Source organism: Eubalaena glacialis, chromosome 14 (assembly GCF_028564815.1).
Source record: "Eubalaena glacialis isolate mEubGla1 chromosome 14, mEubGla1.1.hap2.+ XY, whole genome shotgun sequence".
Classification (NCBI taxonomy): Eukaryota; Metazoa; Chordata; class Mammalia; order Artiodactyla; family Balaenidae; genus Eubalaena; species Eubalaena glacialis.
Window position 1 is genome coordinate 52267785 of NC_083729.1, and position 232862 is coordinate 52500646.

A 232862-nucleotide genomic window follows, 5' to 3' on the forward strand; every position below is an offset into this window, starting at 1 on the left:
ACTATCTTTCAAACCATATCCAGCCAAACTTTATTACTTATTAGTCCTTAAAAAGACACACTTCTAAACCCTTCCTTGCCAATCTCTGATTACTGACATTTTGAGCCTAATGGCCACATAAAGCCTTCCATGATAACCTGGTCAGAATCAATCATCCTACCTTCCCAACATGTTACTTGTGACTTTTCAACGTTTCAGTTACTCTAACTTGCATAATGTTCCCTTTACATACTTGCTTTCATTTCCCCTGAGAGGTTGTAAGTTGAGAGTACGAACCTATATCCAAGAATCTTTATGTAGTGGGTACCCAGAAAATACTGAAGAAGAAAATGTGTGAGGGACTTCCCTGGCGGTCCAATGGTTAAGACTCCGCGCTTCCACTGCAGGGGGCATGGGTTCCATCCCTGGTCAGGGAACTAAGATCCCACGTGCCGTGCAGTGTGGCCAAAAATAAATAAATTTTTTTAAATGCATGAGTCCTGTTTTGTTGGTTGGTTTTGATTTTTTTCTTTTTAGTCTGAAGAGGGTTATCTAGAAGAGAGACCTGATGAAGGAACAGAAGCAAACAAAACTTAGTGAAAATCATTAAGGCACGTTTCTTTTTCACTGAGAAGATCATTAAGATGCATTTTTCAAACTTTTTCAACTGTAACACTTAGTTTAAAACATTTTATATTGCAAGCCAACACATGTATATATACATACATGAATATGTGTGTGTATATATAATTTATATATGTATATACACACATAGGTAATTAAAACAAGTTTCACAAAATGCTTTCCTACTATGCGAGATGCAGGTTGATATTTTAAGAGCAAGCTGTGATCTCACTAAGGTGATTTTACAGCCTCTCCTGAGTTGTGACCTACAATTTGAAATACACTACATTAGAAGTTCTCTTCCCAAAAGTTCATTTCAAACTTGGATCATCTTTCTTTATTCAGCCTGTCTGTTTTAGAATGCAAACTGTTACAGCAAATAGTACTGAAAGGCTAGTAGGGTGAAGCATGGGGGAGAAGTAGATGAAGTATAGCTAGCTACTCCTTTCTCCCAAGGAAAAATGTTACCCAAAAGACTTAACATCTTTGCATCAACTGACAATAAAGAAAAAAAAATCATGAAAGCCAAAAAATCAGCAAACGGCAAGCATTGGGACATTTGGATGGTATTTATTTTAGTATTGGTTAGTTGACCTCAGCTGGCCAAGGGGTGTCATCAATCCCGGGAGGGTGGACTGGGGATGGACTGAAGAATGACAGGCTTAACTTATTAACCAAGAGTCACTAGAGTGAAATGTATAAACTTATCATTTAGAAAATTCTATTGTACACACACAGCTCTCATATAATATCCCAACATGGTCCAGGAGAGAATTGGGGTCCAACAGTAAAAGTATTACTATCTCCTGCGGAATTCTAGACCATAATTATAAATGTTTAACATTTCCTAAGCAGTTAGGATGTGCCTTTTAAAACATTATAGCACTTAATCTTTACAATGATCCTAATAAGGTAGCACTGTTGTCCTTATTTTACAAATGAGGAAATTGAGACTTAAAGAGTTTATGTGACCAGCTCCAAACGGCGTAACTATTAACTGGCAGACTCAGGAAGTATTATGATTCAAAGTATAGCGCTCAATCATATCTCCCATTTATGAAAGAACTTACATGGAGGTGTGCATCAAATTCCTGCCACCCTGCATTCTTCTGTGGAGTCTGGAACTTTTGAGGGAAGGCTGGCCAGCAGCAGCAACAGTCATTTGTGCCAGGCTGCAGGGGGCACTGTGGCCTCCTGCAGGGAGCCCAGGGCTAAGACTCAGGAAAGCCCAGTTCTGCCCAGGCTCTGCCACTTACATCTGTGTACCTTCAACAGACATTCAACCCCCCTGTGCTTTGCTTTCTCCCACCTGAAACACTTGCCCTTCAAACCTCATGGGGAAGCTGTGACATGAAAATATTCCAAAAGATTGGCAGGTTCTACAAATAGGATGGACAAACAGACTGTTAATCTCCCAGAATAACAGCTGTGTAGCATTCCTTAGCCATCAGTCTAAGAGCAGGAAGAAAAGGGATCCAGGAGGAATATCACCAAGAAAAGAAAAGTAAAAATGAAGTTTTACTTAATACGCTTGATCATAGTGAGAGGATATTAACACTTCTGTCAGAGTTTGAGAACAACCAAATAATTTTTTAAATGACACATCTTAGTTTCAGTGAAACTATATAAAAGGAAATATATCCTTTATATTATATATATTTTATATATAAAGGTATATAAAAAGGAAATATATCCACAGTATATCACATGGCTCAGCTATAAACATTCATATAGTCATAATAATGTAAGTAGAGAATACTGAACTAGACCCAAATTATACCTATACTGAGAAGGGGTGGCAGAGGGCGTTGGGGAGAATAGGGTGTAAGAGAGTGAAATCCTCACCTTCGGTGGTAGTAAGTAGAAAATATCTAAAACCAAAAAGTGTAGAATAGTGTAAGCATGTTATTTAGAAATAATAGAAAAATAAATAGTAACTAGGAATAAATAATAGGAGAAAAGTCTTAAAGACTTGAAAATAAATGGCCCTAGGGAGCAGAAATCAGGACTGAGGAAGAGGAAGGGAGAAGATGACTTTTTGTTGTTTTTTAAGAAGAGTTGTAGAACTTTTTGCCTTTTAAACTAGTATTTCCAGTATCTCTAACCAGTATGCAGTCAGAGAATGTTGTAGACTTTGGAACAGATAGATCTTGGCTCCAACTTGTACTGCTTGTGAGACCTTGGGTTCCAGGTTCCTAACCTGAAAAGTGAGATTATCAATACCTGTTTCACCAGTGAAGCATCGAGAAGTGGTTTAGAAGCTCTGCAGCCAGACAGCCTAGGCTCAGACTCCAGCTCCGACTGACTGACAGAAGTCGTGAAAATTCCTTACTTTCTCTGTGCCTCGGTTTTCTCTTCTGAAAATGGTGGTTATGATAACAGAACCTACCTCAAAGAGTTGCTAAATGGATTAAAAGAGAGATCCAGAAGCTCCTGGCACATAGTGAAGTTCAATGAATAACTGAGGCGTTAGACGTTTACACAAAACAGTGCATCATGCACTATGCATGGTGCTTGACCCTGAATGGGCATCCACGTCTCCTAAACACACATCCAAAGAATCAGGGAAGAAGCCAGCGCTGGTCTCCCCAGCCAGACTGAAGTACTAGATCTCTACCTCCCATGCAATGATGTGAAGATAAGTGGTCCCTGCCCTGCCACCAAGCCCCTCTCTAAACATACTTCCTGGAAGAGTTGTTTTATTTGGAGAAAGTATGTAAGACTCATTTAATTCTTACAGAGTTTCACTGGCTTGTTCTTTGGTCTGCTTAAAGGTTACAACTGGTTAGGCTGAGATGAGAATGCCTATCAAGGCCGTTTGTGCCAGCCAGGACTCATGGAGCGCCTAGCAGGGCAGCTGCACCACCAACGTGCAGTAGACGCTCTCTGGCTTAAACAAGCATCCTCTGATTTCAGGTGAGCCTACACCTGTGAAACCTGCCCACGCATGGAGAGATGGCCACAGGAATGATCCAAAGCCACACCCGTCCCCAGACGTACCTATACCTCTTTACTCCCGCCTCTCCTGGGAGTGAGACAAGACTAACCCAGCTCCAAGTCACTTCCTGCCAGGGCTTCACGGCAATTCAAAGAACATCTAAGTGCAGGTTCTTTCCAAATAGATTGGTTTCTTGAAACTCACAAGAAGTCAAACATCAGAAAAGAGGGGATTTCTGAAAGCCACCCACTAGGATGGCAACTGGTCCTTGGTAGTTTCAAATATTAAGAAAAGAAAAACAAATCGGCGTTGATTAGGCAGTATCTAATCTCCCTGAGCACAGGAAGTGAAGACGATTGAGCCTGATTTGCAGGAGGCCCTGAGGGTGTACAAAGCAGCCACTCCTCTAGCAAAGCCCACTCACGGTCTGCAGAGACACCTGCTTTTCCTGCCCCCAGCTGAGCACACCAGAGGGAAAGCACCATTAAATTCCCTGTGAGCTCGGGGCCCCTTAACAGCACCAAGGTCACCAGGTGAAGGGGATGGGGAAGGAGGGAAGAAAGGATGAGATCAGTTTGACAGGCTAAGTTGATGGGGTCAGTGGGAGACAAGAGCCATGAAGCCATTCATTCCACAAATGTTTATGGAGCCCCCAACATTCACCAGGCATTGACTTAGCCACCCAGGACACAAACAAGAATGAAACTTGTCCCTGCACTGAAGGACCCCCTAAGACTGGTAGGAAGCTGACTGACGTCTTGGTTCTGCCACACCATGGGAGCACAGCAGAGGGACCCCTTACTTCTGCTTTGGTCAGGGATGGTGCTAGGGAAGAACAACCTTAGGGTTGAAAGTTGTAGAACAATTAGGAGATTTCCAGGCAGACAAACAGTTGGGGGAGGTGGGAAGGTGAAAGGCAATGCAGAGGAAACCACATGTGCAAAGGATGGAGGTTCTGGAAATTAGATGGTGTAGTAGGGCTGTGTGAAAGGAGTACTGGATGCATTTGGGGAAAAGGTGTTAAGAAGAGGCTAGAAATGTCGGCAGAGTCCCAATACCTGTGCATGGGAGAGGGAGAGGGAGAGAAAAAGGCAGGGAGACGGTGAGTTTCCTGCTATGGTCTAGCTAAGAAATGGGGAGAGCAGAAACCACAGCAGCAGAGAGGGGACATATTTCAAGAGGTTTCTGGGGGTAGAATGGATGGGATCTGCTGACAAACTGGATTAGGGAAAGAGTAGAGGATAGTTCCCACTTCCTTGGGTTGGAAGATATTTTTCTGTCGTTAATTCCGAGAATACAGGGGCAGTGTTGGGGTAAGAGGGTCATGAATTCAGATTTGGCAGTGTCAAATTTGAGCTGCCTCAAGCTCACCCTTACGGAGATGTGCAGTAGAGAGTGGGAAATACAGACATACCTCATTTTATTGCACTTTGCAGATACTGTAATTTTTACAAATTGAAGGTTTGTGGCAACCCTTCATTGAGCAAGTCTATCAGCACCATTTTTCCAACAACATTTTCTCACTTCCTGTCTCTGTCTCACATTTTAGTAATTCTCACAATATTTCAAACCCTCCTCCCGCAAAAAGATTACAACTCGCTGAAGGCTCAGATGATGGTTAGCGTTTTTTAGCAAAAAGTGTTTTAAAAATTAAGGCATGTACTTTTTTTAGACATAATACTATTGCACACTTAACAAACTAGAATATAAACATACCTTTTATATGCACTGGGAAACCAAAAAAATTTTGTGTGACTCACTTTATTGCAGTGGTCTGGAACTGGACCCGCAATACCTCTGAGGTGTGCCTGTACTGGTCTGGAGTCCAGGAGAGAGGTCTTGGCTGGAGGTTCAGATTTCACAGTTTGGCAGGGTTGGCTTTACAGATACTTTTTAGTGGGGAACTACCTCATGAGAGGGGTTCTCCTACTAGAGAAACAGAGGGGACAGCTTATCTGATTGGTCATCTTGGGGAAGGAACTAAGCAAGCGCAGCCAGGCCCTGGGGGCTCACCCACTCTGGATCTATCCTGCTGTGTGCTGAGTGGTTCCCTGGGACTGCAGTGGGTGGTCTGTAGAGAGTGAGCCACTTGAAGCAGACCCAAAGCTATGGTCTCCAATCAACATTTTCAGTAATAAAGCGAACGTTTTGATCTCCATCTGTCTTCTACAAACTCATGAGGGAGAAGGTGTTATTTATTGAAACCACTGCCAAACTCCCAACACTACTAGTGTATGTTTTGTTCGCTGTACTTTTCTCTCCTCTGCATTCCAAGCAGGTGGTCAGGCCTGTTAGTGGAAATATCTTTCCTAAGATGTTTTAGCAGGGTGAGAAAGCAATCATTGGTAGCCTGTGCATGGTGTTCCTGGGCCCAGGGCTTTGAGGGCTGCAAGAGGAGACAGAAGAGATTCGACCCTGGACTGGGAAGAGGGAAAATATCAGCAGGTCCCCGAGGACTGGGGTCTGGATGCTGCTCTGTGTCAACTGGCCAGGGAGGTGACAAGTCCTCAATGAGGGCAGCTGATCAGTGCAGTTGGGAAGGCTGGACCCCAGGCCCAGGAGCTCTAACTTTACCAAGGATTCCTTTGCTCCAAGCAGCAAGGCCACTGGCCCTGAGGAACCATGGGCCCAGACCAGGGAACATCTCAGCAATTATCAGCCAGAACCAAAGACCAATGGCTTTGCCTAGAGGGGCCTCCCAGGAGGAGCCGACCTTGGCACACCCCTGGGTGGAAGGGGGGGACGTTTACCGAGATTAATTTCCTGCCAGCACAGTAGAATCGGGGCTCACTGTCAGACTGAAGTTGATTTAAACAAAGTCAAGAAGTGTATTTCCTTCACTTCAGAGTTGGAAGACTAAGATTCACAGCTCTGACAGTAGTTATCAGAACACAGAGGGACGGGCTTCCCTGGTGGCGCAGTGGTTGAGAGTCTGCCTGCCAATGCAGGGGACACGGGTTCGAGCCCTGGTCTGGGAGGATCCCACATGCCGCGGAGCAACTGGGCCCGTGAGCCACAATTACTGAGCCTGCGCGTCTGGAGCCTGTGCTCCGCAACAAGAGAGGCCGCGAGAGTGAGAGGCCCGCGCACCGCGATGAAGAGTGGCCCCCGCTTGCCACAACTGGGGAAGGCCCTCACACAGAGACGAAGACCCAACACAGCCATAAATAAATAAATAAGTAAAAATTAAAAAAAAAGAACACAGAGGTGCTGGGAGTACTGAATGCGGGGTTCAGAGGGAGTGAAGCCAGGGAGTGTGGGCAAAAACCTGGACAATCTCAGATTTAGGGGTAAGTGAAGAAATAAGGGGCTAAAAAAGCAAAATCAGCAAGGCAAGAGATGCTAAAGAGAAGAGTTAATAGCATTAAATACTGCACAAGTCCACTAAGACTAGGATTGAAATGTAGCCATGTGATCTGGCATTTAGGATGACCTTAGCAGAGCAGCACTGTGGAGGTGGACTCGAATGCAAGGAATAAAGGTCACATTCTCAAAAAGAGCAGCAGGGGAAGAAGGGAGAATCAGGGGTCATAGATCGAAGTGGAGGGAAGGTTTATTTTTAACTTAAGAGATTTCTGAAGGTGCCTTAAGTTTGAGGAGAAGAAGCCAATGGAACAATTGCGGATACTTGATAGCGCTGGATCCAGAGGACAGGAACATTTGCACATGTTGAGGAACGAGCCCAAGCAGGGAATAGGAATATGGAAAGGAAGGCAGAAGGTAGTAGACAGCTTCTAAGATGGCCCTCAGTGATCTCTGCCTCCTGGTATTCATGCCCTTGTGTAATCCCCTCCCCTTAAGTGAGGGCTGGACTTACTGACTCACTTCTAACAAACAGAATGCAGTAGAAGTGATGGTAAGCTGCCACTTCTTTTTTTTTTTTTTAATATTTATTTATTTATTTATTTAGGTTGCACTGGGTCTTAGTTGTGGCAGGTGGACTCCTTAGTTGCGGCTTGAGGGTTCCTTAGTTGCGGCATGCGAACTCTTAGTTGCAGCATGCATGTGGGATCTAGTTCCTTGACCAGGGATCAAACCTGGGCCCCCTGCATTGGGAGTTCAGAGTCTTAACCACTGCGCCACCAGGGAAGTCCCAAGCCACTTCTGATATCAGGTTATAAAAAGACTATGCCTTCCATCTTGGGCATTCTTGTCTTGCTGTCCCTTGGGTCACTCCCCCTGAGGGGAAATCAGCTGCCATGTGTAAGGCAGCCCTATGTAAAGGCCCATATCAGTGACCCTGGAAGAGGATCCTTCAGCACCAGCCAATAGCTTGATTGCACTCTTATGAGAGACCTTGAAGGAGAGGCACCCAACTAAGGCACAGCCAGAGTCCACAAACTATAAGATAATAAATGTTTGTTATTTTCAGCCACTAAGTTTTGAATGCAGCAATAGATAACTATTAAGAAGTAGATATGTTTGCATGAAGGGAAGGCAAACATTTGAGGGAGCATGTGCCTGAAAGCCTTCCATTTTTTGTGCTGAGAGCAAGTTGAAAAAAAGAACAAAGGTTTGGCATGGCTACATTGGAAGGTGGGAAATTTAGCTGGCTAAGGATGCATGAAAGAATGGGCCAGTACTCTTAAGGGCCCAACTGAGATTGGTGATTAAAAAAAAGTTGAAGCTACTGCAATAAGCAGTTAAGGAATTGTTGTCCAGCTACCTTGACACCCTGCAATAGAAGAGAAAGAGGTTGTTGAAATGACCAGGATTGGGAGTTTATAAGATGATGAAGTAGAAAGCCAAAGAAGCAAATCAGTTGGAGATGCTAGCAAGAGATGGGCTACAGTGATGGAACCACAGGAGGGGAACAAGAGGTGGTGAGAAGGTCACAACTGGATGGATAGAAAATGGTAGGTAGCCTCAGTGAAGCTGAGAAGCTGGTTAATGGGCTTAAGAGTGAGAGGAACCAAAAGGCCCTAGGCCTGTGCTCAGAGGGGAGCAGTTCTGGGTGACCAGATGACTCAGGCTGTGCCCATGGGTGCAGGTTTCTTAAACAAGTGCCTTCTGCCAACTCCTCCAGTCTGATTCAAGCCAACCTGAGCTCCCTTCATCCCATCACCATGAACGCCATGCTTCAGCCACAAATGACTCCTGTGGTTCTGTTCTTCTCATGTCGGCCTGGGTTGCCCTCCCTTCCACCCCCATCTTTCCCCAACAGATTCCTTTTCAACCCTCAAGCTCCAGCTCATGTTCTGCATCCTAAGTGAGGTCCTCACAAATGTCTCCCATCTGAATTAATGCCTCCCTACCCCCAGCCCAGTTTTGCACCTATTACAGCCTTGAGTTTGCCATACGTTATCATTAGGCTGATGGGGTTTTCTGTTTTCTCCATCGGAAGGTACATCCTTGGCGGGTAGACAGTGCGAGCCAGGATCTTTAGGTAGCTGGTGTTCCCAGAAGAGTGGCTGATTTGCAGTCAGTGCTCAGTACTGAACTGGATAAAGTAGTAAAATAATAAGGCTGAAGACACTGAGCATACAGTAAGTCTTCCTGAGGAACTCTGAGATGAAAAAGGCAGCGGGAGAGAGCGCTTCCGTTCACTGTGCATCTGCCAACGCTCACAACAGCTGTGCCAGGGAGCTCTTCCAAGTTTGGAAAACTAAGGCTCAAAGGTTCAGACTTGGCCATCACTTGTCTCTTTACTCCTCCCTAGGGTCTCATCCAGTCTCCAGACTAAAATCCATCAATATGCTGGTAACTCCCAGAATTCCTCTCCAGCCCAGAGTGTTCCCGGGCTGGACTCTAGTCACAACTCCCACTGCCTCTGCCACATCTCTAACAGGCCTCTCAAACGCACATGGTCACAGACTCCTGATTCCGCCGCAAAATGTGCTGCTCCCACAGCTGTCTTCATCCTAGCAAACGGTCATTCCGCTCTACCAGGTAGGACGAAAAAATATCGACTCCTCTCTTTCACACACCCTCCCTCAGTGGTCCGATCGGCACTTCCTGTCAGCTCCACCACCCACGGATGTCTACATTCAACCACCCACTCCCCTGCTTCCAGCACCTGCCACCGGGATTATTGCAAGCTGCTCATTACCACCTGCCGGCTTCCCGCCTGCCCCCTTCAGCCCATTCTTGGCACAGCAGCAGAGAGGTTCTTTTCAAATGTAAATCCCATCTTTCCGCTCTCCCGTTTAAAACCTTCCGCTAGCGCCCCATCTCAGATCCTCAGATGGCCTACCAGGCCCTGCCTGATCCGGTCTCCTGTCAATCACTGCTCTGATTTTTTAAAATAGCTTTTTCAGATATAATTCACATAACATACAGCTTGCCTACAGTGCACAACGGTGCGGCTTTTAGCACATTCCCAGAGTCGTGCAGCCACCATCTCAATGAATATTACAAGGCTTTCATCATTTCAGAAAGAAACTGCATCCCCTAGCCATCACTCCCCCATTTCCCCTCTCTCCCGGTCCCAGGCACCCGGCTTTCCGCCTCCATAGATTTCCCTTTTGTGGATATTGCCTTGAAATCTCTCTGAGTTTCTCTCTGCCTCCTGAAAGCCCCTTCTCCCCACCTCCTCCCTCTTCCTCTCCTACCCCACCCAACACCTTGGCCTCCTGGTGCTCCCTGAACACTCCCTTCTCAGGGCCTCTGCACTTCGGTTCCCTCCACCTGAACCCCACGTCCCCGGATCACGGCCACACCTCATGTCTCCACTCAAATGCCACCTTCTCAGGGAAGGAAGCCTTCCCTGACCTCCATACAAGACAGCACTCCCATTATTCGCTTACCCCGCACCTTACTTACTTTCTCTGCGTCACTAATCATTATATATAATATATGTAATTTATACAATATATATATAATTATATATGATATCAAGTATGCATATTTTTTTTTCCTTTTTTAATTGCCTGTGTCCCCCTGCCACCCATGGAATATAAGCTCCAGAGGGAAGGGGTTACCACTTTTGTACCCTTGGTGCCTTGAACAGCACCTGAAATATACTCTATAAATATCGCCAAATGAACAGCAGAAACAGGACTTGAACATGAGTCCACTGGACTCCAAAACCCAAACCTCCATTCACTGTACTCTGCAGATCTTAGAAAATGGGAAGGATTTGGGCAGTGGCAAGAGGTAGAAAGGCCTAACGCCCACACTCAGGGTGGTGGATGCTGAGGTACGTTGCCCAGGTCTCCCCTCCGGATGGGGTGTTCTTTACCCCAGCTGCGGGGAGCGCTGGCAGCCGGCAGCTCACAGCTGCATCCTCAGGGCTGGCCCTGGCCTAAAGAGAGCCGCCTCCCTCAAGGCCACTCTGCCCCTTTCCAAAGCAGCCTGTATCCAATGGTCAATGTGGGGTATAAAGCCTGCCCCGAGCTCCAACTGTAAAGGGCCATCCTAGCTCCGGAGCTCCTTGTGACATCGGGTGAAGCCTTTGTTGGGACAGCATCAAAGTTCAACTTTTCCTTCCAACAATCCTGCTTCCTTTCCTCCTCCCACAGGCGTTGATCTTGAGTTCACTCCCCAATAAACTTTGTGCAGGCAAATCTCTGTTGCAGAGCCTACCTCCCGGGGAGCTCAACCTGGGATGCTCAGAATAAATCATCCAATGACTTTCCAGAAAGGTCAAAGGATCTTTGGGAAACTAGACACAGAACAAATAAGCTGGGCCTCTGAAAGCTATGCCAACAACCAGACGAGCCGGTCCTACCTGTGTTTACATGAGCCAGGCTCATCACATCCCTTTTAAACGAATAACATGGAAAGGAAGAGACCGTGGTGTGCGTGGCCCAGGACCACTGCCACAGCTCGGGAGCATCCCTCACGTGAAAACAACTTCATTTCTTAGCCAAGCAGACCTCAGCTTGGGTGCCTGTCTGTGCCGTGACCTCACCCTGCTGAGCCAAATCTGCAGCAACTCATGAGTCATCGGGCTCAATCATAATTTCCTATTAGCTACGTACCCTGCCCCAAGGGACAGTGGTTATCTTCACCTCCCCCTTCTGGAGCCTGGCTGCTGAGTGGGAGAGAAGAGGGGAGGGGAAAAGGAGTCATCAAGAAATGACAACCCCAAGGGGGCAGCAATATCCCTGCCTGAAGTCTAGAGAGGAACAGGCAAAATTATTAAAATCATACTTGCCTGTCAGTCTTTTAGTTGAATAAGAAATTAGAAGGTGGTCTCCTCTCTAGTGTGGGAGCAGCTTGAGGGCAGGCATCAGTTATCATAAGTAGTAGTACAGCCATTCATAAGACCATGAGTCATCCTAAGGCCACTGCTCATGTAGAGACTGGGCCAAGCTCTGTTCTGAGCACTTGACATATATTCACTAGTTTCACCCTCTTAACAACGCTTTCAGGTAGGTGCCAATCTTATCACCCTCATTTTGCACGTGAGACTAAGGCACAGAAAGCTTAAGAAAGGGTAGGAAACTTACTAAGGCCACACAGGTTACAAGAGAGTTTGGCCACTGTACCTACCACACTACCGGTGTGTAGAATTCAGGGCCGAAGGCAGTGCTGGGGTTTGGTGGGGTACACTGCCCCGGGGGCCCTTCTCACAGCTAACCACACACCCCTCAGGGGCAAGTAGGGGTGAGCGGCCCCCCAGAAACCTGGGTTAAAGAAAACATGGGTTAAGGAGAAGTACAGGGGCTTCCCTCCAAGCCCCCCTTCTTCCTGCCTAGGGTAGGTAGGGGCTGTGAACATCTCCCCATGCCTTGATTCACAGTGCCTGCTTTCTCTTTGATGCATTCATTCTTTCCAGATTTTTTTACTTTCTTTCCGTTTGCTCACAAGGGAAGGCCTGCTGGGGCGGAAACATCACGCTTGGGTGAAAGGAGAACAATGGGTGCTGGCGGCCGAGGAAGCCTCGAGTGTGGTGGCTGTATTGCGGTTCCAGAACTTCCTCCAGGCAAGATCTGATCTGACAAGACACACAGCAGGGCTGATGGAGACATTCATCACTTCCTCCCTCAACAAAAGGTGCTAATAAAATAAACTTCTCTCACTGGCCACTTGGCCAATGTGTTGATTACAGCAAGATCTTTATGGGCTCTGGGTCTTTACTTGTCCTTTCCGAGTATTATTTTCCTTGTACCTATAAGCCCCAGCCCCTCCCAACACACGCACACAAGAACTTGGCTGCGTTTTTCCTTGGGCATCTCTGGGTAGTGTTGTTTATTCCCAAGTTACCTTCCTGCACCAAAAAGAGTGATGATCCCCTTAGGTTCCAGATTTTGGAACTGTGAGAATGTCTAGGTTAGACCAGTGTTTCCCAAGCTGTTTTCATTATTACCCCCTAAAGAGCCTTGTCAGGTATTCTTTTCCTAATCGCCCTTCTTCCCATGACATTACTGTCTATCAGCATATCTCAGGGCCACGAACCATTGTAATATCTAAGATTTTTTTCACATACCTCTGCCCTCACGCCCCGCCCCACTCCACCTAAGAAACACCTTGGGGTCAATATCGCCTGCTAAGAATATATGAGCTGGAATCAGCAATGGCGTTTCCAGCCTGGCACTTTCTTCCTTTCAGTGGTGATTGCTGACATCCTGCCCCAGCGCTGCATTTCTTGCTCCTGGTTGTAAATAAACTCCCATCTACCTCTCACAGTCAAACCTTAAGCCTGAAGTAATTTCACTCCTAGGTAATTACCCAAGAGAAATGAATGACTGTGTCCACCAGAAGACCAGTACAAGAATGTTCATAGCAGCTTTAATTGTAACAGCCTAAAACTGGAAACAATCTAAGTGACCTTCAATAAGAGAATAGATAAATTAGGATACATTCACACAATGGAATATTACCAGCAATAAAAAGGAACAAACTACTGCTACACATAACAACATGGATAAATTGCAAAAAACAATGTAAGTGAAAGAAAACAGACACAAAAGAGCATATATGGTATGATTCCATATCTATCAAGTTCAAGAACAGGCAAAATTGGTTCATGGTGATATTCAGAATAGTATTGATAGTTACCTCTGGGACAACTTAGAGGGAAATTTCCTCCTCTATCTTGAGCTGACTGATTGTTACATAGGTGTACTCAGGTTAAAATGTGTGTACCTATATAAAAATAAAAATTCTAGCTATACACTTAAGATTTGTGCACTTATCTCTGTAAATTACACCTTAAAATTTTAAACAGGTCCTTGAAAGCTCCTAAAAAACAAATCAGTCAGAGGTGCCTGGTTAAGATGCAGATTTCAGGGTCCCGTTCAGAGACCTACTCTATGGGGCAGGGCTGAGAAACTGACCCTTATCCAAGGCCCCCAGTTATTCTGATGCATGTTGTCCTGGCATTACCCTCTAAGACACACTGGTCAACAGCACCAAGGCATGTGGGATCTTAGTTCCCCGACCAGGGATCAAACCAGCACCCCTTGCATTGGAAGGGCGGCATCTTAACCACTGGACCGCCAGGGAAGTGCCCAGGTCAGGAGTTTTAGCAGAAGGTATTTACTGGCTTCAGTGGCATCTTGGTACATGTTCCCATTCCATAAACCTAAAGAACTTGGAGTGAATGGAACAAATGTAGCAAAATGTTCCCTGAAAAGCTGTGAGAAATGCAACAAAAATAGACCCCTATGTCCTATAAGCTTAAATTGAATCAATGTGAAGGCAAACTGCCCCCTAGGAATGAAGGCTATGATGTTGGAGGCAAGGAAAAAAGGCAGAGAAAGGGACACTTTAGACTAAACAGTTTTGAATTGCTGCACTTGAGTACTCTGGTTGCATCCCACCCTAAATCACTGTGTGTGGAAGGCAGAGAATCTTATCTGTACCTGAGTACTAGCTCCTCCTGTTGAGCTGTGTGACTTTGGGTTACTTAACAGCTCTGATCTTCAGTTCCTTCTCTCTAAAATGGGAATAACAGAATTTACTTCATGGGGTTGTTGTAAGGATTAAAAGAGAGAAAGAATATAAGGACATTTTACCATATGTAGGGAAGGAAAAAAGTCTTTTTCCCTCTACCCTGTTAGATTCTGTACCTGGGCCCTGTAAATTAGACTGACAAAAGACACATTAACACGAGAGAAACAAACAGAAGTTTATTAACATGTGCATTGCACATACCCATGGGAGTACCCAGTGATGTGTAACTCAGAGGGGTGGTTACAACTCGGGCTAGGTGGCATCTTAACAAAAGAACAACACACTTTGAGAAGTGACAAGAAAAGGAAAAGGACTTTGAATTGCTAGGGCAGCAAATTGTGGGACGACAAATACATGGGGGAACGAATGAAAGACAAAGTCTTGTTAGTAAAGTTTGTTATATAGATTCCTCTGGTGCCACATCTGAGCTGATAAGGGTCTAGAGGTATTTCCAGTGATGAACTTCTGTCCTTTCTGGTAGAGAGGGGAAAGGGACACCTTTATAAACTTCTGTCCTGCTTTTAGGCAAATAGGGAGAGGACAGAGAGCTTTTCTTACATCTGCTTCTTCTCAATTGCCGGCAGTTCAGAATAATCCTCATACCAGAGTGGCATATTTGGGGGAGGCATATTCTGCTACCAGTCATATGCCTGGCATGCAGAAGGAGCTTGTTAAGTGTGGCTTTCCTGAAATTTAAGTTGTTTGCACTAGCTTCAGCTCCTCATTCACACATCAAATATTTATTGGGCACCTATTTTGTTCCAAATACTGAGGGGCCAGGGCTGGGGGGATGGATGAGATGTAGACACGCACAGCAGATGAGGTGGGCAGAACGACCTGGGAGGACAGGAACTGGGGATACGCTGCACAGTGCAGGCAGCAGACCCACCCCAGTCTCGGGGACCAGGGACGGTGTCTCAAGTTCCCCCAAGCTGAGTTTAGCAAGATAAAGGGAAGTTGCCAGAAAGGCTAGCATAAGGACAAACAAAGGCCTGGGGTAAACAGGGCATCTAGCTGTGTAAACTTTCTGGGTTCTCTTTCATGGGGTGCATTGATATGAAAGCCAGCATCTAGGGAGAGATTGCTGTGTGCCAGGCACTGGGTCGGATGCTGTGAGGAACATGAGGCTAAGTCAGTCCATGCTCTCAGGAGACTTTCATCTGAATCAAGCCCTCCCCAAACCCCTATGGTAAAAGACAGCAGGGAATCGAATTACACACATAATTTGTATCTGACCTACGCTGTGAACCAACTGCTAGTCCGCAGAGGGGAGGGCTGCGGTCTTGGGTGCTCTTACTATTTGGCCCCTGGACCTGGTAAAAGTCTCTGACCATGGAGGGAGTCGGCAAGCATGCTGACTGGCCCAGTCCCACTACCTCTATCGCCCTCAAGTTACAGCATTTATGAGGTTCTGCTTCTTGGAAGTCAATTGCCAGGAAACGCTCGTGAGTGGCAGAAACCATACTCCACCTCTGATAGGTCGGCAGTATCTTTTCCCAGGTATCTCAGGCAGAATCCAAAGGCCACCATGTCACTTTGTCATAAATTCTACCTCTTCAAGAAAACTTATGCTCTCTGTGAAACTGAGCAACCTCTCCAGGGCTGTGAGAAGTGGTTCATGCTCAGCGGCGTACTAGTGACTGTTTAACATCGGCTCTGCAGGGAAAAAAAGCCCTGACTTGTTCACCAATTTCTCTGGTGTAAATACTCTCACCATGACCAATTTCAAGCTACCAAAGCTACGCCACTGAGTGTGGAGCCGGGAAGAGATGTGTATGATCAGCTCTGGCCCGTGGAAAGGAGCCTCTGCCCCAGCACACCCCTGGGTCATGCTCTTGGCAGCCCCTGAAAGGTGACTTACCAGAATGATTTGTAGATATAACCTCAGTGATGAATAACGGCATATTCTTAAAAGCCCAAAAGCATTGTCTGAAACACCTTCGGGGACTAGAGTGACCTGCTCTCAGAGCTGGGCTCACGGTTCTGTTCTTCTCTGGATCAGGCTACCTTCCATATCAAGTCCCATCATTTTTCTGCCCAGTCACCTCCTAGCCATCCATCCTTCCATTTCCAGTTAAGTCACTTCCTCAAGGAAACCTTCCCAACACTCCAGCCTCCACTTAGCTCCTCCTACCATGAGCTCTCAAGGCCCCACCCACATCTCCTTGCTGGGCTCATCACAGCTTAATGTTAAATGTTGTTGGTGTGATTATTTGATTTGTATCTTTCTCTCTCTAGACTAAATTCCCAAAAGGCAGAGCCTGGTCACCACTGATTCCTCCCCCAGCACATGATGGGAGCTCAGAATATACTTGTGGGACAATGAAGTAGATGATGTGAAGAAGAGTCTAAACCCAGAGCGCCGACACAGGGCAGAGGCAGAACTTCCTTTCAGGATCGTCCCACTGCGCTCTCTCCACCTTCCGTCCGCTCTCTCCACCTTCCGTCAGTCGCAAGGTTTTCAGCTTCAGGGTCAATTTAGCCCCAGGGTCATCCTCATCCAGTAGAGGAAAAAACTGTCCAGCTCTGATGAGAAGGCCCTCTTGCCATGGGCTACCACTAGCCTTACATGGCTTGTGTACAAGTGAGACAAAGATCTCCTCTCTGGCCAAATGCAGCCCCAGGGACCCTTGATTTGCTACAGGATGCTCTTTGGTGAAGAAAAATGCTCCTCTTCCTCAGAGCACACAGCTTGGTGGGCAGCACTGGAACTGAATTTCAGCCCTTAGTCCAGCACCTTTGTGCATCGTACAAACTGCAGAAGTATGCATAGCAGCCCTGCTGGCTTGGCCTCCCCAGGAGCCAGCCTTGCCAAGATCTAGGAACAGACAGTTGAGGGCAGAGGGAACAGCAGTGCAAAGTCCCCAAGGCAGGGCTGAGCTCAGGCATTGAGAAATAGGAGGAAATCAGAGAGGGCAGCAGGGGCTAGAAGGGGAAGGGCTTTGACTTAAGTGAAGAGCTTATATTTCAAGTGTTGTTGAATTGAACGGAAGTCGTAAAATTGGATAAAACAAGAATTTTCAGTCTTATTGTTATGACCTATTGACCACAATGGGAATAGACCCTGAGGGAATGTACCAAGGTGGCCCCCTTATTATACACAATAGTTTGGGGACCAGGTCCCCTCCCAGGTCATGCAAGACCTGAGCCAAATTATATTGTGAACCCTCCTTCCTCCACCTTCCCCTCCAGGTAAAAGCAGGTTACAATAAGCACGGAAGATGGCCTTAAAGGGGTGGACATTTATTGTTACATGTACCCATCCCCTTTCCCTTCTTTTGGAATTGTTTCTTTTCCTAATCCAAACATGTGATTTGAATGAGGGCTGCCATGTTCTTACAGACCTGGCTCTTGGCCTGAGGTGGAAACTTGGCCTTAACTAAACCAGCTGAATTCTTCCCTAGGATTTTAAAAATATGGACCAGAGAGACCTGAGTAACTCCTTTCTGTTGCATTTATTTTCCTTTTTTGGAGGTGAGCACTTATTACAAAACTAGGCTTGGGTATAAAGGATACAATGGTAATAAAAGGAAAGGACACAGTCCCGCCTCCATGGAGGTTATAGTCTAGTGGGAGGGACTAGGTTAGTCCCTCCCACTAGATTGTGAAATTACAAAGGGGACAGTTACTACAAAGAAGAGGTTGGTGGTACTCTGAGACCTGTGATGGGTGAAGTTGGTCATGGCTGGCTTCCCAGAGGAAGTGATGAGTGAGCTGAGATCTAGGCATTGGGAATGGCACGTGAGAAGACTAAGTGGCAGAAGAGAGCATGGTGAGTATAGGCAGAGAGGATGGCATGACTTGAGAAGAGGGAGAAGGTTGGAGTGTAGTCTGATGCCAGATGAGGATAGAGGTGTAGGAAGAGACCATTATGTGTTAGGAATTGTGTTTTGTTCTAGTTATAGAGACCTGTAATAGGAGTGGCTTCAATAAGATAGACATTTATCATTTCTCACCTAAAAGTTGTCTGTAGATAGAAAGAAAGCATCTTTATCCCAAGCTCCTTCCACCATTTTCTCTGCCATTTTTAGTGCTCATTTCCATCTTCAAGTTCTCCTCATACTCTCAAGATGACTGCTCGAGCACTAGCTATCACATCCACATTCAAGGCAGAAGGAGGAGGAAGGCATAAGGGCAAAAATGGCAAAACTTCCAGCTGAGTCAGCCTTTTATAAAGGACTTTCCCTAGAAGCTCAACTTAATTACTTCTGCCTACATCTCATTGTCCACCCCTGACTGCAAAGGGAAGCTGGAAAATGTGATCTTTTCAGCCAGGTACGTGGCCACTTCCAACAACATGGGGATTTTGTTACCAAGAAAGAAGGGGAAAATTTCAGATGCCTTTGAGATACCCAAGAGTAGATACCAGGTAGGCAATTGGCTACATAGGCCTAGAGAGTGGAGAAAGGTCTGTGTTGGAGAATAAATATGGGAACTCTCTAAGTAGAGATGGTGATTAAAACTGTGAGGATCTCTGAGGGAGGAAGTAAGAGGACCTAGGATAGAGCCTCGAGGAACTCCAACATTTGATGGTCAGGTAGGAGGCTAAGCCAGTTAATAAGACAGAGAAAGAGAGGGATAGAAGATGGGAAATGTGAGGCTGTGGCACCACGATGTTGGGGACAACCCCTATCTGCACGGAGAGAGAAGAAAGCGTCCTTGTAGAGAGTTAGCCAGAGAGAAGGATTGTGGGAGGAGGAGGCAGGATGAGGGAGGGATGTTTTCCCTGGTTCCCTCATATCTGATGCCCTGCCCTTCCTGTGATTGAGCTGTTGAGCCATCTTTTTTTTTTTTTTTTTTTTTGGCTGCGTTGGGTCTTCGTTGCCACGCGCAGGCTTTCCCTAGTTGTGGCGAGCGGGGGCTACTCTTCAATGTGGTGTGGTGTGTGGGCTTCTCACTGCGGTGGCTTCTCTTGTTGCGGAGCACAGGCTCCCACCGCGCGGGCTTCAGTAGTTGCGGCACGCAGGCTCTAGAGCGCAGGCTCAGTAGTTGTGGTGCACGGGCTTAGTTGCTCCACAGCACGTGGGATCCTCCCGGACCGGGGACCAAACCCATGTCCCCTGCATTGGCAGGCAAACTCTTTTTTTTTTTTTTTTAAACATCTTTCTTGGAGTATAATTGCTTTACAATGGTATGTTAGTTTCTGCTTTATAACAAAGTGACTCAGCTATACATATACATATATCCCCATATCTCCTCCCTCTTGCCTCCCACCCTCTCTATCCCACCCCTCTAGGTGGTCACAAAGCACTGAGCTGATCTCCCTTTGAAGCAGAATTTCTTAACCAAGCTCTCTATCCATGTACCTGAGAGAAATAGCAAAATCAGATCTGGCCAAGTGGCAGAAGGAATTTTGAGTAGTAGGGAGAGGGCCAATAAAACTATTGTTCATTTTTTGATGAGGGGTGGGGAATGGTTTGAGTAGAAAGGACTAACTGATAAACCATATCCTATTTCCACGTGACTTTGAGTTCCCTAGTACTGGTATAAACAAGGATATGAAACACACACATCCTGCCCACTCAGGCAGCTAACTAAACCAAGTAACTGTGGCCCACCACTGGCCATAAGCTTCTCCAAAGCTCCTTTTCTAATCCAACCTATTATACACATGCAAACCATCAACGTTCCCAATTTGGGAAATAAACATGGAAAATAGTGCTCGGTCCTCATCCTTTTCACCACAGGAGGTATTGGAGATGGGTATTTTGACTCAAGCCAGTCTCAGCAGCTAAAATATCACCTATCCTTGTTTACTCTCTTGAGGAGGAATGAGGCAACTGGGATGAAACAGGAGAAGTGAGCATTTTATTCAGGAAAGGTGATATACAGTAAATTTCATACTAAAATGGTTTTATTCTAGGAAAAATTAGTCATGAACAAATGCTAGATTTCTTATAGGCTCAAGGTTTAATCGAACTAGTGGGTAATTGTCCACAAGAGATTGTCTGGTCTTGAGAAGTCGTATCACCATGCTCCAAGCTTGGGTGTACTGTCCACATACTTCACCACTTTGAAGTCTTTGCTCACAAAGTTTATGGCATTAAACTGTTTTTGGTTTCCACCTTAAGGGATATGAAGCTGTTGTCTGTTCTAGATCAGTCACGGAATTAAAGAAAACTCAGCTACCTCTGAATAAGCCTACTCCTTGAGTCACCTTGACTAATTTTCACTTATGTCATTAGGAATTGGAGTGAGGGAAAAAACTTCTAATGTGCAACTCTTAAGAGCCTAAGTCATTCCCTACTAGAAAATTAAGAGTTTAGTGATTCATACCAACTCTTATAGGCCAAAAAGATACTTCCGATTATATGACTAGGTAGTCCCTTATGCACTACCTACTTGAGCCCCTGGGGAGCTGGGCCTCCACCCCAAATTGTCTCCCTCTATCCACCCTACTTGTTAGGGTACTCAAAACTTTTTGGCTCCTCCTCCATTTAAATGAAAATTCCCCTCAGGAGAGCATTGTCTTTACCTTAAGCTGTGTTGATTTTTGTTTTTTGTTTTTGTTTTTTTTTGGCCACGAGGATTGTGGGATCTTAGTTCCCAATGAAGGATGGAAGCCACACCCTTGGCAGTGAAAGCATGGAGTCCTAAACACTGGACCACCAGGGAATTCCCTACCGTAATCTGATTTACAGAGGGGAGCAGACAGAGGAGAACAGGCTTTCTTTGGTTAAGATTTCCACTTAGACTTCCTACTAAATATAAAATCACTGCCTCAATCTACTTTTTTCTCCTTGGGTCCCCAAATCATTGCTGGGAGGAAGTTTGGAGAATATCTCAAAGGTAGGATGGCAGGCAATATTTTGTCAGTTAAGTGCACAGATCCTGGGTTGTGTTGGCATCTGCTACATACTGGCTGGGTGACCCTGGGAAAATTACTGTAACCTCTCAGTGCCTCGGTTTCCACATCTGCAAAATGGGGATAATAACAGAACCCAATTTATGTATCTAAAGTATTAACTATGAGGAGGAGGATGATGATGATAATCTTTCTCCATTCTTCTTCTCCTCTCTGATCTACTGAGAATGACTTCTTTTCAGTTCCCTAAAACTTTCTCTCCCTTGACATGAGCCTTCTAGAATGCTATTCTCTCTTCTTGGGACAACCCCTCCCCACAACTTCACCCCTCCACCCTCACCTAACACACTCAGGTTTTACCTTAGATATTACTGATATGGCCCTGATCAGCTACGCCCAAGTCTAGGGTGAGTATCTGTGAAAATATTCCAACCACACCCCACATTTCTCCTATTTAGCACCTATCACATGGAATTATAAGTGCCAGATTAGACTACACTCCCTGAGGACAGGCACTGTGTCTGTTTTATCCAAGGACTGAGCACACAGTTTTGATAAGGAATGAACCCATAGATAGATGGATGAATGTTAGACAAAAGTTTACTAATACCAACGTATGGAAATCCCTATAGACACTTCAGTGGAGAGAGTATGAGAATGGAATTACCCAGAGAAGGGATCTTTGCTATCAAATACAGATTTAGTGCCTAGGTGTTATTTACTTGTCTTTTAAAAATTGATGGCATTTGATGCCAACAGCTCAAAAACCATTTATTATTTCATTTAACTTTACCTCCACAGATGTAGTAATAATATGTTACCAGGATAACAATACCAAGAAGTTTCTTTTAGGTATTTCTTTTTTGAATTTAGCAGAGGACAAACAGGAAGGAAAAACAGGAATTGAATCCCCTAGCATGTAGTCATGTGTCTCTGTTTCTCAGAGCCTCAGTTACAGTGAAGAGGTGAATGACATTTAGATATGAAGCTAGTGACTTCGGGTCTCAGTCTCTGGTGAAATAGGGTATTTCCATTTGGTAATCACTGCTCTAAAAATGGTAAGAGTGTGTGGCCATTCTGCTGAACAGAACTCCAGCCCAAAGGAATTTCCCTGGGAGCCCTGCTTCAGCCATCTCCCTGGCCCCTGGGAAGTGTTTGTCTGATTTTTGCCCAGTTCTGAAGGTGAGGTCATCATCATCACCCTCTCTATTCAGGGCACCATCCTGAGGGTACTGAGAAGCAAAAGGGTAGGAGATGGACGTGGTGCCCATCCAGGAGGGAGCAGAGGGGAGCCAAGGACACACAGAGCCAGAAAGGGAGCTAGGTTTTGCTCATGGAATAGGCGACTGGACAGGCCAAGGAGTGCATGAGGGAGCAGAAGAGGTGGCCATATTGACAAGTTAACAGTGAAGCAAAGGAGCAGATGAAGCAGGAGTGTGTCCGAGAAGCAGGGCAGATCGAATGCATTTGTAGGGAGGAGGGGCTGAGCTAAAGAGAGAGGGAAGGGGGAGAGCCAAAGCAGTGAAGTTCAGTGAGAGACAGGAGGAAATCAAGATCAAGATGGAGGAGGAAATCAAGATCAAGATGGAGGAGGAAATTTTGGGTTGAAAGAACTTTTCTTCCTCCAAGGCCCAGGGATCAAGACAGAGACATATTTTTAGGGGAGGAGATAGAAGTCCAAGAAGTTCATCCTGGAGATGGGCAGTCCTGGGATCAAATGCCTGCATTGTGACTTGGAAGCAGTTAGAGGCTGGAAGAAGTCTTTAAGCTCTGGTTTCATCATCTGCAAAACAGGGTTATCGATACTTTGCAGATGAAGCGTACATACTGCACCAGCCTAGTGTTTGTGGCTGCTGCATAAGTGATAGCAGCAATGATTATTTTGTTACTCATCTCAGGAAAGCATGAGGCAAGGACATCTGCAGAAGGGAAACAGGGAGAGAAAAGTTTGGGGCCTTGGGGGAAGTGAGTTGCCATGGGAATAAGACACACAATTAGAAGGTGATTAGAAGGCAGGCCAAAAGGCAGTGAGGACCTGATGAGGTCAGAGGGCAGGAATTTGGGGCAGTCCACTGGCAACGCTGGGATTTGAACTAGTAGGGCTCAGCAGCCTGGGAGTGGGATCAACATTTTCATGGTGTGGACATTTCCATGGCATTGCCTTGACCTTCACGTTGCCAAGGGAAACAGCTGGTTGTTTTAGTTTTAGGGAAGCTGGTCTTTTGATCAGGATTTGCACAACAAAGCACCACTTCAGGGCCTGTAGTTCTTCTGTAGCGTTGAAGCCACTGTATGAGGGACTCGCTGTTTCTCACACAGCAGAGCTGGAAGCAGGTTTTCACCATTGTTTTAGTTAGAGCCACTGTTCCCACAGCCTTTGCCTGTGCGTTGGCGGTGGAATGGAAGGTACTAAAGAAGGAAGAGCCAGGTATGTGCCGAACAATGGTTTATGGGAGAGACCAAACTGCAAAATGCCTTTGAGAAGGTACCTCATGCTGTTTGCTAAGCATTTCATTTTTATTTTATTGTTTTTATTTTTGGCCGCACTGTGGGCGGCATGTGAGATCTTAGTTCCCCAACCAGGGATTGAACCCGTGCCCCCTGCAGTGGAAGCGTGGATTCTTAACCACTGGACCGCCAGGGCAGTCCTGAGCACTTCATTTTGACAACCTGAGTTGTCAGTGACCTGCAGTGCAACAAATACCCTAGAACAGGATTTTTCAACATCAGCACTATTGATATTTGGGACCAGACAGTTCTTTGCTGCGGGGGGCTGTCCAGTGGATTGTAGGATGTTTAACCGCGCCCCTGGCCCCTACCGACTAGATGCCAGTAGGAGCCTACCCACACCAACCCTTTTATGACAACCAAAAATGTCTCCAGACATTGCCAAATGTCTCTTGGGGGGAAACTTAGCCACAGTTGCAAATCTCTACCCTAGGACGGTGATAATCCTTGAAGGAAAACACTCTAGAATCTATGTTTCATCACTTGGCTCTCAGCTGTATCTATCTCTCCTCCCAGCATGTCTCCAAGGACCTTCTTCCTCATTATCAAACCCCTAGTTTTTGCATCACCTATCTGGCAAAGCAGAGCTAAAAGATCGTAAAAAAGTAAATCTGAAAAGCAAGAGCTACAGAAATAGAGAGGCATTTCCTCAGGAGCGGTCCCAGTTTTATAGAGCCTGAAACCTATACAACTTGGGAAGCCCATTTTATGAACACTAATGCCAAATTACAAACACAAAATTGCAAGGGTCCCTCTCAGGGCTTTGGAAGAGGCTGGAGCTAAGCAAGCGGCCGCGTATCTCAAGTTTTGTGCTTCTGCACATCATGCAAACCTGATTCTTAACTCAATTTTCTTCTCTTGCCTGCACTTTCTTTTCCCCCTAGAATACTATGTGGAATAACCCCACAAATGACCTCCAATGTGTTTTTCTCTTGTAAACAAATACTTAAGACACTATCCATTTTGCTTCTTTTTTTGACAAGTTATTGAAGGTGAAACCATACTGCTTTCTGCAAAAGAGGTGCAAAGTAGACCTGAGACTAAGTAAAAGAAACTATCTAGATCTTAATTTCCTAGGCTATATGGAAAACGAAATCATTCTACTTATTAAAATAGCCTTTCTTCAAATTCTTGTGACTTACTAAAAATGACCATTAACATTTTCAGTTGATTTCATTTTGGTTTTGGTCAGAGTTTCTTCTGAACTGAGTTTCACTGACAACTTTGGTGACATTTATCCCTCACTTCCCTTTTTTTTTTTTTTTTTTCTGATGCCCTCTGGGACTGAGGCTAAGGGATGTGCTGCTCTTGTTGGCACACTAGCTTTTCTCTTTGGATACGATACACCGAGACCCAATGCTCCAACAATGGCAATAAATTATGTTTTCCTTTTCAAAGCACTCTCATATTTACTCTCATTAATGTTATGTGTAAGAAGCTCTTGTGAGTGCAACATAAACCAGGCTTATTTGGGAATCCAACAATAAATAAGGCCCTCTCCTCACCCCGAAGAGGCTCATGGTCTGGTAGGAATGACAGGTAAGTATATATAAACAATGACAATAACAGTGGTAATGGTAATCATTATAATTTGAGTATCTACTATGTTCCTACACTGTTCAAGCACTTTACAAACATTAACGCACAAAATACTGGGCAACATGTGATACATATAATGTTATCGGAGGCCATATGAATTACAGCTGTGGTGGAGAGCACCAGGAAAGCTTCATGGAACAAAAGGGATTTTAACTGAACTCTTGAAATCACTATGTTTTATACAGGCAGAGATGCTCCAAAGTATCAGACAGACACTTATTTCTTATCATCTCATACAATATCTGAGCCTACTTATAATAATAAAAAAAGGCAGCCGCAATAGAATTGTTAAAACAAGAATGAAAACACTAAGGTCACATTATGGAGGAGAAGGGAGAGCTGTACGAGAGAACCTGTATCTACTAGGACTATTGCTTAGAACTGAGGTAAAATCTAAGTGCCTTGGCAACTTAGGTATAACGGGTTTCATAACTTCAACTTCTTTCTCAAAAACAGACATACATGCTTGCTCTAACCTCTAAGAAAATCGACAGGATGAATCTTTATCTGAGGGGGATAAAAGGTAGTAGAAATTGTTTTTCACAGATACACAAAGGTCTTTCAGGCATTCGTTTCTTACACTTAAATTATCGTCCTGTGATGGCATTTCTGTGAGAAGCCGAGAAGCTGCAATCCAAGAATGCACCCTTCTGGTGTTCTAATTCTAACCGGATCCAGGGAGGGAGCTTAGAGCAGTGCTTTTCAAACTCTAATGTGCATCCCAATGACCTGGGGTTTCTAATTCAGTCAGCCGGCTTGGGGCGTGAGATTCTGCATTTCTAACAGTCTTGAGAGGCAAGGGCTCAGAACAGTAGTTTTCAAATGTGAGCATCAGAACCACACATGGGTGGCTGGGCCGCAGCTCCTGAGTTTCTGATATAGAAGTTCTGGGGTGGGGCCCAACAGTTTGCATTTCTTTTTTTTTTTTTTAAACCACTTTATGGAGAATGATTGACATACAAAAAGCTGTAGATATTTAACATATATCTGATGAATTTGGAAATAAATATACACCCGTGGAACCATGACCACAATCTATGCCATAAACATATCCATTATCTCCAAAAGCTTCCTCCTGCCCTCTTTATTTATTATTATTAAATTTTTTTGGTGATGGGAGTTTGCAGGCCTAACAAATTCCCCAGGTGATACTCATGCTACTGACTACCACCCCCTGCCCCCCACACGCCAAACCACCATCACCACCACATTTTAAGAGCCACTGGCTTAGAACAACCCTCATGAATGTGAATGGTCCCTCCTGGGCTTTGCAGGAAAGTTGAGGGGATAGAGAATTCAAGATGAAACAACCAAGATGGGCCTTTCCAAGCAGGTATCTTATGAGCTTAAATGAAAAGGGATCCACACACTTTAGATAATGAAGATAAAGATAGCTAGCATTTGTTGACATTTTCTCTGTGCACCAAACTAAGGGGTTTAACTCACATTACCTCACTCGGCAACCAGCATGGGCAGCAGACTTGGTGTTTGATGTGTAGCTGAAGAGCCGGCCCCATGTGCGTGTCCGGAGGTGGTGTCTCGGTTCAGCGTTGTGGTCCGCAGAGGTACCTGCAACCAAGGCCAAACTGGCCCGCAGGAAACACCTTTAGATCTGGACAAGCAGCCGCTGATTTCTGCTTCACAGGCCTTGCAGGAAACAACCAAAAGAATTTGGGGGCAGGTGTTAACAATCATCTGTCTCAACCGCAAAAGTACCTGAATATAGAACAGAGTTTATCAGCCCTGGCCCATATCAGAAGCATCTGGATGCCTGAGACCCATCAGGGGAGAAACCTTTTTTAAAGCTCCTCAGCCAGAATTGAGAACTAATGGTATAGGTTTGATTTGGGGCAAGACCAATGGGGGAGGGGGAGGGCAAAACCCAAACTAACCAGCAAAACGCCTATTCCCAGAATGGATCTCTTGAGGGTTTGCCAAATTGGCCAAATTGGTTTCTTGCTACTCTTTAGAGCAGTAGTTCTCCAATTTCAGGACGCATCAGAATCACCTGGAGGGTTTGTTAAAGCAGATTACTGGGCCTACCCCCAGAGTTTCTAACCCAGCAAATCTAGGGTGCATTTCTAACACATTCCCACATGAGGCTGATTCTGCAGGTTCCAGAAACTTGGTTGCTCTCTCTCACCCTCAGAGGCATGTCCTCGAAGGCCACTCTTGCTGTCAGCCATCAGCACACCGGGTCCTCCAGCCTTCTCTCCACCAGACAGCCTTGTCCTCTCCACCACCCTGAGGCACGGAGACACAGTCAGCACCCAGACACGGAGCTGCAGGTCTTCCCCCCTAGAAGGAACAACACCAACAAAGGCAGGAGACAGTGTTCTCAACACAGGGTGCACTCTGGAAAATGCCCAGGCCAGGGCTTCACCCCCAGGAATTCTTATTTAATTGGCCCAGGATGGGAACTAGGCAGCAGTTTTGTTTTTTAGTTGGAGTAAAATAGACATAAAAACAAAAAAGTGCACAAATCTTAAGTGTGCAGCTCAGCAAATTATCCAAACATGTATGTATTTTTAATTTGTATAAGCATCACTGAGGAAAACACACACACACACACAAACATCACCAGCAACTCAGAAGCCCTTCTTGTGCCCTCCCTGTAAAATCTACTCATTCCCTCTTCTCCAAAGGTAACTGCTGTCCTGGCTTCTAACACCACTGAGGTTTAAGATTTTCCTAATTGTATGATATCTCATGTTTTGAGGAAAATCTTTTATGTCAGGTTCCTTTTATTGAACATTATATTTGTGAGATTCACCCATGTGATTGCAGCTGTATTTTGCAAACTTTCAATACTGGTCTGTATTCCATTATATATGATATACCACAATTAGTCTATTCTACTGTTGATGGGCATTTGAGTTGTTTGCAGTTTGAGCGATTGCAAATAATACTTCTGCAAACATCCTTGTACATGTCTCTTGATGCACCTGGGTACTCATTTCTCTTGGGGATAAACCTAGGACTGGAAATGCTGGATCACAGGGAGGTATTGGTTCAACTTCAATAGATGCTGCCAAACTGCTATCTAAGGTGGGTGTACCGATTTACACTCCGTTAGTAGCGCTTGTGAATTCTAGTTGCCCCACATCCTAGCAGGAGAGCAGTATTTGTATAAGCTTGCCGGGCTCTGTTGTGCATCGGGTATTGAGAGCCACTGGTGCCATCGTACGTGATACACTTTGGAAATGGCATATGATCTCACATATGGCGGGAGTACTGGGGGTAGAGGGGATATAGTGTGATGTTTTCACAACCACCCAAGCAGCAGACAGGACAGATATTTTTATTCCCCTTTTGCTAATGAGGACACTGAACTCAAAGTTCATTGACTTGACAGAAGTAAGATAACCATATAGTAACAGTCATGACTAAAACTCAGGACTCTTGATTTCCATCCCTTTGTATATTCCAACATACAGCATAACGTTATTCATTAGATGTCTAATGTATAGAGGTTTGGGGCAAACCAAATGCCAAGGCACCTTCTCTGTTGTCTCCTGTCCCAGGGTTTAGGAAAGAAGGGAAAGCAGAATGACTCAGACTTTCCCCATGACTGAAGTCTCTGGTCATGGTTGTCAGAAGTACACAGATTCTTCCTTTAGTCAGGGATTTAGGACAGTAAATATGCCCCTTCAGTGCCCGGGAAACTCCACAACCAGAAGGGTAGCTGGTGAGCCTAGGAGCAAGATGGCCTGAGCTTCCCTCAGACAGACTGGGCTCTGACCCAGCCCTTCTCTGTCCTCGCTGGGTGACCTTGGACAAGAAACTCAATGTCTCTGAGTCTCAATTTCCTCGTTAATAAGATGGGAACCTTAACATATATCTCATGTTTTAAGGAATGAATAGCATATATAAAAACCTAACACATATTAGCAGTCAATACAATGTAGGTGTTCGTAATATTACAAGGTAGAGCCCCTTAGCCCTGAATCTTCCATTTTTCCCTCTCTACTGGATCTTCTCCATCAATGTACAAATGTGGTTATTTCTTCTATATTTAAAAACCTCTCTCAACCCTACGTCCTCCTCTAGCTTGAGCCCCAATTCTCTCTTCCTTTTACAACTAGTGGCCTTTGAAGCATCGTTTGTACTCACTGGCCGCAATCCCTCCTCTTCATTTGTTCTTGAACCTTTCCATCAAGACTTTCACACCCCCGACTCCACTGACAGGACTCTTCTCAAGGTCACCAGTGACTCTGACTTCGGAGGATTCCCAGTCCTCATCTTACTCACTCTGTCAGCAACAGTCAACGCTCCCTCTTCCTTGATGGGTCTTCTTCACTTGGCTTCCAGGACAGACACCATGTTTCTCCTACTCTCCTTCTAGCTCTTGGCTGGCCCTTCTGTCTTTCAGCTTGTTTTTCTTCTTCTTCCCAGTCATAAACACTAGACCGTTCCAGGACCCACATCTTGGACTTCTCCATCTGCTGTCATTCCCTCAAAAACTTCTTCATCTCTTGGCTTTAAATACCATCTCTTCATTGATGGCCCCCAAAGTTAATCTCCTGCCCCAACCCTACCCTTGAATTCCAAGCTCATATATCTATCTGCCTGCCTACTTGGGCCCTTCACTTGTCTAACAGGGATCTAGGGTGTAAGTTCCCGCAACTGAATTCCTGATCTTCTTCCCAACCTGCACCCGTGAAGCCTTCTGTCTCAATTCATAGCAAAACCCTTTTTCTAGTTGCTCAAGTCAAAAACCTTGACATTCTGTTTGGCTCCTTTCTCTTCCTCACAGCCACAACCAACCCATTAGCAAATCTTTTTGACTGTATTTTCAAAATATATCCAGAATCTCCCCACTCCTCACTATCTCTATTACTACTACCCTGGTGTAAGATATTGATACTTTCTTCTCTTCCTGGGATTATTTCAATAGCGTCCTAATTGGTTTCACCCTTGTCCTTCACCGCTTATTCTTAACGCAGCAGCAAGTGATCCTTTTAAAATGCAAATCAGATCATGTCACTCCTAGGCTTAAACCAAACGGTGGCTTCTCATCTTGCTCAGAGTACATCAAAGTGCTTAAAAAGGCCCGCCACCATCCCCCACCCACACACCCACACCCTTCTGACCTCATCTTCTAGTCTTTTCTGTGCTCATCCTGTTTTTGAGTCAGTCACACTGGCCTGCCTGTTGATCCCTAAACTTGCCAGGCATGCTCCTGCCTCTGGCCTTTGCATTTGCTCTCATCTATGCTGAGAATGCTTCTGCCTCAGATATCCTCATACCTCTTTCCACCTCCTCCAGGTCTTTCTTTAAATTCCACCTCCACAGTGAGGCCTTCCCTGACCACCCTACATTATACTGTACTCGTCTTTATTTTCTCCCTAGCACTTCTCACCCCCAAACACAACACACACGCATTATTGTTGTCATTGTCTTGTTTATTGCATGTTCTCCCCATAGAATGTACAGGCAGGGCTTCCCTGGTGGCACAGTGGTTAAGAATCCGCCTGCCAATGCAGGGGACATGGGTTCAAGCCCTGGTCCGGGAAGATCCCACATGCCGCGGAGCAGCTAAGCCCGTGCACCACAGCTACTGAGCCTGCGCTCTAGAGCCCGCGAGCCACAACTACTGAGCCCGCGCGCCACAACTACTGAAGCCCACGCGCCTAGAGCCCATGCTCCGCAACAAGAGAAGCCACCGCAATGAGAAGCCCCCGCAATGAGAAGCCCGCACACCGCAATGAAGCCCACGCAGCAACGAAGACTTGACACAGCCAATAAATAAATAAGTAAAATAAATTTATGAAAAAAAAGGAAAAAGAAAAGAATGTACAGGGAACGAGGGCAGGATTTCTGCCATTTTAGTTTACTCCAATTTCTCCAGCCCCTGGAGCACTGCTTGCTTATAATGCAAGCTCAGTAAATATTGATTTAGTGAATGAAATAGTCCCTACTCACAAATGAAAAACAAAACAAACAGCCTTGGTAAAAGAGATCCTGGGGGAAATCCCCAAGAGTTCTTTGGCCTGAGAGAAATACAACTCATTTGAAGGGGGAAATAGTTTTGGTTTTCCCCTTTATTTCTGAAAGTTCTATTTAACAAAGACTAGCCATGCCTGCCCCTGTAATCCCTTTCTAATCTTTAATATGTCTTCATAAGAACACAAAAAAGAAAAGAGTGTGGGAGCCTGGGGGACGGGCAAGGAAAGCGGGAGGAGAGGAGAGGAAGGCAAATGAAGGGTAGAGGGTTCCAAGGAACACATGACCCACAGGAACTGGACTTGCCCTGAGTGTTTTCTGCCTCATCGGGGCCCTGAAGCCGGTCTCTTGGCTGTGTCTCAGCTCTCTGGTCCCTCCTATGTTCATCACTTCCCCTAAACAAAGAATCCTTCTGGCTGCTTGCATCACTGATGGAGTTTCTTTTAGGTTGTATCACAGCCTCTCAATTTAAAATTTCCATCATAGAATGGTATGTGTTAGGAAAAAATGAAGAGCCATTTACAGCCTGCGTAAATACCATTTCTCCCATTAGAGGGGGGTGAGGGTAGAAAGGATGCTCACTGCCCCACTGCCTGACGGGGAGTGGATGGTTTGCTTTCCTTAAGTGCACACCTGAGTTATAACAGAATGGCCAACCACAGTTCTCCAGCAGGGCCAGCTGGCACAGGCAGATGAAGCAGCCACGCTCCAGGCAGGATTTGAGGCTCACCAAAGACTGTTGTGCCCCTCACTGCCGCAGCATTTGCCCTGCTCTGGTTAGGCCGGTCCTTCCCTGGGTTAGGGTGCTGTGTCTCTAGGGCTCGCCGACCAAAGCCCCAGATGTGCTGCAGAAGACAGAGTCCAACCCAAGACAGTGGATTACACTTGCCAGGGCAAGAGTGCAAAGGGAGGCCTACAAAATATGTGTTTAAATATTTAAAAGTTATAAGTCAAGCCAACAAACTGTTAACCCTAGAACGGACTTTTGCAAAGATCACTCCACCTTGGATCCCACACAAAGAAAAGGCCAAAACCTTATTAGAAGTTATTTTCATAAGTCCCTGCTGTGTTTTGTTTTGTATCATGTTGTTTTAAAGCCTATTACATCCTAGTGTAATATTTTATCTGCTAAAAGAGTTTGGCATAAATGTTATGGGTAATGTTTCTGTACTAATTTATTCTCAGGAAACAGTCTGTTCCAAGTTTCTGGTGACCACATGTATAGCACTTTTGATCATCATACTTTGTCTTGTATAGGCCAGTTATCTCCTCTATCTAATCATTTCCTAATAAGTCTTTATATTGTCATTTCACTTACCTTTTAACACCAAAAACATGGGTAGATTTTCATTAACTTGAAATTGTTGATTAAATGACTCCTAATTATAGTATCCAAAATTTAGACTTTTAAGATCTGGCTGTTTAATAGAATTGGGGTGTGTGTGTGTGTGTGTGTGGTGTGTGTGTGTTTAAAAAGTAACTTACATATCTAAATTATCTAGAGCCAATTTAAAATAAACTTTTATCATCAATCCTAATTTTTCTCCTTCAATAGCAGATTTAAATCTTAATGTAAATTAAATGTACCTTAGTAATAATATGTTTTTATTTCTGGAATTTGATCAATGTTACAGGAAAACAAATACATTAAAAAGGAAAACAAACAAACACCAAGAGACCTATGAGATCCTTAGCAAAATGGCCAACCACTCTCTTTCAAGTTCACTTATTTTTGGTTTTCCAGATATGTGGGCATATGACAAATGATTTCGGAAATAGGAAGAGTATGGGACTACCTGGGAGAAGCTTATCATTAAGAAGTCTCTGATGGTAGTATTTCTATGATATCAGAGTTGGAAATGATTTAAGTGGAACAAGTAAGATATTGTAAGTAAGGGTTAAGTCAATGACAAGGGTTAAGACAGTCAAACTGTCTAAAGACTAGCTCTCAGAAAATATGGTCTCTGACACTAGTGATAGACAGTAGGGAGAGACCACCAATCGGTCCAGCAAGACACTCTCCCATCCCGAGAATCAGAGGGTGGTCTGTTACCTTTGTAGACCTCCATTAATCGAAAGTGTGAGTCCCCAGGGAATTAAAGGTTGTCACTAAGGGAGGATTAGGACCATTGAATCCTGGTCATCTTACTAGATCAGGATTTAAATACTTAGTGCTAAAATAATTAGGGACTGCCAAAAATAAGGCAAGCTCTTGAAGGGAAGAAGAGCCTTTGTTGTTTCTGCCCTAAAGGGTGTTTGGAGCGATCTCTGAATTTGGAGACAGAAGCCTTCAGCTTCTAGTTCCGGCTTTGCAGGTGACTAAGTGACCTATTATCCTTTATTCCCCCATCTTGGGTACCAGCATCCTCCCATCCAGGGTTGCTATTAGCTCACACTGCACTTTGTTCAAATTAAGAAAATGTGCTCCAGAGAGACAGCCAGAGCCCTGCCTGGAGGGTGGGGCACAGGCTACTTAGCTCTGCCACAACCTCACAAGCGCAGGCGACTGTCCTCCATCAGTTTTCAAACAAGCTTTGTCCCCCTTAAGAAACTCTCCTCCTGGACACCCTTCAGTGACTACCACAAAGCTTGTTTCTCCTTCCCACCTTTCAGTAAGGTCACCAGGGGATTCCAAGTGCCTAAATCTGAGGGACAGTTTTTGTTCCTCATTTCACTAGGCTCCTCAGGAATGTGGACTGTGCTGATCACTCTCTCCTTAAAATGCTCCTTCCCCAGCCTCTGCAGCACCCATGCTCCTGGTCCCTCTCCCCCTCTCTCTGGCCTCTCCTCTCAGGTTCTTTGGCTGGGGTTTCCTCTTTGAAACCATGCTTAAATGTGAGCCTCAGTCCTGACCTTCCCCTCTTCCCATTCTAGACTCTCATTGATGCCAGTGACCTCAAATACTATTCCCACAGGCAGGGAAGACCTGTTCCTGCATCCTCACGTCCTCCCCAAGAAGGAATGGTACTGGAGCCCCTCTCCTGCCTGTCTCTCCACAACTTACCATGCTCCTCCAAAGAGCGAGTAAAGGAGCTGATTGGGAGGGTCGGGGAAACGCTGCACTAGCTCTAGTGACCACACTTCTGGGTCTGGCAATCTCCCCAGCAAGCCAGGAGGCAGGCAGCTGGGGTTGGGGGGTCCAATTCAGGGGGGAGGTGTGAGGAAACCCAGTGGTAGCTGCAGATTCCCAGCTGCATTTTCCAATCCAACTTTATCAGCAATAAAGTTGACATACTGACCCCTAGCGGAGTCCTGATCCTACCTCTCAGCTGGTTCTGAACTCAGAGGAGGGGGATTTGATTTGTTTCCTCCCCACCCCCAAACCATGGCCTACAAACCAGGAAAGCTTAAGGAACAGGCACAACGATAGGGCTTTGGAGATTTAAGATATATCCAGAGAGAGCGATGCTTCAGGTGTGATGGGCATAGGAGGTGTCAATACTTTAGTCAGCACAGGGCTTCCAGGTCCTCGACTGCTTTAAGACACAGCAGTTTAATGAGCCTGGTGTCACAGGACCTCGGCAGACCCAAGCCTTTGCCACCTCAGTGTACACAGGCTTTGCAGGTTTTTGCAACTTATAGATCTAAGCAGGTATGCCCAACATGAGGATTAGATGGGTCTTTCTGTCACTTAAAACAGGCAGAGTTTCAGTGAACAAATTATTTAGGCATTAGTGGTTGGGAAAATTTCTTGCTGCTCCTACCATATCTCTCAGGCAGGAACAGCCCAAAGGAAGCTAAGTTTCACATGAAACTTCCTGTAAATGGAACTAAGCTCCACCTGGGTGAGAGCTGTGGTTCTCAAATGCTAACATTCATAAGAATCACCTAGCGAACTTGTTAAAATAGTTTCCTGGGCTCCCACCACCCGATTTAGTAGGTCTTGGGTAAGGCCTATGAATTTGCATTTTCTAACAAATTTCCAGGTGATGCTGCTGGTCTGAGGACAGGGTTAGGATATACTAGTTGTGCATTAAGTCATCTGCCTCAAATTCTCTTCCTCCTTATGTTATGTTGAACTGAGTCCAGTTTTAGAGCCAAGGAGTAAATTGTGGTGGAATTAACCTCCTGATTCCTTATCTACAGACTCCTCCTAGAATCACCCTCAAACCCCACCACACAGATCAAAGTCCTCTCTAGCTTTATTGCTTAAGCCTGACTATGGCTTTGGTTAAAGGCTCAGATCTGGAGGTTCAGCCACAGAGGGTGGTGGCTTTTCATCACCGAACAGATAAAGGAAAAGGGGCCCTTATTTTATAGGTGGCAGGACATCTTTTTGGACATTAATAAAAATATTAGTAAACCAAAGACTAGGAAGGAGTAGTAAGAGGCCTAATGCCAGGAACATACTGTCTCTAGGAATCAAGGAGGAGCTGGATTGGTTTAGAAACTAACAAAGATTCTCTCCTTGACCAAACTCTGGTCTGGCTCTTCTGAACTCTCTTTTCAACTAGGCCCTGACTTTCAGGCTTCCGTGTTCACCTCTGCTTTGTCCATTGTTAGCAAGAACCCCGCTAAGTCAGTTTAACTCCATCCTCAATTTCTGATCTCCCTCGATATCTGATCAGGTCCCTCATCCTCCACCATCCCCCAGGGGATGTCTGATCACCCTTGCCTGCCTTCAGCAAGAAGGTTAGGATGGCTTAGCCGAAAATCCCCGCCCCCACTTATCCCTGATATTTCAGTAAATTTCCATCCACTGACTCCCCTTCCCTGCTCCTTGGCTATAAATTCTCACTTTTCCTTGTTGTTGAGCCCAATTCAAAGTTGAGCCCAATATCTCTCCCCTACTGCAAAACCCCATTGGTTCCTACAACTACCATAATGATGCTGAATAAAGTCTGCCTTACCGTTCTTTAGTAAGAGTCATGAGTAACTTTTTCTCTAACAAAACTTTGATCTTGAAAACAGAATGAGAACAGTTGGAGAGAGAAAGATAAATAAAGGAGCCAGGCTGTGTCAGCCAGAGACACACATTGGATGTTTGCAGCCCATGTCCATTCTGACTGGCCAGCACTGGGTCTTACCACTACTGCCACGTAGGGAGAAGGATTTCCTTAAGAGACAGGTTTTGATGGCGGAGGCCAGCCTAGTCCAACATAAAAGACGAAAGGAGATACGCTTGGACCTATGCTCTCAAGGAAGGTATTAGAAACCATTCTGTTTGTTTGTTTTGGTTATTACTAGACCAGAAAAGGTGACTGGGATCCAAAGAACTCTAATGGAGGGAGGTGAAATTTCAGAGAACAGACTGGAATAATCTGCACCTGCCAGCCAAAACCAGGAGTGCAGTTCCAGGAAGCTCTTGAGAAGTGCCCTCTTTAAAGGTCAGATAAGGAGTCAACAGTAAGTTTAATTGGGGAATCACCCTTTAAAGACTGCAACAGTTACACCTGGTCACGCAACTGTGGCCAGATTTGAGTTGGGAGATCTGGGAAGAGAAGCATAGCATGCTGCTAGCATTACCAGTGAGTTTCGAGGTGGCTCAATTATTGCAATAGAAGAGAATGCAGGCATGGCGTGTGCCTTGAGGCAATGTAACCCAGGAAACTTTTGAAAGGGGACGTTCAGGGAAGGCACAGGAAGGTGAGATGAGCTTCAGGAGAAGTAGGCAGGACAGTGGCAGATAGAGTCCAGGCCTTAGATATTGGTCCAGTAGGACAACACCATCCATGAGGGGTCATCCACCCAGGAAGACAGATAAAGGACGACAAGATCTGTGTCAACAGCCACGTTTCTGGCAGACTCAAGACTTCCTAGCTACAGATGGCTCACTGGGGTGGACCCCACAAGACAGAATCCAAGGAGTATATCAGAAAAGCAAATGTCTGGACTCAAAAGCATAGGGAAATAAAGAGGAAAACATTAATCAGTACAGCAAATGGTGCTGGCTGATGTGATAAAGAAGGAAATGATCAACTCAAGAAGCAAGTTAAAATGCTAAAAATGTGGCTGAGTCTTCCTGAAAAGAGAAGTGGAACAACAGAGGCAAACAGATGATCAGAGACATGAGCCACTTCACAGAGAAAGAGGACGTAGGGAAAGTCTCTGCTGCCTTTGACCCAAGAGAAAGGCAGTGCTCTGTGGACTAGCACACGACAGAGGTGGCTGTCCTCACCAGCCCCAGGGAAGAGCCTCAGAACCACCACCACCACAAACAAATATGTGCTGAGAACCTTCTGTGTGCCAGGGACTGTTTTAAGCCCTGGGAGTACAGCAGTGAATAAAGACCTCTGCCATCATGGAACACATATTCAATAGCAGCTTTAGTTGAGGAATCCACTATGAAAGGTTCTCCAGATTAAGCAAGTGACAAAACTTCTTTAGGAGGCCTGAGAAATTCCAGGCAAGAGGCTGTGGCTCATAAGGGCTCGTAAAAGCTGACAGTAAAATATTCAGGGATGTAACCTGCAACTTTGGTAGCTTGAAACCTTCCACAGTGGGAGTATTTACACCAAGGAAATTGGCAAGTGCTATCAATCAGGGCGTTTTTTTCTTACACAGAGCTAGTTTACCAGCACACCATTGCAATGACTGCTCACAAGAGGAAATGTGGCTGTGTCCTTGGTTTGACAGGGACACAGGGGAAATAGAAATTAAGGGGTTTTAAAGTGGGGAAGAAATGAACCTCCAATAAGTCCTGGAGCATCATTAAAAATTTCTAAATTTTGCAAGAGGCTGGGAAGGTTTCAATTTCCAGATATGATACGGTAAATCTAGGCCATAATTAACCTCTTGATGAAGGACTTCTCCCAACACCATGTAAAGTTAACAGGTCAAGGGACTTCCCTGGTGGCACAGTGGTTAAGAATCCGCCTGCCAATGCAGGGGACACAGGTTCGAGCCCTGGTCAGGGAAGATCCCACATGCCATGGAGCAGCTAAGCCCGTGCGCCACAACTACTACTGAGCATGTGCTCTAGAGCCAGCGAGCCACAACGACTGAGCTCACGTGCCACAGCTACTGAAGCCTAGAGCCCGTGTGCCGCAAGAGAAGCCACCCTGACGAGAAGCCCGCGCAACACAACAAAGAGTAGCCCCTGCTCGCCGCAACCAGAGAAAGCCCGCACGCAGCAACGAACACCCAGTGCAGCCAAAAATAAATTAATTAAAAAAATTTTTTTAAGTTCACAGGTCAAGAACTATAGAAAAGTGATATATAGATGGAGAGGCATTCAGACAAGGCTAATATCAATAAGGTTTTTTCTTTCGTGTTTTTTCAGTCTTCCCTCCTCCCCTCGGATCCTGCTGGACCTCTGCCTGGGTCTTCAGTTGGTGCCAGTACTATGTGTGTGTTCTGGGATTTCAAGAACTTTATTTTGACTGAAGTAGACATTCATCTTGATTTTTAGGTGCCCATCGTCTACACCTCTTCCCCCTCCTTAAGAGTCTTGGTTGGAGGCAGAGTCTATCTCCTTTTATAGAAGCAGAAAATGCTACTTACTCACATTCCCAGCTTCCTTGAAGCCATATGACAAGAGTGGGGCCATGTGACCAAGGCTTATTCTGTGAGACCCACCGACCTTGGACTTTGAATCAGGAGTCAGTGACACACAGACCCAGCCCCAGCAGAGAATTCCCCAAGTCTGTGGGTCCAGGGCTCAGCTGCTGACTACAGGGTCTTCTCAGGACCAGTTCATAGGTAACACCAGGTTTTCCAGTCTTCCCTGTGATTCCCCCAACTGCCCAAAGAACTACTAATACAGTCCTTCTCTGCTTAAATCAGGCAGAGTTGATTTCTGCAGCTCAAAACCTAGAATCAAGACTGACACAACTGGTCTAAATGCCAGGTAGGGCCAGCAGATTTGACTCTGTTTTCTAAGTTTCTTGGGTGTGGGACTGGTGCTGGGAAATCTATGTCCTGTTAACCCTTTGGACTCTAAAACTAGAGCATATAAGAGACTTTGCCTGCAACCGCTGAGGGAACTCCACTCTTCCCAGGCACTGAGTGATGCCCCTGGGCTGAGGCTGAACAGGATAAGAGTTTGTGTAGAAGATAATTGTGGACCTGAATGTCTGTGGTCTTTACCTTACCAGAGCAAGGAGATTTGATTTGGGAGCTTTTAGTCCTCCATGGGGATGTAATACTATGTTTCATAACATCTAACACACTACCAAGAGAGGGGGAGAAAATGCCAACTAAAGTTTGCACAACACTTGTCACTTAAAATGTTTATCTTATACTTTCTTAATAAGCTCTTTTAGACTTAGACATAGATCTTTACCATATGTTGTTCTCATGCATATATTAAAAAGAATATGAGCAAAAAAACTTCTTAGAAGCTCTTTATATTCAGAATTCAAATAGTCTGAATCATGTTTATTTTCAAAGTTGGAAAAAGCTTTTGTTGAATATCCTTTAACTTTTTTCCCCTAAAAGATAGTTCACATGTCTATAAGCAGACTCTGAATACAGATATTTTTTCTTTTTCATATTCTTTTCCATTATAGGTTATTACAAGATATTGAATATAGTTCCCTGTGCTATACAGCAGGTCCTTGTTGGTTATCTATTTTATATATAGTAGTGTGTATCTGTTAATCCCAAACTCCTAACTTATCTCCCCCCGCCCCACCCTGCTATCCCCTTTGGTAACCATAAGTTTGTTTCTATATCTGTGAGTCTATTTCTGTTTTGTAAGTAAGTTCATTTGTATCATTTTTTTAGATTCCACATATAAGTGACATCATATGATATTTGTCTTTCTCTGTCTGACTTACTTCACTTAATATGATAATCTCCAGGTCCATCAATGTTGCTGCAAATGGCATTATTTCATTCTTTTTTATGGCTGAGTAATATTCATATATATATATGAATACACACACACACCCCACATCTTCTTTATCCATTAATCTGTCAATGGACATTTAGGTTGCTTCCATGTATTGGCTACTATAAATAGTGCTGCTATGAACACTGGGGTGCATGTATCTTTCTGAAGTATGGTTTTCTCTAGATATATGCCCAGGAGTGAGATTGCTAGATCATATGCTAACTCTATTTTTAGCTTTTTAAGGAACTTCCATACTGTTCTCCATAGTGGCTACACCAATTTACATTCCCACCAACAGTGTAGCAGGGTTCCCTTTTCTCCACACCCTCTCCAGCATTTGTTATTTGTAGACTTTTTAATGATGGCCATTCTGACCAGTGTGAGGTGGTACCTCATTGTAGTTTTGATTTGCATTTCTCTAATAATTAGCAATATTGAGCCTCTTTTCATGTGCCTGTTGGCCATCTGTATGTTTTCTTTAGAGAAATGTCTATTTAGGTCTTCTGCCCATGTTTTGATTGGGTTGTTTGTTTTGTTTTGTTTTGATACTGAGCTGTATGGGCTGTTTGTATATTTTGGAAATTAATTCCTTGTTGGTTGCACTGTTTGCAAATATTTTCTCCCAGTCTGTAGGTTGTCTTTTCATTTTGCTTATGGTTTCCTTTGTTGTGAAAAGCTTTTCATAAAATTTAATTTTATTGAACTGAATACAGATTTTTAAAAATATAAGACCTCCATATCGGATGGTATTCCAAAAGGTACTTTTTAAAGCTTTTTACTTTGAAATAATTTTGGACTCACAATAACTTGCAAAAATAGTAAAACGTGTTCCCATATATCCATTACCCAGCTTCTCTCGATGTTCTGGATCACTTTTTAAAAATGAGATACCATTCATATACCATAAAATTCACCCTTTAAAAGTGTACAATTCTGGGCTTCCCTGGTGGCGCAGTGGTTGAGAGTCTGCCTGCCAATGCAGGGGACAAGGGTTCGAGCCCTGGTCTGGGAAGATCCCACATGCTGCGGAGCAACTGGGCCCCTGAGCCACAATTACTGAGGCTGCGCTCCGCAACAAGAGAGGCCGCGATAGTGAGAGGCCCGCGCACCGCGATGAAGAGTGGCCCCCGCTCGCCGTAACTAGAGAAAGTCCTCGCACAGAAACGAAGACCCAAGACAGCCATAAATAAATAAAATAAATAAAAATTTTTTTTAAAAAGTGTACAATTCAATGGTTTTTAGCACATGCACAATGTTGTGCAACCATCACCACTACCTATTTCAGAACATTTCCATCATTCCCCAGAGAAGCCCTGTATCCATTAGCAGTCACTCCCCAATCCGTTCCTCCCACTCTCCCAGCCCCTGCAACCACCGACCTACCTTCTGTCTCTATGGCTGAACCACTTTTTAACTCAGAGTGGCCTGAATGATCTCAGATGGTATCACCATCTGTGTTATCAAGAGCACTCGTGAGGGAGCATTTTATAACAACACTCTGCTCTGTCTGCTGGGTTTTCTTCCAAGCTGCTGACACCCATTCTGCCAGTTTTGATGCACATGGCAGGCAATGACACCTCCATCATAACAGCTGCCTGGCTGAGGACACTGTAATATGACTCCCAATTTTAGAAAGGTTAAAATGTGGGAAAAAATTCACATCCTAGAATCAATGAGATTCTGTAATGGAAGAACGTTATTTAAGACATTTCAATTTTATTGGCATTGCATCATTGTCAAACATCATATTATCATAAGTTTATACTGTCATTTGATCCCATTGCATATCTTCTGGTAAGCCAGTTGGACAACACAGCTGAGCAAATATGGGATAGGAAAGAGGACAGTGATGAGTTTTCACCCTTGGGTGCAGTGGGCATTGAAAACTTTTTATTTATTTATTTATTTTTAAAAATAAATTTATTTATTTATTTACTTTATTTTTGGCTGTGTTGGGTCTTCGTTGCTGCGCACGGGCTTTCTCTAGTTGCGGCGAGCGGGGGCTACTCTTCGTTGGGGTGTGCGGGCTTCTCATTGCGGTGGCTTCTCTTTGTTACGAGGCACAGGCTCTAGGCGTGCGGGCTTCAGTAGTTGCAGCGCACAGGCTCAGTAGTTGTGGCTCGCAGGCTCTAGAGTGCAGGCTCAGTAGTTGTGACGCACAGGCTTAGTTGCTCCGCGGCATGTGGAACCTTCCCAGACCAGGGCTCGAACCCGTGTGCCCTGCATTGGCAGGCGGATTCTTAACCACTGCGCCATCAGGGAAGCCCGGAAACTTTATTAAATGACTGTTCTGCTCCTATTTCAGAGCATTCCTGGAACAAAAGCTAAACTACCCAACAGTGGTTGAAGGAGGGACTCCAAGGAGCAGTGGATGGTAGGGGGCAGGGTGTGGAAGTTAGTCTCATAAAGGTGAGGACAGAACCATGTGCTGCTTCTTTTCTTTTTCCTTTTCTTTTTTTTTTTTTTTAACTTCTTGGCCCTGTCGCCCAGCATGCAGGATCTTAGTTCCCCGACCAGGGATCGGGCTGCACCCCCTGCAGTGGAAGCGCACAGTCTTAACCACTGGACAGCCAGGGAAGTCCCTGTGCTAGTTATTTTCTGATTGCCCATTCCCACCCTTTTCTGCCCTACTTTGTACCTGGGCAGGCTGACTGCTTAACAGACTACATTCCCTGGTCATTATAGTGCTCTGGTTTTCTGTGCGTTTGGTCAATGGGAGGGAGTTTAGATGGTGGGAAGAAGGAGTAGGCTGGATATTTCCCCCCCTCACCCCCCAGCCCATCCCTACTGCTGGCAGTCAAGGGCACACTTTGGGCACTGACTCCTTCCCTCTGCCACATTCCTGTTGGGCAGCGCCTCTGCCTCAGCTACAACTCTCCTGAGTTCTGTACGAGCTCCCTCCTCTTGTCCCTAGAACTAGAACTTCCATGTAAATCCTGGATGCTTCTACATCCCTTGTTTGTATCCTAAACCTTGCCCACACCTCTGCAAATAATCCCTTTGCTATATTCCCTTCAGTTACCTCTTTAAGTATACCATTTATTTCCTGCTGAAACACTCAGTCCTTCCCCCAGGGGGAGTGACTCACTGACGGCTTGGGTGCTTCTTTCTCCTCTCATCTCTCTCTCTCTCTGGATCCGTGCCCCCTGCAGCAGGCACCCAAGTCCTCTCTCCTACATGATACAATCTTACTGGGGCAGGCTCTGTTTCTGAAATAGGGAGATAAGCAGTGGGGGCCAATAGGTTAAGTCCTGGGGGAAGATATTAAAAAGGCCAGTTTTGTCTACAGATCAAAACTATACTCTATAATCTAGCTTAACCATTAAAAAAGTTAAGATTTTGTTCCCTAAGGTCTATTTCTCAAGTTGCTTCTGAACTCAGAAGGTAGGGGGCATTATTCATTGGCCCCTTAAATCCCAATAACCACTCTCAAATGTATATCTCCAGTTTCAGACCCATACAGACAGCTGTCCTGTCATTTTGCTCTTCCTCTTTCTACCCCAACCTGTTCCAAGTTCCCTATTTCATTCCATCTAACCACCCTCCACCCAAGTGCTCATGCTGAAAGTCATTCTTTTTTATTTTTTTTTGAGGGCCCTCTTCCAGGTTTATTTTATTTTATTTTTTAACATCTTAATTGCAGTATAATTGCTTTACATTGTTGTGTTAGTTGCTGCTGTATAACAAAGTGAATCAGCTATACGTATACATATATCCTCATATCCCCTCTCTCTTGCGTCTCCCTCCCACCCTCCCTATCCCACCCCTCTAGGTGGTCACAAAGCACCGAGCTGATCTCCCTGTGCTATGCAGCTGCTCCCCACTAGCGATCTATTTTACATTTGGTAGTGTATATGTGTCAATGCAACTCTCTCACTTCGTCCCAACTTACCCTTCCCCCTTCTCGTGTCCTCAAGTCCATTCTCTACATCTGCGTCTTTATTCCTGTCCTGCCCCTAGGTTCATCAGAACAATTTTTTTTTTAGATTCCATATATATGTGTTAGCATACGGTATTTGTTTCTCTCTTTCTGACTTCACTCTGTATGACAGACTCTAGGTCCATCCACCCCACTACAAATAACTCAATTTCGTTTCTCTTTATGGCTGAGTAATATTCCATTGTATATAGGTGCCACATCTTCTTTATCCATTCATCTGTCGATGGACACTTAGGTTGCTTCCATGTCCTGGTTATTGCCAATAGAGCTGCAATGAACATTGTGACTCTTTTTGAATTATGGTTTTCTCAGGGTATATGCCCAGTAGCGGGATTGCTGGGTCATATGGTAGTTCTATTTTTAGTTTTTTAAGGAACCTCCATACTGTTCTCCATAGTGGCTGTATCAGTTTACATTCCCACCAACAGTGCAAGAGGGTTCCCTTTTCTCCACACCCTCTCCAGCATTTATTATTTGTAGATTTTTTGATGATGGCCATTCTGACCAGTGTGAGGTGAGATACCTCATGGTAGTTTTGATTTGCATTTCTCTAATGATTAGTGATGTTGAGCCTCCTTTCATGTGTTTGTTGGCAATCTGTATATCTTCTTTGGAGAAATGTCTATTTAGGTCTTCTGCCCATTTTTGGATTGGGTTGTTTTTTTGATACTGAGCTGCATGAGCTGCTTGTGTATTTTGGAGATTAATCCTTTGTCAGTTGCTTCGTTGGCAAATATTTTCTCCCATTCTGAGGGTTATCTTTTTGTCTTGTTTATGGTTTCCTTGCTGTGCAATAGCTTTGAAGTTTCATTAGGTCCCATTTGTTTATTTTTGTTTTTATTTCCATTTCTCTAGGAGGTGGGTCAAAAAGGATCTTGCTGTGATTTATGTCACAGAGTGTTCTGCCTATGTTTTCCTCTGAGAGTTTTATAGTGTCTGGCCTTACATTTAGGTCTTTAATCCATTTTGAGTTTAATTTTGTGTATGGTGTTAGGGAGTCTTCTAATTTCATTCTGAAAGTCATTCTTGACACCTTCTTCTCAACCTTATATACACGAATTTTCAAATACTGCAGACCCTGTCTATGAACAAATCATTAATCCATCCAACTCTCTCCATCAACACTGCTACAACCTTGGTACAAGCCACCAGTAACTGTTGCCCAGACCTTAGTAATAGCTTTTCTTAAAGTTTTAAGGGGGAAACAAACTAAAGAGACAATGTATCATGAAGCTTCCAGGAAGTCCAAAATAATAGCTAAGAAACATTCATTCTAATACAGAATGAATTCTAGTCCTTTTTTCTAATAGTAAGTGACATATTTTTAAATGAAAGTGACTAATATCTAAGGGCCTTAAAACAATAAAAAAGATAAGTGTCCCAGGGTTTGGAGCTGCAGGGACCGTGAAGGGTGGTGCTCTCTATTTGCTCCATGTTTGCAAGTGCTCCGTAGGATGAGACCTGAGCCAAATCTGTTGTTCATCAGTAGCATCACTGTTCTAAGAAATCCATGATAAGGAGGACATCTTTGACCCAAAGATCCTCCAGGGCTCTCTGCCCAAATCCATTGCTGTTGTGGGTTGAATTGTGTACCTCCAAAAGATATATTCAAGTCCTAACCCACAGTACCAATGAGTGTGATCTTACTCAGAAATAGGGTCGATGCAAATATATTTAGTTAAGATGAGGTCATACTGAATTAGGGTATGACTGGTGTCCTTATAAGAAGAGAAGAAACACAAACAAAGATACAGAGGGAAGAGAGCCATATGAAGATAAAGTCAGGGTTTGGAGTTATGCTGCCCCAAGCCAAGGAACACGTAGGGCTACCAGAAGCTAGAGGAGGCAAAGAAGTGTCTTCCCTCAGAGCCTTTGGAGGGAGCATGGCTCTACAACAGGTTGATTTCAGATTTCTGGCCTCTAGAACTGTGAGATAATAAGTTCTGCTGTTTTAAGCTACCCAGTTTGTGGTACCTTGTTACAGAAGCCCTAGGAAGCTAATACGCCAGCCTTTAGGAACTTAGTCCTCTAGAGCAGGGGTTGGCAAACTGGCTCACTGACTTTTTATTTGGCCCATGAGCTAAGAACTTTTTTTTTCAGAAGTACAATTTGCAATCAATTTGAGGATAGGAAACATTAACTTTGAACCTCAATTAAGTGAAATGTTGTCTCCTAAAAAAGAATTCCATTTTTCTCATTAGCAGACCTGTATTACAAAAAAATATATACTCAATTATTATTATATTTTTAATATCATCATTTTGAAATGTGCAGAAATTTGTTTTCTCTCTTATTATATGAATTCTTACATAATATTTATGGTTTTGCCTCCTGGCCTGCAAAGCCTAAAATATTTTCTATCTGGCCTTTCACAGAAAAAGTTGGCTAAACTCTGCCCTAGAGGAATCTCAGCATCATCTTCTCATTTAGCCAAGGAAATTTCTAAGCATCAGTGAGAACATTTTTTAAAAATATTTATTTATTTATTTATTTATTTGGCTGGCTGCGTCGGGTCTTAGTTGCGGTGCATGGGCTTATCTCTAGTTGAGGCAAGCGGGCTCCAGAGTGTGTGGGCTTAGTTGCCCTGCGGCATGTGGGATCTTAGTTCCCCGACCAGCGATCGAACCCGCATCCCTGGCATTGGAAGGCAGATTCTGAAGCACTGGACCACCAGGGAAGTCCCAAGAACATTTTAATTATGATAAAGAAGCTTGATTTTTATCTGTTTTCATCTGACATAAACTTTTTTCCCTTGTTACTTTTTTTATAACAGCTTTATTGAGGTATAATTCACACAACATACAATTCACCCACTTAGAGTGTACAGTTCAATGGTTTTTAGTATATTCACAGTTTTGCAATCATCACCACAATCAATTTTGGAGCATTTTCAGCACCCCATAAAGAAATTTCGTACTAATTGTACCCATTAGCAATTAGCCCCCATGTCCCACTAGCCCCACACCCTCCAGCCCTAGACAAGCATTAATCTACTTTCTGTGTCTACGGATTTGGACATTTCATACACACTTTCCATGTTACTTTTCTACATTTGCTTTGGTTGATCTTAATTTTTATTCATTTTCTTTCAATCCTTTAAACCAAGAACAAGAAGAATTAAGACCAGAGGTGTGAGCCATAAAAAGCTTTTACTTCTCTGACATCCATCTTTCCCATCTTGATATTTAGCTCACACATATGGTCCCACTGGCTACATGTCCCACGTAGACTAAAAATGTCCTGGACTTTACCCTACAGAAACGTTACATGACTGAACGTCCTGAGGTCAGGAAACTGGAACTCAGTCCACAGAGTTCCTAAACCTCCCAGCTTGTAGCTTTTTGAGCTGCTGAATTGTGACAAGTCAGGAATCACCCCAAATATCTGTCACAGTTTGTTGATAATATGAATCTCTGAAATAGGAAGAAAAAGTGGTAAAAAAAGAAAATTACTTACACAAATTGCCTTTGAGAAATACAACATAATCTTTAAACATTTCATGTTTACCTAAAGTGAAGTTCTTTCAGAGTCAAGGTTTTTTTTTTTGTTTGTTTGTTTTAATTATTTTGGAATCTAGTCTTTGTTTTCAGATTCCTGGGGGATATTTTTCTTTTTTCTTTTTTTTTTAAATTTATTTATTTATTTATTTATTTATGGTTGCATTGGGTCTTCGTTTCTGTGTGAGGGCTTTCTCTTGTTGCGGCAAGTGGGGGCCACTCTTCATCGCGGTGCGCGGGCCTCTCACTATCGTGGCCTCTCCTGTTGTGGAGCACAGGCTCCAGACGCGCAGGCTCAGTAATTGTGGCTCACGGGCCTAGCCGCTCCGCGGCGTATGGGATCTTCCCAGACCAGGGCTCGAACCCATGTCCCCTGCATTGGCAGGCAGATTCTCAACCACTGCGCCACCAGGGAAGCCCAGAGTCAAGGTTTTTTAAAAAATATTACTTGGCCTCACCAATTAATTATTTGCTTTAATTATCGGTAACAGATCCTCTGACTGGAAACCACCAGGTCACCTTGCTCGTTATAGTAATTAGCTATAATGACTTCTAATGGTCCCAGAGTTTTTTCCTTACTTATTAAAGAGCCATAGCATTTAAATCACCTCATCTATTGTTCCGGCTATCTATTGCTACGTGACAAACCACCCCAAAGCTCACTGGCTTAAAATGACAACAATCATTTTATTATCTCTCGTGGTTTCTGTGGGTCAAGAATTCAGGAAGAGCTCCACTGGGTGGTTCTGCCTTAGGTTCTGCAGTTGAAGCCATTCAGTGGCAGGAGCTGGAAGAGTAAGCACTGGGAGAGCTTGGGCTGGCTGAGCATCTCTCTCCATTTCAGAAGGCCTCTCCATATGGTCTGTCTGCATGGGTTAGCGTGTGCTTCCTCATAGCATGGTGGTCTCAGGGTGGTACTGCTTCTTACACAGTAGTTCATGTTTCTAATGAAGGGCCCAGCAAACCAGGTAGACTCTGTACCACCTTTTATGACCTACCCTGGGAAGTCACATAATATCACTTCTGCCACAGTTTACTGGTCAACCAGTCACTAAGGTTTAGCCCAGATTCAGAGAGGGGCCACAGAATTCACCTCTTTATGGGAGGTCAAAGAATTTGCAGAAAGTTCTTAAAGCTGTCATTATCTATGCAGAAGACATTTTTTGGCTTATGCAATAATTACTCCAGTGAGAGACATTATTTCTCTCTTCCTTTTACTTCCTTGTGTTTTTTTTCCTTCTTTCACAATCCCCTTAAAATGTTTCCAATTTAAAGATTTCAGCTCCACATACTTTGCTTGGTACTTTTGTGTTCTGCAGATAGACTAATTCTTGCGCCAGACCCAAATATTTCTGGCTGTTCTGGTCTACTCTGCCTACTTCCTGTTTGGTTGACTTTTATTTCCTGTACTCTTTGTCAAGGGCTTTGTCAAAATTGTAAACTTCCATTTTGGCCTAGGCACTGTGTTCTATTTCTGAATCTGCCAGTGGTCTTGAGCAATAGTATGCATACAGTAACTGCAAGTATAATACCGGAAGTGAAAATTAAAATACTATGTCTTAACTTAATATAGATAGAATTAAATACCCACTTTAAGGAAATACATATTTTAGTGGAGACCATTTTCCAGGAGATCAGACCTCAAAGAGTCAGCTCACCTTCTCAGAGGTGAACTGCTTTGAGCCATTGGCTGGACCATCAACGATCCAGCCCCAAAGATCTTATTTCCAAGGGATTACAAGGCTAGCTAGAATTCTTTCTTTTAGAGACAGTTCTATAGCTCTTAAATTGTTTTGGGCTGCAAACAACGGGAACCTCAACTCATCTGGCTTAAACCATAAGAGAATGGTTTAAGCAGCTAACCATGTCATCAAAAACTCAGATTCCCTCTAAATCTTTCTGCTGTAACATCTTCAGTATGTCGGCTTTATGTTTAACTCACGGTCTTAAAATGGCTTCTATAGTTCACTTGTCACTCGCAGACACAGCAAAGTCCAGTAAATTCCTAGATGTCTCTTTTTATTATGAATGAAAAAAAATTATTCCAGAATCTCCCTAGCAAATTTCCCATCTTGTTACATTGCTCAGAAATGTATCATTTGCCCATTCCTAAACCACTCTGTGGCTCAAGAATGGGATTACCATGATTGGCTTAAAGATGCACTTGGCATATGTAGCACAGCGAATTACCCAAACAAAATCAAGATTCTGACAAAAAGGGGGAAGAGAAGAAAGAATGACAGATGGGGAGCCTTCTAATATTTGGATTTAATGTAATACAAAGGGAGAAATTCCCCTCCCGTGGAGTTCCTAGATCATTGAATGGGACCACAATTAATACAGTTGCTCAAAGCAGAAACCTGGCAGTTCTCTTTACCTATGTCTCCCAATTATCTATTCCCCAAAGCCACTGTCTTAATTCAAGCACGTATCTTCTCTCCCCTCCATTGTTACAATTATTTTCCTTACTGGTCACCTGCCTCTAGTCTTCCACGTCCCTTAATCCATCTTCCACATTGTTGAGAGGCTGAGCTTTCTCTCATGGATTATCAGGGTATTCTCAGTGGGGCACAAATGCTAAAAATGGAGTGACTTTCTCTGTCCACTTCCTCCACATGAGTTGGTGAAATGTATTTTGTGGCTGCGATGTATGAAACAGTTCTGGTGCAAGGGTGTTCAAGAGACAGGTGGGGAAGCAACAGAGGAGATGGGATGGCATTCGTTGCTATCATCAGCCTAATGATGGTATGGAGTCACAGAAGGGGTTAGAGCCGAAAGATAAAGATACTGTATTCATAGTAGATTCTGTGAGACTTTAGGCACAAGCAGTCTTTTGTGAGTCCCAGGTGACTGTGATACAGTGTTGGACAGAAGGGAAGGTTTTCTGAGCTCAGCAAAGCAGGAAAGAATATTTCATGATCTATTGTACTCTGTCCCTATTTCAGTGATATACCAAGATCATATCAAAAGTCTAAGGCAACATGGATGGACCTAGAGATTACCATACCAAGTGAAGTAAGTCAGAAGGAGAAAGACAAATACCATATGATATCACTTATATGTGGAATATAAATATGGCACAAATGAGCCTATCTATGAAACAGAAACAGAGTCACAGACATAGAGAACATACTTGTGGTTACCAAGGTGGACGGGGGGTGGGGGAGGGAGGGACCAGGAGTTAGGAGTTAGTAGATGCAAACTATTATATATAGAATGGATGAATAACAAGGTCCTACTGTATAGCACAGGGAACTATATTCAATATCCTGGGATAAACCATAATGGAAAAGAATATAGAAAAGAATGTATATATGTGTATAACTGAGACATTTTGCTGTAAGCAAAAATTAATACAACATTGTAAATCAACTATTCATCAATAAAAATAAATAAATTTTAAAAAGTCTAAGGCAAAAAACATACACAAAATATACCCAGTAATATGAAAGAAAACTTTAGGATTTTTAATATTGATCTATAATGTTTAATAAGTACTAAATAAAAATAACTGTGTATATGTTTACTATGAAAATGAAAAAGTTCCTTCTGGAATATCCGAAATTAGGTTTAATATAGTTTGAACCTCATTAGAGATTTTGATAGTTTGCTGTAAATATTAGATGAAATATTAATAATAAATTATTATTAGATGAAAATTATGCTTTCAATCTCAGTCGTTAGATAACAAAATACAAGTCTTTCTTATGCAATAATTTAAAAAGCCCAACCTTCTGCTCATAATTTCCTATTTTTCCAACCTTCCCACTCCATGGTCACACAAAATCTGTTTTTTAACCTCAATAAGACCTACAAACCTTGGAACTATTCCCAGTTTGCTAGGACATCCATTTTCCAGCCAGCTTCCTTCCTTAAAGAGCTTAGTAAAAAAACTGTGTAGCAACACAAGACATTGTGGATGGTACAAATATCAAGTGGAAAAAAAAAAGGCTATCAAATTTTATGTATGCATAGTATTCATTGCTGTAGCTATATAAATTATGTAATAAAAGTTATCTGAGGATATACTCCAAACCATTTACTCTTGGATAATTTTTTCCCAGGGTTGGAGGTAAAGTCGTTTTAACTGATTCTCATTTTCTCTGCTTCAATTTTTTACCATAATCAAGTAATAGCAGAAGAAATAAATCAAAGCCTGCATATGAAAAAGTCCTGGAAGGAAACACATACACACACTCACACATGCACATAGGTGATATCTATATTAGTAAGATAGAATTATAGGCCATTTTTCTTCTTTTCTACAACTTTCTTTAATGTTATATATAAAATTTTTTTTTTGCCGCACTGCGCGACATGCAGGATCTTAGTTCCCCGACCAGGGATCAAACCCACGCCCCCTACAGTAGAAGCGCAGAGTCTTAACCACTGGACTGCCAAGGAAGTCCCCTATATGTATAATTTTGATGGAATTTAAAAATAAAAATTTTAGCAAAAATTTAAGAACTTTGCATATTATTGAATAATTTAACTGGCTGGCTCAACTTGCTTCTATGATATTAATCCATGATTTTGGTATTTGTCTTAATATAATCACTATTATGCCTCTCTGCAGGCATGGTTACTTACCTCTTTGGAGAGGGAGAGTTGAAGACTTGTGTGTGTGTCTCTCTCTCTCTCTTTTTATTTTTTAATTTTTTTTATTTTTATTTATTTATGGCTGTGTTGGGTCTTCATTTCTGTGCGAGGGCTTTCTCTAGTTGTGGCAAGTGGGGGCCACTCTTCATCGCGGTGTGCAGGCCTCTCATTATTGCGGCCTCTCTTGTTGCGGAGCACAGGCTCCAGACGCGCAGGCTCAGTAATTGTGGCTCACAGGCTTAATTGCTCCGCGGCATATGGGATCTTCCCAGACCAGGGCTCGAACCCGTGTCCCCTGCATTGGCAGGCAGATTCTCAACCACTGCGCCACCAGGGAAGCCCTTCTCTTTCTTTTTTAATAGTATCTCATGCCCAGTGGTAATAAATTGTTACTCATATCAATACTGGACTGATGCAATGTATAACAATTTATATTTCATTAGATATTTACTGAGCATCTCAATACTCAGGGCACTGTACTGAGCACTGTAGGGAATAAACGATGAATATGATTTTTACTTTTCCCATGGAGTTCAATTGAGGACTTTTGGGAAAACAGCATGAGGGTCGTCTTCTTTTTTTTTTTTAATTGAGGTATAGTTGATGTACAATATTACACAATGAGAGTCTTAAAAGATACAGAGCCTGTGAATGCTAAGTACTCCATATGTTAGCATTTTTATTAGTAAGATTATGGCTGCTAAAAAAATTTTTTATATTGCTTTATATCTTAGATCAGATTTGGAAATGCAATGTGACATACAGGACAAAGATCCAAACTATTAGTTTGGAAGTCTAGTTTCAAGTTCCAACTCAGCAACTAACTAGCTGTATGACGTGGGCATAGTACTAAAATTTTCTGTCCCTCAGTTTTTTCATGTGTAAAATGGGTTCCTTCCAACCTTAAAATTTAACTATCCTCTGTTGAGACATATCAGAAACATCATATGACTTTAAGGTGATGATGACTTTATTACCAGTTCTGAAAAATGCTAATTCTAAATCTCTGCAAGTAATTATTGGATCACATGCTTGTGAAACAACAGCTATTATTACTACCATTACAGAAACCAAGTTAGTATAACTATGTCATACTTCCAAGCAGTGCTATATACATAAAACTAGCATATATAGAACTATAGGGCCTACACAATGTAAAGATTAAAAAGAGAGAGGTATTTTATAAATGGATGTTTTATGACTGCTTTTTAGAGTTTTCACATACTAAGATTTCATTTCTCTGGGTGTTCACAAATCTCACGTTTCAGTTCCTTAAATGAAAATAGGTGAGTGGGGAGGGTTCCTCAGAGCTATAGTTCTTACTTTAGGGACTGGTGTTAGTTAGGAGGGAGAGCAGGCAAAACTGATGATGGCAGGATCTGGGTTTGCTGCCACACTCCAAACGATTTATGCATTTTTGAAGTTAATCTACATATTTCCATTTTCCTGACAGCAATTCCTGCAGTATCAGCAGTTTTCCAGATTAGAAATCTGGGACTTTTCTTTGACTTCTGGTTCTTCTTAATTCCCTATATCCAGTTGGTCACCAAGGCTTATTACTTTTCTTTGTAATACCTCTTGTTTTCCTTCCTCTTCTTTTTTTACTTCATTTCCACATTCACCATCCTGGTCTGTTTCAGACTCAAATTTGTTTCACTGCAATAACCGCTTAATGGAGCCTTTTTTTTTTTTTTTAATAAATTTATTTATTTAATTTTTGGCTGCGTTGGGTCTTCGTTGCTGCAAGCGGGCTTTCTCTAGTTGCGGTGAGCGGGGGCTACTCTTCCTTGCGGTGCGTGGGCTTCTCATTGCGGTGGCTTCTCTTGTTGCGGAGCACGGGCTCTAGGCGCGTGGGCTTCAGCAGTCGTGGCTCGCGGGCTCTAGAGAGCAGGCTCAGTAGTTGTGGCGCACAGGCTTAGTTGCTCCGCGGCATGTGGGATCTTCCTGGTCCAGGGCTGGAACCCGTGTCCCCTGCATTGACAGGCGGATTCTTAACCATTACGCCACCAGGGAAGCCCTAATGAAGGCTTTATATGCTACCAGTGTGATTTTACTGAAACACTGCTCCCATCACAGCACTCTCTAGTTTAAGAACTTGGAATATTTCTCTAATGCCTATGAGACAAAACTAAACTACTCCTCCTGGCATTCTAACCCCTCCATTACCAGGTTTTAACCTTATTTCCCTCTGTTTCCTAACACATACTCATATTAGTTATTGTAATGCTATCTGCTATAACAAAGAGATCCAAATGCAATGGATGAGAAAAGAGAGAAATTCATTTCTCAATTTAATGTCTGAGTTCCAGGATGCTCCATGCAATCACACAGGTTCCTTCCATCTTGTTTCTCGATCCTAACCTCTAGGACATCATCCTCAATATTAGAACTGAATCTGGATGACAGGACATCTTCTCATTAGCTTGAGGGAAGGCAAAAAAAAAAGAAGCAGGCTAAACATCTGAAAGGCTCTGCCTACGAATGGGTGGGCATATATTTCTACCCAAGGGAAGCTGGGAGATAGAGTGTAGTTGGGCAACCATATACCAAGCTACAATTAATACAGAAAAAGAAGAAAAGTCAGCTAGCGCTGTCTGCTGCACACACTCTGCTTCAATTGTCCTGGTCTCTCCAACATGCAGTTTTTCTTTCTTTCTCTCCTTCCCTTCTCTCCACGTAGCCAAATGACATCCACCCTACTTAAGCATTACCTCCTGTCAGTATTGCAGTCATTTTCAAAGAATGCTTCAGTATGCTGAAGAAAGTGGAAATGGTTCCACGACTGCTCAAAACTGAGTTATAGTCCTCATTTTTTTATGACGTGTTTTTCCTTTTAATTTTGTCTTTTGCAACCTCTTAATCCACGGAAGCGGATTTTGGAGGTCTCAAACAATGCCCACATAGGAAGTAAGTAAACAGGAGAGTAGCAGTGAAGAGTTCTGGTAAAATCCACTCCTAACAGCTGAGTCCGGCCATTGCAACTATATGTCCTGACTGGTAGTATTCAAACTGGGACTAGTGTGTAGTCTTTCTTTTTTTTTTTTTTAATTTATTTATTTTTGGCTGTGTTGGGTCTTCATTGCTATGCACGGGCTTTCTCTAGTTGAGGTGAGCGGGGGTCGCTCTTCAGCGCAGTGCGTGGGCTTCTCATTGAGGTGGCCCCTCCTGTTGTGGAGCACGGGCTCTAGGCATGCGGGCCTCAGCAGCTGCGGCACGCAGGCTCAGTAGTTGTGGCTTGCGGGCTCTAGAGCGCAGGCTCAGTAGTTGTGGCGCATGGGCTCAGTAGTTGAGGCTTGTGGGCTCTAGAGCGCAGGCTCAGTAGCTGTGGCTCACGGGCTCCGTTGCTCCATGGCATGTGGGATCCCCCCGGACCAGGGCCCAAACCCGTGTCCCCTGCATTGGCAGGCGGACTCTCAACCACTGCACCACCAGGGAAGCCCTAGTGTGTAGTCTTGATAAGGCTTAATTTCTTGTAAAATATCCTTGTGGCCTAAACTGATGTAAAGTATCTGCATAAACTATGGATAAAAGTGGTATCAAAGAGAAGCAATGCGGTCATGTTCATCTAAAATTCTCTAAGAGACACACTGAATCTGATGAACAGGATCATTCTGGTTATTAGAGAAGTGTAAAAATAACTGCTTAGGCACGTTAAAGTACTGAGAGAGAAGTGTACCACTGTCTACAATCCAAGGTCTGTGTCGTTTGCAAAGCCAGGGCCCTTAGTTATGTATGGAATAGGGATAATTCAACAGACTTTTTTCACAGCCTCCATTAAATATTATTCAAGACTCTCTCACTCTTGGGGTAGTCAATACCAAATATAGATTCCAGGGCCCTTCTCCTACCCACTGAATCAGAATTTCTGGGAGTGGGGCCGAAGAATCTGTATTCCCAACAAGCTCCCCACGTGATTCTTCTGACAACCAAAATTCAAGAACCACTGTTCCAAACCACTGGGGATATTTTGGAAATCTCTGACCAAACAGTCCACACCACTGGCATTTACTGCAGGAGTGGTCAGGAATGCTAGATGCTAGATGCCCTGCAAAGGACAGTGCAGCATGGCTAAGGATTGTCCACCATCCTCATGACTTACCTACGTTTCACCAGAAATTCACGTTCATGTAGATGAAAAGTCTATTATAATAATGTAAGCCTAGATCACCACTCCATTTTACATATAAACACAAAATATTTTTTGCATGGTTTTAACAGAAACTGAATTTCCCAGTAATACAACTACAGTCGTCCCTCAGTATCCAAAAGGGATTGGTTCTAGGACCCCCACAGATACCAAAAATCCTTGGGTGCTCAAGTCTCTTACATAAAATGGCATTGTATTTGTATATAACCTACAGCACATCCTCCCTATATACTTTAAATCGTCTCTAAATTACTTATAATACCTAATACAATGTAAATGTTATGTAAATAGTTGTAAATACAATGTAAATGCTATGTAAATAGTTGCTAGTGCACAGCAAATTCCAGTTTTGCTTTTTGGAACTTTCTGGAATTTTTTTCCCAAATATTTTCAATCTGTGGTTGGTTGAATCTGTAGATGTGGAACCCATGGATACAGAGGGCTGACTGTACTGTGTAAATCAAGAGAAGATTGTTTTATTAGAAAACTTTTTAAAAGTTGAAAAATTGTTAACTGTGACAGTTTACCAATACAACATATCAGTGTCAGGCTGCATTTGTAGCCTGTGATTCTACGTATAGGTGCAAACATTTGAAAACTTCATTATATCTTTTTTTAAAATTAATTAATTAATTTTTGACTGCACTGGGTCTTCGTTGCTGCACGCAGGCTTTCTCTAGTGTGGCGAGCGGGGGCTACTCTTCCTTGTGGTGCGCGGGCTTCTCATTGCGGTGGCTTCTCTTGTTGCGGAGCACGGGCTCTAGGCACGTGGGCTTCAGTAGTTGTGGCACGCGAGCTCAGCAGTTGTGGCTCACGGGCTCTAGAGCACAGGCTCAGTAGTTGTGGCTCATGGGCTTAGTTGCTCCACGGCATGTGGGATCTTCCCGACCAAGGCTCGAACCCGTGTCCCCTGTACTGGCAGGCGGATTCTTAACCACTGCGCCACCAGGGAAGCCCCATTATGTCTTTTAATGTAGTCATGCCCAAGCATTTACATATCAAAGTCAATATTATTTTTTATAAATGACTTTTTAATTTCACCTCGATATTGCTATTACGGCATTATTTTTGTTTGAAAACATACATGGAAGGTAGATTATACATATGATTTTCACTTCAGGGGAGTAAAGGGGATGTTACAAATATCTGTTATAAAACAGTGGACACTGATCTGGTAAGGCAGAGAACCACTGCTCTTGATACTAAAGAACATGTCTTAAACATTTTAAATCTTGCTGTTCAAAGAATAAAAAAGACACTTGGCATCAAACTGAATAGATGTAGTTATAACGAAGTTTTAGAATTAGATCAATTGTAGGCTCAGAAGAGCTATCCAAATGCAAGGTGTATGATATATAGCACACTAAAGACCAGACATGGTAGGATGTTCAATAACCCAACCAGGCCTGAGAAACAAAGGTGCTGATCTCTAGACAGGATAATTCATTCAACAAATATTGAACATCTGCTATGTGCCAGCCATCTGGAATAAGATTTCCTGCTTTCAAGGATTTTATAGTTTAGTAAGGGAGCCAGGCACATGACCAGATAACTGTAATTCAGTGTGGTAAACCGGCTGATAGATAATATGCTGGCTATTATGTTGTCCAGAGAAGAAATAGCCTATCTGGCCAGGGGAATCTGTAAAGGCTTCCTGTAAACTGAGTCTTAAAAGGATGAGGAGGAATGAACCAAGTGAAGAAGCGGGGGTGGGGGGGGGGGAAGGTACAAACTATTAGGTGTAAGATAGGCTCAAGGATGTATTGTACAACACAGGGAATATAACCAATATTTTGTAATAAATGTAAATGGAAAGTAACCTTTCAAAATTGTATAAAAATTTTTTTAATGTATTACATTGTGAAAAAAATTTTAAAATAAAATGAAAAAAGAGTACAAAAAAAAAAAGAAGTGTGTGTTAGGACACGGAGAGGAGGGAGGTGGTGAGTAGGGTCTCAAGGTAGGGCTGTGCTGGTTGTGTGGCCCTGGTGGGGAAAGGTATTCAAAAATCTTTTCAAATATTTTTAAAAATTGAGATATAACATACATAAAGTAAACAAATCTTTATACACCAGTATAGCTCAATTAACTTGTAAATATATGTAACCCATGTCAAAGATAAACAAAGCCAGACACTAGTTAGAGTGATAAAGACAGATTCTATTCAGTTCAGTAGGGAAGACAGCCCAGTGTAAACTGACTTCAACTTTCATTTGTGCAGAGGTAACTGGGCATTTTCAAGGGAGAATGAGGGAATAGAGAAGGAAATGAGCAGCATGAGGGAAGTGGAAATTTATAAAAAAGTGGGAAGGGGAGTTGGTCAGTATATTTAGGCCATGCAGGTTTGTTAACTGGCACTTATGGAAGTGAGGCTCCCACCCTCCCACAGAGACTGGGAGATAGAGGTCCTGACTTTAGGTGTTGACTGGAATAAACAGTAAATTCTTTTGGCAACCTTGAGTTTTCTCAAGCAGGAACCGATGGGGGCTGAAGTTGTCATCTTAGGGATGTGGCCTTGAGCTATCAGAAAATTTGCTAGTGTTATTCAAGTCTCTTAGCAAGAGAGGATTGGCAAAATCATTTGTGCCGAGAGTCTTCAGTTGTTATAGGCCAAGGTTGAGGCCTAGTTGAGAAGAGGGCTCAGAGGAGCCTGACAAGAGTTTGGTCAAGGAGAGAGCCTTTCTCACTCACCACCCAGATCAAGATATGGAACATTTCTAGCAACTCAGAAGGCTCCCTCAGGGCCATTTCTCATCAATTTCCATCCTTAAAGATACCAAATATTTTGCTGTCCATCACAATAATTAGTTTTATCTGTTTTTGAACTTGATATAGATGGATTCATATAGTATATACTCTATTGTATATGACTTTTCAACTTATATTTATAAGATCCACCCACATTGCTATGTGGCAATAGTACATTCTTTTTCATAACTGGGGAGAAATCTATGTTATGAATATAGTGCAGTTTATTTATCCATTCTGCTGCTGATGAACATTTTAGTTGCCTTCCTATTGTTGGATAATACAAATAAAGGTTCCCTTAAATATTCTTATCTGTCTTTTGGTAGATACAAGCACTTATTTCTGTTTGGAATATACCCAAGAATAGTACTGCTGGATCACTGGGTATTTATATTTTAGGTTTAATAGATACTGCCAATTTTCCAAGGTGGTTGTACCAATTTATATTCCTACAAAAAAATTTTAAGAGAATTCCATATCCCCACCAACACTTGGTATTATCCTTTTACTTTTAGTCATCTGATGAGGTGTAGCATTATTTTATTGTTTTTTTAATACATATTTTCCTGCTGACTAGTGATTCTGAGCATCTTTTTATATGCTTATTAGTCATTTGGCTATCCTCCTTTGTAAAGTGCCTATTTGAGTCTTTTGCCCACTTAAAAAAATTGAGCTACCTATCTTTTTTTTATTGATTTGTAAAGTGGATATGAGTGTACCAGTTGGGTACTCTGGGAAGCAGATGCCAATATGAAATGAGCAATGCAAGAGATTTATTGGGGTAACACCTACAAAAGACAAAGGGGAGAGAAAGAAGGAGTAGATAGGGAAAGTTCAGATGCAGGTCTGACACTTGTGAAAAGAAAGGGGGAAGGAAGGAAGAAGTGGACAGGAATAGAATTAGATTGGGGTGCATCTATGATAAAGTCTCAGCCAGCCCCATGGGGAGCTCTGACACAAAGATTGCCCACAGAGAAGTCCTGTGCTGGCCAGAGATAGCAAGCCTTTGTACCACCACTGTCCTTATAAATGGCTAGGTGCTTCCAATGAAACACACGGCCTTGGCTTGAAAGCTGAGGTAGACCCTCTTGAGAAGGGAGATCTGAGCAGAGTATCTTCAGGGATACCATAGAGTTCTTTATCAGATGTATGTATTGCAAGTATCTTCTCCCAGTATGTGGCTTGCCTTTTCATTATCTTAGTGGCATTTTTTAGTTAATTTTAATTAAGTCCAATTTATCTATCTTTTCTTTGCTAGTTAGCAGTTTTTGTGTAATGTTCAGCAAGTCTTTGCTTATCCCAAGGTTATGAAGGTATTCTCCTATGTTTTCTTCTAGAAGGTTAATTATTTTACTTTTCACATGGAGGTCTATGATCCATTTAAAATAATATTTTAGGTACGGTATAAGTGTGGGGTCAGGTTTCATTATTTTCCATATAGATGACAAATTTGTCCCAGCACCAGTTAATGAAAAGACCTCCTTTTCCCCCACAGAATGGCAGTGGAGACTGTTGTAACAAGTGACTGTATATGTATGGGTCTGTTTCTGGATTTTCTAATCTAGCCCATTGTTCTATTTGTCTAAAACTATGCCAATATCACACTATCTTAATTTCTGTAGTTTTATAATAAATTTGGCTATCTGGTAAGGTACATTCTCCATCTTTATTTTTCAATATTGGCTTGGCTATTCTAGGACTTTGGTATTCCTAGATATATTTAAAAATTACCTTGTCAATTCCAACAAAAAATATGCTGTTTTGTTTTTTTTTCCCCAATTTTTCAAAGACAGTTGTAATGCCATGGGGAAAATACTCATGACGTTAAAATGAAAAAAAGCAAGATACAGTACCATATATGCAGCATGATCTCAACTATGAAATAATTTTAATATTTATACATTGAAAAAAAAGACTGGAAGAAAATGCACCAAACATTTAACTGCAGTTATCTCTGTATAGTGGGAAAACAAGATACTGAATTTTTTACTTTTTGGAAATTTTCAAATTTTCCAAGAAATTAGTATTTATAAATCAGAAAACTAGTAAAAAAGAATTAAACTTAAATGTTAAACTGCTTCACAACTAACTACCAATGGGTTATTAAGGAAGTACTAGGTGAGTAAACTGGCTTTGAGGCATGGCTACATGGACTTTTTCACCTCAATGGAAAAAATGTCCAAGAAAATTTTATTGCAAATTCATGACAGTTTTGTATTATTAATGTTGGAAGCTTTAGTTAAGTCTTACCCACAGAAACTTCAGTAGCTAATATCTAATCTTAATATACAGAAAATGCCAACTTTTCATCAAAAATTTAATGCTATCTTAATTGCCTTAATTTGTTCAGAGGCTGGTCTGAACAAAGGGTATAATTTTAAAATTCCAGCCTTCAGAAGAGTTTCAATTAAAGAAGATTTGAAATAATCAATTTTAAGCAATTAAGAGATGAGATTTGCTTTTGGTGCACTAATCTCTTACATCTTAATTTCCAAATAAGTTTTTAAAACATTTTACTGTTAAATAACTATTGACAGTTCTGTTATTTCAGGAAGATGCAGAATGCAACATTCAACAAACATTTATTAAGAATCTACTGTGTTCCACACATTGTGCTAGGAGTGTGGGCAAAAGGAAGAAAAGGGATTCTGAAAGGTGGTTGGATATAAATCCCCCACAGGTCAGTTCTAATTAATTCTGTACAACAGAAAATTGCCACGAAGTTTCTTTCATACTGTACCATTGGTTTAAAAGCACTTAACCTAAGTATTTGTGTGGCTGTCAACGTTTGTTTCTATATATTTAGCTTTATCAATGGAAGGAATGAAGAGTGACAGAAAAGGGGAGAGGCACAGAACCAAGCACAAATAATCAAATTTCTTCTTAAAGGTACAGATCTCAATTTTATCAGGAAGATTTGTTCTCACCAAAATTTGGGAACTTCTCTACTACACACAGGCCAAAGAATGTTCTGACAAAATAGCAAAAGCTACAAAACTTGTGCTCAAAGGAGCAAGAAAATCCTATTGGTCCATGCTGCCTAAAATCACAGCTTTCCAAAACTCTAGGCAAAGAAGGGATCCATTTTATGACAAATTAGGAATCTGCCTTACATTTTTTTCTAAGTAAAAATTCCTACCTGACCTTACACCCCTAAATATGATATCAAATGAATGCATTTTTCTTATACGGCCCTATACTCAGCCTCTCCAGATCCAAGAATCTTGTCAAGCAACTTAATGATTTAAGAGACTAAGGATCGCCCCATATACCAGAAAAAGACTTTGTTAGACCAAAAAGAGAAGCCAGATATGGAGCCTATTAACTCCTGAAGCGATGGCACTGTGCCTCTATGTGATTGCCTAGGATTACATGCTTCAAACTGTCTAATAATGCAACTCTTATTAGTCTAGAAACTCCCTGAGAGATTATGTGATTCATCTTTGTATCACCTGCCCTTATCACTAGCCTCTAATAAATAGAATGCTTGGCTGTTTACTGTGTTCAGTAAATGTTGGGTAATAGGAAAGGCTACAGAATGACAAGATACATTTGTATTTTTAAATGATCACACCTTCCACAGAAGGATTTTAATTGCAGAAATCAGAACTCATAACACCACATATGCTGGGTTTTTGATTGGGACCCATTAAATCTATAGATTAATTTGGAGAGAACTGACATTTAAACAATACTGAGTCTTTCAAACCACAAACATGGCATGTCTGTGGGAAGGAGCATTCTAGGCAGAAAGGAAAGCATGAACAGGGCAGAAAGACAAGAAACGGCATGGCTCATGGAATATGAGAAGCTATGAAGCAGTTCAGTGAGGTGTGAAGTGCAAGGTGTGGAGGGCAGAAGATGAGGCTAAAGAAATGGACAGAGGCCAGATTATGGGGGAACTTGTCAGCCATGTCCAAGTTTGGATCTAAGGCTAATGGATGGCCTTAAAGCACAAGAGTGGTATGGTCTGATGTGCATTTGTCCAGAGGATTCAAGCAGCAATGGGTTTGAATATGATTGAGTGGCTTTCAAATGGGACAAAAGTATAGACAAGCATAATAGTTAGAAGTCCATTCCAGTAGTTCAGGTGAGATACGATGAAGATTTGAACAAGGACAATGGCAGTTAAGATGGAGAAGCAATGGATTCATACTGGACTGGTAAAATCAGCAGGACTTGATGATGGGACATTGTGGGTTAGGTAGGGGATGATTAGAGAGAGAGCCAAAGATGGCTCCCAACTTTCTAACTTGTGTCTGGGTAGATGGTGGTACAAGGAATATGGGAATAAGAGTAAACTTGGAAGAGGAGATGCTGTGTTGGTTGAGTCTGGGATGTCTATGAGTCTCCTAACAGACAACTTGATATACAGGTCTGAAACCCATGCAAAGATCCAGGCTGGATATATGGTCCTGGGACCATAGGTAAAATCATGGGAATGGGTGACATCACCCAGGGAGTGTGTGTGAGCTGAGAAGTACTTAACATCCCTCCCTCATATTCCCATTCAGACTTAAATTTTCCAAGTTCTTTGTCTTCTTTTTCAAAAATAAACCCATTGATAACCCCTGTGTTAAAAACCATACAAGAAATACTGTGTACTGGTCTGACATTATATTTATGACCACAAATTTCAAATGATCATTCAGTACAGCCAGACACATCTAATGTTCCACTCTCACAGACTGCATTTTCAGCTTCTCCTCTTGCTTGTTGCCCTCCACTCTCAGCTGAACATAACCTCATACCTCATACTTCACTGAAAAAAAAAAAATGCAATTTGACTGACTACTTACTTCATCTCTATACCACCAGGTCCACCAGGTTCTACTTTCCTTCTTGTTACCACAGAGGAAGTGTCCCCATTCCAATCTATGGCCAATCCTATAACCTGTGCTTTAGGTTTCATTCTTTCTCCCTTACTCATTACTCCCTTCCTCTCAATCATCACCAATTTCTCCTTCACTAGTGAGTCAGTCTTATCTTTTACAAACATGCCTTAATCTGACCCTCTATAAACAAAACAAAACTGCAGTACCAGAGACTGCTAGTGATTACTCATATCCAATTTCTTCTCTACTTCCACAGCACATATTTAAATTCCATTTCTCAAATTGTATTTCTCAGCCCCCTTGTGGAGGCCATACGGAAAACAGACTGTGACCAAAAGAAATGTATTCCATTTTCAGGTCTGGCACATAAAAATCTCCCATTCGTGGGCTTCCCTGGTGGTGCAGTGGTTGAGAATCCGCCTGCCAATGCAGTGGACACGGGTTCGAGCCCTGGTCTGGGAAGATCCCACATGCCGCGGAGCAACTGGGCCCGTGAGCCACAACTACTGAGCCTGCGCTCTGGAGCCTATGCTCCGCAACGAGAGGCTGCGATAGTGAGAGGCCCGCGCAGCACCGTGATGAAGAGTGGCCCCCGCTTGCTGCAACTAGAGAAAGCCCTCGCACAGAAACAAAGGCCCAACACAGCCAAAAATAAATTAAAAAAAAAAAAAAAAATCTCCCATTCGTGATTCTCTACCCTCTTTCCTTTTCCAAGATGACTTTCAAACCCACATGTTGGTGCTACAAGATAGAAGGCATCTAGGCTCCTGGATTACTTCTGGAAGAAAGCCACTCAACTCACATTGGGCTGTGACTCAAGTGATAAATAATCTTTGTGTTAACCTGCTGAGATGGAGGTTGTAGCGACAGCCCTTAGCCTAAGACAACCCCACATCCCCCTCCAGCTATTGCCCCATTTGTTTCCTTTAACAGTCTTCAAAGAGTTGTGTATACTCATCCTTTCCATCATTCTCTTCTCAATCTCCTCCAATTCAACTTTCATTCCCACCATTCCACTGACATGGCTCTCATCAAGATGACCTTCATCTTGCCAAATCCAAGGTCATTTCTTTATTCTCGTCTTTTGCAGTCTCTCAGCATCATTTAACACAGCTGACCACTTTCATTCTTTTTGAAACAGTCTCTTGGTTTTCCTCTTCTTTCACTGGCAGCTCCTTCTTTTCTACCAGCCTTCCTGGGTTCTTTTTAATTTTTTTTCTCTGTGCTCCTTTTTTTTTTTTTTTTTTAAATGAAATGCTGCTGACTCACACATCTTTATTTCTACCTTTGACCTCGCCCCTTAGCTTAGTTCTATATATTCAACTACCTACTCAGATATCTAATAGGCACCTGTAACTTAACAAGTCTAAAACACAACTCCTGGTTTTCCCTCTCAAACCTTTCTCTCACCAGCCTTCCCTTTTACCTTGTTGCTCAGACCAAAAATGTGAGTTATCCCTGATTCTTTTTTTTCCCCTTCCATCTGCATCCAATCCATCAGCAAGTCCTTCAGGCTCTGACACCCAAATCTTACTGAATATGACCCTTTTTCACCATCTCCTCTGCTAAAACATAAGTCCAAACCACTTTTACTTCTCCCTTGGATGACTGCAACAGCCTCTCTGCCACTCTGCCTTCACTCCTGCCCCTGGTTAGCATACAGTGCCCCTAGCAGTTTAACACATCAGCCAGAGTAAACATCTCGAAATGTAATCATAAATCAATCACGTGCTTAAAACTCTCCAGTAGGTTCCTGTGTGCACCTGGAATAAAATCCATCCTCCTTACCATGGCCTACAAAGCCCTACATGATCTGGCCCCTGCTTATCTCTTCAATCTCATTCAGTTTGGTTTGGTCCCTCTGGTGTTTCAGTCCCTCACATAAGCTCTTTCCTGTCTCAAGGACTTTGTACTTGGTGTTCCTCGCACTGGAATGCTCTTTCCCTGAATCTTTCTGTGGATGTCTCTTTCTTATTCCTCAGGACGCCGCTCAAATGTCACCTCCTCAGAGTATCCCTCTCCCTCAGTCACTTTCTATCCCATTACCTCATTTTCTTGACAGCAATAAACAAAATAGTTTAATAATAGTATTTTAGATGATCTTATTTGCTAACACGCTTGATGTCTTTCATGTGAGACAGAGCTGTGTGAAGGCAGAGACTTTGTCTTTTTTTTTTTTATTGAGGAATAGCTGATTATCTTGTTATTAGTGTTCGTGTCACAATCTAAAGAGCACCTGGCACAGAATATATATTTGTTGGACTGAATAAATAGTATCAAAAACTGTAAGCCCTTGAGGAATAGTACCATGTGTTACATTATAATCCCTACCAACTAGCTGCCAATCATCTTTACAGTAATAAACTATTTCCCCCCCCACATAAGTCCGAAAAAAAATAAAAACCACTACTCACATTTGTTGTTGTTTTTAGTCCATCCATCACCTTGTCTTGTAATCTTCATTTTTTTCTAATTAAGTTTATCCTGCACAAGTGAAATATTTTCACTTTTCGGATGTGGACTGGATCTTTGAAAAAAGGGTTCAGCAAGTTTCTAAAATAGGGAAAGGATTTTCAAAAAAGCCTTTAAAAAGGTGAGATAATATAAATCTATAGCTTATTCATGTGACAAATAAAAATAGCCCTGGAAATAAATACAAACATGCCATCCTATTAGTGAGGAGGTTTAAATAAGCGAGTCTTTGAAAAATAAAAATAAAATGAATTCAAAATTCTGTAGTGTGACTAAATCTCATAAGATCCAGCTTGTGATTTCATAGATTGGAGTGGTTTTAGGACTAGTTTGGGGTCCTGCAACTGGGACAGATTCTGTTTGGCCCAGAACTCTTCAGTAAGCAAACATTATTGTGTCCTATTAAGAAGCACCTAAAACCAATCAATTTCTGGAGGTGAAATATAAACAAATACACACAAAATATTTTCCATTCCTATTCGTCTCTCATCCTCCTGTTGGATTCTTAAACATTTATGCTTAGTTCATTCATATAGTTCTCACATTTGGGGTTGTAAGGGTAAATACAACTCTAAAATAATTAAATTTAAAAACGTGCCTGGTGCCAAAAAGAACAAAGAACATTACCCCCCCCCTTTTCATTTAGCAATTCTTTGAGAAAAATAGAAGCTATAAATGATTTCTCTCTTTGAGATGTATGTACACCTTTTAAAAAGCTAAACAAGCTTCTTGCCAGTTTTGCACTCCCTTAAGATCTTTCTTGGGGGCCTTTGAGCTATCTCTTTGAAATGTGAATATCAAGGAGGATGGTGCCCCATCTCTCTGTCTCTGTGGGAGTTTAAACCTTGGCTTTTGGCTCCAAGATGTAACTTCCTATTTTTTTTCCTTGGGAGAAGGACAACAGGTATGTAATTGATTGCATCTGTCTGATTACATAAACGAGTGAGATTTCTTCTCTTTGCAATCTCTTTAGTGCATCACAGTATGGTTTAATGCTTATTCTATAATAAAACTGTTTCATTCTTTTCTACTTTTCTATATTTTGTGGAGAGGATGTTTTGGGCGTGGCAGGAGAGTTTATTTTTAATTAATTCCCCAACTGGGTCCTCCAGTTTTGGCACTTGTATGGCTGGTATTTCCCATTGCCCTTCCATACTTATTTTACGCAGTAAAGGATAGTGGAAAGAGCACGGAGCTTTTGGAGTCAGAAAACCCTGAGTTTAAACTGTTCTTTTTTTTTTTTTTTTTTAGTAGCATTCTGAGGTATGAACAAGTTACTTAACTTCTCTGAACCCTGACTGCCTCATCTATAAAATGAGGATAATAATACATTATAAGGTAACTAAACTGACACAAAGAAGGTTCTTTACACATGAAGGAAACAAAATTAACTTAGATTCCTTTAGCATACTAAACTTTCGTCCTCCTTTCCACGTGGGTAACTCTGTCAAACCCCAAGGCATGTCCCCGTCATTAATCTTGAGCACACTGAGTGATGAGGCAACGAACTCACACTGCGGACCTCACGAGTTTAAAAAGTTTTAGTTTGTAAAGTACGTTAACAGAACAATTGAGATGATGCAAAGGGATAAGATCAGACTGCTGGGGTCCCCGTATGCAAATACCTTAATTACAGGCGCGCAGCGGCCGCTGCAGCTTCCGCACTTCCCCTCGAGGGCGCTCCGGGACGCCCGCGCGGCGCCGCCCGCCGGCGCGGGGGCGGAGATTTGCATGTGCGAAATCAGGAAGAGGGGGAACCACCCAACGAAAACCCCAGCTGTCCTTACCCCAGCCTGGGAGGACGGGCCCCACTTCGCCGCCCGGCCCGCCCCCAAGTGCTCGCGGGCGGCCGGCCCTCTAGACGTCACCGCACCCTCCCACCCGCTCCTGAACTTTAAGCTACGCGCCCAAGAACACCCTGGAGGAGGGGGATTTCTCAGTAGCCGGCGGCTTTCGCACGCTCGGGGCCGTCACCTCCCGACTCCCAGCGTTCCCTGCGCTCCCGAAGGTCCCGCGCTCGCGCTTCCACGACGAGGTCCCAAGCCCACTGGGGCTCCGGGAGAGCGGGCGGGGGCGGGGCACGGGCGGGGCACGGGCGGGGCACGGGCACGGGCGGGGCGGGGCGCGGGCCGCTGAGAGCGGACGCACGCGCGCCGGTCGCAAGACGCTCCGCCCCCACCCCAGCCCGGGGGAAGCGGCTGCGAGGAGCTTACGTCAGCCGCGGGAAGTCCCCCTCCCGCCGGGCTGTTCGCCTCTCGGGCCGACCTGCCCTCAGCTGTAGCAGCGCTCCGCCTCCTGGCTCCTGCACCCTGGACGGGCAACGCAGGGTGACCGGAGCGCGAGAATTAAGCGGGTGGGAAGGTGTGAGCCGCAAACCCAGAGGAGGGCGGGAAGGAGGAAGAGGAGGCCCCGGGGGTGGTCAGGGGGACTGGGGATCCCGCCGGCAGAGGTCCCTTGGCCGCCTGACTGACTGACGGGCTGATTGACTGCAGCGGCCTCGGGTCCGGACGCTCGGAGCGGGGCGGCGCGGTGAGCGGAGCCATGGCCTCGGGTGAGTGTTCTCGGCGCGGGCTACCGAGGGCCGGGCGCGGGCCTGGCCCTGACGGCGGGGGCGGGGGAGGAGCGCGTCCGAGGCTCTTGCCGCTCAGGGTTTCGGGCGCTCAATTTTGGTTGTGACTCATTCTGTCTTTAAAATCGCCTCTGGCAAACTGTCAACCTTTTTAAAAAGTAAGCTGGTTCAGGGTTTGCCTGCGAAATCAAAGTCACGCTCTGTAGTTTGATGCCATTATAATAGCCGGAGCCTTAGAGTTTCCCAAAGACTTGGTTTTTGGATTAGGGAAGTAAGAATCTAAATAAAGGAGGACGAAGATTTCCCGTATTTAAAAATTGATTTAAATTGAAATGGTGGTTTTACGTTTTAGAACAGGAACGAGGAACCTTCCGACCTCAGGAGAGGTCTATCTTTTTTAGTTTAATTTCATCAATTGCCAAGAGGTGATCGCTGTCGTGCTGACAGTTGGACAAAATGCGGTGCGGCTTTAAAAATCACCAGCGGTATTTTAACAGGTCTTAAGTGGAAATGTTGCTTCAACAAAGTGGATCATTTTTACTGTAAAGTGCGTACTTTCTAATTTATGGAACAGAAGTCGAGTTTTGTTTTGTTTTCCTTTGTTGGAAAGAAGGGGAAAAGAGGATTTTTAGAATTCCCGTGCTTTAAAATATGAGTAAGAATGAAAACAACTTTCTGTCACTTATGTGAATACTTATTTTTTGTCAATAAATGCGTGGATCTCTTGCTTTGGGGGAAACCAGTTTACCAAGAAACTGCTTAAAGGGTGAGGGAGGCAGCCTCACATCCAGCCATGGTTCAGGTCTGCCTGTAATCTAAGGGAAGTAAATCAGGTAGACTGCATTCGAGTGGGACCTTTACAGAAGTCTGGAAAGGTTTATTGGGGGCACTTTCCCGGCAGAGGGAGCAGCGTGAGCAGAGGCTGGGGGACCTAAAAGTGTGGATTAACCCTGTGCTAGGAGGCTAAAGAGGGAGGCTTGTTTATGCTTGACCCGCATCCTCCCAACTCCCTGGTGCAGTGACCCTCAGTAGAAGGCTGATGAGTAGCGGAGAAGAGGAAGTAGAAAGCATAAAGGACTTTTTTTTTAAAGGGTTGAGCAGAACAAAGCCATAGCTAGTGCTGTAGGCTGAAAAGGAAATTGGGGTGGTTCACATGACATTTGATTTCAGTTTGTCTGTGGTTTTCATGTGAGAATACAAATGTAGTTTAAGATATTTCAACTTTCTCTTTAGCCACCTAAGTGACCCTAAACTTTCAGATAATCTTGTAAATTCATAAATTCAAACCGTGTTTAGATTAAAAGTGCAAAGTGACTTGAAATACTTGGTTAATTTATTGATTATCAGAAAGATTTTGTATGAAAGTTAAAGAAGGGCCAGCATTATAAGAAAATAAAATCAGCCTTCTGGTAATTTAACCAAACTTTGTTGATATATGGCATGAATGTAATACTCCTAATTCTTTCAAAAGAGAAAGAAAAGAATTAGCCATTTATATAGAGTATCCTAAGACCTACATCATTTAAAAATGTGATACAAATTAAACTTGTTTAATGACAGTATATTTTGTCCTATTGTGAGGACTGATTTCCTAAATTGAAGGGGAAAAAATTTAAAGGAATGGAAAGTTGTAGGGTAATTTTCTTTTCTTTTTTTTCCTGTTTTCTGGAGTTGCATTAAAATGGGACTGTTTAAAATATAACAAGTTATCTAAGTTGTAATTCAGTTGTCTGAAAACTGCTGAGGAAAAGTCTGGGTTTCCTTAATCACTCATAAAGACCTTAGACAAAAAGATTCACAAAATTATAAACTCCCATCCTGTTTTGAAACAGTAATTTAACCGAAAGAGTAACAACAACAAAAAAACTTTTGCTTAATTAGTTTATCATTGTCTAATTTAGAGGCTGTTTGTAGTAAAGTTGTATAAAACCTCAAAAAGTATTTTTATTGATTACCAAGCATTTAAGACCATTTCTCACCGGATGTAATATGTAAATAGGTGTCTGTAGTTGAATATATGATCTGTATAACGTGAAAGTAACAGATCATTATTTCATAAATAAAATTATATAAGTACCATGAATAACTGGGACTTTATGTATGATTCTAAATTTTGTTCAATTAAATTATATTATTTAGGATTTCACAGCTCGAGTTCTATTAAGCTATATTTATTGCTTTTTTAAAAAAGAAATTACACCTTGGTTCCAGTCTTTTGACACAATTAATGAGGACAGGCATTAAGAAAAATGTTCTCAGTCCTATCCAAGGTATGCATAGACAGTCATTACTCTTGTATATTTATGATTCTATCCTGTTTAATGTAAATAAAATTAGCTCTTTTTTTTGTCTGAATTTAAAGCTGCTCATTGTTCCAGTAGAAAGTGCAAATGTTCCTGTGTGTGCATAGCTCTGTTTACTAATAAATAGTACTGTCTTTGGTAAAATATGTTTTAAAATTTAGGTAATTTATTTTTATTTACAGTTTTAAAAATTATTATTTTTTAAATTGGAGTATAATTGATTTACAGTATTGTTTAGTTTCACATGTACAGCATAGTGATTCGGGGTTTTTTACAGATTATATTCCATCATGGGTTATTACAAAATATTGGGTATAATTCCCTGTGCTGTACGGTAAATCCTTGTTGCTTATCTATTTTATGTATAGCATATTCACAGTTTTCTTTAGTGTAGTTCTGCTACGTCACATAATAGGAAGTACACAAAGAAATTGTGTTTGTTATCGCACTACTTACCAACTTTGTAGTGTAAATTGCAAGAGAACTGTTTCTCTTGAGTAAGGGGGGAAAATCAATGTAGTATGACATAATTTAATCTTTAATGAAAAACTGGAGCTGGAATTGATAGGTAAAGACAGTGATTTATTTTTTTAGTAGAAGACTGAACACATAAACATGAAGGCTGCTTCAGAAATGCAACACATGAAAATGTAGAGATAACAGTAGTATAAAAGAATTAAGATGATATATGATAGACATAGAGTGAAGGGAATGAGCAAGTGAAATGACTAGGGAGGAATCATGATGAGTCATAATTGGGAACATCTGGGGTGTGTGTAGTATCTTTCTCAAATATAATTTGAGGGACTCAGAGTTTCCTTTCATTCCATCTTTCTTTCATCTGTGTTTTCTGCAAATTATTGTGTTTGTAAGCACATGACCCAAATAATTGCACGGGATGTACTTATAGTAAAAAATTATTTGTTTAATTTGTATTTAAATGGGCATCCTATAATTTTTATTTTTAAATCTGACAGTCTTAATCCAGACAGATGATTTGGCCCTGCCATCTGTTTTTAATTTAGTTTCTCTACTTTTTTCACCCTGGAAGTTAAAATTTTTTTTCAGGACTTATTCGTCCACCCCACACCCCAACAGCAGTGGAATCTCTAGCAGTAAAATCTCTTTGCCAAAATTTTTTACATCTTTTATTTACCTTGTGGTGCATACATCAAATACTCATCTGCAAATTCCCTTACTTGGATTCTTAAAGCCCAGATGAGAAAGTCAGCCTGATATATTGGAGTAAACCTGGATTTTAGTCCATGATGGACCTGGGTTGGTTTTTATTCCAGTTCTGCCACTCTGTGATTTGAAAATGGATATGACTACTGCAGAGTCTTAATAGGAGCGAATGAGGTAATGCATGCCCATAAATGTTAGTTTTCTTCTGTACTGGAGCTGTTTTGGGACTCAGACCTCTAGGAAACAGGAGATCCTAGAAACACTTGGCACTTAATACTATTTAAGTATCCTGATGATTCTAGAATTTTACAAAACCTTAAGGTTTCATAAAAATAGACTAGACCAGATGCTAGATAGAAAATATATCTTTCAAGAATATGTAAGCATGCCCATTTACTTTTAAATAATTTGAAGTGGTTTTGTGTATATTTAAACTAGGGGAGTAGAAGTTGACTGTGATGTTTGGAGGCAGTCTCCTTTGTCCACTTAAATGATGGTAAGCATTCTGAAGAAGAAAGTAAATAAAAAATTGCTTAGTAAATAAACCATGTGTCCTTTTGCTAATTTGATTGATATAACTTATCCTTCCTTTGATTTCTTTTGCACCTTCTGTGTTAGTCTTTTTCTGTCTTTATGGGAATAGGCTTGAGTCTTCCTTGCCCTTTTGTTAATTGGATACAATTCTGTGTAGGAAGTGGTAACTCTAAATTTTTATCGTAATTGGGAAGAAATGGAAATACTCACCTGTGTCTTAAGGTAAAGAAGGTCATCAACATAATTCAGTTGGGTTTGAGGAAAGAAGAACAGGTCTTTTCTTTTTCTCCAAAGTGAGTAGAGGTGATATTTAGAAAAGTATATATTGGTAGCTCCATTTGCTCCTTTGGGTCTCAGGCAATCTGTTATCCTGTACTTCAGTGAATGAGATTCAGTCTCTAGTCAGTTATTCAAAACTGTGGTGTTCACACATTGGCATGCTGTCTTGTAAGAAGTGTTACTGATGATAGTTAAAATATTAATTTTGTAAAAGATTTATTTTAAATATCAGTGCAGTTGAAGGCTATTTCTGTAATAGTGCTTTTTTCCTCTTGCTTGCATTTGGGTAAGCTTTTTAGAGTGGGAGAGAGTTACAGGTAGTCAGAATTCCTCCACCTAGTCTATCCATCACCCGGCTCATCCTTGTACATGAATTTTGGGGTTGCTTCTCCAGATATGTGCGTTGTTGTTTCCACTTCTTTATGTTTTAGGGCAATGGTTCTTAATCAAGAGTGTGTTCAAATTGCTTGGAAAGTTTTTTTCAGAAACAAGTCTGGGCTTTAGATGGATTTCTATCTCTATTCAGGAGATCTCAGGTGGGGTCAGGACATGTATGTTTTTTGAAAAAGCTACCTAGGTGATTCCGATATATAGCCCCAATATGAACTTTGTTCCAGGAATTTCATTGGATCTAAATACTCACTTGCCTGTGCCAAGATACATTATCTTCTTAAACTAAGTTGCATTTATTTTAGCTTATTTGCTATATCAGTTATTGTGACTTTATCCGCAGCTGCTTTTATGCTGCTTGTTCTTTGAATTTGACCCCCCTGGGATCCCAGCTGTCATATTTGCTAATGTCATTCATAATTTCTTTTTCTTATAACTTTATATAATTTTGAACTTTAGTTTTATCAACTGTAAAATGGGATAATAATTCCTGTCCTGTTTTTATGAGACTGAAGTTAAGAGGATCAAATGAGAAATGTATATTAAAGTGCCTTAAAACAGTGTTTTAATTACTATAATTAACATTTTTTCACTGTGCAATTAATGCTGGTTCCCAGTGCTAGCTGTCTGACAGTTGATCATCCACTTTTATCTTTTATTTCAATGTACATTCTTTTTTTTTCTTTTTTTTTCCAGTGTACTTTCTTTTTTTAATCTTAAAAACTCAAAGAGCACTCTTTCTTGCCTAAGTGCAAATAAAAACATAAATATATCTTGCAAACATTTTGGCTATATTTCAAATGTTATTCTGGTCTGTATGAGCATTTTACAATACTGTTAAAAATTTAGGGGTCAATCCCAGCTGTGCATAATATTGGTTAAAGAAAAGTACAGTAATCAGCTTGTTTAGAACCAACTTTTGAAGACATTTCTATGATTTTCAAAACTGTAGTGATTTGAGATCATCTTAGTTAAGAGTACTCATTTTCTCTACAGTTCCCTGATTTATGTTTTACCAACTTCCACTCCAAAGATGATTGCATTTCACCACTTTTTATCTTCAGGAAGGATGGCACTTCAGAACAGGGTACTGAGGAAGGAAGTAAATGATACGCTGTACTGATGCATGATATTATAAATGATTTACAGCTGGGAAGTTTTTTTTAAAATTATAAATACAGATAAAGAAATTAGAATATGAATAGGTATGAGGAGTATGAAGGTGTAGCGAGTTTAGTACTTACAAAGCACTGTTTTTTTCCTTAGTAGTACAACCTAATAAGGAAAATCTGAATAATTATTAATATAGTCTTTCAATGTTTGCATAATGTACACAAACAAAAAGATCTTCAGATTTTCAGTCATTCATTCCACAGATATTTACTGAATATCTGTGCAAGGCACTGATGAGTAGGACACAATTCCTGCCTTTAGGTAGCTTGAAGAAATAAAACAAGTTGTTTGAAGAAATAAAACAAGTAGCTTTTTTTTCAAGAAGAAATAAAACAGTGAGTCTTCCCTAACTTACAGTTATTTGCAATAATTGCCATAAACAAAACGCTGTGATAGTTTAGAGGAGGGGAAGATTATTTCCAGCTGAGGAATGGAGACTATTACAGTAAACTCTGGTTGTTAGACTTTTTACCAATAAAGAGCTTCTACAATAGAAAGAATAGAGTTCAAGAGTTTTTTTAAGTACTTGATGTTATATGATAACTAATATTTGTCATTTTTAGAATTTAAAACTCTTTAAAAAATGTTTTATTTAATCTTTCAACAACTGCTTTTCTGTTCTCTTGTCTACAGACTTTTTTCTTAAACACACTTTCTAGTTTAAGGAAGTGTTGTATAACCAATGAAATATTTGAGTGCTCACTTTAAGCCTAGCACTTTTATTCACACTCCTGCCTCAAAAGTTAGCCACTTACCATTAGTGATGTCATTCTATATCAACTTCCCACTAAGACACCTTTAAATAAGCAGTGGGCAGGGATTTATTTGACCTTTAATTCAACCACAAAGATGATTTAAGATATTACTTAAAAAATACTGTTGAGTATTTTGAACTTCGTTTTCAGAGGAAAATGTACTTTCTTTTAAATACTCCTACAAGGATATGTAAGGATGTGAAATATTTGAAACTGAAATGTGAATTTGATTATTTGAAATATACAAGGATATATAAGGTTGTGAAATTTTTTGTCTTTTTTTAATTAATTTTTATTAGAGTATAGTTCACTTACAATGTTGTGTTAGTTTCTCTTGTACAGCAAAGTGAATCATATATATATACATATATATACAAATATATATCCACTCTTTTAGATTCTTTTCTCATATAAGTCATTACAGAGTATTGAGTAGAATTCCCTGTGCTATACAGTAGGTTCTTTTTTTTTTGGCTGTGCTGGGTCTTTGTTGCTGCGCACGGGCTTTCTCTAGTTGCGGTGAGCGGGGGCTACTCTTCTTGCAGTGCACGGGCTTCTCATTGCAGTGGCTTCTCTTGTTGCAGAGCACAGGCTCTAGGCGTGAGGGCTTCAGTAGTTGTGGCACATGGGCCCCAGAGGGCGCGGGCTTCAGTAGTTGTGGCGCGTGGGCTCAGTAGTTCCGGCGCACAGGCTCAGTAGTTGCCCCACAGCATGTGGGATCTTCCCAGACCAGGGATCGCACCTGTGTTCCCTGCATTGGCAGGCGGATTCTTAACCACTGGACCACCAGAGAAGTCCTATAGAGTAGGTTCTTTTTTGTTATCTATTTCATATATAGTAGTGTGTATATGTCAATCCCAATCTCCCAGTTTATCCCTCCCAAGGATGCAAAATTGAAATACTCATCTGCATGCGTTACATTTTTCAGTAAAATTGAAATAAGTATTATTAACTTGATTAGGTTAAAGTCAGTTTTCCCTGGCTCTTTGTCTTTTGAATAAACAAATAAGTAGTAAATTCAAGCACAGGGAGTCTAAACCAAACAGAATAAAATTAAAGATACCAGTAATACTTTACTTAGTAACACAGAGTAGAAAATATGGAGCCATCAATGATTCTTTACTTTCTCTTAACCCTAATGTTCGTTCAGTCACCAAGTACTGTCAATTTTATCTTTTAAATAATCCTTCATTCCTATTATCACTACCAAATTTCAGAAATACTCTCATCATTGCCCACATTACTGTAACAGCCTCTGATCACCTTGCTAAACTGATCACCTTGCCTTCTCTTTTCTTTTTAATCTGTTCACTGCCACCAGAATTCTTACTCTAAAATGTCAATCAGATCATGTGATTCCCCTGCATAAAACCTTTCATTGATTCTCTGTCACTCATAGAATGAAATCCAAATCTCCAGATGTACTCTGGCTTTGGTTCTCTTTCTAAGGGTGGAAGTGTACTTCATTTCCATTGGGGCTGTATTGTGATTCTTTAGCTCTTTTTTTCTGTGCCTCCACCTTTGGACACTCTCCCCTTTCTCCAGAATGCCTGCCTTTCTCCCTTCCCCCTCCCCACCCTTTTGCTTCAGTACCTCTTTTTTTCCTTTGACATAGTTAGGCTTTCCTGACTCTTTTGCTCTTATTACAATTTTATGCAGAATTTTGTTAGCATAAACAAAATTTTGTTGCTTCCTCTATAGTCTAATAATTTGTGTTGTTTGCCTCACTATTCTGTAAGATCCTTGAAAGAAGCAGTTGTATATATACTGTCATGGTATCACTATAAATCATTGTTTTCAAGAAAGCATTCAAAATAATAATAGACCATTTACTGAATATTTGTTATATGCCTGACACTTGGTAAGAACCTAACACATGTTATCTCTAATACTCACAACAACCCTATGTGGTAGGTGCTGTTGTTATTATCTCCATTTTATAGAGTAGGAAACTTAAGAGATATGGTATTTCCAGGGTCTTCAATGTTAAGATGTGGCTGAGTAGTACTCAAAAGGCCTCTTCCCCATACTGCACTGATAATACCCACTGTGTTACCCTTTCTGAAGATTTGCTTGCATCATAACAGAGGATAAGCCTTTAGTCAAATAAATGGATATCTTAATTGTGGGAATTTAGAAATCACTAAACTGACTGAGGGAGGGTTTTTTGGGGGGTTCTGGTTTTTGATTTGGGGGTTTTTTTAGTGGAAGACATCTTTATATCCCTGAAATAAAGATACGTTGCTAAGTACCCTACTTGTAAGCACACTTGAGTGTCTTTATTAAATGTCATTTCCATGATTTGGATAATAAGAGGGGGCAAAAGTGCATATGTTTTAGACAGCTTTATTGACATATAACTAATGTACAATAAATTGCACATGTTTAAATTATGCAATTTTATAACTTTTGACATATTTATACAATTTTGAGATCATCACCACAATCAAGTAATTAACATGTCTGTCATTCCCCAAAGTTCCCCATCCACTCCACACCCCTATGCTTAGGCAACCAGTGATCTGCTTTCTATCATTATAGATTAGTTTACATATTCTAGAGTTTTATATAAATGGAATCATAACAGTATGTACACTTCTGATCTGGCTTCTTCCACTCAGCATATTTATTTTGAGATTCATCCATGTTGTTCTGTGTATCAGTATTGATTCTAAAGGTATATATTTTGAATTACATTTGTTATAGAAAGTAAATAATTATTTTCTTTTCTTCTGTTGTGTCTTATACTTCAGGTGGGACTGACTGAAAATTCTTTTGAGCGTAAAGTCCCTTCTGGAACTTGTTTTGCTGTACTATGTATAAGTCCTTTAACATTCCAATGGAGATATAAAAAACTTAACATTTCCTTCTGCAAGGATTTAAATACATTTTCATTTTCAATGAACAGTCTTTTAGTCCACTGTTAAGTCTAATGTAAAATCAAGCAAAGTCACTTTTGGAATATAATATTGTACTTCTGAAGACTATCTTCTTGACCCTTCTGGGAGAATTTTGGGGGAAAACCCTTCTGCTTGGTCTCATGTAAGTGGGTATCTCTGAAGTGGTTATCACAGAACTTCACTCTGGCATTAGTTATAGATATTAAACGATAAAGTGCTAACCAGTAAATATGATTTGAATGACTTGTGTTTACACTGTACGGGAGCTCAATTTGAATGAGAGAGAAGAGTGTCTTTACCACCCAATCTTTGATAATTACATTTCAACCTTGTAATTTAATATTGAGAGGGAAAATTTTTTAGTCTACTGTTTTATAAAAAACAAAACGGTCAAAATCCATTATCATTTCTATTGTAATCTCACCCTCCCCCCTTTTAAAATTTTCAGGTGGGTATAACCCATGTATAGAGATAATTGAACAACCCAGGCAGAGGGGAATGCGTTTTAGATACAAATGTGAAGGGCGATCAGCAGGCAGCATTCCAGGGGAGCACAGCACAGACAACAACCGAACGTACCCATCTATCCAGGTAATAGACCATTCTCCTGTGTGTGTCTGTCTCTTAGTTGCTTCATATTTTAGCTACAGCAACTATGTTAAAGACCCAGCTTCTTCACAGTGATCTCCACCAGCTTTTTCTTCCTTTTTTTTCTTTTTAATTGATCTATACTGCATAGAATTCTAGGGACATTTCTTAAGTACAGCATGGATTCTTCATCCCTGTGGATAGTTATACATTGTGTGTTAATCTAAGTAGAGTGATTCCCAGTGCTTAGTATACACTGGCAGCTTTTGGATGATGATCCCTTTTATGGAACAAAAAGCTAATGAGGAAAAAGCATTCTCTCCTTCCAGAGGTGATCAGAATTGTTCTGTAGATTGAAAACATGCATTTGGGAATTCAATTAGAATTCTTCCTGCAGTCACTTGGTTAATCTAGGGTCTATGTAAAAAGAGAACATTTTTGTCTTTTTTCCCCCTTACCTTTATTGCCTATCCCTGATACTCTGGGTTGCTTTGACTGATTTGAAATATTGCCACTTTTTAAATATAGTTTTTTCATATTAGCATAAATTTTGAAAGCAGTTTGACTTTGGTAATATACTATAATTATAAACTATACTATATTTGTATTTTATATTTATATACATTTCCTTCAGTTTTTAATGATTTTTTTTTTATTCTTTAAATACCAATTTAAAACCTTAATGGCAGAGTGGATTTTTGAAAAGTGTTATTCAATGTTTCATCAGCAGATCTGAATTCACTATTTTATAACTAGATTATTTACAGAGTTTACTCTATTGAACTTAAAGGAAATGCTAAGTTATATAACAAGCCAATGGCAAAATTACATATTGAATTACAAATTCCAATCTTCTATCACATTTTTTTGTTAGCAATATGGATTTGAGTTAGATCTAAGTCTTTTTATATAAAGTTAAAATGGGAGAGGTGCTAATAAAAGGTAAATAAGAAAACAGTAATCTTCTATTCCTTTAAGAGCGAATTTTAACTCTTCTCCATAATTCAGCTTATTCTATACATTCTCTTTAATATTTCTAAGATCTATATCCTTACCATTCCAGTACGTTCTAAACAACTTTGCAGCTTGAGTTCTACATTAGCCTACCTTATGCTTTTTTTCTTTTTTTCTTTTTTTTTTGGCTGCACCACACGGCTTGAGGGATCTTAGTTCCCCAACCAGGGATCGAACCTGTGCCCCTGCAATGGAAGCGCAGAATCCTAACCACTGGACCGCCAGGGAATTCCCAACCTTACACATTTAAGTTGTTACCTTCTCTTTTATTCAAAAAGGCAATAAATACTTTCTGGTTACTGTTCAAATTAAGTTTAAATTCAAAATTATGGATTTTAATGCCCTTTTACCTGTGAAACCACCTATTCTTACTTAACTGCCTTGCCATTTGTGCTTGCAAATTTGCTAGCTTCCAACCTGAACATTAGCTCATCCCCACATGCTTCCTTCCTCTCCCATGTTTAACTCTTCTCTTCTTTCTCAGTGTTCTGTGCGAAAACTTAATTTTGCAAAACTCAACTTGATTTATTGCCTGTTATACAGTGAACACTTGCAGTATGCTTACTGATTAACAAATATTTTTGTGAAATGAAATGTAATGTATTAAGTAAAATGATCATATTTGTGTGCTGTCATTTCCATTATGGCTTAAATATATACTTTTTTGTTTTTTGGCTGCATTGGGTCTTCGTTGCTGCGCGCGGGCTTTCTCTAGTTGCGGCGAGTGGGGGCTACTCTTCGTTGCGGTGCGTGGGCGTCTTATTGCCGTGGCTTCTCTTGTTGTGGAGCACAGGCTCTAGGCGCACCGGCTTCAGTAGTTGCAGCACGCGGGCTCAGTAGTTGTATCTTGCGGACTCTAGAGCGCAGGGTCAGTAGTTGTTGCGCACGGGCTTAGTTGCTCCGTGGCATGTGGGATCTTCCCGGACCAGGGCTCCAACCCGTGTCCCCTGCATTGGCAGGCGGATTCTTAGCCACTATGCCACCAGGGAAGCCCTAAATATATACTTTGAAGGGATGTTTATGGTATGACAATGAATATAAGAGCATGGCATTCAGTGACTCAACATCTTAGAATTTCCTCATGCTCTGTGATAATATTTTGGTGTAATTTTACTTGTTTTCAAAGGAAAATAAGCAAAAATCAGATGATATGACCAATTGAATTAGGGCACAAAATAATATGCCAAGGAACTGAGAGGTAAATTCTTCTCTACTGGTATTCTCTGTAAAGTTTCATCCAAACTGCAGTTGCCAGTCAACTGGACTTTATTTAGGGCTAACTATATTATATAAATTGAACCCTCATTTTGTAGATCAGTTCTTAATGAGACGTATTTATGGATCATATATTTAATTTCCCCCCTTTTCAGATTATGAACTACTATGGAAAAGGAAAAGTGAGAATTACATTAGTAACAAAGAATGACCCATATAAACCTCATCCTCATGATTTAGTAGGAAAAGACTGCAGAGATGGCTACTATGAAGCAGAATTTGGACAAGAACGTAGACCTTTGTTGTAAGTACACAGTCACAGACATTTTTAGGAATAGGATAAGCATAGAATGAATGCTCTTGATTCCTATCCATGTACCTCTGTTATTTTTTAGCAGAATAAACTAATTCCTCACTGTACTTCTATTTACTATAGTATGCATTTACATTTTTCTATCATTTGCATTGGAACTACCCTTTCATTCTTTATTAGTAGACACAGCCCATGATGGTAGCAGGAATACTTCTTTATTGTAACTAAAAGTAAACAAACTTATTTTATGCTGAGATTTTCTTTCTTAGTTTGAACAACTTATGAAAGATTTTCTTTCATAAATTTTTACTCTCTTTTCATTGATAGTTAACTTAAAAATTGCCAGATGTGAGAAAATCAACTGGAAAACTGGAATTATTATTTGAAAAGGGCAGTTATAAAATTAACATACAGCAATAGTTCTAAGATTTAAAAAAAGTATGTAATACTTTGTGTTTGAGGCTGCTGGATGGATCCATTCATCCTATTGGTGAGAGTGTAAATAAATATAATCTTTCCGGTAGGCACTTTAACAACTACATAGCAAAAGCCTGAAAAATATGAATGTCTCTTGAACTAGCAATTCTATTTCTAGAAATTTATCCTGAGGAAATAATTTCTAATTAAGCACGTTCAGAAACTTAGCTATAACGATGTTCATTGAAGCTTTGTTTGTGATGGCAAAAAGTTAGAAGCAATCCAGATAATAAACAAAGGGGGATTAGTTAAATAAACTGGTATATCCATGCAGTGTACTCCTATGTAGCCTTAAAAATAACCTTGCAAATATATCTTTGTATAGAATGATATTCCCAATATTTAGATAAATAAAATAGGGCTTTAAAACAATGTGTGATAAATACTTTTTTAAATTTTCATTTTATATTGGAGTATCATTGATTAACAATGTTGTTTTAGTTTCAGGTGTACGTGATAAATAATTTTTTCAAAAGTAAATGTACATATACATAGTAGTATAAACACTAAGGTATTGATAGTAGTTGTCTCTGGGTGGAAAGAATTGTGGGGTTTTATGTTCTTTTAACTGGTGCTTATTTTATAATTCATTTTTTGTAACGAACATGTGTTGCCTTTGAGGAAACATGAAACCAGTTGCAACAGGAAAAGATTAGTAGCCTCCTTAAATACTAGCAGTAACCATTTAGAAAGTATACTTTTAAAATATTCCTCTTTCAGTAACAACACAAAACATAAACTATCTAGTTATACAAACTTGGCAAGAAGTATTTCCTGTTTATATTATTTGACCTCCCAATAGCATTTTACATTGTAGATTACTCCTTTATTGGAACATTATTATTCCTTGATTTCTGATTTAGTGAGAACAAACTCTCCTGTTTTACTTCTTACTTCTCTGGCTGTTCTTTCTCAATCCTAGTTACAGGCAGTTAAATTTTTGGACTACCTTAATTATGTCCAGTGATACCCAATAATGCCTGTTAGGGCTGTCCTACCTTTCCCCTCAATCCAAGATCCTGTAAAGGATCATACATTATTTTTAGGTGTCATGCTTATTTAGTCTCCTTTAATTTAGAACAATTTCTTGGCCTTTGTTGGTCTTTCATGACATTAACATTTTTGAAGAGTTTAGGTTGTTTTGAAGAATGTTGTTCAATGTGGATTAGTCTGAATGGTTGCTCATGATTATGTCCATGTTACCGTGAATAATAATTTCATGTTAACATGAAATATTTTGGATGAGAAACCTACAGGGGTGATGCTGAATTGTTCTCAAAATAATGTTTTAGGAGATGCGATATTAGTTTTTTCCCATTGGTGATATTAATTGGCATTCTATTGTAAAGAAAAACTTTTCCATCTTCCCCTACCTCAGTTGAAAAAATACCGCTATAGACTCATGGATTCTTTTATTCAGTGTATTATAATTGAATGCTAGTCCATTACTAGCATTATTATTTTGATTTTCAAATTGACCCAAACTTGACCAATGCAAGCCCCTTCAAACTGTTTCCTGTGTCCTTTTGACATGTCCCCATCTTTCTTCGAGCACTTCTTTACTTTCTGACACAACGAAGTGTTCAAGACTTACTTGTACTTTTCTTGCCCAAGCCTTGAAATCTTCAGTTTTTTCTAAGGATCCCTGGTTTCTTTCAGTAGGGAATGGTAATAAGGGTGATTGCCTTTTTGACATATTCTCTTAAATAGCTCAAAAGCACCTCAAATAGAATATGCCCCAAACCATGATCTTACCCTGATCATATATACCTCTTTCCTCTCAAAATTGGTCTTCCAGTGTACCTTGTTTTACTAGTTGCTATAAAAGCCCCAAACATAGGTGTCATCCTTGACACCTCCTCACAGAGGTGCACACGTTGAATTCACTAACAGGTACCTCCTAAATAGGTCTTGAATCTATCCACTTCTCTCAATGACTCCATCACCAACATACTAATTGATCAACTCTCTGCCATCATAGGTTCCCGTGACATCATGTGTATCTCCTTTATAAAACTTGTCATGATTTCAGTTTAGCATCTTGGTGTGTGATTACTTCATATCTGTTTCACTAGAAAAAAAGTTTCAGCAAACTTTTTCTGTAAGGACCAGATAGTAAATATTTTAGGCTTTGCAGGCCCTGTGGTCTCTGCTGTACCTGCTCAACTCTGCTGTTGTGGCATGAAAGTACCTGTAGATAATATGCCAACAAATCAGTTTGTTCGAGTAAAACTTTATTTACAAGAACAGGTGGTGGGCCAGATTTAGTCCATGGGCTATAGTTTGCCAACCCCTGCTCTAGACTGTAAGCTCCATGAGAGGAGGGATTGTATACTCCCATTACTTACCAGAGTTTTTGGTACGTAGTAGGAACCCCAGAACTTGTTGAATGACTATGAATGAATGAGAAATTGATTCAGATAATCTCTGTGATCCTTGGTTTCCTCATGTCAGAATTTCAGTGTGTGAATAGGAGTCAAATATGATTATTCAGATGAAACTATCAAGTAGTGTATAAATATATAAAAACAAAGAGTTCTTTAAAATCTTTTGTCAAAGAAAAAGTGAGAACCAACCTAAGAATCTTTCAAAGAAGTGGAATACTTTTGAGGAAGACAATCATGGTTTCAGGGTTTCAAGAAAGGATTACAAGTTCAAGATTTACTTTTTAATTATTGGAGGCAGAAGAAGGAAATGTTAAAGATATTTTAGGTGCTAACAAAATCACAGGTGTGGTGAATGTGAAGAGCATGAAAAATAAGACAACAGCGCGTGGAGGGGGCAAACAAGGCAAGCGACCTCCTGGTGCAAAGGGCCATGTCAATTTTGAACAAACAGTAATGTTAGTATAACCAAGTTTTGCTTCCTTATTCACACCCACCCAACTTTAATGATGTCATGGTTTTTCCATGTGGGAACAAGTATGACTGGTGGTGGTAGGGGAGTTCCCCCCACCATCATCTGTACTACACATATGCAAATTAGTAATATTTGTAGCAGTTGAGAAATTTTCCATAAATGACATTTTGAAACTTTTGTTAAATATTATTGTTAGTATTAAATATCTTTCTAATGAAAAAACTATGTAGTTTGATGCTTTCTTATGATGAATGATTATTATAACTTCATATGATAAGGCACAAAACATATTCCACTGCTGCTGGCAGTGAAGTCATTTGAAGTCAAAAACCAGATGTCCGTGGAGTGGAGAGGCTGAGGTGTAAGAGGATTAGCAGGCACTGTAGCAAACTGCAGAGCCCTGTATGAATGGGGCCGCAGGTGCTCAGCTCCAGCCGGGTGTTTCTGTGCCAATCTACTGTTGCCAGACCTTTAAAATGTTCAAGAGAAGCCAGAAATCCAGAATGTTTATATGCAGTTACCTGGTTTTTAAATGTTGGTAGTCTATGCACATTTTTTCAAAATGTAGTCAACACTTTTATGAGCTCAGCAAAACTATACCTGTAGGTGTCAGCCTGTGGGCATCTTTTTACAACTTTTGCTTTACATTATCAAATGTACAGATTTTATTGATTTGATTATGAATTCGTTTGGGAGGTGAATTTTAGCTTTTTGGTGTTGCTTTCCTCTTAATCTTTGTCTACTTTGGTATATTTGATGCAGGAATATTAGTAAGATCTAACCATAAAATACTGTATGTAAAAGTGATAAAGTATACGCTGCTTTTCTTTTAACAGTTCTCTTAGAAATATAGCCCCATTTTTTTATCCTCACATCTTTATCATAGCAATTGGAAATGTACTTCATGCTTTTAATATCTCCATCTGACATTATGATGACCCTTCAGTGCTGGATATATGCTTGATTTTTGCAGTATTCTTTAATAAAACCTCATTTATGTGTCCTTGTGTTCAGCTATAAGGAAATTTGAAAGTTCTGTGTTTTCCTTCTAGTTTTCAAAATTTGGGTATTCGATGTGTAAAAAAAAAAGAAGTAAAAGAAGCTATTATTTCAAGAATAAGGGCAGGAATCAATCCTTTCAATGGTAAGTATGTTTGATTTAATTATTTCTATTATTTGGATATTGACTTATTGTGTTAAATGATTTCTATTTGTATCTTCAACCTGTGCTTTAAAAAGCTGTCTTAAGTTCTGTGTTAACTTATATACTTGTCTTACACCTGTAAGTGAGGATTGAAGTATATTTAAAATGCTTCAGTGTTGAAAAAAAAAATTCTTATTCACACAAGGCTTTCTACTATCAGTGAAGAGTGTCATTGTTTTCTATAAGAAAACCCTCTCAAAAATATTCTGATTCTTTTGGAATGTGGCCTTCCTTTTGCCACTCCAGCAGACAATATATACTCCCCTCTCTGAATATTGACTAGGCACTGTGGTTATAAGGTATTGGAGTGCATTTAACTCAAGGGCATATTCAACAGTGAAACTTAAATTAATCCCAGTGTGGAAGTAGTATAGAAATAGTAGAGGCTATACAAAATATTTTAATAGTATATTTGTGTGTACGGCTAGATATTTACTGTTTAGTGGATTTTGTTGGGGATGACACTGTCTGGTGTAGCACCTGGTAATGGTGCCACAATTGCTACAGAATAGGTGAGGGCTATATTTCTTGAATAGAAAAATGACTACCAAGCTGACATCCTACACTACAGTGGTCTCCATTGTAAAGTCATCTGCAGCCACTTAAATATGCATAATTCAGGTATTGAACAACTATAAAATTTTCAAAGAATAAATTTCTTTGTCATATTTAAAATATCCTTATATTGTTAGTTTGTGTTTTTCGTGGATGTTTAAAACTAATTTCAGGGATATGATAATTTAAAGAATATGCTCATAGACAAGTAGTGTTTTTATGAATTATAAGGTCTGCATCTCTTTTCTCTAGGTCTTTATTTTTCGTACTATTTAGTATAACACAAAAAGCAAAAATCCCCTTCTTTCTCTTCAGTATTACTCACTGTAAGAGACTACTGTTAAATTTGATGTAAATTTTTCTAGAATTTTCTTTATACATGTGTCATGTATATATATACACACACATGTATTTTTTATATAAATGGAGTCATGTTACACTTCCTAATCTACTGCTTCTTACTTTTCACTCAGGAATATATCTTAAACATCTTTCCATATTAGTACTTATAAATCTAGTTTACTTTTTAACAGTATTCTGTGGTTTGGGTAGGCTTTAATTTGTTTATCTAGTCATCTATTAATAAATGTTTAAGTTATTTTCAATTTACTAAAAAAAACTCCATTGAATATAGACTTTGAACTCTTGTGTGATTTCTTTTTTTTAATAAATTTATTTATTTATTTTTGGCTGTGTTGGGTCTTTGTTGCTGCGTGTGGGCTTTCTCTAGTTGCAGTGAGCGGGGGCTACTCTTCGTTGCAGTGTGTGGGCTTCTCATTGTTGTGGCTTCTCTCGTTGTGGAGCACGGGCTCTAGGCGCGCGGGCTTCAGTAGTTGTGGCATGCAGGCTCAGTAGTTGTGGCGCATGGTCTTAGTTACTTAGTTGCTCTGCGGCATGTGGGATCTTCCCGGACCAGGGCTCAAACCTGTGTCCCCTGCATTGGCAGGCGGATTCTTAACCACTGGACCACCAGGGAAGTCCCTCTTGTGTGATTTTATTTTCCTTAAATATTTTCTATGCCTTCATTTCCTTATTTATAAAGTGGAGATAATAATAGTACCTACTTCATAGGTTGTTTTAAGAATTAAATGAAGTAAAATATGTAAAGCACTTATTATGTACTAGGAACTATTCTAAGTGCTGTATGAGTATATGTTATTAATATCATGCCTTGTTCTGGATTGGTAAAAACAAAAATCAGAAAACCCCCCAAACTTCCACAGATGGCCCATCTGCCTTTTGACTCCTGCATTTTCCTTTTTAATGCCCTTTCCACTGGAGTCAGGAGATCTGGATTTGAATTCCAGCACTGCCACTTGTACATGCTGCGTGACTTGGGAAAGTTAAGTAACCAAAGCTTTGGTTTTCTCTTCTGTGAAGCAGTGTTGTAATGATTAAATAAAATAGTGTACATAAAGTACTTAACATTTACTCCTTGACATACAAATAATACTTAATAAGTGGTAGCTATTATTTATAATCTCCTTGTTTTATACTGCATTATCCCTGTTTCATACTATGCCTAGACTTGATGGCCACTTTAATTTAAAAGTTGGCCTTTTACTTTAGCAATAAATCAAAAATTTAAATGAGCATACTCTTGACCCAGAAATTTTCTACTTTTGAAGATTATCCTAAGGAAATAATACCTGGTGTAGCTAGGATTTGAAAACAGGTAGCCTGGCTCTCGGGCGCATTGCTTTATCTCAACTATGCTTGTTGTATTAACTGTTGTATTAACTCCCCCCCGCCCCATTAGAATAATCTTAGAACAGTGCTTTAGTGTATTATTGTGATTAAAAAGTTGCAATGGCTCCTTAAATAGTTTAAAAACGAAATGGCCCTAAATTGGAAATCTTCCACATGTAGCTCCAACATATCTTTCCTACCTTCTTGTCCACTGCTCCTCTTCATGAACCATTCTCTATTCCAGAAAAACTGTTTTGTTCATCTACCCTGACCATCTCTCAGTCAGTCGTCTCTGTTCTTCTCACTATCATTGTAGGAATGTAAGCTTACATCATTTTTTAGCCTGGACCATTATTGATAGCCTCTAAACTTGTGTTCCTGTCTCTATTCTAGATCACCCTCCAAGCAGTTTATACACTCTACATCCAAAAAGATTCTTCTGAAACCAATATGAATCATTTCAAAACTCTGCTTATTATCCTTCAGTGACTCCACATCATCTTCACCAGTGACTCTCAATCTGAATGTGCATAGGAATCCCTTAGTACTTGCTAAAAATGTAGAATCCAGGCCACATTTTCCCTAATTTGATAGGTCTAATGTGGGGCCTTGGGCTCTGCATTTTAAGAAGCCTCTAGATCCATGTTTCTTAACTGCAGCTCACAGTAGGGAATAGATTTTATTTCTCTACTCAATACATACACATGCACACGTACACACATAGATAAAAAACAATATTCTTACTACATGCAATATACTCTCTAATCCATTCCTTTCCATTTGATTTTTTTTTTTTTAAAGAAAATGCATGTCCAACACAGTAAATTAATTTTATGACCAATGGGTCCTAAACTCTTAGTACATGCAGTATGCTTTCTATTCTATTCAATTCCATTTCTTTTTCTTTTTTTTTAAGACAATGCTTAATGAACCCACTAAATTAATTTTATGATCATTGGGTCTCAAACTACAATTTGAAAATCTCTGCCCTAGATGATTCTAATGCAAGTGATCCATGGACCACACTTTGAGAAACTCTGATATACTTGCTAGATTCAGTTTCTCAAGCATGGCATTTAAAGCCCTTCATAATCTGATCCTTGTTTTCCATTCCAGCGTCATTTCTAGCTGTCATCCTCTGCCTCAACTTCCTGTCCGTCCTTCCCCTAGCACTGAGTGCACACATGCCATCTGAACTTTTGGCCATTCTGAATTACTTGTCATGTTAGAGGAGCCATATTTTTTCTTGCTACTGTGTTCTTATACATGCAGTTCCTAGCATGAAATGCCTTAATCTACATGGTGAATTTTTTCTGCTCATCCCTCAAGTTTAAGGGACACTTCTTTCAAGCTTTCTGTGACCTTCTCAGAGCAAAGTATTCTGTTTTCCCAAAGTGCTGTACATATTCTAATATGGTTTGCTGTAAATTTATTTACATGTTTCTCCCTCACTAAATCGTGAGACTCTGAAAGGTAGGGACTCTCTTCTGTGCATCTCTGGCACCTAGACCAGTGTCAGATACATGGAAGAGGCTTAATTAAAATTTGTTGACAGAATAAATGAACAAATGAATGAACATGCCTTGTTTGTACTTGTCTACCAAAAATATTCAAATTGCTTTCCTTACCTGAAATGCCCTGAAAGCCTTTTCAGTTCTCTCTGAAGAACTGAAGTCATATCCTCTTAATTATACCATTCGCTCAGCAATTGATCATGGAAAGCTTTGTGACAACTATTAGGTCATTTAATTGAAGCAGATTACTTGCATGCTTATTGTGGACAGAGTCTCTGATGGAACTTATTTATATTTCACTTTGGCACCTAAACAATGTATTTGTATTACTGTTATATTAGATATCTATCTTCACAGCTAAGTACCTTCAGGTAATGTGTTTCCTACCTGTATACAGTAGGTTACCCAACTTAACTACTTATGCATTCATTCCTTTGACAGATTTTTACCTTATGTAATCCTTATGGTCCTAGGTTGTTTTAGGTGCTCAGGTTAAGTCAGTGAACAGAACAGACAGAAATTCCTCCCTTCGAATAAGGTATATTCTAGTGGAGAGAGACCAACAGTTAACAATCAACTTTACTAAACAGGTATATAATTTATTAGACAACTAAAAGTGCTAAGGGAAAAAAACAGCAGTGTAAGGAGCCAGGAACCTGTAGTTAGGAGGATGGGTTATAAATTTAAGCAGAATGGGTAGAGTAGGCCTTGTTCTCTATTCTTTTTTTTTTTTTTTTAATTTATTTTTTAATTTACTTATTTTGGCTGTGTTGGGTCTTCGTTGCTGCGCGTGGGCTTTCTCTAGTTGCGGCGGGCGGGGGCTACTCTTCGTTGCAGTGCGTGGGCTTCTCATTGTGGTGGCTTCTCTCATTGTGGAGCACAGGCTCTAGGCGCGTGGGCTTCAGTAGTTGTGGCATGCAGGCTCAGTAGTTGTGGCTCACGGGCTCTAGAGCACAGGCTCAGTAGTTGTGGCTCACGGGCTTAGTTGCTCTGCGGCATGTGAGATCTTCCCGGACCGGGGCTTGAACCCATGTCCTCTGCATTGGCAGGCGGATTCTTAACCACTGTGCCACCAGGGAAGTCCCTCGTTCTCTATTCTGAAATGGTTTTCATCATAGAAATAATTATTCTGTGTTTTATTGTTTTCCTAGAATATTGAAATAAAAACCTAAAATATGCATTTCTAATATTAAGCAAAACATATAATATCTAATCCCCCTGAAAAAACTCAAAACCCTAAAAACTAATTAAAATAGTCTGAACTCAGCTATAGACCTTTCTTGGTTGTTTATTCTATGCTATTTTCAGGATATACTGGTAAATTCTACGACTTACGTAGGAATTTGTCAGAGCTGAACTGACACTTTTTTATAGATGTATCACTTAACACAGGAAAATTCTACTGGTAAAGATAACAAGATACTAGCCGACTTTGTGTTATATCTTTATGATATATAGAAACAATGGAATTGGCAACGTTTAGCAGAATAGGGTCTACAAATTCTGGTCTATAGACTATCTCATTATGACAGTCTGTTCCCTAAAGATCAAATATGTGAAAATACAAAGACTATTAAAAATTATTTTTACTTTGCATGTATCTAGGATGTTTTAAGGCGAGTCCTTATCTTTCTTGCCATTAGTTCTTTAAAACAGGAACTGTCTCTTGCAGATAGGGACATATAACAGTCAAGTAGTATTAAACTTGAGGCTTCATGTAAAATACCTGTTCAAATTATCTAATATGTGCTGAAGTCGAAATTGTGTGAGGAATTTATTTAAGGGCTCCAGTATCAAATTTTAGCAGTGTCCATTTAGCTGGCACCAAAAAAATGTCAGTTAGACTTCATAGGGGACTCTTAACTGCAAAAGCAGGGAAAAAATTTTTAATTGTCATTTTCTAGTTATGTATTTAATGACATATAAGGAATTCTAATATTCAATGATTAAAATCCATAAGATTTTTACAATGAAGTATTTGCAATTCTGTTTTATTAGTCACTTTACTTTTTTTCCATGTACAGAGGACATTGAGTTGTTGTGAGAGCACAAAGGCTGTTTTGCAGTTGAGTTTGGGGGGATTATTTTATTTTGGTAGTCTGAAAGGGAATACAGTTTAAAAAGGCAGGTAGTCTTTAACAGATTCTTGTCTCTAAAGTCTGGTTTAATACAAGAAAATAAGAGCCTTTCCTCACCACTTAAAACTTAAAGCCTAAACAGCAAGAAGAATAAAAAGCTCTTGTGTACTTCATCATCCTTCATTGCAGTCATTTTAGAAAGCCTTCTTTATTACCCTGTGCAGAACTTGGGGCACTTCTTTTATGCCTTCAGTACTCCTTGAACATACTCCCATTATAACACTTTTCATGTTACATTATGTAATTTTAGTTTATGCATCTGTTTCTCATCCAGACACTAATCTCACTAAGGGCAGGCACTGTCTTTTCATATCTCTATCTAGCATTTGTTTTAGCACATAATAGAAGCCCAATAAGTATGTTGAAAGAATGAGTAATTAATGATAGACTGCTATGACCATTTACCTTTTGCCTGGCACACAAGCGCTTAAATGTTAGCTTTTATTATAACTATACATTTTAAGTAACAGAAATTAAATGAATTATAACTAAACTTTGTTTTTTTTCCCCTTAAATAAGACATAGCTCTTAAAATTGTTAATCTATATACTGTACATTTTTGTAGTTAATTACTTTTTAAATTTTAGTAATATTTAGCAATAATTAAAATTTTAGAAAAGTCACATCTTTAGAGCTAGTAGGTGTTATAATTGATTTAAAAAATTTAATCCCTACTTTGAAAACAAATAAATCATGATCATATCTTTTTGATAAAAATGAAATTCTTATTGCATATATACTGCTCTTAGGACTAAGGAGTGACATTTATTGCTAAAGACAGATTAAGGAGAATAATTGTTACCTTGTATGTATCTTTTTGATCAAGTATAAAGGGAAATTTTAAACTAAGAAAAATTTAAGAGAATTTGATTGGTCTCATTCTTTCTTTTGCTAGATTTTGCAACTATCATTTTTCACATTTCAGAATTTTTAAAATAAGACATTCTGTATTGTGCTATATATTTAAAAGCCTACTGCAAGCATTATCTAAGTGGAGGAAACATCCGAAGCATTCACTTTAAAGTTAGGAATGAGAAAAGGATGTGCACTCTTGCCACTTCTATTCCACATTGTACTGGAGATTGTAGCCAGTGCACAGAGCTGATCAAAAATGAAGAAGTAAAACTGTAATTATTGGAAGCTATTATTTACAGTGAAAACTCAAAAGGATATACAGATTATTAATATAATGTTTAAAAGGGTGAATGCATGTAAAATTAACATACAAAAGTCAGTTACATTTTATACATCAGCAGCAAATAATTAAAGAAAATATTGTCAGAAAATATAAAATACCTAGCAACAGCTCTAAGAAATGATGATCAAGATTTCTTTAGAGAAAGTTATAAAATTTTATTATGAGATAATAGAGAACACCTAAATAGATGGAGAGGTATATCATGTTCTTTAATATCAATATTATAAACATTGCATTTTTTCCCAAATTGATATACGGGTGAAATTCCAAACAACAGTGAAATTCCAAACAACTCCCAACAAGATTTTTCACTAAATGTAATAAGATGATTCTGAACAGGAAAAGGAGGATAATTTATAGAGGAGGAATAGCGATGAAAAACTGACCTTATCAGATATTAGGGTTTATTATGAAGAAATACTTATGAGATATTAGGGTTTATTATGAATAAGTACTAATTAAGTAATATTGGGGTAACAATAGACAAACTGACCAGTGGAGTAAAATTGAGAGCCCAGAAACAGACTTAAGAAAATATGAAACTTTAGTAAATGACAGTGGTGGCATGTCAGATCAAGAGAAAGGGAGGAAATATTTGATAAGCAAAGCTGGAAAAAATGATTATTTAAGTTGGATTCCCTACCTCTCGCCATATATAAAAATCAGCTTTCAAATAGATTAAAGACTCTAATGTAAATCAACACTTCAAAAACTCTTAGTATAAAATATTGGTAAATAGATTTTAGTCCTTGGCTTATATAGAAAGACAAGACACAATGTTTTCTATTAAAACAGTTGATAAATTTGATGATGTTTAAAATTTCAGTTTACTGTATTTTTCAGTTCTAGAATTTTGTTTGGTTCCTTTTCCAATAGTTTCAAGTACTCTACTAAACTCTCAATATTGTCTTTAACTCCTTACATATATTAAGTGTAGTTATTTTAAATCATGTATCTGAAAACTTCATTATTTGGAACCTTTGTGGTCTGTTTCTATAGTCTGTTGTTTTTCTTTTCTTTAAAAAAAAATTACTTTGTCTCTTCTTATGCCTGCTTATTTAAAATAGAATACCAGTCATCCTATATGCAAAGTTGTTTAGGTCTAGGGTGTTTTCTCCCTTCAGAAGACTTTCTTGTGGTGGGTGGCTAGTCACACTAGCAGTCCCAGATCATCTAAAATTAGTGAATGATTTAGGTGAGGTCTGGTATCTCTGCATCCAGTTCACCCTTACTCCTAGGGTATAGCTCCTCCAGAGCCCCAACCAAAGCACTGGGCATTTATCAGATTCTCCATCCTTAGCAGACCCTGAACTCCCTTATTTTTTGCCTATAGTCTATTGAGAGTTCAACTCGATTTCTCATCCTCTTAGCTACCTCTTACAAAATTGGCAAGCTATATCTGGAAAAAAGAGGCCTCTTATTCTGAACTTACCTCTCTGGGTTTCTGTGATATTGTGATTTATAATAAATATATCTTCATTCCCATTCCTGGTTTATTAATGAGTTTATTTTTCTTTCATGTGCTATTTTAACAGATTTTAAATAAACTTTTCTTGAGGTCTCATTTATATACAGTAGGATCCACCCAGATATATGTAACACCACCACAATCAAGATAAGGAATATTTCTACTACTGCCACTATTACTACAAAATTTCCTTGTCCACTTCCCGGTCAATTCCCTCTCGCATCTCTGGCTCCAGTCAGCTATTAATTTGCTTTCTGTTGCCATCAATTAATCTTTTCTAGAATTTTCATATAAATGGATCATGTGGTATATATTTTATATCTAGTTCCTTTTGCTCACATGTTTTCGAGATGCATACATGTTTGTGTATATATCCATAGTTCTTTTTTATTGTATAGCTGTCACAGTTTATCCATTCACATAGGTTTGTTTTTAAACTTCTCAATTTATTTTTGTGTTTATTGATTACTCATCTTTGGAATTGGGAAACATTAATGTCTTCAACTCTAAATTTATAATGCTATAAAAAAATTATTTTTAAGAGGTAGATCTCTCATTGCCTACCTAATTGTGCCAGTAGAGTATGCTGCTGTGGTACAGGTGTTTGTATCATAACATTTGACCTTTTACTTGTACAAATATGTTTTTGTAGACTCTTTGAAATGCTAGGCTTAAGATTGCTGATAATGGAATAATTTTTAATGTTGTGATAGCTACTGAGTGTAGTTTAAAATAAAAACAGTCAAAAGTACATTGTCATTTTTATTAGTTATTGCTAATTGTAAGACTAAGAATTGGGGTTTTAACTGTTTTCAAATTTAGTATTTCAAATTTCAATACTTTCTGAAAACTAAAAATGTTCGTATAATTTAATATGTGTATTTCATGCTTTTTAAAAATACGGCTATGTTAGTTATGGTTGATTGCCCCACCTTATAGTATCTTTGAAAAGGCAGTAATATTCTCCTTTGGAACTGGATTTCTTTTAAATAGCAATTTAACAAACTGTCATTATATTATATTCTGTAATAAAGAATGTTTAAAAACTTTTTTTTCAGAACTGTAAAATTTTCCTGCTGTAGCTTTTTTTTTTTTTTTAAGCAAACCTAGTTTGCACATAAAATTTCTTATGGAAACTAGCTGACTTTCCTCCTCTAGTATCCCCTTGGTATTTAATCCCTAAAATATTGATCTAAGTTTTTGTAGATATTCCTGTGTATGTCATTTTTATGTAAAACATATGTAAAATTTTCTAATAGAGTTCAGTTTTTAAGAGCATAGGCTCTGGATTCAATGGCCTGAGTTTGAATTCTTCTGTGCCACTTCTTAGCTGTGAAATGTTGGACAAGTAATTTCATTTTTTATTATTGTTTTTTTAATAAATTTATTTATTTTGGCTGCGTTGCTGCATGAGGGCTTTCTCTAGTTGCGGCGAGCGGGGGCTACTCTTCGTTGTGGTGCACGGGCTTCTCATTGCGGTGGCTTCTCTTGTTGTGGAGCACAGGCTCTAGGATCACGGGCTTCAGTAGTTGTGGCTCGTGGGCTCTAGAGCGCAGGCTCAGTAGTTGTGGCGCACAGGCTTAGTTGCTCCGCAGCATGTGGGATCTCCCCGGACCAGGGATCGAACCTGTGTTTCCTGCATTGGCAGGCGGATTCTTAACCACTGCACCACCTGGGAAGTCCCAATTTCATTTCTTTAAAATCAGTTCCTCATCTGTAAAATGGAGTAATTCTTATATAGATTTTGGACATAATTTACAGAGTCCTTAATACATGACTAGACTAAATACATATTTGTTGAATTAATGAATGAATGCCTATTCTCTATTGTGTATAACCTGCAACCATTTTTGTAAAAATTTGACTTATGTCAATTTTGGATTCTGCTCTAAATTTCACATGACTGGGGTAGTTACTTCCTGACCATGGTCATAACTTAACAAATTATGTTGGATAGTGACTATATGATGAAAAGGATAAAAGGCAGTCTTGAGATTATGTACCATTCTATTTTTGTTAGGACAGATTTGGATGCTACTAAAGGTTATAGGCTATATTGGGCAGGGAGGAGGACTTAGCAGGATTTTAGTTCTGTGTGACTATTCTGTATTCTTAAAAAAAAATGTACTTTTCAGTCCCTGAGCAACAGCTGCTTGATATTGAAGACTGCGACCTCAATGTGGTGAGATTATGTTTTCAAGTTTTCCTCCCTGACGAACATGGTAATTTGACAACTGCTCTACCTCCTATTGTCTCTAACCCAATTTATGACAACCGTAAGTAATTTATTTTCTTGTATTTGTACCCTTAGCTCTTTAAAATGATTTTTTAAAGTATTTTGGTAATTAGAAAAAGAGTATGTTCATTATAGGAAAAATTCAAACATTACGGGGTAGATGTTATCTATCTGAAGTAGATAATGAGGAGAGTAAACCTCCTATACATCTCATCCTCCAAAGATATTTCACCGGTTTCTTCTTCATATATACACAAATACCTCGTTTCATCATCATCACCATCATTCACACAATATATTTTTGGCAACTTTTTGAAAAATCATCATAGATTTTTTTTTTTAACCTTTTTTTTTTTTCCTCTTAGCATATCTTGAACCTCTTTACCTTTCAGGTACCTTATTCTTTTCGGTAGCTGCATATTTCCTTATATCATAATTTTACTAAATCATTACCCTATTACAAGACATTTGGTTTGTTTCCGTCTCAATTTTTTTTCTTTTTGCTTTAGCAAATTGTTCTGCAATAAATATCCCACATGTGCATATCTTGTGCAAATGTCTCTAGCATAAATTTGTAGAAGTAGAAATGTTGGCAAATGCTAGATCAAAGGATATGGATATTTATAGTGTTAAAAGATTATGAAATTGCCCTCAAATATTTGTGTGTTTGTATACTCTTATGTATGCACCTACCAGTGGTGTATGACTATACCAGTTTTGCATGTAGAAGGATAGTGGGACATAGAACTATAAAGGTAAATCAGAATATCCTCATCATGGAGAGCTTTGAATGCCAGGGAATTATTGGAATAATGTTGACCAGATAATAGGAAGCATGAAAACTGCATTGCCACAGGGTTATGGTCATGATTTAAAAAGATTAAACTGATGACAGTGTATAGGATGGGTAGGACGAATCAGAATTTAGAAGCAAGGAGATTTAATTAGAGGACATGTCATTGCCTAGAAATGAAGTCATTAACACTCTAAACCAGGGTAATGCCCTTAAGAAAAGAAAGGGACAGATGTGGATGGTTAAGGTATTGAGTGCCCTTAATTTATTTATACACTAAAGCTTTTATCTATCCTATAAGTTGTTTTCCTAAAATTCTCCATCAGAAGGGAATAAGACATATTACTAAGGTAGCAACCCATTAAAAATATCCTTTATATTTAGGTGCTCCTAATACTGCAGAATTAAGGATTTGTCGTGTAAACAAGAACTGTGGAAGTGTCAGAGGAGGAGATGAAATATTTCTACTCTGTGACAAAGTTCAGAAAGGTATTTTTTTTGTTTGTTTGTTTCATTGAATTCAGAATATATTTTAGATTGATAGATACATTTTACTTTGTTTTCCCATTGTTACTTGCTTTCCTATTCACTAGATGACATAGAAGTTCGGTTTGTGTTGAACGATTGGGAAGCAAAAGGTATCTTTTCACAAGCTGATGTACACCGTCAAGTAGCCATTGTTTTCAAGACTCCACCATATTGCAAAGCTATAACGGAACCGGTAACAGTAAAAATGCAGTTGCGAAGACCTTCTGACCAGGAAGTTAGTGAATCTATGGATTTTAGATATCTGCCAGACGAAAAAGGTATGACTTTTTCATGGTAATGTTTTATATATTTCTTGAAGTTAGTCCTGCTAAGAACATTTTCTTGTAAGATACATTGGAATACAGTTATGTTTATTCATAATTTATGTTTCTTTTCCTGAAAGTTTTTGGTTGATTTTTGACTGTTCTTTGTGCTCTTTGAATCTCTTCCTTAGGAAAGGTATCTGGAATAATTTCAAAGTATCTAAACTGTTTATCAAAATTTGTTTTACATTTGAGATTCTATTTTGGTCCTTATTGTGCCCTCTTGATAGATGGCATACTTGCCACTCAGAAAGTGGTCTCCATTTTGGTCCTTATCTGCCATTATTGCATTAATTGACATTGGTGACTTGTAGGTGTTATAAGAAAACAAGATGAATATTATAAACTATTTTTTACTCAGAAAAAGATCCTTTATTACTGACTTGGGATGTAGTTTGTGACACTTATAAATCCATCTTATGTACATTTATTTAAAGCATTTTCTATGTAGGAGTAAAGCATCTGTATATTTATTAAAGGAGAGGAAGCATAATCCCATGATGAATCACGTTTTCTCGGTTTCTTTCTAACCAGACACATATGGCAATAAAGCAAAGAAACAAAAAACAACTCTGCTTTTCCAGAAACTGTGGCAGGATTGTGGTAAGAATATTTTGTTGTTGTTGTTTTTAATAAATTTATTTATTTATTTGTGGCTGCATTCGGTCTTCGTTGCTGCGCGCGGGCTTTCTCTAGTTGTGGCGAGCGGGGGCTACTCTTCGTTGCAGTGCGCGGGCTTCTCATTTCAGTGGCTTCTCTTGTTGCAGAGCACGGCCTCTAGGTGCACGGGCTTCAGTAGTTGTGGCACGCAGGCTCAGTAGTTGTGGCTCGCGGGCTCTAGAACACAGGCTCCGTAGTCGTGGCGCATGGGCTTATTTGCTCCACGGCATGTGGGATCTTCCCGGACCAGGGCTCGAACCTGTGTCCCCTGCCTTGGCAGGTGGATTCTTCACCACTGCTCCACCAGGGAAGTCCCTGAACATTTTGGATTGATTTGTATTTAAGTAAATTTGTTTTGTTTTGTTTTGTTTTGCTTTATTCAGTTTTTCAAATTTTAACTGATGTACTGTTGTTTTTCAAATTATATTTAATAATGGAAAAAATTTATCATAGGAGTTAATTTTCCTGAAAGACCTAGACCTAGTCCCCTAGGATCAACTGGAGAAGGAAGATTCATCAAAAAAGGTATTTTATTCCCTATAGAGTATTCCTTGTGATTAGAGAGACCAGTGCTTTGCACAGTATATTGGAATTCCATTCTTAAGAATGAAAACTGCCTCTTTGATTTATTCCACTCCTACATATTTTTTATGCTATGAATATTTATGAATTGATCTCAGCTTCCGAAAGACCTGTTGGCAACTATGATTATGTTTTGGGGATTTATTGTTTGAGAAATTACATTTCATTCATATGGTGGTAATTTTACTAATTACAGTGTGTCATGGAAGAAATGACTTAGATCTGGCCAGTTGCCTATCTTTATTTATTTATTTGTAAAGTTTTACTGGAATACAGCTCATTTGATTGCATATTGTCTATGGCTGCTTTTCTTGTACTATAGCAGCAGAGTTGAGTAGTTCCAACAGAGGCTGTATGGCCCACAAAGTCTAAAATATTTAGTATCTGGCCCTTTATGGAAAAAAAAGTTGCCAAATTCTGGTTTAGATCATTCAACCAGGGTTAATTAGAAGTCTTTTTTTCTTTTTACATTCTTAAATCAGAGCTTTTTCTTGGTTTAATATGTACAGCAGTCATATAACATGTAAATAAATACAGACTCCTTCATTTTTTTCTGACTGGGAATTTTGTAGTACTTAGAGTGAGTAGTATCTTAATATAGCTTGGAAATTTATGTAGATTTTTAAGTCATCCCTAATGAATGTTTCCTCCATCCCTCCATTTTCTCCTAAAGAGGAGAATATGAAATGATTTTGAATATTTAGAGGCCCATTAACTGAAATTCTGATATTTATCTTTCACATTTCAAAAATATCTTTATAGGGCCTCAGAAGCTAGATTTCCACATTTAACTGGAGTGAAATTTTCGATACCAAAGTAACTTACCAAAATTATTTTATAGGTATTTGTAAAACAATTAGTATTAAAGAATTCAATTTTGGACTCATGTAATAATTTTTAGTGCTATTTAACATTTCTATTTGAAGTGTTACATCGGTTTCCTTTAAAATTTTTTATGTGTTTATGTAATTTTAATTTAGAAGTAATGCTTTTTATAATTTTGTTCATTTCCGTTTTGTACAAATACATTTCCTCCCCCGCAGAACCAGTCTTGTTTTCTCATGGTGCAGTTTTGACAGAAACATCCGGGCCAGTTTCAAGTCAAGCAGAATCCTACTATTCCTCATCTGTGTCCATCTCAAGTGCATTGACACATCATGCTTCAGCCATACCCCCAATGGTACCTCAGCCTTCTTCAAGCTGGTCATCAGTGGCCCATGCCACCTCACGTTCAGTCAATCCAAATTCACTGAGTAGTTTTTCAACAGGGACACTTTCCTCTAATTCACAAGTTATGCCACCATTCCTGGAAATGTCTGTTGTGAGTGATTTGAATGTGTCTAATGCTTGCATTTATAACAATACTAATGACATAGGCAGAATGGAAGCATCATCCGTGTCACCAGCTGACTTATATGGTATTTCTGATGCCAGCATGCTGCCTAATTGCCCTGTGAACATGATAACGCCCAGTAATGACAGCATGAGGGAGACTGATAATCCGAGACTTGTGAGCATGAATCTTGAAAATCCTGCCTGTACTTCAGTGTTAGACCCAAGAGACTTAAGACAGCTCCATCAGATGTCCTCTTCCAGTATGTCAGCAGTCGCCAGTTCTAGTACTACTGCTTTTGTTTCACAATCAGAGGCATTTGAGGGATCTGACTTTAATTGTGCAGATAACAGTATGATAAATGAGTCAGGACCATCAAACGGTACTAATCCAAACAGTCATAGTTTTGTTCAAAATAGTCAGTATTCAGGTATTGGCACTATGCAGAATGAACAATTGAGTGACTCATTTGCATTTGAATTTTTTCAAGTTAACTTGTAAGATATAAATGGTGATTCAAGAATTAAATCCCTTTAAAGGTAACCCTTTTGGTATTACCTTTATAAATGCAACATTATGTATTTCTCTAAGACTATACTACAGTATATCGTGGACCCTTGAACAACACGGGTTTGAACTGTGCGGGCAGGTCCAGTTAATACTCAGATTTTCTTCACTAAATATGTAGTTCAGTACTACACGATTTGAGGTTGGTTGAATTCATGGATGCAGAAGACATCCATGGAGACAGAGGGCCGACTGTACAGTTTTAAACAGATTTTTCACTGCACGGAGTGTCTGCACCCCAACTCCCGTGTTGTTCAAGGGTCAACTGTAATTATAACTTTAGGTATGTAGGGGATTCCTCTAACGGGCAATCTCGTCTTGGGAGCTTCTTGCTTTGCTGGCAGAGAATTTGTTGGGATATAAAAGATGAATGCTCAGTGCTTGAAGCTGTGGCTAAAAGAGAGGGATGAACTCATTTCCCAACTTCAGGAAGAGTTAGAAAAAGTCCAGCATTTACAGAAGACTTTTGCTTCAGAAGTAGATAAATCCACACAGACTGAACTCCTAGGCTATGATGCATTGTGGAATCCTACATACAAAGAAAATTTATGTAAACCAGTGTATGATGAATCTGTGACATGTTAAATATTGAATAAAATCAATTTTTCCACTAAAAAAACCCAACTTTGGGTATGTAGAATACAAAGTTGGAAACAGTCATAAAAGGAAAATTCCAAAATAGAAATTTAAAAGAGCTTTACTGTTTCTTCTTTTGAAACATGTGATCTGATACTGTGTGTGGTGGGAATTCTGGCATGAGAATCCTGCCACATTTTCCCAGGACAGACTGAGAAGAACATTAGAGCAAGTCTTCAGTTTTTCCAGGTACACCTTTTTATACTTCTTTTATAATGTATTAAGGTATTCTTGGTTAAATGAATTAACTGATATTTGCTTTTAAGCAAATTTAAGGTAAAACCTGTAATGGCTATGTCATTGGAAAAATTAATTCCTTATTATTTTTGAGGCCAATGGGCCAAGGTGACCCCTAAGGGGTTTTCTGAGGCTTTCTGGAGTTTCTTAGATTTACATGTAAATCAAAATTTCTTCAAAATGTTAAGTTGGGCATCAGGCAGTTGAAGTAAGCTTTCAAGGTATGGGAGTTCTCTACATTTTGAACTATTTAGATCCATACCTTTAAAATTGCTTATGATTTTAACTTTACATCCATGTTTTTAAGAGGAAGAAGTTTCCTTGGACCTTTCCTCTTTGTTATGTGTCCGAACTCACTGTGATCTCATCCAATTTCATGCTGTCAACTCCCAAATTTTACCCCTGGCTTAGACCCACCCCTTGAACTCCAGACTTGGAGCTTATGTGTGTGTGTAAAACTGCTTATTTGACATCTCTACATAGAGATGTAATTAAAGCTCAAACTCAACACATCCAGAGCTGAGTTCTTGATCTTCCCTCCCAAACTTGCTTATCCTTCAGTCTTCCTCAACTCAATAAATGGCAATGCCATGTTTCTAGTTGCTCAGGTCCAAAACAATGGAGTCATCTTTGCTGCTTTTCTTTCTTTTATCTCTCATATCCAATCCATCAGCAAATCTGGTAGGCCCTACCTTCAAAATATATCTTAAGCTGCCCACCTCTTTTGACCTCTGATATTAACATCCTATTCCAGACCACCATCATCTCTTGCATAGATTGAATTATAGCCTCCAGAATCTCTCTTTACATCCTTGTGCTCCTGCCGTCTGTTCTCCCTGAAGTAGCCGCAGTGATTATTTTTAAAAGAAATCAAATCATATTCACTTGCTCAAAACCATCCAGTGGCTCCCCGTCTCACTTAAAGACCAAAATCCTTAAAATTAGCAGGCCCACACTCCCTCTCTTACCCTCATTCACTACCATTTTCCCCTTCTCATTCAGCTCCAGGCACTCTAGCCTCAGTGCTCCTCTTCAGAAACACCGAGTACACTCCTGCCTCAGACCCTTTGTACTTCCCTGGTGGTGCAGTGGTTAGGAATCCGCCTGCCAATGCAGGGGACATGGGTTCGAGCCCTGGTCCGGGAAGATCCCACATGCCACAGAGCAGATAAGCCCATGAGCCACAACTACTGAGCCCGCGTGCCTAGAGCCCGTGCTCCACAACAAGGGAACTAGTTGTGAAATAAACTCGGCTGTATGTGTAGCTCATGCCTTACATCCTTCAGTCTCACTCAACTGTTATTTGATCAAGGCCTTCCATGACTATATATACATTGGCACTCCATGTCTCCCCTCCTTTACATTTGTCCGTAGCACTTATCGTGATCTGACTTTACTGTTTGTTTATATTTGTTTTCCTATACTGGAATATAAGCTCCATGAGGGCAAAGTTTTGTGTTTTTGTTGAATCCCACATTTGTAGAACAGTGTCTGCTTCCTGTTAAGCACTCAGTAAATATTTATTGAACATTCAAAGTACTACTAATAGAACTTCGGTTTTTGAAAGAAAGAATAGCTTTAATTATTAGATGTTTATGATTTTTATAGTTCTGCTTCATGTGACATTGAGTTTATTATATCAGAATCATGTACATTCAGGTTGATGACTAATAATGGTGACCCAAATTGTTTGAAAGCTAAGTAATCCCAGTGGCTAAATGACTGTAGAATTTGGACAGTAATCTTAATTGTGATGGAATTGTCATGATGCTAAGTAACTTGCTAAAGATAAAGACCTAGTTTATTTTACAGCTAGAATCTATGTAAATGTTGAGCATATTTCTAGCTAGAAACAGTGTCTTTTCACTTATGTGTAGTATCCAACCAAACCATAAATTTACTGGAACGATTAAAGCTAGTCAATTTCGTCAAAATGGGGAATGTGTGAATGTCATAAAAATTAAAATTCTGAGTTGAATGATACTGGGAAATGAGAAGGAAAGCAAGATAAGACTTGGGGTCAGGATAGTTTGGAAAGCAAAAGAAAAAGATTAAAGACACCTAACTATCATTAATATTTCTTAGAAATTATGATTTCAAAAAGAAATACTTCTGTTGTATAACTTTAAAAATCATAAGCATATAACATACTTTAGTAGAACTTACCAGGGAGAAAAAACATGAAGGCATTTCTTTCCTGTTCAAAATATGAACCCAAGATATCTCCAGATAGTAGCTTATAGATGGTGAACTTTTTTTTTTTTTTAATACAGAATCCTATAATTTTGTAGTAACTAGCACTTATCAGCTTAAACACTGACAGGCTACCTAAATGGATACTTTAAATTAAACAACGGACTTGTTTTGCGGGGGTTTTTTTCTGTGTAAGTTGAATCAAGGTCCTGCTACATTTGTGTTCAGAGTATTTCCAAAGGATTTTTCATTTTTCAGGTGCTATTTACTGATCACAGATTTTATTTTATAATTTTAAAAAATTGGCAACCTGCTTCTTTTTCTCTAAATGTATTTATACTTTCATCTGTTCTTTTATCACCCTACTTTTAGTTTTGAGGAAAAGATGACCTCTTGCTTCCTAAACTCTACTTGTATACTGGATCCCTCCTCCTTCTCTCCCATCTTGTTTCTGTATCCTCATATCACCATTTAGTGCTTTTCTTGTATAAACATGGTAAATGTTTTCTCTAGCCTAAAAGAGAAAGGATAAACACCTTTCCTACCACTATCATGCTCCTTCCCTTCACATCCAGACTTACGAAATGCTTTCAGCCTCCATTTCCTCACTTCCCAGTCATTCTTTAGCCTATCAGTCTTTCTCTTTTATCTCCTACTGTTTTCTTATGATATTCTGGGAAGGGTGACCAGAGACACCCTCCCTTGTCAAATCTAGTGTCTTTGTATCAGTCCTCACTCTGCTTGACCTATCCATAACCTATCCTCTTGACCACTCCCTCCTCAGATATTCCTGAGGTTGACTTTCTTTCCAGTCTCATCCCCAGCGCTCAGTTGGTGCTACTTTTCTCCCCTGGGTGACCTCATCAGTGCTCAGAAGAAAGCTTCAGCTTTCTCTTACGATACCTGAATGTCTTTATAAACTGGCTGCTCCTGTTGCATTCTCTACTTTCATTAATGGCATTACCATTTACCCTACCATCCAAGATATTTAATAGGAGCCTCAAAATCGTATTTTATTCTTTTTCGTCCTCACACTCAGAGTTATCAAGTCCTTTTGGGTCTGCCTCCTAAAAATCTCTTGCATTTGTCCTTTCTTCATTCCTGCTGCTTTCTTAGTTTAGGCCTTCATTCTTTTTCCCTAACAAGAATCTTTTCCATATTGCCCCGGTTAAAAATAATACCCCTTCTTCCATACACTGTATTGCATAGTTAGCATTCCTTGAAGACTCTCTCAGGCACTAGGCCTCCATGCCTTTCACACGTTGTCCACTCTGCCTCTGCTCTTTACCTCCACAGCGAGCAGCCTTCAAGATGGGGCTTCTCTGTGAAGTTTGATCCTAGCTGAGGCACAGCTTTACACATACCCACTCTACTGCAGAACTCCTCTCACTGAATTATACAGTTATATGAAGTTTCTCTAGTTCACCTTTGGAACTCCATCACTTAGCGCAATGCCTGGCACAGTTGGTGCTGAATAAGTGGTAGTAGTGATAGAGAGGGAAGGGTGAAATTGACATAGGTGTGATTATAAAAAATGTGGACAAGGATCTGGTTTTTAAAGGGAAAGGTATTTAATCTGGCAGGAAAAGCCGCGATGCCAAGATTACCAGGCTTGTGACGTACTTTACCCTGTGCCTCCTGTAGTGTCAACTGTATTGCGTAGAAATTTTACAGTTATTAGGACTGTTTCATATCTCTGACCTTACTCCTCCTCTCTCTATGTGGCAGGTTTAATCTCAGTTCTCCTCTGGTGCATTTCCTCAGCACCTTACCCTTGCACAGAAACTCCAGTATTCATGTGATCAGTCACATTTTTGAATGTCTAATGTGCAAAGCACCATGTTAGGGGCTAGAAATGACATAGAGGTGAATGAGGCAAAGTCTTGCTCTCAAAGATGTCAGTCTTTTTCTTTGGAGGGATAACATATAGTAAAGTGCATAAAGTGGACTAATTTTAAATTTGCAGCTTGATGAATTTTTACATATGTAAATAATCATTTCCAGCTCCCCAGAAGTTTCCTTCATGCCCCTTGCCAATCTACCTACTCCTCAAAACCACTATTCTGATTTCTGTCATCAGAACCTACTATCTTAATGGCCTTTTACATTGGTAACTGGGCTTCCCTACTCAAAACCTTAGTGAACAAAAACAGCTGGGTTGTCAATTTCTAACCTAATGCTTCAGAAAAACCAATTATACTGTCCATGTTAAGAGAGACTTAGAATTGGTGGTCCAGGCTGCCTAGTAGCTCCAAATAATTTCTTCTATCATTAATTGATTTATTGAGGGATTTAAAAACTTACTGTGTGATGTTAAATAGCATGGAGAAATGGAAAGAGTAAGTAATTTTTAGTCAGAACATCTGGGTTTGAATCTTCAGCTCTGCCACTTAGAAGTCATTTAATATTTAGCAGATCACACTTTCTATGGGCCTGTCTCTTCAGATATAAAATGCAGATAATTCCCAGCGTACTTAACTCATAAGGTGTGTTGTATTAAATAAAATAATGAATAAGAAGAAACGCTGTAAATTGTATAGTGCAAATCAAATATTGTTAGTAAACCAACATATGCATATATCCTGTGGCCCTGATAATCTCTAATCCAAACACGCCTTCCCGTTCACAGAGTGACAGATCACTATGGATTAGATTCTTTAGTAAGAACCCTGGAATGACTTTCTCTTTAGAGTGGCTAGCTATTGCCCAAATATGGAGGACTTTCATTTGGCCATATTCTTTCCAGAACATTTCCTATTGTATAGTGAAGATAAGGTCAATTAATGACTTCTGGTTCTGAAATTCTATGACTCTTAATTTCTTTGCCAAAATTGACTATGAATTGGGAGTATTATGACTATCTTCCTAAGAAGGAGTCTCATCATAGCTAATGAAGTGGCCATGTAAAGATTTCTGATCTGTTTTGTTTCTGGAGATTGAGTATGAGAGGGGGAAAATTAGGGTGCTTTTTGCATCACAAGTAATAGAAAATTTCATGCTATTTAACATTATAAGCCCAGGAGTGGGTAGCGAATCAGAGATAAATGTATGAGTTGTCTGTACCCAGTTTTATGCCTTTGTTTGTCTAAGACTTGGTCAAATTAATATCTTAACTAATACATCTTAGCAGAGTTTAAAGTACAAACTTAACATCAGTAAAGTCTCAAAAGTAATCATGTCACCACTACTTTCACTAATAAAACACAAATACAATTTTTAAAGAATTATTTCTTCTAAATATTTTTTCTATTCTAAATGTCTGTGGCTTTAGAAAAAAGTACCTGCTAGTAATTATCTACTTAAAGGGAGGAGCATTTATCATACTCTTTTTTTTACATCTCTTATTTCTACAATTTCAGTTTACTATTGGACTTCAAAAATTTAAAGAATCACCAAAAATTCATTAAATACCTATGTGTGAACAGTAATACACAGTAATTAGTACAAAATGTTGGTGCTTCAGTAAATCAAGTTTTCAGGAATATCAGCAGATAAGTAAAATATAAACTTTGTTAAAGGTATCATTCATCTTGCTTATTTTTCTTCTTAAACCTTAATCAGAACATTACAGCTCTGCATAAAATGTAGTGAAAAATAAGTTGGAGTGTTTGGGGACCCATTTGTGGAATTCAGTCTAAGGAGACTTCGCTGGTGACACACTTGATTTTATTGGGTAATCAGCTAAAAATATTGGTTGCTGGTGCACAGTCCAGATAGCTTTAATATGAGATGGAAAGGAAAACACAAAGTTTTGGGGTAACGGGCATTCTTAAATGCATGGTTCAGACCAGATGAACCCTTTTGGAGATGACTTCCATTTTAAAAGAATGTACTTAAAAATACTGTTGACTATGATGAATCCAGATCCCTGCAGAATGGCACTGTTCTTTTTTTTTTTTTTAACTGTTCTGAGTATTTGTATATGCTTCTTAATGACTGTAATGAATTTGGAAGCACTGAAAAAAAATGATTTTTAAAAGTTCTCAGGTATTGTTCAATTATTTAATGTTAAGTGTGATACTTAAAAGTTGAAATCATTTTTAAAATGTCAAAATGTCTTTTGTACAGAATATTTTATTACCTTTGTAATATCTTGTATACAGTGATTTTTTTTCTTGATAATATAATAAATGGAAAAAATTCTAAAACCCTTACAAAAATTTGTTGCTGTTTGACTTTAAAATTATCAAGATTTTCTTGTATTTATAGCATCCTCCTTAAAGAGAAAGGCAGTTTTAGTTGCTTAGAAACATTTAGACATTTTTATGGAATGCTGTATCTGAATATACTTACATATGTAACTGTCCTTTAAAATGATAATTTTTGTAGAGTACTGAAATGCCTTTTAAAGAGATTTTCATTTTCTGCCTTCCTGACTTATTTCCTGCCTGTCTCTCTCCCTTCCTGAACAATTCAGGACAAAAGTCATTTGCTTATTCTGAGCAAGGTACAGTTACCTATTGCCACAGGGGGCGAAGATGGTGGCCCATTGTGGGATTACAGTGTGGAGCCTGGGAACATTTGAGGGTAGTAGGGAGGGGAGTCTCAGTGATCTGAAATAAGGATGCAGCAACAGGAGACTGGTTACTTATGAGGGGGAATGATCTATTAAGGAAAATATTGAGGCCAATGGACCCAGATTTCTCACTGTCAGAAAGGACTTACAAATACGGAAAGGGGGAAAACTAGAAGAAGGTTGGAATCGGAAGTACTGGTATAAACTCATAATTTTCAATATATGTAGATAAGTATACAGGGGTGTGTGCATGCGTGCATGCCATGAGAGGGCTTGGTAGCAGCAATGCCACAGTAGCAGTGAGCACACCTAGTGCCCAGATCTTTTTTCTATCATTTTCCATGAAAAGGAACCAGTTTTTCTTAGAGAAATAGCCCATTCCTGGGCGGGTGCAGATGAAATACAAGATGAGCCTGGAATGTCTTTGTATTAGAAAGTAAGAACATGCTCTAAGAAAGAATGATGGGGACATGTCACAAGGACAAAGGAGCCATCTTGAAGGGGCACCCACTGGCCAAGTCAACACTTAGAAATCAAAATAAATGTTAGTAACAAATTATAAACCATCAAATAAAATAGGAAGCCATGAATCCACAAGAAGGGAAAGCTCTACCTTTCAGTGTAATGCCAAAAGGAATGGTGGAATTAGAAAATCATTTCATAATCATTGTGGTAATAGATTCAGGTGAAAATCTTCAATAAATGCTAAAACTAGTGAATGAAAGTTTGAAGGTCTCCCTACAAGATACTTATTAAAGGGAAAAAAGGGTAACTATAAAAGTGAAGGAGATTGGCACACACCACTTCCGTTAACTGATCAAAGCCCAGTCATCATTAACTGCAGTGATCAAAATTGTGACATCTGAGAAGATGCAAGAAGATAATCTCCCTTCTGTGGTATCCTTGCTAGAAAGGTACAAACTGAACCTAATTATAAGGAAACATCAGGCAAGCCCAAATGAGGAACAGTCTGCAAAATAACTGGCCTGAAATCCTCAAAAATGTTAAAGTAATGAAAGTCAAGGAAAGACAAACTGTTTCAGATTGGTGAAGATTAAAGAGACATAGTTAAATACAAAGTATCATCCCTTGACTATGAAGGACATTTTTGGACAACTGGTGAAATTTGAGGGGGGGGGTCTGTGGATTACATAATAGTAATAGTGCTAATCTGATTTTGATAGTTACATTGTGAGGAAGTAGAAGAATGTCCTTGTTTGTCGGAATTTGTCCTTGTTTGTCGGAATTTGTCCTTGTTTGTAGGAATTACACACTAATGCATTCAGGGTGATACATTTCTGGGAAAAACATTCTTTGTACTTTTCTTGCAAGTCTGAAATTATTTCCAAATGAAAAAATTGAATTGAAAAATATAAAATATATTTTCTCTATAATAATAAAGGGCAGCATTTAAAAAAATCAACTCAGGAAAGCTTACATCAAAGTTCATTCTCATATGGACTTAAAAATCAAAGAATAAAGCCCCAAAAGATCTATGTAAGTAAGATGCTTTTTCTCTTTGGAAATAGAAATTTAACTTCTAAATTGATTTCATATAACTTGTAAATGAAACCAGTTATCTTACTTGGGAAATTTTTCATTTCACCCAATTTTTTTTTTTTCCCCCCACTTTTCCAGGTACTCGGTGTTTTTCCTAAACTAAACCACGGACTATATTTGGGACAAAGAGATACTAAAAGTACAAAGGGCCCTTTCTCTTAAGTGTTTTTTTTTTTTTAAATAAGCTATAGAAGATCACAAAAGTAATTTAAAAATATTTTTATATAGGCAAAAGTTAAACTATGTAGTACTCTCATGACTTAATGTCTTCTGTTCTGCTTAAATAAAGACCTACATTAATTTTTAACAACCTATGTCTCATATGGATATTTGGAATAAGTATTTGCAGCTAATGCTTACTCTTGAAATTTTGTATAATCCCAGGAATAGAAATTTTAAAAACAAGTCTTCTAATTTAAGTTTGCTAAGGAGATTCTTAATTCTTCCATTTGCAGATCCACTGAATTCAAAGCTGAGCCAAAAAGAAACCTGCAAAAGACTATTTCCCAAATTATTTAAATCTCTTTTGTAGCAAAGTTTCCCCCAAAACTGAGAAACATTCACACAAATGTTCTTACCTTTTTATCAAGTTTATTTCTATTATCCCTTTCTCATTTACCGGCATTGAAAATAATGAAAAAGTTATTTGCTATTATTCACATATGATATTTCTTCATGTCAGTTAAACTGTTTTCCTGATTCTTAAGGTGAATGATATACAACTTAGTATCTCTGAAGCATGTTTAATGTAGAGATGGGAAATTGAATAATCCAATACTATCCAAGTCACATGTGTTCCAAAATAAGCTCAGAAAGTTAAATCAGGGTGATGGAAATTGCACTTAAATCTGAAATTTTAATGAGACTCTTTTCTGAAACTTTTCTCTTAATGATCTATCCATTTTCTTTGCTTCTTTAATGTTTTTCCTCTTCGTAGTACCAACTAATGATTAACTAATTAACAAATGGTAATCAGTCATATGAGCTCACGTGAAATTTACTTGGGCAATTTTTTGGTAAGCTTGATTTGGTATCTAAATTCCAAAAGTCAATTCTCATGGTTATGTCCATTAAAATGACATTCTTGGGTGCCTCCTTCATGTAGCAGATGCTCAATAATAAGATTTATTAGAAAAGACCCTAGAGACTGGGAAACTTAAGTCCTAGTCCTAGATATGGAAGTAACTAACAATTTTAGATAAGTCAGTTCACTTCTATTCTTTGGTTTTCATATTCATAAAGTGGAGATGATAATACCCTATCTACCTGATGAAGATGTTTGAAATTGGATAATACATTGAAGCACTCTGGAATAATATCAGCTTACCTTTGTTTAGCAATGTCAGTTTTTCTAAATCTTATCCCTGGGATTGAAGTCATTGAAGGCACTTGTGACTCCTTATTTAAAAGATTTATGGAAGTCTCTTATTATGGTATGCCTCAATTCCTAAGGTCTCACATTCTCTCCCCCAGGAAATGTACTGACAATTTTAGATTGTCAGAAGAGTAACTTGGAGTCATTAAGGTTTGTGACAAATCGTACCAAAACACACTTCTATTGGTAATAGCTTGCTTGAAGCTTACTGGGAAAAATATTAATGATGTCAGATTTGCATTTGGTATCTTAGAATATTACAAGGATACTGTGCTGCATAAATCTAGATGTAACTTTTATCAAGATCATTTAAAAATTTTTAAACCTGATTTTAAAAGTGGTATCTATCCTGTGGAGGGCAATTTTGCTGAAAGAAATTACAGCTTCTCAGATTTTCAGAGAATGTATCCTGTTTGTGTACCTCTCTGAATGAATGGTTTCATTATTCATAGTTTGGCTTGTGGGGGGTTGGAGAAGGAACGAGAAAAATCATGAGACATCCTTAGAACAATTCAACACAAAATATACATGTACATAGATCCTGAGATGTTACAACAAATTTAAAAATAGATCAACATGATCCAAATGGTTTCCAAGACACCGTTATGGTGGGTAAAAACAGCCATTTTACAGTGTATGCTGAATGGACGTCCACATTTTGCCGGAAAACCCTACTCTTTGTGTCCCATTGAAAGCTAGTCATCCAGAGCAGGGGGCCAATCAACATCTACAGACTAAAAAGAAGAAAACAAGTCATTAAAACGTTATTGTTCTAGTAAGCATTTGCTGGTAATGCTGTATAAATCTAGTAGTTTCAATATAATGCAACAGAAGAAACTTCATTGGAAGAAAAGAGCCATTGAACATCACGATTTAACACTCTAAAATCCATTCTAGGACCTGGGATTCTTGGGCCTGAGGTCTGTTCCTGAATTCACTGAGTATTTGGTTACTCAGCCAGTTATTAATTGTACCTTTTGGTCAATACAAGACTAGAGTATGTTTAAATTTTTCAAATGTTATTTATGGGAAAAGTAGCAAATAATGCAGGGGCCAACACCAACTTTCCCTCAAAAGTCTCAGCAACTTTTAGTCTTCTGACTGTTTTCATTTTCCCATCTTGCATTTAACAGTACTCAAGTAGTCTATATGCTTATAATCTTGTTTGTAACTTAGCAACTAAATGTGAAATAAATGGTTATGAAAGATCACCTGTAACTAGAAAAGGATTAGAGATCTTTGCATGTCACTTCAGCAGAATTTTTGTTTCTTTTAAAATTGAATTTATCTATCTCTACTCATCCTGGTTTGGCACTTCTAGAACGAAACCTTGATCTTTAAGTCATAATGGAATTACAGTAGCAGACTATTTGTCTCCACATAAATAATCATGTCCCGGGCATTAGAAGTATGAAATTGCACTTTGCCTTAACTACCCTAGAGGGCCTAATTTAGAAGTTAAAACAAAAAAATACAAAAAAACGAACAAACAACCATACCCATGTAGTTTTTCGAGACTTAAAGTGTAAAACCTGAAATGATTTACTACAAATTATTTTTAAAATTAATCTGAGTCACTACCAGATTTGTAAATTTTTATTAGAAAAGCCCAAATAAGTATTGTGTGTGTGTATGTATGTGTGTGTGTGTATCTTTTACAGATGCCAAGAAATACTTTGGTTTTGTTTCAGAATATAGCCATAAAACAAACACCCATATATAAATTAATGGGTGGTTTCTCAAGCCTGAAAACCAAACATTACTGATCACAATCTTGTATGTGTTGAGGTCAGGGGAAGGTAGGCATATTTGTAGGGTTTTAAAAGTTCTACAGGTGATTGCAATGGACAATCAGGGCTGAGAAACCCTGGCCTTTGGCTCTTTGACACTGCTAAGGTGTCCTAAGAATTAAGGTCAAAGAAGATGAATGCATTTGGGATTTTCTTTAAGAGAAGGTTGTCTTCTTCAAAATGACAGTCTTACTAAGAAGACTCCCTGCAACCTTGAAGATGCTATCGCTGGTTGTACCGCAGGTGTATAAAATCTAATCTGAAAGCACTCAAGAGAAGTGCTGGTAAAGCAATGACGTTCCAGTGATCATTTGATTACCATGGCTGTTTTCATACTAGGCAATTATACCCACTTCTTTTTATTTATACTGAGATTATTCCCAAGTGAAAAAATTCCTTTTTTTGTGGGGGGTGTGGGGAAGCTGTTCTTAACCAGATATTTACCAAAGTGCACAACTCATGACTCAATACCTATTGATGCTCAAGTGAGAAGAATGTTTATGGAGAATTGTCTGAAAGATCCATTCATTCCATTCTTCTAATTACTTAAGAATGTAATCTGATTTCAATTCAGACTATAAGAGCAGAGAATTTCTCTTATACCACATCACAGAACCCTTATAGAACTGCTTTTATTTATAACCATTGGCTCTCCCATTTTCTATCCCTGTCCTGAATGTATGTTTCTGAGTAGGCTGCCTTAAATTCTTTATAAGAGAGTCCAAAGGATATATGAAGGGCACTTACAACTTCGTTTCCTTGCTTGGTTTAAGGGTTTAGATCTCATGTCATATGTAAAGCACAGTTAGTAAATTAGCTATATATTTGCAAGGATCATAAAGGAGACCTTGTGTTTTTTAAAAACTAAAAATTCTGAAGGTAGTCCCTCCCTGCAATTCAATGCTACTGTGAGATTTTGACCATTTTCAAATACCTATTAAAGTGAATAGTACTATTTGGCTTAATGCTAAAGAAGCATAACCTTGGCTGATTCAGTGTACAAACAGGCATTTCCACAATAAAATGGTTTACCTCAACATCCAGCTCAAGAATGTCTGCAGTCACATCCATCAGAGAGCAAATGTTCGGCTTCGTTCTTCCAAAGTCTCCATGTACAAACTCTTTAATGTAGCTGGGTTTTGTTTAAGGAAAAAATGAAGATAGCCATGCAATACCAACTGTTTGGTGAGATTTGACAGGTTGCAGGGGAAATGACAAACAAAAGCAGAAAGGTTATAAAAGGGAGTTTATTTCTGAGCTGTGACTTGGGATGTATGTCTTAGAAATTACAGCTATGGCAATAAATAAACTAAGGATGGCAAACTGGTTCCTACCAGCCTGGCAGCCAACACTGGGACTTAGGGCCTATGTTTACATCAAACTTCCCAAGAGTCATGACTTTTCTTTTGGCTCATCTCCAACTGCCAAGGTTTGAATATGGATTTTTTAAATTAACTATAGTTCAACGCTTTAAAAAAAAAACTCAGCTATTTTCTTTTTCGCCACAGATTCTATTTGGTCATCATTTTTCGATAATGACAGCAGGCGGTTGCCAAATGGTAGGTTTTCACAGGGTCACTCATAGAGTGACCTCAATGGTGTCTTTCCTTATAACATGACCCAGTGACAACAGCAACAGGATGGGAGAAAAAATGAACATATTAATTTAGACTTGATGAAGGCCCTTCAGAAGGATCATCAAAGGACCTAAATTTTAGTTGTCTGCAACTCTTGCATGGTTAGCAATAGACCTAATTCTTTTTGTGTGTGTTTTCCTCATAGATCTTCAAAATTTCAAATTTCAAAGTCAATGACTGATCCTAGAATTATTCAGATTACCTTAACACTCCTTACACAGAACTCTACTATAATCTTAACAGTATTTTATCTGAAAGATGTGTTTTTGCCAGCATTCAGTAAACACTCATTTAGCATTATGTTGTATCTATAAAGCAGCACTTAGTATAAAAATTAATATAATTTGAATATAAAAGTTTATTCTCAGATGATAAATAAAAAGTTAACACCATAATATGCTGACATTATGTCCTCCTCACTTTCTTTTTTTTTTTTTTTAATTTTTATTTATTTATTTTTGGCTGTGTTGGGTCTTCGTTTCTGTGTGAGGGCTTTCTCTAGTTGCGGCAAGCGGGGGCCACTCTTCATCGCCGTGCGCGGGCCTCTCATTATCGCGGCCTCTCTTGTTGCGGAGCACAGGCTCCAGACGCGCAGGCTCAGTAATTGTGGCTCACGGGCCTAGTTGCTCCGCGGCATGTGGGATCTTCCCAGACCAGGGCTCGAACCCGTGTCCCCTGCATTGGCAGGCAGATTCTCAACCACTGCGCCACCAGGGAAGCCCCCTCCTCACTTTCTGATAGTTTGTTCACTATACTTTCACCAAATGTTTTGACTCAAGCATAAGGCATATAATTATCTATTAACTGTCTTCTTTGCTGAACTCATAATTACTCAACAACTGTCCTTTTTCTCTCACTTCTTTAGAGAGTGCTACTTCTGAGTAGCAATGATGAGGGGAGATGACCAAAAAGCCCCAGAATAACCAGTTAAAAGGTCCAGAATGTTTTTTATGAGGTATAAGTCAAATGAACTACTTCAGTATACTGAGCAATATACGAGAAAAATTCACATACTTCTGTGTATAACCACGTGGTATCTAAAGTTTTACCAAATAGGGACTTCCCTGGTGGTGCAGTGGTTAAGAATCTGCCTGCCAATGCAGGGGACATGGGTTCGAGCCATGGTCCGGGAAGATCCCACATGCCGCAGAGCAACTAAGCCCATGCACCACGACTACTGACTTTGCACTCTAGAGCCCGCGAGCCACAACTACTGAGCCCGCGCGCCTAGAGCCCGTGCTCCGCAACAAGAGAAGCCACCGCAATGAGAAGCCCACACACCACAACGAAGAGTAGCCCCCACTAGCTGCGACTAGAGAAAGCCCGCTTGCAGCAACGAAGACCCAACGCAGCCAAAAATAAATAAATAAAATAAATAAATTTATAAAAAAATTAAAAAGTTTTACCAAATAGCCTTTCTTGGCTAATGCCTTAAGTACATGTACATGGCTGGTTCTAAAAATATGTTAATGAGATTGAAAAGACATTAGCTTCTCCATAAGACCACTGCATTTCTTCCTAGCACACCAAAACCAAAGCTGAAATTAGGTAAAAATATGTTTTTAAAATCTGTGATTTCTTTGAAATTCCATCCACATTCCATCTACAATAGGCAAATAGCTCCATGCCCACTGGTCTAAATAGATCCAAACTGCAAAAATTTAGAAGATTTTAGGAGTAAATAACCTGTACCTGTTTCAGCTTAGTCACTCCTGGGGTGGAGTAGGGAAAGAAGAGGGGAGAGAAGGTTGATGGGAAAGGAGAGGCAGACTAATTATAGCAATATAGTGAGAACGCTATTTGGTGATTAAAACGACATTTTTCCCTCTATTGTATCCAATAAGTATGTCATTAGGTTTATACTAATTAGAAGGTTTCATGCTTCATGCTATTGGATCACAAAATAATATAGAGCCAAGAAACAAACAAAAACCAGGAGCACCTTTGAAAACTAAACTAAAGCTAAGACTTTGGCAGCTCCCTGATATATTTTAACCAGCAACTAAGATATGATACAAAACCACACAAAGCAGGATAGGTTATGAACAAGTGATCAAACTGGGACTATTCTCTTGTTCTGGGCCAGTGGCCAAATAATGTGAAGGTCTACATGTAAAGTAGGGCCATTCCCATCTACCATCCCTGTTTAATCATTTGGGGCAAATGCTCGAAATGCTGAAAGGACTCAAATGTGGTCATGAATATGTGACTTGCAAAATGTGTAAAGACATGAATCAATGAATGAATCAATCAAAAGTGTTCCCTGAGCACTTACTATGCCCTCAGCACCTCAGCATCATGTGAGACACTAAAAATTTTAAGGTTCACATTGAATTGGCTGCTGCCTCATGGTTTAATTATGTCATCTTGAAAAACACAAATTTAATGGGTAAAAACACTCCAGACCAAAAAAAAAACAAAAACAAAAAAAGGATTCTTCTCCAGCCCAAACCTTTCCCGAACTGTTCCGAGATAAGGTTGAACCTCTTTTCTAGGGCAGCATGAACTCTCCCAATAGGATTCTGGTTAGATTAGTGCTACACAGACGGTGAAAGGATACGTTCCTGCCTGAGTCTTCAGATAGAGGCGGAAATGGTGCTCATCCACATAGTGCGTCTCCATGGAGTGAACGATGCGAGTTCTCACAGCCAGGGGCCTCCGGTGAAGGACCCGTAAAGGTGTTTTCTGGTCAATCTTTAAGTCCTAGAGCAGGATATGTTAACCATGTGTCAGTCTTGCCGCCCAGTGAAGCCCATCTTAGCACCTCCTTTGTTCATCCATGGCTCACTATAGGCACCCCATCTATCACTGTCAGGATAGAAACTAATACTATCATAAATTGTATCCTCTAAGGTTCAGACTCTGTGGGACTTCCTACAACCTAGTCCACAATTACTCATTTTCTGGGCCCCAGTATGCCATTAAAAAAAAATTTTTTTAAAAAGGCTTTGAAGTAAATGATACCCAAGGTCTCTTTTGTTCTAATATTAACAAATTGATTGGACCCTGGAGTCTTATCCTGCCCTTTAAACAGAGCTCTTCTAAAAGATAATGTTCTTACCTTTTTTTTCCCTAACCCAACAGAGTGACCTAATAGTGGGGATCTCTCTCAGACTGAGGTGAGAAATGGTGTAGAAGGTGGGACATCAGCATCACCTGTGTGCCTGGGCAGTGTCCATGTTTTAGGGAGAACTATATACCTACTCACAGGATTATTTTTTTGGTTATACAAAAGGATTTATCTGGAAAATTAACAGCTGCATCTCTGTCTAGGGTGGTATTTCCAAATAATAATTACAAATAAGTGTGTACAATAAACCAGGACCTCTCAATATTTGTTAGCCCAGTTCAGGTTACTTGAGAATAATACTGCATGTTTTTTTACAACTCAGGTTTTTAGGGACAAAGTCTTGTTTTTCTCACAATTAGAGATGTCCTTTTATGTCATAAGATATAAATTAAGAAATAGAGGTTAATATTGTAAAAGGCCAACTAATCCCAAGTTTTAAAAATAGATACTGGGCATAACCAGCAATGCAGGTTCATAAGAACTTTGAATCCTCTGCAATTTCTTGTAGGAACAACTCCTGCCTGATTTACATGATTAGTGAGTGCCTAAAGCCATGCTGAGAAAAGAAAGATTTCTGTCTGGTCTCCCCCTACCAAGTTCTGTACCAAGAAAGAAGAGCAGGTTCTGACAAAGACTACACTTGAAATGGTATGACTGCTTTTATCAGAGCAGTGAGTCAGTGACTCCTCCTTACGATTCTATAATTCTCTGATTTTTAAAAGCACTTTGTTCTGATGAGATAAGTTGTTTCCACAACGTTTAACATTACTCTGGCCAAAAAGACCAAAAAAAGGACAAGGCTGAATTATTATAGAATCAATAAAGATATGGCCTCCACTTTAGAGCACAGAACCAGCTGGCCTTTAAAGGAGTGACTCGCTAAGGTGTGCCCTTCCCCTCTGTTTCCTTTACCTCGAGTCACTCCCTGGACTCTGACCCAGGAGCAGTCAATGGAGGTACAACTGAGCTAGTAGATGCACCACTGCTTCCAACATAACACTCAGATCAACACACACTCGCGTGTCGTTTTTGGTTGCTTGTGTCTAGCAAATGAAAGGAAACCACTTCATTTACTCTAACACTGCACTCTGCTGTCCCCATACTGAATTTTCAGAAACACACGCAAGTGACTTTTTTCCTTAGAAGTAGGTTGCCCTTAAAAAAAAGAAGACAAGTGGTAAATTTGAAGTGACATTTTCTCAGAATGGGGCAGTAACTCAGTTTTTTTATTTTCGATGCCAATCGGAATATCTGAAAAATGTTTTAACCCTAACACTTTAAAAAAATTATTAGATGTCACCTAGTTTCATCAGTCCACTTGGGCTGTGGGCCATTAAATCAGACCCTTTCACTACCTAGTGTGTACCTATAACAATCATCTTTCAGCATCATTTCTGAATCAACTCTATGGCTACTCCCAAACTGTGAATCTATTTTTAAAATGAGTTTTTATTTTCCCCACAGCATTCTAAATGAGCTGTATACATGTACACATGTGATAGAATAGAGGTTTAGAAATTTGTTTTGCAATATTAAGGATATCTGTCTATAGCATAACTATCATCCTAAAGACCCTAGATAATAGGGCCAAAGGCCAGAAGGCCTTAGATTTGGAATCACAGAACCTGAGAAGTGGAGGGCCCACTGGGGATCATCTAGTCCACCCCTCATTTTATAGATGAACTTCTCTAAGCAGGTGAATGGCATGTATGTTTTCACCAAAACACTCATACTATAAACATTATTCTGCACCTTGCTTTTTTCCGGTAATATCATGGGTGTTCCTACAAGTCCTAGATGTGGACCTACCTCTATCTTTTTTTCCAACAGTTTTAGGCATATATACACACAATAACATAAATGGGATCACATGCTGTTTTAGTTTTTTTAAACAGCTGTATAATATTCCAACATGTTCTACCATTTCCTTAATGAAGGAAATTCACTTTTGTTTCCAGTTTTGTTGTTGATTTTGTCACTCTGAACAAAGTCAACAAACATCCTTGTGCACATATCCTTATGCACTGGAGTTTTATTTCTTGTCCTGCCAGTAGTGGAAGTACTGGGTAGAAGACCAGTGTATTTTTTATTTTTACAGTCACTGCCACATTGTTTTCCCAAAAGGCTGAAACACTTACATTTCTACTGAAAATGTATATAACTAGCCTTCTCCTCCCTCCAACCAACAGGCATTCTTAGTCTCAGAAGAATAAAGTGATGTCTTATTGTTACTTCAATCTGGAGGTGGAACATCTTTTCAAATGATTCCTGGCCATTTGGAGTTGCTCTTTTTTCAGCTGTCTGTTCAAATATTTTGTCCATTTTTCTCTATTGGGTATTTGTATAAATCCTATTTATGGTATTTTTTTTGCCATACAATTTGTTTTCTACATAGTCTTATATATGTGTATACATAAGCACACACTTCTGTGTGTGTGTGTGTGTGTGTGTTTAAATCACAATGTATCATCCTCTATATATCCTTATAGCTTGTTTTTTTCCCCTTAGCATTCATCAGGAACATTTTCCTTTGTCAACGAATATTCATCTACCATATACTTTCTAACAGCTGGCTAGTAATAGTCCATCATACAGAAAAGCCATAAGATTAAACCAGTCCCCTCTAGACTATTACAAAATATTGCCCATTTAAACGATGTTGTGATAATGATTTACATCTTTGTGCCCATTTATGCTCATTCCTTGCATGTGAAAGTAAGTTATCTTTACAGGAAGCGGTGGGGGCAGGTGGGAAGAAACATGCAAATGAACATGTAGACCCTCTACAGCAACATGCTCATGTGAAGGAAAATCTAGCATGTGCCAAAACATTTGTGCTCTACATATATCACCCTGATGTATTTATTTACAACATGTTTTATTTATGCACTTAATCTGAGCATCAATTCTATTAGGTAAGTTCTATTTTCTATTTCCTTTTTGCAAATGGCCAAATATAATAATAGCATTGCTGAGTGTTTTCTATGTGCCAGATTCTATTCTAAGAGCTTTATATGACTAAACCCGTTTAATTCTTCTAATTTTACAGATGAAGAAACTGAAGCATAAAGAGGCTAAGCAACTTGTCCAAAGTCACACAACTAAGAAATGGCAGAACCAGGATTTGCACCCAGGCGATCTGTCCTTGGAGTCAGACTCTTAGTCACTAGCAACACTGCTTCTCACACAGGTTAGATGAATTGCCCAGTCATTTAACTAGTACATGGCAAAGGCAGGATTTAGAACCAGGTCTCACAGTCCCCAAAGCCTATGTGCTATGACTTGTGGGTAATAAACGAGAAGACAAAGGACTCTTTTATAGGCAGTAGAAAAATAAAAGAATTAGAGCACTGAACTACCTTTATGTCATCTAGGAATTCAATGTCCTTCCTCTGTATTGCTTTATTTGTCCATATTAAGGCACTATAGGTCTTGGTCTTTTCTTCTTCACCTTCTTTCATATGACCTATTGCCTCTCTAAACAAAAACAATAAAAGAAAGTTTGTCTGAATATATAAAATACAGACAAGACTTGCCCCAAACTTCCCTTTCTTTAAAAATAGATTTATTGAGATATAATTTACATACAATTCCCCTGTGTAACTGAACGATTCAGTGATTTTTAGTACGTTTACAGAGTTGTGCAGCTATTACCACAATCTAACTTTAGAATACTTTCATCACCCCAGAAGAGAAACTCCACACCTATTTGCAATCACTTCTCATTCCTCATTTCCCCCAGCCCTTGGCAACCACTTGTTGACTTTCTGTCTCTATAGATTTTCCTACTCTGAACATTTCATATATTAAAATGTGAATATTGTAAAATATACAATAAGTGGTATTTGATGTCTGGCTTCTTTCACTTTATAACGTTTTCAAGGTTCATCCATGTTGTAGCATGTATCTGTACTTCATTCCTTTTTATTACTAAATGATATTCCACTGTATGGATATACCACATTCACATTTTGTTCATCCATAGACATTTGGGTTGTTTCTACTTTTTGCTATTATGAGTAATGCTACTATAAACATTCATGCAGAAGTCTCTGTGTGGATGTATATTTCCATTTCTCGTGGGTATATATCTAGAAGTGGAACTGCTGGGCCATATGGTTACTCTATATTTAACTTTTTGAGAAACTGCCAAACTGTTTTCCAAAGTGGCACCACTTATAATCCCACAGCAATGTATGAGGGATCCAATTTCTCCATATCCTTGCCAACACTTGTTATTTTCTGTCTTTTTGTGAAGTGGGATCTCACTGTGGTTTTGATTTGCATTTCTGTAATGACTAATGATGTTGAGCATTTTTTCATGTATTCACTGGTTATCTTGTGTATCCTTTTTGGAGAAATGTTCACTTAATCATCTCTCCATTTTTAATTGAGTTATTTTCTTATTATTGAGTTGTAGGAGTTCTTTATATATTCTGGATACAAATCCCTTATCAGATAAATGATCTACAACCAAAACTCCCTTCTTGAAAACATCTCCAGTGAGCCTACCCTTACCTTGTGACAAGCTGCAAGTCACGGACTTGGATTTTGTTAGACGAGTTATTAATTTTCTGTAGTATTAGAGAAAGAAAAACAATTAGCAGCTCTAGTTCAGTTACAGAGTTGCAGAAACATGACAATTTCCATGTCATGAAGTGGTTTACCTGCTGAAGTTCCTTAATTTCTTGTGAAGTGAAATGTACTCTATGAGGATTCACCAGCTCAATTGCAAAGGGCCTTCCTGGCAGCACACACCCCGTCATGAAACAGAAACGTGTTGATGGAGTTAACATTTGGGCTAATGCAAGAGGGTTAGGAGGTGTGAAAAAACGAGTTGAGCTCTAGAGGACTGAAAGTTTAGTGACATGACTACATCTGGGGGAGGGAAGAATGTGTGAAAAGAATCAAGGGGCTTTTTGGGGGCTGCTAAACCCCAGGACAGGCAATATGTAAAAACGACTCCTTTCCCAAAAGTCCATGAACAAGCCTGTGTTAATTACAAAATCAAATCCAAACAGCCACTAATTGACTTGGTTACACTAACGTAATGTTGTCACATGCAGCAATGCCCAGGTATACCAAATTGAAATACATTCTCCTAGCCTAGTGAAATGAAGAGCTGAGATTCCATGAGAAGGGACTATAAATCTCGAATAGCTCAGGATTACTCTCATCATCCTTCTTGTAATGCAACAATGTAAAATGAGAGAAATGAAGGCTAAGAGAGCAGAAGCACTTTTTAATGAAGACATTTTGCAATTTAAATGAGGTGCATTTTGAAAACTGTACTGGTACTGAAATGTTATTAAAAGGAACAATTAATTATCAAACTTTTGGAAAAAATCAGGCACCTCTTTGTTAATGCACATAGAAGTCCCTTATAACCTACAGGTATTCAATAAAGATGGCCTCTGAAGAAATGATCCTTGTTAAAACATAGTCATATAATTTACAAGGGTAGCTCCATAATCCACAAGGCTTCCTCACATGAAGAAGCTCTGGGCTCTGCCAACTTTGATTCTGACTAAGTGACTACAAAAAAGCTGCTGTCTGAAAAGGGTGATAATCTGAAAGTTAGTTCCAGTCAAGTGATATTGTCGCAATCTTACCATTTCCTAATGTTCTCACATCTACATCTTCTCTCCCAGAGGATGAAAAATTAAAGCCTTTGGAAAGCAGATAAAGAGAAAAAAAAAAATCAGAGACATAACAGTGCTAAGACTTTCATTCCCATCCTTTGGTAGAAACCCAATTTGTCTTAAACAATCTACAGGAGAATCCCTACGAATAGTCATCATCACACCTCTAATCCCAATCTCTACTAAAAATAGCAATGATAATAATAAATACCATTTATTGAGCACTTATTACATACCAGGTACTGAGCTAAAATTCTGCATACATTATTTCATTCAATCCTTATTATAACCTTATGAGGTAGGTATTAAATAAAAGAACACCAAGCTTCTGAAAGGTTAAGTACTTTTCCCAAGGTAACATGATTAAATGGCAGAGCTAGATGCTTCTGATGTCAAAGCCAGACCTTACTTATCATCCCAGTCCACCATCCCATGGGAAAGCCAAAGGCAGAGCACTGTTTGGAGGAAGGCCCCACTACCACCCTGGCTACAAACTTATGGTGAAAAATCTATCTTTCGTCTTTTCCTTAAAACAAAAGAAAAAAAATAAAAACATTATTTGAGAATTAAACTCTATGAAAAGAAGAGGAGGGGAAAAAAAAAGGTTTGATTCTAAAAGCAAATTCATTAGATAAGCAAACCTAAGCTGGAACCACAATATAACTAGTATACATTTTAAGATAGATGGATCATCACAGACTAAAAGCTGCAAATATTGGAATGGGACAGTGGTCAATACAGTGTGGGTGGGCAGGGGAAGTGGTTCCATGACAACTTTCTTAGATACAGAACTAACTGATGATTTCACCACAGCAAAGATTACCAGGAACAGGCATTATTCTAAGTACTTCATATATGTTAACACTATGAGGTAGATACTATCATTATCCCCATTTTACTTATAAGGAAGGTGAGACAGAGACAGGATAAGTAAGTGCCTAAGATCACATCACTGGTAATTGGTAGGGTCAGGATTTGAACCAGCCTGGCAGTCTGGCTCCGGAGTCTCTTAATCACTGTCTACACTGCACCACCACAAAGACTGCTGGAAGAGCTCAGACTTGTGCCAACTGGGACAAGCAAGACCAATCAGTCCTCTTGTACCAGGGATTGGGAAAGACTAGGATGTTTTGGAAACCCTGGTCAATCCATAGTTCAGCCACTTTGGAGAGCACAAGATGAGGAAGGACAAGATTGCTGGGAAGGACAGACAGGAAAGGTAGAAGGAAAGGAGGGTCTGTACCATTTTGACAGACATTTTTCTCCCAGGAAAGGTTCAATATGCAAAGGTCCCATGTAGATTTTAGAAAAAGGAAGGCTAAAAGGCTTGAAAAGTGCTATAAAAACTACACTGAAGATTAGCTCTCCTTTGTAGGATGTTTAGCTGTGAAGAAAGTAAGATTTCACCCTTCCTTCACCTTTAAGACATCCCTTTAGCAAGTCAAAGCCAACACTTGTTGGAAACATGGGCTCCAAGCTGTTGTCTGTCACCCACTGCCAAGGTGAAGTGGGCTCTTCTCTGCCCCACATGGCCCAAAACTGTGGGTCTCCCAGAGAGGACCAACCCAGGACCGGTTAGGTAAGGCCTAGGTATCTAAGGTCGGCCTAGAATTCAAGCTGCTCAGAGGCCTGGGTAACTTGTGCAGTGTTAACACCTGGGGACTAGCCAAACGGGCAGCCATGAAGGGCACAATGTCAGGCTCTTCTCCAGGTGGAGAATCTACACCAGGCAGGTAGTAGGATTATGTGGACCATTAAGTCCCAAAGAACCCTCCATTCCATGTCTATACTCCATTGTCAAGCAGCTAATAAACCTATAGCAACATCAGTAGCTTCTAGTCAGAGTCAACAGACTCAAGAGTAGCGCTAACTAGGGATGGATAGCTACACGGAGAGTTCAAAATGGCATCTGGGAAGCTGAAAGATACTCCCTGGGGTGGGGGTGGGGGGGCTGTAGTTTGTCTTATACCTGCCCACCTCTATCTCTAATCCAGGCATAATACTGGGGAACCAGGGCCCTACAGTGACTAAGCCATAACCTGTGACTCATAGGGGTGGAGGGAATGAACAGGACACAAAGAGGTAGATCTACCAGTGACTACTCAATCAGACCAGAAATGTCAAATTCATAAATTAGCCCATAAAACTTCCCACAAATTCCAGCCCATCAACAAGAAAAAAGTACAGAAAACTAGGCTCTTGAGAAGTCCAAAGAAACATTAAATCCAGATTAAGGGAGAAGGGGTATTTATTATATCTTTTAGAAAAATGTTGCAAATTTGGACCCTACATTGAGAAATACTTCAGGGGGCAAACTTTAAAAAATAATTTGCAATTATGAATAATAAATGACAAAAAAAGGAAAAGGAGTCACTGCCTTAAGTATGAGGAAATATATGCTTAAAATTTAGTTGATTTTTCTAAACTCACATTACGCCTTGCCTTATCCCCCTAATCCTGTGAGTTCTACAGACTTCTTCTCAATGGAACAGATATTTCAAACATACAAACAAACAAACAACAAGGACAAAACCAAGGGCAAGAATGATCAGGAACTGTAACGGGTTCGATAGTCTGTAGTGGCTCTCATACCTGGGGGCAGATAGACAATGGGACTGAAGGATGGGCAGAGGCCAGATGATGATGGTCTCAGAATATCAAGTTATATAGTTTGGACTTTACCCTGTAGCTAGTCACTGACCAGTTTTCAGCAGGGAACTGACATGACAAATATTTATTCCATAAGTGAAGTAATAAATGTATTAGGAAAACATTTCTTAGACATATTGATTTTGAGAGTGTGTCAAAGTTTTACTTATTAACTAGAGAACTGGCAAGTAGAGAATATGATGTGTCAGTCTGAAGTGGCTGAGAAACAAGTTTGTATCTCCCACTGAGGGGAAGGAGTACTAGTTACTTCTGCTTTATAGAAGTAGCTAGGCTGCTTCATGCAATACTGGTTTATTTTCATAGAGCTGTAAAGCACAGAGGTACAACAGTCAGAACCATTTTCCCAGAGTTGTCAGATGTGAATCACAGAAGTAACGAGTAATGTATCTGAGAAGCACAAGTTTAGCAAATCGATGCTATTAATCAGGCATTTCGAACAACAAGGTTTTATTTCATGACAAGGAGCCAGTTAGCACAGAGGCCCAGAGGTCTGCTTTTTCTCAAGCGGCTCTTAATAAATTTCCTCAGCACACAATTACAGATGCTAAACACACAGTTTGCTTTATTTTCAGTTTGGGGAAAATTTTTTCCCCTCCTCAAATGGAAAATGACAACAAATCACCTTCATGAAAGATTGCAAGGGGGAAACATATAGCTATTTCAGAGCCCCCCAACAGCCCTCTTGGTAATGGAGGCTTCCTTGGGACCCAAATAATCAGAACTAAATCTTGAATCTTCTTACAGAAAGGGAATAAGGTAGCCCCCCAAAAAGAGTTTGAAGGACACTTTTCATGCTAATGCTTTATTTTCACTTCTTCGTAACTTGGATAAGTCTTATGAGATAACCAGCGTGTAAATATTAAATTACGTAGGTCAAAGCTCATGGCAATAGCCCTTTATGGCTAAGATTTTGAAAAATATTAGGTTGCTAGGTTACTTGAGGGATATGGTGGTTATTTATTTATTTATTTATTTATTTATGGCTGTGTTGGGTCTTCATTTCTGTGCTAGGGCTTTCTCTAGTTGCGGCAAGTGGGGGCCACTCTTCATCGCGGTGCGCAGGCTTCTCACTATCGCGGCCTGTCTCATTGTGGAGCACAGGCTCCAGACGCGCAGGCTCAGCAATTGTGGCTCACGGGCCTACTCGCTCCATGGCATGTGGGATCTTCCCAGACCAGGGCTCGAACCCGTGTCCCCTGCATTGGCAGGCAGACTCTCAACCACTGCGCCACCAGGGAAGCCCCAGGGATATCGTTTTTGAAGTGCTTCTCTTTCCTCTTAACAAGCAGAGAGCTGGAAGGGATAGCCATGTCTCATTTTGGTCACCTGCTCGCCATTCCTAAAGCAGGCTTGTCTTAAGGTTTGTCAGAGAAAAAGATGGATGTCTAGGTCTATCTGGTCCTTCAAAAAAGGTGTTCTGGGACTTCCCTGGTGGAGCAGTGGTTAAGACTCCATGCTCCCAATGCAGGGCCTCAGGTTCAATACCTCGTCAGGGAATTAGATCCCACATGTATGCCGCAACTAAGAGTTCACATGCCACAGCTAAGGAGACTGCCTGACGCAACTAAGGAGCCCGCATGCCACAACTAAGGAGCCTGCCTGCCGCAACTAAGACCCGGCATAACCAAATAAATAAATAAATATTTTTTTTTAAAAGAAGGTGTTCTAATTATGCTAGGAGACCCACTCCAAAGAGTATGATATATGTACTCATTGTCTACAGTTTTTCCTGATGTACAACATGGTTTCTTGTGATTGAAATCTTAGTCCCTTTCCTCCAGTCTAATCCTAGGTGAAATCATAAGGTTTTTTACTCATTTGACCTGATAGCCCTATTGAGCAAAGAAAGCATATGCCTGACAGGATCTGACTCACCCTACAAACCTGGGCTCATTAATACTTAGGAAATTAAAACAACACAACTACTATTAAGTCTTTGTAAAATGGTAGCTATTGATCTATTTTCTCTAGGCCTGAACTTTATTCTAGGACACTTTAGCTGTTAAGATGGAAGCTGGGCGTTTGCCAGTGATTATTCTTGAACAAGCACTGGATGTGGAAGCTGTATTTTAATTACCTCATATTCCCAAAAAGAGGCAGAGGCTCAAGGTGTCCCAAGGTCAGAGCTTAAGTGCATTCATTTAAAGTAGTTTCAATTGTTTTGAATTTGCCCAGGAAAAAGCGTAATCTTGAGAGAGGAGAGAAATCCTAGGGCACCACCTTGGCTCAAATCCAGCCCAGGGCAGAGGAGCTCAGGACACGGCGGTCCCTGTTCACAGGAAGCTGCCAGCCAAGGGGCCCAGACTTGGTGGTGGTTTACAAAATATAGAAATCTTTCCTGCCACCTCCAAGAAGTCTATTCATGAATGACAATGTACCTAAAATATGAATATTATAACACTTACTCTCTGCTTTGAACACTGTCAAAAGATGGTCTGAAATTAATTCTTCCACTGAAGAGTCCAGCTTCCTTTCTCCATCAATTATCCAAGGAGTTTGTGGTAGATTCCTGGAGTATTTATTATATCTCCCTGCCAAAGAAATATAAAGGTTACCTGGATGGAATGGTGTGCTTAACACAATAGGATAAAAAGGAAAGCAACAGCTATTTATTGAGTGCCAGTATCCTAGGTGCTATGATATAGAACAAGGCTTAGCCTTCAACTAACTTACAATCTAATTTGGAGAGTCAACACATACACATAATTAAATGAAAAAATTTAAGGTAGCAATAGAAGAGATGGCTAAAGACATGATATGAATCATCCAATGAGTTCTAAAGGAATGCTCAATATACTTATTAATCTTTTTGGCTGACTGAACAAGTTACAATATTATGGAACACACTGTGAATCACTTAAAAAAAGAGCAACTACTGTTTTTATGCCTGGTTAATAATACTCTCAGTGTAATAGTCATTGGTGATAATGTATTCCAAAGAATTCAAATACAGGAAATTTTGAAGTTTTTGTAAGCAAAAAAAAAAACCCTAACAGAATATGACTCACTGTTTTATGAAAAAAGCTACGCCAAGGCACGTAGCTTTTATTACCCCAGGGCAGGGTATTATAGTCAAGACTAAAGAGCAATTTCGTTTCAGCTATTACTATGAAACAGCTGTAGCTTTCAAAACAAAAACTGTCTACCCGATTTACCTCTTGGGAAAGTCAATGCAACAATTTCTTTTTCCAGGCAGAAGCCAAATGTTTAGTCATTTTGCAGATAATAAAATAACTTTTTTCAGGATTGATTTCATGTTATAAAACATCCTCTCCCTTCTCCTGACCAGTTTCAGGTCTGTACATGTACCCATATTTTTACCTGGCCATCTCTGATGAAAACTATTAAAACCTGGGAAGTATCATTTCCCTTCAACATGGCATTTTAAATAACAAATCTCCTGAGTGACCCTTAAGAATGCCTACAGAACCTCCAATAAACTTGGTTATCAGCTCTAGTTCTCAAAAGAGTTAACTAATCAGAAATTAATAACAACAGTAAGAAGGAAACAGAGGAGTTAGTTGAGTTTTTCAGAAAGGAGAGAAAATTGACAATGTAAGTATATCCTGGACTAAATATTTTACCAGCCACAAAAACAGCACCATGAGCACATTCAATTTCAACAACACTGCATACAGCCTTTGGTGAGTTTGGAGGACAAGGAAACTGCCTGCAAAACAAAATAAATTTTACAGCTACTATTTTCCAGACATGATATTGAACCACATAACTAAGATGAATCAGCACTGTCTGAGTTACACAGAGCCTGAGTCTCTCAAGGACTAAGCCTCTCCCTAATTTTAAGTTTTGGAACCATAAGGGTCTCTTAGGCCTCTGGAGTACCACTTTTAACACATGAGAGTGGCACTAAGTAAATAAGGGCTCACTAATAACATTCATGCTCAGAAGGCCTCATGTTCCCAAATGACAGTTTCCAAAATCAACCTGGAGATTTGGGAAAAAAATCCATCTATATGTAGTGGAAACCTCTCCAGGTTCATTTTGCTATCGATGAACACCTGCTGCTGGCTGACAAGGTCCTCAGTCGTTTGGGTAAAGCTGGTGTGCAGTCAGAGACTGGCCACATGAGCATGTCCCACCTGTGGGGAGGGTACTCCACCATTTTTCTCTCTTTTTCTTCTTCATTTCAACTATGACCTTGGGAATCAGACCACAGAGCCAGAAAAAGTGGAATATGGCAGACTCTGTCCTTTAGCTAAGAAACTTCAATCCAGCTGAGGACAGACCAGAAAGAGCAATGTACGGCTTTATTCTCTGTCCACCATCTGAGAAATTCCAAAGCCATGGAATGGAATCTACCTGTAAATGACTAGATGTGGACTTAATCCAAAATGCTTGTCTTAAAGTTTTCATTCCGTTTCCCAAGATGTCTTAACAAAGAAATCACTTAGAAACTCAGGAACTATTGCTTGTAGAGAGTAACTGTCTTTACTTCCTAAAGTTTAATAGGGAATTCCCTGGCAGTCCAGTGGTTAGGACTCTGTGCTTCAACTGCAAGGGGCACAGGTTCAATCCCTGTTCGGGGAACTAAGATCCCACAAGCCACGCAGCGTGGCCAAAAAAAAAAAAAAAATTAATAAAAATATTTCCATTCTGAGACTCATGTTTAGTCAGTAAAATATATGAAACCTTCCTCATAACTTCTTCTGGAAGGATAACTATGATAACATTTTATTAAATAAAATGAACACACTGAGAATTAAATCCAAGATTTACTGTAGTTCAGTATATTTTAACAAGAAAGGAAACTCAGAAAAAAAAAAAAAAAAAAAAAGAAAGGAAACTCAGGAGCCCTTTTCTCCCTCTTCTGGAGATGTACAATAACAGGAAAACCAGGATGAGGGATGTAATGGGGCCAGTAGTAGGCTGGAGAATCAGGAAACCTGGCTCTATGTACACTCTCTATTGCCCAGTTGAAATCTTAGGCAAGTCAACTCCCTCTTTGGACCTCAATATCCTCCTATAAAAGATAAAGAAGTTGGACATGATTCATAAATTCAAATATTAATTTGACATTTACTGAACACCACTACATGCCAGATACTGAGCCAGGGATTGGGGATATAATAAAGATTAAGACACAATCCTGTTCCCTAAAATATATCCAGTCTTGTTTTAGAGATAAACCAGATTATTTCTAACATTCCCTTTATTCTAAAATTCCATGATTATTTCTTGTTTCTATAATTCTACTTACTTGCGGAAATCCTCTTCTTTAATCTTATTCAAAGCTTTCATAACTGCCATTCTAGTGAATACGGACTATATAGGGTAAAATGAAAAGAAAAGACATTTTATCACCTATATAAGAAAACATCAGAGTTGAAACAAAGAACATGGTTGGAGAAATTATATCATTTTAAACCATACTTAAAAGGGAGAAATACTTAATAACTTCAAGAAAATAAATGAAGCACAAGTGTTCATACTGTCAGTTCTGTGATTGGTAGACCCTACAACCCTTCTCTTCAATCTAATCTATGTCTATAATACCAGGTGGATCTAGCAGAATATGTCTTCTTCACTGCACTCTCCCATTCCCCTCAAAATGTGGTATTCTTCAAATACAAAAATGATGGCATTGCAGGAAATGTGCTTTGAATATTTTTTCCTAGACCTCAAAAGAAATTTAGACTGATCCATCTATCTTTTCTTCCCTATATCCCTTCAGGGGCCATGGTATATAACTCAGGAGTTGGCTGCCAGGGTAAGGGGTAAAACAGAGCCAACCAGCCTGACTTGGCATCTAGCAATTCAATATCACTCACCAACCTCTGAGAAAGTAAATGAATCCACTATACTGAATAAAACGGCAACTACAAATGTCCCACTCTGGGTTTTTTAAAATAAGAAAAGCCAAACCTCATGTTAGATATACTAGAACTAATTAGTGCATATATTTGTGGTCACTATGATAAATCACAATTATTTCTTCTGTTATGAGAAATTATACTTGACTGAAAAGAAGAATAATGTAGGTATCTAAACAGTTTATCATCAAAGAAATGATTTTCTAAACCATATTCTGGGGAACCCTAAGGTGTCGTAGGGTTAGAATTAAAGATTAAGTGCCTGTTTGTTAAGATATGAAATCTTAGGCCTGAAAGAATCTCAAAACGTCACTCAAATTATTCCCAGCCATACGGCAGGAAAACTACACTTAAGACTATACAACACCTACTGGCCAAATGGCGTGGTGTCCATGATCGTTTGACAAAAACTTCCTTACTCTATTATTTGATGCTGGTACTTATATACTTCCTCAAAGATAACAAAAAATAAAACTAGATCTTTAATATAAATATGGCTTACAGCTCATTTGGGCAGAGCTTCCCAATCGGTATGGCAAAGCATACCACTGGGCTACAGTTGTGCCCAGATCCCTCTAGTTCACAAGGGCTGAGGGGCAGGGCCTGGAACAATGAGAACCCCCAGGCCTATTGCTTACAACTTAGAGCAACTTCATCTGTTAACCTCAGGGTGCTGGCCAAACATGGTAATGTTCTAGGTATACCATGATGTGAGAAAAGGAGGCAAGCAGTGTCTTAGGCTTCCTGCATTTCTGATTATTTCCACACAGGGCATTTGGCAAATGTTACAAACTCCCCAACCCTCCCCTCCCACCCCAGGCAAGAGGAAAGACCAAAAGATGTATCTTTGGCAATAAACTTATATTCTTTTTAACAACCACAACAGCAAAATGGATGTCGGTAAAACTAGGAATGCCTGAGTCTACACAAAACCAGCTAAGTAACTGGGGTGTGAAAGCTTGCCATTCTATCCTGGCATAATAGAAACTAAAAGTACATGCTAACTAATTTTTCTCATTAACATGAAGACCAGCTCACATCAGACAGTAAAGGAGAGTTTAAATAAAATACCTTTTGGCAAATGTAGCCTGAAATAGGCTCTATTAACTCAGGACTGTTCTAAATAAAATAATTTACTTTGGATTATATTTTCAAAATACCGATTTCTAGAAAATAAATATTAGATAAAAGTTTGGAATGGTGATGATACTGAACAGGTATTTTCCCAGATGACATAATCTTGGGGAAACAATCCAGACACTGACACAAGCATGAGAACATTTGTGTGTTACAACTTCCCAGCCAAAGGCAAAGGTGTTGAGAATTGAAAAAATGAAAATAAATGTAGCAAATGGAAATATTTAAAGACTGATTCTTAGTATAATAGATTGCCAACATTTCTAATGCATATCCTTTTTGTTGTTAATTTGAATATTCAGCTCAGACAAAACTCACTAAAGAGTAAGAAGCAGGAATCCTTACCTTTTTGTTTTTGGCTGGCTTGAAACAATCTGGGCATATCACACGTCTAAGTAAAATTCAAGGTAATATAAAAGATTAATGAGTTTATTTTGGGGAGGATAAAATTCAAATATATTTTATACAACATGGCTGCTAAATTCAGGATATCAGAAGCAGACAAAATGAATCCCTATATGAGCTGCATTGGTTTGCCTAGACCCTTATATCAGACAGCTCACAACCTACTAAGACATGACAAGTTCTGACAGGCTCATTAGAAAGAAGAACAATACTATTTTCATGAAAATCAAAAAATATTAACAATGTTGCACAATTGGCATTGTTGTTTACATTGTAACTTACAGAAAGTGGCAATCCTCAACTGTTTCTGGGTGAGCAAAGACCACACTCACTTCAAACAAGCTCTAAAAATTATAAAGACAGTTTAAAGATGAGCAAAAGGAAACTAACATCTGACAACTTATGAATGGAAACAGAAATTAACTCTCAAAGATTGGCTCAGAAAAAGAGTGACAAGGAAAACTGGAAATACTACTGTTTTCAAATCAGCTTGTTCACAGGGCAGCTGTAAAGGAAATCGTCTTTTTTTTTTTTAACTTCTAAAACTCAATCATCAGTGATCCTACAAAAAAAAAGTTTAAAACAAATTTTAAAATAAATTTGTATGATTTTTTGTACATGTATACATTTTTATACAAGTATATTTTTTCTACATGTATAAATTTTGTATAAGATTATACAAAATTCCACACTGAGAAAAATATATAAATGTACAATTAGGTATGAAGATGAATGAGAATTCAGGGAATTGGAAAGGGATAACTGAAAGAAATGAAGAATTACTCCTGTCAGTACTATGATTAGAATTATTAGCAAAGCAAATAGCACTTTATGCACATGCTTAAAAACTCTGTATGAGGCTTGTTTTAAGTGCTCAAACTTCTTAACGGATTTGACTTTTAAAAGCAAGATCTTAATTTTTTGTTTTATTAAAAGAGTGATCATAATAAATTATAAAATAAACAGGATGGGTTTTCAATCCCATTCCACTGAGGTAGAACCAGTAACAGTTTGGCATGTTTCCTTCTAGCCATTTTTATGAATATAAACATAAATGTATATACTTCTTTGTATATTAAACAGACTTGGAAAATTGCTTAATTCAATTAACATTGCATCATGAACATCTTTTCCACTCTAGGGACTGTTGGACGTTTAAGTTGTAGTTAAGTTTTTCTGTTTTTAAAAAATGCCACAATGAACATCCTTGTACACAAAAAAGCACAAGTTCATACTCTATATACATTTACCTCCATGGAGATTATACAAAATTCCACACTGAGAAAAATATATAAATATCATACCATATAACAATTTTTCCTTTTTTATTGAGTTCTATATTTACTGATTGCATTGGATCGTCAGCAGGCCTATTAGCGACTCTATAATCACAATAGTGAATAGCTAAATTTTTGCTCTAGTCTAATCTACAAAATAAAATTAAAATTACAACACATTCCTTTTACTCAAGAAAACTTCATTCATCCTGAATCCATTAGAACATTACCGCATCTTTTGTTTTCTATTTTCTGTTCTCACTGATTCAACATGTAAAATTATCTGTGCTTCAAACTGAAATTTGAGGTTAAAATATTTTGCATCAATGACTTCTCTAATTTCCAAAGTACTTTCATCACCTCATTTCCTCTTCATACTATCTGTGAAGTGGTTTTATTCTCTATTCTCTTAGTATTCAGTTTAAAGGACAGAGCTTATTCTTACTAACAGAGGGAAACAGAGCTATATAATTCAGAACGAGGAAAATTTTTTAATTACTTAGCTTTGAAAGATGGTTTTGTGACTTTACTTGAATAGGGGTGTGTCTGATATTCAGGGAATTTCCTTCACGCAAAATGATGAAGCAATGAGGCCATACTATTAAAGTCTAATTTAAGAGGAGCTGGGAATATATCCTGTTTCCATGTCTGGAAACCTATTGAACTCTTCCCTAAAATTCAATCCATTTCAAAGGCTGAGGCAAGGTCTGCCTTGGAATAGGGGAGATGGTAAGTGTTCTCATTTCAAAGGCAGTCTGCTTAAAATTAAACAGAGGGACCTCAGATACCAACAAGGTGGGATAGGTTGAGCCCATGCTCATTGTAGTTGAATAGGGTCTGTCTGCATATTTGAAAACAAAATTAGCCACAGATAACCAAAATTAAATAGTCTAGAGTTGACTCCACACTTGTTCATAGCTATTTATGTTTAGCTTTGTATCAGTAAATCTGTCTCTCTAATTAAACTATAAATATACTAAAGGCAAAGGTTCACTTCTAACCTTTTAAGGTCAATTAGGATACACTGCACCTGTTATAAGTGTCTTGGATCACAAAGAAATCTTTTAAAAAAAAAAAAAAGAAAGAAAAAAAAACTTTAACCTCAATTTAAGACTGTTAGAAATTAACATTTTAAAAGCTTAAAAATCCTTCATTGGATTATTGAAAGAGAAGATTCTTTTGGATAACCAAAACTCTGCCATATAATGAAGTAAAACTAGTAAAACCACAGAATAAAATTAACAATGCTGATGACCCAATACCTTTCCATCAATGGGAACACCCAGTTCCTCTGAAAACAGGGGGTGAGTTATCCATTTGTAGGCTTCTTTTAGCTGAACTATATCATTTCTTCCCAGCGACAGACTCTGCTTTCTGAATAACATAAAAATTAATTCACTGACATGAAAAGCTTCATTTTTATGAAAGCAAGAATTTATGTGATTATTAAAAAGTATGTATTATTGAGTGCCTACTATGTCGCAGGCACTATTCTACACATTAGATAGAAAGCAGAGACCAAAGCAGACAAAAATTCCTCAGTTCATGGACCTATATTCTAGTAGAATCAAGAAACTGCTTTTTTTAATGGCATATAAGACAGTTTTTGAAGCTTCAAAGAGAAAAGCATACAAATGAGGTTTTTCTGAGACAGAATTGCCAGATGCCAGGATTTATACATCAGAAGATGGAAAGGTGGAATAGAGAGGATTATTTATTGCTTAGAAACTACAAACTGTGTATTACAATAATCTCAGACCAAAAATGTTTGTATCTACTCTCTTCCTGATAATGAGGGCTTACTTTTGGGAAATCAATGTAAAAGCTGTACTTCTCTTTACTGGTAAAGAAGAAGTATTAAATCCTAAAGTATCAGTGTTCTAGAATGCTCATCAATTTAACAACATATAAATATCTCAATAAATATTTTACATTCCCCCAAAATCTACTCATGAGCCAATAAATAGGTTTGGGGAAGTCCCAATTATGAGTTCTAGCTTTTAGTTTGTAACCTAAAATGAGATAGAAAGGAACTGAAGTAAAAGGAAAGAAAAACATGGTATGGTAATATTTAAACAGTCCTACTCTGTAATATCACTATTAAACAGGCCGTATCATTCAAATAATTAAAACTTCAAATCAGTCCTATAGCTATTTACAGGACTGCTTTTAACAAAAGAGGTGTTTAGGCCAACTTGTGAATCATTTCTTTCAATGTCCTATTTTCACTATTAGAAAGGACAACATAGTCAATATCCATTGTAATTTAATTCCTCAAGACCAAAAGACACTATGAACTACAGGTAGAAAACAAAACATAATTTAGCTAATGGCTAAACTTAATTGATCTAAATATATACACACACACACACACACATAAAGACCACTGTTCCTCTAAAAATGCAAATTAAGAAATAGTTGATCTACCCATTCTTATCCAGCTGAGAATAATTGGTTAAACAGAATGCTTTCATATGCTTTGGGATTGTGGTTTAACAATGAAATACTCTGATAAGCCCGACATCTGATAAAAAAATTAAGTTACTTCTTTACACTTAAGAACTTATTCAAACCCTAAGCGTTTTAGCTTCATAAACCATTCCTAATTCTCTATCAGAAACATTTTAGAAATTTTCAAAGACTATCTTGATATTGTATCAACAGTTTAACTAACGATATTTGCATAAAATAGCATCTCAGTTGAAAGGTAAATAATTAAGGTATGAGCACACATTTTAAAGAATAAAAAGGTGAAACAAAACACAAGAATGGAAAACCCTTTAAAAATTGTTTAGACTCTAGAGAGTACAAAGGATTGTAGCCAAAGCCAATCCTAAAAATGGATTAAAACATTACTCATTATATATTTAAGAAAACTGATACTTTAAGTCCCTCATGTCTTTGAAAAACATTTAAAGCACCTTAGTCCAGTTTAAAAACTTCAACTACAGGTATTTTTTCCTTCCAGATTAAAGAGCTATAAGAAAGGGTTAAGAGACATTTTGGAAACCTTAACCTCACATTTAAGGCAAAAATACAATACTTAAAACTCCAAATTTTCAATCCTGCAAGTTGAATGTGGCTAATAGCTTTTCTAATATAATTTAGGGTGAATGTTTTCACAAAGGTCCTTAGCTTATGGCTGATGGTCCTTTAGAGGAATCAGTAGTCATTAAGGTAAATTCAGTACCAATTTAACACTTAGTAACTGCATTTCCCTCTTTCCTCTGTTAGATAACTAATGATGAGGATATCAATTACGATCACTTTTGCTATAGATACAACAGGATAACCATTCTAAAGCAAACATGAACCAAAATATCCAATACATTTTTTCCTAAATCCCTTGAATCAATTCTTTAACGGCAATTCCTCCACAACCTTTTGATATTAGAATGAACTAGGGACACTGAGAGAAAAGACTACTATTCTATATTTTTTTCTGTTCTAGTATCCCTATATTGATCAGGATCTTTTGGAAGAACTAAGCTTAGTTTAAAATCCTTCAATACGAAATAACAACAGCAAGCAAGGTAGATGGAAACTGGAAACATTTAAAAAATAGCATGCTCTGACTTGACTATGCTAACAAATTTCTCAAACATAGGATCAAATTTTATTATGCCAGAATCACAAGCATTGGAGACTAATTTAACATAACCTAACAGAACCCCCAAACCTTTAATAAATATGTGGTTATTACCCTTTTAAAAATGCAGATGTGAAATACAACACACACAAAAAAGCCAAATCAACTAATTTTCTATCAAACACCAAGTATGAGATTCTGATACAGAAATTTATACTTCTCTCTGTGGTTTTCTTTCCAGAGTACACAGGAAACTCCAGTAGTCACATGGTCCTTTTCATACCGGTATAAAATTTTTAATTTCAAAATCCAGAAAGCTCTGGGAAATTAAAGATTTTTTTCCTTAACTCAGTTGGCAACCAAACTCTGACTTGAACATGTGAGGCTATTTATTTAGACTCTGTTTATCAAATTTAGTGTGACTATTCATATATTTCACTGCAGAAATATTAATGTTTGATTATATAGTACTACCCCAGACCCTGGAGGAGATGGGTATATTATATATGGTATTTATACTGCATTACATTTCCAAAGTCTAAAAAATTCTAAATTTCAAAACACATTTGGCACCAAGGGTTTCAGATAAAGGATTGTGGACCTATGTTTTCTATGTCTTATCTATGTATAAACTCACTGTTGTTCTGCCTTAACTAGGACTTTACTATGTATCTTTTATAGCATAATTAGTTTTATAATTTAGTTTCTAAGACCAGTATAAAATGTGTTCCTTTAAAATAAGTTGCCAAAACTACATGCATTTACATTCACGATAAATCTACCAAAAAAAAAAATGAGTCTGCTTTAATAGACTACTAATATGCTGTGCAAATAAACCAATTAAACAAGGTTAACACCTTAAATATATACAATAAAAATTTCCTCTTTGTGCCAATTTCTCTAGCAGCTAGTGAACTCCCTCTAAAAAAAGAGCTAGTAGTAGTAAAAGTACTTTAAGAATCAGGTAGCTTATATTTAAAGGGTAGTAAAAATTCCCTACCTAAATTACTTACCCCATTTCCTGTTTTACCAGCAACCATGCAGCATGCTGTAGGCAATTTAGTCACACCCAGAAAGAAAAGGGAAAAAATGTTCATTGAAATTTGGTTCCAATATCATTAGTAAACTGCTTAAGTAATTTGCTAATCAAACTCTCCTTTTTAGGAGAGGAGTTAGTGTTCAGAAATGCGGCAACGACCTCAATCTCATTTAAAATCAGAAGTGAGGTAAGATGCCACTTTGTAGTGCTGGCTTGCTGTGGCCTACGAATTCAACAGGGGTATGCCCCTCCTCCCCACAGATTTCTATTTCTCATTAATGAGTTACAAGTGTTTTTTAATATGGGTAGCTTACATTTTTTTCTTAAAATATCTTACTGTTTCATAGGGAAAAGCTCAAAGTGATTGAGGAGTACATACTGTGTCCCCAAAGAAGGACTCAGTTTTTGTTTTTGTTTTTTTAATAGAGTTAACATTTTTAACTCTAATTAATGATATCCACATGTAAGTGTTTAGGAGTAAAATGTGCTAATGTCTATAACTCACTTTGAAATACAACAAAAACTAAGATGGGTGGCTGGATAAATTGATAGGTATATAATAAAGCAAGTAAAGAAAAACAGCAACAAGTATAGAATCTAGGTGGGTATATGGGTGTTCACTGTACAATTCTTTCAACTTTAATATAGGTTTGAAAATTCTCATAATAAAATGCTAGGGAGAATGTTCTGGGAAGGATTAATAAAAAACTGAAAAAGTTGCTAAAATGAAAACAATAACATTCACAATCATGGTCGTTATAAGGATTAAGTGAAATTCATATAAAATGCTTTGCATGGTAAGTGTGTGACACTAAGATTTCTCAGTTTGCCATTAGACTCCCATAGCTTTCACCTTAAAGAAAGGTAATACATGGCCTGCCTCGTATATACAGCATTTTGTGAACATGACAGAAGCATACATGTGTAAGTCAATAAAATGCCATAAGTAGTCTCTGCTTCTACATGTCACAAAACCGGCCAGTCACATCCACTTCAAGACCTGGAGAAAGAGAGGGACAGAGAGAGCAAGACAGAGAGAGAGAGACAGCGAGACAAAGACAAAGAGAAAGAGAGAGACAGAGAGACAGAGAGAGAGAGAGACAGCTTTTGTTGTTCATATGTAGAACCCTGTCCTTTTAAACCTCAAGTGGCTGGTGGGGCACCAGAGACTGCTAAAGACTTAGGATCATTTGGAAACATTAGGTGCATTACTTTGTTCAGACATGAGCCAAGCAGAATAAATTAATCACTAGCTAGGTAAGAACTAGAACTGTTCCCAATGCCTAAATGTCTCATCAGTACCTTCCGATCTGTTAGTTTGTTTACTTTGTTTACTTTATTAGCTCAAACTAATACCATTTATAGCGCTGCAAGACCTCTTCCTCCTTGCCTTCCATTTACTCAAGCCCTCTCTGAAAGTGCATGGGCATGGTATAATACACAAATTATGAGTTGTCAGAAGACCTGGCTTTAGGCTTTACCAGATTTCTGGCACTCAGTTTCCTAATGAGTAAAATAAGAGAGTTAGACTAAGATGATTGTAATTTAAATTTTTCTGGATGGCTAAAGGTCATCAACGGACATTACTTAGTATACCGTTTTGTAACAGGGGCTATTAAGACTTATAGGACTTTGAGATCATAGAAAAAAATATATATATAATAAAAAAATAAATAAATCGACTAAAGTTGAAACCTTGTATTCAATGTTACCCCACCTTCCTTCAGCCTCCATACTTTAACAGAGCAATAAATACTTGTTTCCTCATCTGTAAAGGGATATTAATACTCCCCTTGGGGCTTCCCTGGTGGCGCAGTGGTTGAGAATCTGCCTGCTAATGCAGGGGACACGGGTTCGAGCCCCGGTCTGGGAAGATCCCACATGCCGCGGAGCAACTAGGCCCGTGAGCCACAACTACTGAGCCTGCGCTCTAGAGCCCGTGAGCCACAACTACTGAGCCTGCGCGTCTGGAGCCTGTGCTCCGCAACAAGAGAGGCCGCGATAGTGAGAGGCCCGCGCACCGCGATGAAGAGTGGCCCCCGCTTGCCGCAACTAGAGAAAGCCCTCGCACAGAAACGAAGACCCAACAAACACAGCCAAAAATAAATAAATAAATAAATAAAAATGTTAAAAAAAAAAAAATAAAAAAAAAAAAAAAAAAAAAAAAAAATACTCCCCTTGCAGAGATATTATAAGGATTTAATGAAATTATGTATGTAAAGAACCAAGTAAGATTCCTGGCATGTACTTAATAAATGGTAACTATTACTGTCATTTTTGAATTAAAACCTTATCTGTATTTCACAAGTAATAAAATTATTATCCCTTTAAAGACTTAAAAGGCTTGATCCCTTTCCCTCACGTACCAAACTGCTCTGCTATAAGTAGTTCTGGAACCTCCCTCATCAATGAAACCCTCATGGGTATCTGAGCTATAGAGAACTATCTGTCCTTTTTTTAAGGGAACTCAGACTCTTCTGTCCTTTTATAGTGACTTTTTTCTCTCCTCTTTTGAGGCGAACTCTGTTCTCTATGGTCACTTCCAGATGATGCCATCAAGTCTGTAATCAACCTGCCATCCTCTGATTATAAAGTAGGGTAGAACTGGAGGTTGCCAAGGGAAACCAGATTACCATGTGTAACATGTAAAATTAAATCAAATGTCTTCAGTACCTGAGATTCGTTAAAGGGTTTTTCCTTCCTAATCCTTTGCAGGCTCCCTGCTTAAGCATGCCAGCAGGTTGGACTGAACTAATCACACAGCAGGGGCTGGAAACCTGAATCCCAAAGTAGTCAGTGTTGCTCAATTATTCAATTTTTATCATGTGCTAATAATGCCTTGGACCTGCTTCTGCTGAGGAAAAAGAAGTACATTTCCCCCTTTCAGGTCACCAAGATAATTTTAATGAATGTTCTATTCCTTAGTGGAAAAAATTCATTCTCTAGAGTAAGCAATTTAATTCTTCCTCCGCAACAGAACCAAATGGCATTAAAGTTATCAAGTTTAATCAAATTTGATACCAAAGGCAGCATGTCACCTCCTGAAAATTCAGAAACCACAGAATTTAATCCTGGGCTCAGCTTTGCTAAATGGGGCAGTTGAATAATGTGCTTGCTAAAAGTGCTTGTGCACTCTGGCCATACACAGACATACAGACACACATACACAAGCATATACCTGTATACACACATCATGGAAACTCTATGCCTGGGAATGGGTTTGTTTTTTTTTTTTTTTTTTTTTGGCTGCGTTGGGTCTTTGTTGCTGTGTGCGGGCTTTCTCTAGTTGCGGCGAGCAGGGGCTACTCTATGTTGCAGTGCACGGGCTTCTTGTTGCGGTGGCTTCTCTTGTTGCGGAGCATAGGCTCTAGGTGCGTGGGCTTCAGTAGTTGCAGCAAGCAGGTTTGGTAGTTGTGGCCCGCGGGCCCTAGAGCATGCGGGCTTCACCAGTTGTGGTGCACGGGCTCAGTAGTTGTGGCTCTCGGGCTCTAGAGTGCAGGCTCAGTAGTTGCAGCGCAGGGGCTCAGTTGCTCCGCAGCATGTGGGATCTTCCTGGACCAGGGATCAAACCTGTGTCTCCTGCACTGGCAGGCGTATTCTTAACCACTGCGCCACCAGGGAAGTCCAGGGAATGGCTTTTAAGCTTAGAGTTCTGAGCTGGGGGTGCATCCAGCACCAAACTATGAGAGTGGGTTACAGTAAGGCCAGGGATTGAGGTTGATTCAAGCAGAGGTGGAAGGAAGGAAGCACAGAGAGAGAAGGGGAGGAATTAAAAATGGCATGTTGTCACATACGGATCAATGGAACAGAATAGAGAGCCCAGAAATAAATCCACACACCTATCGTCAATTAATCTGCAACAAAGGAGACAAGAATATAAAATGGGAAAAAGACAGTCTCTTCAGCAAGTGGTGCAGGGAAAGTTGGACAGCTGCATGTAGATAAATGAAGTTAGAACACACCTTCACACCATGCACAAAAATAAACTCAAAATGGCTTAAAGACTTAAACATAAGACATGACACCACAGAACTCCTAGAAGAGAGCATAGGCAAAACATTCTCTAATCGTACCAATATTTTCTTAGGTCAGTCTCCCAAGGCAATAGAAACAAAAACAAAAATAAACAAATGGGACCTAATCAAACTTACAAGCTTTTGCACAGCAAAGGAAACCATAAAAAGAACGAAAAGACCACCTACAGAATGGGAGAAATTATTTGCAAATGATGCGACCGACAAGGGCTTAACCTCCCAAATATATAAACAGCTCATACAACTCAACAACAAAAAAGCAAACAACCCAACTGAAAAATGGGCAGAAGTCCTTAATAGACATTTCTCCAAAGAAGACATACAGTTGGCCAGTAGGCACATGAAAAGATGCTCAACATCACTAATTATTAGAGAAATGCAAATCAAAACTACAATGAGGTACTACCTCACACTGGTCAGAATGGCCATCATTAAAAAGTCTACAAATAACAAATGCTGTAGAGGGTGTGGAGAAAAGGGAACCCTCCTACACTGTTGGTGGGAATGTAAGTTGTACTGCTGGAGAACAGTATGGAGGTTCTTCAGAAAACTAAAATTAGAATTACCAGATGATTCAGCAATCCCCTCCTGGGCACATACCCAGAAAAAACTATAATTCAAAAAGGTACATGCACCCCTATGTTCATTAGCAGCACTGTTCACAATAGCCAAAACATGGAAACAATCTAAATGTCCATCGACAGATGAATGGATAAAGAAGCTGTGGTACATATATACAATGGAATACTACTCAGTCATAAAAAAGAACGAAATAATGCCATTTGCAGCAACATGGATGCAACTAGATTATCACACTAAGTGAAGTAAGTCAGAAAGAGAAAGACAAATACCATATGATATCACTTATATGTGGAAACTAAAATATGGCACAAATAAACCTATCTACAGAACAGAAACAGACTCACTGACATAGAGATCAGACTTGTGGTTGCCAAGGGAGAGGGGAGGAGGGAGAGGGATGGACTGGGAGTCTGGGGTTGGTAGATGCAAACTATTACATTTAGAATGGATAAACAACAAGGTCCTACTGTATAGCACAGGCAACTATATCCAATCTCCTAGGATAAACCATCATGGAAAAGAATATAGAAAATCATGTCTATGTGTGTAAAACTGAGTCACTGTGGTGCACAGCAGAGATTGGCACAGCACTGTGAATCAACTACACTTCAATAAAAAGAAAAAAAGGCATGTTGGGGAACTACAATTCAGTAAAGTTGGAGCTTGGGGTATGTATGTGTGTACAAAAATGTGAGTAGGGGTTCAATGACTAGAGATGAAACTGGAAAGGTCAGCAGATTTTGAGTGCCAAGCTAGGGCATGAATCCAAAGATTGAAACCATAACATGAAGTGCCACGTTATGTGTATACAAATTTCCATGGCAGCACATTTGATCTTCTATAATTGATCAAGTCACAATATAACCATCATCTTCACACTATCGTTTTTCTTATGCGGTAGCTTAAGAGAAAAAAAGAAGTATTTCTTGTACAAAAATATTTCTTTATTATACATGGGAAAATACAGTGTGAAACAGGCATATGTTCAGAAAAATGTCAGAATGACTGTAAAAAAGACAATCCACTTTTCTCATATTTGTTGCCTATCTGGCCCTTACAGACACCTGAGTCTGTAATTCCTGACAGAGGGGAAACAAACACTAGACTAAAAGGTAGGCTCTAAATATTGTGTGAGCATTTTGCAAGGTGGCTTATCTCTCTGAGTCTTGGTTTCTCAACTATAAGAAAAAGGGGCTCAACACTTCATTATTTGGGGGTACCTCCTATGTGGTGATATCTTTACTGAGAAAACAGATGTGAAAGACTAGTTTCTGCCCATAAGGGAACTCGTGAACTAGGAGAGAATAAAGGTAAGTAAAATGATAATAAAACCAAAATAATGATTAATAATATTAATAAAAATAAAAATACAGAGTGGTGGGGCTGTGACAAGGACATATTCTGAGTGGACACTTAGGGCATCCTCAGCTCAGCCTTGGCATTAGAGTTATCAAGAAGTGACACCTAATCTGAGCTCTGAAGAATCAGGGAATGAGAATTAACTGGGTGAAGAGCGGGGAAAGTACATTCCAAACAGAGGAAACTGTTGTGCAAAGGTCACGGAGCATCAGGAAGGTTCTGGGAACTAAAGGTTAATGGTCCCTAAAGAGCTGAGGATGTGTGGCTGCAAAGTGCAAAGGAGGAAGCAGGACTAAGATCATAGAACTAGTGCACCCATGCTAAGGGGTTTAGATTTTACACTTAAGGCAATATGGTGCCACAGAAGGATTTTAAGCAGTGGAGTAGCACGGTCACATTCGTCATCAGGAATGCTCACTCTGGTTGCAGTGGGAATTAGAGGAAGATGGGAACTAAGGGAAATGAAGACGTTTGGTAAATGAAAGCAGTAATTCAAGTAAGAAATAACACATATGGCAGTGGCGGTAGGAATGGAGAGGAGGAGGCAGCTGTAAGAGACAATAAAGACAGACCAGCGGGACTTGGTGATTGACAGTGGTGTTGGGGTTTCTAAATTACCACTAATGCCCTTAAAACTCTGAAGTCTTTTGAATCCTACACATCTCTTGGACTCATTTATAATAACAAGGGTAATGCAAATATAGACGTGCACCAACAGGGAAATGACAATAGTTGTGTGGGCAGCTAGAAGTACTACTCTTTCTTCTTCTCCCAACACACACACACACACATACACACTCTTATGTATTTTTCTTGCATACAAATAGCCAGTTGGGAACTAGGCTCAATAATGATGTTAGTAACGATAGAAACTCTTATTCCCTCTTCCCACCCAGCAAAACTGCCTAAGGTTTCCTTCTCCTCCTCCCCACCCTGCAGTCTGCAACACTTTGAACATCTGTCTCACCAGGGACCGCTCCTCACCTTGGGTCAGGTTTGGTGTCAGGTGTGGTGGCAGAAAGAGAGGTAGGGAGAATATACTCCTAGAACCCCTCTAGACTCTTCCACTTAGCTACCCCCATGTCTCCTCACCACCATCACCTCCCTGCCACTCTTCTTTTCCCCAGAATCTCAGATGTCAGACCTGTGATGTAAGACTAACACACTGAGTCTGAACGTCTCTTTTGATAGATAAATGTTCTGTTAGCCATATTTAAACCACCCCCCCCCAATCCTCTACATTATCTTTCTCCACAGGGTTGAGAAAAAAGAAAATGAAGCCAGACATAAGACCTGCTCACTCCAGCTTTTCCTACCACTGTTGGCAATAAAAACCTTTAGATGGCATTAAAAAGGTTGAACATTTTATTTTTGACAAGGCAAGAGGAGAAAAGCAAGGACAAATCAGCAAAGATAGAATGAATCTGCAGAGCCAAATAATGTACAGCTCTACTGACCCAGTTTCCAAGAGAATTACTATTTCTATTTTGTGAGTTTTAAGAAGGAGAATTTCTATTTCATTTTCCAATAGTCTAGATGCTGATGTTGGCCTACCTCTGAAGGACTTGATTGGAAATAATCACAAGAGGAAATTCTATGGGGGTGGGAAGATGGGGTAGGAGTGGAGGTGGAGAGAAGGAACAGAAAAGACAGAACAGCTGCAATGAATGAAAGGCTCTGGGACAGACATAAATAAAGACAGATACGGTTCAGTCTTGTCCTTCAGCATCATACACTAACGAGGAGATAACCGGGCAACTGAATTTCAGGTAATTCTAGAGCTCAAAACATCAGTGAAACAGAGACATCTCGACAAATATCTGTTAGCAACTGGGTGTGGCTGAGAGTGCAAATGTGTTTCCTCCTAGAATTTGATTTTAGAGAACTAGCATCCTCACTGAAATACTGGTTCATGTGAAGTGAATGTGCAGATTCAAGAGGCTTCAATGTATCAACTAGCTCAATTTCAATAGTCATAAATACAATTTTACTTCAAAACAACTAACAAGAATAACAGCTTTTAAAGTAAATTTTAAGTTTTGGAATACCAAGGAGACAAACTAATTGTTAGTTGCTGAGAACCTACTACTTGTTGAAAAAGGTCTCTTCAATAAATAACTCAAGAACTCTAAAAAGAGAATTATTTTAAAATTATTCAAAATTATCACAGGAAAATTACAAGACTGGAATCATTCCATGTGTTGAACTTGATTTGCACTAAATGTATTCTTAGGGATAAGGATTTATTTATTGCATTTTTTAAAATTAATTTTTAGATATTACTTTTTAAATATACTAAAAGAATATTATAAAATAATCAGACTTCTGGCTTCAAGATGGTGGAAGAAAGCCCTTTCTGCCCACTTCTCTGGAAAATCATCGCAAAATCAGGAGAATGAGAAACAGAAAAAGAAACTCCATCTACAAGGAAACAAGAAAATACTCATCACCCCAACTCTTGATAGGTGACAGAAAGGGAATGCAGGAGTAGAAAGTAGCAGAGCCCAGGAAGCTGATCCCTCAGTCTCAGCAAAGGGAGATGCTTGCTCCTCCAAGCTCTGCAAAGCTGAGGACCAGAGGCCTAAGACAACAGAGGGTGAAACATGGGCTAAAAAGAAGGGGAATAGCTGAAGGCTTGTATAAAGAACGGATAGACCCCCAACCCGCTCCCTGACACCAAGCAATAGGAGATTTATACTCTGAGAAACTAAACTAGAGGTGTCTGCACTAAGGAGCCCCTGGCAAGAGGACAGCTGGAGTGAAGCCCTGCAAGGAAAACAGGAGGGGTCAGTGAGAGTTTACAGTCTAATCAGAGACCTGCAACCCCCTTTCCTACCCTGCTCTGGGTACTCAGGCTGCCAAGCTTATATCTTTCTGGATGGGAGATTAGAGGATTCTTCTCTGGATAAACTGGATGGTTTTTGAGGGAAATTTTTCAGATAATGTCATATGGTCCTTCCTTATAAAAAGTCAGTTTACTACCTGTTCTCTTCCAATAAAACCCAGTCAACAAGCACCACCATCCCACACCATACACACATAACTTTCAATCACCTTTTAATGTTCTATGCTTAAATGAATGGACAGATATCACTAGTCATTTGAAGAAAATCTCTAACATGAAAGGAAGAAACCAAAACATCAAACACAAGTGGAAAGAATAATGCACGAATTCCCATGTACCCTTCAAGCTGACTTCAAGTTATCAACATTTTGCCAAACATGTTTTATCTATCTCTATTACTTTTTTTCTTTTTAAGAGGGAGGTGGGCGGGAGTTATTAAAAGAAAATCTCAAACAATTTCACCTGTGAATATCTTCCAATGGAAACATTTTTAAAAGCAATATTCTTTGCTGTCATTTAAACTTAGTGAAACATTTCTGATGTCAATTTTAAAATATGTAAGGAAGTACATCGTTTCTCAAAATTCTTTTGGGGCTGGAGAAGGGTACATAAGCAAAAAAGTGTGAAAAGCATTTACTGAACCTTAGAATAAACAAACACCATTAGAAATGAAAAAGGGACTAGAACCACGTGTGCAGAGAAGGGTTTTTTTTTTTTCTCATTTTCTGTTCTTTTTATATAACATGTTAAAAAGTATAGAACATACTGTTATTTACTGTGGAATGTAATTTTCTCTCTCTCTTTCTCTAAGGATATTATCTCAACCTCAAAGGTTTTGTGTTTTTTCAGCAAAAAAAAAAAGAAGTATGAGGGTCCCTGGGGAGTGGAGAAGGAATGGACCTCCTTCTTCCCATTCCCCCTTTCTTCCTCTTACTCTGATCTTTGGATAGATATAAATTGCCACTGCTGCTGCTGCTGCTGGCAACCTGGGTAAGACATGCTGGATATGGTCCAGAGTGACCACAGTCAATGACAAATAACATTGTGTGTCCATGTGTGGTAGGCATATATTAGTAGACAAAACAGACACAAATCCCTGTCCCTACAAAATTTATAGTCAAACAGAAAACAAGCAAAATAAATAAATAAATCACATGCTGTTTTATGTGATAAATGCAATGAGAAATGATAGATACAGTGGAGAAAAGTAAAACAGGAAAGAGGAATGGAAGAAGAGCAATTTGCAATTTTAAACAGGGTAGTAAGGGAAAGCCTCACTGAGAAGGAAAAAAGATATGAAGGAGGTGAGGGAATAAGCCATACATATATCTGAGGGAGAAATATTTAGGCAGAGGTAATAGCAATGCAAAGGCCCTGAGGCAGAAGTGTGCCTGTTGTGTCCAATGTGGCTGGAACAGTCAGGGAAGAGAACAAGTATCAAGTGATGAAGTCAAAGAACTAAGGTGCAGTGGTAGGGCAGGGCCAGTATAGGACCTTGTAGGCAATTAAATGACTTTAATTTTACGCTGAGGGAGATGGGGAGACATAGGAGGGTAAGCAAAGGAAGGACATGAATTGATTTACTTTTTAAAGTGGTAGGGGACAAGCATGGAAGCAGGGACAGCTTTTAGGAGGCTACTGTAAAAATCCAAGCAATTGCTCAACCTGCCTCTGGATAAAGGAAATGATTTTGACAGGTACAGCAAGGAGAAGGATTAGGGTCTTTTCCAGTCTTGGATCTGAATGCCTTCGAACTAACCCTTGTTCAACAGTCCTTGGCCCATTTGCTGAAAGAATAAGTTGAGGCTTTACCAGCTAAAACCCTGTCCTAGGTCTTGGCTTGTAACCCTATGCCTCATACTGTGCTGGATTATTCCCTTCCAAGAAGGAGCTCCCAGTGCACAGGTACTAGGCAGGAGGTACCTGGCCCAGGCATCTCATCTGTGCCCTGCAGTACATCTCCACCGGCACTGGCCTTCAGAGCCAGAGGCTTCTAGACAGTGATCATGGATAAGAAGGTCAAATAGTCCAGCTTGATGGGACTGGGGAAGAGGGTACACTGAGGACAGACAACTGGCATGCATAGATTGCAGGCCCCAGAAAAGTACTGACCATGGGATTCATAGTGGCCAGGATCCTGTACATAGCAGACTCAGTCTAGGGAGTTTTCTGGATTCCTACCTTGGACACAATATGGGTTTCAAGAAATCCAATGTAACCATCAGAGCATGGGGCTGGCCTATGACAGCAACTTCCCTGGGAGAGCCTCCCACTCTTCCTGCTACAGCTCAGGAACTCCATGCCTTTCATCCAGGCCGACCATCAGAAGTCTGCCAGTTCACATATCTAAGTCACTTCTGTAAACTTGGCCTGTGGACAAAATCAGCCACAAAGAAGATCTAAAATACCAAGTGGGCCAGTTCTTCTATCTACATTGGGGTTCTGCTCACAAGCACACATGAAGAGACACACAATAAATATGTAAAAAACAAAGATGCAGCAAATATGTATGTGTACGTACAGACGCATATATATATATATGTATGTATATATGTGTGTGTGTGTGTGTATATATATATATATATACATACCCATAAGGCAGAAGGCAGAATATTCTATTCAAAGAAGATTTCAAGAAACATAGCTGATAAGTACATGCATTTTCAAAAAAGTTAAATTATTAAATCTAGATCAGTGGTTCTCAGTTTGGTTTCAGGACTTTTTACAGTATTAAACATTTTTGAGAACCCAGTATAGCTTTTGTTTATGTTGGTTACATCTATCAATATTTATAATATTAGTAATTAAAACTAAAAATTTTTTAAATATTAATTCATCTAAAATTGATAACAAAGTAATAAATCTACTACATGCTAACATAAATAACATTTTTTAAATATTATATTTTTCAAACAAAATAATTTAGAAGAATGGCAATGCAGTACATTTTTGCAATTTCCTCAGTATACATCTTAATAAAAGATAGCTGGTTTCTCATATCTGCTTCTACATTCAATTTGCTGCAATAGTACATATCATGTAGCCTCTGGAAAACTCCACTGTATACTCTTGAAAGGATGAGAAGGAAAAAGGCAAATAATTATATATTATTATGAAAATACTTTTGGCCTTATGAACCTCTTGCAAGGACCCCTAGTAGTCCCTACACCACACTCTGAGAACTACTGATGTGACTGAAATGAACAATTTTGAAGGAACATACAAATAATTAAAATTTGACAAAAGATGAATGAACAAAACCATACAGACCAATAACCTTCAAAAGAATAAACTGAAAAAGTAATAAAGATCTCCCCTTAGTACTCCCTAAAATGTTTTTTTAAGTGTAGTCTACCAGAACTTCAAGAAACAGAAACAGATTACTCCTTTGTTGCTAAAATTTTCCAAACACAAAAGATAGAAAGCCTAAACTTGCACAAGCCTCTTAGATAGCCTCATCCACCAGAGGGCAGACAGCAGAAGCAAGAAGAACTACAATCCTGCAGCCTCTGGAACAAAATCCACATTCACAGAAAGATAGACAAGATGAAAAGGCAGAGGGCTATGTACCAGATGAAGGAACAAGATAAAACCCCAGAAAAACAACTAAATGAAGTGGAGATAGGCAACCTTCCAGAAAAAGAATTCAGAATAATGATAGTGAAGATGATCCAGGACCTCGGAAAAACAATGGAGGCACAGATCAAGAAGATGCAAGAAATGTTTAACAAAGATCCAGAAGAATTAAAGAACAAACAAACAGAGATGAACAACACAATAACTGAAATGAACACTACACTAGAAGGAATCAATAGCAGAATAACTGAGGCAGAAGAACGGATAAGTGACCTGGAAGACAGAATGGTGGAATTCACTGCTGTGGAACAGAATAAAGAAATAAGAATGAAAAGAAATGAAGACAGCCTAAGAGACCTCTGGGACAACATTAAATGCAACAACATTTGCATTATAGGGGTCCCAGAAGGAGAAGAGAGAGAAAAAGGACCAGAGAAAATATTTGAAGAGATTATAGTCGAAAACTTCCCTAACATGGGAAAGGAAATAGCCACCCAAGTTCAGGAAGCGCAGAGAGTCCCATACAGGATAAACCCAAGGAGAAACACGCTGAGACACATAGTAATCAAACTGGCAAAAATTAAAGACAAAGAAAACTTATTGAAAGCAGCAAGGGAAAAACGACAAATAACATACAAGGGAACTCCCATAAGGTTAACAGCTGATTTCTCAGCAGAAACTCTACAAGCCAGAAGGAAGTGGCACGATATACTTAAAGTGATGAAAGGGAAGAACGTACAACCAAGAGTACTCTACCTGGCAAGGATCTCATTCAGATTCGATGGAGAAATCAAAAGCTTTACAGACAAGCAAAAGCTAAGAGAATTCAGCACCACCAAACCAGCTCTACAACAAATGCTAAAGGAACTTCTCTAAGTGGGAAACACAAGAGAAGAAAAGGACCTACAAAATCAAACCCAAAACAATTAAGAAAATGGTCATAGGAACATACATATCGATAATTACCTTAAACGTGAACGGATTGAATGCTCCAACCAAAAGACACAGGCTTGCTGAATGGATACAAAAACAAGACCCGTCTATATGCTGTCTACAAGAGACCCACTTCAGACCTAGGGCCACATACAGACTGAAAGTGAGGGGATGGAAAAAGATATTCCATGCAAATGGAAATCAAAAGAAAGCTGGAGTAACAATACTCATATCATATAAAATAGACTTTAAAATAAAGAATGTTACAAGAGACAAGGAAGGACACTACATAATGATCAAGGGATCAATCCAAGAAGATATAACAATTATAAATATATATGCACCCAACATAGGAGCACCTCAATACATAAGGCAACTGCTAACAGCTATAAAAGAGGAAACCAACAGTAACACAATAATAGTGGGGGACTTTAACACCTCACTTACACCAATGGACAGATCATCCAAAATGAAAATAAATAAGGAAACAGAAGCTTTAAAGGACACAACAGACCAGATAGATTTAATGGATATTTATAGGACATTCCATCCAAAAACAGCAGATTACACTTTCTTCTCAAGTGCGCACGGAACATTCTCCAGGAAAGATCACATCTTGGGTCACAAATCAAGCCTCAGTAAATTTAAGAAAACTGAAATCATACCAAGCATCTTTTCTGACCACAACGCTATGAGATTAGAAATCAATTACAGGGAAAAAACCCGTAAAAAACACAAACACATGGAGGCTAAACAATATGTTACTAAGAGATCACTGAAGAAATCAAAGAGGAAATCAAAAAATACCTGGAGACAAATGACAATGAAAACACGATGATCCAAAACCTATGGGATGCAGCAAAAGCAGTTCTAAGAGGGTACTTTACAGCTATACAAGCCTACCTCAAGAAACAAGAAAAATCTCAAATAAACAATCTAACCTTACACCTAAAGGAACGAGAGAAAGAAGAACAAACAAAACCCAAAGTTAGCAGAAGGAAAGAAATCATAAAGATCAGAGCAGAAGTAAATGAAATAGAAACAAAGAAAACAATAGCAAAGATCAATAAAACTAAAAGCTGGTTCTTTGAGAAGACAAACAAAATTGATAAACCATTAGACTCATCAAGAAAAAGAGGGAGAGGACTCAGATCAATAAAATTAGAAATGAAAGAGGAGAAATCACAACTGACACCGCAGAAATACAAAGGATCATAAGAGATTACTACCAGCAACTCTATGCCAATAAAATGGACAACCTGGAAGAAATGGACAAATTCTTAGAAAGGTATAACCTTCCAAGACTGAACCAGGAAGAAATAGAAAATATGAACAGCCCAATCACAAGTAATGAAATTGAAACTGTGATTAAAAATCTTCCAACAGGGGCTTCCCTGGTGGCGCAGTGGTTGAGAATCTGCCTGCCAATGCAGGGGACACGGGTTCGAGCCCCAGTCTGGGAAGATCCCACATGCCGTGGAGCAACTAGGCCCGTGAGCCACAATTACTGAGCCTGCGCGTCTGGAGCCTGTGCTCAGCAACAAGAGAGGCCGCGATAGTGAGAGGCCCACGCACTGCAATGAAGAGTGGCCCCCGCTTGCCGCAACTAGAGAAAGCCCTCGCAGAGAAACGAAGACCCAACACAGCCATAAATAAATAAATAAATAAATAAAAAGACTTTCTATTTCACTGTCTTTAAAAAAAAAAAAAAAAATCTTCCAACAAACAAAAGTCCAGGACCAGATGGCTTCACAGGTGAATTCTATCAAACATTTAGAGAAGAGCTAACACCCATCCTTCTCAAACTCTTCCAAAAAATTGCAGAGGAAGGAACACACCCAAACTCATTCTATGAGGCCACCATCACCCTGATACCAAAACCAGACAAAGATACTACAAAAAAAGAAAATTACACACCAATATCACGGATGAATATAGATGCAAAAATCCTCAACAAAATACTAGCAAACAGAATCCAACAACACATTAAAAGGATCATACACCATGATCAAGTGGGATTTATCCCAGGGATGCAAGGATTCTTCAATATACGCAAATCAATCAATGTGATACACCATATTAACAAATTGAAGAAGAAAAACCATATGATCATCTCAATAGATGCAGAAAAAGCTTTTGACAAAATTCAACACCCATTTATGATAAAAACTCTCCAGAAAGTGGGCATAGAGGGAACCTACCTCAACATAATAAAGGCCATACACGACAAACCCACAGCAAACATCATTCTCAATGGTGAAAAACTGAAAGCATTTCCTCTAAGATCAGGAACAAGACAAGGATGTCCACTCTCTCCACTATTATTCAACATAGTTTTGGAAGTCCTAGCCATGGCAATCAGAGAAGAAAAAGAAAGAAAAGGAATACAAATTGGAAAAGAAGAAGTAAAACTCTCACTGTTTGCAGATGACATGATACTATACATAAAGAATCCTAAAGATGCCACCAGAAAACTACTAGAGCTAATCAGTGAATCTGATAAAGTTGCAGGATACAAAATTAATGCACAGAAATCTCTTGCATTCCTATACACTAATGATGAAAAATCTGAAAGAGAAATGAAGGTAACACTCCCATTTACCACTGCAACAAAAAGAATAAAATACCTAGGAATAAACCTACCTAGGGAGACAAAAGACCTGTATGCAGAAAACTATAAGACACTGATGAAAGAAGTTAAAGATGATACCAACAGATGGAGAGATATTCCATGTTCTTGGATCGGAAGAATCAACATTGTGAAAATGACTATACTACCCAAAGCAATCTACAGATTCAATGCAATCCCTATCAAATTACCAATGGCATTTTTTACAGAACTAGAACAAAAAGTCTTAAAATTTGTATGGAGACACAAAAGACCCCAAATAGCCAAAGCAGTCTTGAGGGAAAAAAACGGAGCTGGAGGAGTCAGACTCCCTGACTTGAGACTATACTATAAAGCTACAGTAATCAAGACAATATGGTACTGGCACAAAAACAGAAACATAGATCAATGGAACAGGATAGAAAGCCCAGAGATAAACCCACGCACCTATGGTCAACTAATCTATGACAAATGAGGCAAGGATATACAATGGAGAAAACAGTCTCTTCAATAAGTGGTGCTGGGAAAACTGGACAGCTACATGTAAAAGAATGAAATTAGAACACTCCCTAACACCATACACAAAAATAAACTCAAAATGGAGTTTAATGTAAATGTAAGACCAGACACTATAAAACTCTTAGAGGAAAACATAGGAAGAACACTCTTTGACATAAATCACAGGAAGATCTTTTTTGATCCACCTCCTAGAGTAATGGAAATAAAAACAAAAACAAACAAATGGGACCTAATGAAACTTCAAAGCTTTTGCACAGCAAAGGAAACCATAAACAAGACGAAAAGACAACCCTCAGAATGGGAGAAAATATTTGCAAACGAATCAACAGACAAAGGATTAATCTTCAAAATATATAAACAGCTCATGCAGCTCAATATTAAAAAAACAAACAACCCAACCAAAAAATGGGCAGAAGACTTAAATAGACATTTCTCCAAAGAAGACATACAGATGGCCAAGAAGCACATGAAAAGCTGCTCAACATCACTAATTATTAGAGAAATGCAAATCAAAACTACAATGAGGTATCACCTCACACCAGTTAGAATGGGCATCATCAGAAAATCTACAAACAACAAATGCTGGAGAGGGTGTGGAGAAAAGGGAACCCTCTTGCACTGTTGGTGGGAATGTAAATTGATACAGCCACTATGGAGAACAGTATGGAGGTTCCTTTAAAAAAGTAAAAATAGAATTACCATATGATCCAGCAATCCCACTACTGGGCATATACCCAGAGAAAACCATAATTCAAAAAGACACATGCACCCCAATGTTCACTGCAGCACTATTTACAATAGCCAGGCCATGGTAGCAACCTAAATGCCCACCGACAGACAAATGGATAAAGAAGATGTGGTATATATATACAATGGAATATTACTCAGCCATAAAAAGGAACGAAATTGTGTCATTTGCTGAGACGTGGATGGATCTAGAGACTATCATACAGAGTGAAGTAAGTCAGAAAGAGAAAAACAAATGTTGTATATTAACGCATGTATGTGGAACCTAGAAAAATGGTACAGATGAACTGGTTTGCAGGGCAGAAGTTGAGACACAGATGTAGAGAACAAATGTATGGACACCAAGGGGGGAAAGCCGGGGGTGGGGTGGGGATGGTGGTGTGATGAATTGGGCGATTGGGATTGACATGTATACACTGATGTGTATAAAACTGATGACTAATAAGAACCTGCTGTATAAAAAAATAAATAAAATTAAATTTAAAAATTAAAAAAAAAAGGTAGAAAGCCTGTTAATTAAATCCACATGGCTTACATAATCTAATATTCAAACCATAATCTAATATGTAATCTAATTGCATAATTTAATACCCAAACCAAAGGTAGCATAAAAATGGTTTTTATGCTATACATACGTATATACATATATACATATGTATGTAAAAATATGTAATATATATAATATATGTAAATATGAAATATATGTAAAAATCCAATATAAAATATTAATAAGTCAAATTTTTATGTAAATAAAATGACTAAAAAATGTTATCTCAGGAAAACAAGAAAAGTTCCATATAAGAAAATCAATTCATTTACTTGACTATAATAATAGCTAAAAAGAGAAAAATATGTCTGCAAATATCTGTTCCTGATTAAAAAAACTTCCTAAACTTGGAATAGAAGCAAACGTCCTTAAATAGAGAAAGAGTATGTATCAGAAAAGAGTTAACAACGTAATTAATATTTAAACTCTAGAAACATTCCTATTATTGAGGGTCAAGACAAGAGTCACCAGTATTACCATTACGTAACATGTTTTGGAGGTCCTAATCAAGTCTATAAGATAAATACACACACATACATATATACACACATATACAATATACACATAAATAGTAGAAAAAAAAGAGTAGAAAAATGATCATTATTTGCAAATAAGGTAATAGCATATTTAGATAATCAACTGAAAAACCACTAGAATTAATAACAGAGGCTAGAAAGTTGGGCAGTTACAAGATAAATATCAAGACACACAAACATACACACATTACTTTCCTAGTAACCAAATAGAAAATGTTATTTTAAAAAAAAACCTCAGATTACAATTAAAATAAAAAATGAAAACGCGTTAAAAAAAACCACATAGGAATAAATTTATGAAATGTGAGATGAAAACTGTAAAATAATTGTAAGCCCAAACAAAGAATTGAAAAAATGTAGAGAAATTTGTTCCTAGTTGAAAAGTTCCATAAAAATTAGAAATTTAAGTTTGTTGAATGAACATAAACAAAGATAAATGACAAATGACAGGCTGGAATAAAATAGACAAAGGATCAATAACCATATGTCCAAAGAGCTCTTAGAAATCAATTTTAAAGAGCCAAATAAACAAGTAAAGAGGAACCCCAATGGTTAATAAACATGCAAAAGAAATGTGAAACCTCACTTGAAAATCAAACAGTGTAAATTAAACAAAATAATTTTTGCGCGGTTTAGAATACAAAAGAGTATGATATACCCTGTTTGGGCAAGGGTACAAGGTTGTAATACACTGTTGTAAACTGGTAACATCTTTTAGGAGGGCAATTTGGAAATACTTATCAAAATTTTAATCAATTCAAAGAGAAGAGTTGCCCATTTTAAATGTAAACCTCATTCCCCATAAATACAATAGCTATTTTTAGAAGTACTGTGATGACAGAATGAATGTTTTGTAAACTATGAAATGTACACACAACACCCTCCCCCACCCCATATATCATGATCTTATTTTTAGAGAAAAATCTTTCTCCAAGTTAATGAATTTTATTATAATTTGAGAACTAGCTTATGTGTCAAGGTACTTAATATTGGAGGGTTTCTAAATTTATTAAAACAATGTCCTGAAAACTTCAAACAAAATCTTTCCAAATAAATGACAGACTCCTCTGATCTGGTAAGGTTTAGTGTGCCTACCACTTTTTCTTTCCAGGAACTTGCTTAAGTAGTGTCAGAGGAGGGATGGGAAAGAGGTCAAAAAGCACCCTGGAAAAAGCATGGGAGTCTGAAATGGAAAGAACTGGGTTCAAGTTCTCTTCCTACTTAGCAGCAAGTAATTTGGGGCAATTAAATGCCCTTTTGGTGTTTGTTTTCTCGTCTGTAAAACAGGGAGAATGCTGTTTCTTGCATAATTGGAAGTTTAAATGAGATATTCTACCAAAATGTTAATTGTTGTTTTTATAATGCAGGTCTCCTAACTCTGTTTAGTAGTGCACATTAAACAAAAAAGGGGATTTCCTCAAGCCTTGCCCCTTCCAAACTTCCAGTTCTAGTTTTAGTCTAAAAGTTTAAGGAAGGTGATTTGTTGTGAATTTGAGAATGGAACAGCATCCGCACTGGGCCAGTTTCTAGCCATGAATGCTAGTTAACGGGTGTGCAAGACATAAAGGCAAATGATCAAGGCAGATCAAACCATATACCCAACAACAAAATGCAGTATGACGCTGGGGAAAAGAGAAAGGCAGGGGCCCTTGGACCTTAAATTTTGTCCAGTTTGAATCCTGCCAATATCTTTATTAGGACACCTTGATATAGTATTTGGAAGGAAGGAAGGGAGGGAGCAAGGGAAGGCAGGAAGGTAAGGGAGAGGGAAAGGGGGAGAAAGAGATGGAGACAGTGAGAGAAAAAGAAGGAAAAAGGAACCACAGATTCCTACGAATAATTTGGTGAAGACTATCTAACGGCAAGATCTAACGACAAAGCTTTGGTGGCTGGGACATTTCAAGTGCATTTCTAGAAAATGGCAGTGTGATGAGTTATTCATATACTACCATTAGTTTGTACAATATGATATAAAAATAGAAGCTAAAATAATTAAACAAATAAAAAAGGCCTAAGTTCATGAGATGTCAAAAATGATTATTAAATACACTCATGAGTCTAATTGGTAATGAATTTTTTCTACCCTTTTCTTCCACCTACCATTCCTCCATTACATAACCTTAAAATATGCAAACATTGTAAAGGTCTTATTGGGTATGAACCCTACTATTAACTGCCAAAAAAGAATATAAAATTTCTTCAAGAATATTTTTTCTTCATATTTTTCCATATAATTAATTTGTAAAATAAAAACTAAATTGACAGATTTCCATTAGGGTTGTTATAGCATAAAAAAGTATTTCTAACCTCACAGATGAAAGAAACTAGACAGTATACTTTGATTCTGGTAATTTGTTTCATGTAGTAAATAAAAATAATGTAACTATAATAAAAATTAAAATGAGACAAATGCAAAAATTATATTTTAAAAGTAAGAAAGTGTACTTGGACTTCTGGGTAAAGAGAGAATATCAAATTCAGGTATGTACTTTTGCTAATCCTCTAAAACAACAAGTAACGAGATTTGTTAAAAGAGCATTAAATCCACCAGGGTGGGGACAGTGGGAGTGTAGTTAGAAATCTGGAAGTTGGAAAGCAGATAGAGGAGTGGTAAAGGACAGAGACACACACACACACACAAAGCTGAATCCTAAACTGGCAGCATGCATAACTGATACGCCACAATCAGCAAAAGTCTGAGGAGTAAACACACCACCACGGAATTCTGGAAGTGGGGATAGAAGGAGCAAAAGAAGGAAGTTTGACTGAAAATCTGTTTGAAAAAAGAGGTAGATCTTCAAATCCCTCACACCACTTCATTCAGCCAGGTGAATGACCTGCCCTATCTCCTCTAAAAGACTATTTATTTTTTCTGGAGAAGGTAAAATGAGGGGGTCATGAGTCACATGAAGGGAAATGACACCAGATGGCAACTTGGATCTACAGGAAATGAGGAGCACTAGAAATGGTAAATTTGTGGTAAATATAATAGGTAGGCATATTGTTTTCATCTCTTCTTTAAAAGATATATATTTCAGGGCAAAAATTATAACAGTATTGTAGGGTTAAAACGTATATAGACATAACAGATATACAACAATTGCACTAAGAACAGTAAAATAGAAATATAATGTTGTAAGATTATAATATTCCTGATTGAGTTAAGATAAAGATGCTTATTATAGCCCCTAGAGCAAAAGTTGGCAACATTTTTCTGTTAAAGACCAGATAGTACATATCTTAGGCTTTGCTGGACATATGCATCTAGCACACCTAATCAACTCTGCTATTGTAGCGCAAAAGAAGAAAAACCTAAAATAAACTATCTAAGCTCCCAACTTTAGGAAGACAGAAAAAGAACAATTAAAGCCATAATAAGTAGAAGGAAGAAAATAATAAAGAACAGAAATCAATGAAATATAAAATAAACATATACAGAATAAATCAATGAAACCAAATACTGGTTCTTTGAAAAGATCAATAACATTGGTAAATCTCTAGCTGCACAGATCACAGGAAAAAAAAGAGAAGACACAAATTACCATTGTCATGGAATAAAACATTAAACCATAAGAAGGGGGAATATTATGAAAAACTTTATGAAAATAAATCTGACAACTTAGATGAAACAAATTCCTCAAAAGATACAAATTATCAAAACTGACACAAGAAGCAATAGGAAACTTGAATAACCCACTATCAACTGAAGAAACTGAATTTGTAATAAAAAACATGGTCAAATATCCTAAGGAATCTACAACAAAACTATTAGAACTATTTTTAAAAGTTTAGCAAGATTGCAGGTTACAAGTCTGCAAAAACCAACTACATTTCTACAGATCAGCAATGAAAAATTGGAAAATGCAATAAAACTCCAATTCCACTTACAAGAGCACCCAAAACAATGAAATTCTTAGGGACAAATTATTTTAAATATGTGTGAAATCTGTACACTGAAAACTGTAAACCATTGCTGAAAGAAATTAAAGATCAAAATAAATGAAAGTGGGAATGTAGACTAGTACAACCACTTTGAAAATAGTTTGGCATAATCTGATAAACTCAAAGAAATGTATTCCTTATGACTCAGCAATTCCACTCATAGGCATATACCATAGATAAACTCCTGCATATGTGCACTAGGATAAGCTTCAAGAATGTTGATGGTTTCACTGTTGAAAGTAGCTAAAAACTAGAAATGACCTCAATATCCGTTAATAGTAGTATGAATAAACTGCAGTATATTCATGCAACTGAATACCGTACAGCAATGACAACCTACAGCTCCACATAGCAATATGAATGAATCTCTTAAAAATAACATCAAATGATAGAAGCCAGACACAAAAGATTTATCATGTTATGATTCCATTTTATATAAAGTTCAAAATCAGGCCCATTTCAACTCTAGCTTTAGGAGTAAAGACAATGGTTATCTGTGAGAAGGAAGGGGTTAAATGCTGATGAATATAAAAACATAAATTGCTAAAAAGAAAATGAAAATATTTCTATTCCAGGACAGATTTCAATTTCAAGGACTCACATCATGTAATCTCTGTGTTTCCTATGAGGCAATTACTTAAAATGTGAGAAACATGAAAGACAAAACAAACTGGAAAAAGACTACCTAAGATGTCCAACAAGCTATCCAATAGACGTACTATATCACAAGCTCAGGAAAAAAAAGTCTCTATGCTAATTGAATATTGTTTATCTGAACACTCACTCTGATTCATTACACTATACCTGTAGTGAGTATGATTAAAAGCCCTTCAAAAGACACATGTGGTGCATCTTAATCTTATTTGCAAAATAACTCAGGTTGCATCATGAATAAAAATGTTATCCAAAAGAAGTGCCCTGAATACATGTCTGCATTTTAAAAAATCTTTTGGAATACCAATTTAGCATTCATTCCTGGTTACTGATTTACTCAATAGGGCTTGAGTGTACATGCCCACTTTCTTCATAAGGAGAGATTCTACCTTGACAGGTAATGCTTTCAGAAATACGATCCAAAGTCTCACTAAAATCATTCTCTCACAGTTTCTAATATGAATTTATAGTGATAATACCAAATGAACAGAATATTATCAATATACATAACACCCCAGCCTCACAAAAAATTTAAATCCTAGATGTGAACTGAATTCTAAATAGAAACTATTTTATATTATGATTCTTTTTTTTTTTAATGAGTTGAGGTTTTTTTTAATTTATTTTTATTTTTGTTTTATTTATTTATTTTTGGCTGTATTGGGTCTTCGTTGTTGCACACGGGCTTTTCTCTAGCTGCGGTGAGTGGGGGCTACTCTTCGTTGCGGTGTGCGGGCTTCTCATTGTGGTGGCTTCTCTTGTTGCAGAGCACGGGCTCTAGGCATGCGGGCTTCAGTAGTTGTGGCTCACGGGCTCTAGAGTGCCGGCTCAGTAGTTGTGGCGTATGGGCTTAGTTGCTCCACACCATGTGGGATCTTCCCGGACCAGGGATCAAACCTGTGTCCCCTGCATTGGCAGGCAGATTCTTATCCACTGTGTCACCAGGGAAGCCCTGATTTTTTAAATTGAGATAAAATTGGTATATAACATTATATGTTTCAGGTGTACAACATTATAATTTGACATCTGTATATACTACAAAGTGATCAGTACCAATAGTCTAGTTACCATCCATCACCATACAATTGACCCCCCTCACCCATTTCATCCATCTTGCAACCCCCTTTCCCTCTGATAACAACCAATCTGTTCTCTGTATCTGTGAGTTTGGAGGGGTTTTTAAAAAATATTTATTTATTATTTTTAGCTGTGTCGGGTCTTTTTGTTGCAGCATGCAGGATCTTTCATTGCGGCACACAGGATCTTTCGTTGTGGTGTGCTGGCTTCTCTCTAGTTGTGGCACATGGGCTTCAGAGCGCGTGGGCTCAGTAGTTGCGGCACGTGGGCTCTCTAGTTGTGGCGCGCAGGCTTAGTTGCCCCGCAGCATGTGGGATCTTAGTTCCCTGACCAGGGATCAAACCCATGTCCCCTGCATTTGAAGGCAGATTCTCAACAGCTGGACCACCAGGGAAGTCCCCTGTGAGTTTATTTTTGTTTTGCTTTATTTGTTCATTTGTTTTTTTAAGTTCCACAAATGAGTGAAATCATACAGTTTTGTCTTTCTCTGACTTATTTCACTTAGCATAATATCCTCAAGTTTCATTCACAGTGTTGCAAGTGGCAAGATTTCATTATTTTCATGGCTGAGTAATATGTGTATATATACCACATCTTCTTATATACCACTGTGTATATATACCACATCTTCTTTATCCATTCATCCTTCAATGAACATCTAGGTTGTTTCCATATCTTGGCTATTGTAAATAATGCTGAATGAACATAGGGGTACATATATCTTTTCAAATTAGTAATTTTGTATTCTTTGGATAAATACCCAGAAGTGGAATAGCTGGATCATATCATAGTTCTAGTCTTAATTTTTTGAGGAATCCCCATACTGTGTTCCATAGTGGCTGCACCAATTTATATTCTCACTAACGGTGTACAAGAGTTCCCCTTTTTCTACATTCTCTCCAACACTTGCAATTTCTTGTCTCTTTTATAATAACCATTCTAATAGGTATGATATGATTCTTTATATAAGAATAAAAGGGCTACCTGTGTTGATACCAACGTATCTATTTCATTATTTCATTTCCTTTTTTATACTTCATGACCACATCTAAATAAAATCCATTTTATTTTCCCCCACAAATTAGTTCCCCTCATATTATACCTGCCCAGATACTCACAATAACATTTTAACAACCACCTCAGAGAAAAACTGAGATTCCACCAGAGAAAAGAATCAAGAGTTTCAATCACATCAATACTTCAACAGTTACTTATATGAATAACTGTCTTTTTTTTTTTTCTGGCTGCACTGCATGGCCTGTGCGATCTTAGTTTCCTGACCAGAGATTGAACCCGGGTCACGGCAGTGAAACCACCTAGTCATAACCACTGGACCACCAGGGAATTCTCTGAATAGCTTTTAAATGATAATAAAAATAATATATGACTCTTTAATTTGCCATATATATAAATTTTTAAATAAAAAATTTATATAATTATATACCTCTTAAATAAAAAACTTGCCCTCTTCCTTCTGCCAGTACCTGCTCTGAGCACTCTTGCCAAGGTTGTAGAGACAGCCATACACCCATCTGATCTCCGACCCACTAACTGTTAAACCAAAAGCTACAAGCAATAAAAAGGAAGTAACACTGTGAAATGACAATCCAATGCTAAACTAAGGCCTTTCACATGAGAGTTTTATAAACGATGAGTGTCCAAATTGGTTGAAAAATATTTATCATATTAAAAAAAAATCAGATAACTCTGCATAATAAAAATAATGGCAAGGAAAAAGATACCCAGTTTTTCTTAGGAAAAAAAATTCTCAGATACCATTTCCTTGAATGGTATTTACTCTAGAAAATAGGTTCCACTAATATTGATCCTGTATTAATACTGGTAAGGAAAAACAGTTTCATTTAAAAGGAAAGATTTGTGGGACTTCCCTGATGGTCCAGTGGGTAAGACTCTGTGCTCCCAATGCAGGGGGACTGCATTCGATCCCTGGTCAGGGAACTAGATCCCACATGCACGCTGCAACTAAGAGTTCACATGCCGCAACTAAGAAGCCCACATGCTGCAACAAAGATCCCATGTGCTGCAACTAAGACCCAGTGCAGCCAAAATAATAAATAAATAAATAAATATTTTTAAAACTAAAAGGAAAGATTTGTAAAGATAACATCCAATATTTTAAGCAGTACAACCTAATTTTTTTTTAAAAAAGAAGCAGGAGCAGCTGCAGCACTACCATTAATTAATACTACTAATTCTTCTTTATTTTTAAAGGTAAGAAAGTACCAGTACTAGTTCTCAAGAAAGAGGTTTCTGAGAAGTCAATAATGAAGTTGGATTTGTCTGACTTCAGGGTGGCACCAGCTCCCTCTTTTTGGATATTTGGAGTACACATGACAAAAGGACATGGCTGAAATCCTGACATGCCCACCTCTAATTATTAAGGGAATAACATAATAATTCATCATCATACACACCTACCAATTGTCCTAAGATTAAAGGAAAAACAGAAGTAGCTCCTCACAAAAATGAATGGAAATTCCTCTATTTTAAGACACCTGCTGTAAAAAGATATTTGATTTAAAACCTCTTCTGTACCTATTCCAGTCATCTGATAACAAAACTTGAGCTCAAGTGTGGTGGGAAAGTGCTAAAAAATGTAATTTTAATTTTACTTTCAAAGTTGTAATTTTAGAGAATCACCAAATAAATTGGTGGTTTATCATCATGTTTGTTAAATTATTACTCTCGTTAAAATATTACAAGAGCTCTGGTTCCATATATATATATATATATTTTTACCAAGAATCCTTTCCCTAACTTTGAAGATACTATACCATTTGAGTGTAAAGGTCAAAACCTAGACTAAGCCTCTCCTGTAAACACAGATACACAATAACCCACTTCTGATATCTATCTGACCAAATCACAGTGTAGGTAGTAAGTAGGGCACAGCAATAATCAAAAGCATATACTTTGGAGTTGGATACATGAGCATTTAAATCCTAGCTCTGTTATTTATTAGCAGTGTAACCTTGAGTTTCAATTTCATTATCTGTAAAATAGAAATAATAACACTACCTACTTCAAGGGGTTGTTATGATTAAATGAGACAGCACAGGCAGCACACTGTCCTACAGATACTCAATAAATGGTGGCAGCTACTGCCTCTTGTTTTTTCCAAGAAAGGGGTTGTATCTTACTGCTCCTAAAACATAAGCACACATTGTGGTGGTGTGGCTGTTTCACATATAAACTATCGCTTTATATACATATATTGTATATATAAATTATTATGAATGATTTTTCAAAAATAATAACTTAGTAGTTGAGAATTACTAAGTCTAAAACATGGTGGTGATCTCAGCAAAAAGGGTAATTGAGATGACTTCTCTATGTAACAAAAGAAACCCAAATCTGAAATAGGCAGAGTCTAATTTAGAAGCTCCCTTTTTTTGAAACTTAGTCCACTAGGCCATGCAGTCCTAAAACTGAATGAAAAAAAAGAAAGTTTGATAAGGAACTCAACAGTTGGTAAGTAGCAATGTGATAATATGTTGCATTTGATGGGAAAATAGAAAAAGGATTTGCTTCATCTTGTATTCCTATTAACTCTGTTATATAACCATTTCTCACTATAAATTTTAAAGATGCAAAATGTAACAATTCATGAGAATAAGACCATACAAATTAAAACATAAACTTCAAAATTTTAAGGCTGCCTCATGCTCTTAACACACCCTGCTACCTCTCAACCACCCACACTGGTGGATTAGCCATAGCAACCTTTTCTTTCTTGCTGCCTCCTCTGCCTATACTTAGCTGGTTCAGGCCAAGAAAAAAGCAAAGCTAGGAAGTAAACATACGCATCTTCAAGTATTTAAACATATGTCTGAATACTCCGCCAACTGCATTCCTGAATCCAATATACATTATTGTGATGGTTTTTAGAATTAGCCTTGCTCCTTTTCCTACTTCACCATGGCATCTCATTCATGGGAATATGATTTGTTCTTCCTTGCTACAAGGCTCAGTGACTTCAGGAAAGGGTTTTTGCTTTATTTGTTGGTCTCCCTGCACCTGTACCCTCTAATAGTGAGTTATTAAACCTATTCAATACCTGCTCTGACTCCCTGACAGCTGGACTGCTGACTGCCCACCCTAAACTAACCAGGACTTGGGTTCTACAAAGACCTTGACTAATCACAGGTCACTCATCCTTTCTTCCTTGGAACACACGTCCCAATTGTAGATGGAGTAACAGAATCCTGAACCTGCTCCCATGTCTAGTCCCATGTTCCCCCTGATGCAACAGCTCTACCTAGATTTTATCATTCTTTTGTCCCCTGATCCTTCTCGAGTGTATGGCTTAATAAGTGCAGTAGTTAAGAAAAGGCAATGCCCATAGAGCCAAGGTAGTTAAGTAAATAAAACACACCTAAGTATAAAAGATGGAGAGATGGTGTGGATTAAAAAAAAAAAAAAAAAAAAAAGAGCATGAATGAGGGAGACACACCCAAATTCCAATAAATGTGACACATTGGGCAAGCTATGGTTTTCTCCCCTTCACATGAGATGAGTGAGATGATTAGTGAAGTAATCCCAATCTGTGAGGCTGAAAAAAATCATCCAAACATATCTTCTTTCCAATCCACAGACACTGGGGATCCGTTAAATTTTCAGAGATTAAAAGGTTGGGAACTCCTGGACTCCATCAGAGATTCTCAGTAGGTTTTAAGGGATTTATACCTGGGGTTGTGGCATGGCCAGAGCTCTGACAAATCACGACCATATACATGTCATTTTTCAATGAGGCTAGATGAAGGTCTCCTATAGATCTATGATTCTGTGATTCTGATCATGCAGACTTCCATATACTGATGTTGTGCTCACAGAGGTATGCTATTGGGGTCACCTCCCATAAGGAAGATGGGTTTGCTTCATGTCCTCTGAATGGCTTAAAATGTTGCAGCCTATATATGCAAAACATTAGCAAGGTTACATCCCCTCAACCCATCCATAAAGAATCTACTGAAAAATCCCTAAGAGGCCAAGACAGTGATTGCTATAATTTTGCATGTTTTTCAGTGCCTCATTCAGCAACCCTGTAAAAATGCTTTACATGGATAAATGGACGATATAGAGATTGAAGCAAGTCTTAACTAACTAACCTAACCAAAAAAGAGGGTTACAAAGTCTGAAAACTCCTTAGTAAGCTCAGAAAGTTTATCGATTGAAGTGAACCTTAAGTTGGTACTAAATGCTGGGTAAGAGAGAACAAAAACTGATTTAAGCAGGGTGTTTGTCATACAAAATAAAAATTGAGAAGTCACGGAAAATGAACGAAAAGTAGAACATATGCATGCTAAATTAGAGAGTTGGGTTAATGAATGAAGATAGCCAGCTCAGGCCTACACATACAATATGAAATTGAAAGTGTAGCTCTCTGTACTTGAAGTCAAAGAGATTTCGTCAAATTCTGTACTATGAGCTAATCATAATTAGAAAAAACATTGCCCTTTAGAAAAAGTAAGCACATCAATCAATTACAGAGGGGGAAAATTACTGGAGTGTCCAATTAAGAAAGATCCTAGGTTAATGGCTGGGAGTTTAAGAGGCCTATATAAATACATGCAAAAGTCTGAATATATGCATTTTTAGGACAAGGGAGTCATTGTTTTCTTTAGATTCTTAATGAGATGATGGTCCCAAACTGGTTAAGACCGCACAGATTTAAGTAAAAATCCAAAGTCTTTTGAATACCCATTTGTCAGAATTTAAGAAAAGAACAATTTTGTAAATATAAACTGCTACCACAGAAATGGTACTGCTTTTATTTTTGGCTACTTTTCTAGGGCTGTGTATAACTTATAGTACTTAGTGCAAAGCATGGAAATATTACAAAGTATAACAAGTGAGAGAAAAAAGGTTTTGATTTGACAAATAAAACTCAAACTATACCAATTTGCATATAGAGAAGTAGGTGTTTCATACGACCAAAGTAACATTTAAAGGACAATTAACATTCAAAGTCAATAGTAATAAGGACCTACTGTAGAGCACAGGGAACTCTACTCAATACTCTGTCATGACCTATGTGGGAAAAGAATCTAAAAAAGAGTGGATATATGTATAACTGATTCACTTTGCTGCACAGCAGAAACTAACACAACATTGTAAATCAACTATACTCCAATAAAAATTAAAAACAAAAAAGTCAGTAGTAAACAACGGTTTCCCACACGCTGCTCCTGAGGCGGGGCCAGTAGGCCAAACTGATAGTACAATATTGCCCCCTACTGAACTATACTAGTAAAGATAAACCTAGAAGAACAGGACTTTAAAGTGCTTACCTTCAAAAGGACCTACTTGGAATGCTCCTTTTCCATCAATACCAGGTTAGCCTAATATTAGCATAAGTCTGGGTTATTCACTCTATGGTAATTTTAGTGTGGCAGTAATGTAATGTGGTGTAGGAGTTTAGAGGAATCAATCATGAATATAAGGTAACATTTAAAAATTACTATAATAAATATTTTTCTTAAAACTACATAGGATCTTGAAGTTTGTAAAGGCTGAACAAAGTCTCTAGTCTAACCAACTATAGGTTCACAACTTCCTTATATATATATCTCTGCCAAGTAGTTGCCCAGCCTTGGCTTAAACATTCTGGTGACAGAAAACTCACCATTCCTGAAAACAGTCTATCCTGTTTTGGATAATCCTCCTTACAGCTGAAAATTACTCTATCTCTCCAGGAGAAAACCCCTCAAATATTTAAGCAGAGCAAATTTGTCCCACTAAATCATCTATTCTCTGAATTAAATAACCCAAGTTCCTTTGGCAGCAGCTCCTGTGACCAGGGTTCAGATGTCTCCAACATTCTAAATGCACTCATCTAAATGTGTGTTTGTTGCTATTGTTGCTATAACAAATTCCCACAAATTTAGTGGTTTATAACACACATTTATTATCTTACAGTTCTTTAGGTCAGAAGCCTGACACTGGTCTCACTGGGTCAAAAGGGCCATATTCTTCTCTGGAGGCTCTAGGCTAGGAGGACCTGTTTCCTTGTCTTTTCTAGCTTTCAGATTCCACTCATTTGCCTTGGCTCATGGCTCCCTCCCACTATCTTCAAAGTGAGCAACATTGTATCTCTCTGACCATTCTTCCACAATCACCTTTTCCTCTTACCATCACCTCAGCCAGGAAGGGTACTTTTAAGGACTCACATGATTAGGTTGAGCCCACCTAGATAATTAAGGATAATCTCTGTATCTCATCATCCTTAATCTTAGTTACTTCAGCCAAGTCCCTTTTTTTAAAATGCAAGATAACATATTCACAAATTTGGAGGATTAGTACATGGACTCCCATTTGTATTTGTTCCTCCTAAAGTAGAACATTCCATCTGAATATGGTACTCTAGGAATGGCCAGCACTGAGTAAAAAAGGATTGTCACCTTCATCTTTTCAGATACTATACTTCTAACATCTGGGTGAAAATCCAAAGAACTTATCTAATCACACCCATAATTCTCATTGGGCTACTAACTAAAACTCCTAAGCCATCGCTATAAACACAGCACTTTTTTTTTTTTTAATTTTTATTGGAGTATAGTTGATTTACAATGTTGTGCTAGTTTCAGGTATACAGCAAAGTGAATCAGTTATACATAAACATACATCCACTCTTTTTTAGATTCTTTTCCCATATAGGCCATTACAGAGTACTGAGTAGAGTTTCCTATGCTATCAGTAGGTCCTTATTAATTATCTATTTTATATATAGTAGTGTGTATATGTCAATCCCAATCTTCCAATTAAACATAGCTCAAGCCACTCGTGCCTCATCCTTTACTTGGCAGTTGTTTTTCTAAACCCAAGTATAAGAACGTAGGTTTAAGGACTTCCTTAGTGGCGCAGTGGTTAAGAATCTGCCTGCCAATGCAGGGTACATGGGTTCGAGCCCTGGTCTGAGAAGATCCCACATGTCGTGGAACAACTAAGCCCGTGTGCCACAACTACTGAGCCCGCGCTCTAGAGCCTGCGAGCCACAACTACTGAAGCCTGCGCGCCTAGAGCCTGTGCTCCACAACAAGAGAAGCCACCGCAATAAGAAGCCCACGCACCGCAACGAAGAGTAGCCCCCGCTCGCCGCAACTAGAGAAAGCCCTCATGCAGCAATGGAGACCCAACGCAGCCAAAAATAAATAAATAAAAGCAAGAAGAGTTTATGCAGAATAATTCTATTTTTTAAAACAGCATCTTCTATTTCTAATATGAAATATAAATACTTCATAAGTATTCAACAAATATTAAGTTAATATTGTTATAATCATCACATGTGGTAAAAATGGACAATACAAATTTTAATGTAAAAATATAAACTTTGAGATGAAGATTGGTAGTAAGATATATAACCACACTTAGAAAATATATTTCTTTTCCTATTTTTGTTACTCAAACACTGAAAGCTTTTGTGAGTCACTTAGCTTTTGGAAGTCTGTTTTTCTCTACCAAAATTGGACCCTGGAGATGACCTATCTGTGAGAAATGCATTGATGATTGACTAGAAAATGACTTTAAGTGTTTATAAACCTCAGTATTATCATTATCACCACCTTTACTCTTCCATTTGCTCTATTATCTTGTCATCAACAGAGATACTACTTAAAATCACTCTACTCTTTTTCACTTCCAAGCTCTTCTCTATCATTTATCCAGCCTCAACAAGTCTTAAGTCAATCTTTAGCCTTTTAGGGACTAATAAACATATTCAGCCAAAGAAAATGATGGTATAAGATGTAAGGTGATGCTTTGGGATTCTTCGGGAAAATATACCTCATACATATAAATGGATGTGTTTACAGCTCATTATAATTTGAGATTACAGAGGCCATTCTCTCTATACTACATTTAACAGTATTAACAAAGATAGTTTTGTGTTTTCACATCAGTTTCTACACACAGGAACGTTACAATAATGACTACTATTATTTTTTTCACTTACCAAAAGAAAAAAGTTAAAATAAATATGAGGCTATTTCTCTCCCTTTTTCCATTGACTAAAAGAGGTGCCGTCTTTTTATATTTTACTCTGGAAAAGAGAAGGCTTATCAAAATTAAAATGATCTTATCCTAGGACCATCATAAAACACATACATCTGCCCCAAAAGATCTCTGAAGTCCTGGTCAAATATCTTTCTCTGACCAACATGCCACTCAATGAATGTTGCTACTGAATAAGGACCTTTTAAAAAGATGGCAGTACTGTGATGAATAAACTAACTTGAACCAATAATTCCTTTTCTCATCCATTCACTCAATATCATTAAGCAGCTATAATAATGTAATGCTTTCAGTCATTCAATAAATTCATAAAATGTGAAAATATAATATGGGAAGGAATATTTATACTTTCCTATTTTTTTAGAAATTTCTATTATGTACTTCACATATAGTTTTATGTATGTAAATGACCTTACCTCTCTTACAGATAGCTGTGGTGGGAAGGAGATTGACAATACCAAGTTGGTGAATTCAAACCCAGAGGCCTCAACCTTTTGGCACACCTAAAAAAGTATTACATAAAAAATATTTTTTATTATATAAAAAAGTATTATATAAATTCCCAGGAATTGCTGAAAATTTTACACTAATCTTCATAACATGAATTTTTGGTCCAGGAGATGACACTGCAAAACTTCTAAACGTTTACCTTTGAGTAGGAAACTCTCACAAACATCCTGAAATCAAATATTTGCCAACTATGACCCTGAGGACTGATATCACAAGGTGCCAAAAGAGCCAGGACTCACCTGCAGAACAACCTGTTGAATGTCAAAATACTTTTCTATTAAGTCACCTGGTAATTCAGAAAAGATTTTAAACAAAATAAAGCCAAATAGGCACTCTTGATACCTGGAAACAAAAAGCAATCCCACCTTCAATCATGTACCTTCCTCAAGGCTGTAACACTAGTCTTTTCTAGACACTAAAAGGTATGACTAAAGAAGAACTTTTCTCTAACTCCTTAGCTATGTTAAACAGCAAAGGGAAAACTGCTACATTTTTGTTCAATTGAACAGCACTCATAACTGAAATACATGGATACATATTTCATTAATTTTCAGACATGTTGATACTAAAGGTAATTTGAGAATAGTAGGCTTTTTTAAAAAAAAATTAAGAAAACGTTCTAATGATCCATTTGTGTGAAACAAGTTGAAACGAATGGCATTGCTCCTTTGGATACAAGAATTCTAGGCTTTAGAACTGAAAATCTTTATGAATCACATATTAATAAAAAAAACAGTTTACCTTTTTAATGAACTCTTTTTCACAGAAATCTTGAAGAATTCCTAGGCATACATTGCATACATTTAAATTTGAGTTCTTGGAAGCAATGCTTCCATCTTCAATAATCGAGATCTTTCCCTCTCCATTTTGACTCAGATTATCCATCCCATCAATCCCATCTTCTAGTTCTTGTAGTCGAATTTTCTTGAGAGGTGGGTTTGGAACTTCTGAAACTAATTCATCTTTTTCAGTTTCCAGAAACTTTTGCAGTTCATTGAGCAACTCCTGGAAAGTTAATTAAAAAAAAAAGAAAAAAAATAATGACCCTTTGACAATGTCCTTAAGGGTAAGATGAAGCGTGAAAATTATGATATATCACAGACTTATACAATGCTGACTTATATCAGTTCTGGAGCAATCAGTTAGTTTTATTAGCCAGCACTGGCTTTCAGGAGAATTTAAAAGAGAATACCTAATTCCTATAATATATGTGTGAATATTTTTTCAAAAGAGTTTCATACATCAGTGAAGCTAAAATCCTAAATCTGAGATGGAAAGGCTCCATTAACAAATTTATTAATTTGGCCTGTAGTTCTGTTGTGAGGGTCATTCACTTGCTAATTTCAGCAAAACAAACAAACAAAAACAAAAAAAACCAACTTCAATTCTAATTATTAGCAAATAGAAATGCAAACTGAATTTCCATCTATGCTAGGTTATTTAATAATCTCACAACCACTAAAACTTCATATGTACAATATTTAATATGAAATATGAAAAATTACATAGATTAGAAGTCTATTAAGTAAAAATAATTTCTAGGCAATTTACTAAACAAAGGCAAACAGATGCTGGCAATGCTGAAATTTGGCATCATAATTACAAACCATTTACAGGCATTAATTGAAAAAAGCCCTCTACTACATTCTGGTTTGCCTAATTTCTGTCACTTTTTGTATTAGAATGTAAAAAGTGGCATTCCTTTCAAACCATTATCATATTTCAGACATTCCACTCATCTACATACTCAGAGGAATTTTCTTCTGTTTTGTCTAAATTAGGCAGGTTTTATTATTCAGTTGTTGAATAAATATCCTTTTGAAATTCACTCATATTACAATTTACTGACTCTAAAGGGAAAAATCTTTCACTCAAACAAATTTAATTCATTTTATTAAGACATGAGCTCTCCTATTAAATCTTTAACAGAGAAATACATACTCATACACATATACACATACGGGCATATTATGGCCCACACAAATATGTTTATTATTACCTAAGACCTATAATGTCTATATAACATCATACAGATACATGCATGTGTACATATATCACATGAATAGAAAGTATCAAAATATATTTACCCAGAAAAGTCCTCAGATATTTTCATGTTTATTTACATAAGATGATACAAAAGTTGGCAACACTGTTTCTTTCTATAATATATATTTTAAAACTTACAACATATGTATAAAATAATAGATTATAAATGTGTCTGAAAAAAATTGTAAGGCAAGTTACACAAACTCAATCTTATTACTTCATAGTCATTATGCATATAAAGGAATATAAATGTATATATTAATCATCATAGCATATGTACCATTTCCAGTTTTCAAAGTGTTTTCACATACTTTATTAGATATTGTCCCTTAAAATCCTGTGAGGTGGATGTTATCATCACACCCATTTACAGAGAAGAAAACTGAAGCTGGAAAGTGCTGAAACTGGGATTCAAATCCATGTCTTCTAGCTCCAAATTCTAGGCTTTGGATTCAGACAGACAGTTCATATCCTAGCTTGCTCACTTAATAGCTGTGTAACTTTGGGCAGGTTGCTTAACCTCTCTGTGCCTCAGTTTCTTCATCTGAAAATAGAGACAATCATAGTATGTACTTACCTAATAGGTTATTGTGAGGATTATATGAGAGCTTGACATATAATAATGCTATATGAATACTGGATATAATTATTTCCAAAATAATAGAAATACATAGGAGAAATGACTGCTATTGCTAACTCCTGGGCAATTTTTTTTAATTATAGGAAACTGAATGTGTGTGTGTGTGCTGTATTTGTACTGTTTATAAGTACATACTTACACATATGTATATAATTACTATCTGCCTCTGAAAAGAACATCACTGTTAGAATAAAATACATTTCACAAAATGTTATATATTTTATATGAAATATTCTATTAAATGTCAAAGCTCTCTGTATATTATCATAAATGTCAAAGACCTCAGTATATTACTTTTGCTATTAATAGTGGTAAACGATAATAAGCATGTACTTCTAGAGAGTTGCAAACACCTATGTGTAAATACAAGTGGTAATACAGAAAACAGAAAAAGAAAAAAGGCAACCAAACCCACCATGCTTCCACCCCCCCATTACATTTTACTAATATCTGGTGAGACGCACTATTTTGTGATATTCTGTTTAGATATTCTTTAGGAAAGGTCTATGCAAACATTAAATGCACCAGCGAATTGCTTCACAAAGATCTCACTACATTAAATGTTAAATATAATCACTTAAGAAGGAACTTAACATTTTACATGGTAATGGCAATTCCAAAATTACCATTATCGGTAACTATTTTATTAAAAAATTTAATGAAGAGTTATGAACAGATACTTGCCCTCAAATACACAGGTATTGATTTAAGACACTTTCTTAACAGAAAGAGAGGAAAGAAAAGAAAAGAAAGAAAGAAAGAAAGAAAGAAAGAAAGAAAGAAAGAAAGAAAGAAAGAAAGAAAGAAAGAAAGAAAGAAAGAAAGAAAGAAGGAAGGAAGGAAGGAAGGAAGGAAGGAAGGAAGGAAAGAAAAAGAAAGAAAGAAAGAAAGAAAGAAAGAAAGAAAGAAAGAAAGAAAGAAAGAAAGAAAGAAAGAAAGAAGAAGAAAGAAAGAAAGAAAGAAAATACTCTTACCTTGCAGGGAAGTTTGTATGGTGCATGAAAATCCACACCACAGAATCTGAAGATACATCTTGGACAGGTACCAGTACTGAGCAACAACTGGGCCACATGCTTGTTTTCCACAGTCAGTGGAAACATATTAAATAACTACAACTAGAAAAAAAGAAAAAGTAAAACTAATGAGCACCTTTCGTGTTTTACTTTCACAGACAAATATATGGTTACCTTTAAGGATAAAAATCTTTAAAGATAAAACATTTATATTTGAAAATCACTATTTGGTATTCTCCAATAATGTCCCTTTCATTATATCCATATTGAAACAAAAACTTGAAGGCAATTTATTAGCTGGATCAGGTAAAAGTTTCTAACCGTCAAGGACTTTAACATTCTGGATTATGATAAAGTGCATCAACATAACTAAATCAATCAAAAGAAATAAAAACTAATAAAAAATGGCTGTCTCTAAGGAGGGTAATGAAAACAAGAATACAGAGTGTAATTTTGCTTTTTATTTTGTACCATTCAGTATTGTTTGAGAACACAGAGTTGTAAATTCAATAAACTTTCCTGTTAGAAATAAGAAATGAGTTTGCTAGAAAAAATAATCAGATCAGTCTACGTTATGTAATACTTGACTGACCTTAATGATAGTTAAGCAGTCAAGTATTCAAAGCAAACTGATCAGATTCAAAAACATCAACTTTACTTTGATGAAATAATAACTAAATAACCAACTATTAGCAAAATGAGAAAAATCTTCTCCTTTCATACACAAGTAAAAACTCCAACAAAAACAAATTAAGTGCAAAATATTTGAGTAATTATTGTCTAAAACAAGTTGCCACTTTTTTGCAAATTGAACAAACTCACTTGGAAGTAAATACTACATAGAGAATGGGTTCTTGTTGCCAGGAAGGAGGGGGTAATAAAAATTAAATTACGTAGTCATTCTGTTTGGAGGGAAAAAAAGGTCTTCTGATTAATGAATCAGCTCACATTTAAAATGAGGAACTAGTGATATTTTATAAAACCATGACTGCATGGTAATGGTACTGAGATCATAGAGATAAAAGATTGTGGCACCTTTAATTTGTGCAGTTTCATAATTCAAATGAACTTAATATTTGTGGAGGGTGAAGCTCTTACCAACTGCTTGCTATAAAGATGTGACTCTTAGAATTAGTTTGTGTTTTCTAACCCTTTAAAACCCACTACTTACTTGCAAGTTTCTAAATGTTTGTGGCCACTTATCAAGAATAGATCCTTGACAGAAAATAGATAGTACTATGGAACTCTTCACCATAAAAATAAGTTCAGCAGGCAGGACTGCAAAAACCAGATTGCCTGTGGCTGGGTTCTAATTCAGGTGAATATGTGAGTTGTCAGGGAGGGGAAGGGAAGAAAACCAAGCTTCTCTGCACACACCAGTGAGAACTTTCAGACACCTAGATTGGGAAATACTGATTTAGGATTGCCTAAGTAAATTTGAGCTCCAGAAAGTACAGAATATGTAAAGAACACCCTCTGCATAAGGAAGCTCTGTGTGATCATTGTTATTTACAAACGATCTGAATCCCTTCCCCCAGCTCATTTAATCTAATAGTTTGATGCTGATAAGGGGTTGGGATTCTTTGGGGAGCTGATTATCAGCATTTAAAGTGCATTCCCCTCACAGAGAAACTGTTTCTATCTCGTCCTTTTTTTCCTCCTCCTTTCCATTAGCTAAGGTCAAGGATTTCATTTAATTGAGAATTAACCTTTAACTCAGAAAGAGAAACAAATAAACACTCCTGTCCAATAAATACATCCAGGAGTGAGTGCTTAAGGACACTTTGTATCAAAGATTTCCCAGGAGACTTAAGTTAAATAGTTGTATTAAAATGTATGCTTTTTTCCCCCCTTTGGCTTAAAGACAATGTTTGTTTCTCCAATAGGTTCACTAGAATAAAGGTATCACGCTAGTCAATAAATGACACATTATAATCTCTTGGCTCTAAAAAGTTTCCAAACCCGTTCAGAATTAGGAAATCTCCTGTCTTGAGTAATTTGAAGAGGTCTTAAAAGAGCAAAACAAAACCCTCTTCCGTAATTATGTTAGTAATCGAATGGCCTTACAAATTTCTCAAGATCATTTTCACCTAGCAACAATCTAGCGACTTCCCAAGCGCGTTAACATTAGGAAAAAATACGTTCTTAAATTTGGTTGTTTCATTTTGATGTACAGCGCTGAAATGACAGGATTTCATAAGACATCAGAAATCAGTTGTTCCATATTAGATTTATTATCTTTGAAACTAAGCCCTGAGAAATGCATCCCGTACTGTAAGGTTTTCATTGTCGGTTGCCTTTAAGATGTTTGCTTTTCGTTTACGTGTTTACTTTACCCAAAGAACTGGAACATATCATTGCAACAGAATCTCTTCCCAGGTGTCAGGATCCTACGGCGATCGACTCCCTACGCCACAAATCAATGGTAACTAGCCCCGTCTCTGGTTTACTAGAGAAGATGGTTTTTCTTTTCACTTCTCGGACGATTACAGAAACTATTTATTACAAACAGGCCAGGAGCAGGCAAAATAACCAGGTTGAGTCTCACATCCCGGGATCTTTTAAAACTCATTTTCATACAGAAGGGTGTCATTCGTCTTGTGGGGTGGGGTTGGGGTGTGGATTTTTAAAGAAAGGCGCTCGTAACTTCATCGCGCTACCGATACACTCAGCAGTGGAATCTACTCTAGATTTCTGGAAAGTTCAACCCCAGGTCTAACCTCCAGTCTTTCCTTTGGCCAACCAAGAAAGCCCTTCTCACCTTCAGTCGGGTCCAAAAACACTTCCCACTCACCCCTCCTTGCTAACAAAGCCTCTCCCACAGGAAGGAAACGATCCCTTCCATCCACACCTCTCCAGCACGCAGTCCTCACCCCCTCTCCTCAGACCTCCCTTGCCTCACCTTCTCCCACGGCGCCGGAGCCAGAGATTTAACCCCTTCCAGCCCTCAGAGGGAACGGGGAAGACTAAAGACAACGCACCTATTGCGTCTAGCAATTCTGTTCCCCGAGGAAACGAGAGCTATAGAACGAAAAGTACCAGCTCCCTCACGCGAGGACTGAGTGAATTCTTCTCTGCTTGTTTGCAGGGAAATCAGTCAAGATGCCTGGCCGGCCGCCACGCAACCTAGCTGCCCCGCGGGTGGAGGAGGGCGTGGGGCATTACTCCCGGCCGGGTGCAGGACTTGTCCCAGGGAGCCTCCGTGGGACTCTGACGTCTAGGACATTATAGCCGCCACCAGAAATATCGATGAGCGCTTACCCTCCGTTTAGAATGGAAATTCTTTCCAGGGCAAATAAAAAGAGAGTGTTTCTTCCCATAGGTTAGTGGCATCCTCCTAGGCTGTAATCTCAGCCAGCAAAGCACCACAAGCCACGTCCTGACTGCAGGGGAGGGCCGGGTGGAGGGCTCGGTACTCTGCATATTGTGCCTGGCGCTCAAGCGGCTGGTGTCCTCGGGCCTGGAGAGTCCCAGCGCAGAGCGGGAGCTGAGAGGAGGCGGAGATGGCGTCCCAGCCGCCGCCTCCCCCGAAACCATGGGAGACCCGCCGGATTCCGGGGGCCGGGCCGGGGTCAGGACCCGGCACCACTTTCCAGTGAGTGTGCGATTCTTCAGGCTGCGAGTTTTGTGGGCCGTAGCGGGGACTTGGCAAGAGGCGGTTGAGGCCGTTGTTGGGTGTGAAGTGTCCCCTCCCCCTCTCAACCAGCCCCCACCCCCACCCCTAGCCTTAAGGGGGGTCGAAGTGCTGCCGGGGCGCCTGTAAGGGGAATTTCGGTGTCAGACAGCTGTTTCTGACTCGGCAGCTCTCGGCAGCGACGTTTTCGGGGGGTGGGGGTGGGAGTGTGGGTGGCGATAGTCCTGGGCTCTTATCTGGCTGCCGGTGCTTGGAAGAAGGGGTCAGGTAGCTGTCCCTTCTGTTTCGGGGACACCCAGACTGAACTGCACGACTCTCTTCCCCCCGCCACCCCCACCTTAAAGAGTTAAGACTTTCGGTCCGTAGCAGGTGAGAGAGGCATTTGCCCGCCCCGGCTCGTTAGGGAGCAAAGTCTCTCTAAAGCTTTGAACCATCTTTCGACAAGTTGGTGAAAGCCCAAACGGTCACTTTTACACTACTGGAACTCAAGCCTGTACAGTTTGCGTTCTTTTCCAGCATAACTCAGCAATGTTTCGGATAAAGATTTGGAAAAGCAACTTGAAAGCGGGAGTTAAAAACTGAGGCCTACGAGTGGCCTTTGTGTGCTAGTGTGTGATTTTTTCTAAGGCCTGTGGTTTTTTGTTTGGTTTTAATCAGTGTTAAATGGATCTACAACTCAAAAAAGGTTAAAATGGAATAAAAGAGAAGAATTTCACAGCCTTGCGTGTTTTGTGTTGGGTGGATCTGGACATTTTTTTTTTTTTTTTTATTGGAGCAGAGTTGATTAATAATGTGTTAGTTTCAGGTGTACAGCAAAGTGATTCAGTTATACATATACATGTATCTATTCTTTTTCAAATTCTTTTCCCATTTAGGTTATTACAGAACGTTAAGCAGTGTTTCCTGTACTATACAGTAGGTCCTTGTTGGTTATCTATTTTAAATATAGCAGTGTGTACATTGTCAATCCCAAACTCCCAATCTATCCCTTCCGCCCTTGTAACCATAAGTTCTGTTCTCTAAGTCTGTGGATCTGGGCATCTTAATTCAGATGGTGAGACTCGAATGTCAGATTGCCTACTGTGGTAGGTTTACTTACATAGAAATCCCCACCATACTGGAATGTATTTCTGCTATGTTCTAAAATCTTGTAATTTTTTTTAAGGTGTTTGAACACAATTGCTACTTTAATAATGAAGGTACATAAATAGAAAGCTTTAATTATGCTATTAAGTTGGGGTGACACTTTCTGCTACTTTTTTTAAAATAAATTTATTTATTTTATTTATTTTTGGCTGCGTTGGGTCTTCGTTGCTGCGCACAGGCTTTCTCTAGTTGGCAGCGAGTGGGGGTTACTCTTCGTTGCGGTGGGTGAGCTTCTCATGGCAGTGGCTTCTCTTGTTGCGGAACATGGGCTCGAGGCGCATGGGCTTCAGTAGTTGTGGCACACGGGCTCAGTAGTTGTGGCTCGCGGGCTCTAGAGCGCAGGCTCAGTAGTTGTGGCGCATGGGCTTAGTTGCTCCTTAGCAAGTGGGATCTTCCCAGACCAGGGCTCAAACCCGTGGCCCCTGCATTAGCAGGCAGATTCTTAACCACCGCGCCACCAGGGAAGCCCCTTTGCTACCTTTTTTTATGAGTGGTTTGACCTTCTTTAAAAATTTGGACTGCTCTTTAGAAGAGAGACGTTTTATTTTTGCATCTATTAAAGTTCTATTTATGTAAAATTAACCATTTTCCCACTTTTTAAGAAAATGTGAAGTATTTTAAACACCTAGAGACTGGTAGAGAGTAAGATGATGAATACTTGTGTATTAGCTCCCAGCTTTAAGAAATATTAACATTTTACCAGATTCGCCTCAGATTTTTAAAAAAATAAAAATTAGAGCAACAGTTAAACCCTCCCATTCTTCTTTCCTACGGTAACTACTGTCCCTATTTGGTTTTTATTGTATACAATGTTTTTATACTTCAGTATTTAGCTTTGTGTGTACATTACATATGTATATATGTATGTATTATTATTCAGTATATTTTTAGACTTTAAATACATTCGAACTGTATGTATCATTTGCAAAGTGTTTTTCCACTAAGTATTATTTATTTTGAGATTTATCTTGTTCATTCTTGTAACTGTACAGGCATACTTGGGAGGTATTGTAGGTTGGGTTCAGACCACCGAAGTAAATCAAATATTGCAATAAAGCGAATTGAATATCGCAATAAAGCGAGTCACATGAGTGTTTTTGGTTTCCCAGTGCATGTAAAAGTTATGTTTACACTCTACTGTAGTCTATTAAGTGTGCAATAGCATTATGTCTAAAGAAACAATGTACATAACCTTAAAGATACTTTATTGCTAAAAAAAATGCTAACCATCATCTGAGCCTTCCGCCAGTTGTAATCTTTTTGTTGGTGGAGAGTCTTACCTCGATGTTGACTCATTGGAGGTGGTTGCTGAAGGTTGGGGTGGATGTGGCAGTTTCTTTAAATAAGACAACAATGAAGTTTGCCACATTGGTTGACTCTTCCTTTCTTGAACATTTCTCTGTAGCATGCAGTACTGTTTGATAGCATTTTACCCGCAGTAGAACTTCTTTCAAAATTGGAGTAAATCTTCTCAAACCCTGATGCTGCTTTATCAACTAAATTTACATAGTAGTCTAAATCCCTTGTTTTCATTTCAACAATCTTCATATCTTCTTCACCAGGAGTGGATGCCGTCTCAAGAAACCACTTTCTTTGCTTATCCATAAGAAGCAGCTCCTCATCTGTTAAAGTCTTATCATGAGATTACAGCAATTCAGTTACATCTTTAGGCTTCACTTCGATTTTTAGTTCTCTTGCTGTTTCCACCACATCTGCAGTTACTTGCTTCACGGAAGTCTTCAACCCCTTTAAAGTCATCCATGAGGGTTGGAATCAACTTCTTCCAAACTCCTGTTAAAGTTGATATTTTGAACTCATCCCATGTATCACAAATGTTCTTAATGGCATCTAAAATGGTGAATCCTTTTAGAAAGGGTTTCAATTTACTTTGCCCAAGTCCATCAGCGAAATCACTGTCTATGGCAGCTATAGCCTTATGAAATTTATTTCGTAGGTAATAAGACTTAAAAGTCGAAATGACTCCTTGATCCATGGGCTACAGAATGGATATTGCGTTAGCAGACATGAAAACAACATTAATCTCATTGTATACCTGCATCAGCTCTAGGGTGACCAGTTGCATTATCAGTGAGCAGTAATATTTTGAAAGGAATCTTTTCTTCTGAGCACTAGGTCTCAACAGTGGGCTTAAAATATTTAGTAAACCATATTGTAAACAGATGTGCTGTCATGCAGGCTTTGTTGTTCCACTGATAGAGCACAGGCAGAGTAGATTTAGCATAATTCTTCAAGGCCTTAGGATTTTCAGAATGGTAAATGAGCATTGGCTTCATCTTCAAGTTCCAGCTGCATTAGCCCCTAACAAGAGAGTCAGCTTGTCCTTTGAGGCTTTGAAGCCTGGCATTGCCTTCCCTCTAGCTATGAAAGCCCTAGATGGCATCTTCTTCCCATAGAAGGCTATTTTGTCTGCATTGAAAATCTGTTGTTTAGCATAGCCACCTTCATTAATTATATTAGCTAGATCTTCTAGATAACTTGCTGGAGCTTCTACATCAGCACTTGCAGCTTTACCTTGCACTCTTATGTTATGGAGATGGCTTCTTTCCTTAAACCTCATGAAACAACCTCTGCTAGCTTCAGACTTTTCTTCTGCAGCTTCCTCACCTCTCAGCCTTCACAGAATTGAAAAGAGTTAGGGCCTTGCTCTGGATTAGGTTTTGGCTTAAGGGAATGTTAATGGCTGCTTTGATTTAGCTAGACCACTAAAACTTTCGTCATGTCAGCAATAAGGCTGTTTCACTTTCTTATCATTAGCGTATTCACTGGAGTAGCACTTTTAATATCCTTCAAGAACTTTTCCTTTGCATTCACAGCTTGGCTAACGGTTTGGTGCAAGAGGCCTAGCCTTTGACCTATCCTGACTTTTGACATGCCTTCTTCTCTATGCTTAATCATTTCTAGCTTTTGATTTAGAGGCGTGTGACTCTTCCTTTCACTTGAACACTTAGAGACCATTGTAGGGTTATTAATTGGCCTAATTTCAACATTCTTATGTCTCAGGGAATAAGTGAATCTCAAGAAGAGAGAGAGAGACATGGGAGGAAAGGCTGGTCGCTGAAGCAGTCAGAACACACACATTTATTTTGACAGTTCGCTGTCTTATAGGGGCATAGTTCATGGTGTCCTAAAACAACTATAATAGTAACATAAGAGATCACTGATCACCATAACAAATATAGTAGTAATGAAAAAGTTTGAAATATTGTGAGAATTACCAAAATGTGACACAGAGACATGAAGTGAGCAAATGCTGTTCAAAAAATGGTGCAGATAGATTGGCTTGACACAGGGTTGCAACAAACCTTCAATTTGTGCAAAACACAATCTGCAAAGCGCAGTAAAGCAAAGCATCATAAAATCAGGTATGCCTGTAGTTCGTTTTACTGCCATAGGATATTCTGTTATATAAAAGCAAACTATTTGTTCTGTTACAGATATTAGAGTATTAGTTGTTAAATATTTAAAGCTACTGCAATCAACATTCTTGTGTCTTTCTCCTTGTGCACGTTTCCAAGAGGTTTTCTGGGAGGAGAGTTGCTTGTTGGAAGGGTATGCTTATCTTCAGGTACTGACTATCACCAAGGTGCTCCTCGAAGTGGTCGTATACCAATTTTTACGTTTTCACTAGCAAGGTATTCTGTTTCTCTACATTTTTCCCAACACTTGATGTTATTTTGTAGTACTGTATTTACCAATCTAATAGATGTGAAACGGTATGTAATTTGCACTTCTCTGATCAGTAATAAAATTGAGGATCTTTTTGAATGTTTATTAGCCATTTGAAATTTTTTCTGTTGGTCATCTTTTGCCCACTTTTATGTTGGCTTTATCTTTGCTTATCAGTTTGTAGGAGTACTTTATTGTTTGTACTGATCCTATTTTGTTTTTATCTTTCAATCTATGGCTTGTTTTATTGCTTTATTTACATTCATGTTCATTTTTGTTGTACAGATATTTTAATTTTAATATAGCCAAATTTTTCATATTTTATTTGTGCTTTTTCTGTCTTGGTTAAGAAACCCTTTCTACCTCAGATAAGGAAGATTTTTCTCTATATCTTCTTTTAACTGTTCATTTCCCATTCATATCTTTAATCCACCTGGAACTGGCTTTGTTGTACAAAAATCAATGTGAAATAGAGAATTCAATTCTTTTCCATGTGGATAACTTATTGTCCCAGCACCATTTATTAAGTAGTTTATTCCATACTACTTTATAATGCCATCTATATCATACCAAGTTTTCCTAAATGTGTGGTTCTGTTTGGGGGACTTTATAATATGTTCTGTTGCTCTATTTATCTATTCTTATGCTAACACCACACTGTCTTTATAATAAGTTTTGATATTTGGTATGTCAAGATCCTCCACACATTGCTCTTCTTCATAATTGCCTTTATTACACTTAGCCTTTATAAAAAGACTTATTGGGATTTTTATTAGAACTTTATATTTTATTGGAACTTTTATGTAAAGATCAAGTAAGCCTTTTCATCCATGAATATTGTGTAAGGTGCAATTGGTGAGATTTTGACATTCTTTTTTGCTTTAAGTAGTGTTTTATAATTGTTTCCATGAAGTCCTTTCCCATCGTTTATAAGATATAGATATTTTATCCACATAATGTCAGACTCTTAATTTATTCTGATGGTTTGGTTGAAATTCTTTTGAGTCCCATGTTGACAATCCTATCATTTACAAATAAACCAGCATAAATTGCCAACATCCTTGTATTGGTCCAGACTTTCATTGGAATGCTTCTCAAGTCTCACTATAAATTATGTTTGCTTTTTGTTTTTGGTAGATATCCTATCAAACTTCTATCTCTCTACCTTGCTCAGATTTTTATTATGAAGGGGTATTAAATTTTGTGAATAACTTCTCTGCATCTGTTGGGATAATTATGTGTTTTTATTTTAATATGAAAATGTGGTTTATTGCATCAATTAACTGTCCAGTGTTGAATCATCCTTGCGTTTCTGGATGAACTCTGCTTAATTTTGATTTTTTTAAAAAAATACAATGCTGAAATCTAATATTTTAACATCTTTGCATATATGTTCCTAATTGGCCTATAATTTTCTTTCTTTGTATTATACCTTTCTGGTTTGGTATCAGAGTTTTGTAGCTACAGAAATTTTTCTATTGAGTATAATTTTTATTCCTTTACAGACTATGTTCTCCTTAGCAGCCTTTAAGATTTTCCCTGATACCTTGGTCCTCTACAGCTTTATTAGGCTCTATCTAGGTTCAAATATTCAGATATACATATGTACATGTATATATTTTCCTCATGCTCAGCAGCTACAGTGTTCATGCTCAGTACCCACAGTGTTGAATCCGAGGATTCACGTCTGTCTTTAATTCAGGAAAACTCCACGAATCCTATCTTTAAATATTGTTTGAGCACTATTCTTTCCCATCTCGTCTTCTGGAACTACTATTAAACATATCAGGAATAGTTCTGCTCCAAGTAACAATACCTGACTTTCTGTGCTTTCAACTATAGAGGCATTTATTGTTTAGTTGACAAGAAGTCTAGAGATCTGCTAACTCACCATTGTCATCAAGGGACCTACATTTTTCTTGGCTTCCTTTTTCTCTGTCAGCTTTCTGACATTTTCAGTCATCTCTGTCTTACTCTTGCTCCTTCGAAAGGAATCTTTTTTTTTTTTTTCCCAGCAGTTATACTTTGTTGGGCTTCAATGTATTTTTCATTATATTATTTTTGGTGGGATTCATAGAGATACTTGAATCTGACTTGATGTCTTTCATTGATTTCAGAAAAGGCTCAACCATTATTTCTTTAAATATCGCTTCTGCCCATCCTCTTTTCATTTCTCTGACCCCAATTACGTATATGCTCTGTATTTCACTATACACTCTGTATCTTACACTCTTTTCTGTATGTATCCTTTTGTTACTCATGCTTCATTCTGGGTATTTTCTTCTGAAATCTTCTAGTTCACCGGTATTTTTCTTTCAGTGTGTCTAATCTGATAGTAGACGAATCAGTCATTGAGTTCGTAGTTTCAAGTATTTTATTTTTTTAGTTTTAGAATTTCCATTTGGTCCTGCTTTATAGTTTCTATTCTCTGCTGAAAATCTCAATCTTGCCTTTTTTTCCCTTGAATATGTATAGCATAGTTGTTTAAGTCTCTGCTTGATAACTCCATTATCTGGATCCATACGGATCATTTTATATTGGCTAATGTCACTCATTTTTTTTTAACATGTAGTTTTAATTTTTTAATTTTTTTTTTTTAATGAAAATTCCTACCACTCTTAACTTTCATTCCCTCCTTCCTTGCCCACGGTATGAGCGTGAGTTATTCCTATGAACGTTTTATCTAAAGCGCAGGCTCAGTAGTTGTGGCTCACGGGCTTAATTGCTCCGCGGCATATGGGATCTTCCCGGACCAGGGCTCGAACTCGCGTTCCCTGCACTGGCAGGCGGACTCCCAACCACTGCGCCACCAGGGAAGCCCTAACATGTAGTTTTGTCATCATAGAGGCTCAATTATTTTTCAGTGAGAGCTGGGCATTGTATATAGATAATTTAAGGCGATTTGAGGCCTAGGATGGTCTCTTCCTCCAGAGAGTTTTACTTTTGACAGGCACCTTGGGCCACTAGCAATCTAAGATCATTTTAATAATTTCAAATTTGAGCTAACTTGAAATTGTCGTTTTCAGTTTCTGCCAGGGCTAGTCTATTTCTTGTTAACCTATTCCCCCTTACTCCTAGCATGTGGCTGTTTAAAGTCCCAGTCTGAAGTGTGGGCATTTATCTTGTCCCTCTTTTGGGGCTTCTGAACTCTAGTTTTTGTCTCCTTAGCCCAGAGAGTCTATTAAAAGCTCTACTCAACTTCTCATCCTGTCAGCCATCTCTTCTGGAATTGGCCCTTTTCCCTTGAGAAACATCTAAAATGGGCTCTCTAGGTTTTCTCTTACTCCTGGATCTTGACTCTGATTCCTCAGTGTCTTGTCCTCTCATGCTTTAAACAGATAATTTTATGTTTTTTCTAGCTTTTCTAATTGTTTTCTGTGAAAGAGTTGGTCTGATTACCTAGAATACCATTACTTGAAGTAGAATTCAGCAAGTTGTATATTTCTACTCTGTTCCTTAGTGTACAACAACTAATTTTCTTTTTGCCTCATAGTTACAAGATGCCTTGTGGCTGTGGGCATTGTGTATAAGATTTCTAATGAAATTTTTTTCATATTTACATGTGTTTTTTTTTCAATTTTTATTTCACAGATGTTATTGCTACATTTATCTCTGACTTTTTTAAAATCAATTCATTCAATTCATATTATTCTTGTTCTGCTTATCTCTTTGACCATTTTAAACATATTTAGAATCTCTGATGAGTTATTATATAAAATTAGTTTTTCCTTGAATGACTTTTCATTCTTATTGTTGATTTTTGTTAGTTTGGTCTCTTTGTGTTTTTTTTTTTCTTCTTGTGTGTAGTATTTTTGATATGTCCATTTTGAGTGGGAATTTTGGGGTTCTGTTGTCTCACTTTTCCTTCTACATTCAGCTCTCTCTATCTGGTAGGCTTCCTGTTGCTTGTACCTCCCTCTCAGCATCCACTCTCCATGTAAGAATCTGGTATGAAGTGGCTTAGATTAAGGATATCACAGATTAAGTCATTGAGTCAGTTGTTAACTTGTTTCATTTCCTGAGTTTGAGGCTTTATCAGAGTCTTCCCCAATTCTTAGTTTTGTAACTTTCTAAAAATCCTAAAGTGTTGTCAGCAAGTTTTATAATCTCTTTTACCACTGTCAGCAAATTTTTATGAGGCAAGGTGGCACTTCCCAGTTCCCAGCCTCAAGCAATGAACTAGTTTCATTTGAGTGGAGCACTTACCCTCAGAGCTGCTTCATCCAAACCTGAATATACTACACTATTTGGTAGTCTACTGACCCTTTTTAAAGTTTTGTTCCTTTTTTTATGATGTAATACAATCTGAGGTAAACAACTTCACTCATGATTTATGCTTGCCAAAACCTTTAGATCAAACCTTTAGATGCGTACTTCCAGTTTATACTTCCAGTTCATACTTCCAGTTTAACTGGAAGTATAGAGGATAGGGGATAGTTAAACAACATTTGGGGGAAACACAAATCCAGAATGTGGGACACTCTAGAAGAAATTGACTGGACTCTTCAAAAAGTCCAGGACATTATTGTTCTGTTTAGATGAGAATAGGGACACAACCAACCAAATGCAATATGTGAGACTTAATTGAATTTTTGTTTCAAAAAAACCTAAAAAGACATTTTGACTTTTACAACTCAATGATAAAAAGACAAATAACCTAATTTTTTAAATGGGCAAAGTATGTGAATAGACATTTCTCCAAAGAAGATCTAAAACTGGCCAATAAGCACATGAAAAGATACTCAATATCATTAACCATTAGAGAAATGTAAATCAAACCCACAGTGACGTACCATTTCACACCCACTAGGGTGGCTATAGTAAAAAAGACAGATAATAACAAGTGTTGGCAAAATGTAGAGAAATTGAAACCCTCATGCACTGCTGGTGGGGACGTAAAATTGTACAGTTGCTTTGGAAAACAATTTGGCAGTTCTTCAAAAGGTTAAACACAGAGTTACGATATGACCCAGCAGTATCACCCCCAAGAAACATGAAAACATATGTTCACACAAAAATTTGTACATAAATGTTCATAGAAGCATTAGTCATAATACCCCAAAAGTGGAAACAACCCAAATGTTTATCAACTGATGTATGGATAAATATATTATAGTAATAAAAAAGAATGAGGTACTGATACATGCTACAACATAGATGATCCTTCAAAACATTAAGTGAAAGAAGCCAGTCACAAAATACTACATATTGTAAGTTTCATTTACAGTAGATCCTCATTTTTTGCAGATTCAGTATTTGCAAACTCTCCTACTTGATGAAATTTATTTGTAACCCTAAAATCAGTACTTGAGGCATTTTCATAATCTTTTCAGACACACATAGAGCAGTGAAAGATCTGAGTCATCTCTCAACTAAGGTTGAACAAAAAGCAACATTCTGGCTTCTTGTTTCAGCTCTCATACTGTAAACAGGTGTACTTTTCAAAATGAATTAAGTGCCAGCCACGTTTTTCACATTTTTGTTGATGATTTCACTGTCTTTAAATGGCCCCTAAGCATAGTGCTGAAGTGTTCCTAGAAGGCCTTATGGAGAAAATATTACCATTAGATAAACTTTGTTCAGACATGAGTTGTGGTGCTTTTGGCCATGAATTCATTGTTAATGAGTCAACAATGTAATTAGATAAAGTATCTTTAAACAGAAACATACATAAAAAAGTATATGTATTGATCAGTAGATGAAAATGTTGTGACCAGAGGCTTGAAGGAACCTAACCCTTTGTTTCCTCCAGGAGCAGTGATTCAGTATTTGCTGATTCATTGTTTGCAGGTTTATAGAACATAACTATCGCAAATAACAAGAATCGATTATATAGGAAATGTCCAAAGTAGGCAAACCTATAGAGACAGACAGTAGATTAGTGATTGCGCAGGATTGGAGGAGAGTAAGAAATGGGGAGTGACTGCTAATAAATATGGGATTTCTATTTGGGATGATGAAAGTGTTCTGAAATTGCATATGGTGATAGTTGTACACCTCTGTGAATATATGGGAAACTGTTGCTTTTTACACTTTAAATGCGTGAATTTTATGGTATGTGAATTTTATCTCAATAAAGCTGTTTAGACAAAGATATTTGAGATTAATGGATATGTTTTGAATATCAGTTGGGTAATAGATGATATGGAATTATTAATTTTCAAAGATGGGAAAACAGTATTATGTTTTTGTATAAAATATCTTTATTCTTAGGAAATGCTTGCTGAGGTATTTAGGAGTAATTTATTAGGTCTACAAGTTAATTTCAAATAGTTCAAGAAGTTTTAAAAGACTAGAGAGTGATAAAGAGAAAGCAAATGTGGCAAAATGATAGCAGTTGTTGAATCTAGATAGAAGGTATGTGGATATTCATTGTACTTTTCTTCAAGTTTTTTTTTTTCCTGTTTGAAACTTTTCAAGATAAAATATTGGGTGGGGGAGACTTTGCACATTCAGCAATGAGAATAAATCATTTGTTCTTCTAAGTCATAGGCTTCTTTAGTTCTTATTATGCTTGTTGTAACAGAAAGCAAGACTGTACATGCACACTGAATGCACTTGTGTATGCCGGAAACAGACCACATTAAAACCAAAGAAGAGGGAATTCCTTGGTGGTCCACTGGTTAGGACTCCTCACATTCACTGCCGAAGGCCTGGGTTCAGTCCCTGATCGGGGAACTAAAATTCCACAAGCTGAGCAGGGCAGCCAAAATTAAAAAAAAAAAACACAAAGAAGAGTAAGAGGAAAGCTCTTTATTTTTTTATTACCAAATGTTTAAATTTAATTCTCTATAATTTTTTAAGTTACATATTCATCACAATTTATGAAACAATACAAAGATATATAAAGAAAAATCTGTATTAATAGTCTGTGTGATATATGTGTATTAAATATTTACTAATGAAAGACTCCAGTATAGTGTTTGTATCAGTACCTATTTATATGCTAAGCACTATAGTTAGGTAATGGAGAAACAAGGAAAGCTCCCGTGCCTTTGAGGAGCTCGCCGTTTACAGGAAGAGTCAGATGTATAAATAAATGTAAGATACTGTACAAAATATGGACAAAGAATTATAGGAAGGACTTTTGATGATGGCAGAATAAGTACTTTAGGAAAAAAAAAAAACTATTGAGGACAAGTAGAAAGCTAAGCAGAATATAAAACATCTGTTGGAAGGCATTATAGGGCAAAAAAGAAAATAAAGATTTATGGAGCCCAGATTCAGGAAAGTTAAAAATTCACAAAGGTGAGCATGGCCTTTGAAAGCACTTTTCCCATAGAAGCTTCTGCTGATTTCAGAAGAAGCAGCTTAGATAATGAAGCTAGTTGAGTAGAACTTTTGGCAAACTCTTTTTTTTTTTTCACACACACACACTGTATTTTATTTTACACTCTTTTTTTTTTTTTTCACACACACACACTGTATTTTATTTTTACAGGAGATAAATAGACTGACACCAAGCATTGTAAATGGATGACCACAACAAAAGCAACAATGATTACAATTACCAAACACGAAACACACTCATACTATGTCATAATATTGACATTCAGTCCAGTAATCCTCCACTGTAACAGCTCCTTTACTTTGCAGTGAAAATTGATTTCTATATTCTTTGCCTCTGAGTCCTTGTGGATTTTTTTTTTTAATTCAAACAGAAAGTCACAAAAATTATAATCATCCTCATCAGTTCACTCAGCCCCATGTAATTAATTTTTTTTTTCATCTTGATCTTTTGTTAGCACTTTTATGAGTTCATCAGTTTTTCATTAGAGTTCTGAAAATGCTTATTCATTCAGTTCAGCAGTACAGTTGCCAGAAACCTGTACTTGTCAGAGTCTTTTCTATGAATTCCTTGAATATGAAACCCTTTTATAGGAACATATTTGCAAAAGCATCAGAGTACACCCAGAACTGTCTGTAACTGACAAAAGACTTAAAAATGACCACGGTTAAAGATTTGATGAAAGTTCATAATAGTGCAATTGACAAGGAAATTTAGTTTTTTCTGAGATATACATTTTAAAGTAATAACTAGAATTATGACTTATAACATTATACCAGAACATATAAGATTTTTAGAAATTTCACGTAATGTCTGAAACATTTATATTAACATATTTCCATACAGATAACCCAATGAAAGTTTAGTATTAGTTGTTTTGTTTGTTTGGTTTTTTATACTGCAGGTTCTTATTAGTCATCAGTTTTATACAGATCAGTGTATATACATTGACAGACTCTTGAAGCATGGTTGGAGTTCAGACGTCTTCCAAGACGAGATACTGATAAATTACCCATACCTAATGTTAGGTACATCTAGATATAAGGGTATAAAAGATACATCTAGATGTAAGGGTATAAAAGAAGTAGACAGGCCCTTATAGGAGCAGAAGCCCAGCTTCAAATCATCAATTCCTGAAATTAAATTAGGGACATCATGAATTGATAGTAGCCTTAGCAGCCTGCCTGAACCAAATTAGAGAATAGTTCAGAAAACAATATCCAGATACATATTACTATATATAAAATAGATAAACAACAAGGACCTATTGTATAGCACAGGGAACTAATGTATAGCACAGGGAACTATATTCAATATCTTGTAATAACCTAAAATAAAAAAGAATGTGAAAAAGAATACACATATTCAGTTTTATATGTGTGTGTGTCTGTGTGTGTGTGTGTATATATATATATATATATATATATATATATATATATCTGAATCACTTTGCTGTACCCCTGCAACTAACACAACATTGTAAATCAACTACATTTCAATTAAAAAAAAAATGAAACAGTATCCAGAATGAAACACATCTGGAGAAAGAGAACATCATCCAGAATCTCAAATTACTGCTACAATAATAATTGCTGACGCACAGCAAAATCAAATAGCCAGACCCAGGAGGACATTATGTAACATAAATGGCAGCTAAGTTAACATCTGGAAAAACAAATTCATAGGGACTCTAGATATTGGAGTTAGCAAAGAGACTTTAAATTATCTTTAATATGTTGAGGGCAATAAAAGAGAAGATGAATTTTGGCAGAGAATTAGAAACTATTAAAAGAGGAAAGGAATTTCTGGAACAAAAAATACAGTTACCAAAATTGAGAACTCGTTGGGTTTAGAAACAGATTAGACACCATTACATAGAGAATTAGTGACTTAGAGCAGTACTACTCGAAGCGTGTTCTGTAGCTACTGAGAGTCTATGGGCTGGCTGCTATTTTTTGAACTATGTAGTAACAGTCCACAACAAGATAGGAAATTTGTATCAGAATGTAGAACAAATTGACCCTGAGCACACCATTTAGTTCAACTGGCATTTTCTTTTTTTTTTTTAATTTTTATTGGAGTATAGTTGTTTACAATGTTGTATTAGTTTCAGGTGTACAGCAAATTGAATCAGTTATATATATAAATATATTCACTCTTTTTTAGATTCTTTTCCCATATAGGCTATTACAGAGTGCTGAATAGAGTTCCCTGTGTTGTACAGTAGGGTCCTTATTAGTTATCTATTTTATATATAGTAGTGTGTATATGTCAATCCCAATCTTCCAATTTATCCCTCCACCACTCAAATGGCATTTTCTTGATAGCAAAACTTTCTCTGTGAAGAAAGAATTTGTTGATTTACATTATAGTGCAAGCTCCTTATCTTGCGGATTGGCCCCTTGAGTAGCAGTGACCTAAAGAATAGTTGGAGGGCTTCCCTGGTGGCACAGCGGTTAAGAATCCACCTGCCAATGCAGGGGACACAGGTTTGAACCCTGGTCCGGGAAGATGCCACATGCCGCGGAGCAACTAAGCCCGTGCACCACAACTACTGAGCCTGCTCTCCAGAGCCCGCGATCCACAACTACTGAACCCACGTGCCACAACTACTGAAGCCTGCGTGCCTAGAGCCCGTGCTCCGCAACAAGAGAAGCCACCGCAATGAGAAGCCCGTGCACCGCAATGAAGAGTAGCCCCCGCTCACAGCAACTAGAGAAAGCCTGCGTGCAGCAACGAAGACCCAACGCAGACAAAAATAAATAAATAAAATAAAAATTAAACCTAAAAAAAGAATAGTTGGGAAGAAAATATCTAGAAGGAAGTACAAAGAGACAAAAGGACAGGAAAATACAGAAAGGAAGGGAAGAGATTTAGAGGATGAAGCAAGGTACATTTTACAGATAGAAAAGATAAATAGTCCTTTAATACTTGAAGCAGTGCTTCTCAAAATATTTGTGATGATGACCAATACTTTTTATAAAGTGCAGTAAAAATATCATAGCAGTGTCAAATTACTTAAACACAATCTCGTTTTCTGTACTTTTCTTATTATAGATTGGTATAAAATGGTTCATAAAATAGCACTGGTCCACAGACCACATTTTAAGTAGCATGATACTAAAGAAATTAAATTCATAATGAAAATTCTTCCCAGTAGGAGAATTCCAAGTCCATATGATTCACTGGTAAACTCTAGAGACCTTTAAGGAAGAAATAATTAACTTTTCTAGAATATAGAAAAGAATGAAATACTCCCCCAACTCTTTTTAAGAGGCTAGTTCAACCTTGATGTCCAAACCTGACAAAGACGTTTACAATAAAAGCATATTAGGGGGCTTCCCTGGTGGCGCAGTGGTTGAGAATCTGCCTGCCAATGCAGGGGACATGGGTTCGAGCCCTGGTTCGGGAAGATCCCACATGCCACGGAGCAACTAGGCCCGTGAGCCACAACTACTGAGCCTGCGCGTCTGGAGCCTGTGCCCTGCAACAAGAGAGGCCGCGACAGTGAGAGGCCCGCGCACCGCGATGAAGAGTGGCCCCCGCTTGCCGCAACTAGGGAAAGCCCTTGCACAGAAACGACCCAACACAGCCAAAAATAAATAAATAAATTAATTAATTAAAAAAAAAACATATTAGGACAGTCTCATTCATGAACATAGATATAAAAAAATCTTCAATAAAATATTGGCAAACCAAATTCAGAAATATATTGTGGCCTACTTGATTCTACTTCAGGAATGCAGGTTGGTTTTAACATTTGAAAATTAATGTAATTCATCAAAGACAAAGGAAAAAATTCATATAATCATCTTGATAGGTGCTAAGGAATCATTTGATAAAATTCAGCATTCATTCGTGGTAAAAAAATTTTATCGAAAAGAAATAGAAAAGGAACTACTAAATCTACAACAAACATGATAATTATTGGTGACGTCTTGAAAATTTTCCCTTTGAGATTAGGAATGAGATTAGGATACCTTCTATCATCCCTTCTATTCAAGATTGTACTGCAGGTCCTAGATGCAATACCTTAATAATCAAAGCTGTAAGAATTGAAAAAAGGAAGAAACAACCTATTGTTATTCACATACAATATGACTGCAAATCCTTAAGATTCTAGAAAATACAAAAGAAGAATCCAAAATAAGGTTGCTAGATATAAGGACCATATTTTTTTTAATCAATTATTTCTATATAACAGCAAAAAAGTGAAATTTTAGAAAGACACCGTTTACAATAGCATCAAAACAATCAAATATATAGAAATAAATCTAAAGAAAGACCTCCACACAGTAAACTATAAAACATTGAGACTCAGTGGTTATTTTATTTATTTTTTAATTAATTAATTTATTTATTTTTGGCTGTGTTGGGTCTTGATTGCTGCGCATAGGCTTTCTCTAGTTGCGCGAGCAGGGGCTACTCTTTGTTGCGGTGTGCACGCAGGCTTCTCACTGAGGTGGCTTCTCGTTACAGAGCATAGGCTCTAGGTACGCGGGCTTCAGTAGTTGTGGTGCATGGGCTCAGTAGTTGTGGCTTGCGGCCTCTAGAGTGCAGGCTCAGTAGTTGTGGCTCACAGGCTTAGTTGCTCTGTGGCATGCGGGATCTTCCCGAACCAAGGCACGAACCCCTGTCCCCTGCATTGGCAGGTGGATTCTTAACCACTGCACCACCAGGGAAGTCCCTCAGTGGTTATTTTAAAAAACTATTATTAAGAAAAATCTTTAAAAGACATAAGTAAGTGGAGGATGTTATATTGAGTTGAAACTCTCAATGTAATGGAGATGTCGACCATCTCAAATTAATCTACGAATTTAATGTAATCCCAAACCAGAATCTCAATAGGGCTTTTGTGGGGAGAACAGTGTAGAACTTCAAACTCTGATTCTAAAATATATATGGATATTCAAAGGGTCAAATAGCCAAGACACTCTTGAAGATGAAAAATAGTGTAGGAAGATTTGTCTTATTGGATATTAAGACCTATTATAAAACTACAGTAATTAAGATAGTGCCATTTAGGTGTAAGGATGGACAGATATCGAGTTGTAACTAACCCTGAGGAAATGGACATGTGTCTTAAAAAGAAACCACAGATTGAAGATACTACTAATAATGCAGCATAAGTAAACAAGAATGTAGAGTTCAGTCAGCTCTTTTATCTTATCCATTTTGTCTTAACACAGATTCTAAGCATCTGGATATTAGAGACTATTCCTTACTCTTAAGACATCTTTAGTGGGATCTGTCATAACACTAGGTATATACAAAGTGTTTAATAGTTACTTTGAATGAATTTATTGTGTGCTTAAGTTACAACTTTGAATCCTTTTTGGTTTTAGATCTGCTGATTTGGGTCCTACTTTATTGACAAGACCTGGACAACCAACACTTACCAGAGTGCCACCGCCTATTCTTCCAAGGCCATCCCAGCAGACAGGAAGCAGTAATGTGAACACTTTCAGACCTGCTTACAGTTCATTTTCTTCTGGATATGGTGCCTATGGAAATTCATTTTATGGAAGCTATAGCCCTTATAGTTATGGGTATAATGGGTTGGGCTATAACCGCCTTCGTATAGATGATCTTCCACCTAGTAGATTTGTTCAGCAAGCTGAAGAAAGCAGCAGAGGTGCATTTCAGTCCATTGAAAGTATTGTGCATGCATTTGCCTCTGTCAGCATGATGATGGATGCTACCTTTTCAGCTGTCTATAACAGTTTCAGGGCTGTATTGGATGTAGCAAACCACTTTTCCCGATTAAAAATACACTTCACAAAAGTTTTTTCAGCTTTTGCATTAGTTAGGACTATAAGGTATCTTTACAGACGGTTACAATGGATGATAGGTTTAAGAAGAGACTCTGAGAATGAGGACCTATGGGCAGAAAGTGAAGGAACTGTGGCTTGCCTTGGTGCTGAGGACAGAGCAACTAACTCAGCAAAATCTTGGCCAATATTCTTGTTCTTTGCTGTTATCCTTGGTGGTCCTTACCTCATCTGGAAACTGCTGTCTACTCACAGTGACGAAGTAACAGGTAAGAGTAATAGAATGGGTTCAAAAACCATATAACAATCTCAAATTTCAAGAATAGATTAAATTAGCTTTCTTTATTCATTTGTATTTAATATTTTGATCCAGTTATATTTTCAGTTAAGAACTTCAAAACTGGAAGAGGAACATGTAGCAAAAACAGGCTTGTTGATTTATTCTTTGTTAGTTCAGTTTAACAGCACACATTACTTAACTACTGTTCACAAGTCACTGAACTTGATGCTGTGGAAGATACAAAGATAACATAGGGCATAATCCCTTTATCTTTCTAAAACTTACTGGGAGAGAGGTGGGCGAGACACATAAATAGGTAATTGTAATGAGGCATAAAGAGTAAGTAGTACGACACTTGGGGAGAAACATAAGACTTATTGAGCTTTTTTTAAAATTATTTTTATGAATTTTATTTTAATTATATTTTTATACAGCAGGTTCTTATTACTCATCCATTTTATACACATCAGTGTATACATGTCAATCCCAATCTCCCAATTCATCACACTCCCACCCCCACCCCCTACTGCTTTACCCCCTTGGTGTCCATACATCTGTTCTCTACATCTGTGACTCAATTTCTGCCCTGCAGACTGGTTCATCTGTACCATTTTTCTAGGTTCCACGTATATGTGTTAATATACGATATTTGTTTTTCTCTTTCGGACATACTTCACTCTGAATGACAGTCTCTAGATTCATCCATGTCTCTACAAATGACCCAATTTCGTTCCTTTTTATGGCTGAGTAATATTCCATTGCATATATGTACCACATCTTCTTTATCCATTCATCCATCGATGGGCATTTAGGTTGATTCCATGACCTGGCTATTGTAAATAGCACAGCAATGAATATTGGGGTGCATGTGTCTTTTCTTTTTTTTAAATTAATTAATTTATTTATTTTTAAATAAATTTGTTTATTTATTATTTTCGGCTGCATTTGGTCTTTGTTGCTACTCTACGTTGCACTGCATGGGCTTCTCACTGCAGTGCCTTCTCTTGTTGCAGAGCATGGGCTCTAGGCACACGGGCTTCAATAGTTGTGGCACGCTGGCTCAATAGTTGTGGAGCCCAGGCATATTCCTAGTTGCTCCACGGCATGTGGGATCTTCCCGGACCACAGCTCGAACCCGTGTCCCCTGCATTGGCAGGCGGATTCTTAACCACTGTGCCACCAGGGAAGCCCTGCATGTGTCTTTTTGAATTATGGTTTTCTCCGGGTATATGCCCAGTAGTGGGATTGCTGGGTCATATGGTAATTCTATTTTTACTTTTTTAAAGGAACCTCCATACTGTTCTCCATAGTGGCTGTATCAATTTACATTCCCACCAACAGTGCAAGAGGGTTCCCTTTTCTCCGCACCCTCTCCAGCATTTGTTGTTTGTAGATTTTCTGATGATGCCCATTCTGACTGGTGTGAGGTGATACCTCATTGTAGTTTTGATTTGCATTTCTCTAATAGTTAGTGATGTTGAGCAGCTTTTCATGTGCCTCTTGGCCATCTGTATGTCCTCTTTGGAGAAATGTCTATTTAGGTCTTCTGCCCATTTTTTGATTAGGTTGTTTGTTTTTTTAATATTGAGCTGAATGAGCTGTTTATATATTTTGGAGATTAATCCTTTGTCCGTTGATTCGTTTGCAAATATTTTCTCCCATTCTGAGGGTTGTCTTTTCGTCTTGTTTGTAGTTTCCTTTGCTTTGCCAAAGCTTTTAAGTTTCATTAGGTCCCATTTGTTTATTTTTGTTTTTATTTCCATTACTCTAGGAGGTGTATTAAAAAAGATCTAGCTGTGATTTATGTCATAGAGTGTTCTTCCTATGTTTTCCTCTAAGAGTTTTATAGTGTCTGGTCTTACATTTAGGTCTCTAATCCATTTTGAGTTTATTTTTGTGTACGGTGTTAGGGAGTATTCTAATTTCATTCTTTTACATGTTGTTGTCCAGTTTTCCCAGCACCACTTATTGAAGAGACTGTCTTTTCTCCATTGTATATCCTTGCCTCCTTTGTCATAGATGAGTTGACCGTAGGTGCGTGGGTTTATCTCTGGGCTTTCTATCCTGTTCCATTGATCTATATTTCTGTTTTTGTGCCAGTACCATATTGTCTTGATTACTGTAGCTTTGTAGTATAGTCTGAAGTCAGGGAGTCTGATTCCTCCAGCTCTGTTTTTTTCCCTCAAGATTGCTTTGGCTATTCGGGGTCTTCTGTGTCTCCATACAAATTTTAAGACTTTTTGTTCTAGTTCTGTAAAAAATGCCATTGGTAATTTGATAGGGATTGCATTGAATCTGTAGATTGCTTTGGGTAGTATAGTCATTTTCACAATATTGATTCTTCCAATCCAAGAACATGGAATATCTCTCCATCTGTTGGTATCATCTTTAATTTCTTTCATCAGTGTCTTATAGTTTTCTGCATACAGGTCTTTTGTCTCCCTAGGTAGGTTTATTCCTAGGTATTTTATTCTTTTTGTTGCAATGGTAAATGGGAGTGTTTCCTTAATTTCTCTTTCAGATTTTTCATCATTAGTATATAGGAATGCAAGAGATTTCTGTGCATTAATTTTGTATCCTGCAACTTTACCACATTCATTGATTAGCTCTAGTAGTTTTCTGGTGGCATCTTTAGGATTCTCTATGTATAGTATCATGTCATCTGCAAACAGTGAGAGTTTTACTTCTTCTTTTCCAATTTGTATTCCGTTTCTTTCTTTTTCTTCTCTGATTGCCATGGCTAGGACTTCCAAAACTATGTTGAATAATAGTGGCAAGAGTGGACATCCTTGTCTTGTTCCTGATGTTAGAGGAAATGCTTTCAGTTTTTCACCATTGAGAATGATGTTTGCTGTGGGTTTGTCGTGTATGGCCTTTATTATGTTGAGGTAGGTTCCCTCTATGCCCACTTTCTGGAGAGTTTTTATCATAAATGGGTGTTGAATTTTGTCAGAAGCTTTTTCTGCATCTATTGAGATGATCATATGGTTTTTCTTCAATTTGTTAATATGGTGTATCGCATTGATTGATTTACATATATTGAAGAATCCTTGCATCCCTGGGATAAATCCCACTTGATCATGGTGTATGATCCTTTTAATGTGTTGTTGGATTCTGTTTGCTAGTATTTTGTTGAAGATTTTTGCATCTATATTCATCAGTGATATTGGTCTGTAATTTTCTTTCTTTGTATTATCTTTGTCTGATTTTGGTATCAGGGTGATGGTGGCCTCCTAGAATGAGTTTGGGAGTGTTCCTTCCTCTGCAATTTTTTGGAAGAGTTTGAGAAGGATGGGTGTTAGCTCTTCTCTAAATGTTTGATAGAATACACCTGTGAAGCCATCTGGTCCTGGACTTTTGTTTGTTGGAAGATTTTTAATCACAGTTTCAATTTCATTACTTGTGATTGGTCTGTTCATATTTTCTATTTCTTCCTGGTTCAGTCTTGGAAGGTTATACCTTTCTAAGAATTTGTCCATTTCTTCCAGGTTGTCCATTTTATTGGCATAGAGTTGCTGGTAGTAATCTCTTATAATCCTTTGTATTTCTGCAGTGTCAGTTGTGATTTCTCCTCTTTCATTTCTAATTTTATTTTATTTTATTATTATTATTTTTTAAATTAATTATTTATTTATTTTTGGCTGTGTTGGGTCTTCGTTTCTGTGCGAGGGCTTTCTCTCGTTGCAGCGAGCGGGGGCCACGCTTCATCGCAGTGCGCGGGCCTCTCACTGTCGTGGCCTCTCTTGTTGCGGAGCACAAGCTCCGGACACGCAAGCTCAGTAATTGTGGCTCACGGGCCTAGTTGCTCCGCTGCATGTGGGATCTTCCCAGACCAAGGCTCGAACCCGTGTCCCCTGCATTGGCAGGCAGATTCTCAACCACTTCGCCACCAGGGAAGCCCATTTCTAATTTTATTGATTTGAGTCCTCTCCTTCTTTTTCTTGATGAGTCTGACTAATGGTTTATCAATTTTGTTTATCTTCTCAAAGAACCAGCTTTTAGTTTTATTGATCTTTGCTATTGTTTTCTTTGTTTCTATTTCATTTACTTCTGCTCTGATCTTTATGATTTCTTTCCTTCTGCTAACTTTGGGTTTTGTTTGTTCTTCTTTCTCTCGTTCCTTTAGGTGTAATGTTAGGTTGTTTATTTGAGATTTTTCTTGTTTCTTGAGGTAGGCTTGTATAGCTATAAACTTCCCTCTTAGAACTGCTTTTGCTGCATCCCATAGGTTTTGGATTGTTGTGTTTTCATTGTCATTTGTCTCTAGGTATTTTTTGATTTCTTCAGTGATCTCTTGGTTATTTAGTAATGTATTGTGTAGCCTCCATGTGTTTGTGCTTCTTACGTTTTTTTTCCCTGTAATTGATTTCTAATCTCACAGAGTTGTGGTCAGATAAGATGCTTGATATGATTTCAATTTTCTTAAATTTACTGAGGCTTGATTTGTGACCCAAGATGTGATCTATCCTGGACAATGTTCCGTGCGCACTTGAGAAGAAAGTGTAATCTGCTGTTTTTGGATGGAATGTCCTATAAATATCGGTTAAATCTATCTGGTCTATTGTGTCATTTAAAGCTTGGGTTTCCTTATTAATTTTCTGTTTGGATGATCTGTCCATTTGGTGTAAGTGAGGTGTTAAAGTCCCCCACTATTATTGTGTTACTGTCGATTTCCTCTTTTAGAGCTCTTAGCAGTTGCCTTATGTATTGAGGTGCTCCTGTGTTGGGTGCATATATATTTATAATTGTTATATCTTTTTCTTGGACTGATCCCTTGATCGTTATGTAGTGTCCTTCCTTGTCTCTTGTAACATTCTTTATTTTAAAGTCTATTTTATCTGATATGAGTGTTGCTACTCCAGCTTTCTTTTGATTTCCATTTGCATGGAATATCTTTTTCCATCCCCTCACTTTCAGTCTGAATGTGTCCCTAGGTCTGAAGTGGGTCTCTTGTAAACAGCATATATATGGGTCTTGTTTTTGTATCCGTTCCGCAAGCCTGTGTCTTTTGGTTGGAGCATTTAATCCATTCACGTTTAAGGTAATTATCAATATGTATGTTCTTATTACCATTTTCTTAATTGTTTTGGGTTTGTTTTTGTAGGTCCTTTTCTTCTCTTGTGTTTCCCACTTAGAGAAGTTCCTTTAGCATTTGTTGTAGAGCTGGTTTGGTGGTGCTGAATTCTCTTAGCTTTTGCTTGTCTGTAAAGCTTTTGATTTCTCCATCGAATCTGAATGAGATCCTTGCTGGGTAGAGTAATCTTGGTTTTAGTTTCTTCCCTTTCATCTCTTTAAGTATATCATGCCACTTCCTTCTGGCTTGTAGAGTTTCTGCTGAGAAATCAGCTGTTAACCTTATGGGAGTTCCCTTGTATGTTATTTGTCGTTTTTCCCTTGCTGCTTTCAATAATTTCTCTTTGTCTTTAATTTTTGCCAGTTTGATTACTATGTGTCTCAGCGTGTTTCTCCTTGGGTTTTTCCTGTATGGGACTCTCTGCGCTTCCTGGACTTGGGTGGCTATTTCCTTTCCCATGTTAGGGAAGTTTTCGACTATAATCTCTTCAAATATTTTCTTGGGTCCTTTCTCTCTCTCTTCTCCTTCCAGGACCCCTATAATGTAAATGTTGTTGTGTTTAATATTGTCCCAGAGGTCTCTTAGGCTGTCTTCATTTCTTTTCATTCTTATTTCTTTATTCTGTTCCGCAGCAGTGAATTCCACCATTCTGTCTTCCAGGTCACTTATCCGTTCTTCTGCCTCAGTTATTCTGCTGTTGATTCCTTCTGGTGTATTTTTCATTTCAGTTATTGTGTTGTTCATCTCTGTTTGTTTGTTCTTTAATTCTTCTAGATCTTTGTTAAACATTTCTTGCATCTTCTTGATCTTTGCCTCCATTCTTTTTCCGAGGTCCTGTATCATCTTCACTATCGTTATTCTGAATTCTGTTTCTGGAAGGTTGCCTATCTCCACTTCATTTAGTTGTTTTTCTGGGGTTTTATCTTGTTCCTTCATCTGGTACATAGCCCTCTGCCTTTTCATCTTGTCTATCTTTCTGTGAATGTGGTTTTTATTTCACAGGCTGCAGGACTGTAGTTCTTCTTCCTTCTTATTGAGCCTTTTTTATATGCAAGACACTGTGCTAAGTATTTCGTGTATTTTACTCATTTAATTCTTACAACAATCCTAAGAGAAATTATCCTCATTTTACAAGTGGTAAAACTGAGGTTCAGAGAAGTCTCTTGCTCAAGGTCACATCTTTAATAAGCCAGAACCAGAAACAGAACCAGGCATATTTGACTGTTAAGCCTCTACTTTGTCAACTGGTACAGAGTATTATCTCAGTTCAGAAGTGAAGCTGACATTTTTTGACTATTCATATCCAGAAAGAAGTAACATCTAAGTTAGATTTTCGAAAGATAGGTAACATTCCATCAGTTACATGGAAAAAAAAAAAAAGACTGAAGCAGATGGAGTAGTTTGAACAAAAGTATATAGGTCGGAAATATGAGATTTGTTCATCAGCTGTCCTGTAGTATTGAATAGAAGGATATTAAAAAGTAAGGCTGAGGAATTAGATTGGAGCCTAATAATGGAAGATCTTAATTTCCATGACAAGACTTAATCTTCATTTAGTAAGGAAAGGATGGTTTTTTGGTTGTCTGCTTTTGTTTTTGTTTTTTAAAGCAGGCTTATGACATACATATAAACAGTGCTGTGAAGAGGTCAGTCTGTCTTAAGTGTTTAAAATAGGTCAGTGCAGGTTAACACAGGTTGAAATTGGATGGTAAGAGTAATAAACAATTTTGGGTTATATTCACCATTGTATTCCCAAAAGCTAACAACCTGACCAGCATATCGAAGGTGCTTACTAAATATTTATTAATTTAAGGACATCACTTATGATGCTTTTGCATTTGAATGGATGAGAAATAATGAAAACCTGAACTAGGGTATGTGAAAAGCAGCAAAGATATAATAGATGTAACAGATTTAGTTACTAGCTAGATGGAGTACATAAAGGGAAAGGAGGAACTGAAATGCCCTAGACCTTTAAAATTGAGTTATGAGAGGGATAATGTTTTATTTGTTAACAAATATTTGTTGAGTGCCTACTACATACCAGACACAGTTCTAGGATCTAGGGATATAGCAGTGAGTAAAACAGATTTTAAAAATTCCTGCCCTTGTGACTAGTGGGTAGAGACAGCAATAAACAAGTAAGTCAAATATATAGTAAGTCACAAGGTAATAAATGCCATAGGAAAAAAATAAAACAGGGAAGAGTGTTGCAGAGTGCCAGTGGTAGGAAATGGGGTTACAGAGCTACACACAGGAAGGCCTCTCTGAAGGAGATAAAGGGGGTAAGCTGTATGAGGGAACTGCTGGAGGCATAGGGAACAGCAGAACTGCAAAGTTATTTAAGTGGCAGTGTGCCTGGCATGTCACATGAACGACAGGAGGCCAGTACGAATGGAGCAAAGTCAGAGTACCAGGAGATGAAGGAGGGAAGAGTACAGTGTGTAGATGGTATAAGCCTTGTAGACATTTTTAAGAACTTTGGCTTTTATTCTGAAATGCGAAGTCATGGCAGAATTTTGAGCAAAGGAGTGATATGATTTGACTCAGGTTTAAAAAAAAAATCTTTTTCCTGAGAATGGTTTTTAGGTAGAGCTAGGGCCAAAGAGACCAGTCTGGAGAATCAAGAGGCCATTAATAGTAATTCAAGTGGGAAATGATGGTGGCTTGGCTCTGGGTCGCAGTGATGCAGGTTCTGAGGTGGGTCACATTCTGGATATTTATTTGAAGGTAAAGTCAATAAAATAGATACAGAGAAATCACGTGGAACAACTGGTTTGTGAATGATTATCATTCATTTCATTAGAGCTATATTGAGTTTGGTTGTGCCAGTGGGACATTCAAATGGAACTTGAGAAAGTTTTAGAACGCAGTTTAAAAGGCAGGAAAGGATCTTAGGAAAGAGGTGAAAAATGAAATATTTAAGAGTCATCCACATAAAAGTGAGAGTTGAAATAGTGTTAGTGGATTATATTACAGTGGTAGAGAGAAAAGAGGGACTAAGATGGAAACCAGGAAGGGCGGAAGTAGAACTGTGTTAATCCTGTGTTATAGAAGTGAAGGTGAAAGGAGGAAATTTCAAGAAGGGGGAGAAGGGTGATGCCTGGTGTCAGATGCTGTAGTAAGATAAGATCGAGAATTGAAAAAAGATCATCAGATTTGGCAATTGGAGGTCATCAGCTCCAGCAAGCAATTTTAGTAAAGTGGAGGAGACAGAAACTATGGAGGAGTATAAAGGGTATATAAAATCAGAAGGTGTGAAAAAAGAAAAGATTAACAATGAATGGAGGGAGAAAAATCAACAGCCTGCTTGGGTAGGAGCAAGTTGATGTGGTAGTTTTCAGTTTTTTTGTTGTGCTTTGTCTTTTATGAAGTGAAATCTGGGAATGTTTTTAGGCTGAAAGAAAGGAGTCTGTAGAGAAGGATTGATTGTTGATGAGGGAGAAACAGGAGGCAAAAGATGAAGCCTCCTGTAAGAGGTGGGAGAAGATACCATCCAAGGCAGGTGAAAAGGAGGGGCAATTTTTTTATCTGAGGACAAAGAGGGAGCAATGGGTAATGATACTAAGACATTTTTGAGGAAAAGTGGAACTGAGGAAGCTTAGGCCCTATGACTTCTTAGCTGCTTAGGACAGGGGTCAGCAAATGATAGCCTGTCAGCAAGATCGGCCTTGCTCCTGTCTTTGTACAGCCCACAAACTAAGAATAAAATCCAAAAGAATACTATTTGTGACATGTTAAAATTATATGTAATTCAAATATCTGTGTCCATTAGTAAAGTTTTATTAGAACACAGCCACATTCATTCATGTATGTATTGTTATGGCTACTTTTGTACTGAAAGACCAGAGTTGAGTAGTTTGTAACATAGAGATCCTATCTATGTTGGCACTCTCATTGCTTTGCACTTGTTCTGCACACTGCAGATGTCAGTAACATAATTTGGCAATGTGTTGAGTGCCACATGTATTGTTATACTGCAATATATATTTTTATTATGAGTACATACATGCCACACAAGAAAAGAAGAGTGAAGTGGACTTTGAAGGTCACACTTTTAAGACACAGTATAGTCTGGATTATTTTGTTGCTGAATTAGGTGGTAAACCATTATTACATTTATTATGCAGTGACAACATAGCTATGTTAAAGGATTACAATATATTGTGTTGGCCAAAAAGTTCCTTTGGTTTTTGTTGTGTTTTTTTTAATTTTATTTATTTATTTTTGGCCACATTGGGTCTTTGTTGCTGCGTGCAGGCTTTCTCTAGTTGCGGTGAGCGGAGGCTATTCTTCGTTGTGGTGCACGTGCTTCTCACTGCGGTGGCTTCTCATTGAGGAGCACAGGCTCTAGGCGCATGGGCTTCAGTAGTTGTGGCACGCAGGCTCAGTAGTTGTGGCTCACGGGCTCTAGAGCGCAGGCTCAGTAGTTGTGGCACATGGGCTTAGTTGCTCCGCGGCATGTGGGATCTTCCCGGACCAGGGCTTGAGCCTGTGTCTCCTGCATTGGCAGGCGGATTCTCAACCATTGCGCCACCAGGGAAGTCCTCCTTTGGTTTTTAAGTAAAAATAAAAGACACATTTTTCATTTTCACTAAGAACTTTCTTGAACAACATATTCACCATTTTGTTCCACTACCTTCTGCCATTTTTCAGGCAACTTCATAATTCCATCTTCCCAAAACTTCTTATCTTTTTGAGCAAAGAACTGTTCCAGGTGCCTTTTAGAGTCTGCCAGGGAATTGAAATTTTTTCCATTAAGAGAATTTTGTAAAGACTGAAATAAATGGAAATCTGAATGAAGGTGCCATGTCTGGTGAATACCATGGATAAATCAGAACTTTCCAGCCAAGCTCTAACAGCTTTTGCCTGGTCATCAAAGAAACATGTGGTCTTGCGTTATCCTGATGGATGATTATGTGTTTTCTGTTGACTAATTCCGGACGATTTTCGTAGAGTGCTGCTTTCAGTTGGTCTAATTGGGAGCAGTACTTGTTGGAATTAATCATTTGGTTTTCCGGAAGGAGCTCATAATAGAAGACTCCCTTCCAATCCCACCTTATGCACAACGTCACTTTCTTTGTTTTTTTTTTCCTTCTTTTTTTAATATTTATTTATTTATTTATTTTCATTTGGTTGCACCGGGTCTTAGTTGCAGCTCACCCACCCCTTAGTTGCAGCACATGGGGTCCTTAGTTGTGGCATGTGAACTCTTAGTTGTGGCATGCATGTGGGATCTAGTTCCCTGACCAGGGATCAAACCCGAGCCCCCTGCATTGGGAGCATGGAGTCTTAACCACCGCGCCACCAGAGAGGTCCCAACATCACCTTCTTTGGATGAAGACCGGCCTTTGGTGTGGTTGGTGGTGGTTAATTTCACATGCCCCACGATCTCTTTCATTCCACATTATTGTACAGTATCCACTTTTCATCGCCCGTCATAATTTGTTTTAAAAACGGAACAGGGCTTCCCTGGTGGCGCAGTGGTTGAGAATCTGCCTGCCAATGCAGGGGACACGGGTTCGAGCCCTGGTCTGGGAAGATCCCACATGCCACGGAGCAGCTAGGCCCGTGAGCCACAGCTACTGAGCCTGCGCGTCTGGAGCCTGTGCTCCGCAACAAGAGAGGCCGCGATAGTGAGAGGCCCACACACCGCGATGAAGAGTGGCCCCCGCTTGCCGCAATTAGAGAAAGCCCTCGCACAGAAACGAAGACCCAACACAGCCAAAAATAAATAAATAAATAAATTAAAAAAAAAAAAAAGCCCCTTTGGCACCCCGTGCTTTGTGTATCCTGCACAATGCTGCGCAAATCTGACCATTAGTCATTTCAAGACTAACACTTCTCAGTGGCTTCCCATAAAAAAAAAAAAGGAACATTTTCATTACGCTTAAGTAGAGAATCACATGTGGAAATACTGTCAAGAAGGTTTTTTTCGCTTAACTAACGTGGAACCCAAACATCAAAGCGATTAACATAACCAAGCTGGTGCAACTGATTTTCAACGTTTGATTTGGGTATTTTGAGTATGTCAGCTATCTCCCGCGTGGTGTAACATTGATTGTTCTCAATTAATGTCTTAATTTGATGGCTATCAACTTCAACTGGTCTACCCGACCGTAGAGCATCATCCAGCGAGAAATCTCCACCACGAAACTTCGCAAACCACTTTTGACACGTTCGATCGGTCACAGCACCTTCTCCATACACTGCACAAATCTTTTTTTGCACTTCAGTTGTGTTTTTACCTTTCTTGAAATAATAAAGCATAATATGCCGAAAATGTTGCTTTTTTCCTTCCATCCTCAATATTAAAATGGCTACACAAAAATTCACCAATTTTGATGTTTTTTTTTTTGCTGATATAACAGCTGTCACAAAACAGTCTAACAAAATTGTTTCAAATGAAGATAAAGACAACTAAGCACTACTAGAGCCATCTTACAGAAAAAAACAAACTCTTTGGCCAACCCAGTACATCAGCATTACCAGACTGAGCACTCATCCCAATATTCCCAACTCACAGGAAGTCAACAGTCAGAAAAATTAGAAAATTTAAAATGGAATAGCTCATCATAGCAGAATTTCCTCACCCAAAAGGGGTCGGGGGAAGGAGCAAAAGAAGGGACTTCCCTGGTGGCGCAGTGGTTAAGAATCCGCTTGCCAATGCAGGGGACATGGGTTCAAGCCCTGGTCCATGAAGATCCCACATGCCACAGAGCAACTAAGCCCGTGTGCCCCAACTACTGAGCCTGCGCTCTAGAGCCTGCGAGCCACAACGACTGAGCCCGTGTGCCACAACTACTGAAGCCCACGCGCCCAGAGCCTGTGCTCCACAACAAGAGCAGCCACCACAATGAGTAGCCTGTGCACTGCAACAAAGAGTAGCCCCTGCTCGCCTCAACTAGAGAAAGCACGCACGCAGCAACGAAGACTCAACGCAGCCATAAACAAATAAATAAGCAAAAGAAGAAAAAATAAGCCTGCAACCAAAATAAGTTTCTGAGAGGCTCATTTGTCAGATTAGCAAGGAAATCTGTTTACCAGTGGTTATTGCAACAGCCAAGGAAATGTGTCAGAGAAAGTAAACTTGTTTAAGACTGTTAACCTTTCAGGGAGAACAGTTTCTTGAAGGGTATTTGAAACAACATCATTTTAATAGTCATTTTAAAACAAGGCAGATGAGTTCAAATGGATTTACTTGGCTCATGATGACCCAATAGATATTGTTACTGCTCAGTGGTTTATTGGAAGAGTCAGTGTTGAATTTGAAGTGACTGAAGATGTAGCCTCTGAATAGTCTGCATGGAACAACTACAGACAAGAATATTTTCAAAGAATTTGGAAAAAACACTTATCTGCAAAGATGTGTTGTGACTGATGGTGGTAAAAATTTGTGTGGAACAGAAAAAGGCTTAGTTGGACAAAATTTAGAGTTTTGAAAATATAAGGTTTTTAAAGCCTATAGTTATTCATTGTATTCATCAGCAGGTACATTGCAGAAAATATTTGAATTTATCATGTGTTACTGAATTAGTAATGTCAAAGGTGAACTTCAGTCACCCTTGTGGACATAACTATTGTCAGTTCTGTGAATTTTTGTCAGAAGCAGAAGCTGAAGATCCTGACTTGCCCTACCACACAGCAGTTAGATGGCTGAGCAGTCAGTGGTTAAGTTTTATTACTCTTTTTGAGGGATCAAGGCCAAGACTGAAATTTTTCTGAAAAACAAGAACCACCATCAGCCACTCTTAGAAAACGCCTAATGGCTTTGGAAATCAGCTTTTGCTGCAGATTTGGTAATCTTCTTAATGAATTCAACCTAAAACTATAAGGCAGAATAGCAATTATATTGTGAAACTTACATTGGAGTGAAGTTATTTTGACAGCAACTAATATTGTTTGACTCGCAAGTAATATCACACTGCTTTATACACCCCCCACCCAGGTTGTCAAAAGTTAAGGAAACAAGATTTCCCTTCCCACATAAATTTGCAGCAGATACACTTTTCAAGCTCAAACTACAATTCAGAAGTGTTTTTGGACCTCCATGCAAGTGCGAAGGAAATGTCCATATTTCAAAATCCATTTAACTGCCGTTGAGGAGTTTCCATTTAATCTTCATTTGGAAGTGATTAGTATCTAATGTAAGGACATGTTAAAAGGTTAATATCGAAGGAATTTAACAGAATTCTACTCTATTCATCTTCTTAGGATGAATATGCTCAATTAAAACCACATGTTCAATGTATTGATATCAGAATTTGGCAATACATATCTATGTGAAAAAACATTTTCAAAATGAAATACCTCAAATCTCATTACAAATTAGCGTTAACAGATGAATATTTGCAATTTTGATATTGGTGATAGAAAACACTACCTTTGAACCCCAAATTAAGTGAAATATTATCCTATCCCAAAAAGATTCCGTTCTTTGTAGTAGACCTATATTACAAAAAAAGAATTCAATTGTTATATTTTGAATTTTTCATAAAATTTATGGAAAATTTTTTTCTCTCTTTATATAAGAAGCTATACAACATGTTCAATTTTGCCTCATGGCCTGCAAAGCCTAAAATATTTACTATCAAAAATTTTTTTACTCTACAAAAAAATTGCTGACCCCTGGCTTTAAGGGAACTAGAATTTGGAGCTTAAAGAATAGGAAAAAGTTTATAATAGGTATCGTAATGAACATATTGTTGATTTTACGTAGTGTTAATTGTGGAATTTACTTTGGGGGGAACTTTTCTCTTGGCAAATAAGTTTATACAGTTTGCAAAACATAGCCACTGAAATATTTTTTCTTTTTTTTTAAGTTTTACTAACCTAATCTTAATTCTTAATTTGGTTTATAGACAATACCAACTGGGCAAGTGGTGAGGATGACCATGTAGTTGCTAGAGCAGAATATGATTTTGTTGCTGTATCCGAAGAAGAAATTTCTTTCCGTGCTGGTGATATGCTAAACTTAGCTCTCAAAGGTAATAAAACATGAATAAATTGGAATTATCTGTGCATTTTTAGAATTTGTAAATGTAATATTAAAAACTGCATTAAAGGATCTTGGTCACTGTTAGTTAACTCAGAAGTAATTACTAGGATTTCTCTTTGTCAATGTAGACCTTCTAAATCTGGGGGAGTGGGAGAAAAATGTCCCATCAGAGTTGTTCCAATAATATTTCACTGAGATAAGGAAAGATTTTGTTTATATAATCTCTTCTAAACTCAAAACACTTTTAATCACCACCCCAAAACATGAGGTAAGCGCTAAGTGTAACAAATCTAATAAACCAAAGTAATTGTCTAGCATCATCTAAGCATCCCTATTGGTCTTTTATTGCTGGGACTAGTATTGCTTTCTTTTTTACTTGAATAATGTTTACTTTAGAAACTTCAACATGAATATTTAGGAATTACTGTCATGATGTGTTAAAGAACCTCAGCAAGAAATTTATAGGCATTCAGGTTAATTTTCAGACGAGGTCACTAATAGTTTTTAATGGCTCCAGACAAAATGGCCTTTTCCTCCACCTTTCCCCAGTAATGATCAGAATTTTTGTGGATTTACAAAAAAAAAGATTTTTTGTGTATTTGTGGGGATTCAGGTTTGCTACGAAAAGTCACATTTTGTTGGCAAAGATACTAGTAACAATAATAACAGCTGTCATTTATAGACTGCTTAATATGTACTAGGGGGAATTCCCTGGTGGTCCAGTGGTTAGGACTGCACGCTCTCACTGCCAAGGGCCCAGGTTCAATCCCTGGTTGGGGAACTAAGATCCCGCAAGCCATGGGGCGGCCAAAAAAAGGAAAAAAAAATGTACTAGGCACTGTACTTTACATATTTCATTTAAACCTTATAATAATGCTGTAAAGTGAGTACTGTTATTATCCTGTTCCTGGTTTACACATGAGGAAAGCGAGATTCGGAATGAGTAAATTGTCCAGTGTGTTGGAGCTGGACTATGAACCTATCTGACTTCAGAACCTGTATTTTTAACCACTTTGGCTGATTTCCATGTGATCTATTAATGGAAACTTTAACCTTTTATTGGTGTTAGTCACTGTTTACATAAGGGAAAAATACCTTCAATGGTCAAATCATTAGTTTAATATGTAAATAATAGAAAATTTTGGATCAAATTTGCTAAATCTCTGCCTCATCTCTTCACACACAAAACCTAGGCTTCCAAGAAAAATTTTTAAATAATAAATAATAAAATAAAATGTAACTTTTCAAAAATCCTGGCTTTTAGGTATTATATTCATGTTTCTCTTCTAGTGAAAATAGTAACTATTTTAGATTTCAAAAGAATTATTTGTTTTTAAGATTTATTGTTAGAGGAAAATACAGATAATTAGTTTTAATAAATCTAATTAAAGAATAAAGATCAAATGTTGTTTCTTTCAACTAAATTATAATATTCCAGAAAAATTTTATATCTCAGATTATTCTTCAACTAATAGTGCCTTTTAACACTTTGGCTTTGCTTCGTTGCTTTCCTCCATTGCTCAAGTAAACTATGTGTGGGCATTTAGAACAAAATCAGTCACAGACATAGTTAATTTAACTTTTTTTTTCTTATTATAGAGTAATATTAAACATGAAAATGTCATATTGTGCCTAAATTATAGTGTTGAACTAAAACTTAACAGTTAAACAGGTTTTTAAAGACATGGATAAAATAGATAGGAGAATATCAAAGTACAAAATTGAATATTTAAATAATCTTTCCTACTTTAAGCTTGCCTTTAACTTTTTGTTACGTAGCTATAGGTAACTGAGGTCTTCAATTTTTGCCCACCTTGGATTAAAATTAACATTCACTGTCCTTCAGGATTATACATCACAATCATATAGAATGAATTTTATATTTCAGCCAAAAGTATATAAAGAAAGCTGCCTTACGTAAATGTATATATTTTCTATACTTACCCCTAACTTATCCTATTGAGAAGTAATGAGATATTCATTCCTTAAATTTCAATTTAAAATATGAAAGACATTGATGTTAATTTTCATCTTTTGATAGAACTGAATCTTTTTACTCTATGAATGCACCAACTGATGTAAACTTCATGTTCTTCAAGGCTGAAAAAATATTTAGTAAATATAAAATTAAAAGTGTAAGTTATAAGAAGGGATCCTAAAATTAAACCTACTCATCTTGATTTTTTGAATATTCATGTACACTATTTGTTTATGTACTTTATTATGTAAGTGTAACAGAGATTTTACTTAACATTTTATTATCAATATTCTGTTGGACCCTCAAAGTATGTGATAATTACAAGGCTGTCTTTTCTTCCATCAGAACAGCAACCCAGAGTGCGTGGTTGGCTTCTGGCCAGTCTTGATGGTCAAACAACAGGACTTATACCTGCTAATTATGTCAAAATTCTTGGTAAAAGAAGAGGTAGAAAAACAGTGGAATCCAGTAAAATTTCCAAGCAGCAACAGTCTTTTACCAACACAACACTAATTAAAGGAGCAACAGCTGCTGATTCTTTGGATGAACAGGAAGCTGCCTTTGAATCTGTTTTTGTTGAAAGTAATAAGGTTCCAGTTGCACTTGATTCCACTGGGAAAAATGGAGGTAAACAAGATCTTTGATAACTTTCATGTTTACCTGCAGCTGAACTATACTTCAGAGTACTTTAAAAAAATTTCTTCTTACAAAGAAATTAATCTTCAATCCAGTGAAAACATTTGTTAATGGCTATTCCAGATGTTTTGCTGCTAGAAATTATTAAAGTTGTACACTGGTATGTTGGTCTAGTGACCTGGTTACATTTTATGAGTTGTTACTGGACCATGAGGATATTTGTTTTGCCTAGATTTTAAGATTATGGAGAGTATCATTTTCATCTTATTTAAAACCCTGTGTTTATTGAAAGAATAAGATTCATGAACTATAGAATACACAGTTTGCTACAGTAGGGATCACTAATGCATTTTAAAATTCTAGATTAATTGACTTGGAATCCTCAGAAGTTGAGTGACAACATATAAATATCAGAACAGGCAAAAAGGCTAATTTTTCTACAACTTTAATTAAACAGAATAATAAAAATTTTCTGATGTGTATTACATCCGGTATTGGGTTTGCTTTAGGCAGTAGTAATATGTTTTCACCCACCGACAATTGATACTTTTATCTTTTATTGTATTTTTTAAAAATTTATCTTGGAAAAGTCACTAGAAACATTGTGAAGGAAATGGTTCCAGGGTGACATATAGCCCTAATAGTTTTCCCTGCTAATAAAGAGGCTATAATTTATCTTTCTTACAGATTATTTCCATTTCTTCAGAGGATCATATCCCTTTACAGTATGATTAGTTTTCATCCTGGGTGAATCAGAATACATATATGAAAGATTTACTTTGTTTTCCTCCAGCCAAGACTCAAGTCCTTTGAGTTTCCAACTCAGTTCTAGCAGCAACGATTTTAAATCTTTTCATAGATTCTCTGCTTCTACCTAATATAATTAACTTTTTAAAATTCCACATTCAGGCTGTTCTTTAAACATTGAGAGTGTGTCACATTGGGTACACATTTCTTTTAGGTTTGGTTTTTACTACTGAGACTATAAATAAAATGCTGAATTGCCATTTAGAATATGATAGTGCTATTTGACTTGTTTTTTGTTTAATAATGATTTTAAATCTAGTTAAATTTCAGAACACTGAGTATTTCCCCACAAAACTGGAAAATTCATGTACTTGCTGTGATCATACTACAAAAATAATACTATCAGGAATACAGGGTACAAGAATACATTTACATATATTGTTGAAAACTTTGAATTATTTGATAAAGATTTTGATTTAGTATTTTTATCTTTCTTCTTACAGACTTTATGTTCAACAAGTAAGTAATTCTAGAACAGTTCAAACTAAAACATTAGGAACCAAGTATGTGTATAAGCAACATAGAATTTTACTAAAGGCTTCTTGGGAATCGCTCTTTTGAGACAATATAATAAGTAATATATCATTTAAAATACAAATGTTGAGCCCGTGCAGAAAAAGTAATAAGATAGTAAAATCTGTTTATCTTAGGCATATTTTTCAAACACCCGGTTCTTCAAACCTTCGAGTTAAGGAGATTAAGTTACTTATATATTATTTTCCATTTGTGTTCTACAATTAGAGGTTCTGCTTTGTTTGTTAGAAAGTAATTTATGGAAATTTTGTTACTGAAACAGTTTTTGATAAATTATTAAATTTGGCGTTGAGACATCTAAATTGAATACTAGAAGTGAAGTAGAGGTGAAATGTTGAGTCGGCGCTATTTAGATTAGAAAAGGTGGGTCTTTAAGATAGTACTTGTGATTGCTATTAAAGATGTATAGGGAGAAGAGTATAGTACAGAATGAATGACAAAAATAATTTGACTTGGGATATCCCTGGTGGTCCAGTGGTTAAGACTCCGAGCTTCCAATGCAGGGGGCGCAGGTTCCATCCCTGGTGGTAGGGGAACTAAGATCCCACATGCCTGCATGGCATGACCAAAAAAAAAAAAAATTGACTTTTCTTAGGGTGTTTTTGGTTTTGTTTTGTTTGTTTGTTTTTGGTTAAGAATGCTAAATTGCAATGTATATTATCTGACTGGTAACGATTTGTGTCTGAAAATTCCTTTTCTATTAAGAATCTAGAAAAGGAATTTAGGACTAGAATAAGCAGAGAAATTTTGTAACCTTTTTTAGATGACTAAATGTAGTGTTTAAGGCTCCAACATTATTATTTTTAGGAACTTATTTAAGGACTGGTACTTTACAGAAATTACTAACTGAAACTAAAACACTTTCAATTAAATAAAATAATAAATCACAAGTTACAACAAGAAAACAGGTTTCATTTAAAATTTTTTTCTGATTGTAGTTTATCAGTGTAGAAAGGAAAAGGTAAGAGGACTATAAATTTTCATGTTTTAACATTTCATTTAGGTACTTGATTTAGTCTATCAGTGTGTCATAATTATATATTTACTTGAATACTGCTGTCCTTTATCTTGTGCTTTCTTTAGTAGAAAAAAGAACGATATTAAATGCAGTTAAAATTTTATTTTTAATAGATTGTGAAGTTACTTTTACTGGACAAATAAAAATATATTAAACTTGATTGACATTTTTTGAAGACAAACTGTTAACTCTTTTTGCAGGATTGCAATTAATGTAAAAGTCTCTGTATTTTTCTTCATATCATTGTGTATATTAACTACTGCAAACCAATGTGTCTGCTCTATTTCCTTGTGATTTAAAGAAAATATTAAATTTACATTTATATAAAAATTATCTAGAAGGTGAGTTAAATAAAAATAAGGCCTCAAATCTAGGTTTTGGGAGACCTAGGTTCTAGTGTGGACACCACTACTTACTTACTGTAAGATTATTTTTCAGTTTCCTCATTGATAACATTGGAGATAGCTACTACATCTGCCTTACATGAGAGTGCTTTTTTTAAAATATGAAGCACAGTCAAAAGTAAGAGATTATGGCAACTACTTATTTGTAATTTTTTCCATGTATATTTAAATTTCTTACATCCTGTTAAAAATGTCACAAGGTATTTATATCATTCTAAAATTTCAGATTCACACATAATTAAAAATTAAAATTAGTTTACTTTTACTTATAACTTTGCCCAAAATGTAATTTTAAATTATTTTGCTGAATACCAGAACAGCCTAGAAAAATGCAGTGAAATATTTGTTCAACACAAAGAAATTTTGTTTTTTAAGCATTGCCTTTAAGTGTCCTTTCATATTATATGTTGTTTTTATTTAGCTTATCTTATTTGGGAGAATGAACTGTTTCTTTTAAAGACAGCTAACTCACGAATCCTACGGGGTACTCACTATATTATGCCCTATGGATAGTTCTTCACATTTAATGAAGAAATGTTTTAGTCTAACTGTGTTTCTCTCCTCATATAAATCATTTCTTTTTTTAAGGATTTCATGTGCTCAGCATTGACTCAATCATTGATTATACTGTTTATTAATGACAGCAGTATCATTGGTCTAGAAAACCTACACTTTTGTTCTGCTTCATTTTACCTTAATAGTTTTTCTTCATCTCCTGCCTGCAATTACCATACTCCCCACTCTCTACTATATTTAATGTTTATCCTTCCAAGCCATCTTCCAAATTTTTGATATATTTCTTTGAAAAACTGTATAATAACATTTATTTTGTATAACTTTTAAATTTTATATAAATGATATTATGGTATAAATTTAATTTTGCTTCTAACTTTTATAAAATATTAGGTTTTTAAGATCTATTCATGTTACTGTATATAGCATGCTGCATATTATTCTATTGTATTCACATACCATAGCTTATCTTTTCCTCTAGTCATAGATATTTAGGTTATTTCCAGCTGTTCCCACTTCTACAAACTTGTACATTTCTTCCTATGACCCTGCCCTGTAGTTTCTTTGGTATATATGTCCTAGAGTAGAATGGCTGGGGTTTTGAGTATATGCATATTTAATTTCAGTTAGTAATGCTGGATTGTTCTCGGAAATGGTTGTACCAATTTGCACTTACACCAGCAAGACATGAGGATTTCATTTTCTCTACATCTTCAGCAGTACTTGATATTTTCTGATTGTTGTTAATCTGATAATGTATGAAATTGTATTTTGTTTAATCTGCATTATCTGATTACTAATAAGTCTAAGCATATGCTTTTTAGTAATTCTGGTTTTCCAGGCTATGGATTGCCTATACATATAATTTGCCCATTTTTCTATTAGACTTTTCTCTTTCTTGCTGATTATAGTAGAAGAAATTCTTTATATAGTCTAAATAATGTTTCCTTGTCAGGTTCAGATGTTGGAAATAACTTAGGCTGGTCATTTATTAATTCTTGTCTTTGGTGTCCTTCATGGAATAGAAATTTTAAATTTTGCCCCCAGTTGTTTGTATTTTTTAGGTCTTGTTCTATCAGTGTTATAGTTTTACCATTTACATGTAATATAATTGGAGTTTATTTTTGGATATAGTATAAGGTATGAATCCAACTTTTTCTTCAGCTAATCATTAAGGGAAAAGTGTTATTAACAAAACCACTTCTCTCTCTCTCTCTCTCTGGAGGAAAATTATCTTGGATTTACTTTCTCCTTAGCACTATTTCCTTGAAACAGTGGGTTAAGATAAATAAGGAATGCCAGCTGTTTACCCAGCAACATTTTTTTATTGTAAAAAGCACAGGCTTTGAGATTTCTCTGAGTAAGGTACAACTGATAACCAAGCTTGTTCCTCCTTGGGGAGATGTGGAACCCACCTTCAGGGATTTTTATACCATAGTGGTTCCTGTGGCATGTGAGGATTACCTAAAGTGGATGCTCTCCTCTATATGCTGTGTTTACTGTGCTATACCTTTCTGGCAAGCTAAGTGACCTTGGTGCCTTTTGGGTCTTGTGAGTGTGAATGTCTGCCGGGCATGCAGAGTAGAATTGTAAGTTTTTCTAACACCATCTATTAACTCCATATTTTCCCATTTCATTACATACCAAGTTTCCATAAGCATGAAACTGTTTGAGGCTCTCTGTTCTGTTTATTGATAAATGTCAATTCCTTTCCCAGTACAACACTTTTAATATAAGTTTGTAATATGTCTTAATAGGTGAATCTATTTGTCCTACTTTGTTAAAATTACCTTAGCTGTTTGTGGATTTTTATTCTATGTATACATTTTAGTATCAGTTTATCAAGTTCCCCAAAACAAGCTGCTGAGATTTTTATTGGAATTGAATTTGCAGATTAATTTAGAATTAACATTTTTACAAATCATCACATTTGTGAACATAATTTTTTTCTTCATTTATTCTGGACATCATGTGTTTATGGGTTTTTTATTTGTTTTTTTGGCTAATTCCTAGGTACTTCATACTTTTCGTTGCCATTGAAAATGGTATCCTATTATTTCTGATCAGAGAAATATGTTGAACTTGATGTTGATCTTGTATTTCCAGCTTTGATGAATGCTTTTTAGTTCTAAAGTTATTGATTCTCTTTGGTTGTCTATCTAAGTGCAAATGCAAATAATGAGTTTTATTTCTTCCTTTTCAGTCCTTATACCTTTCTTTCCTCTTTATTGTTTCAGCCAGGTTGCCAGTCTGTATTTGACAGTAGTTGTGGTAGCTGGCATTTTTATCTTATTTCTACTTCAGAATCTAAAGTTTCTTTATTAAATGTGATGTTTGCTGGAGTTTTATGCTAGTTAGTCTTTATCAAAAGAAGTTCCCTTTTATTGATAATTTAAGTGTGCCTTTGTTTAGATGATCTTTTGATTTTTCACCTTTAGTAATAGTCATATAGAGTATAACATTGATTTTCTGGTATTGAACCATTCTTGCATTCCTACTTGATGTTATTTTTTTCAATGAAATAATTTGTTTTATCAAAAATATACATATAAATGAGCATGGAAGATGATTAATATAAAAGTGGGGTATCATGCAGAAATGTAACTATATTCAGAAGGCAGAATTGCCACTGTTTGATGAGGTGTCCCAGAAGATAAGCTGAAAAGAGGCACTGGGTCATAGTCTGGCTTCGTTGTCTCTGAAATTTTACAAGAGCCTTTTCTGGAGAAAGTAATTGGGCAAGGCCCTGAGCAAATATTGGGAAACATAGGGTTATCCACAGTTTATGTATTTTGAAATATGTGCCAGCTCCTAGAGCTGGATACTGCCTGTGACACAGGAGGAGTGCGCTGCTTAGGCTTTTCCGCTTTTAAGCTCCCTATGGCTATCCTTCAGCACTCAGGAGTAGGTCAAAGCAGAACACTTGTGTGTTCTCAAAAGATCCAGGGAGCAGAAGGAAAGAGCTAGACCATCAGCACATGGTCTCGCAAGCCAAGTACAGCTAATAACCTAGGCCAGGCTCACCCAGGCACTGTCAGATTTCTTAAAAATAAGGTATACTGTAAGAAAACATCAGTTGAAGTCTCTTGAGTCATTCTGCACAAATCTGAACTGGCTGCTCTCTTTGCCTGGTGCACAATTACCCCGGGTTCTGTATTTTCCTGAGGAGTCCTATGATCTTTCTTATTTCTGTACCCTACATTTGCCTCTTTCTTGGTTTACTCTCTTGGAGTAAAGGCTTCCTGAGAAAGGCTGCATGGGAGGTAAAGTGTGGGTCCTTGAATGTCTGAAAATGTCTTTAATTCTAATCTCAATTTGAATAATAGTATGGATATAGAACTCCAAGTTTGCAGTTGTTTTTCTTTAAAAATGTGAAGGAATTTCTCTGTTGTCTCTAGCTTCCATTGTGGCCACTGAGAAGGCTGAAGCTGTTCTGATTCTTGATCCTTTATATGTGCTCTATTTTGTTTTTGTTTTTGTTTTCCTCTCTAGAAGCTTGTAGGATCCATCCGAGGACATTAATGATTGTAAATTACTTTGTTTTTTATTTGTTTATTTATTTCGGCTGCACCAGGTCTTAGTTGCAGCATGCAGGATCTTTTAGTTGCGGCATGTGGACTTCTTACTCGTGGCATGCATGCGGGATCTAGTTCCCGGACCAGGGATCGAACCTGGGCCCCCTGCATTGGTAGCTTGGAGTCTTACCCACTGGACCACCAGGGAAGTCCCTAAATTACTTTGTTTTGAAGTTTCCATTTTCCTACATAGTCTTTTCTTTCCCCTGTGTTACTGTGTGTGTGTGTGTGTGTGTGTGTGTGTGTGTGTGTGTGTGTGTGTTTATGTTTTATCTCTATCACAATAAAGATTTTCCTCAGGTTTCTGCTGAACTTTGGCTGCCTGCTTATATTTAAGAATAAGAGTCTGAACAGCTGATTGAAGACTTTGAGCAGATAGGGAGGGCTTGTTGTCGGTGAACTTTGTGTTAAAGGTAGTTTGGAATGCATGACATACGATTTGCTAATATTTCCCTAAATTAAACTTTCTATCCAGTCTCAGGTAGAGTGACCCACCAAACTTACAGAATGGTCAGGAAAACAACAGAAAGCACTTTAACTGTAGGTAGGCAGGCAGCTCCAATGAGAGTAGAGAGAGAATGGAAAACTGCATGTGTATAGTTTCTCCTTCCAAACTCGCCAATCAGCTAAATCACTCCTTCCCTAAGAAGCTGTTAGTAAACTAGGGAGAGAAGGAGGGAGAAAGAGGCACCAGTGTTATTCTAGAGAAATACTTCCATGTGAAAAAATGGAGTAGGGAATTATGTTAGATTGTACAGTATGTTAAAGTGAATGTATATTTTAAATTTGTCTTCATATTTGCTTTTGGGGGGGTCTCTTTGCTGTTTCTAAGAGAAATATATTTTAAAATCTCCAGTTGTTGATATAGTCTCATGGTTTTATCAGTTGTTACTTTGTATATTTTTGCTACCTTACTATAAGTTTTGTACTTAGCATGCTTTCTGTTTCTTTTTTTTATAGATCAGATTTCTTTCTGCAGGTTTGGAAGCTGTACATTCTATTTTTATTCTCGTTGTGGTTACTTCTAACCCATGATTATGATTATTTTTCTCTACCAGCGTTTAAAGTTATCAATGTTGGAGTCTTACAATAACACAAGAATGTTGGCACACTATCATCCTCCCTGCTTTCTGCAGACACTTTTCCTATTGTCTCCCTGCCCCTATTCTTTCACTTGTTGGTATCACTTGGAGTTTTTTATTCCAGTTAATTTTTTATTTTGAATATTTGCCTAGTAGAACAAATAACTTGTCTGAGGTTACTATTTATCCTTACTTCCTATATATGTTTTATCCATTCAGTTACATGTTTAACCATCAAACTAATAATCACATGGTTTTAAAAAATCAAATTGTGATTAAAAACACATAAGGAAATAAAGTAGTCACCTGCCTCACTCCAGAGTCCTGATCCCAGAATCAACCACATTTAACTCCTTACTAATTGTTTTTATCTTCTTATTTCTAAATAATGTGGTCATCTCACTATTTTGACTTACCAACTTCAGAGGTTATCTATTACCCTCTCCTTCCCGCCCCCTGCCATGGAGGATTTGGCTACCTTACACTACTAATCCCACACTTCCTCTTACCCATCTTCCTAATATTATTTTAACTTGTAGTCAAGTCAGTGAAAATGTTTACATTATTGTGACCATATAAATATTGTTTCTTTCTTCTCTGTTGTTCATTTCTTATGTAACTCTCTGGTTTTCCTGGTGTTGACATTGCCTTGCTTTTTTATTTGCCTAGTTTCTATGTACTGTACCTGGCTAAAAGGAGTGGTGCCTAGTGCTTTCAAAGTGCTGAGCCTTTCAAGAGTTCTGCAGTGTAAACAGTCTTAGTTGTCAGAATCCCAGTCTTTGGTATAATTTCATCCCCTCTGCTAAGTCAGTTACCTAACATCCATTTGCTTTCTTACTGCTTCTGAAAGTCTCATTCATTGTTGTCTTCTCTTGGGACTTCCCTGGTGGTCCAGTGGTTAAGACTCCATGCTTCCAATGTAGGGGGTTCAGGTTTGATCCCTGGTTGGGGAGCTAAGATCCCACATGCTGTGCGGTGTGGCCAAAAAACAAAAACAAACAAAAAAACGTTGTCTTTTATGCTTTGTCCTGGTTGTTTAATACCTCTCATTCTTTTTTTTATGTCATTTTGGGAGAGATTTTGAGGGGAAAGGAGAACAAGGTGAATAATCTCTTGTATTTAACTAGAAAACAAAGTGGTTTTCTGCAACCATGTGTTATATACCTTCGAGAGAGTTATCCATAGTGCTGCCCATTCATTCCTCCATACCGCCCCTGTTCTGTGTTGAACTCAATTCAACAGGCTTTTCCCACCACCACCACGCCCATCAAAACAACTCTTGTTGGGCTTCCCTGGTGGCGTAGTGGTTAAGAGTCTGCCTGCCAATGCAGGGGACACAGGTTCGAGCCCTGGTCCGGGAAGATCCCACATGCCGCGGAGCAACTAAGCGCGTGCGCCACAACTACTGAGCCTGAGCTCTGGAGCCCGCGAGCCACAACTACTGAGCCCACGTGCCACAACTACTGAAGCCTGTGTGCCTGGAGCCCGTGCTCCGCAACAAGAGAAGCCACGACAACGAGAAGCCCGCGCACTGCAACGAAGAGTGGCCCCCACTCGCCGCAACTAGAGAAAGCCCGCACACAGCAACAAAGACCCAACACAGCCAACAATAAATAAATAAATTAATTAATTAATTAAAAAAAAAAAAACTCTTGTTGAGGTCACTAGTGACCATTACACTGCTTTCCAGTGACCAATTCTCAGTCTTTGTTCTACTTGACTTAAGGTGGCATGGTTGATTACTTCCTCCTCCTTGAAAATCTTTTTTCCCTTGGCTTCCAGGACACCATACTCTCCTGGTTTCCCTGCAATATCACTGAACCCTTCTTTTCAGTCTTCATTGCTGGTTTCTCCTCATATTCCCTACCTCTAAATGTTGGAGGACCTCAGAGTTTAGACTTTGGACCACTACTGTATACTCACTTCCCTGATGATCTCATCCAGTCTGGTGACTTACAATACCATATGTTTTGATTACAAAATTTTTCAGGCCTTCTTCAGGCCTCATCTTTTATTTGAATTCCAAAATCATATCCACCTGCCACTTCACTATCCCCACTTGGTATCTACTAGGCATCTTAGGTTTAGTATGCTTAAAAATCCTGATGTTTCCTTCAAAACCTGTTTCTCCTTCATTCTCTTCCATGTGTCACTAAATGGCAACTCTATCTTTCCGTTTGTTTAGGCCAAAAATTTTGGAATCCTTTCTTTTTTTCATTCATACCCCACATGTATCAGGGAATCCTGTTCGTAGGAACTTTAGAATATATTCAGCATTTAGCCACTTAGCATCTCCACTGCCCCCTCTCTGGTCTAAGCCACATCATTGCTTGCCTAGATTATTGTAATAGCCTTATGACTTGTGGCTCTGCTTCTGCCTTTACCTCACCAGACCTATAGTCTGTTGGCAAGACAGGAACAGAGTGATCCTTTTTTTTAAAATCTAAGTCATAATACAACACTCCTCTGCTAAAAACTCTCCAGTGGCTTCACATTTGACTCAGTAAAAACTCAAAGTCCTTATAGTGGTCTACACGGTGTTAAGCTATCTGACCCTTTCTACTTTTTGCCTTCTACTTTCCTCCCAGGAGTCACATTGGCCCCGTTGTAGTTATTTGAATATTGTAGGCATGCTTCCATAGGAGCTTTGCACATAGTTTTTCTTGTGTCTGGAGCCTTTTTCTCCCAGATATCCTCACGGCCCTCTTCTGCATCTTTCTGGTCATTGCCCAAGAGTCATCTTCTCAGTGAGCCCATCCATGTCACTCTATTTTAAACTGCAACCCTTTCCTTCTCCCTCTGCATTCCCTTATCCTTCTGCCTTTTTTCTTTGCAGCATATATTGCTTTGTATCCTCCTGCATCCCCATACTTGAAACTACCTGGCAAATTTAGGCATTCATTTATATTGAAAGAATGAGTGGATAAATCGTAGTAGTTACCTGTTCCTAATACTCTCATTAATGTCAAAACGTTTCACTATAAAAAGAGCATATACGACTGTTATGAAATTAACACTAATGTTAACAGTAAATGACAAACAGTGCAAGGTAAGTTAATGGCTTAAATTCATAACTACTAGCTAAGTATGCAATATTTCCCTAGATATTTATAATTCATCAATGTTTTGTTGCTTCTACCAGGGGTTAGGAACTGGGCTGCACAGCAGGAGGTGAGCAGCAGCAAGCAAGCAAGCGAAGCTCCATCTGTATTTACAGCCACTCCCCATCACTCACATTACCACCTGAGCTCCGCCTCCTGTCAGATCAGCAGTGGCATTAGATTCTCATAGGAGCGCAAACCCTACTGCGAACTGCGCATATGACGGATCTAGGTTGCACGCTCATTATGAGAATCTAATGCCTGATGATCTGAGGTGGAGCTGAGGCAGTGATGCTAGCGCTGGGGAGCAGCTGCAAATGCAGATTATCATTAGCAGAGAGTTTTGACTGCACAGAGACCATAATAAATCAATTGTTTGCAGACTCATATCAAAACCCTATCAGTGAGTGGCAAGTGACAATTAAGCTGCATCTGGTGGCAGGCTTTATAGTGGCAAGTGAGTTGATGTACTTCAGTTGTACAGCTGCATCTGGTGGCAGGCTTTAAATCAGAATCTGACACTAATTTTAGTCCACACATGGCCTGCCCTTTTTTTTTTTGGCTGCGTTGGGTCTTTGTTGCTGCACACACGGGCTTTCTCTACTTGCGGCGAGCAGGGGCTACTCTTCGTTGCAGTGCACGGGCTTCTTTTTTTTTTTTTAACATCTTTATTAGAGTATAATTGCTTTACAATGTGCATGGGCTTCTCATTGCGGTGGCTTCTCTTGTTGTGGAGTATGGGCTCTAGGCAGGTGGGCCTCAGTAGTTGCAGCACACAGGCTCAGTAGTTGTGGCACATGGGCTTAGTTGCTCCACGGCATGTGGAATCTTCCCAGACCAGAGATCAAACCTGTGTCCCCTGCATTGGCAGGCGGGTTCTTAACCACTGCGCCACCAGGGAAGAACCCTGCCCATTATTTTATTTACCACTTCCATCCACACCTCTTTCCCACGCTGTGCACTTGTCTCAGTCACAGTTTTGGTAAGCCCACAAGCTAACCCTAGCCAAAATGAGTAAAAAACAAACGTCGCTGGAGAGCTTCTTTGAAAAGGGAGAAAGACCCAGTGATGAGACAGCAGAAGACTCTATAAGACTGCCAACAAAAAGAAAGCTGCATTTAAAAGAAAATACCAAGAGTCGTACTTAAATTACGGGTTCATTGCAACAGGTGATTCACATTCTCCAAGCCCACTTTGTATAATATGTGGCGACTGGCTGTCAACGAAGCCATGAAACCTTCAGAACTGCTTCGGCACATGGAGACCAAGCACCCTGCATTAAAAGACAAGCCTTTGGAGTTTTTCAAAAGAAAAAAAAGTGAACACAAAGAACAGAAGCAATTATTGAAGGCCACCACTTCATCAAATGTGTCTGCACTAAGAGCATCACTCTTTTTTTTTTTAATTAATTAATTAATTAATTTTTAAATTTTTGGCTGCGTTGGGTCTTCGTTGTGGTGCACGGGCTTCTCATTGCAGTGTCTTCTCGTTGTGGAGCACGGGCTCTAGGCATGTGGGCTTCAGTAGTTGTGGCACGCGGGCTCAGGAGTTGTGGCACACGGGCTTAGTTGCTCTGCGGCATGAGGGATCTTCCTGGACCAGGGATTGAACCCGTGTCCCCTGCGTTGGCAGGTGGATTCTTAACCACTGTGCCACCAGGGAAGTCCCGAGAGCATCATTCTTAGTGGCTAACCGCCTTGCTAAAGCTAAGAAGCCCTTTACCATTGGTGAAGAGTTGATTCTGCCTGCTGCTAAGGACATTTGTTGTGAAATTTTAGGAGAGACTGCAGTTCAAAAGGTGGCACGTGTTCCTCTTTTGGCTAGCACCATAACTAGACGAATTGATGAAATAGCAGAGGATATTGAGACACAATTGTTAGAGAGGATTAATGAGTTACCATGGTACACAATCCAGGTTGACAAGTCTACCAATGTTGACAACAAGGCAACAGTGCTTGTTTTTGTGTGATATATTTTTCAGGAGGATGTGCATGAGGATATGTTATGTGCACTTTGTGGTGTTGTCAACTAACACCACAGCTGCAGAACTATTCAAGTCTTTGAATGATTAAATAACAGGAAAACTGAATTGGTCATTTTGTGTTGGTATACGCACGGATGGAGCGGCTGCCATAACTAGACAGCTTTCTGGTTTTACTACTCAGGTCAAAGAGGTCGCTTCTGAATGTGAGTCTACGCACTGTGTCATCCATAGAGAAATGCTGGCTAGCCGAAAAATGTCACCTGAACTTAACAACGTTTTGCAGGATGTGATTAAAATTATCAACCACATTAAAGTACATGCCCTTAACTCATGTCTGTTCGTGCAGCTCTGTGAGGAGATGGACCCAGAGCACACACGTCTTCTCATACACAGAAGTGAGATGGCTTTCTAAAGGCAGATCACTGGCCAGGGTTTTTGAGTTACAAGAGCCACTCCAGAGATTTCTTTTAGAAAAACAGTCACCACTGGCAGCACATCTCAGTGACACAGAATGGGTCGCAAAACTTGCTTGTGTGACATATTCAACCTGCTCAATGAACTCAATCTGTCACTTCAGGGGAGAACGACAACTGTATTCAAGTCTGCGGATAATGTGGCTGCATTCAAAGCCAAACTGGAATTATGGGGGCGACTAGTGAACATTGGGATTTTTGACATGTTTCAAAGATTAGCAGAGATTTTGAAAGAGACTGAGCCAGGGCCTTCTTTCTCCCAGCTGGTGCATGATCACCTATCTCAGCTTTCAAAAGAGTTTAAGCATTACTTCCCAACCATAAAAGACCCCCAAACTGGGAAGGAATGGATCCACGACCCATTTGTGAATAAGCCAGGTGAATTGACCTTGTCTGTGCTAGAAGAGGATCAACTGCTTGAGATCGCAATTGACGATGGCCTTAAAAGTATGTTTGAGACAACTTCAAATTTCCATACGTTCTGGATTAAAGTCAAGGCGGAATAGCCTGAGATTGCCACAAAAGCACTGAAAAGCCTGCTTCCATTTCCAACATCCTATCTTTGTGAAGCAGGGTTTTCTGCAGTGACAGCAACCAAAATGAGATTACGGAGTAGACTGGACATAGCAACACCCTTCGTGTGTCACTGTCTCCCATCACCACCAGGTGGGACCATCTAGTTGCAGGAAAACAAGCTCAGGGCTCCCACTGATTCTGCATTATGGTGAGTTGTATAATTATTTCATTATATATTACAGTGTAATAATAATAGAAATAAAGTGCACAATAAATGTAATGCTCTTGAATCATCCCCAAACCATCTCTCTCCCCTACCCCCCAAACCCCCGGTCCGTGGAAAAATTGTCTTCCATGAAACCGGTCCCTGGTGCCAAAAAGGTTGGGGACTGCTGGCTTATACTATTAATAGACAATAATAAATTAAGATTAAAATCCATAGAAATATCAAACTGTTTGCCCTTTATCATTTACATTTTGTGTAGTTTAAATTTGGTTGATTTTCAACTCCAATAATATGTGCATAACCTAGCATACTTAAAGTTTTAGTTTAAAGCCAGCTTTAGTAAGCTTCAGTTAGAAATTAAGCCCCAGAGAAAAGACTACAAGTCATTTAGATAGCATACTTTTTAGATGACATAATTAGAATTGAAACTGTAATTGCCCCCAGCAACTTCATTTTATTTATTCTATTCAACGTACATTTGATTTCAGGATCTGTGGATCTTTGGATTCATCTTTTAATCAATTCTGGAAATTTTACAATTAGCTCCTTTCTGTTCTCTGTAGAATTCATATTAGACATATGTTTAGCCCTCATTCTACCCTCCATATCTTTGTCTTTCATATTTTTCATCTCTTTGTCTCTGTGCTGCAATCTGGTTAATTTTTCATGTATACAGCATCTGCATATTCACTCTTCAGCTATTTCTAATTTACCATTTAACTGATTCACTGAGGTTTCTTTAAACTTCCATAATTATATTTTAAATTTAAATAATTATAATTAATTATATTTCAATAATTGTATCTAGAAGTTGTTTTTTTCAAACTGCCTATTTATTATTGATCATTTATTATGCCCTTTATTTAAGTATGCTATGTTAATGTCTACAAGAACTCAAATATCTGCAGTCCTTGGAAGTTAAAATGCTTACTGCTTGTGCTGACTCTCACACGTAGTATCTGGCCTCTTCACATTTATGGTGCCCTTTATGAGTTCACTGCTTGTTAATCTGTAAATTCCACAGACCAAAACTGAGTAAGGCTTGACTGCAGAGGATTCACTTTTGCCTCTGCTGGTATAATAGAGGCATCATTATTTTGGGACCATTTCAGTCCTTCCTTGAAGGTCTTGAGTAAGTGTTGGGGATAGTTAATTTCCCCTCCCCCTCACTCTACTTCTGAGCCAAAGCTCAGAATCCTCACAGCTAAGTTGCTATGGGCATCCACCTCTCGGGACACTCATACCCCTCTCTTCTGCCTGCAGTTTCCACCAGTTTTGATGGATTTTGCCTCTCCCCCTACTTCGTATGAGATCAGTAGTGCGTTAATGTGCATATCCCAGCCAGAGTCTTACTTGTTCAGCAGGAGAGTCTCACGTGTAGCCCACCACAATGCCAAAAGTAGAAGTTCCCTCCAATTTCCAGACTCTCATAAACAGTTATTTCAAATTTTACATTGTGGAACATCCGATATATCTGTGATTTTGTTTCTTTGAGACTTTTTTGTAAAACTAATATTTACTTTATAAAAACTAATCCTTACATTGAAATTGACTGGGAATCTCAATATCCCCAATGGAACATGAGGAGAAACCGGGAATGAAGAAACGATATTAATACCAGAAAGTAAACAAAGCATAATTTCTATTAATAAACTTAATAAACCAGAAAGCATGTATATTTCACCTTATTTTTCTCATTTGCCACAGATCTTCACAGGTCCTTAAATTAAGACATATTTGGAAGCTTTTGCTTTAAGATTTAGGAAGATTCCTAAGTGACTTCTGGCTCATCAAAGGAAAGTCAGATACATTTATAATAGTGTAGTTTTATGTATTTTTTATAGTCGATGGCAATATTCTTTGAAATTCTTTGAAACCTGTTCATCCATGTATGTTCAACCATATATGATAAGGCAACTAAACTCATAAATTGATTGGAAAAACCCACTTCTTAACCATTGTATTAATGATTAAACATTTAATGCTTTACTCTTCTTCCATTTGTATGTGAAAGAACAAAATTTTTAAAACCAGCAAAAATTAATTTCTTGATATGAATGGTTAACACATTTTCTAACTGAAATTTGGTAATATTTATTAAGTTCAAAATAATATCTACTTTATTGAGTTGTTGAGAGGTCTAAAGGATACTCTGTGTTAAGCAAATTACCTAGCATATAATAAGGGCTCTTGTTAAAGGTGATAAGTACTTCTTAATAACCATGTTATCAAGATGCAGTTTTGAATCAGGAGCTGTCTTTAAGGACCAAGGACCTGCTCAGGGGATCAGGTGGAACGGTGCGCTTGGAACAGAGATGTTCTCTAGTAGCAGCCTATTCGAAGAGTGGGAAATTATCTCTACCTGTTACTAGCACAGGTACTGAGGGACAAGGGGAAAAGTTATTGTTCAGGAGTAAGCAGTCAAGATTCTACAATGTTGAGCATAGAACTGCCACACACATAGCACATATGTGTGGACTATGTATGTATATGTACACATGTACACAGATGGAGGACTTGCAGGCTGAGCATGTGGCATATCAATTTAAGTGGGTATTGTGAACAGGGGCCTCACTTTTTGGTAGTTGAAAAAAAAAAGCTCTATGCTGGGATATAGTAACCATTGGAGACATTTTTGGGAAATGAACATGGCCTCCAACACATACCTTTTTAATTTCTTTCAGGTCTTAAGGCAGATGAAGGAAATGTGCTTATAGATACCTATCTTTTACTTTTCC

General features: G+C 38.5%; 3 protein-coding genes and 1 long non-coding RNA gene across 16 annotated transcripts; 2 read left to right on the forward strand and 2 right to left on the reverse strand.

The window, feature by feature from the left end:
- Positions 1-26494: 26494 nt before the first annotated feature.
- On the reverse strand, positions 26495-68295 carry LOC133105325 (uncharacterized). 2 transcript variants are annotated; one of them, XR_009703833.1, is made up of 4 exons: positions 67881-68295; positions 66198-66336; positions 27439-27593; positions 26495-26942 (listed from the first exon to the last, which is right to left on the reverse strand). It is a non-coding gene; the product is annotated as an uncharacterized LOC133105325 (long non-coding RNA). The 2 variants fall into 2 exon arrangements; XR_009703832.1 differs by lacking the exons at positions 26495-26942; positions 27439-27593 and adding an exon at positions 53775-54024.
- Positions 68296-68654: 359 nt separating this feature from the next.
- REL (REL proto-oncogene, NF-kB subunit) lies at positions 68655-121770 on the forward strand. Of its 2 annotated transcripts, XM_061168761.1 has the most exons (10): positions 68655-68806; positions 78792-78934; positions 81316-81464; positions 85862-85953; positions 96711-96851; positions 97989-98093; positions 98198-98410; positions 98990-99058; positions 99569-99640; positions 100741-101531. In XM_061168761.1, exons 1-10 carry the CDS (start codon positions 68797-68799, stop codon positions 101529-101531), a joined length of 1785 nt encoding a protein of 594 aa, XP_061024744.1. In that variant the 5' UTR covers positions 68655-68796. The 2 variants fall into 2 exon arrangements, with proteins under 2 accessions (XP_061024744.1, XP_061024743.1); XM_061168760.1 differs by lacking the exons at positions 99569-99640; positions 100741-101531 and adding an exon at positions 121661-121770.
- On the reverse strand, positions 112657-180496 carry PUS10 (pseudouridine synthase 10). 9 transcript variants are annotated; one of them, XM_061168768.1, is made up of 18 exons: positions 180381-180496; positions 177361-177501; positions 174442-174705; positions 173607-173693; positions 140176-140210; positions 136836-136947; positions 134579-134640; positions 134237-134282; positions 132142-132206; positions 130508-130593; positions 129329-129454; positions 124224-124280; positions 123279-123355; positions 123130-123185; positions 121971-122088; positions 118102-118244; positions 114937-115036; positions 112657-112848 (listed from the first exon to the last, which is right to left on the reverse strand). In XM_061168768.1, the coding sequence occupies exons 2-18, from the start codon at positions 177484-177486 to the stop codon at positions 112810-112812; spliced, it is 1599 nt and encodes a 532-aa protein (XP_061024751.1). In that variant the 5' UTR covers positions 177487-177501; positions 180381-180496; the 3' UTR covers positions 112657-112809. The 9 variants fall into 9 exon arrangements, with proteins under 9 accessions (XP_061024751.1, XP_061024753.1, XP_061024752.1 ...); XM_061168770.1 differs by lacking the exon at positions 180381-180496 and adding an exon at positions 180302-180352; XM_061168769.1 differs by lacking the exon at positions 180381-180496 and adding an exon at positions 180161-180238.
- Positions 180497-180865: 369 nt separating this feature from the next.
- On the forward strand, positions 180866-229335 carry PEX13 (peroxisomal biogenesis factor 13). Of its 3 annotated transcripts, none has more exons than XM_061211083.1 (5): positions 180866-180994; positions 198500-199194; positions 213141-213266; positions 215601-215882; positions 229256-229335. In XM_061211083.1, exons 1-5 carry the CDS (start codon positions 180903-180905, stop codon positions 229261-229263), a joined length of 1203 nt encoding a protein of 400 aa, XP_061067066.1. In that variant the 5' UTR covers positions 180866-180902; the 3' UTR covers positions 229264-229335. The 3 variants fall into 3 exon arrangements, with proteins under 3 accessions (XP_061067066.1, XP_061067065.1, XP_061067064.1); XM_061211082.1 differs by lacking the exon at positions 229256-229335 and adding an exon at positions 228907-228973; XM_061211081.1 differs by lacking the exon at positions 229256-229335 and having other exon boundaries at positions 215601-215975.
- The last annotated feature ends 3527 nt before the right edge of the window (positions 229336-232862 follow it).

Excerpts from the sequence above, each read along its gene's own strand:
- REL (XM_061168761.1), top strand. Across the intron at positions 78,935-81,315 it reads GAACGTACCCATCTATCCAG|ATTATGAACTACTATGGAAA; the intron begins GTAATAGACCAT and ends CCCCCTTTTCAG. Across the intron at positions 98,411-98,989 it reads ATATCTGCCAGACGAAAAAG|ACACATATGGCAATAAAGCA; the intron begins GTATGACTTTTT and ends CTTTCTAACCAG.
- PUS10 (XM_061168768.1), bottom strand. The coding sequence starts at position 177,486 with ATGTTTCCACTGACTGTGGAAAACAAGCATGTGGCCCAGTTGTTGCTC. Across the intron at positions 140,211-173,606 it reads CACAGCTATCTGTAAGAGAG|CATGCTGCATGGTTGCTGGT; the intron begins GTAAGGTCATTT and ends AATTGCCTACAG. Across the intron at positions 132,207-134,236 it reads AGCCAGCCAAAAACAAAAAG|TCCGTATTCACTAGAATGGC; the intron begins GTAAGGATTCCT and ends TACCCTATATAG.
- PEX13 (XM_061211081.1), top strand. The coding sequence starts at position 180,903 with ATGGCGTCCCAGCCGCCGCCTCCCCCGAAACCATGGGAGACCCGCCGG. Across the intron at positions 180,995-198,499 it reads GGACCCGGCACCACTTTCCA|ATCTGCTGATTTGGGTCCTA; the intron begins GTGAGTGTGCGA and ends TTTTGGTTTTAG. Across the intron at positions 199,195-213,140 it reads TCACAGTGACGAAGTAACAG|ACAATACCAACTGGGCAAGT; the intron begins GTAAGAGTAATA and ends TTTGGTTTATAG.